At 42.6% G+C, this 250,120-nt stretch overlaps 15 protein-coding genes across 19 annotated transcripts; 6 read left to right on the forward strand and 9 right to left on the reverse strand.

Moving 5' to 3' along the window:
- Positions 1-2,168: 2,168 nt before the first annotated feature.
- Positions 2,169-29,371, reverse strand: rell1 (RELT like 1). Its single transcript, XM_071919831.2, has 8 exons — positions 29,274-29,371; positions 18,014-18,244; positions 13,457-13,528; positions 10,032-10,086; positions 5,660-5,908; positions 3,701-3,833; positions 2,589-2,632; positions 2,169-2,487 (listed from the first exon to the last, which is right to left on the reverse strand). The coding sequence occupies exons 1-7, from the start codon at positions 29,296-29,298 to the stop codon at positions 2,600-2,602; spliced, it is 798 nt and encodes a 265-aa protein (XP_071775932.2). The 5' UTR covers positions 29,299-29,371; the 3' UTR covers positions 2,169-2,487; positions 2,589-2,599.
- A 10,330-nt stretch (positions 29,372-39,701) lies between these two features.
- Positions 39,702-62,857, forward strand: per1b (period circadian clock 1b). Of its 3 annotated transcripts, none has more exons than XM_071919827.2 (20): positions 39,702-39,812; positions 46,462-47,368; positions 49,692-49,945; positions 50,224-50,345; positions 51,377-51,578; positions 51,852-52,046; positions 52,427-52,505; positions 52,853-52,959; positions 53,400-53,553; positions 53,650-53,923; positions 54,302-54,410; positions 55,132-55,294; positions 56,401-56,513; positions 56,724-56,870; positions 57,562-57,927; positions 58,161-59,026; positions 59,252-59,444; positions 60,190-60,403; positions 60,770-60,920; positions 61,093-62,857. In XM_071919827.2, exons 2-20 carry the CDS (start codon positions 46,983-46,985, stop codon positions 61,393-61,395), a joined length of 4,398 nt encoding a protein of 1,465 aa, XP_071775928.2. In that variant the 5' UTR covers positions 39,702-39,812; positions 46,462-46,982; the 3' UTR covers positions 61,396-62,857. The 3 variants fall into 3 exon arrangements, with proteins under 3 accessions (XP_071775928.2, XP_078147918.1, XP_078147917.1); XM_078291791.1 differs by lacking the exon at positions 39,702-39,812 and adding an exon at positions 43,429-43,745; XM_078291792.1 differs by lacking the exon at positions 46,462-47,368 and having other exon boundaries at positions 39,727-39,812.
- A 1,833-nt stretch (positions 62,858-64,690) lies between these two features.
- Positions 64,691-73,016, forward strand: pcolceb (procollagen C-endopeptidase enhancer b). Its single transcript, XM_071919829.2, has 9 exons — positions 64,691-64,814; positions 66,573-66,681; positions 67,631-67,889; positions 68,320-68,444; positions 69,117-69,253; positions 69,532-70,169; positions 70,337-70,417; positions 71,831-72,001; positions 72,615-73,016. The coding sequence occupies exons 1-9, from the start codon at positions 64,723-64,725 to the stop codon at positions 72,743-72,745; spliced, it is 1,743 nt and encodes a 580-aa protein (XP_071775930.1). The 5' UTR covers positions 64,691-64,722; the 3' UTR covers positions 72,746-73,016.
- A 3,373-nt stretch (positions 73,017-76,389) lies between these two features.
- On the reverse strand, positions 76,390-81,194 carry LOC139927627 (transmembrane protein 272-like). The gene is made up of 5 exons (XM_071919825.2): positions 81,151-81,194; positions 79,145-79,230; positions 79,011-79,061; positions 77,901-78,107; positions 76,390-76,568 (listed from the first exon to the last, which is right to left on the reverse strand). Exons 2-5 carry the CDS (start codon positions 79,206-79,208, stop codon positions 76,390-76,392), a joined length of 501 nt encoding a protein of 166 aa, XP_071775926.2. The 5' UTR covers positions 79,209-79,230; positions 81,151-81,194.
- A 4,856-nt stretch (positions 81,195-86,050) lies between these two features.
- Positions 86,051-182,164, reverse strand: LOC139927631 (transmembrane protein 272-like). 2 transcript variants are annotated; one of them, XM_078281718.1, is made up of 5 exons: positions 182,156-182,164; positions 89,935-90,022; positions 89,801-89,851; positions 89,276-89,482; positions 86,051-87,801 (listed from the first exon to the last, which is right to left on the reverse strand). In XM_078281718.1, the coding sequence occupies exons 2-5, from the start codon at positions 89,996-89,998 to the stop codon at positions 87,593-87,595; spliced, it is 531 nt and encodes a 176-aa protein (XP_078137844.1). In that variant the 5' UTR covers positions 89,999-90,022; positions 182,156-182,164; the 3' UTR covers positions 86,051-87,592. The 2 variants fall into 2 exon arrangements, with proteins under 2 accessions (XP_078137844.1, XP_071775931.1); XM_071919830.2 differs by lacking the exon at positions 182,156-182,164 and adding an exon at positions 91,934-91,998 and having other exon boundaries at positions 89,935-90,020.
- On the reverse strand, positions 94,024-103,900 carry LOC139927628 (calpain-5). Its single transcript, XM_078291810.1, has 12 exons — positions 103,736-103,900; positions 100,971-101,102; positions 100,220-100,431; positions 99,728-99,920; positions 99,432-99,625; positions 98,931-99,008; positions 97,870-98,326; positions 97,594-97,716; positions 97,242-97,438; positions 95,382-95,500; positions 94,425-94,561; positions 94,024-94,200 (listed from the first exon to the last, which is right to left on the reverse strand). The coding sequence occupies exons 1-12, from the start codon at positions 103,898-103,900 to the stop codon at positions 94,024-94,026; spliced, it is 2,184 nt and encodes a 727-aa protein (XP_078147936.1).
- On the forward strand, positions 115,135-119,355 carry cnpy4 (canopy FGF signaling regulator 4). Its single transcript, XM_071909464.2, has 6 exons — positions 115,135-115,286; positions 115,572-115,698; positions 116,134-116,230; positions 116,874-116,996; positions 117,410-117,527; positions 118,554-119,355. Exons 1-6 carry the CDS (start codon positions 115,202-115,204, stop codon positions 118,661-118,663), a joined length of 660 nt encoding a protein of 219 aa, XP_071765565.2. The 5' UTR covers positions 115,135-115,201; the 3' UTR covers positions 118,664-119,355.
- Positions 129,413-144,535, forward strand: ntn5 (netrin 5). The gene is made up of 7 exons (XM_071909455.2): positions 129,413-129,507; positions 135,779-137,271; positions 137,437-137,625; positions 140,316-140,465; positions 142,680-142,730; positions 143,483-143,563; positions 143,913-144,535. The coding sequence occupies exons 2-7, from the start codon at positions 135,789-135,791 to the stop codon at positions 144,533-144,535; spliced, it is 2,577 nt and encodes an 858-aa protein (XP_071765556.2). The 5' UTR covers positions 129,413-129,507; positions 135,779-135,788.
- Positions 150,311-163,320, reverse strand: LOC139919668 (active breakpoint cluster region-related protein). The gene is made up of 23 exons (XM_078281717.1): positions 163,252-163,320; positions 162,622-162,734; positions 162,231-162,335; positions 160,199-160,361; positions 160,059-160,168; positions 159,269-159,376; positions 159,113-159,167; positions 158,981-159,033; positions 158,512-158,649; positions 158,091-158,212; positions 157,596-157,752; positions 157,355-157,468; positions 157,173-157,248; positions 156,672-156,767; positions 156,315-156,389; positions 156,037-156,134; positions 155,238-155,339; positions 154,664-154,827; positions 154,094-154,233; positions 153,261-153,395; positions 152,274-152,379; positions 151,827-151,968; positions 150,311-151,160 (listed from the first exon to the last, which is right to left on the reverse strand). The coding sequence occupies exons 1-23, from the start codon at positions 163,301-163,303 to the stop codon at positions 151,059-151,061; spliced, it is 2,526 nt and encodes an 841-aa protein (XP_078137843.1). The 5' UTR covers positions 163,304-163,320; the 3' UTR covers positions 150,311-151,058.
- ponzr1 (plac8 onzin related protein 1) lies at positions 174,142-180,858 on the reverse strand. Of its 2 annotated transcripts, none has more exons than XM_078291830.1 (4): positions 180,724-180,858; positions 177,895-178,014; positions 176,375-176,526; positions 174,142-174,808 (listed from the first exon to the last, which is right to left on the reverse strand). In XM_078291830.1, the coding sequence occupies exons 2-4, from the start codon at positions 178,004-178,006 to the stop codon at positions 174,671-174,673; spliced, it is 402 nt and encodes a 133-aa protein (XP_078147956.1). In that variant the 5' UTR covers positions 178,007-178,014; positions 180,724-180,858; the 3' UTR covers positions 174,142-174,670. The 2 variants fall into 2 exon arrangements, with proteins under 2 accessions (XP_078147956.1, XP_078147957.1); XM_078291831.1 differs by having other exon boundaries at positions 177,895-177,994; positions 180,710-180,838.
- Positions 182,165-193,656: 11,492 nt separating the features above from the next.
- LOC139919672 (putative G-protein coupled receptor 148) lies at positions 193,657-198,088 on the forward strand. Its single transcript, XM_071909468.2, has 2 exons — positions 193,657-194,735; positions 196,317-198,088. Exons 1-2 carry the CDS (start codon positions 193,792-193,794, stop codon positions 196,450-196,452), a joined length of 1,080 nt encoding a protein of 359 aa, XP_071765569.2. The 5' UTR covers positions 193,657-193,791; the 3' UTR covers positions 196,453-198,088.
- acadvl (acyl-CoA dehydrogenase very long chain) lies at positions 198,083-213,374 on the reverse strand. The gene is made up of 22 exons (XM_071909482.2): positions 213,313-213,374; positions 213,131-213,202; positions 212,919-213,003; positions 212,749-212,818; positions 211,452-211,523; positions 211,115-211,187; positions 210,935-210,999; positions 210,661-210,795; positions 209,639-209,783; positions 209,242-209,371; positions 208,924-209,049; positions 208,418-208,616; positions 206,188-206,292; positions 205,413-205,499; positions 204,769-204,831; positions 203,215-203,316; positions 202,739-202,836; positions 202,063-202,135; positions 201,729-201,801; positions 201,212-201,284; positions 200,979-201,054; positions 198,083-199,792 (listed from the first exon to the last, which is right to left on the reverse strand). The coding sequence occupies exons 3-22, from the start codon at positions 212,990-212,992 to the stop codon at positions 199,655-199,657; spliced, it is 1,977 nt and encodes a 658-aa protein (XP_071765583.1). The 5' UTR covers positions 212,993-213,003; positions 213,131-213,202; positions 213,313-213,374; the 3' UTR covers positions 198,083-199,654.
- Positions 213,375-214,052: 678 nt separating this feature from the next.
- Positions 214,053-230,993, reverse strand: dvl2 (dishevelled segment polarity protein 2). The gene is made up of 15 exons (XM_071909479.2): positions 230,534-230,993; positions 227,257-227,326; positions 224,863-225,017; positions 222,868-222,977; positions 222,469-222,598; positions 221,774-221,864; positions 220,905-220,974; positions 220,450-220,589; positions 219,938-220,014; positions 219,742-219,809; positions 219,474-219,608; positions 218,819-218,950; positions 217,688-217,864; positions 216,284-216,508; positions 214,053-216,082 (listed from the first exon to the last, which is right to left on the reverse strand). The coding sequence occupies exons 1-15, from the start codon at positions 230,692-230,694 to the stop codon at positions 215,520-215,522; spliced, it is 2,304 nt and encodes a 767-aa protein (XP_071765580.1). The 5' UTR covers positions 230,695-230,993; the 3' UTR covers positions 214,053-215,519.
- A 1,902-nt stretch (positions 230,994-232,895) lies between these two features.
- LOC139919680 (uncharacterized) lies at positions 232,896-233,549 on the reverse strand. The gene has a single exon (XM_071909477.2). It carries the CDS (start codon positions 233,547-233,549, stop codon positions 232,896-232,898), a length of 654 nt encoding a protein of 217 aa, XP_071765578.2.
- A 4,507-nt stretch (positions 233,550-238,056) lies between these two features.
- On the forward strand, positions 238,057-240,100 carry LOC139919671 (RING finger protein 227). Its single transcript, XM_071909467.2, has 2 exons — positions 238,057-238,590; positions 239,443-240,100. The coding sequence occupies exons 1-2, from the start codon at positions 238,140-238,142 to the stop codon at positions 239,499-239,501; spliced, it is 510 nt and encodes a 169-aa protein (XP_071765568.2). The 5' UTR covers positions 238,057-238,139; the 3' UTR covers positions 239,502-240,100.
- The last annotated feature ends 10,020 nt before the right edge of the window (positions 240,101-250,120 follow it).

Below are 250,120 nucleotides of genomic sequence, written 5' to 3' on the forward strand. Positions count from 1 at the left end.
AAGAGGCACAATGAGATTCATGACGATAAGCATCTCTAAAATGACAGGAGTTTTGATCATAAAGATTCAGACTTTTGGCAGGAAGCGTCTCAGCTGACAGAGTCTTTCTGTATGATACTTCATTCCAATCTAAAGCTTAAACTGTGAGTTAACCGCGTCGCCTCAACCTAGCTTGATGTTGCCCCCTCAGTTTAGCTAAGGAGAATGAAGAGAGGTAAAGCACTTAAGACTCCTGAAGTCGGCACAAAACACTTTGGCTCCTGTAGAGAGGCAGGCTTTGGTTTCATTACTTTGTCAAGACTGAAAACTTCTAGGTATCACCAAGAGTGACGACAAAGAAAAAAAGTAAGGACTCAAAATGATCCGGCAACGATGGAACATTGCATAGTAAAGTCATAACTTAACATATTAATTTGTCATCACTTTACAATCAAAAATTGGGAAAATAATGGAATGGCATCGATTACTTGAAAAGAAATGGGGATTCCCTCATTGGTTTAAGCAATACAAAATCATTTTGCTTCAGTGTGTGGCACGCACATTTGCATTATTCCAATGACATGCACATCTTTCACTCACTCACACACACTCTCTCTCTCTCTCTCCCTCTCACGTACACACACACACACACACACACACACAATAGTATTAAAGCAAGACAACATTTTTGGAGGTAACATGAAACAAAGCATGACTAAAAATCTTTTTCAACATGCGACAACTTTTGGTGAATTGACTCTTGATACTGTAAACATATGGTGAAAGACAGCGTCCATTGTCTGCCCTTCACAATAACACACCCATGCAAGCACACACACATGCTTGGAAATGAAAGGCACATTTCATTAGAAATGACGAGGTTTACTTCCTGGTGGACCAACCGATAGATAATCCATGAAGGATTAAGTCATTTGTACAGTATCTGTTCTTGACCCCTTCGCACAGTGATGATAAATACACAGGCAGCTCACAGTAAAATACAATAAGTCAAGATTGAATTAAAATAGGTAGCTTCATTTAGCTTAAATCAGATGAATTTTCTGTATTCAGTCTACAGCTAGGCTAAACAGCAGGGCCATTTCCCCTTGCCATCAAACAGTTTTGGGTTGCAGAACAAGGCCAACAGGGAGGCAACACAAGCCAAGACAGATCTAAAATGAATTGGCAGAAGCAATATGGTCGATTAGATTTGCTCTGCGGTAAACAAAGTCAAATTTCAGCCATTCTGCTTTAGCTTTTCCAGTTCTTTCCAAATGATCTTTGATCAAGCCTTAGGAGGAACCAAAAATGGTTTTAAATGCCCTTTGTCTGAGGTGATGTAATGTCATACCTTTATCAATTTTGGCACAGTTTAAAAAAAAACAATCTAATCTGTGAGTCTGCATTCAGCATCACAAGATGAAAAACTCTTAACAGTCTCCACTTGACACATGAGGAACTACAAATGGAAGGCATATCTGGTAGGTCAACAGTGACCTTGAAGGCTGGGAAGAGACTGGACCCTCCCAGGATGTGGGTTTGTGTTTCACTATTCTTAGCAGAGCAACGCACAGCTTAGAAAACACTCAGTGAGCAGCTGCTGCCTGGGCATTAGAGCCCATTTGTTCTCTGAGGGAGGAAGATTTAGAAACCTCTTGTCCTACTGAGAATACTGCGGTTCCTTCTTCGCTAGAGGTCAGACTGGGGATGGAAAACTAACGCTGATGCATTATAGATAGAGTTGAAAAATCAGACATCGCGCTCTGTAAGGACGCTCGACCACAGACGTAACGCTGTACACATCATCGCACGATATGGTGCAAGAAGAGGCTCTTTCCATCGCTTTGCGCTTTTGTCACATCTAATGGTCCAGTCTACTTCCTGGTTCTGTGACCACTCGACCACGATCAGGCGAGCAGTTTGCTCCTCCATCCTCTTTGGGAGCGGCAACCTACAAAACCATCTCAGCCTGACCATAACCGTCTTGTTTGGGGAAGGTGTGCAGGCAGACAAACCTGTATGAATTAATTGACTGATGACATGCAAAGGCTCTTTTATACCCGCATACCACACACACACAAAGACATACGTGCATACATCAGGGGTCAGGGATGGTGTAGTGAGTTATAAGGTCGTCTTTTATCCGGAAGGTGCGGGTTCAATCTCCCATGACATCAACCACCAAGTGTCCATGAGCAAGACACTACTGTAAATCCCTATCACAGGGGGGAAATAGAGTATCACAAATACACACAAATACACACGCCTCATCCCCCGTCTACGTATAAAATAATGGGCCAGTATGACACTGGCAGATGTGCTATAAGGGGACAAGGGGGGAGTCTGCTCTTCACCCTCGCCGCCATCTTCATCGTCAGCATCACTTTTCAGTCTCCTGAAGGTGTGGGGAGGGACCGCTCCTCCTCCCTCCAAGTGCCGATACGTTGTTACATTGTCACTTGGGTTTAAAAAGTGTCTAGTCGTCGTTTCTCTCCTCTCCTTCCTGTCCTGCGAGGTGAACACAGGTCGTTACAGTAGATATAGGTATATAGGTATATTTGAGAAATGGAGACACACATAAAAAGGGGATAAAAAAGATGATACATTACCTGGATATTTATCATTTGCCGTTGTCCAAGTGGTCCGTCTCCTCCTGGTAGGAAGAGAATAATCTTGATTCAATATAGAAAAATAATCATTTGACGGACTATTAACTTAAGTCCTCAACCAGATGCTGTGCCACCTGGAGAACCACTTTCCCCCACTATAGGCTTTGGTGGTTCATTTTATCCATCTCATATTGTTTGAATGAGCTCTCAGTACGTGGACTGACAGTATGACACGAGTTAAATGTCTTTTAAAGCTGTAAAACGGACTGTTTGCATTTTGTACGGTCTGTAAAACACGAGTACACGGCATCTACACCCTAAAACAAATTACAGTACATTCTTACGATATTGATTCAGTCATGGCTGGTGAATCTAAACAAGCCCATCCCGACATCTGAGACAAAACAGCAAAGACTCTAAACTCTCATGTTATCAAGCTGCACTTTCTGGATCTGCTCCACTGACAATAAATAGGAAACAAACTGTGAACGCTGTGACAGAACACAGGGTGATTTTCCTGGGATATGGCAGGAGACGCATTTTCTGCAAGTGTTAGCTCTACTACGAGTTTACCTTCATCAGCCGAGAAAGCTCAGATAGATATTCTACAAGTCCCCACAGTCAGCCTTCATACCTTGTCAGTGGAACAGCACTAGAAAGTATTTTGACGGGTGCCCCAAATTGAAAAATGTTCAACTCAGTGGAAAGGCACCCTACGTCACTGTTGGTTTTTTTTTCCCCCTACTGTCCAATCAGATCAACAGAGAGGCGGGACTTCTGCGGTGGCTCTTGTAAACAACAATAAACATGGAGGAGAGGCTAGTAGTCGCTATTGTTGATCAACCAGACCTTTACCATTTCAGAGTTACTGGAGTGAGAGAGAACGGGGAGACAAAAAGGGAGAGAGAGAGAGAGAGGAAAGGAGGGAGAGGGGGAAGAAGCTAAGAGGAGGGAGAGGTTTAAAGGTGGGGAATGAAGGTAGAGGGAGCGAGAGACACGCACACAAACCACTGCTTTTTCAGTAAGCACACTCACATTTCCCTACACTCCACCTCCACCACACTACCACTGCACCTGCACCGTGAATTTGGTTCCAGGACTTGACCACTGACCTGCTGGGACTCGGAGGTGGTCCTGCTCTTGGGCTCCGCCTCCGTGGGAGACGTCGGGACGCTCCCGTTGGAATCGGTGATGAGCAGCGTCCGCCTGTCCCGGCCCGGCTTTTCGCACTTCGTCACCCGGAACCTGAGAAGGGACAGAAAAACACCACAACACCAGGGTTTCAGAAGCTTTTTGAGCCCGGCCGGGACCCGAATGAGAAGCGAGGTCTCCCGCACTGGAGACTTGGCTCATTAAAAACATACTTCTGCTCTTATGTGGGGACCCACCGGCGGGCCCGACATGACAAAAATAAACATATTTCAAGGAAGTTTTGAGGCAAAAAAAGAAGAAGATCCCAGTGTGAATTCTTTTTCTGGGTCAAAAGAAAAATACACCGACCTTGGCTTTACTTTGTCAACAAAATATTTCCGTCGCAAGCGATATAAATAAACCGGAGAAAATGTTGCTGAACGTGAACTGATCAGTGGGTATCAGCCATTTTCATCGAAATCGCAGCTGGATTCCTGCTTCCGTTCCCTTCACACTGATCACACACACACACACACACACACACACACACACACACACATATCCTCTCCCTATGTCTCTCTCTCTCTCATCCACCCACCCACCCACCCACCCACACACACTCCAAAGCTTTAATTAAATCAGTAAATGAATATTTGTATCCAGGTCATGTTGACCCTCTGCGTACACGGCCATTCATCTGGGTGTGCAAATGAAAAGCAACCTCTCTGCATCCCAATCAGCTCCCAGCGGGACAGCAGGAGGAGGCGAGCGCTGCTTGAAGGGGACGAGGCAACGCTCTCTCCCCGGGGTTCACTTTCGGACTGGGAAGTGTTCTCTTTGCGAATACGCGTCTACTCTAAACTTCTTCTCGGACATTTCTTGCGTGTTAATGTTTAAGGCTTGATGTTAGGGCTGAAAGATATTGGCAAAAAAATCGAATTGCAATTACTTGACAGGATATTGCAATTGCGATTTAAACTGTAATCCATATCATCACAAGTTTTTCTTGTCATAGTTTTTCTTAGAAGTTTAAAATTGTTTAAAGGAATAGATGTCAGTGTGCAGGATTTACTGAGTTTGAGTATGATGAAAGGTTTTCACCAATATTGTACTTGATTCATGGGCCAAAGATCACCTGGAGCTCTAAAACACCTTGTTCAGAAATCCATTTTGGACGAAACTCTCTCTTAAGCAATTACTTGTAGCCTCTGTGATTTGGAAATTGCAGAAGTTCATATTGCGATTTCGATTTGCTGATTGTCTAGCTCTACTTGATGTAATCTCACAAACTCTTTCTGTAAAATGTTGTTAGAGATCATATGTCTCTCTGGTATACAGCCTGCTCAGACAGACACTCACATACTTATTTAATGGAAAGACAGCAGGACCCTGTGGTATGCTGATGTGGGCTCATCCCACGCCGGAGGAAATTCCCACAGAGCTTACACGGGGGAATTTCCTGTGCCACTACTATTCATACCAGACATAAGTGCGCTTTCTTAATTGTCACTTGCCTTTGGGCGTTATCAAAAGTAGACATGTTTACACTCTGCGTTCACCTCTCCTGTGAACTCGCAAACTCTTTTGTAGAATGTTGTTGGATACCATTAGCGTCGCTAAGGTCGCCACGGCAATGTCTCACTTTTGTAAACACGACCCCTGTGTGCCTATAGTGCGTCTTTTACAAGGGGTCGCACTCGTTGTCAAGGAGGCACTGAACTTAAACCCCCGGATCTTGACCCGAGTCCACTCTGACAGCCGACTTGTGTGTTTCTAGTCTGGTGTGAAAGCGAGCCGCAAACCTTCCAGTGTTATTAAGTGTGGACGCTTTCAGAGTTTTTGCTGTGTGGTAAGGATTTCATATGCACTTATGGTCCCTTTGTTCCTTCCTCCATGACTCACACACACACAGACACACACACACACACACACACACACACCTGCCCACAGCCAGGACGGTGACCTCTCCATGGTGGCTGCGGCGCTGCTCCGGCTTACGGGCCGACGGCCTCCTCATCAGCGGCCACTTCTTCTGACTGCAGCGGCTGCAGATGTTCTTGTGGCCGCCCGGACCCCCGATGGTGTGCAGGTGGTTGCAGGTGTGCTTGGCGGCGCCCGCGGGAGCCCCCGGTGACACGGGAGTCAGCGGAGGGGTCGGGGTGGTGGGGGAGGTGGGAGTGAGCGGAGGACTGAAATAGAGAAGAAGGAGAACCAGAGTTAGAGTTGTGACTGAGTCGGTGATGCAGAATTGCCGCATGCTAGTGCAGTTTTTGTTGAAATGTTACTGGATAATCCACTAAGCATCAATCCAGTGTTTGGATGTTTTTCTTCTATTTTATTGTCTCACTTTTTCTAATCAAGAACCTATTGCAAAATAATCATAATAATTATAGTGTTTCATGGTAAGCGAATGTGTAAGTGTAAGTGAATGCATTTGAACTGTCATTACTAGGAGAACACAGGCAAGACAGTGTAAATTAGCTATTGAACAGTAATTATTATGCACCTGTTTCATATTAGTTTATTATTTAATTTTTTTAGAAGGTCAGCAGCATGTTACAGCACCGTGCCACAGCTAGGTAGGTGAGAGGAAAACTGCTTATTCTTAGATCAGCTGTCAAAAGTGTGGCCTTGAGAACTGAGACTTTTCACAAGTTACCAGCTGACCTGAATTCAGTCCAAACCATTTCCACTTTACCAGGCGTTCGACTCCTGCAGAGACGTTGCTGAGCTCCACAGCGCTTCGTTTATTACAGCCAAGAATGCCGTGATATTTTAGATTTCAACAGGGCAAAAGTAATTACTGACAACCTCTTTGAAACCAATCATTCTGAATGATTATTGTCAAAGTGATTATGGAAGCAATTTTCTGTACAAATAGGCATCAGGTGAGGTATTGGGCACCTGATCAATAGGGAGTTACATGTGAGGCAACAACATGTCGCTGCATCATGCAACAAACTGACAGGAAAGCCTTTACACCACATATTTCACCACGGCTATATTTGGCTTTTCATGAAGTGTTTTATCAGGCAGTAATCCAGGCAAGCTTTGCTCTTGTTATACTCATCAGTTTTCAAATCTTTCTTGAGAGGAACTGTGTGTGAGTGTGTGTGTGTGTGTGTGCGCGTTTTACGACCCTGCAGGAGGCAGTACTGTATTTATATGAAAATGTTGCGGATTATTACTTTAATTATGTCAAATCCAACTGAATATTTTCACAGCACACCACCTGATATTTGACGGACTACGACTCAAGCATTACGGTTACTGTGAACGCACCGGTGGATCAGCTCGGCGCTCGGCTCATCAGGGCCAACACAAAGAGCGCTTCCATCACAGGACAATGACGGCCGGTCCCAACGGCACGACGTTATTGCCTTCATAACCTTTTTATGTATTTTGTTCGTGCGTTTGACAGAATCGTTCCCACCTCTGGGGAGGGGGCTCGTTCTCAGTAAAGTTGTCAGTCATTTGGAGAGGAGAGGAGGGAGGTTTGGGCGGCGCTGGTGAATTCAGCGTCAGGACTAGATCAGGACTCACAGATACTGTCGGGCTGTCAGAGCTCTAAATGATAATGAGGGATAGGAGCAGAGCTTGGAAAATAACTGAAAACATATTCAAATAACTAGAGCAGAGTAAAGAGCCTGTACTTTCACTTCGAGTAACTTTTCAAGTATTTACTCCTACTTTTACTTAAATTAGGTTTTGTGTGTGTGTGTGTGTGTGTGTGTGTGTGTGTGTGTGTGTGTGTGTGTGTGTGTGTGTGTGTGTGTGTGTGTGCGTTTTACGACCCTGCAGGAGGCAAAGCTCTTCAGAGTGTTTACACACAGTGGATGCCTGGGTGTAATGTGTAGAAGCGCTATATATATATATAGATATGTGTGTGTGTGTGTGTGTGCGTGTGTGTGTGTCCTCTTGCAGTCAAGGGAGAGGCAGCGTAATGACTTGAGTGGCGTCAGCGGTGCTAGTGGTGACAGTGTGTGTGTGTGTGTGTGTGTGTGTGTGTGGTGTCTGCTGGCCTAAGAGCACTTCTTGTTGATTTGTCTCCATCAGCATGGAGAAGGCACCATGCAAATGGATACGCAAGATTGGACTGGGGAAAGAGGGATGCTAAGATGAAGACAAACGTGTGTGTGTGTGTGTGTAAAAAGGACAAGAATATCACTCTCTCACACACAGATATGCACACACAAAAGTACAGAGTGAGGATCCCAGATGAACAGAGGTACAAAATGTGTGTGTGTGTGTGTGTGTGTGTGTAGTCCGCAGAAGGAGGAAAAGACATGGCAAAGGGGAAATGAACTGATGTGAATAGAGCGTCTCCTCGACAGCGGGAAGGGACCGAGGGGCGGTGGAGTGGTGAAGAGAGAGACATCGAGATAGGGGGGGACGGCACCCAGGGGAGAGAGGGAGCGAGAAGAGAGAGAGAGAGAGAGAGAAAAGAGAAAGAAGAGATAGGTTGTGGATTACTGAGGGGGAGAGCAGCACCGAGGAGAGAGGAAGCTAAATACCGCATCCGGGGAGAAAGAAAGAGAGAGAGAAAGAAAGAGAAAGCGAGCCCTGGCCACACTTGAGCCCTCCTCCTTCTTTCTCTCTCTCTCTCTCTCTCTCTCTGTCTGTCTGTCTGTCTTTCTCTCGTCCCCCCCCCCCCCCCCCCCCCCCAAGTGTCCCATAAATTACCCCCACCCCGACCCCACCTCCCCATTCCACCATCTCTAAGTGATCCACTGGCAGACTGCCCGACCTGGCTGAGAGAGAGAGAGAGAGAGAGAGAGAGGGAGAGAGAGAGAGAGAGAGAGCAAAAGAGACAGAGTGCTATGGAGAGCCATTTGAACAAAGACTCAAAGTGAGCAGAAAGTGAAGGGAAACGGGAGCAAAAACAAGGGAGGGGGGGGGGGGAATATGTGAAAGAGAGATTTGGAGAGAGAACTGAAGAAGTGAGAAAGCATTGAGTGACGCTGGGGGGAAATGTGCGCGATTGCAGATTTCTCCAGATTTTTTTTTCCGGGACACCCAATTCGACTGAGCACACCGCCTCAATACCTAATCCTTGGCACTATAGACTGCGCTCCTACGATTCATCCCCACCCACCCCACTTTACCCCAACACACATGAAAACATCTCTCCTCTCTTTATCTCTCTCACTCTGTCGCTCTCTAAACAGAATGTAGCGGGACAAGAAAGAAAAGAGAAGAAGAGAGAGAGAGAGGGTAACATACTCGAGTAACTCGGCTATTTACTTAGCTTTCTCTTCTGTCACAAGCATCTCTTTCTCCTCCAATCTCCCTACCTCTCTCCCTCCCTCCCTCCTTCCCTCCTTCCCTCTCCCCCTTATCTCAATGGCGAAGCGGCGCTGCGCCTGTTCGTTTTCTCTCCTCATTTCTCTCCGTTCAACTGAGCGGCAGGATGGAGAGCGAAGCCGTCTAATCTCATGGCAGTCGGCTTGCACCATCAACTCCTGATCCCGTGACGCGGGGGCCATTTTCCAAGCGACAAGCGAGCAGCCCTCGCTTTGAGATGTGAATGTCAGAATGTGAACGGCCCATTACAAATCCATTTAACCGCCTATAGATCTATAGATTCTACGCTATAAAAAGCCTCAGCCCATTATATGTGGCCTATTTGTAAAGACTCCAAGAGTAGGAATACCTACAGTACCTTGGCCCCGTTCTCCCTTTTAAGAGATTAGCAGTCGTATTCATTGATGTGACTGAAGGACCCATTAAGGTAACATGATGTCAACAACTGTGCTCTGCTGTGATACGCCTTAAAATCCCAGAATGCTTTTTTTTTTTTTTTTAATACCACAGCTGTCGTTCCATTGACCCCCTGAAATCCCCCCTGAGATCCACCTTCAGAGCGCTCTAATGTGATCAGTGAAAGTTATTATGCTCCCTCTGCTTTCATATCAAAGCAACGCTATGCAGAATGCTGTGAAGCATATAATGTAGCAATTTGGGGCACATTGGCATTTTGTGAATGCTCCCCGACGGCTTGCCCTCAATCAAACCTTGCCAATCTGGAAAGTATCAGAAGAGAAATGTGACCTGATTGCCTCGCCTGTTCAATTCCCGCTCTGGTTACTCCTCGCTCTGTCACTTCAGCATGGAGGCCTAGCATGCTTTCAAGGAGGCTTGTACTGCCATCTAGTGGTTGTGACGGTCAACACAGCCGGCCTCTGATCAAGTCCACCACTTAGGTTTGAGTTTGTAAGTGCTGACCATATCAGTCAAACCAAATAGAGGTAAAGAGCAACTTAAACATTTCACAATTTCACTATTGAGGAAAAAGAACATGAGGACACTTACCCATCGGAGTCAATGCTGTTCTCACGAACCATGGCTTTGAGGGCGTCCGAGTTCGCTGAAAAGGGAGAGAGAGAGTGAGCAAGAGAGAGAGAGAAAAGGAGAGATAAAAAGTAGTGTGGGAATTAGCGAGGAGAACGCTCCAGCGACTTCAAAAGCAGAGCGCTTATTGAAAGATGGGTACAACAGATAAGTTCCTTAACACAATTAAACGGCAAACCACATGCAACCACCGAACACACAATCACTGTACACAACTCATCAAAACCTCGGGGCAATATGCCAAGACGCCAACAAACCGTAACATAAAGTCTCACAATATGAGACACAATCTCAAAACAAAGGATTCTGGGAGCAGTTTAATTTCAGTGTACTGATGCTATTATTGTCTAAATAAGAGGTCAGGATTCTTTAAATTTGGCCCTGGTGAGGCAGAAAATAGTCCTGATTTTGTTATACTGAACACGAACAATAACATCTACTAGACGCCAACTTTTGCTACCAGATAAAGCAGCATCAACAAAGAGCCAACGCTTGAGATGTAGATTTACATAATTCACTCCCAAAGGCAGATTTCCCTAAGGCCTGGCCCCGATGCACTCACTCAATCCACCATGAGGAGCACAAGCTTACACAGATAAAACAGCATGCCGTGTACACAGATGAGGACTTTGTGCACCTCAGGGAAAGAAGAGCCGTACTGAGACATGGCTCCGAACGTAGGAGTTTCATGTTGTGATTCTGTAACTGTGCTTGGACCTCTGACTCAAACTGCCATCCTCCTTATCACCTCTTATCATCCTCATATCATCATGTACCAGACGGTATTTCACAATAACCACATTGGTGAGTACACGTTCAAGTCCATGAGAATTACAAACTTGCTTTCAGTCGTTTTATTTGCCCGAGCCTGACTGAGGTGCCAGGTGGGTGGGGTTTTTACTTTCAGGACTGTGTAATTGAATGAATAAATGCAGGACTATCAATCACAGAAAATGATTTGAAAGGGTTTTCAGTTTCGAGCCAAGGTCAGTCGAATTGCAAACAGAATGTCTTTAATGGAGAAATCCACGCTAAAACACTTCAACACTGTTAAGAAAAAAAAGAACTATTTGCGATGTACCTTGCATTTCTGGGCCCAGTTTGTTGATTGGTGGTGTATTTTTCTTATTCCTACAGATAACTAGCCAAATGTAGATGATGTGATATCAAGTTGAGGTATTTCCAGTGCGGCTACAATGGACAGTAACAGTAAAGATCAGGTTCTGGTGTCAGCTCCCAGAATCAAAAGAACAAGGGTTTCGTTCCACACACGATTTTAATGAGTGTTTTAGAAATGTTATCATCCAGGGGGACTTTTATTTTGAAGTCTGTTATGCAATCATGTTAGACATACATCCAATAAATGTGTCATGACATGTTATGAGCCTGTTAGGAACTTAAAACAATAATAAAAACACGACTATACTGCACTGTATGGACACAATAAACCAGTTTAATATTCAAGTTAAACTAGAATCTCCTATGATTCTTAAGCTTAAAGTGGTAATCCACAACATTTTGGTGTCATCTTTCATACTAAATGTTCATTGCTGTGGTGTTTTTGCACTGCATTTCCTAGAGATTACATGGTGACTATCGCTGCTCAGTCTAACCAACCAGTTCCTCTTCTATTATTCCGAAGAAACCTCTGTTGCGGTTGGTGGAAACTTAAAAACGCATCACATGTGCGCCAGAGGATTTTTCCGAGAAAAGACTTCCCACACACCGGGCGTTTAGAACAGCAAATGTAAAAGCTTTCATGAATTGGATATAAGTTGAATCACTATTGTGTTATAGACACAAAGTAGCAAAACAGACACTTTTTTTACTGCATTTATATGAAAATGTTGCGGATTATTACTTTAATTATGTCAAATCCAACTGAATATTTTCACAGCACACCACCTGATATTTGTGACGGACTACGACTCAAGCATTACGGTTACTGTGAACGCACCGGTGGATCAGCTCGACGCTCGGCTTATCAGGGCCGACACAAAGAGCGCTTCCATCACAGGACAATGACGGCCGGTCCCAACGGCGCGACGTTATTGCCTTCATAACCTTTTTATGTATTTTGTTCGTGCGTTTGACAGAATCGTTCCCACCTCTGGGGAGGGGGCTCGTTCTCAGTAAAGTTGTCAGTCATTTGGAGAGGAGAGGAGGGCGGTTTGGGCAGTGGTGTTTTCAGCATCAGGACTAGATCAGGACTCACAGATACTGTCGGGCTGTCAGAGCTCTAAATGATAATGAGGGATAGGAGCAGAGCTTGGAAAATAACTGAAAACGTATTCAAGGATCATGCAAAAAGATTTTATCCACTTTGGAAACTAAGTAATTCTGTAGACGAATACAGTTATAGTATTCAACTGAAATAGCAGTTCCACTACTAAACTAAGACATTTCAGTTCTCTTTCCACCTCTGGACAGGAGTTATCTGCCTACAAGAGTTAACAGTTGTTAGCCTGATTTCACTGAGAACTCCGCTGTCATGGGAAGTTAATTAGCATTGAGGTAAATAATCCAGAGGGACAGGAAAGGCATGTGTATGCATGCTAATCAGGTTGACTAGGTTGAGGCACAATGCTAGTACTGATACTTAAATCGCTCCTGTTGCCATGTCCTATACTGTCAAAAACACAAAGAAATACATTCACTTGGTATAAGCAGAGTACGATGTTATATAATCTATCTTCACCCTCCATCTCTGGGAAATCATTTGTTAGTAATGTCTCCATTCAGTTCATGACTATGGGACAATCAAATCATATTTGAAGTTCTCATGTGACTCCTATGGGAAACTATGATAGTGATGTAATCATACAGTTCATTGTGTAAAAGACAGTCATCAGAAATGTTCCTTTAACTTCCGCTGCAGTATCCAACTTGTCCTTGTGCTGAACTATCGGTAAACCCTTCCTTCATGAATCAAACTCTACTGCAGCGGATGGAAAAGAAAATCACGTGCACACTCACCCCACCCTAATACACACACACATACACACTTCCTTCCCGAATAGCATGTGACTATGTGCTGGTCAAAACAACGATAGAGTTCCAGCTGTAATGATTTCATGGGAAGAGAGCCGATAAAGGCTGGACTTCACCGAAATCAAACCCTCCTCCTTATCAAATGTTGTGAGGCCGTCAGTATCAAACATGAGTAAAATGGCAAACGTATGTGCGCTGAAAAATATAAGCTCTGCATAAATGTTTGAATTGTACGTGTTCCAAAAAAGGAACGGCAGGAACAGCCAAAAGGGGGAACCACAACCACAATGTGTAATCAAACGGTCTTTTACAAGGTTTTTTACAAGGTGGCAAAAGCTGTTTATTTAAGCTGTTTATTTTACAACACTATATCACTTACTAACTCAGGCACATACCTTCATTTTTCATGATGTAGCGGACAATCTGTCCCACGGTGTCATTGTTGTCACTCAGGGTGTCATTCAGATCTGGAAATACAAAAACATACACACACACAGAGAGAGAGAGAAACATGTGTATTACAAACAGTGTGTAGCAAGCATAAAAAAACTATAATATCCACAAAAAGCTTTGATGGACATACAAGAAATTCAGACAGGATAACTGCAAAAATAAAGTCAACAATATTTAGGCTACAGCTTCACATGCATTACATAACAATATGAATCACTATGGTGTTTATATAGCACTTTTCAAAACAGACTAGCCAAGTGCTTTATCAACAATAAAATAATAAATAAAAGCCCCAAAGAAATGCCAGACGATTCCAAGAACAGGCTAATGCAGCAACAATGGGTAAAGCAAACTATATAAAAGCCTTGTGTTTTAAGAAGTGACTTTGCCAGCCAGCGCTCCTCAGGCACGGCCTCAGGGCCGGACAGCAAAGGCCTGCTCACATCACAAGTGTTCAACTTCATCCCAACACATTTGGTTTCACTATGGACATCATGACTCATATTTTGTAAAGGGCAGCTGTTTATATCCCAACCTAGTGATTGAACTGGTTTTACTGTTGGATTAAACAGTAATGCAAGCAATGAGGGTTTAATGCAAACACTCACACACACAGAGACCATTTGTTTGCCTATTAACATGAGATCCTTGTGTGCAGAAATTCACATAAACATGCAACACATACACCATCTTCCTTGCACCAGCATGTCCAAGACTATGGAGTATGAGCCCCTCCACCCAGCACACACACACACACACACACACCCACCCCAGTGTGAACTTCCTGAGTTTCGGCCACTTCTGGTAAACACACTGCTCCTGTCAGCGACTTATAGGAATCTCCTGGTATGTCATGGCTGCTCTATAACAGTCACAACTGCCAGGTCAGGCTTACAACTTTTACTCCAGAGGTTACGGAAGCAATAGTAGGAAAAAGGGATTCAAAGAAAGAGAGAGACACTCAAAGAAAGATGGAAACCTGATCGTGGTGAATGGAGAGGAGACTGGCTCGGCTGTTTCTTGGTTGAATGAGCGAGGTCAGAACACACAGGCAATGTTTTGTTTTCTTTTTCCATGCTTTTGTTTCGACATAATGTGAGATGGAAAGGGTTGGGCCCATTGAGAACAGAAACAGACTCAGACAGAGAGAGAGAGAGAGAGAGAGAGAGAGAGAGAGAGAGAGAGAGAGAGAGCAACAAAGCCTCAGTGGAGGGAAAGCTTTAGGCCTCTCCTTTACCAACAGGAGAACGCTGAGTCTACTCGACAAGGGGTGTAATAATTAATAGAATATAATAGAGGCATCCGGGGCTGCTGCAGTCGGCACGGCAAAATGGAGATATGTCCGGAGGAAAGCCGTCGAGGAGTTCCTTGTACGATGACAGAGAAAAGAGAGAGGCAGTCAACACAGACATTCTCCCACACTCCTGTTGGCAGCGTAGCGTACACGGCGCTCGCTCTCCCTCCCTCCCCCCTGATACCCCAGGGCAACCCCGCCATGCCAGAGGCTTCAAGTCTGCACACGAGAGGCACTGGAGGAGAGAGTGGGGGCCCTCACCTCCTCTCCTCTTCACTCCTCTTTGACGCCAGCTGCCTAGACAGGGTGCCAGAACTGCATATTGGCGCTGAGTAGTCGAGCCAAGTACCGTACTAGCACAAAGTGTCGTGAAAAATACAGCAAATCTGTTTCAAATTAAAGAGGAATACCGAGGAGTGAGTAAATCTAGCTTATATTCTCAGCATGTTGGTGCTCAGAGAGTAAAATCCAGTCTTTTGAGAAGCCTGGAAAGTCTTCATAGAGTACACAATGTTTACAGAAATGTAGCATTATCTAGTATCACACAGAAAAATAAAGGTGCGAATTGGAACCGAAAATGGTTCTTCAGAGTGATGCCATAGAAGAACCATTTCTGGTTCCACAAAGAACTTTTCAAGAACCTTTTAATATCCCAAAGAACCATATATTCTTAGTTATTGGGTGGTGGGTGATGGCATAAATGTGGAAAACAACCAAACCCCTCCATAGTATATATTGTGCAATTGCAAATGAGGCTATACACAAAAACACAACGCAGGTGTCTAAGCAAAGGAGTGCAGAAATGGTTCTTTAAAGAACCTTGGTCTGAAAGGTTCTTTGTGGAACCAGAAATCGTTCCTCTATGGCATCAGTTCCAGTTCTCCCCTTTACTTTTCTGTGTGTATCACTAAGCACCGAGGTAAGTTATTCTGGCCCTACGCAGAGCAAATCTTCCTGCAACTTTGTTTCACCCCAGTCAACACGCTCCTAGCTGAGTCAGAACATGAGTGATGTGAATATGAAATGTCCTGCTGGTTTCTATTGGCTGCCACTCCTTAGAAAGATATAGAGGCCCCCTCTCAATGGAGTAATATGGTTGAGAAACATCCTGAGATAAGAAGGAGACTTCACAAGGTAATGGTAATGCTGCCACTGTCAGCAGCACCATTGAAAATAGCGATGAGTTAAATAGTGATGCGCTATAGCTCTTCTGATCTTAAGTTTATAATTTCACAAGGGACTGCCGGTGATTCTTCCACCAGGGCAAATGTGAATACCAATGAACGGCACCTTTTTATCGACAGCACATAGCCTTTAAATAATATATATTTACGAATATATATTCCATAACCGAGCTCTGACCTAGCATTTCAGCATTTTTCATTGTTTTCCACATACAGAAGTAGTGATAAATGATGGCAGGTGTCTTCGCCTCGCCCCCTTTCCAACTCCCTCTCCCTCCTGCTCCTTTTCTCTGAGAAAAATCAATGTCATCCTCTGTATCTTTGTTTTGAAAGGTGTCATACAAATAAAGTCTATTAATATCTCTCCCCACCTACCCGGCACATATGCAGTCATTACAAGACTGGAATGTATCACATCGCTATGAGTAGTAGGGGGCAGGTGAGGGCATCTTCTGATTTTATGGCATGATTGCTGACCTTGAATCTCACTATGAATATCACATGAGCTTGACGGGAGAATGGAAAACCTCATGCAGACAAATGACTAATGTGGAGACCCAGAGAGGAGGAATCACCTCTTCTGCATTTACTTTTCCATCGGCTCAAATTGCAAAATCACCCCAGACGACAGCATCAAACTCGAGAGCATGTGACCTGGTACTGAACATCCTCTACAAGTTAATGTTTTACTGTTTTTGTTTTTTTTCAATCCGTGTGCACTCATGAAGCAAAGAGAGAAAATGGGACAAGGTACAGAGGTTTAACAGGTTGATTAGCTAAACATTGCCGTATAAAAGCTAATTCTCTGGCTACATGAATGAAGACAGGTGTTTTCATCGTTTGATTAAACTGACCTGCAAAAAGGGAATATTAAAAAAGGTGTAACAACATTTTAAGCTCAAAGTTTGGCTCAGTAGACGATGCTTCTGGTCTTGCATTATCTATATACTGTATCTGTAGAGCACCTCATTGATCACTGTATATTTTATATAAAGGGTTATGATTTCTTGTCATATTGTATCTAAGCTAATCTCTTTGAGCATCTCCTCTTTGCGAAAATATTGATTAAAAAGTGCCGGTAATTAATGTAAACACCTTGTCCAAGTCATTAAGATTGTGTACTGACTGAAACTGGCCTGGCATTTTTTTAAGCTTTCATTTTGTTGAATAAAGAATTAATTTTTTGATCCTGTATAGCTCAATGGGTAAAGGGCTAGAGGTTTGATTCCCACTGGCACCACCCATGCAAAAAAATATATGTACTCATGGTGCTGTTAAGGAGCTTTGGAATGAAGGCATCCAACAAATGGCATATGACTACTGTTGTGTGAAAACATAACTAAGTTTAGGTGATTTCCATGTTTTAACTTCAACTGACGGATCACTTAGTCTTCTATGGGTTGAGAAAATTCTACAACCCCTTGGGCTTATGAAACCCTTTCAAAACCCCTTTGGATAAAGTAAAATATGCATTGTGGTCAATTGGACAACAAGGCTTTTCTTCCAAAAAGTTGACATTTGAGAGACACAAGGTTTTCACCTGACATTGATCATATGGTAACTTTTGGGAAATTCCTGCAACCAATCTTTAGCTTCTTCTCCGTCCTATTCATCTCACCTCCCTCGCCTCTCCTCTAATCTCTTCTCCATCCTCTTGGATACCTGTGGGCTTGGCTGAGCATTCGTCTCAGACGCATATATGAATGTTAGGTGCCTTAACAGAGAGACTTGGTGCAATAATGCATAGAGAGAATCACAGTAGTGTCAGATGCTTCACCTGGTGTGTCACTCAGAGGGTGGGACCTGGACGGGGAATGTTGACACAATTATAGAAGCACAATACCATGTCACTAGCAAGGAGGGAGAGGCTCTGAATAGGACACAATGTGGCAACACACTATTCACCCAAGTCTGTGCCTCATGATACAAGTCAATGAGGGATTTTCCAAGAGGTTGCAATACTGCATTTCACTTTACTATGAGGCAGCCTCAACTCCCTCCCTCCCCTCATGGCTCCTCACCTGCGGCCAGCTCCAGGTCCTTTTCCATTCCGTCGCACTCGTCCTTCTCCTCGTCTTCATCCTGGGCCTCGGTGGTGCAGCGATAGCCCTTCCTCTTCAGCACGTGGCAGATCAGCACGCCCAGCAGGCCCAGCAGGAAGAAAACGGGCACCAGGACGAAGGCGATGTACTCCGGGTTGCCCTCCTCCGTCGTTCCGTCTCCACCTTTCCCAGCATCTGAATTGTGACCCGCTGGAGGACGGACAGAGGGATGGGGATGGGGAGGAGGAGGAGGAGGAGAAGAAGAGAGAAATTAATCATTAGGTGAGGGGATAGAGAAAACAAAACATCAGCAGTTATTGTGTACATAGCTCAAGAGTTTAATAATAATGCGATACTTCACTGATCACTATAAGGTAATTCTCTGGGTTCTCCAACATAAACACACCTGACGTCACAGCATCAATTTGTACTTAATAATACTTGATTTTACTTGATATGTAGCTTTTGTGTTATGAAAACAAGTTGTAACAACTTTGTAGTTTCCATTTGTAATGTAATTCGGTTGACTTGTGCTTCATTACTAGATAGAAGTCTTTGCTAGTATGAAGCCTACTGACTTTATTAGAGTTTTGTCAGATAGCTAACGTTAACTTTAGTGGGCAAAGGGTGTTGTCCATGTTTTCCTGAGCAGACGAACTGGAACGCATTTAGATCGGAAGTAGGGCTGAACAATTAATCTAAATTTTATTGAAATCGCAATATGGCCTACTGCAATTTTCAAATCGCAGGAGGCGCAATATTTGTTAAAGGCGAAATGTGTGTCAAAATACCATTTTAAATGAAATATTGTCGTGCTGCAGAGATGTCCTGGCCTACACATCATATTCTACAGACTTAAGAAAACATCTTTGTTTGGTACAGATCCCCGCAAAAATCACACCATAATCATTTTAATACGTTTTTCAATGAAAATGAGAATAATGATGTAAAAATTATCATTCCCTCTAATATCGTAAATCATATCGCAATTGCAATATCAGTCAAAATAATCGCAATTAGATATTTTTTCAAAATCGTTCAGCCCTAATCGGAAGTCAGTAATACCAACTCAGAACTATTGACTTCTGACTTCCAATGGACTGCAGCAAGAGATTCAGTGATTTGCTCAAGGACACTTCAGCAGGGCGGATGCTTGCCTGGGGTTAAACTCAGGTCGTACAGTCTCTCTAACCACCATTCATTCATGCCTGATACCAAGTTAACCACGCACACAGAAAATGTAAGAGTGACTGCGAAAGAAAATATGCCACACAGGAAACATAACAATGGAGTGCTGTTACAGCGCCCTTGACCGCAACCTGATATCAACAGTCAGTCTGCGGGCGCACTTGAAGCCCCGGCTGAGCAGCTGAGGCGATATAAAGGCCATCAGCTGTCAGCCCAGGTGGAATAATGCAACATGACAGAGCTTTCATGTTCTTTTCCTGGCCGAATCAAAAGTCCGCCGCCGTCTCCGCCCTTAGCTGCGGCTCTATCCGACTGGCCGGTTCGGTGCTATAGCTGTCATGTCTCCCCCCCCTTCACACAGCTTTGAGAGGGTGCTGCGTGGTGGAAGAGGGAGAGAAAGGGGGACAGAGAGAGAGAGAGAGACGGTGCGAGAAACAGACAGAGAAAGCTAAATGTGAGGGAAGAACGAGAAAGAGAGAAAAAACTAGGAGACTAGAGTGAAGCTGGGAAGTACAGAGTGAGTGTGTGTGTGTGGGAAGATGAGGCAGAGAAAGAGGGAGAGGAGAATAAATGAATGAATGAATGAGTTTGTGCAGAGAGGCAGGGACAGCTACTGTCATTGTCACCCAAGAGACATGCTGATTCAGAGGGAGAGCCGTTATCCCTGAAACTCGCCACTCAGCCCCTCCATTTCTTTCACGCAGCTTTCTAAGAGAAATAGAGATAGAGCCAAAGAGATAGACAGACACTAAAGAAGCAGTGTACAGTTCGGCTGCTGAAGGATTGCTTTACAACGTGTCCAATAAACTGTTGGTATTGGCGATGCTTTCTCTTTCACCGTTACTCTTTTAGTAAAATGCCTTCAAATCTTCCCGTGAGCGTCATCCAGAAACTATAAAATGACAACTTTATAGCTCCTGATATAAAATGTACTTTTGAAGTGACTTGATAAGCATGGAGCCTATCAGTAGTATCAAAGCACTGGCATCACAAGGACAGTTCATTTCTGTCTTTCATTTCAGCCTGCTAATAAACTCTGGTTTAGTGTATCTTTTGCACAAACTGAACAGAGCACACAATGTAACGGCCATAAACTCTCTATCAGTTCAGTTCAAGCCTCCCTCTGCTCCCACTCCCAACTGCCCACCCACCTACACACAGGACTTTAGACCCATCACGGTGCCACGAGACAACTGCTGTGTTGTCTGTTCTTGGGTGACTGTGTTAGGAAGGGTGCTGTGGAGCGGCCCTGTGGTGTCAATTCACATTCGATTCAATCAATTCCCAATGGGGAAATCTCTTTAAAAACAAAAAAATAAAAAGCTGTACCTCTTTTTAACCTCAAAACACGATCATTTCTATTTCTTTCAGACAGAATCTACTGAGAATAACAGCTCTGTCGCGATTATGCGCATTGCAGTTTCATTTTACATGACTGCTTTTAGATTACATTTTACATTTTGATTTGAGTGAATTGACCCCAAGACTAACAGGTCAAGGGGGAGACTGTGCGACCTATGGTCAGCTAGGCGAAAGCTCCCCTGGCTCCTGCTGCTGGCTCACCACGTGAGGCATTCCAACACAACACACAAGAGGGCTTTTGTCTGTCTTCCTGTCCGCATCAGAGAGAGAGAGAGAGAGAGAGAGAGAGAGAGAGAGAGAGAGAGAGAGAGAGAGAGAGAGAGAGAGAGAGAGAGAGAGAGAGAGAGAGAGACAGAGATTATAGTGTGGAAGAAATATCAATCAATTCAAATATCAAATCAAATGTTCATGTAGGGCAATTTTGTTGCTGTATATCTCTCTCTGTGTGTGTGTGTGTGTGTGTGTGTGTGTGTGTGTATGTGTGCATGCATGTGTCTGCATACCTAAGCATGTGCCTCCCTATCCGTACAGGCATTTGTGCTCTTCCTATTGTCCCCTGGTGCATCAGACTGTGATAGCCCAGTGATAAAGCCCATTGTCTGCTCAGTGACCGTCCTGTGACCGTTGCGTGTCCATGTGCTCCGGTCTGGAAACGAGGCTACTGACCACACTAGTAGACTGTCCTGGTCCTAGACCAGTCAGGGTGCTTTGCATAGCTTTCCAAATGACTCATGGGCAATCAGGGTCCAATTAGAGGACTGTATCATAACCATTAAAATGAAAGACTGGAATATAGCAGCTGGCAGATGGGTTGAAGAGACTGCTTATGGAGGCTTTGCAGCTGCGTCAGAAATCTCCTAGCAACCGCAGCTGGCACCATCATGGAGGTCCAGCGGAGGATTGGCCGTGCACAAACAATGGCTAAATATATAACTACCGGCTCAAGAAAAGAGAGATGTCTGAAAAAGAGGTGTGGACTCATACATTAATGTTATAGCTAACAGTGAATGGTCAGTAGAAGTAGATTTGTTTCCAAATTTAGGTTGTGACATAGTAAACTGTTTGAACTTTAGCTTCGCCCCGACTCCAAAGCAGCCGGACTTGTAGCTTGAGAAGTGTCTGTTCAGTTAATGTAAAAAAATAAATAAATACCTAACTAGCCAGGAAGCTACTTAACAAACAGTAAATTAGGAAGTGTCAGTAACAAAGTAAACATTCCCCAGGCAAAAACAGCACTTAATTTATCTATGTCTATTCCATACTGTTGACAGGCAAATCAAAAGTTTAGAAATGCAATCAGCTGTTCTCAGTTGTTGTTGCCCAAGAGCTGAGGATCTCAAATATGGACCCTCGAAGGCGCGTTACATCAGCTGAAAGCTCTCGATAGAATTGGCTACCATTTAAAGATGGTTAATATAAAAAAAGGGAATAACTGTAAATTTAGTAACCAAAGTAACCAAATATTTTTCCTATGCCCTGGGACAATCTGGTTGTATTTGCTATCTTGTTTTTAGCAGTGAGAAACTTTTCACAGAGTCTGTTCATTGCCTAATCTATGAAGTCACACGGATATAGCGCTCTACTGAAAATGAACTGCAGAAGAGCAGCAATGGTGATTTTGTGTGTGTGTGGTATGAGGGCATGGAGACCTATTTTCTGGGCCCAAACAAACATTTTATGAGAGCACAAAGTCAGTCTCACACTCAGGTTGCACATATCGATGATTTTCTAGTTTTGAGATTTGGGAAAGAGTCAAGCAAATACTGACTGGGTCAATTGTTCTTGGCCACAGGGAAAACATGAATTCTTAAACAGGGGAGGGGGATTACTGAGCGTAGTAGCTGGTAAATCCCAAAACTAACTGGCCGCTTTGACCACTTTAAAAAGGAATAGGACCTCCAAATGATGACAGTAGACATACTAACCAGCTACAGGCTAAATTTACCAGCATTCGACTGTGTTCATTTCCACCCTGTTAAGTTGTATTCCCCTTCAACTAAATCTCAAGGAGCAAATGTATTTCTGTCCACAGTGTCAAGTGAACAGTCCTTTGGAGCCGAGCGAAAGCTGAATAGGTCAGCATCAGCGTTCTGTTAGACTTTAATTTCCTGCCATTTTATTAGGATTTAGCCTCTGAGTAGCTCTGTCTGCCTGAACATATCGACGTCTTTTGCTGCAAAATGATGTAAAATCAATCTCAGCAGAAACGCCAGAGGGAATGATTTGGGTTCGAAATACCTGAATAAAATAACCTAAAAAACTGAGCTGTCAGACAGTTTAGCAGTGTGTTCTTGAACAGCTTGCCCCCTCCTCTTCGCACTCATCTACTCTTCGCCCTTCTACTTTCTTTCCCTGTGCCATTACTTCTCCTCTACTTTCCTGAATATCAGAACTAGTAATGATGAAGACGCCCATCGTTTGTGTGATGTGTGCACTAATGTATATTAAAGCAGGCCGCAAAGCAGAGGCATACAAATCCAACAAATGGTCAGTGGGTAAGGTTGATGTCTAAAGGAGGTTGCTGAGGGGAAGGTCAGGAAAGAGGAAGTTAATGTTTCTCCCTGCTGGCATCAGCAGAAAACCTCATAACACCAGACAGCACGTGATGAGGCAGTACATCGTTTGGTTCATTTCCACATTATATTTTCAGCAGTTTTCGGTTATGCAGCCAACTTATGTAATGAGCTTCTTCTGAGCAAACCTCTACTTACAGTTTCAGATGTGGCAGTAATTTAAAACCAGTCAAAAAAAAAAACCAGCAAAATCTTTCAACCTGGAAATGACTGCAAAGACTTTACCTATTCTTATCAGTAACATTCCTCTCAGGAATACACTATCATCTGATCCTTATCTAAATGCAGTTGCTTTATACTCCTCCCTTTACTCATTTTAGAGAGAGAGAGAGAGAGAGAGAGAGAGAGAGAGAGAGAGAGAGAGAGCGAGAGCGAGAGAGAGAGAGACTTTTATTTTATTGCCCCCAGTGAGACACCAGCGCTCCATCACTGCCACAGCGCCACCTAGCCAGACCCCCTCTACCACCATGGGCCCACCCGAAAAGAGACAGGGCTTTCTCAAATCACAGTCCACCAGCCAAGAGGTTCAGAGCTGATAAGGAGTCAGCTTCAGAGGCAAATGGCACATGCACTGGAGGATCCACCAGGGGTCTCCTGCTTAGCAAGACCTCCCCTCCTTGTACGAGGCCATCAGCCACCAAGAGGCCAGGCTCTCCCCAGACAGAGATCCCAGCCAGGAGGTTCAGAGCTGATAAGGAGTCAGCTTCTGAGACAAATAACATCTGCACTGAAGGATCCACCATGGGTCTCCCACTCAGCAAGACCCCCTCTTCCAGCATGAACCCACCAGCCACAAAGAGGCCAGGCTTTCCCCAGTCAGAGATGCCAGCCAAGAAATTCAAAGCTGGTAAGGATTCATTCACTGAACTAACTAAGGGCATGACAATGGAGGCAGAGATGAAGGAGAAGATGCTTTCATCATCATTTTACACTTCATCAAGTGAAGTGAAGAATAGGGCACAAATTAAGTCCACTGCTGACCTGTCTGATGTGCCTCTCCTCCCCATCATCCCCATTCCCGTGGTGAAGAACTCAATCAAGCTTTGTCTTAGCAGACAGAAGCAGCCACATGAATAGAAACGTGTTTCACCTCCACCTGCCTCCTTCCCTCCTTGTCTCCCTGTATTTTATGTTAAAAAAATAAAAATCTTAAAAATAACGATTTTGTTGTGGGGTAACTTTACTGAAAACGTAACTGGAAGATAATGTTTTACAATGATGTGGTGTTGCACAATGATGCTTTTAGATAATTTACTGTCTTCTATTAACTATAATTCATGACAGGAAAAGGAAAAAAAAAAAAACATCGCTTGTTATTCAATGTTTATTGTTTTTGGATGAAGTTTGGATGAAGGGGACAATACTGAATATAGCCAAGATTTTGGTGCACGAAAATTCACACAGTCTAACATCGTTAGTGGAACCGGCTCATGTTTGAGTACACAGCTGACCGAAATGGTGCTCACATCTTTGGGGACAAAATAGCCCAGACTCTTGTGCCAGACAGCAAGATGGACCTTGTGCATTAAAGTATCTGTAGTTTACATCATACAGTCCTCCAGATCTGTACCAGTGTGAATAGCATCATAACAGGAAGGTAGATGAGTATTTAGCAAGCATGCAAGGTTGCTTTATAAGTGTGAAATATGTTGACAACATCAAGCATCTTCAAGCTATAGTTTCATATTTTCACTTGGTCTTGAGTAGATTTCTACCCTCAACATTAGCTTTGTGACTTTCTTTTTCACTGAATACATCATTTTTGACACTCTAATCTAACGAACCAGTGAGCTAATCCCACCATGCACGGTAGTGAAAGGGGCGACACAGATTAGTAACCAAGGTCAACCAGGCAGCAGCCATCTTTGATGCACCTGGCCTATTATAGGTTCCCAATCAACAGGAAGTCTCATAAATGCTCTGATTAGGTCAAATGGTCAAATGCCAGAGTGCTGGCAGAAGAATGTGAATTAGAAGAATCAATAATTCTCTTTTACCGCGCTTTCATGACATGATTGTGCCATGTTTACATGAGAGCTAGTGGTAGTCACCAAGTGAAGCTGTTCATTTCTTTACCAGTAGGTGACTCTGAACACCACATCTACTGCGGATCAAAGAGGCTAGAAACACCTGTAACCTCACCGTGGCAACAGGTTTTCAATGGGCTACTCGTTAGCCATTAAAAAGATAGGATAATAACGCGAATGCATTTTGTAACGCAAAATGTTTTATCATTGTCTCTACATCCAAAAATCGCTCTGAGATGGAACCAACAATATAGTTATAGTTGCCGTTTTGGATGTTTTTACAGTTATAGTTATAGTGTGAACACAGACGTTCTATTTACTTAGAACGATTTAAATCTTTTAGTTATAGTTATCTTTATAGTTATCGGTCTAGATGTGAATAGGCCTTTAAAATTGTACAAAGTGCCACTTAGTATATCACTACAATGCAGAGGGCAGAACACAAATTATACTAGGGTGTGAACGCCAAGAGGAGGCGAGACATCAAGGGCCCGGCTTGCACTAGGTCAACCTAGTCTTGTTTGGAATATAATTACATGGCAAGATCCTTTATGTGGCATCTCAGTTTGGTGGCCCCAAGCCATACAGTATGAGCCCCATTAAAAAGTTACTAGATAACTGTATAAATAGACTACATGACTGTGAGTCATTCAACAAATCTTTTCCTTAACTGCTGAAAAGCTGACGTAGTGCGTAGTGGACATAAAGTGTTTTCATTCAACTACTACGACACGTGAGGATGAGAACTGCCTTTGTGGATTTCAGCTCTGCATTGAATATTAGGGTTAAAAGGTTCCATCTGTCTGTGGCTCACCCATTTCCTGATATTCAGGAAATCATGTGCAACTGGGAAAGCACATTTCAGTCCCACTAGGTGACCTAATATTCCAGTTCACTTGGGACGGTCCTGTCATTTTAGCCCTTGGCCACGCATCCATGCAGCAGAGGAAATGGCTGGTGTTTTTCGTAAAGCTGAAAAATAGTTTTTAATTAAATCTGAAGGCAGGGTAGTCGATAAATCACTTAGCATGCTCATCAGCAAGTGATGATGAGACCTCTCTCGATCATTTCATTTGCAGCCATGGCTCTTAAACAGTGAGAGATACAGCACTCCTGGACAGCACATTATGTCAAATATATCTCTATACTTGCTGGTAATGGCACGAAAAAATGCCTACTTTTTTTGAGTATCTGAATCAGTGAAACAGCACAATTTTTGCATAGATAGTAATTGTCTTGCACATTAACATTGTTTGCCTTTACACAAGCCTGCTTCATAGTGAGCCTGCACAATATGCATGGCAAGCTTCAGCATCCAATTGCTAAACTGCATTCTGTTTGTGATACTCTACTGGGGAAAATGTATTTTCGCTTGCAGGTGAGCCATTTACTGTGCCCCTGGTGCAGGTAGGGGTTCAGTGTCATGCTACAGGACACTCAGGGATCAAAACCATCCAGGCATCAAGCGGTCTAAACTATGACACTATCTGTTCACAAGTTCCTAAGCACACTCATCACCCACGACCGCATGTGGGACAAGAACATCACCTTAACTACCAAGAAGATCCAGCAGCTTAGGATCTTCTTACTACAGCAACTTAAAAAAAAATGTAGCTTGCCACAGCCAATAACAGTGCAGCTCTACAAGGCAATCATCGCTCCATCCTCACCTTATCTATAACTGTTTGGTTTAGAGCTGCATTTGTTCAGGCCAAGTGCAAATATCTGTCTGGAACATCACTGGATGCAACGTGCTGACCATCCGCATTTCACACACAAGCCACCGGTTCAAATTACTGCCATTTGGAGGAATGACAATGTTGATGCTAAACAGACAGGGAATAGGATACGGCTAACGGTTTGTGCGCTGTTTAATAAACCCCCTCCCCCGCCCCCACCCCCAAGTGGCATCAGACTGCTCATCTGCACTCATAAGCCTCCAGTATCTTGAATGCAATTCTGTTTCAAAAGCAAGACAAACAGCAGGCTGGTTTTGGAAGTGGTGTGCTAGGAAAGCTTTGAACGGTGAGATATGAAACAGTATTCGGCGCTCTGATATTGAGCCTTTGCAAAATGAAAGTTGCTTTATGTTCTGACTTTTCGTCCATCTGGACCACATAAACCTCCTCAGCCTGTACATGAAAGTCAAGCTCAGCTGGAACGAGTCCACTGAGTTTGAGCCAAGTATGCCTGTGTCGCACACACACACACCACGTGAGTCTTGATTTATTCCAAACCCTTATACTGGATGACGAGATCTAATTGAAGGAGTATGAGGATTAAGCATTGGCCTTTTGCGAGTTACAGGCTCTCCAGCCGGTCATGGAGAATGGGAACAGGCCCAGCAATGGAAATGTCCCATACAGGCGCTGTCATTGGACAGGTTATAGGGAAAAATACAGAGTGGAGCATAAACAGGAACTGAAAGAGAGCACTGTCTTGAGGATTTCATGATGCAGAGGAATCTGCTCCTGTTGGTCACATAAATGGTCCCATTTAATACCTGGATTTACTTCAACAAATCACAGTGGCTCTTTTCTGAACCGAAGGGTGTCAAGCCTTCATCGACCATGACAGCTTGATCATTTGAAAGGACCAGTCAATAATTGAGCCAAACGATAATAGAGCAAATACCCTAATAATAATAGCCTAATATACAAATTACTCAGCTCAGTAACTATTGGCAGTAAACTACTGAACTCTGGCATTTTATTACTGAATACATTATAAAAGTAAATTTTAAGTGAAAAATAAACAGCAGTGTCACAGTTTCCCTGCATCAAAGCATAATAGCCAAAAAAATACCTGAGATAATGTTCACTGAACTGATTTTTCAATGTTCCTGCAATATCATTAGAGTAGAGCAGGTCAGTTGGTCCACTCATTCACACAAAGCAGCGTCTTGAGGAGAGGTCAAATTAAATAATTCTGCAGTCAGTAGATCTCTTTTTTAAAATTAAATCAAGTATGCCGTTTTCAACGCTTAGTAATGCAGTAATGCTGCTGATATTCTAGCTGAGACTGAAGAGTACAACTTTTAAAGAGGCACTTAAAAAAAAAGGAAATCTGACAAAATCTAATACAGATCCCTCAATCGTAAAGTTGAACAAATGTAACCTATTTGGTTTGAGAGGTACTGAAAAAGGAGTTTGACTTGTCTTCTGGGTGATGTCATGAGGTTTTCATGTTAGATTTTCTATAGGCTACTTAGAGTGAATGACACTTTTTAGGAAGGCAGATCAAAACAAACGACAAGCCCTGAATATCTAGCCTACTGAAATAAAGACTGCAGCAAAAATCTCTTGGGGGATAAATTACACAAAAATCTGACAACAAAGAATTTACATGTAGGCTATTATAAATGAAATGTCCCTTTAAGTTATCAATGAAACGTCAAATGTACAGTAAACCACATGACAACACTTAATGTGTGTAACTTTGTTACATCAATAATCGACCCTATATGTCTCAGTAGAGTATACTCTACTGAGACGAGCTAATCCTTACGGAAAAGTACTACAGTAATCCTACAACAATGTTTAGATAGATACTAAAGTAGCCTACAAATATCATAGAAAATCTATAAATCCTTATAGGAATGCTAGAGTTAGGATATTAAAAAAACAAACTAAAGTAGATTTTTCGTTAGGCTAATGAGGTCTAAAATGTTGACGAAACATCATTATAATATACATAGAGGGATTTATAGAGTGTGTTTATGGTACTCAATACTGGGTTTATGGCTACCTTTTCGTACTTTATAGTATTGGCATCTGCTATAGTAAGTTACTATAGAGTGTTTCAGTGTTTCAGTTAATTTTTTTGCCTTCAGTGGCTGCATGGTATCTTTAAGTTTTGCTGTAAAAATGTACCGTAGGATTTCTATAGTAACTTTTCATAACGGTTGGCACTGATAGCCTGGCGCCACTAAAACGTTTGTCTACTTTGAATTAAGAACAGACAGTTCAACTAAACTTTTATGGGGATGATGAGATTTTTTTATTTTTTTTTAAATAAACGACTCTGACTGTGCCATGCAGCTCGAGCATTTCGGTGCAAACTAGAAGGGAAAAAGCTTTGGAAACTTACGCGTAACGACGCTTGAATTAGCCATGGATGGTCCGGGCTGCAGCTGGCCGGTTGTCTGGTGATGTTTTTGACAAGTGGCAGATTGAACGCTGGTCACCGACTGTGTGGCATGAGGGTATTACTGTGTGGAGGGACTTCATCTGGCTCTACCATGGGCTCTACAAACAGACACGTATTTCCTCATTCTCAGAGCGCGGATACGCCCTGTTCTTAAAGCGGTACTCCGACAGAGAGCAGTGGGAGCGAGAGGGCTCACTCCCGCTCACTTCTGTCTTCGTTTAAATCCGTAATTCTCAAACTTTTTTTAAAGTCACGCTTAAATGAAAAATGACTAATTTTGGGGGGGTTGGAATGAAAACCTGCAGACTCTCAGCGCTCAATGGCACATGGTTGCCCTCCCTGCTCTATTAGCAGACACTTGATATGTGTATTTTTCCTAGTCTTTGTCAGTTCAAATATTATCAATGGAATTTTTTAATCAGTTCTTGGATCAAACAGGAAATGACTGAGGCTAAATGGGAGCAATATCATCTTTTACTTCTTGAAAAGTCAAACTGGGTATTGCACAGTAGCTGCAGATGAGAAAAAGCTTTTCAGCTGTTGTCAGAATAGAATGAAAATAGTAAAGACAAGATGATGATAAAGGTGTCCGTTATTTTCTTATTCAGCAAAGCTTCATGTGTTCATACGCACATTTTTTCCATCTTTATGAGTGTTTTAATTAAAATGTAAACATATACAACGTATTGTCCTCCTTCAGACCACCTAGACACTTTAGGGGGCGTGTCCACCAACCGACCTGTTGAGCGCTTGAAGCGCTGGTGCTGAGCGCTTTGGCCCATCAGGTGAGCGCTGGAGCGGGGAGCTGAGAACACGTCTCCTGGTGTTGTTGCTATGATAAACGTTAGCCTAGCTAACGTTAGCGAATAAACGGCAGGATGCGGGCTCTTGGTCCCGCCCCTGCTTCATCCTCATTGGTTGGTAGAACTCTGAAGTGACATTGATGAGCGGTGCGCTTCAGAAAAGTTGAACTATATAGTTTCAACTCGAGAACAGGTCCAGCGCTCACGGCGCTCGGCGCTAAAAAGAGGTCAGGTACCTGTTTTGGGTCGTAGGCGCTGAAAGCGCCGCTTTTCCATTGGAATTAATGACAGAACAGCGCCAGCGCTTTTTTCACAGGTCTTTAGTGGACACGGGGCCTTAAAAGATAATGCTTTAAAGGCCCAGTTCTGTATGTTTATTAATCTATAGTGAAAGACCCTGGACAGCTATGGTTACACGCTTTCCTATATAGTTCAATCCTGCAATGCTGCCCTCTAATGGACGCACTGATGCCTTTTCTTCATCAACCTTTTCTATGTGCACTGGTCTATGGGACAACAATATGCAGCCTCCCTTTACCACTTTCACTGGAAATCACAGAAACAGTTCCGTAGTATTTACCAATACGCAGCATCTGATGTAACTGTCACATGTGCTGTTTGAGTGAGTGCCTATGCAGAAGCCTAGTTTGGATGTTAGAGGAAAGAGAGTGGGTGAAAGCAGGTATGTCATTGGGGTTATAAAGTGGTCGCTAATACTGTATACTTTTGTGTGTTGTCTGTATTCTCAGCAGTGGAGCACTGTGAGGTCGGTGGGACGGTCCTGCAGTGCTCTGGATGGCACATCCAGTGAACCAGCAGCCAAACGCTGCACTTCAGACTCCCTAAAATTCAACAACCACAGAGACCTGCAAAGGTCCCCTCTGCCTTCTCTGCCTTCATCAGCTTCACGTTTCTCTGTTTACTCTCTGCAGTGTGAGGGTCGTCCAGCTGAAGTGTTTCAGGCTGACCCGTCATGTAGCCTATAGAAGGTGGAGGCCACAGTCACTGGGTGAAGACTACCACCACATCCAGTGGCCCGGTGATGAGATCACAGAGCACAACAACCCGACCCTGCTGAAGAGACCGCAGCGTCCCGGCCCGGCCTGAGTCACCATGGTCGCCCACATGGGGATGGGCTTCCCCCCAGAGAGCCTGGCCCCTGGGTTTACAATAGACCAAACCAGAATGTTTGGAAAAACAAACCCATCTCATCATCTCTGGGTAGATAAAGACCTGAATGATGATATGTGCCAAAAATAAAAGTGTACAGTTGCAAAAAATGTGGACAGGCAAGTGTTTCGATTTTTACTTTTCAGTGACAATGGATACTTAAGCCATATACTGTATATATAGGATAATGAAACAATGGTGCACAGGTGTTGCCAGGCGTGCCCAATGGTACGGTGTCTGTTTATGGGCATCCTCCTCCTTTCTCCCATCCTGCACCTGCATCTCCATCTTCCTTCTCGATCCTCCTCCTCAAACTCAACTCCTCGCTCTCCCTCCTCCAGCTTCATCCTGCTGCTCTTCCTCAGTCTAGCAGGATCTAGAGGGAAGACTGAGGAAGAGGAGCAGGATGAAGATGGAAGAGGGCACATGTATTGAAATCACCCTTTCTTTTCACATCAAACATCTCTCATCTCAATCTATGTGCTGCCACTTGGCCAAATTATCCAAAGACACAATGTCTCTTTTCATTGCTACGCAGACGACACACAGATATACCTTCCCCTGAGACCTGGTGACCCAAACAGCCTAGCTGCTGTTGTAGATTGTCTCAGTGATATCAACTGTTGGATGGCACAGAATTTTCTTCAGCTCAATAACTCAAAATCAGAAATCATATTGTTCAGTCCCCCAAATTCTATCAGTCATATTGAGAGTGGCCTTGGTCCTCTGTCCGCAAATGTGAAGCCCGTTGCCAGAAACTTGGGAGTACTATTTGACTCTGACCTAAACTTCGAACCTCTGATTAAAAGTCCTGCTTCCTTCAATTGAGAACCATCTCCAGAATCAAACCAATACTATCACACAGTGACCTGGAAAAAGTAATCCACGCCCTAATCTTCTCACGACTCGACTACTGTAACTCCCTCCTTTCTGGCATCAACCAAAAGTCACTCTCTCGCCTCCAACTAGTTCAGAACGCAGCAGCTTGGCTTCTTACTGGTTCTATCACATCACCCCAATCCTGGCTGCTCTCCATTGGCTCCCTGTTCGGTTTAGAATTGATTTTAAGATTTTACTGATCACTTTTAAAGCACGTTTGGGTCTGGCTCCAAGCTACATAACAGATATGTTGACCCCATATGAGCCAGTGCACAGCCTTAGATCCTCAGGCGGGGCCCTTCTGGCCGTTCCAAAGTCTAGACTTAAAACTAAAGGTGACCATGCTTTTTCCATCAGGGCCCCTCGGCACTGGAACGACCTGCCTGAGGAGATAAGGCTAGCAGAATCAGTGACTTCTTTTAAATCACTTCTTAAAACCCATTTTTATAGACTTGCTTTTATGTGAAGTCGTCTTTTTATCGTCTTTTTATCTTTTTATCGTCTTTCTATTGTCTTTTTACGTCTTTTATCTTTTATCTTAACTCTATCTTAATTTTATCTTACTTTTATTCTATTTTACTGTTTATTTGGTTTTCATCCTACGATTATACCACTATTTACTTGAATGTTTGCTCTTTTCCACCTCTGTCCTCCTATGAATTTAATCCGTTTATTATTGTTTTATTGCCTTTAAATTCATAATTTGAGTATTCTGCTTTTATTTTGTCTGTCAAAGCACTTTGTAAATTCTGTTTTTAAAGGTGCTATATAAATAAAGTTATTATTATTATTATCTCAATGATTTTTCCATTGTTTTGGTGCCAGTTCTGGTCATCATATGGTTTGCATTCAGTGACAGCGTATTTATCTGCCTAGAAGTCAGTTTGCTATTGTCATGACGTGGAGATAGTTTGGTCAATAGCAGCTGTGTGCCTTGGACTTGCTCTCTGGGGAAATTGCTAAAGAAAATCAATAATGTTTTTCCAAATAAAGACTGTTGTTTTCCTCTTTTTGTTTTTCACTCTCAGTACTGTCAGTAGGTAAGGATGTAAAGAGGCTCCATGTACAGTGAGTCCCATAAATATTTGGACAGCAACACACAGTTTGATGGCTCCATAACAGTTTAGTCTTATTCCTTTGGATGTTAAATGGCACAAAGGTTCATATGAAGACTGTCTAGTTTAATATGAGGGTGTTTGCAGCCATATTGTTTTAAGAAATACAAGCCTTTTGGTACTTAGTCCCTCTGTTTCAGGGCCTGAAAGGTACATAGACAGATTGAGATCATATTTGATATTAATATTTGTGGTCAGGTTTTCCTACTCACTTCAAGGTGTCTTATTAGCCTTTTTGCATTTGACTGTAACTGAGAATTCACTCTGTATGTGATTATGCTCGGCTCTAAATCACTCTGAGGCAACATGCGCTACATGGTTGGTGTAAATGTGATCAAGTAAAGAACCATCTGAGTTATGAATTGAGCTTATCATGCCCCTGCAACAGAGATTCAAGGATGGTATTAAACAGTTTGTCCTTCAATGGAAGAATTAGTAGAGAAGAAACTGCTGAAGAGGAGGGACGTACTTAAGCAACACAAGCACATGACTGGCTGTTGACGGGCTGGTGTATTCGGCAGTATTGCAGATGAGAAAGAGGTTTTCAACTGGTGCCAGAATAAAGACAAGACATAAAGGTGTGAATGTGTAAGGAATATAAACTTTTTTTTCCCTCACTGATATTTTTTTTAGGCTGTTCATAAAGATGATTAAAGCTTCATTAACATTATTGTCCTTGACCATCAAACCGCACTAAAGATAATGCCTTAAAAGACCCAGTTCTTTATCTTTGTTTTTTTTTTACTCTAAAATGAAAGGACCTGCATTTCTATGTCAAAGCCCTTGGTTCCCCTCACAGCTAGAGCTGTGGTTACACACTTCACTATACAGTTTAGTCCTGCATGTCAGTGTTTTCCTTCAACCAATCTAACGCAATGCTGCCCTCTAATGGACACATCCATGCTGCTTCCTCATGAACCTTCAATCCTTCTGCACTGATCTGAGACAACATTCAGCATGCAAGCTCTCTGCTGCTTCCACTGGAAATCATAGACATGATAATGTGGTACAGCTATATTGTGGCACAACAGTAAATGTAGGCTTTCTATTTTTTGTTTAAATTAAAAAAAAAGAAAATTATCTGACATTTTTTGACAAATTCTTATATTTTTATATTTCAACTGTATTTTCCTATTTTAAAAAAAACAAAACATTTTCAGTATTAAAATTACTGCATATTTTCATTCACAGGTTTGATTCCTTTAAGTGTGAACATTTAGTTACAAATTACATATAAATGCTACATCACTTCCCTATCATGAAACTGGTATTACCTTAATAGCATACTTTCTTTTATCTTTCAAAGGATTTGGAATATCTTTTAACTCTATATATGGCCATTCATCTGTGAACTGCATCCAAATATCAAGTAAATTTACACACTGACAAGGTTTTTCCCCAAACATGACAGAGCATACAAGTCAATACGGCATATTACTTTATGTAAAACGGTTCATACCAAGTGATATATCTCCGTTGTCCAAACGTGTGCCGAACTGGAAAAACCCCATTTGAATTCAATACTTGAAGTGATGAGTTGGATAACATTGTGTACTGTACTCAACTTTTGTGGTCATGTGGTTTTGGAAAGCTGGGGTCCACAGCTCAAGAAAGGTGTGTGTGTGTGTGTGTGTGTGTGTGTGTGTGTGTGTGCGTACGCATGTGTGTGTGTGTGTGTGTGTGAACACAGAGTGCCTGCCAGTGGCCGGTGACCATCAATTAGACCAGAACAGACCTCTGTCCAGAGGGCTGTGTACAGCTCAACCAATAAAATGCTGTCCACTTGTTACATAACCAGCCAGTCAGGCTGAGAAACTCTACATCAGCTTCTGAAGCAGCTGCAGCGTTAAGTTGTCTACCACACGGTCAGAAAAAAACAGATCGTGCCAGTGACAAAACGTATAACTCTTTTTTTCTGGGAAGGACTTTTCTGACAGTTTTCTGAGAGTGCAAGCAGTTCAGCTAGCTCTAGAGATCCCAGCCTGACACTTCAGAGCCATGATGTAAAACCACAATGGAATCAAATTATGAATCAGAGTAGAAATCTGCTTGACTAGAGTCATATTTCTTCTTTGCTTCTTTGTTTTACACTGCTCCCTACAGTGCATTTGGCCAGCTTTTGCCAAAGTGATCCACCCAAACACTTACCAACTTACATAACGCTCCACACATTCTGCTGTTTTACCAGAAGAAACTGTCTTCAGCTGAGCTCAGATTACAGTTCCATGTGGCTTTCTATGAAGAAAACCATTTTGGGATATTATACGCACATTGATAACAACAGATTCTTTGCTTCAAAGGTGTGAATTAGCTGTGAATACCTCGTCCCTTCAGGACATACAGCACCGTGTAATACAGTGATATTCTATGCCAGTTGAATCAGCATTTTGGGCAGATTGTTGCCATATTACATAATCAGTGCTTCTTAGCGCTGAAGAAATGGCTGCAACATGTCCTCCATTGTAGCATGGAAAAAATGAGGAATACACAAACTCAATGAACCCCTCTGGGTGTGGGATTTTGATTCATTGGGAAATACTAATCTGTGTCACCTCCATATCAAAAGATTTATGTATAATGACATTAAACAACTGCTGCACCAGATTTGATGTATTTATTATAACATGCAGATAATGAGAGGCTCAGAGAGAAACCCTCAACAGCATTCACAACAGAGACAACAGCAAATAAACACCATTTTTAAACTGACTGTAAGAAATGAGGTCGGAGGAGTTGAGAGGTGAAGTCGGGACACTGTATCTCAAATGGAAGAGCTCACGGACTTTCCCCACCTACTCCACCCACTCAGAAGTTGCTGAACAGCTCTCCAATACAGTGAATAGGAATATTTTGTGCTGTAGGAAACTTCCCCACCATCCAGTTGTTCTACTGTTTTCAAACTGCAATCTTCAAGTCATTTTAACTTCTGAGAATCAATATCAACAATCAATGAAGTCATCTAAAATTTGGAACTGTTGAAAAAACTTAACTATCAATAGATTACATATGTTTGAAAACTATCTTATAGGCCAAGTAGTTACTTTATACTGTGATATGATTCAGTGTTACTGTCAAACTGAACACAGATGTCTCCCAAGGAATTCAGGTGTCCTCCAGCATCTGCGACTAATTTAGTCGATGTGTATTATTTTACAGAAGAAATAAAATTAATCACCTAACTACATTAAGGGGAAGATAAGCCTGTTGGTGCTTGGACTGCCCCAGAGGCGTAGTGGGGAAATACAAATGTGGGTTAACTATGAGCTTCAGTCGAGGATCATGAAAAGGGGAAAAACAACCATTATGAACAAAAATGAATTCCACTTTCAGAAAAACAAAAACATTAATTTGTGCTTTGCTTCCCTTAAAAGACCCTATCCTCATATAACTTACATGAGATAAGATCAAACTTTAATTAAAATGGTTTTCCCTGTGCGGAAGCTGGATTGTTGCAGCAGCAAAATAGTTGCACAAAGCAAAGAAAAACAGGATATGAAAATGTTTTACAGCAATACGAGGGTGTGCAAAATAACAGCAGTAGAACATAATAGATGAAGAAAATGATTAATTAAAACATGATGTGAAAATGTATCAAAAAAGAAATATATGCATATGTATTAAAAAATATCAGTATCTATGCAAGATACTGTGATATGAGAATATGATGAAGCAAAATGTGAATTTACAGCTTATGTGCATCATGCAAAACATGCATCATATTTATATTAACAGGTCTACAGAATGTCATATATAGTATTCATATCAGTATTACATCAGTTTGATAATACTTAGTATGATGCATACTTATGTACAGCCTACTGAGAATGTATTTCATAAAGATTTAGGATTCAAAGATTCAGATATCAAGCTAAAAAGATAAGAAAACTCTATTCTGCAAATGAAAAGGTGGGCAAACAGAAATGGGTGTTAATCCTGCATGCACACACTGCATGCACAGACAAAGGCTTTTAAAAACTCATTTCTGCTGAATTTTGCCCTTTCAAGGGTGAAAATACAATATACTTGCATGTCTGACTTCCCACTGAGATTGATATGTGATCAAAACTGAAAACTACAGGTAGAAAATGACATGCAATATGAAATGAAACAACTCTGAAGTATCAAACAGGACCCTATACCACAATAGTTTATTTTGTTTAGCATGGTCTTTATGGTCTTTTACTGCTCCTTTAACTCTTGTAAAGCACCTTGTTTTAGAAAGGTGCTATATGAATAAAGATTGATTGAAGATTTATTTCCATTTCCCAGCACCTAAGGAAAATATGCCTCTATACAAGATAAGCAAGCACTCAATCAGAACTAGTATTTCTGGATTATGTCATTCAGTTTATACAAAATAGCTAGTGTTGGTATTCCGTTATTGAAATTTCACTGCTCTGTTAATAAGAGTCATGCACAATTCCTTTTAGGGAGAGACTCCAAATTCCAGGTGAAACTGCATAGGCTGCTGAAAATGTGAAATCGCTGAGTGAAATAGCTGTAGGCCTACTTCTAAAATTGTGTTTACAGGCCACGCAGCGCTAATAGCTGCTTCCCCTAGCAGTCTGGCATCTGAATGTTGCCAGTTTTTTTTTTTTTTTTTTTAATCTGAAGGAGCTCCAGATTGTTTCTGCACACACACGGGATAAGAGAAGGGGGCGAGTGTCTTATGATTTTATAGAGAGGATGAAAACAATCACGTGCCCTTAAATGCTCACCGCTGACTAATGTAAGCTGTTGAAGAGAGGTGAGGCATGTGCTTCTGTCTATGCCAGCATTACTTCAGACACACGTTCCCCCAAAGTGTAAAGGAGTTTGCTCTGCTGCCCCCTTTTAAGCCTTTTAAGCACAGGCATGACATTACTATTGTCCTGCAAAGTGCTCAAAACATCCAATATAAAAACAATATTTACTGATAGGCTATACATTGCAATGCTTTGACTGGATACTATTGATGCTATTGATATAGTATCATGGCAGAAGTATTATTGTTTTAGGTTTTATTGGTGTGGCTGGTGAGGTGTGTGTGTGTGTGTGTGTGTGTGTGTGTGTGTGTTGGGGGAGTGGGGGGAAACACCTCACTTGATTTGAATAGACACCATATAGTCTGCCTATGAATGCCCTAAGCTAATAGTTCCACGGGTGATCAATGCAGTGTCCCTTTAGAAACTATGTCCATGTTTCCGTGTGAATGGGTTAGGGATTGGGGGGGGGGGGGAGGGGGGTCCGTTCACCCCTCGCCCTCGTGCAGGCCAGTGCTCCACTAGCTCCCCGGACTGCCCTATATCTGCGCTCTGACTGTTTACAGCCTCTCACCAACCACCCCGCCAGCCACGTGCCTGTCGAGTGGGCAAGGAGAACAAACTGACGTCAGCCTGTTCTTGCTGCAGAGAGCACGTTGAAATGTGCATGCCGGGCCCTGCTGCAGCCGTAAGTACGAGGCAAGAGCGCAGCGCAAACAACAGCCCGCACCAATAACACGTTCGTCGTGACTTGGAGTGAAATACAGCCGATAAACAGGACTGCCTCCACGTCTCATGGAGAGTGATGAGCTCGTTACTCAAATAATAATCTATTACTAATTTCAAATGTTTTGCACGCCTAGTCAGTTCACTAATTACTCATTTGGAACAATACATTGTCGCATTACTCGTTAAATTATTTATCCATTACACGCCCACAGTTGGCGAGTATCTATCTACATCCTTATCTTCAAAATCGTAACTCATTTACCCCTCCAGTTAATGATCAGGGGAACCAAAATAGCGTTGGTGTACAATGTTGTTGTCAACCTTTTGCCTGAAAAGTAAGAATAGGCCTACTTCCACCTAGAGAAAGTAAACTTTCTTGCCATTTCTCATATAAGCTCGCTGATGATGACTAATTATGATGAATTATACGGAAAACGAGTCGTTGATACAGATTTGGATAGTTCAACTTGAGTCTGACTAGTTATTTTTGGATTGATAACTAAATGGTGATTGATACTATTAGTTACATTGAAGAAGTAATCCGCCAAACTACTCTTTACTGAGGAATATAATGGCATTACCTCCTAACATTGTTCCCAAATTAAATGTCGTTGCGATTATACAAAGGGTATTACGGCCCCTCAGGGTGCATCAAGTGTGGGTATACGCCCTCCTATGTTCCAGTATGTTTTGAGCTTAACATAGGACCAGTCACCCTACAACGTGATCACCGAGCCCCGTGCGACTTGCTCCGCCCCCTTCAACCAATGAAAACGTCCCGGGGCGTGTCTAGGCGGAGCCAACGCTTAGTGGCGTCCAATCATTTTTGTTGATTTAAAATTCCTCGCTAGACCGTACACGGGCACGTGTATCCCTGCGTGTACACTACTGAGGGTGAGGAGAAATGTGTATGGTACAACAGAGCTGAATCGCCAGAGGAGAAAGTCGACGTTAACGGCGTTTTTACTCTCTATTTCAGACTTCTAAACACTTATTTATGGAATATCAAAGTTCTTGATATCATTACGAAGCTTATCCAAGGTAAGCGGGGAAACAGGTTTCGGGTTTGGGGAGTGGTTTTCTCATAGCTAGCTAACATACTATGACATCGAGATACCAGCGTACTTGCATGTAAAATGTTGATATTACTGCCTAATGTTATATATTTATTTAGTCTAGCTATCCGTAATGCTCACTGTTGTTTAGTGAAACTTCTAACGTTACTGTTCCCTTACATTGGTGTTGCGCTTTCTAAAGCGGCACCACCACATTACGAATTTCTCAAAAAGTAAATTCATCACAAACGGTCATTTATCATGGCTAGTAACACCATGTTATTAGACAAAATCGTTGATGGAGCTGTATGTGATAAGGAGAGAGAGACCCTGCAAAGGCTGACGTACATTTCAAATTGCGAGACCTATTTTTCAGTCTAGCCAAGGGTTAAGTCTTCAGCAAGGTGAGATTTTTCTTTTTCTTGAATTGAGTTTTCCGACTTGAGAAATTCGAGATTTGTTTCTGTGGGGCTGGACATGCACATGGACATTGCACAATACAGTAGCCAGACTGCAAAAATGCCCAGCTGTGATAGGTCCATACTGTATTTGTGGTATGCTTGCCAATAATGACATGTGAAGCATGTACTGTACGGTGAATCGAAAGTGCTGCTGATAGTTTATTATTCCAGTTATGCAAAATGGCACCACGTACGATCCAAGCCATATAAAGCAATAAACATGTTCCAATCTGCAGTGTTTACCAACAGCCCACGTTTTTGTTAACCTGTGACATGCATTGCACTGCCTACCCACATGAGTATTGATAATGTAAAATGGCATAATTTTACATCATCATTCCAATATTTCAGACCATTAAAGGCACCATCCCTCCTTGCAGTTTGACACCCACATTTGACCCATTGTCATCCCGCTGCTGGTATTTTGATTTATTTGTTTGACATTTTCACTCAGAAATTTCACTGAGCTGTTGATGCAAGAGCAGACAATGTGCTATTTTTTTTCATTTTAAACGGTTTTATTACTTGTGTAGTTTGTGAACATCGGACTAAAGTGGAACTCTACTTTTGATCCACTAGAGACTGCTGTGCTCCTAATGTGCAAATTAGCTACAATGTATGGGCTCTGCAGGTTATTTGTCAAGGCAGGATTTCTAAGTGCTACAGAGGAAGAAATGTAATTAAGCTTAGGCTATATTTTTCTTATATTTTGCTGGTTTGTGTGTCCATGTTTTTTGGATAGACTTAATTGATATTCTCTTATACTCTTGTTGTGATCCATGTTATTGTTGTGGATAAGCACAAGCCTATTATAGAGCTTCTTGCATTTATTTGTGCAGAATGCATGTGTCTCACCAATCAGATGACTTTGTGTGATGAACAGCTGTTGCAAACCACTCATGTCTGTGCATCATGCCTGAGTGCAGGTATTTTCTGCAATAGCTGCATGACACCTAAGCAGGCGGCCTCAGTGGGCTCAGGATACAAACAAATAACCCTCAGCACATGGTCCTAGCAGATGTGCTTTGATGTTTACAACACAGTTATAAATCAGCCATACACAAGCTTTTGTGTGGGGTTTTGCTAGTGTGTGTTCAGCTGATCAACTTGTGCATCCTCTGTGATGGCTAACATGTAGTGACATTTATGAAGATGTCTCTCTGCAGCCCTCTCCCGGCACTGTAGATCTCTGTGTGGTCTTCACATGCTTTATGTTCTATGAAAGGCAAGGCAAATTACACCAGGCCATCAATAGCAGACCATAGAAGCTACTAGAGAGGTGCAAAGGAATATAAACAGTTGCAATCCCTGCAGATTACAAGAGATAATTTGTGGCCATGTGAGCAGTGTGCAGGACCAAGTCGTAAATGGCGAAAAGAAAAAAGAAATCCACACTCTTGTTGCCATGAAATTATTCAAGCACCAAGTAATCTCCCTTCATCTAATGTGTGACTCCCAGATAAATCTAGGAGAGGAATGCATTGTGGGTGATAACGGCCCCATCAAGACAACTCAATGTTCCAGTTTATGCATAAGCTAATTTAACTTGACAATTTTGACACCAAGGAGCAGAAATAATTTTGCAAGGGTGAGAGAAAAGGTGAGATGGCAGAGGTGGTGCGTTGCACATATGAACTACGGGTTCACATTTGTTTGGGAGATTGACGCAACAGACTGCTAGAGAGGTGACAAGAAAACAGTCTATAGGCAGAGAATATTTTTTCTCACAAAGATGCTTTCAAGTGAGAGTGAGTGGTACATTGTGACTGAGCTTTGAATGAGCGATGCAGGATAGCAGTACCGCAATGTTCCTGTTTTGACTACAAGAGCAGTGTTTGTAACTTTAGGAGCCACATGGAGGCACACGGCACTTCCAACTGGATCTCTACTTCACTATAAACTAAGCCTCTAGCTGATGTAAATTGCGGTAAAGAGGGTGGTGAAAAACAAAAAGAGAGAGAGAGTCCTCCATGCTCTCAAAATCACCTTATCATGACGATATGATTCCACTGAAAGACGATAAATGATAATATTGAATTATCACCTAGCTCTAAATGTAGACCAATGATCCTAATAAGTCATTTAAGTCTGGATTCAGAGCCCAATATTATACTGACATCATTACCTTTTACTGTCTTATACCGGAGCTCGTCTGACAGATAATTTTGGCCATCATCTGCAAGACCTCCAGCCAGGTGCATTAAATGACATAATATAATGCAATTGTTGAGTCGATTGACAGAAAATTAATCTATTATAATTTTGATAATCGATTAATTGTTTTAGTCATTTATCAAGTAAAAATACAAAACGTTTGCTGGTTACAGCTTCACAAATGGTACGTATTGCTTGCTTTCCCCATTTCATATCATTATAAAATTAATACTTTGGGGTTTTTTAGGCTGCTAGTCTAAGTCTAAATAAGGCATTTTAAGACATCACTTTGTGCTCTGGTAACTTGTGATAGCCATTTGGCATCATTTTATAGGCTAATTGATTAATCAATTAAATGCAAAAATGAGTCCACAACACATTTTTATGAACTTAGTTTTTAAAGTGAGAGTTGGGATGAGGTCAGGTGTAAATTTCGTTTTAATTTATAATTTAATTGTTCCCAGTTCTAATTCAATAGATGAATTAATCAAATTTTTATAATCTAATAATTCTGTAATGGGCTGTTAGGTTTGTCTCATAGTACAGTATGAAGTCCTATGGCCTTGGGGTGGGGGGGGCTCTTCTCTATTTTTAACCCATACTAGGAGCGTGTCTCTTTGTCTCTTCATGTACATTTTGTACAGTGCAGAGTCTATTTAAACACGGATCTAGAATCAGCTGGGGCACCTCCCCAACTCATTGCAACTTTAGAAAACAAAAAAACCTCGAGGCGGATCTGAGACCAGCGCCTGTGCAGACCGTCTGTACCGGCCCTCTTCGCAGCCCAATCGCAGCAGGGCGCTTTTTTTCATTGGTCCAGAGAGTCGTCCAATCAGCAGCGGGCAAGGCTTGCGGAAATCACAGCCGCGGACACGTGCCTTATGTACACAGGAAAGCGAGGGAGTGCTGCTGGACAAGAACAGTCAATACGCAGGGCAATAAAACTTCATGCTATTTGCAGACGTGCATTTTACGGACGCGCAGACAGATGAGGGAAGTTGAGCCGTAGAAACTATAAACGTTGTGTATTTAATAATAATGTAAATGTTTCGTGCGCGTAGGGTTTTCTGTTAGGGGGAGGGCGTTTCTCTCAGCCAAGCAGAGAAGTTCACATGTTTTTGCACGGAGCCACGCCGCACACTACTGCAGCTGTCCATCTGTACATGACGGTAGGGAATTGCGCCGTTACATTCCCTACGAGCGGACCACTAAAGTGACATTATTATTTTCTATTGGATTACTGCGTGGGCGACATTTTACTCGGATTAGAAGACAGTAAAATATGATGATATATCGGCCAGAAGGTATGTATTCATGTGTTGCTGGACACTGCTGTTATCGATCTCATCTGTGTTATTTCACAATGCGCTATCGTTATCCGTAATGCGCATTCTGTTAAAGTAAAGGCAGTTTATAATTAAAGGAGAAATCCACCTATCACGGAATTTCTATTATTTCCATAATCTTAATTTTAGAAGTTTGTTTTCTTGTCTTTAGCTATAGGAGAGATTTGCTCATAAGCACAAGTCTAGATTTGTGTCAAACATAGTTAAAATAGTGTACAAATTCTGCTTCAGGGTGCATTTTCCCTTAGGCCAGCAGTGTGACAGAAACGTGTTTTGAACTGTTGTTCTCACCCTCCCATGTGAATACTTTAAAAAGTACAGAGGTAGACTTATCATATTTGCTATGTTGTGAATCATCTGTTTGGTTACAGGGATGCCTTGAAGTCATGACATTTGAATGGTACACCGATGTTATACATTCAGTAATTCTTCCTTAATTACCCTCTGGTGTGAAATTGTAAGGCTTTACAAATCCAATATTTATATCGGATGAATGCCTGTTTCTGATACAAAGATTACCCTTTTAGTTAGCAGATCAGTAGCCAACTGCTTGTCACTAGAGTTGGACCAGATCCCAGCTGAAGTCAAGTGGATTAAATGTTGTTACACTGATAGTGTATGACTTAGCTAAATTCTCTGGTTTCCCCGGCATTATATTACACCACTGCAGTGATGCTTTTGTTGTTTTAGATTTGAGCAATAAGAGCTTTAGTGAGTGCATGATTTATTAAGCCGTGTTTTCCTCTTTGTTTTTATGAGAGAGAATGTTATGTCCAACTGCATATCAGTTTTATGTCGCCTTCCTCAACAGCAGACATGCATTACTCATGGAAAACACGACTCACAACTTTTTCCGACTTGTTACAGAAGAGTCCACTCTTCAAGGTATTCATCCGATCCACCAAGCAGTGCACACATTTAAAAAAAAAAACTCAGCTTCAGTGACTGGTTTGCCTGTCCTTCCTTTGTCTCCTTCCACCAAAATACACAGTGGGGCAGTAGAGAGCAGAGGGCTTGCAAAGCAGTTGCAAAAGTTGACATTGTATCTCAGTAATTGCTGCTTGGTGGATCAGATGTATGCCAAATTGAAGAGTGTAGTTTCACCATTCTCAAAAGTTCCTGAGACATGTTCAGTGAGTTATGTTTGTTTGCCAATAAGCAAGACAACATTAAACTGCCAAATTAGGCAAGCGGTTTTACATACGCTCTCCCGTGCTAAGACAGAGACAGAATAGCACTTAACAGAGATTGTCACTTAAAGATACTGAGTGCATTTCCTGTGAATATGGGAGAGGGTGTTTGTGGGGATTTATGCTCTATGCATGGGTGGCCTACTACAGCCCGAAGGTAGCTTAGCGAGTAAGTGGGTGGGTGGCTGGGACGAGGATGGCATATCCAGGTATTCTAGTAGCCTGAGCACCACCTCCCACCGCCCCCACTGTGTGTCTTCGCCATGGCCCATGGAAGTATGCATGGACGCCCACTCACGTCCTGCTTGCACCCATATTTCCAGAGCATATACGCTCCCTCCCCCACCCGGTTCAGGCCTAGCACACAGAGTTTGTCATGTGCCAGGGAGCATCATCCATCTGACCAAACATGATGCTGATTAGCATCGGTTTCATTGCAACATGGCAGTATTCAAATGAATTGATGCAACTCGAATACCTGCAGGTGCTCACCGCTCGTATTTAATCCTCCTGTGTCCGAGTTATTCTGTTTATCCGTTACTTATGTGCAATGAGTTCCGTTCGTCATCAAGGGTTCACACCTGTTATCCTCTTGCCTGGCCTAATGAGCAGGCCCCAGCTGGCGGCTGCTCTGAACCCGTCCAGTCAGCCTTATTGGGTTTTGCGTCAGTATGCCTGTAGTGTCGGGTTAAACCTGTCCTGAACAAATTCTACGTCAAAACCAGCACAGCTCACCTGGGGGAGGCGGGGAGGGGAGTTGAGTGAATGAAATTGAAAGGATTGGCGGTTGAGGACCGGGCTGTATCTCCTTCTAATGGCGTCTGCAGGGCTTAAAGGATTATTGGGGTGTCTCCCCCGCCCAGGAATAAATAGCAGTAGACTTTCACTTGCGTAGGTGGTGGCCAGATATACACCTTGTGTTGCTATTCAGAAATAACTTCCAATATATAGCAGCCCTGTGATGGTGAGCTTTGCTCCCTCCTCCTGGCGACTGTTTGTTTCGAATGTCCTCTAGGTACAAGGGGACTTAGCTGTGACGACTAACAAAAGTTCCCTGTAATTTTGGTGTAAGTACATTTTTACCTGTTCTATATTCAGGTGCATGCATACGCACTTGCTGCATCCAAATAGGAGCAAGGGATTCTTATTTTTTTCTGCTCTCAAGATGAGAGGACTGGTTTTTGCCAGATATCTGGGAAATGGGCTAACAGTTGGGCGCTGAACGAACACACACACTTATATCCTCACAGACTTCCTTCCATGCTGCGCCACTAGGCACAGAAAACGTTGCCTTGCCATATTTGAATTTGATAAATCTTTAAAAAAAAAAAATTGTTTGTTTGTGGGTTGTTGTTTTTTTATAGCTTTGGCCCTGAGGAACTATTTACTGGACCATGACAAACACTTTGAAAAAAAGGTTGTGATCTTCCACCTAGCATTATTTTTTTTTCTTTATCCCTTTCTCTTTTTTTCTGTCCTCTCAGGTGGCCTTTAGCACATAAGAGCGACACATCTCAGAAAAGGCGAGAAGACCAGGCACAGAGTGAGAAGAGTGTTTTTTGCTCCTGCCAGAGCGGTTTCTCTCACTCTCCCTCACAATCTCTCATCCCATCTGTTGGAGTACTTATGCCAAGGGTGTTTCATAAGCAGAAATTCATCTCCTTTCTGCACCCTTTGCAATACTTGGAATGACACTTTTTTCCAAAGATAATTGAAGATAATTTGCTTTCTCTTGGAAGGAGATTGGTCTTTACTGTTGGTTTTTTGCAGGATTTTGCAGCCCTTTGAAAATCAACACTTTGTGAGAACCCTCAAAGAAGGGTTTGCAGCCAAAAACGGATTTTAATTTTCTTGTTGGAGAAACCATGGCTTCCTCTACAACAACTATTATCCACCTGTCTAGAGATAGTAGTCCCACTTAAAATTAAAGAGACCTTTTGTTGTTCATTTTATTTCCCTTGGCTGACACCTCAATCAAGCTGTACCAGCCTCGTCCTACTCTAGTATGAGTTATGACAACTCCAACACTCGGGGGCGAGTGGCAAGGGCCAGTGAGAAAGACCAAGAAGCAGGTTCAGTAGGGTTAAACTGTCCAAGCAGCAACGGTGGACAGCCCAGCGCCAATGTCACCATTCGGGAGCGAGGAAGCAGCGGAGGAGGTGGCTCATCTCCCAGTGGAGGGTCTGGATCCGGAGGCTCGTCCGGCGACCAGAGGGGGCCCAACTCAGATGATATGGATGGCCTCTCCAGCGGGAATGATTCTGGGGAGAGGGAAAGCGAGGGCGGGATGGAGAATGGGTCACGTGGACGCCAGTCCACACGCAGCTCCCACAGCTCATCCAATGGCAAGGACTCTGGCATGATGCTCGAAACCACGGAGAGCAACAAGAGGTAAGAGAAAAGAAGAGAGGAGACAGAAATTCACCTCCTAACAGAGTGTACAAAAATTGTTTACTTTGAGTCATGTAGGGAAATGCTCTTTTTGCTCGCCCCTTCCACAGGAATTTAATGTTCTGGTGTCTTGCTCAAGGACTCTTCAGCAGGACAGGTGCAAACTGACACAGGGGCTTGAACCCGGGTCCTCTGGGTGAAAGGCAGTCTTGCCTTACTCACTGTGCAATCCTGCTGCCCCATCTAAAAAAAAACGTCTGAGAAATTGTTTCCAAAATTGAAGGTTTTTTTTTTTTTTTACAAATTACTTAATTTATTTATTTTGTATTTTAATTGGGATACTGTATTCTGATGGATACAATTGAGTGCACAAGTATGTAGCATCTTGGCACAATAGAGCTGGGTCAACCAGTGGAACATCAACTAAATAAAAGATGAAAATATAATATGAAAATAAATGCAGAATGTTATTGTTGGTGCAGGCTTGCATACAGCAAAGAGGCAATTTCTAAATGAGGCTGTGATAATATTGATACTTCTACCTTTTAATCACGCAATCTTTGTTCAGTCTGTTCTCTTACCTTACTTCTCTCCATGCCCAGTGCCTCAACCCCTTTACCTCCTCTCATTATTCCCTCTTTTCTCTTCCCATCTGATAATTCCTTCCCTGTTCCTCTCACTTGGTGACTGGGACCCAGCCTATACAATATTTTTTGACCCAATACTAATACAGATAAATGGCCTGATGAATAAAAATGACAGCCTCCTTGATTAACACCATTTGCTCCTCTTGCCTCATCTCACATTGCATGACCTGCACCACATTAGCATTGTTAAAATTGCATGGGCCTGCTTCATGCTTTATAAAATCATCAATGAATACATTTTCTGCATCTATGTTGACTTGTAGGCAGCGTCCAAAATTAACATTTTGGCTCACCTACCAAGGGCTTACTGGAATTTTTACATGACAAAATAACGAATATACATTTTTTTCATAATATGTCACCCTACCCGTTTTTTAATACTATTTTGTGTATATAATCACGTATTGTGTTAACTTAAAACTTGCTCACTGACCTATACAATGGGCCAAGTTTCTAAGTTTGTAATTTATAATTTTTCAAATTACAAGAAAGCATTTTGAAGCGCACATACACACACACAAACACTGTTGAAGTTAAAATTGTTCACATTCTGATAATAATCCTCAAGTAGCGTTAGGACATAGTAGGCAACCATCCAGGCGTCAGATAAAGCAGATAGCATTTATACACCACCGCTTTGTGTATGGTGGTCAGGTCACAAATTTGAGAACAGGCAACGACCAAAGACTATATAACCAAGGTATTATTATAATCTCAAAAGTTCCCGGCCATTGTGACGGGGGACCCTTATCGATCAATCCGCAAAAGACCTGAGAGAGACCAAATTTTACCGGCATTTGGCGCTTGGTGGGTGTTAATTTCAGACCCCGGTGTAGGGTTACCCATTTATGAGCGACCAGGGGCAGATTGGCGCATGACCTCTGAATACAGAACCCAGATAGCTGCTCATTGTTATTACAACACTATTCTTGAAGGCAGCAACTTACTGCATTCCTAGGGGGATATCGTTAATTTCCCCTGCTAACTGTGTCAAATTCTTTTAACAGCGTTCTAAAGATTTGTAGTTACACGCATGGACTAGGGCTGTCACTGTTTGTTTTTTAACACAAATTACATGTGGGAGGAAATTAGAGTATTTATTAGGTTCTTGATGTTCTGATAAGCCTTGCGCATTCCACTGCACATGCTCAAATTTACACACCACTACTGCTCTCAGGTTGGACAGCAGTTACATCAGCTGTTCTGTCAAGATAAAGAACATTGCATAATATGAGGAAATGATCATATTTTGGGCATGTGACAGCATAAAACTCAAGTTGATTTAGTCTATTAAGGTTTACAGTCCATGCAATAAACCTTTTGATATCCAGTCATGAAGCAAATTGTAGGAGAAACTTCTGTCTAGTACCTGTTTGTAACGAATTTTTACCAAGTCTCTGAATAGTACTTTTTGCGCGGTGTGATGAACATGAAAATTAAACTGTCAAACCAAGACGCTATCATCGTTAAGCAACTCGTCCGTTTGGGAATCAAATTAATGATTAATCTACAGATTCATAGTTAAGATGTCATAATGATTGTCCCTATGATAAGAAAATGATAAAAACAAATGCCACTTGTCTGCCTTTTATGGTTATTGCATCATCCTCAATGTACCCGTTATTTATCTGTGTGTAAAAATGGTTATTTAATCTTACCTGTTCTTCCCTGCCCAGCTCCAACTCCCAGAGTCTCTCGCCCCCCAGCGGCTCGCTGGCTTACAGCCTGCTGTCGACCAGCTCAGAGCGGGACCCCCCCTCCACCTCAGGGTGCAGTAGTGACCAATCAGCAAGGGTCCAGACCCAGAAAGAGCTAATGAAGGCCCTCAAGGAGCTCAAGATCCGCCTGCCAGCGGAGCGCAAGGGCAAGGGCCACTGCAGCACCTTAGATGCCCTCAAATATGCCCTCAGCTGTGTCAAACAAGTCCGAGGTGAGAGGTTGTTTTTGTTTTTATGTTAATCTAATAAGGTTTGTCCCACTGAGATTATTGACAAGGGAGACCTGCCCAAGAAAGTGGCAGGGCATAAGTGACAGACAAAACAAGACACATATAATGCATCATAATATCACTAAAATGAAGTCTCAGTACACCAGGAGAGGGAGAATCCCAAAGCCAGACAAGTAAAACGTCTTGAGCAGTTCTAAAGATATCTTGTAAATATATCTATGTATCCACACCCTGACTGAGAAATATGTTATCATTTCCAGCCAACCAGGACTACTACCACCAGTGGAGTGTGGAGGAATGTCACGGCTGCAGTCTGGACTTGTCCACCTTCACGATTGAGGAGCTGGACAACATCACCTCAGAATACACCCTCAAAAACACTGTAAGTTAATAACTAATCGCTGCTGAATACACACTGAGTGATTAACTCACTAATCCTTACTTAGTACTCACTCAGAAACAGATCCTTTGGGCTGATTGCATGGACTTGGATGAAGCCACATAAAGCAAACATTTTATCTCTTTAGTACCTCAAACTAACTCAATTTTGCTGTTTTAGGAAACTTTTCATATCTGAGTCTTACTACTGTAGTTAGTGGCTATTTTAGCCATGGACGTCACTGTCAAGGTTACTATTACTGAAAGGAAAGGAGCATTAGTTTGGTCACATGACTATGACTGTCACTAAGCGTTATGAGACAAACTCTTAACACCTTTTTCCTGATAAGTCTGTAATGCATTTGTTCTGCTGCCATCTTTGTACCGAGTGTACCATCTGAGAACAATACATTGAACAGGTTCATTGTGATCGGCGGTGTAAGACATTTTATCCATACAGGTCCAGAAATAACTACACAGTACTCAAGCTTTACTCATGAAAACCATTCAAATTAATCTTTTCTAGAATAATAACCTCCGTGCAACCCACCCACCGTTAGTTAAAACGGTAAAAGTACTAATCAGTTCCCTTTAAACCACACTTTCCAAAACAATGGATGTTACTAATAACTCATTGAAAAACGGAAGACATTTTACCTCTGACTCACACAGTGTTGGAGGCAACGTCATTGATATGATGAGATGCATTTGGGACATTTCTTGCCATGACGTGCCTCTGCTCCATCCACTGGTGAATAAACCAAGGGGTTGGAGCCTGTCCCAGCGTACATTGGGCAGAAGGCAGGGAATAGGTTGCCAGTCCATTGCAGGGCTAACGCAGATAGACAGACACTCGCATTCATACCTGCAAGGCCACCTGACTTGCATGTCTGTGGAACGTGACTAGCGTGAATAGCTTTTATAAACCTTATTTGTTGAATCAGGGGAGAGCGTGTCTCATTAACTTCCCCTATCCATATTTTCCCAGCAGTCATCTTGCTAAATCTCACTTTCTGTCCTCTTTGATTTATCTAGGACACATTCTCCATGGCGGTGTCATTCTTGTCGGGGAAGGTTGTGTACGTATCACCCCATGGCTCGTCCCTGCTGCGTTGTAAGCCCGAGCGCCTCCAGGGGACCATCTTCTCCGAGCTTTTGGCTCCCCAGGACGTCAGCACCTTCTACAGCAGCACAGCGCCCTGCCGCCTGCCCCCCTGGGCCACCTGCATTGGTTCAGGTGAGTTGAGGCAGAGTGAACTTGGGAGAAGGAACCGGGGAGGTTAGGGGTGAGAGAGGGGAAAAGAAGGCGTTTAATAGGCCCAGGAATCTCAAGACCATATTGAATGTACAGGAATACTCTACAGATCTAGTCAAGAAACTATGGTCTGGAAAAGTCTGGAATTTTTTAAATGGAAAATGTGTAGGAGTCTTGTACTGGATGGCATCGACTGTCTTCAGATATACTCTTTGCTGTACTGACTGAGTCTTTCTCCATCCCCCTCCCCTGCAGTCTCTCCGCCGGCCGACTGTACCCAGGAGAAGTCCATGTTCTGCCGGATCAGCGGCGACCGGCCACAGGGCAGTGAGATGCGCTACTACCCCTTTCGCCTCACGCCCTACCAGCTCACCATCAGAGATTCAGATGACGCCGAGCCACAGCCCTGCTGCTTGCTTATCGCCGAGAGGGTCCACTCCGGATACGAGGGTACTACTAATACTACTATTATTACGAGTATTAACTAGTATTGTTAGTAATTATGTTGCCGGTAGGAGTGTGTATCTGTCCTTCTGAGACCAATTTGATACACATCTCAATATGTAATCAGTAATTCAATGATCTCTGTGTGGGAGAGGGGAGGAGGCGGGCTCTGCTCTTCACAGACCTTTGGTGTGAACACCATATTCTTTTAAATATGGATAATATCTCAGATGCCAAATGATTAGATGCATTTCAGACTTGTTAATAACCCCTTATCCTATATGTCTAGTCATTTGGTCGTATCATCCGGCCCATCCCCATGTTACTGACAAACCGAAACACACTTTTCTTGTATTGTAACTATGTCCACTCTGTCTGTCTGTCAGCTCCTCGCATCCCTCCAGACAAGAGGATCTTCACCACCAGCCACACTCCCAGCTGCCTCTTCCAGGAGGTCGACGAGAGGTCAGTACCCATCTTCTGATCCAATGGCGTCTGCTGTACCTTCTGGTTCTAGTGTTTGAAATGATAAAATGTTGGCCCAAATAGATGATATGGATGAATATTTCCAGAATAGTGACAGAATCACAATTGTTTTTGAATATTTTGACGTACATAAACGTTGCAAGTATGTGAATACAAAGTGGTCATCTTTCAAAGAATACACAAATTGTTTATTGATTAAAAATCAAAGGCACGATAAAAGTTTGAGGTTCAGTATCATAATCCTAGCTGTATTCCTGTCATCTTCCAAAGTCACAACAGTCATACAAATGCACTATTACTGTGTAACAAAATATATGTGTGTGCAGGGCAGTGCCGTTGTTGGGCTACCTGCCCCAGGACCTGGTGGGAACCCCAGTTCTGCTCTACATCCACCCTGAGGACAGACCCATGTTGGTGGCCATACACAAGAAGAGTGAGTCTATTTTGCTCTGTTGCATCTGTCTTCGTCTACACATAATAGATGATCAGATAAGTCTTCTATTGACTTATCTGATTAGCTGATTGACTTATCATGAGCCTCTTTCTGTCCTGCCTTCCCTCTCCATTAATCTCTGAGTCTCTTTCAGTTATATTTTACATTTTCTTTGTGTCTCCTCTGTATACAATGAGTAAAGTGTACGGCACACCTCCTAATATTCACAATACATATCTCAAAGCTTAAAATTCTTTCTTGAAACTGTCTCCCTCCCCTTCATCTGCTTCTCCCACTCATGAGTGAAGTGGATTTAGTAGGGAAAATCAATAAAAGACCCTAGTTTTCGCCTATTTGCACTGAATTTCCTTATCCTTTCCAGTCTCAATACCTTGCATACATCTTTCTTGTGTAACGTCTGCGTTCTTGTCTCCCTTCAGTCTTTCAGTTTGCAGGACAGCCGTTTGACCATGCACCTCTGAGGATGTGCGCCCGCAATGGGGAATACCTGACCATCGACACCAGCTGGTCCTCCTTCGTCAACCCCTGGAGCCGGAAGGTGGCGTTCATCGTAGGGCGCCACAAAGTTCGGACGTAAGCTTATTCAATGTCATGCTTGAAAAAACAAACCCCGCCAGAGCCCTTAAATGGAAATGCTTCAACTAAACGATACGCACTATCTCTCTCCAGGAGCCCGCTGAACGAGGACGTGTTCACCATGCCGCGGGCCTGCGAGAGTCGGTCCACCACGCCCGACATCGTCCAGCTGAGCGAGCAGATCCACCGGCTCCTGGTCCAGCCGGTGCACAGCGGCGGCTCGCAGGGCTACAGCTCACTTGGGTCCAATGGCTCACGAGGCTCCCGGCATTCGCACCAACAGCACCTCACTGCCTCGGCCGGCTCCTCCAGTGACAGCAACGGCCCCGCCATGGATGACGCCGCCGTAGTCGCCTTACACAAACCTGTGAGTCTGAGCTACCAGAGGGTTCTGGGTCTAACTCCATTTTTGTTTGCTGCTTTCTGACAGGTTTCAATAAGTGTGAAGTGTTGTTAAAAACCACATGGTTTCCCCATAAATCTTCTTATTTCTGTGTTATTTTGACATTTTTCCTGTAACAGAATGCCTTTTATGGATTCTGGGATTTCACCTGTGGCTTTGATTCATGTACAGCTTGCATTAATTCTTCACAATCAAACTCAGTAGGTTGTACAGATGTAGCCACAGCTTTCTCACAGAACTGTGATGTAGTACTGCATAGTTCGGATGCATAAACCTTGTTGTGCCACTGTAAGCAGTCTAATTAACAGAATGGGAATGTGTCATGGCTCTTGAATTATCCAGATGACGTTCCAGCAGATTTGTAAGGACGTTCACATGGTCAAGACTAATGGGCAACAGGTTTTCATCGAGTCTCGTAACCGTCTACCACCCAGAAAACACACCAGCACAGGTAAAATAAAATGTCAATTGTTTGCTGTCCTATTTATATTTCAAGTCAATGTATACTGAATGCAAGAGACTTTTAAAGAGCAATGGATAATTTTAAAAGTAGACATTCATATTGTGGATGTAGAGCAGTGGTAGGTATCAATGATGGATCATGCAAAGCAAAAAGAGAATGCATTTTCCCCCTCTGTCCCAGAACTTGTTAGTTCAACATTGCTTTGGGAATTTTTTTTGTTGGCAACATTCTCAAACCTTTTCGCTATCTACTGCATACGAACACATTTACATCATGAGTTTGACTGACATTAAAAAACTAGACCCCTTTTTTGCTTTGAAGCTTCTCCTTTTCATCGTCACAAGTTCAAGTTCAGTCATAGCAAATGTCATGGGCAGCAATCCTGGCACTCACTATACAGGTAAGGGGGAGCAAACAAACTAATGAGCCACAGCAGATGCTTTTTTTTTCTCTAGGTTTATTTGATTTATATTTTTATTTTTTGGACTTTCTGTCTGTTTTAGTTGCAAGTCAAAAAAGGGATTCCCAACACAATTGCAGATCAAAGGAAATGTCTTTAGAAAAGAAAGTAGATCCTAGGTGTTTTTCATGGATAATGTTAAAGACTTAATTCCTTGGACTTATATACTGAATAGAATGAAAACTGATTTGTATTGGTCAGCTGAAGGTTTTCTTTCCTGCTCTTCCGCCCCTCCATTCATCCATCCAGGCACAGCAAGCAGCTTCAGAGCCATCAGCAATGACCCAATCAGAGGTCTGATAGCTGACATGACGGGACCGCCCAAAGCCCTGGTCCCCACGCCGCTCGTACGGAAGGAGCCCCCTACTGGCTACTCCTACCAGCAGATCAACTGTCTGGACAGCATCATAAGGTGTGTGTGCATGCGAGAGAGTGTGTGCGCAGCCGCCGCAGCCCAGTCCAAGATGACAGATCCTCCCATCTGTTTTCATTCCTTGTGATACTGTATTTATTCCCGATTGAGAGAGTCATCTTTTCGGTCAGCTGCAGAACAGCAACCATGGAGCGTTTGATTAAAGAGCGCTCTTCCTAATCACTATGTCACCCTGCTGCTAAACAGATACTACACTGCCTTTTCTTTTTTGGTCATCACACACACACACATGTAGACTCATTTACCATGCATCTCACCCTGCTGTGTTCGAGATGAACTTGCCTGTTGCTTTCCTAGACACGTATTTTACAGTCATTCATCCAGCAGTGAACCATTGAAAAATCTTTGAAAGGTTTGAAAAAAATCTTTGAAAAGAGTAATCAGAGGAGAAATGAGAAGTGGAATACTAATAATACTAAATGAGGTAGCAATTGCCAGGGTGCCTATACATTTTCCACTCTAGTGCATGCATTGTAAACACATCTACTCTCTACTTCTCTCTCTTCCGCTCTCTGTTACCAGAGCAGAGGTTGTGAACTTTACTCTAGATTCCACAATGAGAGCGGGGTAAACACGGTCATTAGGTTAAGTCAAGGTTTCCTATGCTGTTAGGGAGAGTAGTTTATGGCCTTGAGGACCAGCAGTCTGGTACGCTCCCTGCCAGGAGAAAGAGGACAGAACTGACGGTATACTCTAAACCAGGGGTGGGCAATCATGTGGCATGGAGGGCTGAGAGTCTGCAGGTTTTCACTCCAGCCTAAGACTCTTGGCTCTCCATGGCACATGATTGAATGAGCCCTGACCTTGGCAGCAGTAAATAAACAATAAGTCAACGAATGACACTTTTGTTCAACCACAGCTACTAGTCATGACATTACTCCACCAGTAGGGATCTCTGAGAATGAGGTTGGATTGTTCCTGATCCATTACTTGTGGAATCATCTACATTTCAATATATCTCAAGGCTAGATTTTTGGATGTTTCCATTCACTTAAGATAAACTATCTGGGATTTGGTGATGGGATGGGGATTACTGGCCTAGGTCCTGGCTAATGACCTCATCACCCCCCTCTGACTCTACCCAGGTATTTGGAGAGCTGTAACATTCCTAACACGGTCAAAAGGAAGTGTGGCTCTTCGTCCTGCACCTCCACATCTGATGATGACAAACAGCAGGAGGCCAGTGGCAACACCAAAGGTATGTTTTTTTATTTAAAGTTTAATGATTTACAACCAGTTTGATTTCCAAGTAGGGCGACGGGAATTTGACTATATGGGTTATGCAGGCAGTACTTGATGAAAAGGAGACAAGTTAAAGAAGCATTTTTGTGCCTGAGTGTGTCTCCCTTTGCATATGTGCATGATTATTAATGCAATCGACTTTTGTTTGTTGTTGTTTTCTCTGCAGGTGGGTCGGTGGGCCTGGTAGGGGAGCCGTCAACTCTCACTCCTCTCGCCATGGCCAGCAAGGCGGAGAGCGTGGCCTCGGTCACGTCCCAGTGTAGCTTCAGCAGCACCATCGTCCATGTGGGAGACAAGAAGCCGCCTGAGTCAGGTAGGCATGTTTTTCAACATGCACGGCACCGTGTCATTTCCCTGTATTCCTGCCTTTGTTTTTGGAACCAGAGTGACAGGTCCTTGCTGGTCCTTAAAAGGTCTTAAAATGTCTGAATTCTCTAATATGGTTTAAAGTTACCAATAGACAGAGAAGGGAATACAGCCCATCTCTAGTGGCTGGGATGGCTGATCCTCCAAAAAAATTCCAAGGCACACTTCTTTGCTGAAAAAGTTAAAAAGCCTTTATTGTATGGGCTACGCCAAAATCAAGTTCTTCAATTAAGCCTGGATTCTTGATGGCTCTTAAGTTGAAGATCCAATAAGATAAAAATATATTTAGAGATGGTATGGTTTAAAGTTTAACAGTTTCAGAGGTTTTAAAAAAGTTTGTTGGGGAGCACTACATTTCTGGCTGCACAGACATACTCTGATACTGCTAGCTACAAAATACGCCTCTCAGGCCTATTTTGGGGGTGAAATTGGTCTTAAATTCAACTTGCAGACACCTTTAATCACACGGTGGAACTGCAGATTGCAGCTTATCTGATTTACGCCTATGCTCCTCGTCTTTGTTTATCCTGGACTTTTTCTATAGAAATCTCTCATTGTCATCTCTTTTACATTGTTGTAAAATGTAAAATGTCTATTTTTATAACACCCCCCTCCCCAATACTTCTTCTTTACCACAGACATTGTCATGGAAGAGGCTCCTCCCACTCCCACGCTGGCCCCTCCCACCACTACTCCATCTCGTCCCGCCACCACACGGACTCCTCCCATCAATGCCCCAACCCCTCTCACTAACACGGCCATCACCCCGCCTCCTCCCCCTCCAACTGCCCAGCCAGAGAGGGACTGCCGGAGAAGTGGAGGCGGCGGAGGAGGAGGAGCAGGCCGCCTGGGTCTGACAAAGGAGGTGCTGTCCGCCCACACACAGCAGGAGGAGCAGGCGTTCCTTGACCGCTTCAAGGACCTCAGCAAGCTGCGCGTGTTTGATCCGACTGCTTCCTCGACTGTGCGCTGCCACACCACAGCTACCAACCCTCTGTCAAGAGGTAGGAGCATGCTGCACCCACAAAACACACACACACAAATGTATGCATCCATAGAGTACATAAACATGCACAAGTAGAGTTGTTTTCTTGTCTACTTAAGAACAGTTTCTTTACATTTTGATGGTTATGCCGTTTAAGACAAAACACAAACGGAACAGAATTGACATTAAGCAACAAAATCCTTCTTTTCCTTTTATTCAAACCCCTCACTTCTGCCTCCCCCTCTCTCTCAGGAGTGCGTTGTTCCCGTGACTACCCGGCCGCAGGAGGTAGCACCGGTCACAGGCGCGGCCGTGGCGGTAAGAGGCTGAAGCACCAGGAGACGTCTGACCAGCACAGCTCCCTCGGCCTGAGCGGGAGCCTCCGAGGCCCCGCAGCCAGCGCTGCCCCCCTGCCCCTCCACATGCCCCTCGGGCCCGCTACAAACTCCTCCTCCTGGCCGTCTGTAGGCTCCCAGGCCAACATCCCCGCCGTCCCCTTCCCCCCCAGCATGCTTCCTATCTACCCGATTTATCCTCCGCTCTCTCAGCCCATGCCCGTCCCAGACCCGTCACGTTTCCCCCCGACCCAGATGGTACCGCCCATGATGGCCCTAGTCCTGCCTAACTACATGTTCCCCCAGATGGGCGGGCCCATGACTCAGCCAGGCGCCGTCCCCGGACACTTCTACAACCCCAACTTAACCTACCCCGGAGCTGCCCCGGCCATGCCCTTGCCCGTTCCCTTGCCCGTTCCCTTACCCGTTCCCTTACCCGTTTCCTTGCCCGTTCCCTTGCCCGTTCCCATGGCCGTTCCCCCTGTCGTCTCCAACGTCATGCCCATTCCGGTCACCCGTGCCCCGTCCCGCAGCAGCACCCCACAGTCCTGCAGTCAGACCCCTGCGGACCGCGAGGGCGCCGAGTCACCCCTCTTCCAGTCCCGATGCTCGTCCCCTCTCAACTTGTTGCAGCTGGAGGAGTCGCCTAGCAACCGGCTAGAGGTTGCCACGGCCCTGGCAGCATCCCAGCAAGCCCCGCCTTCTGTGCAGGGGGGCGTGGCCGGGGGGCAGAGCTCAGCCAACCAGAGGAGCTCCGCTGATGACTCCAAGGAGAATGAGAATGTGAGTACAAAGACATTCAGTAAAGGCTGTAAAGGTGGCAATGCCATTATGTGTGATTTCAAGTAAAATGTGCAGTAAGAGGAGTTACTCTAGTTATGTCCGTTAATCAAGGTGATGGCTAAGGGAACAAATTAGTGTTTGTATCCGTTGGTTTTCATGGATGAATGTAAAAATGTGCATACATTTTTTTCCACTCTCATCCTTTTCTCTTTTTTTTTTCCTCAGGGTGAAGCTACTGAGTCCAACCAGGATGCCATGTCCACTTCCAGTGACCTGCTGGATCTGTTGCTGCAGGAGGATTCCCGCTCAGGCACCGGCTCAGCTGCCTCCGGCTCGGGGTGCTCGGGAACGGGGTCCTCCGGTTCCGGCTCGGGGTCCGGCTCCAACGGCTGCAGCTCCTCCGGCACCAGCGGCACCAGTAAGTAGACAAACTATACCACTCTTAAGATTTTTTTATTGCATCTCAATGCGATTTCGCTGTCACAAACATGTGTCAGGTTAATGGAAGTCAAAAGGCAAATTTGCCAGAGGAAACTCACTGAAATACATTCCAGCAATAATGATGTCTTCAAAATGATGAGCATCATATTAGAAAAAGGGAATAATGAGACCTTGCATTCCTTCACTCCTGATATGTGCTACGCAGCCAAAAGACTGGAAGAGAGCTCAAATGATCTCAGTCTAGCTCTACTCAACATAGGATGTTTACTGGAGGAATTGGTGTTGTGACAGAAATGTCATGCCAGAATTTTTTCCACAATTAGATCACAATCATAAACAAGCAAAGCGGACTGGAAAAATGCTTCTACCTAATGATTTTAGAAAAGTGCAGATTTTTAGCCAAGGCTATTAATTGGCAAATGAAAAGATATTTAATGATTTAATGATTTTTTTTTTTGAGAATCTGATTGGACTAGAAAATCTAATTATAAATGTGACTTAATGGTTTTGCTGCCATGGCTCAGTCTGCTAATATGCAAAACACATCCTTCACCTCTCACTACCTTCTTCTTCTTCATTTCTCTTTTCATTATTGTTTGCAAAAGTCATAAAATGTTTGTGAGCGTAGACTGCCCAATCTCCTTTAAAGACACAAAGAAAATTACACTTTGGCACTTGACACTCTACTCTTGCTGACCCACAATTAAATCTTGTCCATTCAGGGAGCAGCCAGAGCAGCCACACCAGCAAATACTTTGGCAGTATTGACTCATCGGAGAATGACCACTCCCGCAAACAGCCAGCAGGGGGCAGCAGTAGCGCCGGGGGAGACGGTGGCGAGGAGCAGTTCATCAAGTGTGTCCTGCAGGACCCCATTTGGCTGCTGATGGCCAACACTGACGACAAAGTCATGATGACTTATCAGCTGCCTGTCAGGTGAGACACCAGGCATCATGTCACCCATCAGCTGCCCGACACCCAAACAGAGAACACACATAACAGCTGCCTATCAAGTTAGACACACACAGGGACTTGCCAGTTTGAATGTCTCTGTCATGTATCGACCAATCAGCTGCCTACCATCAGACAGGGGAGCCTCCATAGAGAATTGGGAGGATGCACCTGACAGACATGTGACATACCAGCTGCATGCCAGGCGTATTATTTTATGTCTGTAGATGTCTGCCATTCATCAGGCAGATATTGACCAACCAGCAGCCGGTCAGGCATATTCTGACATACCAGTTGATGTGAAAGATATCAGCCATATAGTGACCCACCTTCCCCTTGTCTGTATGGCAGGGATATGGAGACAGTGCTGCGTGAGGACCGGGAGGCCCTGAGGACCATGCAGAAACACCAGCCACGCTTCACAGAGGAGCAGAAGAGAGAGCTGAGCCAGGTCCACGCCTGGATCCGCACGGGTCGCCTGCCCCGCGCCATCAACATCTCTGTAAGTAGACTAAGCTTCAGAATACTAATCATTGTAAGGCATAGTTATCCACTGCTCAGAATGCAAGAGGTAACATGAGTTAAGATGTTATGCTGTAGATTATCAGTTCTATGATGTGAGCATGAATAGACCAACAGAGAGAAACAATAACCTCTGTTCCTCTGGCTTCCAGGCGTGCTCAGGCTGCAAGTCTCCCCCCTCAGTGTCTCCCGCCGCACCGTTCGACGTGGAGATCCACGAGATGGAGCTGTGCAGCGTCCTGGAGACCGCGGAGGAGAGTGCCCGTAAGGCCAAGAAAAATCTATCAGACACGGCCATGGATGAAACCCATCTGGAGGATGAAGACGAGGAGGAGGAGGAAGACAAAGGAACCAAAACTCAAGGCAACGACCAAGAAATGACAACAGAGGAACAGGAAGTGACCTCAAAAGCTGAGGAGGAGAAGGCGCGGGCCGAGTCTGACATGACCCACTGAGAGATGGCCAAAGATCAAGACCGTTTGTCGAGACTTTTCCACGCCGACGCCCTGAAAATGTGCACATTCCGGGTCTATATATGCCCATAACATCATTACACAGTCTTTAATTTGTTCAAATGGGCACTGCAGGAAAGTTACGGTGCATTATCAACTGATTGGGACAACTACCATGTACAGCTGGTTGTTTGTCAGGTCAGGCAGCACACTAGGCTCAACGGGTAACTGATGAATCATCCTGGAGTCCGGCATTGGTGACCGCACGCTAGGCACCTTGTATGACTGCATTTTAAATGCCTTTTGAAAGCACAGGATGTGCACACTCAGTTTTAGAGAGTGAATTAGTACCTTTTCTCAGCTGTTCTTGTAGTTCTTTGTGTATTTATTTAAAGAGATGTAATATAATCAGAGAAGACCTAAGGTGACGCTGGTTGAGGTCGGAAGACGTTGAATGTGTTACAAAAGCGCCCCTTTATTTAAGACGGATGTGTTTCACCACAGTGTCCTCTTGGGGTATTGATCGCTCCTGTTCAGGGTTCACTTCACATGGAAAGAAGGGAGTTTATCTGCTCACCTCTGTGACTTTTCTACTCTTGTTGAATGTTTCCAAGACTGGGATTAGTGTCATGCTCCCACCTGGATCCTGTTTCCCAAAAACATTGGAGGTTTTTTTTTTTTTTTTTTTAATGTAAATCTACGGTAAAGTCCATCCAATAGAAATGTACAGTGAGAACCAGGTTGACTTTATTTTGTAAGCATTGTGTATATTTTTATACCTTCAGCCACTGTAAATACGGAGAGGAGAAATGCCCAAGGAAGTGTCTGTGCTGTAATCAGTGTGTGTGTGTGTTAAAATCCAGGATTGAAATCAAAATCTTTATGAATATGCGACAGAAAAAAAACAATCCAATCGCCCTCTCGCTGAAAAGGAGACGGCGTTTTTCGTGACGCCGCAATCCAGTGATGGACAGCTCAACACGGGGCAGCGTGGCAATCGCCGGGAGACTGAACTGGACTTTCAAGGTTTCTCTTTGGCTGGGCATTAAGTCTGTGCATTAGTGGCTCATGTGGTCACTCCATGATGAGAAATCAACGATGACTCTCTGAGAATTGATTCTCTCTCATCATGGACAGCATTTCCAAACTGCCAGCACCCAAAGGAGCTGTAAAGCCTTCAGCGGAGGGGAGAGGTGTTGTGTTGCCTCATGGTGTCAAATGGGTTGGGAAGAGATGGACATTTTCTTTTTAAAAAGAAAAAAAAAAAAAAAAAAAAGTCGAGAGTTTGGAGAGTGTGTTTTCTGTCTTCTCTTTTCCTCTCTATCTCTCTCTCTTCCTCTCTGTGGCACTGTTCTGGTCATGTGATATCCTCTGCTTTATGGCGTCAGTGGTGTCTGCGACAGTTTCTAAATATTTTTGTGAAATTCTTTGTACAAAAAAAGACAATAAAATGACTTCAAAAGACTTTTTAGATGTAAAGCCTGATATTTATTTTGTTTTTTTTCCCTCCTCTCGTCTGCATGCTTTTCTGATTACATTTCTTTTCCAGTCTATTCTTGTTGATGGCTGTTTTTGCAGCAGTGGCTGCAGGAGCCGTCCAGAGCGGCCTGGAGGGAGAGCGGAGCAGGGCAGCTGCTCTCCTACTAAACCACAGTCTCCTTCTGCTCTCACTGTGGTTTCTACCCGGAGTGGTCACCGCAGCTTAAAAAAGACAAAAGGCATGCCCTCGTTTAGACAAATGCACAAAGCAGCAGAGTTGACTTCAGTACACGCTGTGATTACGATGACGACGACGATGATTATAATGTGTGCGGGTCGTTTTCATTCCAACAAGCTGACGTTAATACACTAGCTTTTATTATTAGTAGCTTTCCATGTCAGCAACACTGGAGCGAGCAGAGGAAAGCCGATTTAAAAAAAAAAAAAAAAAAAAAAAGTTCCATTATGTACACTACCAGTCAAAAGTTTGGACACACCTGATTGAATATACTGTTTTTCATTACCTTAAAGCCATTTTGATCTAAAGGCTTATGCTTAAATGCTTGAAATTTGTTTCTTAGACAAATATAAATGAATAAGTGAAGTTGATGCCTGTGTATGAATTTTTTTCCAAAGCCTTTGCCTTTCCATCAAGGCAAAGGTTGGCTACTTTAAAGAATCTAAAATATAAGATAGTTTTGATTTGTTTAACACTTTTTTGGTCACTGCTTAATTCAATTTGTGTTATTTCATAGTTTTGATGTCTTTACTGTTATTCTAAAATGTGGAAAATAGTTAAAGAAAAATGCATGTCCAAACTTTTGACTGGTAGTGTTCAGTGAACCAATAACTAATTTACTTGCCGCTCCCTTTTTTTTTTTTTTTTTTTTACAATGTACACAATAAACTTTCTTTTTTCCATGCCAAATCTAAAGGATATACTTGGCTGCAGAATCCAGCATAACACGCAGCAGAACATTTCAAGTCATCTATAATTTCTCTCAAAGAGCCCATGCTGATTTCTATTTTGGTCAAACCTTGTTATATGTTTGCATGAATCCACATACCATTGTTTCTTGCATTTAAACTAAACGTCCCAGCCCAGTACTTTCAATCACAGTGTACTAACTATGGAAAGGAATTTAAATCTCATAATAGCCTTCACTGGCTCTGTATTAGAGCAAATTGTGCGTGTGTGTGTGTGTGTGTGTGTGTGTGTACAGGTATGTGTGCTTTCCAAAAAACATATGCCAAGCCTGCAGCTGGCAGTGCAGTGAAGTGTTCATTATACACACAACAGTGGCACTCTGTCCGTCCGCACACACACACACACACACACACACAGGAACATACATTTCACATGTATTCCATTACTCTACCTGTTTAACAAAAACATGGAGCCGTCACTTAACACAAGCACACTGTATATACCCTGTATACTCACTGTACTCTGTGTTGTGTGTTCATTACTTTTGGCTGTGGGTCAGTGTGAAGTGTTTTTTTCCCCGCTGACCCAGTCAAACACCTCTTTCTCCTCCCAAAATCACATTCATCTACTTCTTTTCTTTCTTCTCCCCCCCCCCCCCCCGCCCCCCAACTTGTATCCTCCCTCACACCCCATCCCTCCTCCCATGCCGCACCTCCCTCTTATCCATCTCTTCCACTTCCATCCTCCCTCCCCTCTCCTCCCCTCCTTTCCTCCCCCGCTGCTCTGAACCTCGCCTTTCTTCTCCACGCCTTCTGCTCTGCCTCTCTCCCTCCTCTCTCTCTCTCTCTCTCTCTCCCTCTCTCTCTCTCTCTCCTTTCCCCTCTTCTTCTTTCCCGTCTTTCTTAATCTCGGAGGACGGCGGGATGGAGGGCAGGGTGTGCGTGTGGAGTGTGTGTGTCCTTGTCATTCTGACACTGGGATGGACCGAGGCTCAAAATCAGACCAACTTTACCAGGTAGGACGTGTGTGAGAGAGAAAGAAAGAGAGAGAGTGAGAGAGAGAGAGAGAGAGGCAGAGCATGTGTGCATTTTAGATATTTTGTAGATATTTTGCATATCTCCTGGTATGTGTGTGTGTTAAGTGTGAGCATGCCTGTATGCATCTCTATCAATGTGCCTCTTGTGCATCTGTTTTCTTTTCTGCATCAAGGGATATAATCATGCACATGCACGTGGCACGCCGTTTTGAAACCCACGTCTGTGTAGATCAGCTACTGTGCGTCTCATGCTTTTTTCTTTTCCTACCTTCTTTCCTCTATTTTGATTACTGAGAGCAGTAGAAATAGCAGGTTGGCAGTGTCGGGAAGATGTGGTTGGCATCCCACAAACAAACAGACAGACAGGCAGACAGACAGTGTGACAGTATAATTGGTGTCGTGATTTGGCAGGGCCGAGGTAGCTGGCTTTGGCTTTTTTCAAAAAGTGTCTTCATGTGTCACAACGCTGACAAAAAAAAAAGAAGACAATTCGGACGTTAACGCATCTCCTTCCAGTTCTAAACATCTGATCCAGAGCTTCGTGCTTTGAGCCCGCTGTGTGCGCGGCGACAGCTCCTTCTACACACGACACGAGAGAGTGACAAACAAATGCCTGTGGGCTGTTTAGCTCGGCAGGTCAGAAGGGAGGGACTCCACCGCTGGGATATTTTGGCCCCAGTGTGGCCTTACAGTACCACAGCAGACACACAGCGCAGGCCTGCAGGACATGACGGAGCAGAAAGACCAGGACAGCAGAGGCTGATGAGTCCCACACACACTCCTGAGAGTCCAGAAGATGATAGGCTGTGGCGTTTGTTTTTTTCCCCCAAAACTAGCACAAGATAACATTCATTTTAGCGAAAAGGAGGCTGTAATCTGGTCTCTCTCCCCTGTCTAAATGCCTCGGACGAGGACACCAACCCACATCACTGAGGACAGAGTTAAGCTTAGAGTCTGAAGACAAAATGCAGCTATGGGGTTTATAGATGAAGCATATTGACAAGAAGCCATAGCAACCGAAAGCTGAAGTAATTAGTCTGGGGATGTGTGCTGTAAAATTAGAGTTGAGGGTGCCACTGCTTTGATGTATGTGTGTTTATGTGTATATGTGTGTGAGAGAGAGAGAGAGAGAGAGAGAGAGTGGGTGAATGTGTTCGTGTGTGTGTGTGTGTGTGTGAGTGTGTTACTCAACAAACTACATGTGTGAGCTGGCTGTTTCGCAGTGTTTGAAAGTGGCTGTCTGCTAAAATAAAGTGTTTGGTCTGGTGACAATTTTCTCGTGGCACTGTGTGTGTGTGTGTGTGTGTGTGTGTGTGTGTGTGTGTGTATCTAGAAACACCACAGCATCTACAGTATATTATCAATTTTACAGGCTTAGTTAGGCCAACTTTTATGAAAACACACAAACCAGGAGAGTTCATTGGGCCCTCCCCAGAATCAGAGAACAGAGGCAGACTGTGCCGCTGCGGTTTCCAATGTGTGTGTGTGTGTGTGTGTGTGTGTGTGTGTGTGTGTGTGTGTGTGTGTGTGAGTGTGAGCGTGAGCAGGGGTTCTGACTCTCAGTAGCTGCATTAGAAAACTGCACAAGCCCTGAAGTTGGAAGTTGAACTGCAGTTGATAGTTATGTGAAGCTTAGTCATTCTCTCTCTATCTCTCTCTGTCTCTCTCTCTATCTCCCCACCCCCCCCCACCCCCCCCCTCCCCCACCCCCTCTCTCTCTCTCTCTCTCTCTCTCAGGCCTACCTTCCTCTGTGGAGGCCACCTGGTCACAGACTCGGGCATCGTGGCCACTGAAGGCTTCCCCAGCCACTACAAACCCAACAGTAAATGCACCTGGTACATTACTGTGAGTCATTTACTTTACTGCAGCATCACACTGCAGCCAAACTGAATCTGATCCAGTCTGTCCACTGGAGTAGAGGACAATGTCAAGGATTTTGTCATATATATATCAATGTGAATATGAAGCAAATTGTCACAAAATGGCACAAAAAAACGAGGCTATCTCTATTACAAACAGCAAAAAGATCTGCTGCGGGTTTTCGTTTGGTCCAATTTGGCACTTCTTCAGCACAATTCCTACAAAAGCTTGAAAACCCCTTCTGGTAAGTTACTCATTAAAAACAGAGGGGAGATCATTTTTAAAAATCAGTATCACTGTCACTTTAATCGCCAAGCACAATCAATTCACAGGAATTTGTGACATTGGTGTGAGGGGAAATAAGCCACTTGGAAGCAGCTCACAAGGGCTTTACACCACAACACCTATATTTAGATAAATCCTACATGCAGCGGCTTTGTTTCATTCATATGACGCACTTCATTCATACCTACAGCTCTCGTGGTTCCTCTCCTTACATTCAAGCAGAGAATGTCCAGAAATACCCAAATTAAAAATACCAGTCTGTTCAAGTGATGTTCCATCCTAGTTTATGAGGTGTGGGATCATTTGCATCAACTCAACCCCTTCTTTTTCCTCTCATTAGCGATGGGTAAATGTAACCTTCCCACATGAAGCGTTTCTTATTTTAACATCAACTGTTGATTTGTTGCACAGTGAGGATGGGCTGACTATTAAAAGATGATGTAATATATTGTAAATAGTATCAGTAATATTAATATAACTGATAATATCATTCACTAGATCATCTGCGTTCACCGTAAAGCTCATGCTGCACAAAACCTCTGTACTTTTGCAAGGGAAAATGTCGCCCTTTCCTTTTCAGATGCCAGTTATTTACTTATTCATTCACTTCCTCAAAGCATCACCCACCTGTCGCCCCCCCCCCCTCCAGGTGCCGGAGGGTCACGTGGTCATGCTGTCGTTCCGCCTCTTTGACATGGAGGCCGACCCCACCTGCCGCTACGACTACCTGGACGTCTACAACGGACACTCCTACACGGTGCAGAAGCTGGGCCGGTTCTGCGGGACGTTCCGGCCCGGGGCGCTCATCTCCACCTCCAACACCATGATGCTGGAGATGGTGTCGGACGCCAGCACCGGAGGGAGAGGCTTTCTGGCGTACTTCAGTGGAGGGAAGCCACATGTGGAAGGTGTGGGACACGTAAACACACACAGACGGGGTGAACTCCTGAGGCTAAGGCTGCTAAGTTTTGTCTCGTTTTCCAGTGATGAACAGCAGCACTTTGGTTGTATCACAGTCTACTGCATCATTACATCATTATATGTCTCCCCAAATCCAACTGGTGCACTTGCATATTGTTTCTGTCGGGTGCGATTTTTATATTTTCACTTAAATGACATATTCCTCTGTGTGTCGAGGAAATTCTACAACCTCTTGACCTTATGAAGCCCTTCCAAATCCCACGGGATCAATTCAAAAAATGCATTGTCATCAAGCTAAAAACCAGACTGTTTTTCTTAGTTCCTGAAAAGTTCCCATCATCCCTTATTTAAAGCAGCTCAAAGCCTAGGAGGGTGTTTCACCATTGCTTGCCTCTCTCTTTGACTCCTTCTCCATAGAGAACCAGTTCTGCGGCGGGAGGCTGACCAAGGCGCAGGGCTCCGTCAAGACGCCCAACTGGCCCAACTCCGATTACCCAGCAGGCATCAGCTGCTCCTGGCACATCTCCGTGGAGCCGAGCAATGTCAGCTAATCACTGTTTGACCCAGCGACACACAGCTCACACACACACACACCTCAGAATATGTGTAGAGGTCTTTCACACTACTGGTGCCAATGTTTAGTGTTTGCCCAGTGTGAAGACACTGTTCAATCAATGAGTTGTGTGTCATCGAGTCATCGTCAGATCTTTTATTAGTGCAGTCAGGTGTGTTGAATCAGGCGTGTTGGTGCTGGAGGAGAAAGAGGAAAGAAAACAGCGGTCGAGGGGCCCATCACCAGGAAATGTTCTAGCTTTAGGTCCCTACTACAGTGCGTGTGTGTGTGTGTGTGTCTGTGTGTGTGCCACCTAACTGCGGCCTTGTGACGAAGCAGGAATGAAAGAGTGCATTGAGAGACTGGGGCGTGTTCGTGTGTGCCAAGAGATTGAACCCAAGGAAAGAGGGAAGGGAGAGAGAGAGAGAGAGAGAGAGAGAGAGAGAGAGAGAGAGAGAGAGAGTAAATGCCCTTCTGTATTTCAGACGTCAGACCCTCCTCCTCCACCTATTACCGCACTGTACAGGATTCATGAAAATCAGTCAAGCGGTGAAATAAACATGATGGCTGCATATGCTTCACCTCACACGCTGCATGTTCTGTCAAAAATGTCATATTTTGTGTGTGTTTGTCTGTGTGCGTTGTGCATATTCCTGCCCAGGTGATCGAGGTGAAGTTCATGAAGCTGGATCTGGAGGCGGACACCTACTGTCGCTACGACTACGTGGCGTTCTTCAACGGAGGGGAGCGGGACGACTCGCGGCGGATCGGGAAGTACTGCGGAGACAGAGTGCCAGGGTGAGACTGCTGATCAGTCAAACCCTGAGATCTCAACACGGCAAAAGAGTCGCCTTTCAAAGAGCTGCCTCACAGTTTCTCACCCTACACGTTTGTTTTTTTTTTCACTTTTTTCTCCCATATTTCTCTGCAAATCCCCCCTCTCTCTCTCTCTCTTTTCTCACCTCTCTTCTTCCCACCTTCCACTTTGCAACTACACTGGTCCTTTTCTCCTCTCCTCTCCTCTCCTCTACTCCATTCCTTCTTTCTACATCCCACTTTCCTCATCCTGAATATAGAACCATAGTGACAAATGGGAACGAGCTCCTGGTCCAGTTCGTCTCTGACCTCAGCGTGACCTCGGACGGCTTCATGGCGTTCTACTCCAGCGTGCCCCGGGGGTCCCGGACACCCACCGCTGGAGGGGACTTCATCTTCCGGCCTCACGTCGACTCCACGCTGCAAAAAACGGTGGTGAAGCCAAGCAAACCGACCAAACCGCCCCCCAAGCCTAAGCCCAGCCTCCAGCCCAAACCCACCTCAAAGCCCTCCACCAGGATAAGGATACCGGTGAAACCGCCACCTCGCAAACCGACCACCAGGCCGGCAGTGAGGCCCACTCCCAAGCCCAAACCAGCTAAACCCACACGGAAACCACTTGTGAAAAAGCCCACACTTAAACCCGGACCTAAACCTACACCAAAGCCAAAGCTTAAGCCAAGCATCAAGGCTAAACCCACACCCAAGCCTACGTTGAAGCCTAAGGCGAAGCCCACTTTAAAACCCAGAGCCAAGCCAGTGAAGCCAACACCTAAGACTGGAGTTAAACCCAGCTCCAAACCTGGACTTAAACCAACAGCCAAACCAAAGATGAAGCCTAAAGTGACAGCTAAACCAGGCAAGACGGTGACAAAGAAACCTGCTGTGAGCAAGAAACGTGAGTGGGATGAATCGATTTTGGTTTAGAAATGAACAGCAATTTTGTTCCGTCCTTTGCCTCCATGTCTGTATCAGTGTGTGAAGCATGAGTTTACGTGCTTATCATGTGTTTGTGTGTTTGTTTACGTGTGTGTGTGTGTGTGTGTGTGTGTGTGCTATCCACAGCTTTACCACTGAACCCACTGTGTACACAGGTCTGTAAGAGGACTGGCACTCTCCAATCCAACTTCTGCCCTCATGACTTTGGTGAGTCACACCCTCGGCCGCCCACTTCTCCTCTCAGTTCCTCCTCTCCATCTAGTCTTACATCTCTGCCTTATCAAAGTATCAGTTATTTCACCCTCTTTGCTTTCTTTCTCTCTCTCTTTGTGAAACATGTTTTTTGTTGTGATGTGTTCTTGGTTGCCCTGGCCTGGGTCTTAGTTTGATTAACGCTACTTAAAAGATTGGCAGACCTCCCAGATTTCCTAGACCTCCTTTGGCCTGAGAGTAAACTAAGCATAATGGAATACAAGGTTTGATTCTCTGGAAATAGCCAAAGATCAATCAAATCTGGCCTCAACTAATGCTAAATGAATGGTAATCAAAGGGGTCACTGTAGCACTTTCAATATATGGTATACCCCCCTCTGTGCACAGAATTTAGTAATACCATAAATTGAGTTCTATGTATATTTACCATACATATACAGTATGTTAGTAAGAAAATTGCCTTTCCACTGAGAATTAGAGTAAAAACCTCCTCAGCTGCTATTTCATAAGTGAGTGTGCCAAACATGCCCTCCCACTCCCACTACCCATTTATGTAAGGACAAATGATTCTAAATACATTATAGAAACTGTTGCACAACACCACACTTCAACTTCATTATCCTGCTTATGCAACAGCTTGCTAGGAAACAATATGATTTTAGCAAAATGTGGCTTACACTCTTTTAAAACTCATTATATCAGCACACTTAAACAGTTGAGAAACGTTTTACAGTGAAATTACAGGATTAGAAATGCATTGCTGATAAACTTAATGTTTGTCAATTTAGGCCTAATTGACAGTGGTTGTTATTGGGCTCCTGATATAAATCTGAAAACCAGAATAATTCTGCATGACCTTCCCATTGTATCAGAGGGTGCTTCTGAGGCTTTTACAGTAGCAGAATATGTAGAAATGAAAAATTTCTTCTTCAAGTTGTTAGCTAATTTTCCATGTCATAATATACACCTATTTAACAATACATGCCAAAAAAAAACATACAAAATTGTTTATTGCTTTTCCTCCCTAGAAAACCAATAATCTCATCACAGATTTTTTAACAATCCCCTCTCCACCCCGCCCATCTCATAAAACTGCCTTTCTCTCCCTAGTGAGTGATGCTATCCCATTGTTTTACACTGCCGGACACTTTTGAATGATCTCTCTCCACTTTACGCCTCATCCCAACATCCCGTTTCAACTGTCAAATTACAGAAGCAAGATGCGCTCAAAATACCACTTCACTGTGATTTTAATTCTTTGTCATAAAAGCATCCAATCTATGTTAAAGTCTGCTTATAAGCATGTGCAGTTTGAAAGAAATCTAAATGCCCTTCAGTGACCAAATCTAACTCTAACCCTCACTCTCTCTTTACATTCATTTTTTGTCTCTCTCTCTCTCTCTCTCAGTGATAACGGGTAGGATTACGTCACTGACCTCTGGTTTGAGGGGCGCTGTGACAGCGGAGGTGTCCCTCATTAAGGTCTATAAGGCAGGACGTCTGAATATTACCAAGTCAGGACCTGTCATGTCAGTCACACTGACCTCCACCTGCAAGAGATGCCCCGGGCTGAGCAAAGGTACAGGGGGACCATCTGTGTGGGACATGTGGGAAGATTCACAATCTCTTTCTCTGCCTATCTCTCTCTCCATCTCTGTCTCACGCACACATACAAACCATAACAGACATAAAACTAGGGATGGGACGATATATCGAAATTCAGTATATCGAAATACAAAATTATGACAATACATATCTTGGGGCAGAACAATGAATCACGATATTAGCTCCATTTTATTCTACTGTAGTAATCACAAATGAGACGGCTTGCCCGTTACAATTTCACAAGCTGTCCATCCAAATTATATTATTTGCACTTTGTAATGACATTTTTAAATTGTTGTTTACATTCTAGCAAGCCAATCCCATTGCTAGAAAGATTTGTGGCGCAGAAATAAACATAATTCTGCACAGACTTTGTTGTCATTGGACTTTTATATATCGTGGTTGTATGGAATCGTGAACCCCATATCGAGTATCGGATCCGTATCTTGAGATAAACATATCGTCCCATTCCTGTATAAAACCCACCCAGCTCCTCTGGTAATGACATTCAGCATGATCTGGTATTACAGGACTTTGTTTTTAGGGGTTTTCTGATAGATCTCTGTGTTGAACTGTCTCTTGTCCAGGACTGAACTATGTGTTGATGGGGAAGGTGGATGCGCAGGGCAACGGCCTCCTCAGCCCCTCCAGCTTCTCTCTCCTCTACAAGCCCATCCACGCCAAAGCACTGGCCAACCTCTCGCGCAAACCATGCTGACATCACAGCCCGATCCACCAATCAGAATGACCGCCCTGCCTCTCTCTCTCCCTCAGAGAACTTGTAATTACTTTGCAAAAGAGAGCGAAAATATTATTACTAATATCCAAATATAATTTTTTACATGATAAAATACTGTTGTGAAAAGTAATGAAGCTTCAAATGAGTAATGAGAAACACGCAACATTGAGGATTATATTTTGTATTTTGTATGTAAATTATAATATTTCTGTGATAAAGGATGCATATCAATAAACCATGTGATACTGGTGCTTGAGATCATTTCAATATCACATAAAGTATACTGACTGACTTTACATTACAGGCTCTGAAACAATGAAGTCAGTGGGTCAACTGTGACTCAGACAATAGTTTGCCCTTGGCTGGACTGACAAACAGCTGCTTGTTTAACAGGAAAACCTGGGTTTGTGCCAAATATGTGCATGAACAGGGCGTGCTATTCCCTCATGAGCAAAGGAGGAGAAAAGGCAACTGGGTCAAAGGTCAGCTGGACCCTTAGGTGTTGCAAACTTTGAATGTAAAGTCTCCTTGGTCCATCTGGGGAAACGTAGTACAAGAGTCAGTCCAGGACTTCTCAAAGTGCGTCAATCCTATGATGGGATGTTTGACATATACATACTTATACACTGGTTTTGGGCAGCATTCATTCTCCAATGAGCTGAATAACCAGAGTGAATGGTGAATTTAAGGAAGGGGCAGAGGTGTGACCAAGTCAACTTTGCTTGAGTCCCACAAGTCATCTCAAATCAAGTCCCAAGTCTAAATGTAGATTACCAAGTCAAGTCCAAGTCAAGTCCATGCCATTAATGTCAAGTCTCAAGTCTAAATGTAGAACACCAAGTCCAGTCAGACAAACAAATTAACAAAACCGAAAACACAACATTTCACAAAACAAATTAACAAAACCAAAAACACATTTCACAAAGCAAATAAACAAAACACAGAACGCAACAACATTTCACAAAACAAATTAACAAAACCAAAAACACAACATTTCACAAAACAAATTAACAAAACCAAAAACACAACATTTCACAAAGCAAATAAACAAAACACAGAACGCAACAACATTTCACAAAGCAAATAAACAAAACACAGAACGCAACAACATTTCACAAAACAAATTAACAAAACACAACGGCAAAAGAGAAAACAATTCAACATTTAACAGAAAACGGAAAAGGTAGGTTCTTACTTTGTCGTTACTGATTGGATGTCTTTGTTGTCACTCAAGGTAACAGATAGTGGGACTAGCAGCGGCGCCTTCAAAATGAAAGTGTGAGAGGGGGGCGGGGTGGTGAATCGTACCACGTATCGTATCGTATCACGAAACATACCGACAGACCACAGTCTGCCCAGCAATAGTGTCCACGGCTTTGCAAACAATCAACAATCAGCTGTTGTCTTGTGACATGCGCTTTTATTTTGAAGGCGTCGCCCCTAATCCCACTTCCTGTTACTTTGAGTGACAACAAAGACATCCAATAAGTAACGACAAAGTAAGGACCTACCTTTCCCGTTTTCTGTGAAATGTTGAATTGTTTTCTCTTTTGCCGTAATTTGTTTTGTGAAATGTTGTTGTGTTTTGGTTTTGTTAAATTTTGTGAAATGTTGTGTTTTGTAAATTTGTTTTTTGAAATGTTGTGTTTTGTGATTTATTAAGTTGTTTTGTGAAATGTTGTTGTGTTTTGCATTTCAGGGCCACCGTACAGAACAAATCAAGAGTTCAGTATCAATTTAATATATTAAAGAAAACTAAATATCTAGGATTTTTCAATGCAACATTGTTTTAACAGGATAAAAAGTTGTTAAGAGCATCATGAGTTTGATTTCTATAATCAGTTTCAATTTCAATAAATTCAATAATTCCATACAAATTCAGAAAACAGAATTTAAATTCAGTCGTCTGGTGGAACAAATCTCATCACTTTCAATCCAAGTAATTTACACAAACACAAGATCTTTTGTCAAGACTTTAGAAAACTTTTCAAGTCAGCAAAGTACAAGTCAAAGGCAAGTCCCAAGTCACCAGAACCCAAGTCAAGTCTTAAGTATTCTCTCCATACATCAAGTCTCAAGCAATTAAAATTGTGATTTGAGTCTGACTCAAGTTCAAGTCACTTGACTCAAGTCCCCACCTCTGGGAAGGGGGAATAATCATAGCTTTGCTGGTAGCTGTTAGGAAGGATGCTGGGAAGCTAATATTATAAATATTATAAATCAAAATGTTACCCTTAAACTGCTATTTCAAGCATCCTACCATATAATATTAATATATAATAGTTAATGATACTCTTATCATATGATCTTGTGCTGTTAAGCGTGTTTTATGTCCAAGTCTTTATATTAAATGTAAAAAAAAAAACATTGTTTTTCTCAGTCAGTTGTTGAGAAATTTTTTTTGAAAACCCACATTCTGGAAAAAAGAGGTTGTCAACTTATCAGTTTATTTAGTGTTAGAATTTATGGCAATTACAAGTTACATATTGGAAATTGAACAGTGCTATCATCATTATCACACCATGATTATTCTTAATTTCAAGTCATATAAAATTATGTTTGTGGCTACAATTGTAAAATCAAAGTGTCCAATTATAGAGAGATGAGAGATCAGACAGGTGATGTGAATACTCTTTCTTGTTGGTACCAAAAATATAAATATTTATTATGGCAATAACATTACTGTGATCCTGGTATATTTGGCAATGTTTTACGTCAAGTAAAAAAAGAGATAAAGCCGAAGGTAATCTCCCATTATAATGAATGGGAGTTGTGTATCCAAAAATCTAGTAATTCTTACAAAAAAAAATTAAAGCTGAAACTGTCTTCTGTATAGTTTCATAGGATCTTTCTGAGTCCAATTTTCTACGACTTAAGTGTCAAAAATGAGTGAACACTCACAGGCATGGTTAATAATCAATTAATGTTAAAATCTATTACAAAGGCACACACACAAGATTTAAAGTTAAGTATGCATCCATAGAGGCTGCTGAAGAGTTGGCTGCATGTGGACAGAAGACTGTGCAACTTGAGAAGTACTATTACAGGCTTGTTGTCAAAATGAGTCAAATTGGCGTTGCAAATGATGAACCATTAACATTAACTTAAAACTCTCTTAACACCATGTACAGGAATATTAAATTCAGTAAAAACAGTTCAGCCTCGTGTGCCACCCATGCCATTACAAGCTGGGTAAAAGAGAGGGATCTAAGAGAGGTAAGACATAAGGTTTTACCACTGCACTGCAAGTGTACTGTGCTGTACTTATACTGGCACATAATGGTGTTTTTTTCCAAAGTGCTTATTGCACAGTTCAGCTTGGTTCAGATAGGCTACAAATGTGCTGCTAAGGCCCCCAAACATGCTTAATGCTGGCCCACTTTTAAAAGATAAGATAGCACTTTATTAATCGCTTTGGGGGAAATTCAGGAATGCTGATAAGGACGTCTTTACATTGGTGAGGTGTAAGTGATGTTTAACTGCTGAGTATTCCAAGTAATCCAATGGGAAACCAAAATGTTTTGATACTCTACCCAAATTAAGGCAAGTACGGGTACAGCTGGGTATTTGTGCAACAGAAAAACGAAAAGCCTCAGTAGCAAACTCAATGTGAGGGTGCCTCTTTAGTTGAGGAAGCAGACGAGGCCACAGCAGCCGCACAGCAGGAACAAACCCATCAGGATGTAGCCCAAGGTGGTGGTCCAGAAGGCAAACAGGTAGAGGGTCTTGTCACAGTAGGGATCCACGTCCGTCGTGGTCTTGTTGTAGTTGGGCTGGTAGATAGAGTAGATCCACACATTGCCTGGAGAAAAAGAAACCCAAGTAAGGAACACACTGTTAAAGCTGATACGGTTTGTGCGTTTGTTTTTTTGTCAGTGGCTGTTTCACCTCACTGTGATATAATGCTCGCTCATAGAAATAGACCTACTTCCTACTGTGCAGCAGCACAACACCTTGACACAGTGGCCGAGCTTTCATCTGGCTGTTCTACAATTACAGATCATGGCTTCAATCTAATGATGTGTGAACCAAAGCTTTCAAGACAACAAGCCATGTGACACATTAGTGGCAGGAGGGGACTCAGAGTGCTGGCTGTACAGACTTAAGGAGGACATCTAGTGGCCCATAAATGTTATTGCAGTGCATTCAGTCTCCAACTGGTGCAAGTCTCAAAACAAGTACAGATCCTGTCCAGGCCCACGGCGTGTGTGTTGAATTCCACTAGCTGCGGCCACACTGATCCATCGGAAACCTTCAGAATTATTGACGGATAGATTTCTGTCCATTGGGCTGTTTTGGAATGTCAACATGGTGGGACAGGCAGAAATACAGCAGCCTAGCTTCGCTCATAACGGTGCTACTTCATAGAAACAAGTTCCATTCACTTGAACACACTGTTTTATCACTCACATTGGGTTGAAAATAGGAAAGAATGTCTAGTTTCTTCTATCTCAACATTTTCACAGCACAACCTGTCAGCTCCGCGGCTCAGATTAAACTGTCTGTACTTGTCATTTGATTGTGCGTTTGTTTAATGTGGCCCGGCATCCCGGTTGAGTGGAGTTTTCCGTTTTTAAGCACTGTGATTGGCCCCAAGGTCCAAACACCGCCCAGCCGGAAAACATTGGTCATAAAACAAACCGAGCCAGTAGTTTAAGCTCCTAAAACAGGTAGCGTTCCGGCCCAATGACCCCCTTGATATAGCCTAGATTTGTTTCCTCTCGGGGCTAGTCAAAACACTTTCCCGGCTAAAGCCCAATGCTGATGACGGGAGCAATGCTCGGCTAGCGCGACATGTTTATCAGTTAAATTACCTATTCCACCAACGTTGCATACCACAGGTAATAACATGACCTACCGTTAAGGTTTGCAGGACAGAAGAAGATGTCTGTAAATTGACAGCGAAGAGTGTGGCTCTGTGTGAGTTCCAATATGGCATTATCGATGTATGAGACTGAATGTGACAGTTAGCCCAGTGGCGAGAGGCCATCTCTTGTAGGCCATCTCTAGTCAGATGTCGAAGCGACATCTCACTAAGCGTTACCTGACTGACTGACTGACTGACTGACTGCACCGCATTATGCCTTCGCTTGTGTTACATTGATCAGTCTTCTAGTCCGGTCTGTAAACTCACCAGCGATGAACCAGCAGAAGAGGAAGAGCGAGGCCAGTGAGTTCCAGGTGATGCAGCAGCAGCTGAGGGGGTTGGAGGTGCCGTCTTCCTCCTCCTGGGCGCAAGGCAGGCAGGAGAGAACGGCCAGCAGCAGGCCGAACACTCCCGCCACCACCAGGTAGATGGGGATATAGTGCTGCCTGGGGCAGTCGTCCAGGTACATCACACCTGTTGGAGACAGGGATGAAGAACAGGATTATGGAATAAACCTCCTTCTTAAGATACCTCATCATTTAAGGGATATTCCACTTTACAGTGGTGTAATTGTGTCTATAACATTGGGGGGGACCATCAGTGGGGCAGGGGGCCCTCCCACAGAAAATTTGTACTAAATTTAAATGCATTTCCTGCAATTCTCCAGACTTTGGCATCACTGTTGAGCTTTCTTGAATACAGTAAAAGATAGACTAAATCACCTTCAACAAAAAAGGAAAATGCTAAGTGACAAACTACTGATATATGTAGGCCTAAGTTTTGAACACAATTAAAACAGTTTTTTAATGTCATCCTTTTCTCTATTAGTTATATATTTTTTCTTTTACAGTGTAATGTGTCTACTTGGAGAAAAGGGTAACTACATAAATCTTAACAATGGAGTAAAGGTCAACACAAGCAACCATCCTACATGAAACGTGCATGACTGCACACATATTACATTCTCTTGTTTAAAGGCCACTAGCATTGTATTGTGGATCTGTAATGCTCCATTAACTTACATTTTCACATCTACCTGAGTCACATGAGAGCAAGCTAATGTAAAAGCACATTACAATATAATCCAGAAGATAATTAATGAGAACTTGAGACCGATGGGTGTAACCAGATTTGGGATTCTGACGGCAGCGCAAATGAGCGTAAGTGCGCAGTCAGATCAGCCCCTGCAGATAAAAAATGTGAACTTATTCACATGCAGCGCTCTAAAACGCTTGGAAAACGTGAGGCGCCTGAAAAAAAAGGCGCCTGAAAAAAAAGACGCCTTGCAACGCTGCCACAGAAAATTCATCAAAGTGACATGAAAATAATTTCAATAAACCTTCATGATTGAATGGTAAAATAAGTTCACCCACTCACCAATTGCAATCTGAGCAATGGGCATGACGCAGAGCATCACCTTGGAACATGCTAAGGGAAGACAGAGGATATCTTTACTTTGCATGCAAGAACCAACAACATTTGCGCACAACTTTTGCCCATAGATCTCTCACCTAGGATCGGTGTTGGAGGTTGAGGAGGATTGCGGATGCGTTGCAGCAGCTCCGTTTCCGACATTGTCAGTAATGTTGACTCTAACCTACAGAGGGGAGATACAGAGGTGAGACAGAGACAGATAGGGAAATGCTCTGTACACTGTTTGCATTTCTGGTCACTCTTGGTACGCTGGACAAAAATAGAGTCCGCACACTGAAAGCTGCTCCCAAGTGTTATAAATGTACTGAGACAGGTGGTGTTTCATGCAGAGTGCTCTTCATCAGTCAAAAGAGAATTGAAAACCAGTGGCACTAAATATCCACACTTAGGGCAATGTAAAATATTACGGCTGGAATGATGACTTGAGCAGTGGCGTGCACAGACTCTCTAAGGGCCAGGGACAAAAAATGAAAAAGGGGCACCTCTTTCGCCCGCACCAACCTGAAGCCACCTGGGTTTGGAGGGCATAAGTGCATGCTAATATAGCCCCCCAACTGGGTTGGAGTGAATATTAAATTAGACTGAATTACATGAACACACACACACGCACACACTCTCTTTCTCTCTCTCTCTCTCTCTCTCTCTCTCTCTCTCACACACACACACACACACATACACACACACACACACACACACAGTAGGAGAGTAGGAGACAGTAGGAGCAGAGAGAGCTTGCCTTGACCACAGCTGTTACGGAGCTTGTTTTTTACCAGCTTCAGCTTTGAAAACTTACACTTAAACACTTATTTGCCACAGTAACATTAGATTCAACTCAAGCTAGATGCCCAAGTAAACGTCAAAGCTAGCTATCAATAGCTTACCAAAACCATCAATAAAATATGAGATTGATTATAAGCTAGCTAGAAAAAATAACAGAACTAGCTGGCAAATACTTACTTTATTATTTGTTTTCTTAATTACAGTGTTGAGGCAAAGACAGCAGCAGTTTCACTGTATATAGATGCTGCCTGGATGTTGCAGGATACAATTTATCTATTTTTCTTGACAGCTGCGTTAATTTTAAGTCAATTTCTAGGCTATGTCCAATTGCTCGAATCTAAACCATTGTCTATTTTTGAATATGCAAAATCATTTTATATCAACTTGCTAAATTAAATTTAGGTCTGCTGAATGAAAACAATTATTAAGATACTTTTAAAATGGCACATCATCATCAACCTACACTTACTGTGAAAACACACATGTAAACAGACAACGCATGTACACACACAGACACACACACACACACACACACACACACATCTGTGGAAACACTCACAAATACACACATACAAACACACAGTCTAGTGCTGCCTGGCTGACAGACCAACAGGTAAACAGCGAGTCAGTGCATCCACCAAGCTTAGGCCCCTATGGTAGAAAAGACACATTTCCTTGTGACCATAGGACAAAAATGAAGTGTCCCATTAGAATGTCCCTTTGGTTGAAAAAAGTGAGGGTCTCAAGTTTTACTAGGGTGCCCCCACAGTAGAAAAAAAAACAGGATTAATTTAAATGTTTCTGTCCTTTTTGCCCTAATGTCACACCAGATGGGTGTTTGAGCAGCTCAAGTGCCCCTCTGGTGTGACATTAGGGCAAAAATGAAGCATGCAAGGGGCCGGAGCCCCGGTGGCTCAACAGGTGGAGCGCATACCATTAATGCAGCGGCACATGTTTGAATCTGGCCCGTGCCTCTGCTGCATGTCACCCCCTCTCTCTGCCCTGTCTTTCCTGTCAATCTCTACTGCCCTGTCAATTAAGGCGAAAAGGGCCAAAAAAATAATGAAGTACTGGAAGTGTCCATTAGGGCCTGGACCTACCCTTAAATAAAGCTATATAGCTAAAAAAAAAAAAAAAAAAGAGGCACTCACAGCAAAAAGGGCAGGGGCAGTCCAGATCAAACATTCTAATTAAACAAACAATAATAATTATCAAAAATGAATGGCCATTATATACATCAAGAAACAAACCATAAATTTACTAAACAGAAGTAATCATCCTTAAATAAATAAACTGAACTTACTGATCATTCACACAATCCAAACTAATAAGGAGGAACAATACACCAGCCTGCAGTCTGCCTCTTTGTCCAAAGAGTTTGCCGTGTTGGAGGACCTGATTGTATATGCAGACAACGGGGCTCCGCCTACAGCATCAGCAAGTCAGGTAGGCAAAGGGGGGATTTTACACAGGCAAGGACAGCTTTTTATAAGGGATGTGTGTTTTTAATCTCATCACGATATGATGATCATGATAGTAACAGTAACATGAAATATAATGATCAAACAAGTAAAACTCGAAAAGGAACACTTTCTACAAGAAAGAGTGTGCTTACAAGATTTTTTGTAGCAGAATATACCTTTAAAAATATAAATAACTATTACATAACTATTATATATAATATAAATAACTATTTGAGTTACAAAAACATACAATGGACATTCTGCCATTCATGTGTATGTGAAAATAATTAGTTACAGTGAAATGTCTTTGATAGTGTAAAGACTATGACTGAAAGAAATAATAGGCTAGTAAATATGTTCCAAAGAATCAACACAGTATCAGGTTGGAATGGAGTTCAGAGCTTAAAGTATGAAGAAGCACATGACTGAATTAGATGCTGAAGAGGGATAAGTATGAAGAAGTAGAAGAAGAAGAAGAAGAAATTATGCGGAACAACAGTTGTGTGTGGCTTTGCAAGTAAGCAAACTTATGATTATACAGTCAGACTAGGACTTGTGGTCACTTTGTTAACGTGGGACACTTCACATGCATTTAATCATAATGTGCTGTAGTATAATCCTTTTCTTCTTGTCTTGAGGAATTCACAGAACCTGCATGTGCAGTGACTCAGTTTTGGTATTTTTGAAGAGTTTTCATCAGGTAAGAGGCTATACCGCTGAACAGAAAAGAAGCATCTAAAAGTTGAGATTCATTTTGAATACAAATATTCTCCGGATCGGTATTGTTTAATATTCTCTTTAGATAATGAAATCTTCCAATAACTTGCACTCCCAAGCCTTTAAGGAATTACTCTCAGAACCACCAAGTCAACTTTAATCGAGTCCCAAGTCAGTCTCAAGTCTTGAGGCACAAGTCTCAATTCAAGTCTCAAGTCTAAATGTAGAATGCCAAGTCAAGTCAGAACAAGTCCAGTATCAATTTAATATCTTAAAGAAAACTAAATATCTAGGACTTTTCAATGCAATATGGTTTTAATAGGATAAAAGGATAAAACTTTGAGCCCAACTGATTCCTATAATCAGTTTCAGTTTCAATAAATTCAATAATTCCATACAAATTCAGAAAACAGAATTTAAATTCAAGTCAAGTCCCAAGTCACCAGAACCCAAGTCAAGTCTCAAGTCTTCTCTTCATGCATCAAGTCTCAAGCAATTAAAATTGTGACTCGAGTCTGACTCAAGTCCAAGTCATGTGTCTCAAGTCCCCACCTCTGGGAAGGGGGAATAATCATAGCTTTGCTGGTAGATGTTAGGAAGGATTCTGGGAAGCTAATATTATATATATTATAAATATTATAAATCAAAATGTTACCCTTAAACTGCACTTACAGGCATCCCACCATATAATATTAATATATAATACATAGTCAATGATACTCTTATTATATGACATGTTTCATGTCCAAGCAGCCAGTCTTTATATTAAATGTAGAAAAAAAAAATGTCCTCAGTCAGTTGTTGAGAACAATCGTTTGAAAACACATTCTGAAAAAAAGAGGTTGTCAACTCATCAGTTTATTATTCAGTATTCAAATTTATTTCACTTACAATTTACATATTGGAATTTGAACAGTGCTATTGTAGAAGTGGCAGGAATGTGGAGACGGACAACTTCTCTCGTTGACTACACCAACTCGTGTGTCATTTATTTGAAACCAACAGAGCAAAACAATTTACATCGCGCTGCCCAAAAACACAACAACACAACAACACAACGTCGAGCTGACGTCACTCAGAAAACCAGACTTTCTTAAAGGGACCGTGTCTCCTTAACCCTGAGAAGCACACCATGTAACTGTGTGTGTTAAACATACCCAAACCACAGATTATGGTGAATAATGTCCATAGAGTCCGCCACACTATCATCATTATCACACCATGATTATCCTTAATTTCAAGTCATATACAATTATGTTTGTGGCTACAATTGCAAAATCAAAGTGTCCAATTATAGAGAGACGAGAGATTAGACAACAGGTGATGTGAATACTCTTTCTTGTTGGTACCAAAAATATAAATATGTATTATGGCAATAACATTACTGTAATCCTGGTATATTTGGCAATGTTTTACGTCAAGTAAAAAAAGAGATAAAGCCGAAGGTAATCTCCCATTATAATGAATGGGAGTTGTGTATCCAAAAAACTAGTAATTCTTACAAAAAAAAATAAAGCTGAAACCGTCTTCTGTATAGTTTTATAGGATCTTTCTGAGTCCAATTTTCTACAGACTTAAGTGTCAAAAAAGCATGTTTGTGCAGCAAACTCTTCTGGTGCAAAGATTGACAAAAGTGGGTGTTACGGGGGAAATGGGACAGTCATCCATTTGTCATTTGTATTTACTGCATTTACTTCTGTCTTGAATGAAGATTTGCACTGCTGCTCTGCTGCACAACTGGATGACATCAGACTGAAGGGGTGAAGTGCAGCAACAAGTGTACAGCAACTACAAGGTATGATTCATTTGCTTACAGCCTTAAAAATACAGTATGATTACTCACTTTAACTGCATCATAAATCATTTTATCATGTACTGTATAAATATTTTGAGCAGAGTTCCTAGCTCACCATGTAAACAGCAATACAGAACTAGAAAATTGCATTTTCTGGAGAAAATGAGTGTGATTGCTGAGAGAGCACAAAGTCATAGCTTGCTTTGCTTGCAAAGCAGGACTGGTAGCAAACAGGGGTTCAAGTGGGCCGTTCCGGCACCTTCGATTAATAAGTAAACAAATCTCATTGGCAGTTTCATACATAATAATGTCAAGCGAGTTCACAGGGCTGCCAACTCTCCCGCATTGACCGTGAGACTCACGCAATTGACATTTTCACACGCTCTCACGCCACAAGTCCATTTTCTCACGCAGTGAAAAACAAATTCATAACTGATAACGTCGCGGCGCGAAAAGAGACACTGACAGCGCACGAGACGAGACAGAGCAGCACCGTGCAGCAGAGAGTTATTCAGACCATCTGAATAGCGAGAAATATACACAAATCTATTATATTGTAATTTATTCCCATGCATGGTGCTCAGAGTAATGTCAGTCAGCGGCTCTTCTGCGTCTCTCCCTCTCCTCTCGCGCCGTGCGCACGCAGGCAGGAGTGAGAGTGAGTTACTATGGTTACGGGACGCTCTGTGTCTGTCGCTCTGAAACTTTCCCGCGATTCCCAATAATAGGTTTTTAGGTTAGTATGTCTATGCAAAATCATGAATGTAAGCACCTCAATGCTGAAATCTAGCAATATAACATCATTTTACATTTTTGGTTAACATTATACAGGGTTGCTGTTTCTTGACTTAATCCAAGAGGTTAGGTGGTGTAGAAATGCAGGAAATTTGTTTTAAATTACTATTCCTTTCTGACCCCCCCACCAATTATGTATCTTATCCCCCCCCCCGGAAACAGGGTTCCCCCACCTGCCAAATCCCACTTTAATCCCTGAGTACAAACAGTAGGAAGATCATTTATTTTACAAAAACAGATAAAGTAGCATGTTCTTTGATAGTAACAGTAACATGAAATATAATGATCAAACAAGTAAAACTCGAAAAGGAACATTTTCTACAAGAACGAGTGTGCTTACAAGATTTTTTTTTAGCAGAATATACCTTTATAAAAATGAACAGCATCATAATAATACTCATCCGCAACTATTTGAGTTACAAAAACATACAATGGACATTCTTCCATTCATGTGTATGTGAAAATAATTACAGTGAAATGTCTTTGATAGTATAAAGACTATGACTGAAAGAGATAATAGGCTAGTAAGAATCAACACAGTATCAGGTTGGAATGGAGTTCAGAGCTTAAAGTATGAAGAAGCACATGACTGAATTAGATGCTGAAGAGGGATAAGTATGAAGAAGTAGAAGTAGAAGAAAAAGAAAAAGAAGAAGAAGAAATTATGCGGAACAACAGTTGTGTGTGGCTTTGCAAGTAAGCAAATTTATGATTATACAGTCAGACTAGGACTTGTGGTCACTTTGTTAACGTGGGACACTTCACGTGCATTTAATTATAATGTGCTGTATTATAATCCTTTTCTTCTTGTCTTGAGGAATTCACAGAACCTGCATGTGCAGTGATTCAGTTTTGGTATTTTTGAAGAGTTTTCATCAGGTAAGAGGCTATACCGCTGAACAGAAAAGAAGCATCTAAAAGTTGAGATTCATTTTGAATACAAATATTCTCCGGATCGGTATTGTTTAATATTCTCTTAAGATAATGAAATCTTCCAATAACTTGCACTCCCAAGCCTTTAAGGAATTACTCTCAGAACCACCAAGTCAGCTTTGCTCGAGTCCCAAGTCAGTCTCAAGTCTTGAGGCACAAGTCTCAAGTCTAAATGTAGAATGCCAAGTCAAGTCAGAACAAGTCCAGTATCAATTTAATATCTTAAAGAAAACTAAATATCTAAATATCATAGCTTTGCTGGTCGATGGAAGGATTCTGGGAAGCTAATATTATAAATATTATAAATCAAAATGTTACCCTTAAACTGCCCTTACAAGCATCCAACCATATAATATTAATATAATACATAGTCAATGATACTCTTATATGACCTAGTGCTGTTAAGTGTGTTTCATGTCCAAGCAGCCAGTCTTTATATTAAATTTAAAAAAAATTCCTGTTATTGAGAAAAATTGTGTGAAAACACATTATGAAAAAAAGAGGTTGTCAACTTATCAGTTTATTATTCAGTATTCAAATTTATTACACTTACAATTTACATATTGGAATTTGAACAGTGCTATCATCATTATCACACCACAATTATCCTTAATTTCAAGTCATATAAAATTATGTTTGTGGCTACAATTGCAAAATCAAAGTGTCCAATTATAGAGAGACGAGAGATTAGACAACAGGTGATGTGAATACTCTTCCTTGTTGGTACCAAAAATATAAAAATTTATTATGGCAATAACATTACTGTGATCCTGGTATATTTGGCAATGTTTTACGTCAAGTAAAAAAAGAGATAAAGCCGAAGGTAATCTCCCATTATAATGAATGTGTTGTGTATCCAAAAAACTAGTAATTCTTACAAAAAAAAATAAAGCTGAAACTGTCTTCTGTATAGTTTTATAGGATCTTTCTGAGTCCAATTTTCTACAGACTTAAGTGTCAAATAAGCATGTTTGTGCTTCTGGGGCAAAGATTGACAAAAGTGGGTGTTACAGGGAAAATGGGACAGTCATCCATTTGTCATTTGTATTTACTGCATTTACTTCTGTCTTGAATGAAGATTTGCACTGCTGCACAACTGGATGACATCAGACTGAAGGGGTGAAGTGCAGCAACAATTGTACAGCAACTACAAGGTATGATTCATTCGCTTACAGCCTTAAAAATACAGGATGGTCACTCACTTTAAGTGCATCATAAATCATTTTATCATTACTGTATAAATATTTTGAGCAGAGTTCCTAGCTCACCATGTAAACAGCAATACAGAATACAAAATACATATTTTGGCAAGGCAACCTGAGTCATTTCCTATAAAGAAATTGCAGTGCAGCTTTTACAGAGGTAGAAAAGCTCAGCAATGAGTGAACCCTCATAGGCATTGTTAATAATTAATGTTCTATTACAAAGGCACACACACATGATTTAAAGTTAAGTAGGCATCCATAGAGGCTGCTGAAGAGTCGGCTGCATGTGGACAGAAGACTGTGCAACTTGAGAAGTACTATTACAGGCTTGTTGTCAAAATGAGTCAAACAGGGTTTGGCGTTGCAAATGATGAACCATTAACATGAAGTTAAAACTCTCTTCACACCATGTACAGGAATATTTCATTCAGTAAAGACAGTTCAGCCTCATGTGCCACCCATGCCATTACAAGCTGGGTAAAAGAGAGGGATCTAAGAGAGGTAAGACTTTTTCCAAAGTGCTTATTGCACAGTTCAGCTTGGTTCTACAAATGTGCTGCTAAGACAACCAAACATACTTGGTTCTGGCCCACATTGAAAAGATGCTGATAAGGACATCTTTACATTGGTGACATGTAAGTGATGTTTACAACTGCTGAGTATTTCAATGGGAAACCAAAACGTTTTGATCCTCTACCCTACCCACATTAAGCCAAGAACGGGTACAGCTTGGTATTTGTGCAACAGAAAAACCTAAAAGCATCAGTAGCAAACTCAGTGTGTGCAGCCCCACCAGATGCACCCTCACTCTTCACTCCTCAGGGTGAGGCTGCCTCTTTAGACGTCGTCGTCGGGGTCTGCCTTGCCGCATATGAGGAAGCAGACGAGGACGCAGCAGCCACACAGCAGGAACAGACCCAGCAGGATGTAGCACAAGGTGGTGGTCCAGAAGGCAAACAGGTAGAGCGTCTTGTTACAGTAGGGATCCACGTCCGTCGTGGTCTCGTTGTAGTTGGGCTGGTAGATAGAGTAGATCCACACATTGCCTGGAGAAAAAGAAACCCAAGTAAGGAACACACTGTTAAAGCTGATACGGTTTGTGCGTTTGTTTTTTTGTCAGTGGCTGTTTCACCTCACTGTGATATAATGCTCGCTCATAGAAATAGACCTACTTCCTACTGTGCAGCAGCACAACACCTTGACACAGTGGCCGAGCTTTCATCTGGCTGTTCTACAATTACAGATCATGGCTTCAATCTAATGATGTGTGAACCAAAGCTTTCAAGACAACAAGCCATGTGACACATTAGTGGCAGGAGGGGACTCAGAGTGCTGGCTGTACAGACTTAAGGAGGACATCTAGTGGCCCATAAATGTTATTGCAGTGCATTCAGTCTCCAACTGGTGCAAGTCTCAAAAAACCACTCTACAATGTTGTGGCATGATATCCCACATATGTGTTCTCCCTAAACAACACTGAACAGATAACAATTTATTCAATATGCCTCAATTGGGAGTCAGTGTGCTTTTTACGTGCAACACTTAGACAGAGGTGGAAGGTCCATTCACATCTAGGATGATAACTATAAGATAGCACTTTATTTACAGTGCCAAGGAAGTCAAGTATGTTAATGGTAATAGAAGAAAAAGGTACTAAAATAAAATAAAGGTAATGTACATAATATACAGCAATAGAGACAGGGCAAATAAATGCAAATAATTCAAATTATAAATGCAAATAGTAAATGCAGGTTCAGATAAGTCTATGGATATATTCCAGAGGAACGTAATATCCGTGTGCAACATAGTCAAGAGAAAGATAAAGATAAAAAGATTTAAATCGTAAGTAAATCAAACATTTGTGTTCCCACTACAATAATAACTATCAAAACATCCAAAACTATAACTATATTATTGGTTCGATGCCAAAGCGATTTTATGGCAGGGACAATGATAAAACATTATCAACCAATCAAATTAAAGTTGTAAGAAAGAAGGGGGCGGAGAATTCAGTCGCTCACTGCGGTGACGCTTTGTTTCCTGAGGAACTGATCACAGATGTCGCTGCAGTGTGAATGCTTGAGCAACAATGTATCCTTATAGTTTACTAGGGCTGCAACTAATGATTATTTTCATTATTGATCAACCTATTGATTATTTTTTCAATTAATAATTTTGTCTATAAAATATCAAAGTACTGTTTTAAACTTCCTTACTTAGTCTGACCAGCAGCCAAAAAAACCCCAAAGTATTCATTTTATAATGATATAAAACAGAGAAAAGCAAGCAAATCTTAGCATTTGTGAAGGTTTTTGGCATTTTTACTTGATAAATTACTAAAATGATTAATGGATTATCAAAATTATAATCAAGTTATTTTCTGACGATTGACTTCAACAAGTCGTTTCAGCATTATAGTTTACAGTTATCTTTATAGTTACATTTTAAAGGTGCGTTGGCCTTTACCTGTCTAAATGCTTGTTACATTGATCAGCCTTCTAGTCCGGTCTGTAAACTCACCAGAGATGAACCAGCAGAAGAGGAAGAGCGAGGCCAGTGAGTTCCAGGCGGTGCAGCAGCGGCTGAGGGGGTTGGTGGTGCCGTCTTTGGGCTCCTGGGCGCAGGGCAGGCAGGAGAGAACGGCCAGCAGCAGGCCGAACACTCCCACCACCACCAGGTAGATGGGGATGTAGTGCTGCCTGGGGCAGTCGTCCAGGTACGTCACACCTGTTGAGACAGAGGTGAAGAACAGGACCATGGAAACAACCTCCTTCTTAAGATACCTCATCATTTAAGGGATATTCCACTTTACTGAGATGTTTTCTTGTTAGTCACTGAGCATGCTCACAAAATTCAGGAAATACTTCATCAAGAAAATATCTTTGGAATGCAGAACGATTCTAGTTGTTGATCATTTCAAAAACCATTATCTAAACTATTCAGTACACTCACTGCTTCCCTGCCACAGAAAATTCATCAAGGTGACATGAAAATAATTTCAATATCCCTTCATGATTGAATAGTAAAATAAGTTCACCCACTCACCAATTGCAATCTGAGCAATGGGCATGACGCAGAGCATCACCTTGGAACATGCTAAGGGAAAACAGAGGATATCTTTACTTTGCATGCAAGAACCAACAACATTTGCGCACAACTTTTGCCCATAGATCTCTCACCTAGGATCGGTGTTGGAGGTTGAGGAGGATTGCGGATGCGTCGCAGCAGCTCCGTTTCCGACATTGTCAGTAATGTTGACTCTAACCTACAGAGGGGAGATACAGAGGCGAGACAGAGACAGATAGGCAAATGCTCTGTACACTGTTTGCATTTCAGGTCACTCTTGGTACACACTGAAAGCTGCTCCCAAGTGTTATAAATGTACTGAGACAGGTGGAGTTTCATGCCGAGTGGGATGTGTGTTTTTATTCTTGCCACTCTTCCTTCACTCGCATGTTCTTTGATAGCAACAGTAACATAAAATATAATGATCAAATAAGGAAAACTCAAAAAGGAACATTTTCTACAAGAGAGTGTGCTTACAAGATTTTTTTTTTTAGCAGAATATACCTTTAAAAATATGAACACCATCATAACAATACTCATACGCAACTATCCGAGTTACAAAAACATACAATGAACATTCTGCCATGAACATTCATTCATGTGTATGTGAAAAATAATTAGTAGTTAAAGTAAATTATCTTTTGATAGTATAAAGACTATTACTGAAAGAAATAATAGTAGGCTACATTCCAAAGAATCAACACAGTATCAGGTTGGAATGGAGTTCGATGGAGTCCTAGCAGCACCTCTGACTGTATAATCATAATAGTTTGCTTACTTAAGTTTAAGTAAGCAAACTATTATGATTATACAGTCAGAGGTGCTGCTAGGACTTGTGGTCATTTTGTTAACATGTGACACTGCACAAAAAAATATTCTCAAGATCAGTATTATTTAATATCTATACTATCCTGAAATGTTCCAATAACTTGCACTCAAGCCTTTAAGGAATCACTCTCAGTACCACCTTATGTACACAGTAAATGTGTCACAGTTTGGATTTGTATGTTCAGCAAATCCCTCTGTTTGGTGTAGGTGTTTCCTGATAACAACTGATGAAATTATCTTCATAGATTTCAAAACTCCAAAAAAGACACACTAATATGCAAGGACATGTACAGTCTCTCTTATAACCTGCTTTTAAGCATTCAGAGTGAATCTTTCTGAAAGTGTCAAACAGTTGGATTTCATGTGAATACAAAGTGAGCCTTGAAGGAGCACGCTTTTGGACTTAAGTGTTGTTTTAAGTACACGTAAGTTTCCTATAACACCTAATACATGCGTGTGGTTGTTCATGAGAGTCCTGAACTCGTGGTTCAAGTTGGTATAATAATTCCCACTTCTGCTATATTAACAGTGCCACTTTGGACAGTTCATCTCTCATTTATGAGAGTATCTAGCCCAGAGAGTGACTTGACCTGTAGACCTGCACACTGTGGAGTCAGACAAAAAAAAGACTCCTCACCCACTGGTTCAACAGGACTGAGGCTGAAGAAAATCACTTCTCTGCTGTCACATTTTGTATTGCAACCAAGAGGTTTGACTGCATTCCCGTGCAAAGCCAGTTTGGCAAACTTACAGGAACAGCAAACAATAAACAACCTCACCACTGTGTAAAAACCTCTCTATGAATAGAAAGTATAAAAGAAGGTGGATTCTGGGTTATTATTATGTTTTTCCCATTTGAATTATTTTCCTATCAAATGACATTAAATGCGCCATGTCAGGTAACAAATAACCTAAACAGCATAGAGCAAAGTACAGTTTTACACTTCACAAGTAGGCAAAGTTTAGCCTACAAGATACCTTCGCTTTCAAAAGACACTCACGAGGCTGTGTGGCTCACTGCCCAGGTTCACGATAATCAAATATTTTCAAACGAGAAGAGATAACGTTAACACGAACCCTCGCCTGTTTTTTATTCAACGTCTGCATCCAAACTTTCCCACGCCCCACTGCGAATAAGTTAACAGGCCTAACGTACAGAAAGTTATAATTTTCGACGAAGACTGGGATTTTCCTCCAAATATAACAACACGGGGCTTTTTGAAGGTGAACAATAAGCACTTGACTCTCCATGAACACTCTCCATGTTATTTTATTCCCACTTACCTTCCTGTGTGTCTGACGGGTTACTTTCTCAGTTCTCACAGCTGCTGGTTAATTGTCTCGCCACTGACCTGCTGACTGCCGCGCCTCGCAGGACGGCACGCCTCCTCTCGGGAGCGCGCACGCACGGAGCACATGTCGTCAGGTCGAAACCTCATTGGTCCCTACTCCCTTTTACCTGTTACGGTTCATTGACCCGTACAGTTACCTGATGTATACCAGACCGAATTGTATTAAATTGAATTTAGATACAAATGTATGAAGAAATTCAGTGAAGAGATTCACAAAAAGGTTAAAAGTTTAGATTATACATATACATTTATATATTTATCATTATACTGAAATACTTTTTAGAATGATTATGACATCTATTCATTTACATTTTCACTCTCTCATGTATCTCTGAGATTACATTAGAGTGAATGGCTAAATGTTGTAATTGCCTCCACTTCATAGGGTTTGCATTGTACCATTGTACCATTGTACCTGGAAATAGAGGCGTGGACTTCTTGGGGAAATTGTGGCTTTGTGGTTTGGGAGATTGTTCTGGGGAATTGTATCTGAGTGTATCTCTTTTCTTAAAGAGCTGGTGAACTGAAACTAATTGTTAGTCCCTCAGTCAGAAAACAAGAAAAAACCCAAGAAAAACAAAACAATATGGACTCTGTCACCATTCAGCTTGATATGCTGAAGGGAATGGAACGATTGCAAAATAATGTAAAATAGCTGTCATATCCCATTTATCAAAAATTTAGTTACAGATAAACATTATGAAGTCATGAGTGTATAATAATTGTTTTTATATTTTGCAAGTAGGTATGTGCCAGTATGAACTGTCAATTAAGAAAGAAGGGAAAAGAAACCTGAAAAAGCAGATAAGCATGGTATGGACTGTAATGTGAAATACAGATTTTACCAGCAACATGTTAAAATGTTTTATGCGCATATCTTCCTACTGTGTGTGACTTTAACTGTAATGCTGTATTCATACAAAATTAGATATGCTGTGGCATCTTTGATGGAGCAATAGTCCTATTACTTGCATTATTAATGCAAAGGCATTTTGACTGCAAAATGCCTTTGCATTAATAATGCAAGTAAACAACATCATATAAAGTTCTCATGTAAGAAGAGAGTCTCTAGCTGTTCTGTGGTGACTGGAATCAAGTCTATGAACATCTTACATTTTGGCAGAGTGGTCAAGTTGTTGGCAACAAAGCCTGAGATAGTGACAGGATCCACTGCTACTGTGAAGTACAGAGGGCTGGTGAAGCTCTTCCTGTGTTGGCAGTTGTGTTGAGCCAAATTGTGCATCGTCATTGAAAATAAGAGAGAACTCATCGCCATTTTAAGTTGAACATCTGTTCTGTTGTTAGAGTGTGAAGAGACAGAATGGAGAGACAGTGGAAGAAAGTTGAACGTTATGATGGGCCTGTGTGTTTGCGTTGGGGAGGTTATGGAGATGGAGTGAACATTTGGACAGAAAATAATGAAATTAAGCAACTTTAATAAATGAGACTAGTTATCACAATGTTAATTATTTATTTATCACAAAATGTTTCCAAAACACAAAGGCAAGTGTTATTACGTACAGTTTAAGCGTATTAACAACAATATAAATAATGCCAATAACATAACTATGACAATGTTAACGACAACAACAAAACAACAGCAACAATAATAATAATAAAAATAACACAGAATGAACAAAATTTGGCAGCAGTTTTAATTTTTGTTTTTGATAAACAACAACTGCTGAAGTCATTGATGATGCCCATTGATGCCGATGTCTGACCAGCAGATAACATTAGGGCACGAGCACACATCTTTTGAGGAATAGGATATATTTTTATTTTAACTGTCATTTGTTTGAGGAACTACTGTTACTGTGTGGTAACACCAAGATTGCCCTCTTATCTATCCATCAGTGTCTGATGATTATGTCCATAATGTTAGTTTTGTTAAGAAAACTTCTATAAAAAAGTCTTTATTATTGATTTTGCTCCCCGTCCATCAATATTCCCTCCAGGGAGGACAGAAGCTGCCATGGGTCAGTGCAGTTGCCGGGGCAACCGGATGTAGCTGTCAATCAATCACAAGTCTGTCAGGCACACGCTGGAGGAGGTCTCAACGTAGATGCAACTCGGGGATCCTGAACGGGATTGGCCGCCACGCAGACCAATCACTTGGCTCCGCCCCCTCTCAGGATCCGCTGTCTGGAGACGAGCCACACCCAGCAGGGAGTCCCACAGCAGACCTCTGCTCCATAACTGCACACACACACACACACAAGAGGCAGATTAAGATTGTGTGTGTGTGTGTGTGTGTGTGTGTGTGTGTGTGGTTATGGCTATAAAATACTTTATTGATCGTCATAGGGAAATTCTCAGCCTCACTCAGTATGCCACTCTGCTGCCCTGAAACCCCTGTTTTGTGTGTGTGTGTGTGTGTGTGTGTGTGTCTGTATCTGTGAGGGAATGTGCATGTGTCAAACCTCAATAGAGATTTGTGTGTTGGGGTGTCTCCTGTAGAAGATGGTTCTGAGGTTGAACTCGGGGTTCCCATCCTCATTGAACACCCGCGTCCTGATGGTGTCGTCCTCACACCGCACTACAGCGTACACATCAGGGGCTGCGAATCACACACAACACAGCATGGTGTAAGAGACAGAGAGAAAGAGAATATGTGCACGTGTGCATGTGTTTGGGTTGCGTGTGCGTGGTGTGTGTGTGTGTGTGTGAGGGAGAGAGAGAGAGAGTGAAAGAGAAACAGTATGAAGTATAGAAGTACAGAGCCCCATCTATCCGATCTTACTGCTTAACCAAACATGCATAATGAGCATGGTCAATTATCTTAATTGTTCACAATTGAGACATTTTTATATAAGCAATTACATTAACGTAAACTTCAAATTAGACAGTGCTGGCTGTTTATATAATAAGCTTTCTTGTATGTTTGAAGGGATGATGCATTTTTGCTCCAGTGTTTAAAAAAGTACACCAACCGATTGGGCTAAAGGGGGCACTATAATTAAAGGTCAAAATTGTTAACTCAAATGTGATATCTCAGACACCACTGGTCCAATTTGCCGAAACTTGGAGAGATGGTGCATTTTAGCAGTGTGACACTGATTGGCCTGATAGGGGCGCTATAATTACAGGTCAAAATTTAAAATTTTTTTGAAAGGCCGTAACTGCTACACCACTGGTCCGATTTTTATGAAACTTGGAGGGATGACTTGCGGGGCACAGCTAACTCATTACTCATCTTTTCATGCCTGCATCAACATTATAAAGTCATCATTTCTTGCCATATAACAGTCTGTTGACAACAGTGACCAAACTGTGCAAAAGCTGGCATGGCTAACATCATTACAGCCCCTCCTCCTCTATCTACACCACTGTTTCATGATGCAGGAGATGCAGGGAATGGTGTTGTGCTGCTGACCAACCTGTCTGTTTGGGCGGGCTGAGTCCTGACGCCCTGCGGAGGTGGACGGTGGTCACCACAGTGGGCTGAGGTAGACAACACTGGAATATAGAGGGAGATGGCAAGTCCTCCCTCAACTCCCTGCATGGATGGAAAGAAAGAAAGAAAGAAAGACAGAAAGAAAATGAATTGGCACAAAGATTGATGAAGGAACAGGTGAATAGTTAAAGTGTGATGTAGAATAAAGAAAGCAATGAATGAAGTTGCAGGAGGAGCAGATTATGAAGAAGGCCGTCAAATTCAATGCTTGTGAGCTGGAGAAGCGTAGCTGGCTGCAAAGACTTATCGATGCCCAGCAATGATATCTCCAAAATAATGTACTGCCTGTATAGTTTCATTTTTGCAGAAAATTTTAAGTTCCTCTACAGTCAACAGTGTATTCATAACCAAACTATCAATTGTTTGTGTGGTTTTACTATTTGAATGCTGTTAACAATAGGGCCTTCTCTTCTCTCCTAAATGATCAAACTCAGAAATGGAAGTGGAGCAACTATGTTACTCTACATTTATCATCCTCGAGTTCCAGTTGACATTTTAGTCAATAAGAGTCTAACAGCCCCACGACAGTGAATTTTGTGGATGCATCCCTGCTGGGAATCGAAGACAGGTCTCCCGATTGAGAGTCTGCAATCTAACTCCCTGCAGCACTTTCACCCATGTGGCCAAAAGTGGTGAACAGAGCGACCAACACTGCGATCCATAGAGCCCTACCATAGGAGATAAAAATATTTTTCTTATATAATGCAGCTCTAAAAGAACATATTACTGAAGTTTGATATAAATGGGTATTAACTTTGCAATAGGGAGAATAGAGAGAATAGAGAAACTAAAAGCTTAATATCTCAAACACTGTCAGAAAACAAGCCCCAGTGGCCAAAGGTACAAGTCTGTGCCTTGTTTTCTGAGAGTGTCACTTCTCTGAATGCAGATGGAACTTTCCAAACTCACAATTATATTATAAAGTGCCTCATGAAATAAATGAAGGGCACTTTTCAGTACAATGAATTTAACTAAACTCCTACACTGACCTAAATTCACTCTACAAATATTAATAACTATGATCCCAGCCGAAGAGCTCGTCTTTCAATGTTGGTGTCATGTGACGCTCACGGTATCAACAACATGTGGGTGATCCAACTAAGCAGATCTCTGTGACTCGCAGTTTGAGTTTTGATAATTCCAAAACACACTCTTGATTTAGACAGAAGACGGTATCTTTTCTCCATTGTATCTTGTCTACATTGTATTAAGAGAGAAAGGGAAAATTCAAGGAAAAAGACGTCACAGTACCGCCCACACTGTTTGATTGACAGGTGATCTCTGGGAAGTGCAGTGCAGAAACACCACTGCAATGACTGCTTAGCACTTAAGATTTAGCAAAAAAAAAACAAAAAAAAACTGTGATCTCATGGATTATTAAGTATGAGGTATGAAGTATTGATTTCACCTAATTTATAGGCAACTACTATTTTTCCAAGGTCAGACACACACACACGCACACGCACACACACACACACACACACACACACACACACACACAGTACATACATACACAGAAACCCAGAAGTATGACCGAGTCAACTTTGCTCGAGTCTGAAGTCAGTCTCAGGTCTAAATGTAGAACACTAAGTCAAGTCAGTCCAGCATCAATTTAATATCTTAAAGAAAACTAAATATCTTGGACTTTTCAATGCAATATGGATTTAATAGGATAAAAATTTGGTAAGAGCATCATGAGTTTGATTTCTATAATCAGTTTCAACTTCAATAAACTCAATAATTCCATACAAATTCAGAAAACAGAGTTGAATTTCAGACGCACCTGAGTGGGAGGTGGGAATGGGAGAAGAGGCGTAGCAGGAAGCGTCCGGTGGCGCCCGGCAGGAAGGTGGTGGGCAGAACGGCGTAGCGGCCCGGAGCCAGAGTTCCCCTCAGGGCCACGCTGCGGGAGTCCATGTAGACGGAGCTGGCTGCCTGCTCCACCACACACTGCACCCGGCTGCAGCGGTTCACCTCCACCTGGGGACAGCAAGACAGCCTGAGGGTTAGAGGAGGAGGGTCGTTTTTGGAAAATATTAACTGAACTCTCGTATGAAACGAAAAGGTGCAATAAGAAAAGAGAGATGGGATATAAAGATGGTGGTCAGAAGAATAAGGAAATACTAACTCCTCACCTTCAGCACCTCGAAGCCGATGGGCAGGTTCTCTCCTCCTCCGTCTTTCCTCCGTATCCTCCTGTCCTCCTGCTGCAGACAGATGAGCACCTCCTCCTCTTGCCCTCGCACCTCAAACATGAACTGACAGAAAGAAAGAAAGAAAGAAAGAAAGAAGCAAACAAAACATCTGCTAAATTAACCATACTAATTTTAAAAAGTCTTGTATCCATCAATAGGCGTAAAATTGCCTAGATGTATTACTATCAATAAGTCAGAATTTAATGTAGAATTTACCTGGGGGTTGTGCAGGAAAGTGTCCCTGTGGTTGATGCATCCTCCACACCGACTCCTCTTATCCATCTGTGCCTCCCAGCCTCCATCCAGCTCTCTGCCCTCCTCCCCATGTCCCTCCTTCACTTTCTTCTCCTGTTTGGACGCCACAGCCTTGTCTCTCCCCCTTCCTCCTCCTCCTCCTTTCCCTCCCTCCCGCTGCCTCTCCCCAAGTCGGGCCTCCTTCCGGTCCCCTCGCTGCTGAGTCCCCCCGGGTTTGGCATTGCTCTTCCCCAGGGTCAGTGCATGGCCGCTGGGGAGGATGGTGGAGGGAGAGGCTCCAGGGGCGGTGGGCGCCGGAGCCCACTCCCCATAGCAGTGCACCTCTCTCCAGTGAGAGCTCGGCCACAGCAGCGCCCGCTCCACCAGCCGGCACACAACCACATCCGTGAAGTAGTGACAGAAGTCCTCAAACTCCATCCTGAGGGACGGGAGAGAGGGAGAAGAGCTTGTCAACACACTCAAATACAACTGGAAATTCGTGTCAGGTATATACAAGGTGTATAAGGCACATTCAAAGGTATATCATGACAATACCAATAATAACAATAATTGTTTTTGTATAGCTTCTTTCAAAAAAGTTATAAAGTGCTTTACATTAACAAAATAAAACAAGAACAAGACAAGAGTACGAGATAAGACAAAAGACAATAAAATGACAGAAACACACAAAAAACAATAAAAGCAATAAAATACAGGTCAATATAAAACAACAAACCTAGAAGTAAGATAAGACCATAACATACTGAAACTCACTACTGATGCAAATATCCAAGGTCAGATCTGATCATATCTCAATTAGGTAAAATAAGTCTATAAAAGTGTGTTTTAAGAAGAGATTTAAAAGAAGATCTGGGTAGCCTAACATCCTCAGGCGAGTTGATCCAAAGCCTAGGGGCCCTTCTAGTGAAGGCCCAATTGCTGTTTACAGACACAAATTAGCTAATATAAATCAGACCACGTGCCAGATAATCGTTACTTATTTTCACAGTACTAGCATAATGAAAGCAAGCGGAAATATCTACCAGAACTCCCCGACGTCTCGGACTATGAGGCCCATCTTCTCCCTCTCTGAGCGGCCCATCTGTTGCCACTGCTGGGACCTGCAGGAGGTGCACAAGGACAACAAAGTCAGTGACACCAACACATAGGAAGCAGGATGTGCTGCGGGGTCCAGCAAACCGGTGGCCAACTGGAAATGACATACCAAATTACAAATAGTGTTCATACCGCTGGAGAACCTTTATTGCTCCATTTTGGCCATATTCAGAGTTTGATAATCTAAGTAACAGATGTCCCTATGTGTCGAAAAATGACCCTATGAGCTCGTAAAAAACATTCCAAAACTATTGTAAAATGTCAGGAAATGTCAGAGAAATTGCAGCGACATTGTAAAAAATCTTGTAAAAAGAGCGACACTGTAAAATTTCAGCTAAGGTTTTATTCCCAGAACACCTGCAAAATGGATGATATATTCAGCAGTTTGGCATGTGGCCAATTAGACCGGAACAGACCAGTGTCCTCACCCCTGGCTCCAGGCGCCCGTCCAGTCGGTGGTCCCCCATGGGTTCCTCATGCGCACCATGAAGAGTCGGGACGCCCCGCACTTCTTCAGCAGCTTCTCGCCCAGCCGCACCTTCCTCACCGCCGTAATCCCATAGGCGTGACCTCGCACCAGGCCGCAGTCTAACACCGACTCCACTGTCTCCCCCTCTGCTGGCTGAGACGGACACAGATCGTCTTTAACACGAAACAGCTGAAGTCTTCTTATTTTTAGTGTTCTTAAAGTGTGTTTTCAGAGGCTCAGGATAGCAGCCCTTACCCGTATGGAGCAGGTGATGAGGGCTTTGCGTTCGTGGGCCTTGGCTAATGTCTGGAAGAGCGTCCTCCTCTGGTCGCTGTGCTGGCTGAGGGCCTCGATGTCCAGGCTGAGGGGCTCTGAGACTCCGCCGGTGAAGTCGATCAGAGCCTCCGCTGTGTTGCCTCCCTCCAAGGCCTCATAGCAGCCGTTCAGCCTGGAGGGCAACAGAGGACAAGAGGGGTGATTGAGTGATTGATTGATTGACTGATTCCTTCATTCACTGAGATGCAGAATCAAACACCATTAAAGGATGATTGACGTTAAAATGCTACACAAAGCACCTTTAATCTTTTGGACATTGCAATGATATGAGTGTGTTTATGGTGATAAATTAGTCATTTTACAATTCCCTCTCACATGGAAAAGTGTGAGATTCAACCTCTGAAAACCTCTGAAACTCTACTCTTCACCGATGACATCAGATATCGGTCAGGATTTTCCATCCCCACTCACTTGGCGTAGGCCTTCTCCAGCAGGGCGCTCCAGAACTCTCGCGGCGTGGCCGAGCGGCAGAAGAGCAGCACTCCGTCCTCGCTGACCGGCAGGCGGTCGTCCACCACCACGTCCGTCCAGCGGCCCAGGCGCCAGAACCGGAAGTGGAAGATTCCAGCGTACAGGTCGGGACGCTTGGGGTTCCACTCCTGTTCCACGTGATCAGGAATCACCTGGGAGGAGGAGAGAGGGAGGGAGGAAGGGAAGGAAGGAAGGAAGGAATGAGAAGGAAGAAAAGAAGGAAGAAAGGAAGGAAAAATGGAAGAGGGGAAGAAGGGAGGGAAGGGAGGGAAGAAAGGGCAGACAGGTGAAAGGAAGGGAAAAAGGAAGGAAGGAAGGAAGGAGAACAAAAGAAGAGATGAGAGAAGGACAAAAGGATGGAGAGGACAGAATGAAAGAAGGATCGGAGGAAAGAAAGACAGATGATTGTAAGGAAGGAAGGAAGGAAAGAAGGAAGGAAAGAATGAGAACAAAGGAAGGATTGACAGAAGGACAAAGGCATGGAAGGAAGGAAGGAAAACAAAGGAGGGAATGAGAGAAGGACAGATGGATGAATGGAAGGAAGGAAGGCAGGATTGAAAACAAAGGAAGGAATGACACAGACCCAATACAGACGACACAGAAATTTATACTTTGAATCCTTCACAACAAATGCACACGTGCAAAACACACACACACACACACACACACACACACACACACACACACACACCTTCTTCCACAGTGATGGCTCAGACGCCAGGCAGGAAGTGGCTGCCACCATCCAGCAGTTACCCAGACTGCCCTGGTGCAAGTCCCGTGTGCTGATGCCATCCACAAACAGACGAGGGTCCTTACATAACTCCTGGGAGGGGGAGGGGGGATGAGAGGGGGACAGAGAGAGAGAGAGAGAGATTCCTCTTAAAAAAATATACACATTTAATTGTACACATATTTAAAAGTGCAGTAAACTCTGTCTGGACAGAAAGCAACAGTTGAGCTGATCAGAGTCTCACAGCTCTGCTGAGGAGACAGATCCTGTCTGCAAGGACCTGTTGATCTCAGTTTGGACAGGGTCAGGTAACAGTAGAGCTACGGCTGGACACACACACACACACACACACACACACTCACTCACTCACACATACATTTGTACAAAGAAACATACACTATTTTCACTCTTTTTCAAAACTGGAAAACACACAAACAGCATTTAATAAGAGCACACATGCATTTACAACATGAACATGAACACACACGCGTGCATTTGCATATTAGGAAACACATACGGAAACCCACACACACAAACACACAAACAGGCAGAAGGAAACAGCCTGCACTCACAGCTCCGGGGTCGTAACCTGTACAAATGTAACTCTAGAAGTTAGGAACCCAGTTAGGAAGTTAGGAAGCCAGTTTTCCCCAGGATGATATCAAGTTCATAACAAGTGCAGATGAAGCCAAACAGATTTTGTGACAGTTATGACAGTGAATGGGAAGTTAAAGTGAGTCCGTTTGTGCCTGCATGTACGTGTGTTTGAGTGTGTGTGTGTGTGTGTGTGTGTGTGTGTGTGTGTGTGTGCGGCAGTAGAGAGAGGCGACAGATGTCACCCTATCATTCGACTCCCTGTGGATACACGCTTAAAATACCTGCGTGGAGCATTAGGAACACAATACCATTAACCCTTTGTTGTCTCCTCAGTCCTGAATCAGCAAATTAATTGCCAATGAGGTTTCACATTCTGATTACCAAAAGTTTGGCCCAGATACTGAACGGACTGTATGAACTGATCCAACACTGATCCAAGCCAAAAAGTGTCTCTTAAAATATCCAGCTGGGTTTAAGATCTGTTTCTGTGATCACAAAATGGATTTTTCCTGTCTTAAAATCTGAAATAACACACCTCTTGTTTTAGATCAGAGGTTTTCTAAGATTAAATTTGGACCCAAATTAATAATAATAATTTAAAAAAAAAAGGTTCAAAAATTGATAATGTAGAAAAATTGGTACCTTCCACAAATCCAGGTTTTGACTTGACATGTCTAATTGTATACAAAATATACAAATGTATACAAAGTAGTCTAGGAACCTTAAAAACAGGTTACATTGGATTGAATTAACCAAGACAAAAAACTGTTTGAGATGCAGGAAAATATAATATATATCTATAATCAGCCCACAAAAACAGTTTGGGATACAGGAAAATATTTTTAAAATGTGGATACCCATAAAATTAAACAAAAGAAAAAAATTTTTTTAGAAAACTGTTGTTCTAGATCATTACTAGTGCAATTTACAGTCACATTCCTTATTTTCTTTGTTGTATCTTTAAAACAAATCAACATTTAATTTAATTTATCTATACACTGACATTGATGTACATTTACCACAAATGTAATAATATACAACCTGACTAGTCCTTGTGCTATTAAATAGATCTGCCTGTACTGAACAATAATTAAGAAACAAAAAATACACTATTGACCTTGACTCTAACCTCCTATTTCATTGCTTTTATTTTAACACATTACACCTCCATTAAAGGCTAGTTGGGGCTGGTGTAGCTACAATAAACACCTACACTTTTACACAGCTACACCCATTCCCAACACTATGCTAAAAAAAAACATATGCTATTTAAATCGGATGTTGCTTTTTCTGCACCCAAGTGTACACACACACACACACACACACACACACACACACACACGCTTATACAGTTCATCGGCAACACGCGCCACACACTCTCTCGGGGCTAAAGTTTCACTGCCCTGACGCCACTCCTGCAATAGAAAGTGCTGTAATTAACTTGATCTGATGGAAATGTATGTTCAGCTGGCCGCTGGATTTAGATGCGGGTGGAGAGCAGGCATGAGGCAAAGATAGGCCTGTATGCGATTTGTCTGAACTTGTTTGGAGTCCCAAATGTGTTGCATTTGCCACATAAGACGAGACGAGTGTCAGAAAGTTTAGATAATCACAGTATTTGAAAGTTACTTCAGTTAAGGAGTTTTTGTAAGTCAATTTAGTATACTTTTCTGTGAATGACAACATACTGACACCCTGATGAATCTGTTTGGAGGCCTAGAGGGGCAAGTTTCCAAGGTTTCCAAAGATACCAAACATGTCAGGCTGAATTACAGGGAAATGTGTATAAAAAGATGCCCAAGACATGTAGATTTTTTCCATTTGATGTAACGGTGCAGTCATAAAAACATGGTGTGTTGGGTTTGATATTTCACTCAATATAAGTGTACAATAGCTTCAATGAAGCATTGGAATGAGCAGATACAGAATATGTATCTGACATTGTCGTACAGTATGGAAAGCTAATTGTGAAGGTACTTCAGTAGAAATTTAAGGGGAAATCAGGGTGCAGGGGGATAAACAAAGACTAAGAATAATTTCTTAATGCTATTTGAGTTCCCTCCTTCCCTTATCTCCGTCCTCCTGTCCTCCTCTTTCCCCCAGAGCTTCCTATTCCACCTGTGACTCACCCTTGGCCTCCTCCAGCGGAGTCCCGGCGGAGGCTCCCGTCTGTAGAAGAGGGACTGGGTGGAGGCGGGGAAGACGGGGTCCTTGAAGAGCGCCCCCCGACGCAGGCAGGCCCGCTTCAGCCTGTGGTAGTTCTGGCCCTGGAAGTCACACACTCGCTCTGGCATTCTGGGTGGGGAGGGCAGGCGGAGAAAAGGCGAGAAGAAGAAGAGAAACGGGCCAGATGAATAGTTCATATAGAAGATGAATGTATATATATACACATGCAGTTCCATGCAGTTCTATTTAATTTCCTCTGACAGATATAGTGTGACTTATTTGCCTACTTTCTTTGTCATAAACTAGGTCATTGTCCTTTCTGGTCAGCTGTTTGGGACGTGGGACTGATCAAAACACCAGTCTACAAAGTTTCCTTTGCTTCAACACATAGGCTGTAATGTTAGAATTAATAGAAATTAGAAGATGCATTAGAAAGAAGACTTATAATTTGTTAAAAAAAAATTTTTATACAGATGCGTAAATAGTCAAATGTTTTAATGCTGCATTAATAGAATTGTAATCAGTGTAAATACACACATAGGACTGGTCAAAAATATAATTCATTTAAACAGTCTACCCTATTATTGAACTTATATATCATATAAATATATAGGCTGCCACATTGGCTAATCTTCAATGCAAACATTAAAAAAAAAAATCTCCTAATATTGAATATATAATAGCCAACAGTCTACCTTTTGAAATTTCTCAGATAAAATTAGAAAGACAAAGTTGTGAGAGTGGAGACAGAAGTGCGCATCAACAAAAATAGACTTGACTGGAGTGCTTATCCAAAAATACTGAACTTAGAGGAAAAAAGTAGCACATCCAAAAATAAAAGTAGTATGACAGACTACTCTCTTTTCACTTCTATTTATTAGCACACAGTGAAGGCCAATAAATACAAGTGAAGTTGTGTTTCACTTGTACGTTTAAGGTTTGACTGCCTGCTTCCCCAAACCTGCTAGACATTTTTTTTGTCCTGGTTTTACTGAGATCAGATTTGACACTGAACTCATGGACACACAAACTCATTACATGCCATTGCAGATTGAACACCGAGTTTTGCTTCTGTATATAATGTATATGAGGTAATCTAAGGGGTTAACATTTCCCCCGGCTGACAGACAGCAGAGGTAGCCGGGAGGTCATGCAGGGTCAGAGTGTGTGTGTGTGTGTGTGTGTGTGTGTGTTGGACAGCAGTAAGGTAACGGCACCGTTTTAGTCATTAGAGACATGAACCGCTGGGGACCCTGAGTCAGCAGCGTGTGTGTGTGTGTGGGCATCAACTGGTGTGTGCGTCAGTGTGTGTGAGGCAGTGTGATTCTGTGTCAGTGAGTATACCAGGTGCCGGTGTGTGTGTGTGTGTGTGTGTGTGTGTGTGTGTGTGTACATGGTGGGGTCGACTGAGGGTCTTGCTGTGCAGGGGAAAAAACACACATGCAAACCTGCAGGTGCTTGCAGATACCGTGCAGGTCAATGTTATCAAAGTGTGGTTTTACTTTTCTTGTAGGGGATTTATATATAGACAGGACAAAAACATATTGCAAGAACCCGTTCCTCTAGCATCTATTGAAGTAAACACTCACAGGATGTAAAGCAATTAATTAGGGATGGGACAATATATCAAAATTCAATATATTGCGATACAAAATAGTGACAATATGTATCATGGGGCAGAAAAATTAATCGCGATATTAGCTACATTTTATTCTGCTGTAGTAATCACAAATGAGACGGCTTGTCCATCACAATTTCACAAACTCTCCATTGAAATTATATTATTTACACTTTGTAATAACATTTTTCAATTATTATCTAGCAAGCCAATGGCAGTGGCATTGCTAGAAAGATTTGTGGCTCATAAATAACCATAATTCTGCACAGTCATACTTTGTTTTCATTGAACTTTTATTTATCACATCGTATCGTGGTTTTATCGAATCGTGAACCCCATATATCGAATCGTATCGTGAGATAAGCACATCGTCCCATCCCTACAATTAATACTACAAGGCAATAAGTGCTGATGTTCATTCCTAATACAAGCATACAATTTTCAGGCAAACTCTTTTACCTTTATGTCGAACTAGAAGCTTTCCTGACTATTCCTTCGGTCCAGGCAGAGCATCCAGGATCATGGCCCCCTTTGGTCAAACTCCCATTACTTTGGTCCGCTATCTGGGAAAATCCTTCAGGGAATCTTGTTTTTAAGAGACACCCATGTAGCCTCTGCTGTGAAAAGTTAAAAAGTCAACAACGGTGTGTGTGAAAGCAGCATGTGTCCTCTCTCTCTCTCTCTCTCTCTCTCTCTCTCTCTCTCTCTGTGTCTTCTCTGTCCCCAAGGCAACAGTCAGAGGCCCGCTGTCAAGCTGCGCTGCTCCGAAAAACGATTCCCTCTTCTCTCCTTCGAAGCTGGTGTCTTCTCGGCTAGTTTGCACCGGGATATTCAACTCCACCAGATACTTAATTCAGTGTGTCCTCACGTTTTGTTTCAGTGAGCCTGGATTGAAAAAAAACAACTGACTGCTATTTTGAATAATGTGAGTGAATAAAAATGCAAAGCAGCCTATATTAACTTAGAGGAAACATGAGAATACATGCACACTAATAACCATTATTCTGGCAGCGCTGTGATGCTGTAGACTTGACGTACGACTGGATGTGGGTGCTGCAAGTCTTCCAGTCTCAGCCTTGTGTGTACGCCTGACACCAAGTCTTATGACTGTGAATCATCTAAGTGTGTGTGTGTGTGTGTGTGTGTGTGTGTGTGTGTGTATACGTAACAGCCACTAGAGTCGAGCTACACTCTGTTCTTCAAGGAAAACTACTACTAACATGACATGGGGAGGCGTGTTGTTGAAATCAACCTATGTGGTGGATGTGTGTGTGTGAGTGTGTGTGTGTGTGTGTGTGCATGTGTGTGAGTGTGTGTGTGTGCATGACAGAGAGGGTGACACTAATGGAGCTGAGTGCCTCTGTAACCCAATCTCCCTCCACACACAGACAATAGGCAGACAGTAAATGACATAACATACAATTATAGCGGTGGCAAGCCTTACACCTGTTACTTCAGGTACTCTTAGATTTCAGCCACACAGACACACTTTAGCGTGTTACACATGTTTGTAATGTGTGCGGACTGTTCTGCAGCTAGTGAACACAAGCAATGTGTTTTCTAAGTGTTAAGAAGAGGAAACAGGATTGTGCAGTTGCTATTAGGAGTTAGTACGTGTCTCATGCAGCAATAATTCATTTGATGACTATTACTCTCTCTCTCTCTGGGTGTGTGTGTGTGTGTGTGTGTGTGTGTGTGTGTGTGTGGACATATCTCTTACTGCTAGGTCTGCTCTTCTTGTCAGTGACTGTGTATATTCTGCCTTCTCTCGTCTCTCCCGGAGACTCTCACCCCTCTCTCTCTTTCTCTCTTCATGCAAGTGCTCATGTTTACATTACCCACGGTTCTCTCTCTCTCTATCTTTTTGGTCTCTCCTTCCCTCCTTCTCTCCTTCTCTCCTTCTCTCTCTCTCTTCCTGTACACGCTCGTGCAGTATCTGTTGTCGTCAAGTGTGTTGCCCCTGACACCTGAGAAACCAAGAGGCGCCCTCCACTTTAACCCCTCACTGCCAAATATCCAGCCAATTATCTCTTATTCCAGTTTGGTCGGCCAATAGCAGCAGCGCAATGCTGACTGAGTGGAAACCCTGTTACAGAGTGATTTATGTGGTATCTAGTATGCTATTGGTGCATAAATACACACACAGTACGCGTCATGCTTACACATCCTGATTACAACAGTTATTTGGGTTGACTCCCTTTAATTCCCTTTTATTTCTGATGTTGATCATGTATGGAAAGAGATTAGTGCCAGAGATTGTAATTCATCTGCAGAAATTGTATTTTGTCATGTTCATATTGAACTGCTGGATTCAAAAACTGAATTTCAAATTTTCAACTTTATAAATTTATTATAGTTTTCTGAAATTGAAAAACAGTTAAAAACATTTTTGACAACCTCCATACGTTTTATGTGAGTTAATTTGTTTTTTGGAGAATGATTTGGTGGTGTTCAAACTAGTTCAACTTGATATTTACTGTGGCTGAACATGACCGCCAAACAGATAGAAGTTCCTACATCATGTTGTAGAGAGGAAACATTTTGTTTGAAGTGACAGTAAGGAGCTCCAAGAAGTGAAAGTAAGTATTGCTGTTGTATGGAAGAATCTGTGGCACGAAGACTAAACTCACATCACAGGACCATAATAATCCTGCTTCTGCTTCTCTAAACTAGCTGCCTGTTTTCAGGTTTATAAATGATTTCAAGATTTTATTAATGCCTATTAAGGCTCAGCGAGGTCTGACTGCAAGCTACAACTAGACTTTTTGGCGTCTTATGAGCAGGAGGCAGCGATCCTCAGCTCATCCTTGCCTTTGGAGTTTAGGCTGAAGACCAAAGATGACCTGGTCTGGTTGGTGCTGCAGTGTGACACAACTTCGGTCATTTCACACATTGGATCAGTCAGTTTGTATCTGAACTGTCAGCTATCTAAACTGTCTGTGTGCGCGTATTCTTTCACTCACTGCAAACAAAAGACCTTGAGAACTTTTCCTTGTACCAGGTTTGTGAATTCTTTATTTTTATTTCATCATTTTTAACAGTGTTTCTAAGTTAGTTAAATATCTTTACATATCTTTTACAAATTGAGTGGTTAGGGTTAGTGTTATGATCAGATGTGAGGATATTAGGTGTGGATTTAAATCTGTACTTTTCAGTGACTCTCATGAATTGAATGTTTCCTGCTTTTCTCCAGGAGTTTGACCAGTCCTCAGTGTCAGTCATGGACACTGAGTTCATTCTCCAACAAGTCCGACTCATGAGACCGGCCTCTCTTTCTGAGAAGGAGAAGGATTTATACCAAACAGAGGTGGGTCCAGTCATGTAAATGTAAAGATGCATTGTTCATATTGAAGAAGACATGAGCATTAGATGGTGTCCTGTTAACTGATTCAAACTGAACACTAAATCTGTCTTGCAGAAGAAGCTCATGAGACAGTTTCTGCTCATGAAGCAGCAGGACGAAGTTCCTCCTCATATTTCTGTTGGAAACATGAAGACCTGGCTGCTGGCAGGAAGATGCTTCCTGGACGAGTGAGTCAAACTGTTCATTTCTTTGATTGTTGAACTGACAGGAAACTGATATATTACATTAAAACTTGATAGAAATGCACAACATTGTAAAAAGATCGATAACAAAATCCTTGATATTTTTAAAGGTTCCAGGAAACATCAGAGAAGGCCGAGGCGAGAAAGCTCCTCATGGCTGAACTGGTAAATACAACAAACATCTTCAACCCAACCCATATTTACATGTTCAATGTACGTTCCTGTGAAATGAATCTACTATCAGCTGCATTATGTTCATGTTGAGACTAACAAGTCCTTGATCTGCTCAGGTCTGGACTGCAGCGAGGCTCCACTGTCTCAGTCAGATGGAGCAGGAGCTCTGGGAAGAGCTTAACAGAGAAAGTCGCCTTTCACTGCTGTTCAGCAGAAAGGTAAGTACAAAATCCTCCATATTCTGTGTTGTACCAGTTCCACTGTAGGAGCCATTCAGATTCATTCTTTTTCTTCTTCTCTTTCTCTCCCTGTCCCATGAAGGTCACACTGGAGGGCCTTCAGATGTTCCTTGCAGTCATCCGCCCAAGAGCAGAGGAGGATGTTCAAACCTTCCTCCTGTCCTGGAACGACAGGTTGAGCAACACCGCTGCCCATTGTCTGCCCAGCACCATTGACCCGTCCTCTACTGGTGATGCAAAACCAGCAACCCTCTCTGAGATGCTTCAGCAAAGTGCTGCCACCCTGGTGCCAAAAGTGGCCAAAATTGCTGTGGAGGTTTTTCTGGAGGAACCAGAGCCAGCTGAGGACAAACTGTCCCAGGCTCAGCGTCCCATCATGGCTGCTGCTGGGGGAAGCAGGGCTGAAGCTGCCACTGCTAAGATTGGCAGACTGCTGGCAGACGCAGCAGCTCCATGCCTCTCTCAGTTTGGAGATTTCCCAACAAACCTTCTGCATGGCATCTCCACCTCAGTGGCCCGAGCCATGGTCACTGTGGTCTACAGCAGGTTCGAGGACAGGCTGGCAGCATTCAAGCTGCTGGACTTCGATGACAGCGTCTTTTCTGCCAGGGAGGCCGTCATCTGTGCCGTCCAGCAGATGGACTACAAAGTCCAGACCGCCGCACCCGACCCGCCTCACTGTCACCTTGCCAACTCTGAGGGGCTGGAAGAGGCGAAAAACTCTGAGCTGAACACACAGAAACTCCCAGAGGAGATGGAGGTGTCCTTGAAAGTGGCCTTGGTCACCGCTGATGTTTTTAGCCTTGAGGATGGGCTGAAAGAGCTGCAGAGAGGAGTGAAGGATTCTGGGAAGGAGGCATTCCAGGTTCAGGTCTCTGACTGCAGTGTGACGGCCGCCATCATCTCTGAGGTAGGAGACAAAAACAAATCTGATAAAGATGATGTGTGGTATATGACTGAAATGTCACATTATAAACTGTTAACTGTTTTCTCTGACTTGTCATCACTCAGGAATCTGTGATGAAGTTTATCAGTTTTACAACTGATAATTAAATCCTGTCTTTTGTTTTTTCAGACGCCAGAGGTTTGCAGTGCGGCGGCTGCAGAGAGTAGCGGTGAGTTGTTGATCATTTTGATAATAGGAGAAGTTTTTTTTTTTTTAAACTCCATTTTCTTTGAGACTCATATAAAAACATCTCTTAATACTTACTCAGTACTTTTTTTCTCCACAGATGCAAACAAAAAGAAGAAGAAGAAGAAGAAGGGAGTGCGTGCCTTCTTCCGTCGTATCTGGAAGATGCTGAAACCAGCCAGCCGCTCTCGCTAAAATAACAATCTCCACAGCTATAAACAATCATAGCATTTAAAAGTATGGTCATATTGTTATTAATTTTATTGCATGTATTATTTATACATTAGGATTTTTTTACACAGAAGCTGTGTGGAACAAATCATATTCAAGGTTTTATAAAGCAATAGCAGAAAACCATGAAACATGTCTTCTTAGTGCATTTAAAATCACTGAAAATGGCAAGACACAGATGGACCAACATGATCAAAACAAGACAAACAATTACACACAACTAAAGATAATAACTCAAAATAACTCAGTCACTGTGTGTGCATATTCATCTGTGTGTAATCTCTTCTCAGACTGCAACAATTTCTTCAGACTCATTGTAAATATGGATGCATTTTTATGTTTTTTTATTTATATAGTCAAAGCTGTACGTTGGTGTGTTTAAACAGGGAGTCCTCTTCACCTTTTCTGGATGTCATTTACCTCTATATTAAAAAGCCACGTTTTGATGCTAAATACTTTGTTAAATTCAAATATATAGCCACAACCAGCGCTTAAAAGGTCCAAGCACATAATATACCAGTTCAGTGTCTTGCTCAAGGACACTTCAGCAGGGAAGCTGCATGGAGCTGAAGGACTGACTTCAGCCGTTCCACAGGCATGCTGTGGGAAAACTATAATGTGATAAAAAAGAAGATGACCATACAGTATATAGTATTAAAGAAAGAATACCACCCACTGCTGCGTATATATCAATGTCATACTCTAGACTTTATGCAATGTGCGGCATTCGCTTTCTTTAATACTAAAACTATATCATCATTATTATTTTAGATTAGCCTAAGCAATAGCTTATGCAGAATCAGTTTGAAAACAAATGCAAGATTATTCTGAAAATGTAATTCAGTAAATGTGAGTTTGACAAAAGTTTGCAAGGGAAAAAAAAAAAAGGCCAAACGGCTCATGGTTTTAGCCAGTTGTGTTTTTTTTTTTTTGCATCCAAAATTCTGGTGTTTCCCCTGCATTGTTGGTTTGAGCCTTTCACTGTGGTGAAGGACAGAAATAGAGTGTGACTGCTGTGCCACTGGCATAAGTGATACAACAAAACAACAACTATAACCAAATCTTCAAAATAAGAAATTAACAAGGACAAACCTATAAAACATACAAACAGGACTTAACCCTAAATGTGTTAGAGGTATATTTATCTTTAATAAGTGCCCGGATGTGTTTCTCAGACAGCTCAATCTGAATTGAGAAAATTGAATTTGAAGGTGTAGTTACATTTCCTACTAATTACATTCAATTTCAAATTCAATTTTTGAACTCAACAGTTCAACATGTGCATGACAAATTCAAATGTATGCAATTCAAATAAAATGTCTGCTGGCACTAACCTCTTTCCATACCCAGGATATTTTAGGTTAAACAAAGCAGAGCAATAAGAATAGTCCAGCGACACCATGCTAAATATTCCTATTTATACAGCTCACCTCTGCTCATCAATCCACCATCCTTTAAATAACTTTTCTCAACTTAACCCAACCATCTGGCCCTCATGCCACCTGTCAATAATGTCACCATGAGCCTTGTGTCACTGAGTTATCCTGACTTCACTATGTGACATTAGTTATAATAAGATAGTAATCACGGGCCAGGCCACAATAAATAATCAAATCTAATATTAAAGAGAACACAAATACCATGATGCAAAATAAAGCGTGTAATAAAGTTTCTTTGTGTTAGTTATGTTGGTACAAAATATATCTTTGCAAAATGACACATTTGTATGAGTGATGGAGATTTGTTTTCATCACCTCCACATGTTTAAGTTACTTTTCGTTACTTCCACTGTTCTAGGGCTACAGCCTGTTTGCTTAAAACAATAAATGGCAATTTTGAAGGGTTTGTAGGGTTGAGTGATGAATGATAGACAAAAACTCTCCTGTCATAGAAAAATGATAAAAAGTGAGATTAAAGTACAAGTTTTAAAACATCAAAACATCTTTGGATCTATCAGAACACTTAATGAATCACTCATTTTTCATTTCACATCATTTCACATGCATTTACATCATTCTTGTTTTCAAGTCACAAGCATTTCCATCACATCTTTTTTCCATGTAATTTGTGCTACTTCTATATGCCTCATAAATGCTCAAAGGTAGCAACCAATTACACAGTATTTGAAGAGGGATAAATATAAAAACAAAGAACTAATAATAAAATGTAATGGCTGTCAATCAGATTTCTACAGATTTTACATCATGCCAGGTTGCTTCACATTGTTGCTGCTGGGAATCTGACTTGGAGCGGTTTGTCTCAGGCAGAACTACAGCAGAGCTCATTTAAATTTATGCTGCAGCTGCTTCCAAAGCTGACGCAGAATAAAATGTTGCAGACTTATTTCATAGCCATCCAATCAGAGAATGCCTGGAAGTCCAGTCTATGTGTAGCAGATGGCCGCTGGTCACTGGCAGACACTGTGTATTTCTTGAACTGTGAACTGCTGTTTAGCAGAACCACGTGAGGAAAGTTGAATACATGCTGTTACACAATCTGTCACTTCAAAATGACCCAAATTAAACCAAATGATGAGGCGGGATATTTCAGTTCAGGCCCAAAGTGTCAATATCACATGGTAACCCTAACACTAACCCTATAAGCATGTTAGATACATGAATGTGCCTGTAAGTCGTGTTTAAATCTACTTGGCATTTTGATTCTGTACGCACCGGGAAGGGCATGAAGCTGAAATTCCACATTCCTTTACTGAAAGATTAAAAAGTTATATGAGTGTATAAGGGATATAAAGATATTGTGAAATGGACGGGCTGCTGCGTTTACATATAATTTTAATAAGTACAAAAATGTAATAAAAGGAATCAAATCTGTAAATGAAAATATGCAATACGTTTTTAAAACTGAAAGCATGTTAACTGATCCCCTAAGGCAGAATTGTTTTTTTCACTCTCCAAATCAAACTAAACTCTCTCAACGTCACTCAAATAGTGCCAGTGAGTTGCATCAAATCCTGTGTATTGGTAAAATACCACCTAACTGTTCCTGTGATTTCCAGTGAAAGTGATAAAGGGAGGCTGCATGGTCGATGTTGTCCCATAGACCAGTGCCCTTAGAAAAAGGATGATGAAGAAATAGCAGCACTGTGTCCATTAGAGGGCGGCACTGCAGGATTAACTATATCGGAAAATGTGTAACTTTACCTGTAACTATGAAGGTGCTCAGTTACTTTGGCATATGATCCAGGTCCTTTCATTATAGATTAAAAAACAGAGATACAGAAATGGGCCTTTAAAGCAGTATCTTTACTAAAGTGTCTAGGAGAAATTAACTCACACCTGTATGCCATCTTGTCTTTACTATTTTAATTTTATTCAGACATCAACTGAAAAGCTGTTTCTCATTTTCAAGTAAAAGAAGAGATGATATTGCTCCCATTTTAGCCTCATTCGTTTCTGTTTCTGTGTGATTCAGAACTGATTGATCATCTTTAAACTGAGAAAGACTATAGGGAAAATCCACATCCTCATATCAAGTGTCTGCTAATAGAGTAGGAGGTTACTCAAGTGTAGCAGCACACTGGTACTGTAACTCGGATACAGATACAGTTGCCATTATGTGTTAGAGTATCTGTAGGTGCCAGCTGCTTAGGAGAGACTACAGGTCAGGTGGTAAAACATCTGAACAACTGAAAATTTAAAGACATTCACTGTCATTAACTGCAATGCGTCCCTGTGAAATGGAAGATTTCCTGACTCCATGCCAGGTGTTCACCCAAACAAGGTTCTCCTTTGCTCCTGAAAAGAGTGACAATCTTACAAGTTGGTTGGCAGCACTCTTTGTGTGGTTTCAGGGGTTAAACAGGAATGTTTGGCCATAAGTGAATCATGCTTTTTAATTTTAAATTGAAGTAAACAGAGGAGAAAGCCGAAGCCTGACTTGGATCTAGAAGCTTTCTTTCTTCTCCATGTAGGGTCACTGTAGTTTCTTTGACAAACTGAATGGGCTATATCTGAAAAGGTGTATTGAATATATATTTCATAACGTGAATAGTTTTGTTAGTGATTTTTTGTAAACTGTGTTTTTATTAGGAATTTGAAAGCAGATATACTTGCAAAGATAAATTCACAAATTTCGAAATGATTATTATTTTTTTTTTTTAAATCAGACCATCACCACGGTTTCAATCAAATCATCTCTGGATCTATCAAATTACCTGTCAATTTATCACTCGATTTTTCAACTGCCATGCATTTTAATCACTCTTGTCTCCAAGCCACCAGAATTGTCATCACATCTATTTTTATTCTTCCACTCCTCAAACAATTAGACCTCAGCTGTGCAGCCGCTGTGTCCTGCCGATCGATGTTTTCTTCTATCGACATGCTTCCCTCAAATCCAAGCACCCAACATCTACTAGTCTCTCCTTTTGGGATGCGTTACGCATGCGCAGTTCCTAGTCACCCAATATGCCGATGTGGCCACTATAACATTTAACATTTAGTTATAGGTTTGCGAAAAACCAGTTGCAATGACAATTTTTGCATTGGCTTTGTTTTGGCTCTTTAGCTGCGTTATAGCAGACCAAGATGACAGACTACCAAATAAATGTGAAGGTAGGAAAGTTTCTTAAATTTTGTGTCGATATTTTTTTGACATTTCCACGGTTTAGCCAACTTTATATAACGATAAACAGTAACGTTAACAAATAGCTATGCTTACTGTTTATATGGCATTGTAATAACACTGTAATGTGAGTGTGCGGCTGAGTGCTTGTCCTCTCAACCTGTTTGCATGCTCCTATATCCATAATGCAGCCTAGTAGTGGCTCCCGCAGGTCTGTAGTGTCTGCCTGTCTGTCTCATGTCTGTATCTGATGGTCTGTGTCCCTGCTGTCTCAGTGTGTAAGTTCCTGACTGTCGAGCTGCAGGCAGCGCTGGAGAAAACCGGCCGATCCAAAGAAGTCCTGGAGCTCGGGGAAGTGCTGGATACTGGCAAGCGCAGGCGCAAGATAAAATACAACACCTCGTGAGTTATTACCTCTGTCTGGGGAATATTCACTACAACCCTACCACTGTGCAGATGCCCTTGAGCAAGGCAATTATTCCGGCTGCACAGTGAACAACAGTAGAAACTGGTTGAACCTGATAGTTTCCAACTGTGAATATGTGTTTATGTGTTTATATGTGTAACTACATGAGAGTGAAGTGCTAACCGCTCACTCATCTGGGAAAATCAAGCAGAAAAGGTGTGATTTCCTTTCCTATTGCCACTGTTTAAAGGAAGTATGTGGTCTTACCAGGCTATCTGGACTGAACCACATCCCTAAAGTTCACAGTGACACTATAACTTCATGTATTCAAACCCCTGTTGAATGGAGATTGCTAAAGAGACTTTAGCACTTTGTTTTTTTTGAAAATGAATCTGAGGGCCTGTAGGTTTATCCTTCTGCTGTGTTTTCAGGGAGACCCGGCTGACTGAGGCGGTAGACAACATCTGTGAGCGCATCCTGCAGTATAATGTCCATGCAGAGAGGCCCGGCAGCCTCCGCTACGCCAAGGTAAAGTTAATCCGCTTGCATTTTAATACTCCTGCTGGCATCCACCTGCCCATCAGTTTGATGGCTTTTTAGCAGATTTACTCTGAGAGAGCCCCTGGAGTGAAATACCCATTTTAGCAGCACCACAAACTGAACAGGGAAACACTGGGCTCGACAGTAAAAATATTTTCATAGGACCACAAATCTTGTGCCACTTAAAAATTGAAAGTGTCAGATTTTCAATTCAATTGTTTTTTGGGTTGTTGTTGTTTTTTTTAAAACCTTTATTTACCTAGGGTAGGTTGGCTGAACACAGATGCTGTTTTCCAGCAATGCCCTACTCCACATTCACAATTAGGATACAAACACTGACAAAGCTCAAGTTTTACAGTTTCAAAAGCATAAATACATGTATATAGAGTAGAAACACAAACACCAAAGTCATCAAAAACAGCAACAAAAAAAAATATGAAACAGTATTATTACCAACACATACGGTTAGACGGTGATATCTCTACTGACACAGATGCTCGTTTTTTTTGTTTTGTTTGTTTTTTTTATTTTTCTTATTCTCAAACATCTATTTGTAGGAGCATATGCAAGTAAAATGGTTGCACAGTACAGAAAGAGTGAAAAGTTGACAGCAGGTTTGTTTGCGTTGCAGGGTGCCAGTCAGACCATGACCACTCTGAAGAACCTGGTCCACAAAGGAGTCAAGGTGGAGCTGGGTCTGCCGTTTGAGATGTGGGACGAGCCCTCTGTAGAGGTGTCCGACATGAAGAAGCAGGTGTGTGTAGTGGTGTTGTGTGTGTGTGTGTGTGCTTGTGTGTCTGTGTCTGTGCACTTGACAGCATACACATGTATAGGTTTGTGTACAACAAGTATATAGCGTAGATATCATTTCAAAAGTAGTTTCAATTTCAAAAGTAGGTATACAGTTTTTCATAATAGTGAAAAACAGCTGTGTAATTTTTGTCATTTTTAATATCTTAGTCATTTTAACGAAATAATTCAACGTTCAATAGTCCATAAATAATAGGTGTACCTCGAAACAGAAAAAATATTTAATAATACACCGAGTATTAATGTATAAAAATGTATACGTACTTCTGAAATACACAATATTTGTCTGTGTTTGAATATACATGTGTGTGTGTGTGTGTGTGTGTGTGTGTGTGTGTGTTGGTGGGTGTCACTCAGTGTGAGACGATGCTGGAGCAGTATGAGGAGGTGGTGGAGGACTGGTACTTCCATCATCAGGAGCAGAGGCTGGAGAACTTCCTCTGTGAGAGCCACGTCCTCGAGACGTCCGAGCAAGGTGGGACACACACGACGCAAAGACACTTGTGTTCAGAGTTTGCACTGGCTGGTATTTGCTGCTTATGGTCTAAGTCAGTGGTTCTCAGTCCTGGTCCTCGGGACTCAGAGTACAGCTGGTTTTCTATCCCACCAGGTAGCTACTGGCAATTAATTGCATTCACCTTGCATCTCAGGTGTAAAATAGTTTCTGATTAGATGGCTAGAATGAAAACCAGCAGGATTCTGGGGCTCCCGAAGACCAGGATTGAGAACCACTGGTCGAACTAATGCTGCTTAGAATATCTTAAGACCTAGATACTCAATTCCAGTTCTCGAGGTCCGGTGTCCTGCAGGTTTTTGTTCCTCCCTGATAGTTAATGAGCCACACCTGGTGTCAGGTAGATACAAACCTGGGCCACGTTCCAACCTAGCTCTGTTTTGAACGATATGTTTGCGATTGCAGCGTCTTTTGAGGTACATTTGATCCCGCTCGGTATGATTCTGCATTTTCATTGGCTGCGTACAAACGCCTGTCACGCATTTCTGCAATTGGCCTGGAGAATTCTTCAAGGAGGACGCACAGAATCGCCTTCTCAGCCAATAACAACCCATAGCAAATGCTTTGCAACACGACGTTCAACGCACTACCTTTTCCTTTTAAATGTCCTGTTCCCTCCATGTTGGGGCTATTGAACGTGACCCAGGTGTGGCTCATTAACCACCAGAGTCCAGAGAGGAGCAAAAACCTGCAGGACCCTGGACCTCGGCCTTAAGCCTTAGGTTTAGTTGGCTTGATAACACATACGCTGAAATCTCACCAGACACTCCAGCCAGCACAAGAAAAGAAATCTGTTTCATGTGAATATGCATGCACGTATTCTTACACATATATATTTGAAGGACCACTATTTACTGACAGTTGACCTTTGCAAGCACTGAAGCCTGAACATTAAAAGAGAACGTATCCATCTCTCTCTGCCTAGAATGAACTATACAGCTAAAACCTGCTGCTCAGATGCTGTTGTTGGTTCTCTCTTTCTCTCAGAATGTCTAAAGGAGATGTGGAAAGGAGACACGGGGATCAAAGGACGGGCGGAGGAGGCAACAAGTGACAGTGCTGAGGAGGGAAAGACGCATGATGCCGGGGAGCTTTGAAGAAAACATCTTCTCAAGCGGGAATGCAGTCCACAACAGAAGACCTCTGTTTTAGCTTTTGGCTGGGTCGTCAGCAAACTGCAAAGTAATGGATAAAAGTTTAAATAATCTGTTTTGACATATTTTTAACTATATTCTTGGAGCCAAATCACAGCAGATACAGTATGTTAAGGAGAGATTACATTAAGAACACTATTACAGTTTTTGGCTGGGTAGTCGGCAAACGGGACGTTCTGCAATTGATAAAAGTTGAAATTACCTTTTCTGTGACATACTTTCATCATTATTCCTGGTGCCAAATTGTGGTAAAGACCTATAGGAGAGATTACAGTGAGAGCTGTAATGATGCTTTATAGAATTTAACTCTAACTTTCTCTTAGTAATTTCGTATGAATGATGTCAGCCTTTTATAAAATTATTTTATTACTTCTACTTCTTTTTATGCATCCTGATGTTATACAACTATTTGGAATGACATTTGATGCCCACCATCGTTTTTGAGACCATTGACTTTTGCAGCACTACAGCTGCACATGTAAAAAGTAGATGGGTAATGGTTTGAAGTGTACGAAAATTGTTTACCTTTCCAGTGTTATGTTGTTTGTGGACGCTGTTACTCCTTAGATGCCATTCGTTGTATGATACATGTCAGTATTTTCTCCTGAACCTGCAATCCTGAAATGCAATATGTACAGTTTTTCATCTTGAATAAATGCTTTTGTATAACACTGCAGGTTATTCTGCTGCCTTCTGTACGTTTGACAGAAAAATGGCTTCCAGTGAAATGGTATCAATATTTTCAAGATGAGGTGTGAGTTTTACAGTCATGGTATTTAGTCATTAATCAAAGATGATTAGTCTCAGGTGTGTTTGTGTTCCACAAGCCAAAAACCCCTTTGGCCATCTGTTGATTTGACAGCTTTGCCTTGAAAAAGGGAACTTTTGATCAAGTTAGAAGTTACCAGAGGAGTCATTCTCAATGCAACACCATAATGGCTCATATTTCTGTGCACTTTGCATTCTCTCTGTATGTACTGTGTAAGTTGGTGGCAATTGAGTGCTACACTTACCAATCCAAACCTCTTTTCATGTCTTTCTCTGACTTGGCCGCCCTTGAAGCCAAGTCACAGAACCAGGCATACAAACCAAACGCTCATCCAACAAGTGACCCCAGTACTCACTTTGAGGATCCTATTGGAAGAACTGCTGTTAGAGAGCATAAGGCCAAGACCTTTGTGGTGAAATGCCACGAGGATAGCATCGAGGTCGTGATGAAGGCTTATCTCTTTGGCCACAGATTGCCTTTTGAGCCCAAACACTTGAGGCTTGGGCCTGTCAGTAATTCACAAGATCACTGCACAGCCACAAGATCTGGAAGTGGGGACTACACCATCAGAGCACCACTGAGCGAGTGTGGAACCAAAGTAATGGTTAGTAAGCCTCTTGATAATCAGTGTGTAATGTCATTCTAACTGTACAGCAATCAAGCGTATATACAATATGGTGCCATATCCACACAGCTACACTTTTAAGTCTGCCCTATGCAACCAAAGCTAAAGGAGATGGAGCATAATTGTGTAATGCTGCCACCTAGTGTTTTTATGTTGATAATGCTCTGTGTCTCTGTTCCTAGGTGACGGAGAGTGCTGTGCTGTACAACAACCTGCTCCTGTTCACTCCTCCACCACCTTTAGCTGGAAGCATCTTTCAAGCAGTGGGAGTTGCCATTCCAGTGCAGTGTGAATATGGAAGGTGCAAATGTGTAGAAATACTGATCTTTAACGTCTGATATGTTCAGCTGATGCTGCATGTTGTTAGAATATGCAGAAAAAACCTGATTTATACACTGCTAGTTTGCATATAGGTTTTTGCATTGTACCAGTATGGTTCAGTACCTGTATGGCACATTATCAGCACCACTGGGTTTTCCACTGGAATACTTTTGGTTTTGGTTTCTCTTAGTATGGGGGAGCAGTATGCAGAAACCAGCATGTAACACTGCTGTTACAACTGCTAGCACCCTTTGCAAGTGTGCAAGTATTTTGGGGCGCCTTACCAGCACACGTCTGTCATACCCAAACTAAGCTGTGAGCAAAGCATACTGAAGAAAAAGTCAAATGTTGCAGTGATATGTCTTCTCCGCATATTTTACGTGTATTATTTCTTATGCTATGTTTACATGCTATTTCTACTTAGCAGTTACATTCTCTTGCATTGCATAGTTGCAGTAATGGAGTGCTTACTCAAGTGATTTAGGGTTGCCGGGTTGAAGTCCCTTTCTCACCCTGCAGGAGGTACAGAGTGAGCAGCAGGGCGCTGAGGCCGACCTGGAGCCCCCTGATCTCGACCCAGTCCACTCATCACAGCCTAGACTTCCACCTCAGGCTCATGACAGGTGGGTTGGTTTCAGTCTGAGTATGGTAACCAATCGCCTGTTTGTTCCAAAATGACATTGATTGATTGCACAAAATTAAAACAAATTACAGTAGTTTTTAAAGGATAATAGGTAAGTTAATATAGTAAAATTCTTTGTGCACCTGTTGTTGGAAAATAAAATTGATTTTGATCAAGTCCCTGACTGACAAAATTAAAATACTTATAAATATCTCCAGATGTCTTCAGAAATCCTCTTTATGTTGCTGCGTCTTATCTCTTCTCAGACGACTGGAGCAATGAGAGACAATCATCTGTTTACTTCCTGGGTGACTTGGTCAACATTGAGGCTTCTGTAGATGTGGCCAACCATCTTCCTCTTCGTCTGTATGTAGACAGCTGTGTGGCTACTCCAACCTCTGATGTGCATTCTTACCCCAGATACCCCTTCATAGACCACCAGGGGTGAGTGCAGTACCTTTCATTTACAAATTATTGCCCAGCATTTAGAGATTAAGGCTTTTAGATTAACATTGCGGTGTAAAGCTAGTTCCTCCAAACGCAACTAGTTCCTCGGATCAGTTTTTGGCGGCCTAGTGGTTAGAGACCGTCCTACAGCTGGAGGACCAGGGTCCAAGACCCAATGTTGGCAAGAATCCGCCCAGCTGAAATGTTCCCTACCAGCTCCATATCCCATTAGTATTATACAACACCCAATCACTGGCCCAGTGCATGTCCAGGGCAGAAATTAAATCTGATCCTTCTGTACCTCGCAGGTGTTTTACAGACTCCCAGCTGTCTGGCTCCCGCTCCCGTTTCCTGCCCCGAGTCCAGGACAAACTCCTCCAGATTCTACTCGAGCCTTTCCTCTTCCACCAGGATCACAGACACGCTGTCAGCACCGATTCCAGAATGTATCTATGTCTTTTAATATCCGTACAGTAGAGGTCTATTCTGTTGGTTAGTGAGCAGGATACAGACCTGCCCTTTAATTATTAAGCAAGCATGATCTGCACTGTGATGTGAATCAGTATGAGCTCAGCATGTGTTGTATTATCTACTGTAGATCTATATAACATGTTACCTGGAAGCAGTGCCCATTTCAAAGAGGGACCCGGTGAAAAAGGCCTGTTCTCTTATCAATGGGAGGTCAGTTTCAATACACAATGCTTATATTTTATTCTTATTTTATTCATGTTATCTTCATATACCATTGGAAAGTCATGGAGGACTCTGTGGCACATACCATGTTCTCGCAATGTTGGGTTTTTGTATGACATAAATGTTGTAAAATGATGTAATGGCTTTCAAGTCCGGCTCATAACTAATGTTTCATGCCATCCCATATCTCTCCTCTCTGTTTCTGTACTCCAAAAATGAAACCCTATTTTCTCCTCCATGTATCAGGTGGAGGTCAGTGGATGGTGATGACTCTGTCTGTGAGACTTGTGGTCACACCAGCAGAGCCAAGCCTGCAGGTTACCCATCCAGCCACAAGAGGGCACTGAGGAGCAAAAGCAAGTATACCAGAAATGGTATTACATCTGGTATACTGAATATATGTAGTGAATAGCCTGTGTGTATGAAATGTGTTTATTATTCATGTGCTTCAGCTGATCAAGTTACAATGAATTGAATATGATCAACTGATGAAGTCAATTCAGATTTTCTCTCATTCCAGAGATGCATAAGGAAACGACCTTGGGCCCATTTGTATTTCTCCCCTGGAAAACACTGCGAACATCAAGTAGCTCTGTTGAAGTAACCAAGTCTAATAAAGATGGTGTTTGAGTCTTTATGGTTATACATTTTGGAAATGTAATATTTGCCTGTGAAATGTAGTAAAGATGGACTCTAAATATATTATCATTTGCTCTGGTTGTTATTTGCAGACTACCCCAGCAAATTCTTATGAAATATCAAATTTCTGCTTAAATAATTATGCTTCACTATTTGTGTAACCTCTCTGGATACTGGAATATTTAAAAGTACCAATCCATAGCCAGTAATCAATGGATAGTTCTCAGATGTAATGATAGCATAGAGGTAAAAATCTCCAGAGTCAACAATCCCATTTTCAGATATCTGTTTGGGAACTCCAATAAGAAATCATTTTTAAGAGCATTTTGCTAGACTGTTGGTTGGTGTGTTGTGCTAAGTTCAAGTTGGAAAAAAGCTATTCTAGTTTGAAAACATTACCAGCAATCCATTATAACCACTATAAATATCATTTTTTTTCTGCCAGTACTGCCTGAAAAATATGCTCCTCTGTTTGGACACAACTGTTATGATCCAGTTGAATTGTGCCACATGTGTCAATTAACTGCAAGAAATCCGATAGGCCAGCCTGCAATCAATTCTGATTGCTTTCCCTAAGGTAGTTTTTATCTTTGCAAGAGACGTCCTAGCCTGATTTTCTGATTTTAGTCTGCTAGTCACACAGTGAGGCTGGTGAGACAGAGAATAAGCTTGCCCTCTGTGTCCTCGTTGCTGTAGGAGTGGAGGCCAAAATCACTCTGAGATGTTCAGTTAGAGAGGAAGAAAAACTGTTGTGTGAAATTTCAGACATTAACCAGACGGCCTGTGAAGCTCTGAGCTGTTTAACATTTTTTATTATTTTTGTTGTTGTCTTTCACATGAATTGTATAGAAATGTTACTTCAGGGTGTCTGCAAGTTTCATCAGGTTAAATTTAAGACTAAAGAGTTAGAATGAGAGACAAGACCAATTTTGCAACTGGAAAAACCTGAAAATGAAAACTGCTTTAGACCAATCAAAGTATATATCTGCATAACTGGGCTGATTTGCCACTGCAAAAATGGTGCACTAAGGAACTGCAACATTTAAGACTTCTCAAATTAAGAAGTAAACTTGGAATTCTATATTTAACTGATTTCAAGACCATTAAAGGCCTGTTTAGAATTTCATTTACATTTTCTGGACATTTGGACAGCCTGTAACTGAGTAGAATCTCTTTGCAGTGAGGATTTTTGTCTTGGATGTGACAGATCCAGAAATAAATCTTGATCATTTTCTTCCAAACTGTTTAATTTGACCAAACAGTGACACCTAACATTCACTCTCAGTGACTCCACTCCACTAAGGCTGGTCAGTTTGTGGTGGTGGCTACCAGAGACACCTGGATCTGTCCAGCATCAGCCTGCTGGGGCCTGATGGTCCCTGCGCTCCTGTTGGTATTACTGCAGCCGATGCTATCTGTCAGTTCCACGTTAAGGACTGTGGCACTCAGATGCAGGTGAGTTTTGTTTTTGAAATTCCAATGCTGTGTGTCTCTGACTACGGCTTGACAAAGAGCCACATGTATTCTAATTTGCATGTAATGGTTTTAGATGAATGAGTCACAGTGCATGTTTTGCAGATGAGTTTTGGTTATGCAAGCATTTCTGTGAGGCAGAAACAATGTCATCAGTTGAGTTAAACCTCAGTGGGCGGAGCCAAAGAACCACAGTTTTTCTGGCTAAATAACACTTAACTGAAGCCCAGTTAAAAAGGCAAGAGGTAAGAGAGGAGGAAGCTAACATGAAGCCTATACTTCTGTGCAAATATATTGCATTTTAACCATACAAAATTATGTAGTTGTTGTAGTTTCTTTGCCATTCAAATTTGCAAGTTGGCTAACTTCCACTCTGAAAAACTGGTTCTTTGACTGTCTGGCTTGCGGTTTTAACTCCACCAATATCATTGTTTCTGCATCCAGCATCTCTGACTCAGAGAAATGCTTCTATAACCAAAACTCCAATCTGTGTGTGTCTTTTCAGATGGATGAAGATACTGTATTATACAAAAATGTCATGTCATATGAGGTGATGGAAGGACCTATTGGCAGTGTTACAAGGGATAGTATCTACCAGTGAGTATCCGCTTTGGTTGGAAAAAATATTTTTTCAGTGATTTTTTTTTTATCCCTGTATATTGGCAACTCAAACACTAGAAGAATGTGTGAATTTACACAATGCCTGAAATTCATCTGTAGATAATGACATTTGTTTGGCCAGAGGTAAGCAATCATACTAACATTTTAATCAAGATTGCCATGTCCTGCTGTTTTTCTTGGAAATTCTATCAATTTCATCAAATTGTTTTGTTTTTTTGTTTGGAGAACTAAGGTTTTATTCACAGAACGCTAAAGCAGGAAGTTACTTTGGACAAGCGAGAAACACTTTAACTTGTTACAGACTGGAAGTATGGGTCGTACTACGCTGAAGAGGATTACCCGGTCGTAAAGTTCCTCCGGAGGCCTGTATATGTTGAGGTCCGCATCCTGAACAAGATGGATCCCGCTCTGGTCCTGACCCTACAGCAGTGTTGGGCAACCTCTTCCCGCTGGAGCCTGCTTCTTCGTGGGTACGCATCCAAACATTGTTATTTAAATAGATTCAAGTGAAGGTTATTATCCACTTTGCTGACCCAGTGTTGGTTTGGTCAGGAGAACTCACGTACTCAGTTTAAGCAATTTATTTTTGATAAGATGACATGGCTGTACAACTTTTGGGGTTGGCAGTGCATACATCTACTTTATGGACTCCCTACGTGCACAGAATGAATAATTGTTTTAATCCCCCCACAGGACATAAAAGCAGATCTAAGCTGGTGGCAGCTGGGCTGGTGGTGGACAAGCAAAGGCAGCAACATTTTTCATAGCATGTACACACAGCAATAGATCGCACAGCAGCAGATTGCATGGAGTGAGCGACAGACTGGGTGAAAACCTGTTGACAGTCCTCTCTATTGGGGATGTGTAGTGGATTTTGCTGGGTCAGTCACTGGACTGCAGGCTGCTAACGTTTCCTGACTTCACACCCCCAAATTTTGGCTGTTTGAATTGCATATTGACATGCATTGATATAATTAAATGATGCACATTGGATAGAGTTCTACTCCAAAATGCTACCTTTCCTTTATGGGAAAAAATAGAGGATCCAGTCTGTAAAACTTGTTTTAGCAACCCAGGTAGTTACTGTAGATTAAAAAGTAACGTATGTTTTAATTTTTGTGCTATGACTCAATTTAGGGTAGATGGTGGAACAAAACTCTTGATATAAGAATATTGAGCGCCGCCTTACATGTTATCTCCTTGTAGTTGGCTATGAGAGCCAACTACAAGGAGATAACATGTAAGGCGGCAGCTCAAGATCCAGTCCTGTATGGGCCATGAGGGCCCATACAGGACTGGATCTTGAGCTGTGTTGCACCATTCGTTCCTTCAGATGCCCAAACCAGAATGACAAATGCCTGACCCGTTACATACCAATAGGGGGAACCTCTGGACCTGCTAACTCCTCCCACTACAAGCGCTTTGTCTTCTACATGTTCACCTTTTGTGGACAGAGTATCGTTACAGCATAAGAAGGAGAAGGTAAAACGCTTAAGTCACTCATTATGATCTTTCCATCTTTGGACCATTGACCCCTGAATGCACCATGCAGGTTAACTTGTGGTCTGTCTGCAGGTTTTCATCCACTGTAGCACAGCGGTCTGCTTCCCATCTCCATCCAGCACCTGTCAACAGCCATGCCAGAGACTAAGTGAGCGAAACTTGGAAAAACATCGCATTTATATTCGTGGCATCTGAAATATTTTCCACTCTGCTCTTTTTGCCAACCAAGTTGTGTAGCCAAAGTGCACAGTCAAGGTCCAATTTCTTTACAGACATCTTTTATGTTGCGTTACTATGTTGACGCAATTCAGACGTGGTTTAAAAAAAAAAATCCCCATATCATGAGGTTATCAATCATAAGTCCTCCAAAACAGACTTTCCTGTGTTTTTCAGGACGAGATATCAGTGCATCACCAAACTCCAAATTTGGCCCAGTGTCCAGTGGAGAGGTGATCTTCCAGCTACCGTGGGTCAAAGTCTGAAAGAGAAGCCTGTTGCAAAGCCCAGGTTTGTCCCGGGACAGTATGTCAACAGTCTCTCTGTCATTTCCTTACATCTTGTCTCTGTACCTCTTCTGTATACATTGGAGAAGGTCAGAGGGGAGGGAACACGATCTCCTTGAAGATGCGCTTAGGAGATGAGGGGAGACGATCCCAGGAATTGAGGGGACATGCGAGATGCATCTCCAAGTTAATAGTAGATCTACTTGCAGCCTCTGATCCTTCATATTCCCCAAGTGCTGTAACTGACCACGCTTCCAGTGTGGCAAAGTGTGCAGTGATGTATTTGTCATTATTTTCTTTACTACTGTTTTAATTTCAGAAGATGCCGCTGTGTTGAATGACGATAGGAAAACTCAAAGTTCAGCTCAACAGAGCCAAGCGTTAACAGGATGAGGGTATGACTGCTGTGGCACAGTGCTTTCATTATACTGCGCAGCCTCTTGGCCTCAGTGAAATTTGTTTTTTCCCTTTCTAGTTTCTGGATCCGCCTCGGCCCAAGCGACCTGGAGGTACCATCACATGCGTTTTCTCTATTTGCGGCCTCAGGACACCAGTAATGGAGAGGTAGAAATGTAGACCGTGGATGCAAATAAATATACTGTTTTCTACATCTGGTGTCCTCACGCTCATGTCTGATCATTCATCCGACGTTACTTAACCTACAGTACCATATTGTAGCATTTTAGGTGTCAATATTTTCAAGTGCAGCTAATCCATCAAATGAGATGCCAATGTGTTGTGAAACCTGCTCCAATTCTGTCACTGATGGTTTGATGTTGACCTTTATAATTGCAGCTCTACGGAATTTTGTTTGTTATGATATGAAATTTTAAGCACACAACTTGCTGCAGGGTGCAAAATTTGGCAGGGCAAACCACCTGTTGAGGCCGTCCAAGTGTTTTAAGGGCCTCCAAGTGGTTTATTAAACAGTTTAACATTTTTTGGTATCATTTTCATAGATGGTTTCTATTATCAATATGGTGTTATCGTGTTGTTTAGCTCATTTATTAAATGGTGACAATTTACTTTCACCTCCCTCAAGGCTCACTGTAGTCTCTTGTGTCTTTGTATTTATGCTGCCAAAGTGCAATATTGACGCGCAAACGTGCTAGTTCTCCCCTCAATTTACTTTATTGCACTTGTCCTGCTTCCAAGGATAGCATTTCTAAACCACACTGTAACTACTTGAGACACACACACATACACACACACACACACACAGGCAGCACACCTGGGGAAACATTCCTCGAGGGAAGTCATCAATCAGTTTTATGGCTTTCTCTGGGAAAGTTTCCTCCTCTCCAATCGACCGTCTTCCCTCCATCCCCCCCTTCAATTCTCTTTCTCTTATTCCATGCTTTCCATCTGTATCAGTTTTTGTTCCTCTGCTTGAGCACATCTGAGAACGATCCACTCCACTCAATTAACTCTATTTTTCCTATTCCGCTGAGGGATAATTGGAACAAACTGGAGAGTGAAATCTTTGCCTGGATAATACAAGATAAGACTACTACAACTGGCTTTCCCTCGTTTTCTCAAATTGCCCGCCAGTGGTAATAAACTTGAGGTGGAGGATCTGCACAGTGCATAAAGTGTCCATCTTAACAAGCCATGAAATCTTGAATTGAGTCTTAAAATCCTATTTTTCTTTTAAAGTGGAAAGAAATTGCCACAAGGTTGAGAAAATGTCACAAGTTGATTTGCATTGTTTCCAATGCAAATCAACTTGTTTCAAGACTTTCCTTGAATCAAGAGTAATTTTATTGATACTTCTGCCTCAGTTTGCCTTGTTTTAAGACACTGTCACTTCAACAAATAAAATGGTCACACTTCATATGGATAGTCCAATGCTGATACTCAACTTATCAAGAGACTATAATGTTTTCATTAAAAAGTCTATTGATTTTCAGGTGATGCAGCAGTGTAAAAAGTGGTCTGTAGATAGGCTATTCAGTCTCTGAGTTAGGGTTAGTCTAATGTTTGGGTCTGTAGATATGCAGCAAATAGGCAAGTGACACGTTGTTGAACATTACTTTTTGTCAACTGATAATTAAGTAATTAAGTTAATTGAGTATTTAGTTAATTGAGTGTCAACACTGACTATCCAAATAAAGTGTTGTAAAAACATTAATTGGGAACAGATTATCATCCCCTTGCATATTTTTCCATTTCAGTAAGGCTCAGTTCAAGATGAAATGACCTGGCGGATGGTGATGGATATTTTTTGTAATGTCGCCAGAAGGCCAGCTGGCAGAGGTGCGCTGTGCGTCAAGGATGAGACGGGCTGCTGCCGCGGTGGCTGCAGTTGGCTCCGTGAAGTTACTATAAGCAGAGACGCACACACCATTTGAGAACCTCTAAAAGATCCCGTTAATTTCCCTTCCCCCTCCAATACCCATTCTGTTGCCCCCTCTCGGCAGGTTTCGCCTCTGCTCCCACAGGCTCCTTCCCCTCTCCACGCGCACTGCGGGCTGGAGCTGGATGTCGGGACACTTGCTGCGCTCCTCTTATCGATCAAGAGGGACCGCATGAGCAGAAGTAAGGCGAAGGGGAATCATTTGGACGCACATGGTGAGCTCTATATGTCACTTTCTGATACTTTGAGTTTGTAAGGTTTTGTCTTTAGAATGATAGGAGGACTGTATCGGTAGGAGTCGGGGAAGGAGAAGTAAATATATGGGCGTCAATTGGGTATGGCAAGCCCAAGTGAGTCCAGATTTGATCTTGTATTTTTTTTGTCATTATAATGGGGTGAAAAGATCAAGCAAAAATTGCCAGAAATCTATCTGGAAACCATATCTAAAAATGACATCAGGGGAGCGTTCAGGACCAATGTTCCCTCTCAGCGGTGATCGTGAGTTTGCTGACCTGTCTGATATATCAAACCGACCAAATATCTTTTCAGTCATCAGTCATATCTCCATCTGTCCCCAGAAATTCAGTCGATATAAGCGGGTTGTGAAGTTTTGTTGGAAAATGATATTAGATGCAGGGTCTTTGACATTAGGGTTTTTGTTTTGTATTGACGCCGTTGATAAGCTGATAGGCCCAACAGACAAGTTGTAAACCAGGCTGCAGTCTGATGCTTTCAATTAGGAATTCAGATAGACTAATGTTTTATAAATCGTCATTTTCCACACACATGGCTGCCTTTTTGCAACTCATGCAAACGTAAATGCAAAGTTGAAAACTATAGTCCACTTTGAAAATTATAGGCCTGATTTTGCGTCTGTCCTTCCCCTTAATATGAATGTCATTTTTTGCACAAATTGGTCCAATTGTTGCAGACGGGACAGTCAAAACCTAGCGTATAATGATGTAATATACGCATAGGGCTATATGATTTTTGTTATTGTACTGTCATGGATCAGATAAAATAATTAAAAAAAATGTTAAAAAAGGAAAAATAAGAGGCACTAATATTTAACATGACAATAACATCTTTATTTAATTATTTGAGCCTTATTACTGGGATAAGTTGTGCTGTAATAAGGCCATAATAAACCCATTGCCAGATGGTCACGGGTAGGGAAAGACTAATTGTGAAGCTAAAAAGCTAATTGTATTTGTGAATGCTTATAATAAATTGTTTGATCAAAATTGTGATAACACTGTAAATATTATTGTTCGTTTCTGCGAGATAAAGCTAATTGACTGCAGTCTAATTACTGCAAACCATGTGCAATTAGGTCTGCAGGAATGGAGCAATTTGGCTTGTGGTTTAACTGTTAGCTCTTGCCAAAATAATCAAACTAAATATGATAAACATTTATGTTTAATGAACCATCTAAAGTGAATCATTAGGCTATTCATTATCTCCATTTAAGGCAACGCCCGCAACTTCTATTTGACTGCAGGCTATTTGCGTTTCATGTTCTGTCTGCACTTGAATTATTTTTCCTAAAATCACAGGACCTCAGCAGCACATCCAAGTTAAAATATATCTGTTATAATTTCTTAGACATATAATAGGCATATTGTTCGTTTTAGCGTAATTTACTTAGGCCTAAATGTCCAAAACAGTCTTCGAGGCCTTTAGTGCGCTTTGATTTAATGCTTTGATTTAATGCAGCAGCGGTGAAACTATATTGACTCAGGCTGTTGTGCTTTTTTTTAATTAGTTGATAATAATATCCTAGCTGACAGAGATCATGGGCTTTTGTCGGCCCTTTTCATTCAGGCTGTTCTTGTGCGGCCTATAAAATTCATGTTTTTCGCTCGCCGCCTGCTCTTAATTATTTGCCCCATGTATGACACCGTGTGGACTTAATTGTCACACAATTACAAACAGAGGCCTCACTTGTATTTTCATTACGCCCGAGGTTGTCTTTGGCGTGACTGGAACATGAAATCACAATGATTTCATTTCCATCTGCTTTTCAATATCAACATTTGAAGCGAAGCCTCCACGGAAAGTGCCTTGCCAACTTATATCAGAGGCTGTAAACTGGCGTGGGAAGAGAAAATGGTAGGGGGGATTGAGAAGAACCTCGCCTTTAAATATCAAGGACATATGTTTTCTTATTCAAAGTGAAATAAGCAGGGCCCCTGAGTCAGTGCAGAGACAGGCGCACACCTCCATGTGTGCAGTTGGCCCCTGGGTCCACATGCAGGTGGCGACTGGCAGTTTGTTGGAGGTGCAAACCTGAAGGACAGGGGCCTTTAGCTAAAGATACAAGCAGTGATAATCCATTTTGTGCTGTCTGTCGGCTTCACCTCCCTCGCTGCCCCACTAAAATTAGATTATTACACCTAAAACAGCTCCTGGAATCTGCTCCGTGTGGAATAACACACATGGGCTTCAACTGGGCAGGCAGGAATGCAGTTTGGGAATACAGAGTGCATGCATAGCCTTTCTCTTCTTGCCCAGCGCCCAGTGTTGTATTTCTGACCGGCTGAGGACAATTGCAAATTAACAAAGGTGTCACTGCGGTAACATGCTCCAACAGGTGCCTTGGTCCAGCTTCAAACGTGTCGGCTATAGAGCGAGCTTATATAATTGATCAGATTTATTTAAAGCCCAATACGTGGCTCCGTGTCTTGGAACAGGGCTGCGGTGTGAGGAACCCTGGGAAATAATCCCTGCGGCTGTGGGCCTGCTGTAAAAAGAGCTGAGCACCATTACCTCTTTAAAACGTCCCAGTCTTAGTGTTTATTTACGCAAGCCAAAAAATATTCTTTTGAAATGTATCATACAATAGCAGTCGGAGTGATTTTGAATTCTGCACAAGCCTTTTCAAGTGGCCTCCATCTTGCACGCTGTGGAGCAGCCATGGTGGGATCCTCGCTCGGCTCGTGGCCGGACAGAGCTGCTGCCCATGACGAGGAATGTTAAAATGTGTGAGACAGGCCAAATGCAGCTCATCTGCTCACCATAACGGCTCAAAACCCAGACAGGCCCCAGTGTGAGACAGGGCAACGAGAGCTAACAGGTAGCAAGACATGCTCCCATACACTTCAACAGGTTTCTCTGCTTTTATGGCAGTAACCTACTGCCCTTCTCCTTCTTGTTTAATCATAACTTGCTGCTCGTGGCAGCAGAATGATTTTCAACTCTGATATAGAGTAAATCATTGATGAATTTAAGTGTTACTGTTATGACATCGGCCTTCTGTCATCATCTTACTCTTGCACCCTTGCTTTCTGTTGTTGTTCCTTTAGTCTTTTAAGCAGATTCTTCCCATTCCTTATTATATCTCCTTCATGCTTCCTCTTGCCCCTTCCTCAACAGACCATAATTTCTATTTTACCACCGTCTAAATTATCATATCTCTGACACTCGATATTGTGCTTTAGAAAGGTTTATCAATCCCTCCCTACTGCTCTTAAAGCATTGTGCACAAACTGTTTTTTTACAGCAGCTTTTACTGCTCTTACCAAACCATAAATTATCTCATTGTTTATCCTCATGACATTAAATAAAAAAAGTTGGCTCCTCCAACTTCAACAGACACCGGCATCTTAACATAATGAAGAATGGTAGGAGAGTGACATAGGAAAGTAAATACGGACGGCGTTTTTGGAGCAGCTTGTTACTCGGGCTTCTAGCGTGAACATGAGCAGCGGTCTCCTCGCTCTCCTGTATTCCACTATGCTGTAAACATGCCCCAGGTTGTCAGCAAGTATTTTTCCAGCCCCTTGCCAGCCAAGCATAGCTGCTTTTAAAGATCACCCTCTGGAGATGTTGTTGATCTCATCATAGCACTATTTGGTTGTATAAGCTTTTTGAAAGACAGGTCAGACATTACCGCTAAGTTGTCTGAAAGGTTTTTCTGTGATACTTAAAGTCTGTAAATATTAGTGATATTTGTAGTTTTTTGAAAAGATAATTTTTTGGCATTCTAGTCTTTATTTTATAGTTCACAGTGGAGAGAGACAGGAAAGACTGGGAGAGAGAGAGAAGGGGGGATGACATGCAACAAAGGTCCAGGGCCGAACTTGAGCCAGGACGTTGCGGTTACATGTCATGCATCTTAGCCAACTGAGGCACCAGGACACCTCATGCTATTTGTAGTTGATGAGTATCAACAAAAGAGTTGATGTAAAATTTCCCTGTGCAGTTATTGCATGTTCTTCTCATCAAACGGCACATTAGCAGGGAATGCCACTCATCCTCGACGTGTTCTTCCGACACGCCGGCCGTGTGAATTTATGGAAAGCGGCAGAGAAAAACCATTGAAACCGTATCCGGCGGGTTACGTTGGTGGTGCCAGACAGATGATCTGGTTTCGGAGTGAGAGTCTGGATTTGGCCTAGGGGGCACATTAAAAACCTCAGGGGCCTCTCTCAGAAGAGCATCCATTTATCAAAGTGGTTGTAATGGGCCGATGTTTAATTAGCCATGTAATGTGACAAAGACAAGTGCAAATCATGCTATGGGAATGTTAAACAACCGGTCCCTTTCTCCTGCCCCCATGTGTTTCACTTGTCCCACCACCGACCCCCCGCTCAACCCTAACCCTGCCCCCCCCCCCCCCCCTCGACCCCCCTCCACCCCACTCATCATGCCTCATCCAGAATGAATTCTTGAGTAAGTACTCTCTGCATTGCACTACCACATGCCGCACTTTGGATCCTCCAACAATCTTTACGCTCCTTTTTATGATCCCTTCCCCCACAGAGCCTGACTTCCCACCCTGCCTTCCCCTGTTATCCAGGCAGGACACTGACACCGTATGAAACCAGAGACCTAATTAATCAACCGATCAATTAATAAGGCCTGCTTTTTAGCGGTGCGTTCAGGTTCCCATGGGACATGTCGCGACACGTCTGGAATGCCCAGCGGAGGCACGCTGGATCCCTGGAATGTGGCGTTGTGGCACAAGGGTCACAGTCGGACCACTCATCACTCCAACCCAGAGTCGTGGCGTTTCCAGTAGCAACGCCCCAAAACAGAGTCACCTGATACGCCTGACCCTCCTTTTTGTCCTGAACCAGGTTTGGCTGATCCACTTTTTAGCGGCCCGTCCTTCGTTTTGGAGGTCGAGAGCGGACTAGTGTGTGCCAGGCAGCTGAAGGAGTATCATGGCCTCCCTGCAAGCCCCTCGGAGCGGTGCGGTCCCTAAGGGAAGCCTCATATTTCGGTCGTTGGTCTAATTGAGCGAGATGACTAGGCCAGAGAGGCTCTCAGCCCCATCCTCTCCTACGGGGTTGGTTTATACAGCCCTGCTGACTTTGCTGTCAGTGTCAAACGCTTGTTAGGACATCATCAATCTAGCAGCAGTTAAGAATATTCCCAGAACAGAATGAAGGGGGCAGGTGATAGATGGGCAGAGAGAGGGAAGAGCAGAGGAGAAGTTGTGAAAGAGGGATGAAGGCATTTATGACAGTATTCCTAAAGAAAGACAGAAAAGAGAATTTATCACAAGTGAAAAGTGCAAGGAGTTAAACACTAACAGTGTGTAAAGAACAAGAAGGAGAAGTGCTTGCTTCTTCGGGGCTTAGTGTGAGCTGTAAAAACAAAAATCCTTGTTGTACATCATGGTGTCAGAGAAAGTAGACGCATTGTTCGCTTCATCTGTCAGGCAGAAATTAACTAACCCTCTCTGGTATCAAGTCTTGACAGAGGAATAAATTACACTCATCGGCAGTCGTATGAACGGGAAGGGATTTGTTCGCACTGCGGACGTACACAAGTCAGTGTTTGTCTTGACCGCGGAAGTGTCCGGATGGGGGCTCAAGCCGAACACGCATTTCTCTCTATAAATCTTTCCTACCATCCTCAACCCTAATCTCCGACTCTTCTCCTTCACTTCCCCTCCCTTCTTTCTCTCTCTCTTTCTTTCTTTCTCATATCCTCCCTTCTGCTCGATTACACTTCACACAACTCATGCACAGGTCTTTTGCTTGCCGTTATGCGCTGACCAACGGTGAAGTGATTTGAAAAGGAGGACCATAAACGTGATGGATGTGGTCCAGCTCATGGTTTAGCCCCAGCTGTCGGGCATGTGTTTTGTCATTCCAGACAGACCCGCTGGGTTTGCGCCCTTCTTCATCCACACTCATCCATCCTTTTTGGGGTTAAGGGAGTTTTAAGATAAATATGTTCTTAAAGGCTGCAGAGGTCACAGGTTCAAGCCAGTGGCCGACACTATAGTCAAGACCGGGAGATTACATTGTTATGTGATGAGATCTTTACTGGTATCTACCTAAAGTAAAAAAGGCTCGGGTGAAGTGACGCGGGAAGCTGGTATAGTGTGTTTTCAATAAAGGCACAGGTGGTCTATCTTATTTCCCCCTTTGGCGTAAAATGCAAGTCATATAAATCCGTCAGTGTATTTTTTTTTCTTTTTATGATCTAACTCCCATGGCTTTCTCTTAAAATCACCTTTTTCTACCGCAGGCTCGATGACATGATGTCCCTGCCCTTTTCCCCTCCCCCCTCCACCCCTCTCCTCCCTGTTTTCCTTCTACTCCTCCTCCTCCTCCCTCCATCTCTTCTCTCCCCTGCCCTCTCTCACTCCCCGCTGAGCTGGACTTCGCCTCACGACCCCTGCTACCACCTCGACGGTCGCCCACGTCACTGCCTGTCGGAGTTCATCAACGCCGCCTATGGGGTCCCGGTCAGCGCGGGCCACTCTCTCCAAGGACCCGATCATGACGCCAACATCACCACCTTGACTGACCTCCACAACCCCCACAACCTCACCTGCTGGATGGCTCACAGCGGAGGCCCTGACGTCGGGGACTGGGTGCTCACCCTTCCCCTGGGCCGGCGCTTTGAGGTCACCTATATAAGTTTGCAGTTCTGCCACCAGGGGGAGCCCTCGGACCCCATCTCCATCTCCATCCTCAAGTCCATGGACCATGGGCGCACCTGGAGGCCCATGCAGCACTACTCCAACGACTGCCCCGGGAACTTCGGCCTGCCATCCCAGGCGGTGGCCCAGACCAGGCACCAGGAGACGGAGCCCCTCTGCTCGGATCCTCGCCCCCTGCAGAGGCACCGCGGGGGCATGGTGCTGGCCTTCTCCACCCTGGACGGACGACCATCCTCCCCCGACATCGACTACAGCCCCACCCTCCAGGACTGGGTGACGGCCACGGACATCCGTGTGGTGTTCCACAAAGTGTCTAAACGGGCCAGGGTGGGCAGCTCGGAGGAGAGAGGAGAGGCCGGTCGGGCCGACGGTGCGGGAGCAGACGGTGGAGCTGGAGTTCTGAGGTGGAGAGCGGGCTCTAAGGGAGCTGCTGAAGATCAGGTGGATAAGATGGACACGGATAATACACTGGCGTTTTTTGAGAGGGAGATAAAAAATACAGAGATAAGAGCGAGGAACAGAGGAGAGAAAACGGACAAACTTGGAAGGAAGGCTCATTATAAAGGGTCGAGTCAGGGAGAGGATGGACACAACGTGACCGGGAAGGAAGAGGTGGACAGTTTCAGCAGGGACACACTCACTTCCCCAAAGAAAGGCGGGAAGGGCAAAGGGCGAGGCCGCAAGAGGGAAAACAATCATTGGCAGCCTTGCCCAAACGGAGGCTGTAATTGGACCGTTGAGGGGCGGAGCAGGAGCAATAAAGGGCGGGAACTGAGGAGGAGGAGGAACAATAATCCGAACTTGAGACAAAGCTCCAGGAATCTGCAGCTGGCCCCTCCTTCTCCTTTTATCTCCGCCCCTCCTGTCCGGCCCCCGCTCGCCCTCTCTGACCTGCAGGTTGGAGGCAGGTGTAAGTGTAACGGACACGCCTCCAGGTGTCGCCGTGACGACGCGGGCCGGGCAGTGTGTGTGTGCGAGCATCACACGGCAGGCCCAGACTGTGATGTGTGCGAGGACTTCTACTTCGACAGACCTTGGCATCGGGCTACACCCACTCACCCAAACCCCTGTATTGGTGAGTCCTGCCTGCTGTTGTTTCCTGAAATAATGACAAAGTATTTACACTTATTACATATAGTATAAAGACAGTAAGGGCTTGCGTTTCAGGTCACTTCCTTCGGTTACATTCCCGGCCCATTGGTCTTCATGATCTTTCTCCCCTCTCCTCTCTTTCCCTCAGCATGTGAGTGTAACGGCCATTCAACCAAGTGTCGGTTCAGTATGGAGGTGTTCCAGCAGTCGGGCCGGCGCAGTGGAGGCGTGTGTCAGAAGTGTCGACACCACACAGCAGGACGGCACTGCCAGTACTGCCAGAATGGATACACCCGCGACCACAGCAAGCTGCTCAACCACCGCAAGGCCTGCCAATGTTAGTCACTACGTGTGTGTGTGCGTGTGTGTGTGTGTGTGTGTGCGTGTGTGTGTGAGAAAGATGGTAAAGCTACTGAAAATATGTGGGCAGGTTAAAGGATAATACCAGTGTTTGCCTTACCTCCCAGAAGTCATAGTTTAAAAAAAATACATTAAAAAACGCTTGCAGAAACATGCTGCTGCATTGCTGAATATAATCCTTCGTTTAAATGAGACTAGTAAGACTAGTAATTTGAATTTCACTGCAGTAGCTACATTCTGCAAGAGTTGAATGTGGAGAGATCATTGCGCATCTCCAGAAAACTCCCACTGTGCCCTAAGTTTAGTTTTGCCTCTTCACTGCCAGCAGAGGGAAGTAGCAGTGCGCAGTAATGGAAAAAGAGAAAATAGTCCCATTAAATATGATAGTTACCTGAGTGGTAAAGTCAACGTCATTTAAAATGATGGATTGATGATGGAGTGATGGAATGATGGATCATTTAAAATGATGGATTGCATTCATCAATGCAGCAGCATGTTTCTGCAAGCTGTTTTTAATGTATTTTGGAAAGCAACGGGAGCCTCTGACTTACGGGAGGTCGGCCAAACCTTCAGCGGAGCAGACAGCGGTAGCTTCTGACTGTCGCAAATACATCAGCGGGTTTAGACTCCTCATAGGCATTAATGCCGATAAAATAATATTACACTGGTATTATCCTGTATGGGCAGAGGGAGGGAGGGGATCGGTGCATTCTTGTGCGTGTATGTTTGTGAACCCATGGGTGCATGACAAATCACCTCTCAAAACTTAACAGTGCATTCCTGGAAGATGAAAAGCAAATCGGAGTGTGAGAGACAGTGTTTATGTCAGTGCATGTCTGAATGTTTGTCTGAATGCATGTCTCTTGCTCTCTCTCTCTCTCTCTCTCTCTCTTCCTCTCTCTCTCTCTGTGTAGATCTATGTTTATACACCCACTCTGCCTCTCTGTGTCTGTGGCTAAGCGTACAGAAGTGTTTATGGGGTGGTTACATTGTGAGAGCGGACAGCTATTCCCGTTAGCGGCACACACACACACACAAAGACACACACATGCACGCACCAGCATGCACACATACACACACACACACTCAAAGCCTACTGTGCTGCCACCTGTATCCCCATCGTTACCACTGGTTGGCATCTGCCGTGACCTCTGACCTTTGACTGGTCACATGTCCTAAGTGACTGTGACACTCTGGCATGCTCGTTTGGAAGCTTGACCACGGGCCTAATATAACCACCGTTAATGGGCTTTCTTTGGCTGGCAGGCTAGACACATGCAGGAATGAGAAAATATAAAACAATTCCTTTTAAATGTTATATCACTATAAATGCATGAAAGAATAGCAAATTGTAGGTTCGCGATTGACAATCCCAGACACTTTAAAAGCCAAGAAAATCCCATGTTTGAGGATTTCCCCCTCACAGTCTTACATCTCAACATTTATTTATTGACGCCGGTGTTTCACTGATTTACCCCTCAGAGCGCAGTGGCGATGGAACTACTCATATTCGCCAGTCAGGTTGTTTGGACGAGTTGTAAGGATTTGTTTAAACAATCACACTGGAGTAAGAGCAGAGCTGCTTAAGTGTGGCTTCCTGTCTCTATTTTCTCACCCTGTGTCTTAATCAGTGATGGAGTGGTAAATAAAAAGCCGGGTGAACCGTGATCTCCACTTAGTCATCATTATTAGCCATCACAACCAGCAATATTCAGAAAATAATTCAGAAAAGCATTGATTTATGCTTTGTCACCCACATAAGACACTATCCTTTTATAACCTACATCAATCTCATACTACTAAATATGATTTATAAGATTTTATGTCAGCCTAAAAAAGCAGGTAAACTCTATTCCATGTAAATAAAAAGTGTTAGTGTAACCCTAACCCAGAGGCTAGGTGGGTTTACTCTGCACTATGTCTGATCTTAACCCTGCCTCTCATCCCTGCCATATTTGTTGTGACACTCTGTTAATCCCCTGATGGAGAAAATTCATCTTTTTGTTTGCCCCCTCCACATGGAGGTCACACCACAGGCTCAGCTGCAGAACAGCTTCAGTGTCTTTCTCAAGGACATTTCAGCAGGACAGATGCCTGCTGTCATGCAGGCTTGAACCCGGGTTCTCTGGTTGAACTTTGGTTTGAAGGATGGACTCCTTGATCACCAGGGATCACCTTTACTAACAACTTTTAATCGTCTCTGTTTTGTCCACTTGTAATGCGTTTTCATAATATTTTTTTTTCTCTATCTCTTGCTTCCTCTTTCTTACATTCCCTCGCTCCCCCTTCTTCTCTTCTCCCCAAATCCAGCTTCATAATGTTTTTTTAACCTTTATTTTTATCCAGAGAAGGTCAGCTGAGCATGCTTGCTCTTTCCCAGCAATGCCCTGCTTCACATTCATATACGTTCACACCTGCTGGGGGTCCAGTGCCTTGCCCAAGAGCACCATGACAGTAGATATTGAGGGATTTTCCTAGCTGGTCTGGGGGTTTGAACCACTTTCCGGTCACAAACCCGCTTCTCAAACCTCTAGGCTACCGCTGCCTCGATAATAACACAAACAAGACAAAAGTATCTCAAATGAAAGAATGCAGTATCTCAAATCCTGTTGAAGAAAAAGCTAAGTTAACCTTCTGCTTCTCTAATCTTCTGTCTCTCTCTTCCAGCGTGTCAGTGCCACCCTTTGGGAGCAGTGGGTCGCTGGTGCAACCAGACGTCTGGTCAGTGTCTGTGTCGGGACGGGGTGACGGGCCTCAGGTGTAACCGCTGTGCCGCAGGCTACAAACAGGGCCGATCGCCTCTGCGGCCCTGCATACGTAAGTCTGCCGCCTCACAGCTTCAGCGGGGATATGGATATTCGTTTAGAATTTGTTGGATCAGAAGTGTAGGTCACTGCCACCATGGTTCTGTCCAAAAGTTGAAATTATCTGTGTACTGGCTCATAGTGTTTCTGCAAACCGATATAAAAATCAGTTCTTTGTGTCAGTCATGACAAAAGCGACCTCAGTGACTTCCCTTCTCCTTCAACCCCATTTGCTCTTGACCTTAATGGATTAATCTTCCTATCAAGCGCCCTAAGCCTTTATCAAATAGTAGCTCAATATAAAAGAGGCCGCTCCAGTCCATACTAATTTGGCCCAATCTCCCAGGGTGTCCCCTTCCCATCATCCCTAGAGACTGTTTCCATAGCAGTGTTACCGTGAGCCTCCCTTTAAGTCCCCTATAGGGAAACCTCATCTCCAGCTGATCTGGGATCAGCGTCAGATCAAGTGGATTTTTGCTACTCATATCTCTGGCCGTCGCTGGCCAGCTCCGAACCGCAACGAGCCGCCATGAGCGCTAATCCACGTGCGTTTCCCCGGCTAATCGCGCGAGTGCCGACAACTACACAGGCGCTGTGCGGGCGCCGACACTCTGTAAGCCCCAATCAGGTGACAGAGGGAGCTAGCGGTGGCGAGTTTCACACCTGTTGCACGGCTCAAAACGACCCCATCAGAAGGCCCAGACTCATAACTCTCTCGGTGAAAGGAGTGAGTGAAAGAAAACCTTGTTTGTTTTTACTGCCAGACCATCTCAGGCTATGTATAGCATCTCTTACCCCCCCCCCCATCCCGCCCCCCACCCCTCCCCTCCTCTCCTCTCCTCGGACTGACCAAAAGACAAGCGGCAGCCAGGCTAAACTTAAAGTTAGCACCACTGAACCTTTCATCCACACCTCCAGTGGCACAGGAGGTTCACAGAAATCAGGCGTGTGTGTGTGTGTGTGTGTGTGTGTGTGTGTGTGTGTGTGTGTGTGTGTGTGTGTTTGTATACATATTGTACTGTCCACATGTCAGTAAGCATCCGCCCTGCTGAAGTGTCTTTGAGCAAAACTGAATCCACACCAGCTCCAGTTGCACTGCACTGTAGCTGAACCTGACCTTTGACCTCTCTGGACAGGGCAAGAAAGAAGAGAATTTCCCTTCAAGGATCAATAGAGTATCACATCATAATTTGCTCGCATTATTACTTCACACACATGCACACACACACACACACACACACACACTAGGCTGAAGCCTCACTTTGACTCGTACATACACTACCAGTCAAAAGTTTGGACACACCTGATTGAATGTACTGTGTTTTTCATTATCTTAAAGCCATTTTGATCTTAAGGCTTATGCTTAAATGCTTGAAATTAGTTTCTTAGACAAATATAAAGAGTGAAGTTGATCCTATGTATGTATTTCTTTCCAAAGCCTTTTGCCTTTCCATCAAGGCAAAGGGCGGCTACTTTAAAGAATCTAAAATATAAGATAGTTTTGATTCGTTTAACACTTTTTTGGTCACTGCATAATTCCATTTGTGTTATTTCATCCATATTTCACACACACACATGCACACACCACCTTCCTGTCTTTTAGGAGGGGGGACAGTCAGCTGGGTGGGGGTGTAGGGTGTCACTGGCCCAGTTGTGTCAGAGAGGACAGGAAAGGGACAGGAGTATGAGCTTGGTAATATATGGTTGGGCTGTCCGACACACACGCACACACACACACACACACGCACGCACACACACACACACACATACAAGAGGCCTGGATAATATATGGATAGGGCAGCAAGTTGTTCACTTTCCAGAGAACATAAATAGGCAAGCAAGTGATGGGAGCGAGAAAACAGGCGAGGTAACATTTATCAGCCGCTGTGTAATGTTTCAGACAAAACTATACTAACAAGACGTGGTGCTTTGACCCTATTAAATTACTGAAAGTAAAGTGTGTGTGAGTGTGTGTGTGTGTGTTCAAGTGAGTGCCAGAGGCTGCATTTCTACCCCATAAAAGGACCACACACACAGTCGTTTTGACACTTGCTTATCTTCTGTATGGGCATACCTCACGCACCAGGAGGCATTCACGCATAGCACGCATAACACACACGCACACACACACACACACACACACACACACACAGCCCCTGTAGGTAAGGAGGAGCTGCACTGTGTCTGCATTCCTCTCACCTGTCTGTCGATGTGTTTACGTTCGCAGGAATTCAAGAGGTTGCCCCAACCCCGGTGTTCCAGCCTCAATACAGCATAGGTGAGTGGATTTACTGCCAAAAAAAATATGACACTACAGTATCTTTAATTTTTCATCTTCCCAATAAATGAATTCAACATCCACAATGTGATCAAGGTAGAGACGGCAAGCATGTGTATCATGTTTGTCTCTTGTCATAACATTTTCAGAATATTGTCTGAGAAATTAATGCTATTTCATAAATGGATAATGCTGCAGTGTTAGTGTTCGGTGAAACGATGCCTTTGCCATGGTAACCGTTCAGCTTTCTGAATGCCATGTGACCCATAAAGATGCTACAACCTCTAAGAATGTTTATTGGAGCAGGAAAGCCGTTTCTATTTATTCAAATTCTATGAAGAAGTCTTTTTTTTCTTTCATGGGACACAGCAGAAATAACTGTGGCGTGTCCCACTTAGCATGAAAGTCACTGACCAGCTACAGTTTGTGTTCCTCAGCGTCTCACTTTCATGATAGTGTTGTTCCCTCGTTCTCTGCTGCTGCTGGAATTACATGTCTTCGCTCCAAGTAGAGGTGTTCATGCAGAAGCTGACCACTCCCCCCTAGTGGCGGCTGGTGGAATGTCCCACCTGTTGCAGAACGGGTCATCTGTTAGCCACCGGATACTGTGATGACAAATAGAAGCAGCCATATTGTAATTAGGGGAAAAGACATGTGCTGATATGCTCGCTATGAAATGATACCCCCCTCTCTCATTTGATGCTCCCTCCTCTCTCTCTCTCTCTCTCTCTCACTCACTCTCCCTCTTGCAGCGGAAGAGTGTGTTTCATACTGCCAGCCGTCTCAGGTTAAAGTCAGGATGAACTTGGAGACCTATTGTCTCAAAGACTACGGTTGGTGTCATGTTTGTTTGTTTTTCATTCATTACTATGTCAAAAATGTCTAAACCTAACAAGGTTTTCTCCTGCTGTTAGTTCTTTTTTTTCTCCTTTCTCCTTTCTTTAATCTCTCATTGGTTCTCTCTCAGTCAGGGGGGTTAAGACAGTTTCTATCAATTTTCTCACAAATTATAATACATTTTGAGGCTACTGAGCAAATGATTTACACAGAAAATGACTGAATAATATGTGACCTAGATCTGATCTTAGGGCTACAATGAAGATACCAAGTCTGGGTCACATAAAAACCCTGGTAATTAAAAAATACTGTATATATTGGAACTCTCCCTCTTCTCCCTCGTAGTGCTGAAGGTCCAGGTCAGAGGGATGGAGCGCTCGGGTCCCTGGTGGCAATTCTCCGTCTGGGTGCAAACCGTCTTCCGCGTGGGGTCTTCCTCCCGCGTCCGCAGGGGCCCCCAGTCCCTCTGGGTCCCCGACCGCGACCTGGGCTGCGGCTGCCCCGCCCTCCACGTGGGCCGCACCTTCCTCCTGATCGGCGCGGAGGAAGGAGGGAGGGGCTGGGGCCCGGAGGAGAGCCGCCTGGTGGCCGACCGCTCCACGCTGGCTCTCCAGTGGCGGGAACACTGGAACCCCAAACTCAGGGGCTTCAGGGGGCAGGACAAGAGGGGCCGCTGTCCCCCGAAATCCCCCAACCACCACCACCATCAGCAGGGGGGTCCCACAAAGCCCCAGTCGGGCTATATCCCCCCGCACCTACTGACTGAGACGGACACCGAGCCTCACGGCGCACACACACACTCTGTGACACACGCAGCGGAGGACGTTCAGAGCTCGGCCGTGCCGCACACACACACTCCAGCTCACACACACACCGAGGAAACGTCCTCACCTCGGCCTGAGGGCACCACTGAGCCGACTGCGCCCTCTGCGCCCGCTCTGGTGTGTTCTACCCAAAGTCCTGTCTGAAAAACAGGCACAGCAAGGAGACAGAAGAGATGGCTGTTTGTTTCAGTCCAGAAGTTGGACTGTATCCTTGGACTTCCTCCAGAGACTCGGCAAAAGAGAAGAACTGATTTTGTTTCAGCATCTGTCCGGAGGTTTCTGGAAAAATGGGAGTGAATGTCTTTCCCCAACCATGAGAAAGCTCAGAGAAACTGTTCATTGTCACATGCACAAGGACATACATACACCGCTCACACACACACATACACACACACGCATACACACACACACACACACAGATGTTCAGATTCTGAGCTGATAATGTGAAGAAACACACTAGCGCCCTTACTGTATTTAACCGTATCTCTGTTTTGGGAGAAAGGTAAATTAATTTCATTTTGTTTGCATTGACTTGACCCGACTAGATCTGGTGCACCGACTGTGAGTGACTGAGGTAAAACTCACTGATGGGAAAATATAAAAATATAGAAATATAAAATATGAAAATACAAAACTAGTGCTATGTGAAGTATAACTTAAGATTGTAATATTTTCTACTGAGGTACTGTAAACCTTGAGAAAAAACTTCAAGTCATTGAATTCTGACTGAAATGCCATGCAGTATTTTTGTATGTCTTATAAAAGATTTTCTTTAAACAATTGTTTGAATCATATTTATGCATAGAATATTTTATGTAAGAGAAAAACTGATGCAGTTTAATTGTTTTCAGAGAAAATAGTACAGTATATGTATGTGCATTTGATTAATCAAAATTATCACAGCAAGATAAATATTCTACCTCACATTTGCTATACAGAATTATAACCAAGGATTATTCAGGGATGTGATTTTTCAGTGGGTTTCTTTTTTTTTCTCTTTTTTTTTTTAATGGAACAAAGAGATTGCCCTTGTTATATAAATGCAATGGGATTTTTTTTAACTGATTTGTAAAGGTATTGGTACAAAAGATAACAATACGATGACTAGTTTTCATTTACAGTTTTCATATTGAAAATTTAAAATAATAAACTAAGAAGACTTTCATTCTCAGCTAATAAAAACGACATGATGGTGGGGAACAATTTAGAATGTTTCAAACCAGCAATAAACATAGCTATAGGCTAGAGTTAATGCTCAATATTTAGAAAATAATATATTGTGCCATATTAATTTACAGTTAAATCTGTATTGTTTGGCTTACAGTTTAAAGTTGCAGTGTATTCACGGTGCAACCTGTGCAGCACATTCTGTGTTTCATAGATAATTTAAAGATTGCACAATGTTAATTTGTGTACTAATATTCAAGTGAAAATCCATAGCATTTATTTAATAAGAACACTTTTTGTTCATCTCTAGCCCTCTGAGCCTCTATTTATGTTCAGGTTTTTGGACTCAAGGCTCTGATTCATTTCTAATGGAAGATTACCATTTTCCCTCTTTTCCCCTGATCACATCCTTGCATATTTTGAATTATTATGATAAAGGTAATGTAGGCTCCAGTTCCTGTAATGGCAACTGCTGATAATCTCACATACACACACACACACACACACACACACACACACACCTTTCACTCACACTCCATACAATATTTGGGGAAACTGACACTATCTACCATCTCCTCCCCGGCTGGACAGCTGACACAGAGACCAAACTAACTGCAGCCAGATTTCCCGACCGTACAGGAACCTAAGATAGACTCTGAGGAGCCCAGATACTGATCTAAAAAGCATTGGTCCGTCCTCGCGTCATGACTTCTGTTTCCATTTGGGAGATATGGCGTCATAGCCCAGGGGAGATGGGGGGTGTGAGGGAGGAAGGGGCGAGGAGGGGGAGAAACAGATGGAAGAGCTCCTATTTGTTGAGGAGCCGTGTTGTTTTGGTAGGCCGTGTGTGGGTGATTGGCTGTGCCACTGTGTTGTAGCCTGTGATTGAAAATAAAAAGAGAAAAATAGACCCGCTGACTGATGACCTCTCAGTGGGACTGTACATACATGGAGGAGAACAGTGTGTGTGTGTGTGTGTGTGTGTGTTCGTTCTTGTATTTCAATCCTTATGAGGTCCAAACGGCCTCACAAGGATAGAAAAATGAGGGAAATCCTCCAAAGTGGGAACATTTAATGCTTCCTGCAGTCCTCATTTTATGCTTATGCCGCGTTTCTGTCACGTTGGATTTATCAGAAATACAAACTGCCGACTGGGGAGCAAAACGTTCACACCAGCCTCCTAGTGGCAATTACAAACAGGACGTGGGATTTTTTTTATGGGCTCCGACTTCTTGGCGTCACGAATTGCAGAAATGTGTCAACACAGGCGGCAAGCGCTGCAGCAAATCCACTGATGTTGGCAGTCCAAGATAAAAGAAAAGAAATCAAAATGACCAGTTCTGTTCACAGTAACACATCAACTCTATGTAAGGAGAGCGAGTAATGTCTGCTGCAGTTTGTTTATGGTTGATTTTAAATTCATAAATTATTTTAAATGTAGGCGTTACAACAAGTTAAACACATGAAAGTTGTAGGAGCGAGATGTCATCCTGTTCTTCTGCTTCTTACGATACGATACGACTTGAATGTGGTATTAGAGTAAAGATTAAGGTTGGTTTAGGGTTAAGGTTAGAATTAGCATTAGTTTTAGGTCAGGGTAAAGGAAACATTATACTAACAGTGAAGTTCAACTTGCTTGACAGACTTTTGCTCTTCGTTTATATAAACTCCACTCCAGTGGAGGCGCCTGAAGATTAAAAAGTTAAGCACAGCCTGGGGAGACCAGACATAGCGGTGACAAAAACTCAGAACAACAGGCTGCAGTGAAAGAGCGACAAAGACGGCTGAGGGAATAGAAGGACTTAGAAGCTGTTTGATCGGTGATAAAGCGGCAGAAAACCTAACAAACTGAGCAAGCCGAGCCTCGAAATAATTCATTTTAAATAAACCTGCTGAACATTAGTTTCCACAGCGAGGAATTCAGGGTTAGGCATGCAGTGGCGAGGGTTATGGTTCAGGTCCTCACAAGTATAGTAATACAAACCTCTGTGTGAGAGAGAGACAAAGAGTGTGTGTATGTCAGTGCATGTACAATCATGTCTTGGAGGAAAAACAATCTGCCCTATTTTTGTGTGTGTGTGTGTGTGTGTGTGTGTGTGTGTGTGTGTGTGTGTGTGTGTGAACACAAAGCACCTGCTGCGTTGCTCCAGGAAGCACCTGTCGCCAGCTGTCTCCTCAGCGCAGCCTCTGTCGACAGTGGGTTTGATCCCAAAACTCCCCGAACACACACACTTACACAGACACTAACAGACAACTTAAGCCCGCGGGCCGCGGCGCATTCTGCTGCGGGCGGAGCGCGCTGTCTGCGGCTTCGCTCACACTGAGCTGACTGCAGCAGGTTTTCTTGACACAAACGTGAAGTATGGTTGACCAGGGCAGGCCTACTGTTTGGGAAATAGTGATGAAACTCGCAGGTTGTGTGTGTGTGTGTGTGTGTGTGTGGTGTTATGTTTACAACCTGCCGGGGGTAAGTTTTACGAGAGGTGACTCCTCCTGCACCACAGCCAGAGCCAAAGTTCAACTAGACCTCCTGCAAACACATTCTCTCTCTCTCTTCTCTCCCATTTCCTTTTCCTCCCTCTCTCCTTTTACACACACACACACACACACACACGGAGACTTCAAATTTCGCTTCACTCTCTTCTTAAAGTTTGTACGCCTCTCTTTCTCACACACAATCTTTGTTTCACACCTAATCTTCTATTCTGAGAACCCAAGTCCAAGTTCAGCAAGTTTTACCCTCACAATGTTCTGGGGAGGGACACACACACACACACACACACACGCACACACGCACACACACACACACACACACACACACACACACACACACACACACACTGGGCTTCTGTTAACCTGAGAGGCAGAGGGTCAATCCCTGTGATCCGCAGCCTGCATGCCTTCCATACAGACATGCCGCCGACACAGCAACCCGACTCCTAGCTAGATTAGGACTAATCAAGCATGGCATGGCTCTGGACAGCACCCCCATGGCACACACACACACACACACACACACACACACACACACACAGAACTATGTCATTAATATATTGTACACACACACACACACCAGTGGCCTGTGCTGTTTTTATCTTTCATACAAATTGAAATTCTCAATCCTCAACTCATAGAAATTACTAAATATAGCCACATCACCATGCCACTTTCATACAACCTCATATACATTAAAAAGATTTGGACAATGGGGCTTTCTGCTTTTACCCAAATTCTTGACTCATTATACATGTGTTTCCTTCCAGAATGCTATATCCTTATTCCAGTAGATAAAAACATTTATCAAAAGTTATTGCAATATGAATTACTCCATATTTCAATAATATTGTTGGTTTCTCCTACAAAAATGTTGTTATAATTTAAATTAAAAGGATGCAGATTGACTTCATTATGAGATTTACCCTCATACCAGCAATCATTTGTAATAACATACAACACTTTTTTTTTTTAAATCTTGTATTGGAGTGAAACTGCTTTTATAACCTATAGATGCATGAAATTAACTGCTACATATCACTGCTTTTGTGTGAAAACTTCACTTCAACTGAAGGATTGGTTTTCTGTGGGTTGACAAAATTCTACTACCTAGGAATTCTAGGAATTCAAAAACCCTTTGGATAAACTCAAAAAAGCATTGTGGTCAGTCTGAAAACAAAGCTGCTCTTCTTAGTTCCTGAAAAGTTGACATTTGGAAGATACAAGGTGGTATATGCTTCTATTTTGTAACTGATGAAGGGTCAGGAAAATACCTCATATAGTGAAAGTTACAGTTTCAGGTTTGTACTTTGATACAGTACCTCTAGTGTTAAAACAGATTTTAATACAAATGACAGTTGTAACAATCAGTTGTAAAAGCACACAAGTTGTAAAAATCCCTTTTTGAGCGCCAGTGAAATGCAGCCTTGAAATTTCATATAAATAAAGTGCTCATTACTGTTTGCCCACATGAGACAGACTGTATGAAGCCATTCTGCATCCCCGGTGAAAAGTTCCCACCAGCTCCAGGTGTCCACCAGTCGTCTAGTCACGTCTTTGGTCACAAACGTCTGCCACGTCTCTCCATTCACAGAAACAGGCCTTCCTCGGCTCCCTTCCCTTTGTAGTCTGCAATGGGAACCTCATTTTGTCTTTGTAGTCGTCAAGCGGAACCTTATTTTGGCAGCCACCGTGTTAGAGGGGACAGGTGATTTATGGCGCCGGGGGCAAAAGGGTGATTCCGCCGTTCTTTTTTGGGGGGGTTTTCGGGGACGTTGTTCTGGATGTTGTTATGGCATCCACACACAGTTCCCAGTCTATTAGAGTTATAGTAGTGGGAGAGTCAGACTGGGGGTCCGGGATTAGCGATCAAAAGCCTGGGGGGGGGAGGTTGGGGGTAACACTAGCCCACCCTGCCCAGGTGCTGCGGTAAAGCGGCCTGAAAGGAGACCCCCATCTGTGGGGCGGATGGGTCGAACATGTGCTGTGTGTGTTGGTTTTTGTATTGGTTCTAAAAATGCTGTGTGTGCGTGTGTGTGTGTGTGCGTGCATGACTTTTACGAGGTGTACGCTGCGTGGTGAACTCCGTCTAGTTGGATTTGAACCGTAACCGATTGGATTTCAGGCCAGGGAAGGCGACCCCTGACCTTTTTACAACATCTGTGCCCCTGACTGTTCCTCAGCCACATTTCAACTTCACATTACCCTCTGAGCCACCGGGCCCACCTCCTCATACACACACCAGGAACACTGCGCCAATGTTTTTGTTTGTTTGTTTATTAAGAGCCCCATTAGCTTTTGCATAGCAGCAGCTATTCTTCCTGGGGTCCACATAATTTACATGGTGACAATACAAAAATACACATTCACACTACTCATTACAATACTAACATAACGCATCATAATGCACATCTACTGTAACTAAAACAACAACAATTGACACAATTTAAATAACACAAACACGCTGCAAATAGACAATGAAAATAGACAGGCTCCGACTGAATCCATCATGATCTAATAGATAAATATCATCATTTAACATAACATGCCCATGGAACCCTTACACACCAAAGAATACTTATTAATTGCCAAAATTCCTTTTTAAGTAATGATCTTTAAGCTTTTTTTTAAAACCATATATATTATTTTGTTGTGTAATATGATTTGGAAGTGAATTCCATTCTTGCATTGCTCTGTATATTACTGTACTGCTGTGGTCTTGGATTTTGGCAAAGTAAAAATGCTATTGTATATGCTATATTGTATTGCTTTAAGAAAGTGCATGTGTCTTCAATGCTCAGCCACTGTCCTAGATTAATAAAAAACACAGAAAGTTTCTACTAGACTCACCAGTTACTAAAAGCTGCCAAAAGAAAAGCACAAAATAAGAGTGCAGAACTTCATCAATAAATACTTTTATTGTGTAAGTATCCACACACTGATATTTTTACACAGCCTCTTTGAATTCTGTGTGGCAGCAGCCATGACAGAGCGGTGGTGGTCTCTCTCACATGTGGGTGGTCTCATCTTCACTGTCTGTGTCGTGGGGAAGAGAAGTCTGGGCTGCAGGGAGGTTGTTACAGTGCAGGTAGAAGAAAACCACTTGGACCTAAGTGCACACACACACACACACACACACACACACACAGAAAGCAGCAGAACTTTATAAAGCATCAACTCAACAAACCCCTTCTGTTGTGCCCTTGTGCAAGACACTTCACCTTTACACTAGGGGCGGGTGTTGTTTTTGATAATACTTCAAATTTGATACTGGCTCTAAATCAACACTTTGCTGAATGAAACCACATTAAATCAAACAATATTTTTTTCCCTAAATATTTGAAGGGTTTCATGTTGAGAAGCAATTGCTACCTTTAATCATTTTTCAATATTTCAGAAATAAAAATAATTCACAAATGTGGCAATTTTGTAAGCAAAGGTCTTAGGTTGGCTAACAACAGTGTTTCATAATAATTTGAGAAGTTGCCCAATTTTCATGTGGCGGATATATAATTCTGGACTGAAACTTTCCATTTGTACAGGCTATCTGATTTTTTTTTTAAATAAAATCTCATGATGCACCATTGATTTTCTCATTGCATATGCCTATAAACAAGAGAACAACTTTAATTTTCATTGTAATAATTCCACATTTTGAAGGTTTTTAATACTTATTTATGTATTTTTGATTCCTTAAAATCACTATCATTACTGAAAATCTGTAATTTTCCAATATCCAGCCCGTCTTTACACTGAGCCACTACTTGATCCCCACCTGCACCACCACCTCCTGGGAGATATCCACCGTGGGGCCGCCGTGCCCCAGGCTGGCCACAGGGGGGCGTAAGAGGCTGGGACCAAACACTGTCGCCAGGTTCATCAGAGACATCTTGTTGACCTCTTGCCTCTCTGAGACCCTGGAAAATATGATGAAACGAAAATGAGAAAATTGAAAAAGAGGAAATGGGATCACAGAATCCCATTATATCGTTTTCAAACTGATTAAATAACAGCTTATGTGGGTTTGACTCAATATGATTATTACCTCCACTAACAAAGTTGGAAGGAGGTTTGTTTTCATCTGTCTCTCTTATAAGGTTACAATATCGACTCTTATGAGTTCAGAGAGGAAGAACGGCTTCAACCACCTGGTCCATGAAAAGAATTTCAGCAGTAAATAATAATTTGTATGTGGCGGGATGTGTTGCTGTCTGATCCAGACCGTTGGAGGTGGTGCAGCAGGTAGAGGAAGGTCTGGCGGTTGGTGTCAGGACAGGACTGGAGCAGAGACAGCATGGACACCAGTCTGGAGTCAAGGTCCTGGATGTCTGCAGGGGAGTCAATTCACATATACTGTACATGTGGGTCTGTTGAGTTCCGGCTAGTAAAGGTGTGCACACCCAACCTATATGTAGGCCAGGTGCTGCATAAAGGGAGATTATCCGCACACTGGATTAAAGCTCCTTTCTAAACACTGTATGCAATACAGTACAACAGTTCGACCCTAAGGTCTCCATCAGGCAAAACTCCTGATGAATCCAATGTGCAGATAATCTTCCTTTTATGAATCTGCTGAGTTCAGAACATGAGAATGAGGAAGTGTTGCTTGTCACTTTGCCATTTTAAGGTTGAGGGGTTAGAGTTAGAATTAAGGTTATAAAACCTGTGTTGTTTACTTTTATAGTCCATTTACTACTGTTTGTGTCTAGCTGACATTTCCCCAATCATTGCATTTTTTAAAATCTTTTACTTGTTTTTTGTTGTTTTTATAATACAAACGTTATGGTGTCAAACCAAGCTTTGAATTAACTGCTGTCCTGGCTGACAAATGCTCATGACATGGATGTGACGATAAAGTTTGTAAGGTCACATGTTTTGAGGCAGAGACTTCCACTTCTTGTTGTGGGTGTCAGGTGATTAACACTAAGCAGAGCATAATGTAATGTGCGCACAGATATGAAAGCACTCAACACGGGCAAAATGAAATAACAATAAAACAGAAACTCTGACAAAATCAAAAGGCAATTTTCAAGTCTGTGAAAGTTGTTTTTCATACTGGACAAGAATTAATGGCAGCAAACAGCTTCTTCTGAAGGGGAGGAAAACGAGTGTGTGCAGATTCAGTCACTCTGGATGCAGTGCAAGAATGTGTGTGTGTGTGTGTGTGTGTGTGTGTGTGTGTGTGTGTGTGTGTGTGTGTGTGTCTCACTCAGTGCCCTGGCCAGGCTCTGGAACAGCTCAGTAGGTATGAGCGGTTCAGGCAGCTCTCTGAAGTAGAGCTTGAGAACGCCTGAGACCGCGTTCACTTCTGCAGTTCTCAGCCTGGTTACTGCGTCACGCAGATCTGGGCGGACAGAGGATGAAGATCAGTATCACCTTCATTTACTGAGCACTTGCTTGTAACCTGCAGAATAAGTTGCATGGACCCTCGCAATGTAAAGGGATTCCTTCTTAAAACGATGATAGGGATAATAAACGATAAGGATCACAACAGGATTATTTTTAAAGCCAAAAAGAATATAAAAGAATAATAAAAAGCCTTCAGACTGTATGCCAAAGACAAACTGTAGAGATGGGCAAGCTTCACAACTGTTATGTTCTTTCTGTTTTTTTACATGAATTGAAGGTTAGGTGCTTAGTCATATGACTCCAGGGTCTATGAAAGCCATTCAAAACCCTCTGTCTGATTTTAAAAAAAAGTGTGATCTTGTGTCTCAAGAGTTTTCTCTAGAGGTTTTTCTCAACCAGAGAAGTGCTGACTTTTGAGAGGTGCAATATTTTCACTGGCAAATGGTGAAGACAACCAGCCGACTGACACCCAAAATCCAAACTGAAGTCAAAATGGCCACGTAGAAAAGAGTGCAAAAGAGAGCAGTTAAATGTAACGTATTTGCATGTAATCACAAAATCTTAACAACAGACAGCTGTTGTTTCCTGCATTTGAAGCATATGAAACAACAGTTGTAACTAGTTTGAGTTTCAACATAACAGACAGCATGTTGAGTTTCAACATGCTGTCTGTTGGCTTGTTAGCTGTCTTACTGCTGTTGAAGGCGGTCTTGAGGCTGCTGATGTCACTGGCGGCTCCTGAAATCCTGTAGATGCCGACCTCCTCCATGCCTCTCCTCTCCACCTCCTCCACACAGCACCGCACCACATGGGGGACCAGCACTCCCTCCTGTCTGGAGGAGGAAATACACACACACACACACACACACACACACATTACAAATTTCAGCACTCAGGCAAACAGACACGGATAAAAACACACAAGCACACAACTGCATGCTACATCTGTGCAATGAATGTAACATGTGTGCGCACAAACATATTGCACTTATTGCATCCATCTGAGGGAAAATCCAAAACACACCACAGGTGCTTGATACATGCGTTGTTTCATTTTACACTCCGTTCTTGCCACACTTCTGCTATCGCTGCTTCTCTTTAGACCATCATCCCACATAACAAGCCATTTCACTTCCTAAAACTGGCTGTGCAACACGGCAAGAGACGGAAATAAAACTCCACTGAGCAACTGCTGCTTTCACTGGTCACTGTGGACTCTCAGCGACAGTATTGGTCTGTTTACAGTGATTGACAGGGACTCACTCTGCCACAGATCCAATCGGGACGTTGAAGACGGGCTGTTGCTGCTGAGGTGAGCTGGGCGGGCCGAGGGGGTGGGGACAGTACTTCAGGGACAGGGTCACCTCCACCTGGCCCACAGGGAGCGTCTGTTTTCTCCAGCGCTTATGCAGGGTGGTGGAGTCCAACTGGAAAGAGACAGAGTTAGAGATAGACACAGATAGTGACAGTCTGTTGACAGTAGAGCCAGAAAAACATGTAAAAGTCTACATGGCAGACATGATGAAAAATGCAAAACACTGTAGAAGTTTAGATTTGGTTCATCAGCAATCTAAAAATAAATGGTTTGGATGGGAAACAAGTAGGAGACAACTGTGCACGCCTCTACTGTGTTTTTCCTTCTTAGCCCTGCCTCTTTGTGCATGCCCACATACACACACACACACACACACACACACACACCATACACACACATAGCTGACCTACTGGTGCCCCCTGACAGCTAAATCAATCCAGACCATCTAATGAATCTCAGCCGAAGCCCAAACCTCCCGCAGACATTTTAATGGAGCTTGGTCTTTGCTCACGCTCCTCGTACCTTGACAGAAGCTTTTCCCAGGACGGCATCTTCCCCTCCCTCTGACTGACTCACACACAGCACCTTCAGGTTCTGCGCCCCATCCACCTGGAAAGTCAGCTCCTATTTGAAAGACAGAATGTGAATTTGAGTTGTAAGGGTGTTAACGCTGACAGCAGTGTCCTAGAGCTGCGAAGAGACCATACATCCCTTATTTTAGCATTTCGACACTGGTTACTAGTTGGATTGAGAGGAGATTTTATTTCACTGATCATGTTTAAAGCATGGCTGGGTCTGGCCACACTGCAGACTCTTTAATCCCCTGTGAGTCGGAGCACAGCCTGACATCCTGGTGGGTCTCTCTGACCGTCCTGCAGTCTAGACTCCAGAGGAAATGTGGCTGTGCTTCGGCTGTCATGGTCCATAAACTAGAACGACCTGCCTGAGCTGAACTTCAGTGCCATTTTTTTAATGACATAAACACACACAGACTTAATTTTATGTTTTAATGTATGTATGTATGTATGTATGTATGTGTCTATCTGTCTGTCTATCTATCTATGACCACTTTTCTTTAGAATGTATTTCCCAATTTTTAGATACTGAGTTTTTCAGAAGTAGGAATACATTTTTATATACATAAATAATTAAATATTGTTCCATGTGTTCAGGTCCAGGTCCAATTACTTTTGAAACATACTGTATTTTAAGACTCCTTGTTTTCCTTTGTAATTTATAAGTAGGCCATATAGTAAAATTATTATTATTATTATTATTATTATTATTATTATTATTTTTATTATTATAGCTTGGGTCTAACCTGGTCCCAGTGTGGGCTGAGGCTTTGGATTGAAGAATGGGTCTGGGCCTGTTTATCATAGCACTCATAGCCATCCACCTCCACACACACATACACACCTGAGAGAGAGAGAGAGAGAGAGAGAGAGAGAGAGAGAGAGAGAGAAAGAGTGAGGTTGACAGTTACCTACTTTCCTTCAAAAAGTATTCAAAATTATTTTTCCATCAATCATTTTGTAAGAGGAGCTGGAATGAAACTCGTATGTACTATAATTAGAGCAGAGCAAATAATAAATATACTAGCTGGTTGTTGTAGGCCGCAGGCAGAGTGGATCGCTGCAGTCAGAGTCCCACACAGCGAGTCCTCCTCATCACCTGGTGAGAAACAGAAATGTCCTGAAGCTCACTCAATGCAATCGTGTTGAAGGGAACTGAAATTGAGCGAGTCTGCGGGTAGGAGCGGTATTACAGTAAGAAAATCAGAAAAAATATGTTGGAAATGAGAAGTGCAGCATGAAAAGATCAAAGGCAACAGCCCAGACTTTCTGGATTGTGTTTCAGACAGGATGTGAACCTGTGGTGAGGAAAGGAGGTGAGAGAGAGAGACAGAGACAGAGAGAGAGAGAGAGAGAGAGAGAGAGAGAGAGAGAGCTGTACCAGTGTTTAAGCTGTGTAGTGGTGGCTGCTGGGTCATTCTCAGTTTGACACATGCGCTGGTGAGGGTGAGCAGATCTGGAGGAACTGTTTCTATGTCTGAGAAACAACACATGGCAAACACAGGCACCAATCAGCAGACTGGAGTTTTAATTATACAAACATTTCTCTGAGGCAGAAATAGTGTTTCTAGGTAACCATTGCCATATATATATATATATATTGAATTTATATTTTGATCATTTGACAGTTTTGAGAACAGTCGACAGATATTTTGGAATAACATGGCGGTCACATCAGGGAGAAACCACAAGCAATCTGATTTGTCCGTGTTTAGAAAGCCATGAAAAGATTAGCAGTCAGCTTCACAATCATATTTCTCGCCAACGCCTGTATGATCTGGTTTCCTGTTTTTTGTTTCTTTAACAGTAATAGTTATGTTCCTTTCTAATAATGGTCGCTGGACAGACAGACAGAACATTTTCCCATCAGTTGTTATCTTACTGTCTCTGGTGAGCTTGTGGATGGCTTCTCTCCATTCATCAAGTTCATACAGCGAGGACAGGAGGAGAGAGTGACTCTGCAGCGAGACACATCAGTTTATACATCAGGCATAGATTAGGATGCTTATTGTGTGTGTGTGTGTGTGTGTGTGTGTGTGTGTGTGTGTGTGTGTGTGTGTGTACCTTGCCACTGGGACTGTGCAGCTCCAGTCTGTGGACAGGTGAGTGTGTGAGCAGCATCAGTTCCATCTGCTGCAGTTTCTTCCTGCTGCGAGCTGCCAGGCCCCTGGATCCTCTCTTCACACACACACACACACACACACACAAATTCTGAATATAGCACTCAATGCATTAAAACTCAAGACTGGTCTGACTCCTTTTACTCCCTCTCTCTCTCTCTCTCTCTCCACACACACACACACACCGCGTGTTGCCGCAGCTGTTGTCGGAGCAGGTACGTCTTGGTTCTGATGGTGTGTATGCGGAGGTGTGTGTCGGCCGGTCCTTCCTGGTCCGCAGCCCAGCGCAGTCTGAGACCGGCCAGGGGAAGATACCAGCAGAACCTGTACTGGGCCTGCTTCCTGGGAGGAAACACAGACACAGACATGCACAAACACACACAGTCACGCACAAACAGTCACACACACAAACAGAATAATCAGTTTGTGTAAAAGTGTACAGACAAATGTATCTTACAGTGACACATTTATACAGGACAGGTATTAGCAGACAAGAGCCTCAGCTATTCTTCTAGGCTTGTCTTCTTTTCCTGAGTGTATTTCTTCTACTGAGCTCGTGTCCTGCTCTTTAAAGGTAAAGGTGCATGTAGCATTGTCAAATTAATTGCAATACCTTGGTATAATTACTGTAAACAAATATGTGTACATATACAATATATATATGAAGACCTGTCACGCACCCTTTGGCCGCGGCCTTGAGCTTGGTACACAGCAGCAGGTCGGTGTAGAGGAAGAGGTGGCGCAGGTTCCGCTCCCCCTCACACACATCCACCACGAAACCGTCACGCATCAGCTGTCGTCTCTGGAGCGCAGACACACACACACACGGACACATGCACACAGACACACACATTGTGTTATTAATACTACTATATGGGCGTGACTGTTTTGGGGGTTTGTTTTGATGTTTTCCTGTGAGTTCATGCCTCAAGACTGGGAGGGTGGGCAAGGGTGTGTGCACATGCAAATATACAATAAAACACATGCGTAAGTACTTTTGGCGAGTTCATGTGTGTGTATGTATGCTCATGTGCACTTGTGTGTGAATGTTTGTATATGTGCGCGCCCACGTGTGTGTGTGTGTGCACGGTTTACTCTCACCATGCCGTGACTGAGCGTGACCTCTCGTTTACACTGTGAACCCTCGTTGACCCCAGAGAGGAAGCTGCGAGACAGCCTCAGAGCTTCCTGTAGCGCCGTGTGATCCCCGTGTTCCACAGGTGTGGTCTGCAGGACGTCCTGCAGGAGGACAGAGAGCTCAACATTAAGGTTCAGCTGTGTTTGGCCTACAAAGTGAAGCTTAGGTGGAGAGCACACACATATAAACAAATAAGGCCAATGAAAATCCATATGGGTCACATGTGGACTGCAGTACACTGACAGACTAATGCTAGTTTAGCTAATGCTAATGCTAATTTAAATAAAGGAGAAACAAGAAGAGGGAAGAAAGAGGAGAGGTAGAAGAAAGGTTTCATGCACTGAAATTAAAAGGACTATAAGCAGGTAGTCAGTTTGGTGAAAAGAAATGAATGGAAGAATGACTGTAATGAGTCATCAGGGGTTTTCTCACTCGCAGCACCAGTGTGGTCTTGGTTACTCTGTCCAGAGGTTTATACAGGAGAGCTGGAGGAAAAAGGACAGCGATCAAACACTGACAACCAATAACTCATGTAATAAAACATCATACATTAACAGTCCGTACCTTCAAAGGTGTATTTGGTCCTAGCTTTGTCTGAGCTGTTGTTGGACATCATGCTCTGAAAAACAAAGTGAGACTAACAAGACTGTGCCTGTAGTTTATATGTTAGTTTAGCGTTCAGTCTGTTCTCCTGGATTTCAAAGTGTGTGTTTGTTTTACCTGGGCCAGCGTTCGGAAGCGATGGTCAGAGTGTGTGCACTTGCGGACAATTTCAACAGCCTTCTCATAGTTATCAATGAAACCACGATACACACCAATCTGGTTCACCTGCAAAAGCAAATGTATGGATGGATGGATGGATGGATGGAGTCAAATCGCTACTCATTTGTAGAATAGCTGAGTGAATCTCTCACACTAAAAAACAATTGAAGAGTTTCACTCCAAACTGAGATATCTGCCATGTGAAAACGTGGACACCCTTTCTTAGAGAATGATCACTTGCATTAATGTACAACTCATTATGAAATACTGCTGAAGTTACTATCCAACCTACGACCTTTGCTTACAAAATAGCAACACTTTTGAGGATGATGTCATCCTTATTTATGAAATATTTACATTAATTTAAGGTAGCAATTATTTTTCAAAAAGGATATATTTGCATACCATTTTGGAACAAAATGCTTCAAATATTAACCAAAAAAAAATTTACTGTATTGCATAATGACATGTCCATTTATTCAGCAAAGAGAGGTATTAAGAAAAGTATTGATTTTGAACCAGTATCAAATTTGAAGTACCAGAACTGGTAGCAGTATGAAATCCTACAATACAATCCTACAATACTTGTCCCTAGTGTAAATGTTAAGTGTCTTACACAAGGGCGTAACAGAAGGGGATTGGTTAGTGAGCCATTGATACCACATAGAGTTTCGTTTTGTGTGTGTGTGTGTGTGTGTGTGTGTGTGTGTGTGTGTGTGTGTGTGTGAGTCTGTACTGTATAACTTACCATTTTCAAAAATAGATCCCCCACCATCAACTCAAAACCTCCCTGCTTCATCTCTGTCTCCTCAGCTGAGCTCCTCTCCCTCTCTGGGTGTGGCTCCACCAGCCTCTGCTCTGGATGCAGGTCTGTCCCCGGACCGGGACTGGGCTCTGTGTGTGTGTGTGGGTCCAGACGGGCCTTCAGGCCGGCGTAGAAGCACTGGTGCATGTCTCGGAGCTCGGGCACCTGGTAGAAAACTGTATGCACCTGTTGACTGGACAGAACCGGCTGGGACGTCCCGGCTGAGGCCCACAGAGCCTTCATGGGCTAGAAGGGGGCAGGTGGAGAGGGGAAGAGAGGGAAAGGAAGGTAGATTGAGATGAAGGAAGAGGGACGGGGGGTTGAAGGAGTGAGGGATGGTGAGGAAGAGAAGGATGAAGTAGGATATGAGAGAGAAAAAATGTTAAGGAGATGAAGAAAAGGGGCAAATGAGTTGTACAAGCAGAGAGAGAAAAGGAGAAGAGAGACTAAAGGCAGAATAAATGAGGTGAGAGGAGTTGGTGATATATAGAGAACAGAAATAAAACACATAAATGGGCTGTGGTGAACAATTGATGTGAGAAACAGGGTGGCGAGAAGCATGTGTGAACTGTTGAATCGAGGGCACAGTTCACATTTCACACACACCACTGAAGTCTTAGTCACACACACTTCAACAGCCACTCAGCATTGGCACATACACTCCAACCGCCCCTATAACACCGACATGCATAAATGCACGCATGACATATTTACTCACCCACACAATAAACCGTGCATACTGCCGAGCTGAAACGGCACAGAAAATATCTGCGCAACAACCACAAACATAACATCAACTTTATGATTCATTTCTCACATCCACTTTTTTTCAACTTAAATGAGTCACACAAGCATTAAATGCAGAAACTGGGATAGCTGCTGCTGGAAATAGCAGCAAAAAAAGGGGGAAATTAATCAATAAAAAGCACCCAGTCACTCGTTCTTGCGCCGCCACTTCCTGGCACAAGTCTATTCATATCCTAAGCAGCTCGATTCACAACCCAATGAAAGGTCTGCTCTTCCTCTCTGCTCTTGCTGACCATTAACCGAAAGAGAATTCACTCTACTCTAAACCTCTACTGATAGGAAGCACAAACATTATCAATTTGCAACGTTAGCAGGGACGATGGCTTTAGTATTCTGATTTCTAAAATGCAGTTTTGTATTTGGACCTTTGACGGAAAGGGGAACTCATCCCTGATGGAGAACAAGAGATTTACCATGTGTGGTCAAAGAAGGAAGCCCAACAACGAAGACACTGGATTCTATTATTGCACATCATCTTGTGTGACACAACACCAACCACACACTCAAGGACATGCACGCTTCTGCTCACACAGACAAACACATGCAAGACAACAGGATGACCTATCTATGCACACATCATGTTAGTGTAAGGTATCAAACTGCATGAGCATCATTTAGCACTGATGTCCAGCCTGTCCAACCATCACATGAGTTAAGATTGGCAGAACAAAGTAGATTTGACAAATAATCACTTTCTGATTCACCTTACTGTCCGGTAGTTTTGCCTGATTTCCAGGAGAGTAAAGGTCTCATCCCTTCAGTCAGACATTACGTTTTGTTTTGTTTTATTTAACTCTTTATACTGTGGTGACACAATAAAAGGGGGAAGCTGAGCAGTATTAGTAATATCTACAGCGTTATGCATTGCAGTACTGCATGTTCAGCCCAGAGAATAAGGAAGGCTGCAACCATAGACTTCAAGGTTTCAGACCAAGACACGTCAATAGCTGGGTGTGTGCTCATATACACGGTCTTGCTTCGTAATACGCATGAAAAAAAGCTGTTAGTGAGTGAGAATGTGTGTGTGTGTGTTAGAGAAAGAGAGCGAGAGAGAGAAATGAGAACCTACAGCATGTTTGTGTGTGGCAGAAACAGAGAGAGAGAATGAGAATCAGGTGAGTGTGTGTGTGTGTGTGTGTGTGTGTGTGTGTGTGTTAGAGAAAGACAGCGAGAGAGAGAAATGAGAACCTACAGCATGTTTGCATGTGGCAGAAACAGAGAGAGAGTATGAGAATCAAGCGTGTGTGTGTGTGTGTGTGTGTGTGTGTGTGTGGTGTGTGTGTGTGTGTGTGTGTATGCGTGTGTTACCATCAGTAACACCTCCAGCTCACTGAGGTAGACCTCTTCACTCTCCAGGATGCCTCTCAGGACCACCAGCCGCCTCTCCAACATTTCCTCTGGGCTGCGTATCGTCTGAATCAAACACATTCAGCATTAACGCACTCTAACCCGTCATTTATTCAACTCTAACCCTTCTACCATGGATTTTTCCCTGTATGATTGATCAACGACGGTGCAAAATGGCGGCTCTAGAAAGAAGCCCTCGCTCTTTGACTCTGAGGGACTGACACCAAAGTCTGATATTTACCGTTGATGTTTCAGGTGGATGAAAATTTGTCTCCTATCAAGCTCAAAAATAGAGAATGCAAGGAAATGTAGAAAGTCTACGGAGAGAGACAGAGAACTTTGGCGAACTCACAGGAGTGTCGGGTAAGTCCACGCTCTCCGTCTGGAGGGGGGACAGGAGGCAGGACTCTGTCTCCTCCTGGAACACATCCTCGTCCAGGACATCAGACTCTGCTTCCACTTCAACTGACACACACACACACACACACACACAACACATAGTAAAAGGGAGCAAGATAAAACAGGCTTACTTCCACACTGCCCCATAAACTGAGCACACATTAGTTTTGTTCCCATATGAGATATCAATCATTTGAATAAAGTGGCTCGTCAAAAATGTTTGACAGTGCAAAATGAAAACAAACTATGGTACATTTTAAAGATTTTAAAGTAAGATAGTAAGTAACTTTAAGCCCTTTAAGATGACAAAGTGATTACACTTGATACACAGACTGGATTCTTTATATTTTTTTTGAATTATTGAATGGTGAACTTCATATATTTTTTTTTTTTTCCAAAGAGGATATATCATGCTTTGGAAATTAACTCTTTTAATTAAAAAGAACACAAATAACAAACTCTTTTTGCTTTCACAACTGCTTTGTAAAACCCCTCTATGTCTCTCTCTGTCTCTAACTCTCTCTCTCTCTCTCTCTCTCTCTCTCTCTCACACACACACACACACACACACACACCCCCTCACCTGGTATCTGCTGTGACTCCAGATAACCCACGGCCTCCTGGTAGACATCCATAGCTCGGAGGTCTTGTCCCCACAGCGCAGGGTGAGGACTGGAGACGCAGCATGTGAGCGAACTCAGCTGGCGTTAGAAAACTTCCTGTTTCTTTTGTGATGCACTAGTGAAAAATACAGCTTCCTGTCTGTGTGAGACCAGTAAAAACCAGCAAGAACTTTGGCACATAAAATGAAATCCGTTCCCACAGTTACAGTTGCTGTGAGTCTGCTAGTTTTAAAATGACCTGCAGAGTGTTTATATCAAAGTTGAACCTTATGACTGAAATGGATTGTATGTCAGGCCCTTTATCATTTATTGTCTAAAATTAATGAGAACTTGCTGAAATCTTCATATCCAAACACGTAGTGCTGGAATCCTTTTTTATTTGCTGGAATTCTTCTTCTTTCTTTCTTTTTCTCTGCTCAAAGTGTCCGCAGCTCAGAAACCATTAGACCTACAGCAACTATATTTGGCAGGTGGGCTCCTATGTCCCCCCACTACCCAGGCAACAAAAACTACATCAATTGACCACATGGTGGGGTTATAACAAGCAACTTTATATTTTGGCCAATAACTTCTTAATAGAGAGAAAATTCTTGTGTCCATAGATTCTTTGGAAGGTGCTGAGTCCAACCCATATATCACTTTACTGTAAATGTCCACCATATTGGATTTTCCGCCATTTAGATTTTTTTCAAAATAATTAGTGTGGCCCATTTTTAAACCAACATGTTTTAGAATTTCGACCCACAGAGAGCAGTGCAGCAGCAATTTTCTGCCCCTTGTGATCGATTTATTCATTAATAGAGAGAACTACAAAGTTCTATAAAGTGGCTAGCACTTTCAATCATATGTTGCAGGATTATAATAATTCTCTCTTTAGTTATTTTCTCTTGAAAGAAGCCATCAGTGTGTTTGGCTCAGTAGGTAAAGTGTCTTTGTTGCATCCTGAAGATTGTGGGTTCAAATCCACGCTTGTCTTTTTTAAAGTCATAAACTGCAAAGAACAAGAGGTATATTGCGTATTTTTTTTAAAGTATTTTTATCATCATAACTTGACTTTTTAATATAGAGTTAAGTAATGTCCAGAAAATGTGAAGAGGATTCCCTGTTTAAAGACTATGTCAACCTACAGCTTTGAGTCTTATTTTAACTGGGGAAAAAAACGCATCCTTACTTACAGTGACAGTCTGACAAGAGGTTGCACACATAAATATGCACAAACATACACACACACACCCCATATTACACCATGAAATGAGTGACTGAGTTATTTTGAGTTATTATCTATAGTTGTGTGTAATTGTTTGTCTTGTTTTGATCATGTTGGTCCATCTGTGTCTTGCCATTTTCATGATTTTCTGCTATTGCTTTATAAAACCTTGAATATGATTTGTTCCACACAGCTTCTGTGTAAAAAATCCTAATGTATAAATAATACATGCAATAAAAATAATAACAAAATGACCATACTTTTAAATGCTATGATTGTTTATAGCTGTGGAGATTGTTATTTTAGCAAGAGCGGCTGGCTGGTTTCAGCATCTTCCAGATACGACGGAAGAAGGCACGCACTCCCTTCTTCTTCTTCTTCTTTTTGTTTGCATCTGTGGAGAAAAACAGTACTGAGTATTGAGAGATGTTTTTATATGAGTCTCAAAGAAAATGGAGTTTTAAAAAAAATGTCTCCTATTATCAAAATGATCAACAACTCACCGCTACTCTCTGCAGCCGCTGCACTGCAAACCTCTGGAGTCTGAAAAAACAAAAGACAGGATTTAATTATCAGTTGTAAAACTGATAAACTTCTTCACAGATTCCTGAGTGATGACAAGTCAGAGAAAACAGTTAACAGTTTATAATGTGACATTTCAGTCATATACCACACATCATCTTTATCAGATTTGTTTTTGTCTCCTACCTCAGAGACGATGGCGGCCGTCACACTGCAGTCAGAGACCTGAACTTGGGATGCCTCCTTCCCAGAATCCTTCACTCCTCTCTGCAGCTCTTTCAGCCCATCGTCAAGGCTCACATCCTCACTAGTCTCCATACTGACCAAGGCCACTTTCAAGGACGCCTCCATCTCCTCTGGGAGTTTCTGTGTGTTCAGCTCAGAGTTTTTCGCCTCTTCCAGCCCCTCAGAGTTGGCAAGGTGACAGTGAGGCGGGTCGGGTGCGGCGGTCTGGACTTTGTAGTCCATCTGCTGGATGGCACAGATGACGGCCTCCCTGGCAGAAAAGACGCTGTCATCGAAGTCCAGCAGCTTGAATGCTGCCAGCCTGTCCTCGAACCTGCTGTAGACCACAGTGACCATGGCTCGGGCCACTGAGGTGGAGATGCCATGCAGAAGGTTTGTTGGGAAATCTCCAAACTGAGAGAGGCATGGAGCTGCTGCGTCTGCCAGCAGTCTGCCAATCTTAGCAGTGGCAGCTTCAGCCCTGCTTCCCCCAGCAGCAGCCATGATGGGACGCTGAGCCTGGGACAGTTTGTCCTCAGCTGGCTCTGGTTCCTCCAGAAAAACCTCCACAGCAATTTTGGCCACTTTTGGCACCAGGGCGGCAGCACTTTGCTGAAGCATCTCAGAGAGGATTGCTGGTTTTGCATCGCCAGTAGAGGACGGGTCAATGGTGCTGGGCAGACAATGGGCAGCGGTGTTGCTCAACCTGTCGTTCCAGGACAGGAGGAAGGTTTGAACATCCTCCTCTGCTCTTGGGCGGATGACTGCAAGGAACATCTGAAGGCCCTCCAGTGTGACCTTCATGGGACGGGGAGAGAAAGAGAAGAAGAAGAAGAGTGAATCTGAATGGCTCCTATAGTGGAACTGGTACAACACAGAATATGGAGGATTTTGTACTTACCTTTCTGCTGAACAGCAGTGAAAGGCGACTTTCTCTGTCAAGCTCTTCCCAGAGCTCCTGCTCCATCTGACTGAGACAGTGGAGCCTCGCTGCAGTCCAGACCTGAGCAGATCAAGGACTTGTTAGTCTCAATATGAACATAATGCAGCTGATAGCAGATTCATTTCACAGAAACATACATTGAACATGTAAATATGGGTTGGGTTGAAGATGTTTGTTGTATTTACCAGTTCAGCCATGAGGAGCTTTCTCGCATCGGCCTTCTCTGCTATTTCCTGGAACCTTTAAAAATATCAAGGATTTTGTTATCGATCTTTTCACAATGTTGTGCATTTCTATCAAGTTTTAATGTAATATATCAGTTTCCTGTCAGTTCAGCAATCAAAGAAATGAACAGTTTGACTCACTCGTCCAGGAAGCATCTTCCTGCCAGCAGCCAGGTCTTCATGTTTCCAACAGAAATATGAGGAGGAACTTCGTCCTGCTGCTTCATGAGCAGAAACTGTCTCATGAGCTTCTTCTGCAAGACAGATTTAGTGTTCAGTTTGAATCAGTTAACAGGACACCATCTAATGCTCATGTCTTCTTCAATATGAACAATGCATCTTTACATTTACATGACTGGACCCACCTCTGTTTGGTATAAATCCTTCTCCTTCTCAGAAAGAGAGGGCGGTCTCATGAGTCGGACTTGTTGGAGAATGAACTCAGTGTCCATGACTGACACTGAGGACTGAGTCCTGGTCAAACTCCTGGAGAAAAGCAGGAAACATTCAATTCATGAGAGTCACTGAAAAGTACAGATTTAAATCCACACCTAATATCCTCACATCTGATCATAACACTAACCCTAACCACTCAATTTGTAAAAGATATGTAAAGATATTTAACTAACTTAGAAACACTGTTAAAAATGATGAAATAAAAATAAAGAATTCACAAACCTGGTACAAGGAAAAGTTCTCAAGGTCTTTTGTTTGCAGTGAGTGAAAGAATACGCGCACACAGACGGTTTAGATAGCTGACAGTTCAGATACAAACTGACTGATCCAATGTGTGAAATGACCGAAGTTGTGTCACACTGCAGCTCTGTTCCAGTGTATGGAATGTAGGCAACTATGACATCATCACTGTGATGTGTGAGGATCCTGACAAGGCAAAGTCATCGTGGGGCAATACAGAAACTATTGTTATCATTATTATTATTAATATTATTATTATTATAAGGTATACACCAACCAGACCAGGTCATCTTTGGTCTTCAGCCTAAACTCTAAAGGCGAGGATGAGCTGAGGATCGCTGCCTCCTGCTCATAAGACGCCAAAAAGTCTAGTTGTAGCTTGAAGTCAGACCTCACTGAGCCTTAATAGGCATTCATAAAATCTTGAAATCATTTGTAAACCTAACAGGCAGCTAGTTTAGAGAAGCAGAAGCAGAGCTGTTATGGTCCTGCCACAGACTCCTCCATTCAGCAGCAATGCTTACTTACTATTACTTCTTGGAGCAAACAAAGTCTGTTTGGCGGTCATGTTCAGCCACAATAAATATCAAGTTGCATAAATAGTTTGAACACCATCAAACCAGATTTTCAGTGTTTGGCATGCAGATCTCCTTCTCCAAAACACAATTAACTCACATAAAACGTATGGAGGTTGTCAAAAAAAGTTTTGAAACCGTTTTTACATTTCAGAAACCTATAATACATTTACAAAAACCTTTAATTCAACACTTAATGAGTTTAAACCATTGCCCATACTGTCAGAGCTTTTAATGTGTTGAACATAGACCAGCCTTGGTTTAGTCAATTTGTTGAGTGACTGAGGGACATTCCCTGTTCGAGGCTGGACTTTCATCCAGCAAAAACCACATCCAGGCTCCACATAAGTATTTTAACAGCACTTAGACCATATGTTTTTTTGTCTTTCATGAACATAGTGCTGAGATTCTTTAGGGAAGGAGACACATTGCCCAAGCATGAGTGATTTCTGGCACAGAAGAATGGAAACAACGGGGGAAAAAATCATCCTGCCATTCACCCCTGGCTTTACCCAAATCACTGCTTAAGCAACTTGGGCACAAGAAACAAGAGGCACACAGCTAAGAGGCACTTTCAAAGACTGTTCAACACACTTTTGTAGGCTTCAGACTTTATTGATTTCAACCCTAACAAAAAAAGTCACTGCATTATTCATATTCTCCTGGGGTCTGTGGTGCTCAATTGTGAACAGTGACCTTATAGGCTAATGGTTTATGGTATTATTTTATCTCCAATTGTCTCACTATAATATTTCTACAGGGACTTCTGGAGTGTATGTGGTCTCCATAGTGAGTTTACAGTGACCTTGTTGTATTTTATGGTATCTTTTTATCTTTTATTAAACATGTTTTATTAAAAATGTTTCTATAGCGACTCATACTTTTGCATATTTGTGTAGTATCCCACTAAAATGTATTATAGGATTACTTATTACTTACTGGTAAGGTAAATGGAACCAAGAGCCTGTATTTATAGTCCAACACTGCCCCCTAGGGTGGAAGAAGGTGTAGTAAGCAAAGCTTTATCTTCTGTCTTTCATTCCTGGTTTTACATCCTCAAGTGGTTTGTGGTTTTGTCTGCACGAGTCACACCTTTGTTGTAGCTATTGTTTTTTACTCTAACTGGACTGATTTGCTTAATGTGAGGATTTTCATGATATTGTAAGGAGCATTTTATGACTTTAAAAATCCTTTAAAAAGCAGAAGTGACAGGATAAACTGCTCTAGGGATCAGTGGTTTGATTGATTTTATTTTATTTGGATCTCTTTTAGCCCATTGGCTAATCTTCCAAGAGTCCACATTAAAAACATTTAAGCATACAATAATTCATATTATACAACACATAATTGTTGACACACACATATCATATACATACATGCATGACACATATAACCTACATACATTGGCACTTATCCTGTATGGACCTACAAAACTGCAATTTTTCCCCTTCATAATCTTTTTGTCTACTTCACCTACCAGTAATTCATTTGAGGCATTGTTATTCATATTGGACCTGAGATCATTTAGCTTTGATTCAAAATAGTCAGCAAAGTAATTGGCAATGTCTACTGGTTTTGTTCTGATCTTTCCATCAACCTCCACACTAACAGGACTTGTACTGTTTGACCTACCAAGCAAACCATTCACTGTATGCCATATCTGTTTTGAATTGTTTCTGCATCCCTCAAAAGCTGTTTTATAATATAGGGTCTTTTTCTGCCGATTCAATTTTACAACAAAATTTCTGCATTTTCTATATAGCATGATATCTGAGTCTAATCTTGACCTAGATGCTACAGCTTTTGCCTCATCCCTCTGAGATATTGCTTCTCTTAGTTGTTGGTCAGTGGAGAAGTGGTGAAGTATTTTGCAAATACCTTGGTAAATTTATTGGTTTGTCTTTTCAGCCTTTCTCTCCTCTGCATGGAAGAGGAACTGATCACTATTTACAGCAAAACTTTAAAATATCATGTAGCTCAGGGTCAAAAGCTTACCTCATAAAATAATTTAGTAATACCATGGGAGATAACAAAATCACCTTATAGGGATACGATAGCAATACCATAGGTGATTAATAAAATATCATAAAGTGCCACCACGTCACTATAAACTCACTATTGAGTACTACAGACACACAGCAATATTAAAGGAATATAGTGATTTTTTTAATTCAAGGGCTAACTTGAATTTCACCATATCAACTTGTAAACCACCAGGTCCCTTGTCTCTCCTCTAGTCTCTAAACAGTATTTTAAATTGATTTCCAGGGTACACAGACAAGTCAAGTCAAGTTTGTTTGTTCATTTCTACAGCCCTTGTAAAGGGCTGTAGAAATGAACTAGAATCTAACCTAACTAGATTCCTTTTCAAAGGAAAAGGGTGTGTACTCATTGATACTCACACAGGAAAAAAAAAGTGTTTTTGTGTGTGTGTGTGTGTGTGTGTGTGTGTGTGTGTGTGTGTGTGTAGGTGTGTGTGTGCGTGTGTGGTTGTGGCCAGGCTGAGCTCATGGTCTCTCTCTCTCTCTCTCTCTCTCTCTCTCTCTCTCTCTCTCTCTCTCTCTGCTTTGGAAATTAACTCTTCAAATAAAAAATGTGCAATGACACATCCTTTACTTTCCAGAACTGTTTTGAAATAGACCTACCCCCCCTCCTCTCTCTCTCTGACACACACACACACACACACACACACACACTCATTCCCAGATGACCGAACCCTCTCTACTCCTCTCTCCTTTTCTCCTTCTCTGCATTTTTACAGAGAAAGGAAACTAAGACTCACCAGCTATCATCCCAGTCAGGATATGAACAGAGATAAACCTAAAAAAGTCAAGGCCGCTTGGCGCTCATTATAATGAACTGACATGACCTGAGCGTGCAGCTGAAGGTAATCAAGGCCATTTTCAGGGTCACGGTACTGCATTATTTTTAAAAGCCTATGATTTTTTTTTTTTTTTTTTTTTTTTTTTATCAGATGTGGCATTTACCACCCAGACTTGAAAAAGGAACCATGTCCAAAAAAAAACCATCAGGTTATTTGAAACAACCACCATACCAAAATGTCTAATCCATTAATTCAGCTAGGGTAGATTCTGAAACATGCACAAAATCTTACTAACTAGAAACTACTACTCTTACCCTGACTTGAGTCAAATTCAAATAAAATAGCAATACTTGTGCATGCTCCTTTTCAATCATGGTTGGTTGTATATGGGTAACTGGGTATGTATATATATATATATATATATACAAATGACATTCAAGTTAAATATTTTGTGTTTAATGTAAATATAGATACTCTGTTTCAGTTAAATTATCATGATACACTACCATGGATGAAATAAAACGCATATATAAAAAATAAATCAAATATTTCCCTTCTCTTCTCTTCTTCTCTCTTCACTTCTCTTCACATTGGTCATACCACTAATTTAAGGTGAATTCAAATGAAAGCAACACCCACTGCAAGAAGAACACAGCTTATTTCACTGCACTGGTCCATGACAGTGAGTTTCAGTCAGTAAAGATCTACAAAATGTGGCATCACAAATTATTGCAGAATGATTAATCTGCTAGCAGCAGAGCAATGCAAGTGTTTGGAGAAGATAAACTTCTATGTCATGTGAAAAAAGAAAAGGTCCACATAGATAGGAATAGATATTTAATGCTAAATGGGCTGCGTTTAACGATAATGATATCTCAGTGGCATTCTTAGGGTTAAGTCCTGTTTGTATGTTTTATAGGTTTGTCCTTGTTAATTCCTTATTTTGAAGATTTGGTTGTAGTTGTTATTTTGTTATTTGATACCAGTTTGGTATCACTCAGTGGCACAGCAGTCCTTGGTCTGCAGAGCTCCATATATCAGTCACAATATTTCTGTCATTATCTTTCACCACAGTGAAAGGCTCACACCATCAAAACCGCTCATGCAGGGGAAATGCTTCTGCAGTTGTGGGTGTCAGCTTGTTGCAGCTGAAAACGAGCACTGTGGGCACAAAAAAGAAACTGGTTCAAGCCATGAGCAGTTTGAGCTTCAGTTTGTTTATTCTTTTTTTTTCTTAGCAAACTTTTCTCAAACCCATATATATTAAATTACATCTTCAGAATAATCTTCCCTTTGTTTCCAAACTTATTATGCATAGACTATTGCTTAGCCTAATCTAAAATAATATTAATAACAATAAACTACCAACTTTTGGGGGGTTAGAAAACTACAAGCCTACAATATTTCATTAACCAAGTTAATTTCCCAAGAGTCTTCTTTCCCTACAGTCTAATTTGTGGACCCATGTTACTTTCCTACAGCATGCCTGTGGAAAGAGTGAGGTCAGGTGTGTGTTGGAAGGCAGAGAGAAGCGAGGACCGGCCCTCCATCCCTGTTAACCTCCCTATGTGTGTCTATGCCCCGGATTCTCCTAGTGAGGATTAAAGAGAGACCAAAGAGAGAGAGCAGAGGAAAGTGAGCAAGTCCAAGTAGTGTTGCTCAAGACGCCTCTTTATTGTTTCATTTTCTCGAAAGGGAAAATAATTAAACTGTGTTTCGGTTGAACTCCCCTTCAACCCGGGGCGGCTTAGTGATTATAAGCGCAGTCCCTCAGCCCCAGGCAGTTTCCCTGCTGAAGTGACCTTGAGCAAGACACTGAGCTGAACCCGACCTCTGACCTCTCTGGAATTTCATGACGTGGATCAACAAAGTATCACATTACATTTAGCTGTGTGTCTGTGTGTGTCAAACAGCACAGAAGTGTCACACTACAACAGAAAAAAATGCAAATAAAACATGTAAATATGGCTCTGGATTAAAGACTGACTCGCCTACCAACTCAGGATTCTGTTCTCACCATTTCTGAATCTACTCTATATTCCTTGCTGTTTTTCACTCTGGATTTTGTCCTTGCCGGGATTCCAGTTTACCCAAGAGACTCCTCCCTTTGGAGAGAACCCATTGTTTTGTTGGAGTTGGAGGTTAAACTGAATGGGAAAGTGTTCTAGCCAAAAACAAAAGTCTCGAGGAGTTAGTCTCGTTTCACAGTGTCGACCGTTTGTCAGAGAAAAATGTTCATGTCCCGTTATTTATTACTGCTCCCTTACAGTTGTAACACCTCTCAGTGTTCAAAAACATAAAAAAAGACCATGATGGCTAAGTCAAAGATTAATAACATTAAAAAAGTACAAACTGGTCAGCTGACTTGGATGGGGAAGTTATACTAAATCGAAAGAAATGAAAGAAAATGAGAGAAAACCACTTCCTTGTGAAGCGTGAATTCACTTTGAGACAGAAAAGTGAATTCATGTGCATAGGAAAAAAGCATGAAGAAGATGTTTGGACATGGCAATGGAGGAGAGGACAGTGGAGGAAGGTGAAATGGTCAAGCTCAGACTTCAGTTTTATCTGTCCCAAGGGACGACTGGTCCCACAGCGAGAATTAAAAACCACATGATGTTAAAACAGAAGACTGACTGTCAACAACGCAAGGCAGCGTTTCAGGAAAGCAGCATGAGACTAGTTATCTTTGTCGTCATCATCGTCATCATCATTACTAAAACCACCACTATCACCGCAATATGATCAACAATCACTCATGGACTTCCTCCTCCCGCTACCGACAGTTAGGAGGCCAGTAGGCAGCAGGGAAGAGAACAGAAAATGGAAATCTTGAGTTTAGCACAAGCTGTTTAGCACATTTCCTCTATCTGAGTGTCACCTGTTCATCACGTGGTGGCATGACATGCGTAGAAAACCACAGATAAATGCCGGATGGTAGATAGTGCTTAATAGCATACAAGATTTCAAGATAAAGGTACACGTACTCAGTGAATTACATCATATAACTGGTATCTCTGTGTGTGTGTGTGTGTGTGTGTGTATCTGTCTAGTCTCCTCCTAGACCAGCAGTGCAGTATGAAGGTAGAGACCAGCTGCAGCCGTAGTAGCTTGCCAAATGACTAGAAAACATATTAACCATTAAAATAAAATTCAACTCTGCACTGCTGGAGTTTCTCCCAATACTTCCATTCACTAGAATAAGCTTTCACATGCAAACAGTAAGCTTCAAAATTAATGAATTGATTAATGTTTGTGATGAATATTTAAAATAAATGTCATCTGGCCTGCAGTGAAAAATGCAGACCAGGTTCATGTCTCCCTTACTGAGATCTACAATCACAGCTTTCACTTCCATTTAATTAAAAAAATTACTTTCACATCTAGAGGAAGTGAGAAACCGTAAGCTGTTGGTGATGCAGACCCAAAGGAGCTGTTCCCAAAACGGCTTCTTTGTCTGCTGTGAAAGTGATTTCACAGAAATTAGAAATTATCTAAGAGATTAGAAATTAGAAATTATCTAAGAGATGAGTTGTTGTGTCATTAAAGGACATCAGAAGTCTAAGACAGGAAAGTGGATTTCATCGATCTGTCAAGGAAAAGTAAGTCACATAGGAACCAGATAATTATAATAAACTCTATTAAAGTTAAAGATAGGACTGAACTTGTTTCTTGCAAGAAAGCCATATTTTATTGACCAAAATCACACAAAGGGTAGAAAAATATAAAAGCGGCAACAAAAGCGCTTAATGCAACGTCATATAACATTGTAACATTCAACTCTGTTCAACAGCAAACGTTTAAACATCAAGGTTTAGGAACAGCAGAACAGTAGTACACTATATCCATGGTGCACATTGCCAATTGCCAAAAGTGTGAGTATATGCAATAATGCCACATAAACTTTACAGCTGGAGTGGTAATGTATATGGCATATTGCATTTGGTTATGACATTATAACTAACTTTTGCTTGTTTTTTTACTAAGAAAAGTAAGTGGCACATAATCAACTGTTACAAACACAACACAACACATTAAAAGCTCTGACGGAGATGTTTGGACATCATCTCCCTTGAACTCCCTTGAAAACTTTTTGAAACATACGGAAACCCCTGTCATGTGGACGTCAGCTGGTCCCAGGTCGGTGAGCCGCTGCGGGCGTGCTAGCCACTGATGACCTGTGTGGTGACCACTGAGGTGCCGGCAGTCTGGTGCTTCCTCATCTTCACCTCCCGAGACATCTGGCACCAGAAACACTGGTAACACCAAAGCACCTTACAGCAGTCATTACAGAACGAACCCTGAGGGAGGGAGAGGGAGAGTGAGAGAGAGAGAGAGAGAGAGAGAGAGAGATTAATGCAACAATCAGTTCAACTAATGACCAAATACAGACTCAAAACAGTACTATAGTTTTCAGTTCTGTTTTTTTGATTCTGTATTTGTTCAACTAATGACCAAATACAGACTCAAAACAGTACTGAAAATTATAGTCTCAAAATCACGGGGCTCATGCAGCCTCTCAATTCAAATGTCAGGTGTGCGTACAGACATTCGCACTACCGAAACTGAGTAACCACAATCGTGTCTCCTAACTTAATGGAGCGCAATCCAACCTACACTAGACAATAAACTACCGGTTCTTGTTGCATCAAAGTCCAGCGCTGGCCTTGGCTACACGTGCAGACCAGGCAGCAACAGTCTGGTAGAAGAGTGCCAGGAGGGATTTGTCAATGTAATAAGGACTTCAGTTTCCTTAGCAAATGAAGGCGCTGGTGCAGTTTGCTGTACTTGGCTGTTGTGCACATGTCGAACTTCACCTTATTGTCAATTTCCACTCGCAGATGACACCCTATCAATGGGGGGATTTTTGACCATAGCGAGGGGGAGTGCGTTGCTGTCCCGACCGAAGCCGATCATCGTGTTTTTGTTTTTTTTCACCTTGATCTCCAGGTAATTCCGGTCGCACCAGTTGGCAAAGTGCATGACCTATCATCAGCGTACTTGATGATGTAGCGGTGGAGGCCCTGTATCAGTGGTTTGCAATCACTGGTGTACAGAGTGTAGAGTACTGGGGACAGAACGGTATTTGTGTGCTTAATGGTGGACAGTGTGGAGTTCAGTCTGACCTGCTGGGTGCTAGTGATGAGAATATTGTTTACCCAGCTCCTAAGTTTTTCTGCCATGAGGTGCGGTTGTAGTGTGTAGTGAACGCGCTGCCAAAGTCAACAAAAACAAAAATACCAGAAAGCTTATCTAATAGGTTGAACATATAGTTAAGGCAAATGAGAGCCACTTATTTGTTTATGTTAGATTACTTCAGTTACATTTTTGCATGTAGCTTTAGCTATGTTTGCATGTTTCCGACTGCAACTTGCCAAACACACACCTGCAATTGTCCACATTATCTATTTCAAGGCTCATTTGGATAGTGTCACTGCAAAAGCAAAAACAGGGATCCAGAAATGGGCGTACAACACATCCAACATATTTGAACATGACACTGACTTCAAAACCAATGGTGACATGAAAATAGAGCGCAAGTTATTATTTATGTTATGAGTCATCTATGCGTGTATGTATGTATGCATGTATGTATGTATGTATGTATGTATGTATGTGTTTGTTTTATTTTACTTTTATCTCCTCAAGAGAGACCTGGTCAAGAAAGCAGCATCAGTGACAAGCACAACAGTTGCAGACATTGTTAACATTACACAACAAAATCACAAAAAGTTCACTATAGTCCAATAGAAGACCGGTAAGATCAGGGACCAAGCCTATGTAGATTTTGGCTAAACAGATTTTGGCTCCTTATTGGGTCTGCTTCAAGATCCTCCATAATCACACACACAAGACCGTGGACTTACGTGGATGCCGTAGCGCTGTCTGATGGAGGAGCTGAGTATGCAGCTCACTGCAAAGCAGCTGCAGGTGTCCAGGACTGGCATGAGGCAGCACCAGCCGAAGTCCTGGGCAGTCTGGCACTGCATGCAGGGAAAAAGCCAGAGGCCACAGCAACCTGGAGGGCAGGAGACACGGTAACAATGAGTGTTCATGAGATAAGGTTATTGTAGGATTTTTCTTTATATGGTTCCTTTTTATGACTTGAGAGAGAAAGAAAGAAAGGAAGAAAGAAAGAAAGAAATAACGAAAGAAAGAGAAAGAAAGAAAGAAAGAAAGAACAAAAGAAAGAAAGAAAGAAAGAAAGAAAGAAAGAAAGAACGAAAGAAAGAAAGAAAGATAGTTCCACTTTGTTTCTCTGTCTCAAGACTTTGGCCGTCCTGTGTGAGCACATTTCTGCTGAATACACTCCAAATGATTTCCCTGAATCAGCGTTTTTCTTGTCATTTCCTGGAATACAGCCTCCCACCAGACACTGACCCTCCTCTCCTTCAGCTCAGTTTGAATTTACTAATGTTGCAAGAAGTCCTCAATAAACGTATGCTATTACAGCAAGACCGCAGCTGATGTTTGGCAGATATATATATTTGATATGAATGAATATGCGGTGCAGTTAATGAATTCGACCCTGTCTTATCTGTTTTATCCAGAAAAGAGGTTCTGGTGGTGCTGTTTTCAGGAAGCACTTCAGACAACACTTTGCTTCATTATGTGTTGAAAGTTGAACCCCAGACAGCTGAGGAAATATCAACTGTAAAATGCTGCGCAATGATTTCCTGTCGGATTTTTTTAATGCTTTCTGCTGCCGCAAAGACTTCAGTCCAGCAAGATCTGCCAGTTTGACTTGGCGGTACAGTTCATCTCTTGGGGACGCTCCCTGCTGCAGCAATACAGCAAAACAGCATAGCAACACATAGCACATGATAGATAAGACGCAGGGCGTATTGCAGATAATCCCCCAATGGGAATTCACTTAGAAATAAAGACCGTCAGAGCAGAACCACAGGTGGAGGCTGAGGTGGGGGAAGCGTGGAGTGTGACGGCCTTTAAATAGACCGTCAAGTCAGTGTAGTGAGATTAAGATTAACCCTAGCCCAGACACTGAATATCTACAGACTACTGTTCACACAGTTATGAGCATCACTTGAAACTCAGTCGACTTTTTAGCGAGACATTAAAGTCACTTGATAGAAAGTTGAGTATCAACACAGGACTGTCCAAATAAAGTGTGACCGATGAAAGACACAAAATGCTGAGCAACGTCAGAGGTGTTGGTCGGGTTGACTTAACTTACTGACTTAACTCATTAACTTATTTGTGGAATTTCATTTTGTTTTATGGTATTTTATTGCTTTTATCTTATGTCTTACCTTGTGTTCTATGTGTTGTAAGTGTTTTACGTCTCGTGGTTCATTTTAACCATTCTTTGTCCCTCTCTGTCTGTTTTAAGTGAGCTTGCCAAACTTGAACTTGAACATGAACTTACAGGTGGCCATATCGCTGCAGCAGTCACACAGATCAGTGCTCCATGCCCCTGAACTGACGTTGGTGGTGGTCACTGTGGTGATCATCTGGTGCGGCTGCTGCTGGACGGCCATGCTTGTCCCTGGCGGAGGTCAGGAGAGAGCAGTGAGGAACACAGAGAGGGAGAGAAGGAACTGTTTCAGACACAAGAAGTGCTGGATGATACTATTAAGGCTGATCGAAGGTTACAGCCTGACCTAAAGCTGTGCTGGCCACAGTGATGCTGCTGTAACCTGCACCTCAGGGTGTTTTCTGGTTCAGTTAAGCTCCGATGAGGCCCCAGTCCACTATCTGTTCAGACCGACACCTCTCTTTGCAAGTCAGCCTCTACATGGCTGTTGTGGATAGCCACATATAAGTCATGATGTGAAAACGGCAATTATATTAAACAAATATTTACAAATACACAGGATTTAATGTTGCAATCCTTTGTGCCATAATCCAAGTTGAGCATTCATACAGAAGCCCAATTCAGATGTCAACAGTATGATGTACTAACCCACCAATAAAACAGACTGATATTTAATTAGATATGGATGTGACATGCTGAATCTGATTAGCTAACCAGTGATGGATTGATTGAATTAATGAATGAATGAATGAATTTATTTGACTTGATAACTTCTGTCAGCAGCACATAATGATAAGTGTGCACATGAGAAAAACATATTTCCACCATTATACAACAGAGCCTGCAGGACCAACAACCACTATGATTTTCTGTATTGTCCTCAAGAGCCAACTACAACTACATCTGTTATAACTGTTTATGTCTTTAAATGCCTTTTGGTGGACCAAAAAAAATGTTAACTCTAAACAATATGACAACTAGAAATGTAATTAGGTTAGGTATGCAAAAGCTGCCCAACAAGGTAAACTTTCTGTTAACAAAAGCATATTTTCATATAAATATGGTAATTATACATTAGTCATGCCTAATTTAGTAGGCCTATCATTACAGCTTCAATAATTCATTATGTTTACATAAAACTATATTTCATGCTGTTCATATTGCACTATAACTTACTGGGTGTGTACCGTGCGCGCGCGCACACACACACACACACACAAGCACGCGCACACACAAGCACGCGCACACACGACTTTCTCCCCCTCATCTGCTAACACTAGCTATGTTCAAGGAGGATTTTGCTATGTTAGTGTAGCATTAGTCTAGCTATCTTAGAGTAGCATTAACAAGTGCAGCATTAGTCTAGCTCTGAAACGTTAGATACAACTTTAAATCTGTTTGTTTTTTTTTATTACTGCATCATATTATAAGTTTAGCCCTCACGTGAAATTTCTCTGTTATTTTACCTCACATTAAAGTTTAACCTTAAGTTAGCTAGCGGCCACGCCTCAGTTTGCTTCTGTAATAGTTAATTAGCTAGCTCACTAAATGAACAGTTAGCTTGTGCTAGCTAAACTAGTTTGGATTAAAATATATCACTTTACATTAAAGTCTAACACCGGTGAGGCCAATTTGTATGAAATTTTGTTATTTTTAGCTTTTCATGATAAAAGCTAAAGAGCGCCTCTTCTACCTACTCATAACTTCTGGTATTACATAAATGGGTTTCAAAACCCTTACCCCTCCTGTTAAATAACTTGATGTGTAACGTTACACGTTTATTATACTACGCAGATCCTTATATTCCAACAGTAAACACTTAGATCATCCTACCTCAACACTGAAACTCTGGGATGATCAGAGAGGTGTTTTTTTTTTTAACTTTACAGCGAATTTGTAGCCTCCTAGCCTCTAATTAATGAATCTAGATGAACCTGTTCCACCCAGTGGTCAGCATGAGAATTACAGGTCGGGACATTTTACCAGTAACAGCAGTTAATATATAAATACCTACATATTAATAGCCTACAAATTAAACCAAGTGAGCTATCGGTCGCCATAGGAATTGTAGAGAAACCATGCAATATAAATATAGGTAAGTCACCATAAACTCGCTATTGAGTACTGAGTCTTGAGTAATATAACAGGAATATGTAGTAATATGTAATATGATCATGCAGGTTGTCCATGCAGATGTGTGAACTAACAGTATCTTGTGTTTTATCACCGCATGGCTGTGTTTTATCGTTATGAAAATAGGCCAACTAAAGTAAACTACACCAAACTAAAATAAATGCTATATCCCTCCACTGGCTCCCAGTTGCTGCCCGCATCAAGTTTACCAAACTCCATTCGAACCGCAGAGTCCCTCTAAATCTTTCAGAAAAGGCTAAAGACCCAGCTCTTTAGTGAACACCTTCTCACCTGATGGACTGTGTAATAAAAAAAATAAAATAAAAATAAAAACTCTTTATCTGCCTCTATGCACTGCCTCGTAGCACCTATGTCCTGTTGGACCAGAACTTAGCTTTATGGCACTTACTCTCGCTGTTCTCTCCTGACTAGATCCTTGTGTTGTATTAAAATCTCATATGTAGGCCTACGTCGCTTTGGATAAAAGCGTCTGCCAAACGGGAAATTGTTGAATTGTTGTTAAACCTTTCATCAGTCTGACTGGATACAGCTGGCTAATACTTTGTGTGAAAAATACTTTGTGCATACCATAAATAGAGACATTTCGGATATTTAACTTCTGAAAATAGAAACAACTGATGCATCCCATTTAAATATGATGTGCTCCACTGAGTAGCACTATACAGTAAGTCCTTAAAGAGGCTGTTAGAGGAATATTAAAGTGATTTTTCGTTAAGGTTGAGAAATCAGCCAAACATTTAAATCCGCCAATCATTCAGGTTAACTATGACACTAATTTTGTCTTACCTTTTCTCTTCTGTAAAGCTCGATGGAAAAAAAAAACGAAAAATAAGCCGTTTATAATGTCACGTCTTCACTTGTAGTTGCACACAGGTTTGTGTTGAGGAAATAAGGCGTTTTGATGTTTTAGACCTTGATGAACTTTTGTGACTTGCTCAGGAAATAATAAGCCCACTAAGAGGGAGGGCAGATGCAAAGTTTCATTTCTTACGAAGTGACCCCCCCTCCTTACACACAAACACACACACACGCGCGCGCGCGCGCGCGCGCGCACACACTAAAACTACAGCCATTGGCTACATCATCACAACCGTCATGATAAACAACTTATACGACTTTTAGAAGGATACTATTATCACAGCAAAACTATAGGTCCTTATAATATTATAGGAATGGCATAAGAAAGGGTATAGTGATTCCACAGGGGTTAAATAAAATGACATAAAACGCAATAAGGTCACTCTAAACTCACTGCTGAGCACTACAGACACACACTGAGTCTCTATATGAATACTACAGACACACTGGAGTGGTTTTTCGTGAGGGAATGTGGTAGTCAGATTTAGACAGCATTTCAAATTCTGTCAATATAGAAGCAATTCCGGTGTAATGCAATAATGAAATTACTTTTCTCTGTTTACAAGTCCAGTCTCTCAGGTATCTTTGAAACTCTACCTGACCTAACAGTCCCTGTAGGCCGAAGGTGGATTCTGTTTCTCCTGAGAAGACCCCTTTCAGGCTCTACCATGTATGATCTCGGAGTGCTGGCAGGTCTCACAACTGCTCCTGGAGTTCCCTCTGTGGTTATCCAGACTTTCTGTCCAGATGTGAGTTCTGGGAGAGGTCTAGAGCGGTGTCTCTGATTGTAGTGTGCTGCCTGCCTACACCTCCCTTTCTCATCCCTCCTGCGAAAAGCCTGCACGTCCGGCCACTTAGGGTCCAGCTTGGCCGTGGGCTGGGGTACAGAGGTGCGCAGGTTTCTCCCCATCAGTAACTGAGCTGGAGAGAACCCGTGCTGCAGTGGAGTGGCTCGGTATGCCAGCAGTGCTCTGCTGCGATCAGTGTCTCTTTTCCACAGGTTCTTGATGGTCTGTTTCCGCACGTTCTGCTTCCCCGTTTGCTTGTGGGTAACGTGGGCTGCTTGTGATATGTGTAAACTTGCTCTCCTTTGCAAATATTTTGAATAGTTCTGATGAAAACTGTGGCCCATTATCAGATACAACAGTCTCTGCAGTCCCATGTCGGGCAAAGGCCTCTTTGATAGCTCTTATAGTAACTTCAGCCAAAGTGGACCTGAGCTCTGCTACCTCAATATATCTTGAGAAGTAGTCTACGATCAGCAGGTAGTTTTTCTTCGACCACTCGAACAGATCCATCCCAACCTTTTGCCATGGGCGTTCTGGGACTGTGGTGGGCAACAGTGGTTCTCTGTACTGTGTCCTGTGTTTCTGACATATCTCACATCTCTCCACAATTTGACTTATCTGAGAGGAGATACCAGGCCACCATACAGACTCCCGAGCTCTGGCTCTACATTTTGAAATCCCCTGATGTCCTTCATGGAGTCTCTGTAGAACATCTGCTCTCAAAGATGGTGGTATTACCAGTCTTTCTCCTTTCATGAGAAGGTCACCTGCAAGGTGAAAATCTGTTCCAACCTGCCAGTATGGCTTAATCTCTGGGTTAAGCCTGTGTTTCTCTGGCCATTCTGTGAGACAGTAATTTGTTACTCTTTTGCACAGTTCATCTTCTTGCTGCGCCGTCTTGATCTCCTCCAGCCTTTTGTCTGTGGCAGACAAAAGGCTGGAGGAGTGGCGGTGTTGACACAACACTGTCGACAAAAACCTCAACATCTTTCTCCAGTAGATCTCCTGCAGTTGGTGGACCCCCCAGTGGAGCCCTGGACAGGGTATCTGCTGTGACAAGGTTCTTCCCTGGAACATGGATGATGTTGTATGAGAATCGCAGCAGCCGCAGATGAAATCTCAGGATCCGTGGTGGTAGATCATCTAAGCCTCTGGTACTCAGCAGTGGAACCAGGGGCTTATGGTCCGTCAGGAGTGTGAAATGTAGACCTAGAAGGTAGGATATGAGTCTTTCACACGCCCATGTGACTGCTAGCGCCTCATATTTCAATTTGCGCATAACGCCTCTCTGTGTCTGTTAGTCCTCTTGATATGTATGTCACTGGTCGCCATGAGCCATCAGCCTGTTTCTGAGTGAGGACGGCTCCAATACCGTATGGTGATGCATCGGCGGCAACCTTCGTCTCTGCTGTATTGGAATACTGAGCAAGCACCTCTGGAGAACTTAGTCCCTCTTTCAGCTTCTGAAAAGCTGTCATCTGGGGCTCTGCCCAAATCCATTCATTTCTGTCCCTCAACAGTTCTTTCAGTGGCATGGTGACTGTGGCCAGCTGAGGCAAAAACTCGACCGCACCGGCCGCACTCCTTCTCACTATGAGTGCCTGGCTTTTGTCCCTTGTTTGACCGTTGCCATGTCTGTTTCTTCCCTTTTTTCATATTTGTCCTAATGGCGTCCATGTCTGATGCGTTGTCCCCCACTGCATTGCTGTGCAGTATTGTTTGCTTAGTTTCTTCAGTTTCACTTTGTCTGACTTTTTGTATGGCTTTGGCCAGTCTCGTATCCCAACTACAGTTCTGTCCTTTATGAGTTCCTCTTTTAGCACTCCGAAGCCACAATATTCTGCAAGTTTGTGCACAGCCGTGATGTATGACTCTACAGTCTCACACTCTTGCCGACGTCTTACGGTGAACTGGGCTCTCTCAAAGATCACATTATGCTTTCCTATGTAGTGCTGTTCAAACGCTGCTTAAACAGCCTCATATTTCTTATCTGCCTCAGTCAATGGTAAAACTGCTAAAACATCGTCAGCTGCATCTCCCATTGCATATAAGAGTGAGTTCACCAGATATTCCTCTTGTTTTTCATTGAGCCCTGAAGCGATACGAAATCTGTCGAATCTTCTTATCCACTGTGGCCATTCTGCTGGGTTTGAAAAGTTAAACAGCTCTGGGTGTGATATCTGAACAGCCATCGTTGCCATCTATGTATATTCCCTCATTTCACGTTCAGGAAAAACTTTCGATGTGCCGTTTCTCTGCTCTTCTCCTCTCAGCCCTGCACTGCCAAGAGGGGCCGTTGCCTAGCAAGTCACAGACTGACAGGCTAGCGCACACACACTGGCTTCTGTCTTCACCTGCATGCTGGCTATTTTTGGTCTTTTTACTGTTGTGTCGCTTCTAATCTACACGTAAACTTTTCGCCAACTGCACTGCATTATATTACATCAGACCGAACGGGAAATACCACAGAGATTTGCAGTTCGCCACTTCTGACACCATGTATAATGAGGACACAGGACGCCGTGGACTAGCTGGAGAAAATTCTTTACTCAGACAACCGGAAGTTACACACACTGCATCGTGGGAACTGTAGTCCCTACCACTACAATAACAACTCCTCTGTGGATTATTTTGTAGCCTAATTGGCTGGGCCAAAATCAATTAAAAAATCAATTACCGGCCTAATACACTTTGTTCTGCCCTGCAACATAAGGTAGCTCTTTTAAAACTATATTCTTTGCCATCCAACAGTACATTTTGTTATCGACAAGTAGTTTTTTACGACTTAGCAATGCGGAAGTCAGAGTTTACGAGGAGCACTTAAAGGTAGCATCAACAATACTTCACATGGACCAAGAGCGCACGTCTCTGTTTGTAGAGGGAAGTTAAACTGACCACTTTATTACAGTCTGATATGAATAGGAATGAAGCATAATGTGAGCAAATCATGGACTTCAGTCGCTGATCAGGCAATCAGCCACCTTAAACAAATCATATTTTCGTTATTAAGTTTATCTATCTATCTATCTATCTATCTATCTGTCTAGGCCTATCTCAATTTTCTTGCAAAATTGTCAAGACCAGCTTAGTCAAAACCAAGGCAGCAGCCAGACAGATGAGAAGAGATATAGGCTAATAGGCCTACAAATTTATACTGGCTTGAAAATGAGTGTCTAATTGACAAAATGGTGGATAATTATGAGTGTAGATGACTTTGAGACACATTAAAACGAACTGAAAAGGACACAAGCCCACTTCTCTAACCTCTAGGCTACAGACGGCCCCTGCATCAGTTTGGGCGTGAAATAACACAAATGACATAAAGGTGCAATTTGACACAGCCGAGCGTAGCCACAGCTGATTCTTCATAGAGATGCACAAAATTAAAAATGGCTGGAGAGACTTTTACCATGACAAATGTTGGTGGTCACTGCGTTGATCATCTGGTGCTGCTGCTGGACGGCCATGTCTGTCCCGGGCGGAGGTCAGGAGAGAGCAGTGAGGAACACAGGGAGGGAGAGAAGGAACCGTTTCAGATACAGGAAGGGTGTGAGCTAATGTGTGAACTAACTAACTAAATGTGATGTGTGAACTAACAGTATCTTGTTTCCACTATCAGTGTTTTTGTCACCGCATTGGTTGTGTTTTATCGTTATGAAAATGGGCTAACCCTAACACCAAACTAAAATAAACCTTTCATCAGTCTGACTGGATACAGCTGGCTAATACTTTGTGTGAAAAATACTTTGTGCATACCATAAATAGAGACATTTCGGATATTTAACTTCTGAAAATGCCATAGAAACAACTGATGCATCCCATTTAAATATGATGTGCTCCACTGAGTAGCACTATACAGTAAGTCCTTAAAGAGGCTGTTAGAGGAATATTAAAGTGATTTTTCGTTAAGGTTGAGAAATCAGCCAACCATTTAAATCCGCCAATCATTAAGGTTAACTATGACACTAATATTGTCTTACCTTTTCTCCTAAACTCGATGGGGAAAATTAAGAAATGTCACGTCTTCACTTGCACAGATATGTTTGTATTGAGGAAAGAAGGCGCTTTGATGTTTTAGACCTTGATGGCCTTTTATGGCGAACTCAGGAGGGAGGGCAGAATTCCCCGGTAAATTGATCAAGCCAAACTGAGTGGGAGCGTGAATGTGAGAGTGACGTCTGATCTGCCCCCGTTTTTTCCTTATGACAAATAGGAAGTGAGAGTCCCGCCTCTTGCTACGTATTGACCTTTTCTGGCCAGGCTTTCCTATAGGGTGTCGTTCTTACCTTCCTCCTCGCAAAATCATCCACTAGTTCATCAAAGTCTAGCTGTCTGACAAGGTCTGATTCTATAGACATAAGTGACAATGAGCTATTAGCATTATAAAAATAACGATAATGCTAGCTAGCTATTAGCAACCTGGCAATTAGCAAACCGAGTGTTAAACCTTCTATGCCTGCCTGTTCTGTCATTTTTAAGCATAATTTTTATTTATATGAGCAAACCAGCTGATGTCATGGAGTGACCAGCGGGCATTTTATAACAGGAGTGCATAAAAATGATCCAAAATTAAAAATGAAGACTCCATACCTTTTTATTTCTATTCCTTGTCTCGTTGCCTTGTACTATGAAGACACACACCCCCACTTATCATATATCATTCAATTCTGCTTGATCTCCAGCAAAGAGTATGTACAGACCACTAGGGCCCCCGACACCTCGATTTGTAAACTGTGTGAACGGATTTACAAATCCGTTCGCACAGATTGTGAATCCGAGGGCACGGTTTACAAATCCGTTCGCACGGATTTACACATCGAGTTTTTTTTTCCGACCATGTGACCCCAGAGGGGCTCCGTACAGAGGGGATAACTCTTGTCATGCATGATTAAATATGTTTGAGTTATGAATGCTTGCTACATTAGTGATGTGGCATTTAACACTAGCGTTAGCTAACAAGTTAGCTATATAATGCTAATAGACTACCTAGTATCATTAGCTAGCTAGCCATAATATGATCCTAGTAACGTTAGACAACATAACCTTACCGGTAACTCACTTGCAAATAGCTTACCTGTTTAAATATATGCAATAAAATAAGTTGCTAGCAAACCATAACAAATAGGTAACTAGCTTGCGAGATCGGACTGCACACATTGACCACTTGGCAGTTTTGATTCGCTATACAACGTTAGCTGACCTTAGCCAGCTGTTAGGTACAGTACTGACTGACTCATGGACTGACTATATGAGATGGCTAATGGATTTAGCTACAATAGTTAGAGCATCAGTAAATACACATAGCTACTTAGCTCCTAGGGGATAAATAAATAAATAAAACATGACAAACATGGATCGGACAATGACTGTTTGTTAGCTGCTGGCTAAGATGACAGCACACAACCTGACAACTTCAGAATATTTTAAAAGGCAATTTTATTCACTCTAGCTAATGTTAATGTTAAGTTTGAACTGATCAGCAATTCCTGAATAACTACGTTACCAACGCAAGGTTGGTAAATTGGCAAGCTAAGTAGCTTGGAGACATTTCGAATCAACTACATAGTAATTATTGAGGCTGTAGTTTGTGGTAATGTAGTTTTGGATTGCAGAGATTCAGAGATTTCAGAGTTGGCTCTTCAACTGTCCCCTTTGTTCCTCCACAACCTAGCCTGACCTCCCCACCTACCAAGAGACCATCCAGGAGACCCGTCTTGACCTAATGGAGGAGGAAGAGGATGAGGAGGACCCTGGGCCTGCTTAGCCGACCCCGAGCCAACTGTCAGTATGTTTACCAACACACATTTTTATTACACACACAAAACATTGTAAATATGAAAATTCAATAAATATACAAATGTCATAAAGTATAAACTATAGTATAAAGTAATCTATAAATGAAAATTGCAAATTTGCTACACACTAGTATGTGATGTACACTCTTGCAATGGAACTTATGATTTCTGTGTTTCTGTTACTCCACAGATTACGTCGATGAGTTGATAGACCTCATCTTTGATCACGTGTTCCAGGACCTGCACCTCATGTGAGCCAGGTTTTGAAGATCCCCGTCCCAGAAGACCTGTGCGCCCAGTCTGACAGGCCAGCCAAGGAGGACGTCATTGCAGCCACGTGTCTCGGTTCAATCAAGAGGCAGTCTGAACCCGACGCAGCTGGCAGCATCAGGGAGCTCACAGCATATGCACAACACCACACACACTGGTATCACTACTCTGACCCTGCGACCTAGAAAGCCCCAGCACTAGCTGACAAAGGATCTGTAGGCTAGACACTGAGAAGAGGGTACACATACTGTCAATATATTTCATTTGAATACTTAGTCTCTTCTTTTGTTGTTTTGGTTATCTGGCATGAGGTCAGGTTGTAGTTGGGTGTGTTTCACAAATACATAACAACTAAAAACATCAAATTATAAATCATTTTTGTGATTGATACTGCACTACTTTACTACACTGCAGTAATGCTACAGTGGAACACTCCCCTGTGTACACTCACAGATGTAGATTTTGTAACATAACAGCACCCCATTATGGTCCTGCAGCATTGTTATGTTTCTACATGTGCCTTTTTAATGCCTTTTCTATAATAAAATAATTGTATTCTGTATGAACAGTGTTGTGGTTACTTTTTGGTTTCATGTTTAATTTACATGGGTGTGTAAAGGGAAAAAAACATATAACTCCACACACACTGTCTACACTTACATGGTGCTTTATTACATTTCAATGACTGAAATGTAATAAAGCACCATGCAAGTGTAGACAGTGTGTGGGATTATATTACTTTTTCAGTAACTTTTGTCCGATGCCCCTGTCACTAAAAGACTTTTAGGTGTGCTACAGTTGTTTCTCTACATGGATGTGTAATAAAGTATAACAACACAGTTATTTTACTCAAATTTATTGTCATGTACAGTATTATCCAAAGTCACATGTTGGTCATATGATTATTTGGCAAATCAATTCATACACAGAATGCATAAAAGAAACTTACTGCTCTATACTTCTAAGCTGTAAGGGCCCATAGTCTGTTTTATAAATGTTCATTGCATTCTGTAGTGAGAACACATTCAAACATACAGGCTCCAGACCAGGATGATCAACATGCATGTAGGTGGATCCTGAAGCTGACTCATTCTTCTGGTAACCTAAGGAATGAGACAGGGTAAATGTTAATGAATTTTGCAAGCTTTATAAGAACATTACACTGACAATGACGTTTATATTATATGTTTATCATTTAGCACAGACAATTTAGATGTGAGTACTGTAAAAACTAATGTAACATACGACATAAATAATAAAGGTGTCAACTCTAAAAGAGGTAAGATGTTATGCACAGGGGGAATGACCAGCAGGCCTCCATGAGATGCCGTTTTTGAATATTTCAGCTACAGTTCTAAAACTGTTGAGCTGTAGCTGAATAACAATGGCATAAATTACGACAGTCATATGTCCAAATGGTAGATAGCATGGGATATAACCATATGTTTGCTGGTGTCGTGACAATATTTGTATCCACTGCAGATGAGTTCTTCTTTTGCGTCTTCACATCAATTTGATGTAATTGAACGTAATAACTACATAGTGTCTGGTGTGGATTTGTTTCCTATCGCTAGCCAGTACAACGGCAATTGTAAGACATTTCATGGAATAACATTAAGTTACAGCAGCTATCCAAGTAGCCAGCGAAAAGCTACCGACACCTACTGTGTTGACAAGCTTACTAGACAACCTCAAACCACCGGCACCGGTGAACGTCAGGCTAAAAATGAATCAAACAAACCATACGGTATAGTTACCGTGCAAGACACTCCGGCAGGTAACGTTAGATATCGTTTCTATGGGATATAAATTTGTCCGCTATGGCTATCCAGAAAGACCACATAGCCGACGCAACCACATACACACGCACGGTGAGAAAGTACGAAAACAGTGAAATTTCAACCTACCATTCAGAGACATCCTGCTGTAACCATGTCTGTAACTTCGGCAGCTGCCTCCTCTTGTTCGGTTGACAGATTCCGCCTCAAACATGTACGGTTTTTACATGTTGTGTCACAGAGTTTTCTTCTACAAGGAGCTGCCATGTTAGTTTTGGAGTTTTTCCGCGTCTGCACCCTCCCCCCTCACCCAGCCGATCAGGCGGCCAATCAGAGCAGTGCCTCATTATCAGAGCAGCCCCGCCCACTCAGAACAGCGCATAGTTAATGAGGGGAGAAACTGAGAGGATGGAGAGGCTCCACAGAGCCTGGATTTGTGTGTTTTTTTGCAACAGAATTCATAACCTTGTTTTAAAGACCACTGAGAAATGTTTTAAACAGCTAAAAAGAGCATAATATGGGACCTTTAATCATGCACGACAAGAGTTATCACTTGCACTTGGAGCGCCATGTTGAGGTTGACCTCTGACCTCCGGGCAGCTCTATGCGTTCTAATCATGGATGTATTAAACTAGGTTCTAATCTGGTTCTAATCAGAATTGCAGACTGCGCAGATGTAACGCAAATCACACCCTCGAATCAGGGGCGGAAATTACGGGGGGGACAGGGGGGTCCGGACCCCCCCCTTCCTGGGACTAACAGAGAGTTGTCCCCCTCAATATATCATTGTAAACAAAACTATATAATTTTAAATAATATAATAATATGCATTGAAAGCACTTGTGCTAATTATAGACGCAAAACAATGCGTTTTTAAGTTTCGAAAGATTGCGTCCCCCCCTCATACGCCTCACAGTGGTTTGGTCCACTGCCTACCTGCCTCCCCGAACCCCCCCACACACACATCAGCCCTCGGTACGAGTGTGTGTGGAGGATCTCTGGAAGTGTGTCAGTGGTGGCTGACCTCCAGTAAGAAGCTACTTTGCAAAGGTTAACTTAAAACAAAGGATGTGTCAGACATTTTTCTTTACTTCTACCACTCAATAGAATAAAACACATTCACAGTTGTAACCAGACTACATTTTGTTCCGTTACCTCGCGGTTGAATCTTGTGCGTCAGCGTGTTGGTACGGAGCCGCGTCTCCTAATGCATGTATGTGTATCGAGGCAGGAGGTCTGTCCACAATTAAAATCATCATAACTCACTGAATTTTCGACCGATTTTCAAGCGGTTTGGTTTGTTACAAATGCCAGACATGTATTTATGATACAGGATACTTGGTTAAATTAAAATGCCGGTTTTCATACCAAAATACTTTATCTTTTGTAGATGGTAACAGTAATATTTCTATAATATAATATTTAAGATTAACTTACCCTACGTAATTAGGTTCTAAGTATATTATTTTTTTCTTACTGCATGTAAAATGGCTGCCACTATGTTATTTTGTTCATAATTTTGGAAATAAATGAAGACTTAATTAATAAAAAAGACATAATTACAACAAACATTATGTTAAAATATAAGTAAGTTTCTGGCAGGCTTCATAGCGTTCTGGACTTTTACACATTGACAGCAAAACATTAGAGATCTGCTTTTTCGGGAAAACTAAATCTAATTAGGCATATATTAGCTTTAGTTCAGTTAATGGGTGTTGCATCTCACCTACTACTGTAAATAACCTGCATGCTGTGTGTGTGTGTGTGTGTGTGTGGGGTGTGTGTGTGTGTGTGTGTGTGTGCCTATTTGTCAGCCAGGTCAGTTAAAATGGCAGAGAAAAGAAAAACAGACATCCGATCATTTTTCAGTGCACCGAAACGCCAAGTAGAAAGACCCCAGTAATATCAAAGGCAATTTGATAAAATCTTCATAAGAAAGGAATGAAGTGCTTATGGAAATGTTTCATAATGGACCTCTATATACATTTAATACAACAGTACTTTTGGCGGCACCTTTGGTGTCCCCTTCAGGAATTGCTCTTGAGAAATTTTTCTGTTTATTGCCCCCCCCAACAGTGAAATGAAATATCCGCCCTTGCCTCGAATCTACGCTCATGTGATTGGCTGAAAAGGAAGGAGACATCTGATTGGCTACAGATAATTCCCTGTTGAAAAAAATGCATTTGTGAATCGAGCCGCGGCAGAGGAGTGTCAAAACACCCACACACATATGCAGTGAAGTTCACAAATGACAAGCAGTTTGTAAATGCAGATTCAACAGTTTGTATATAAATGTAACAACATCCAAATATGTTTTTGATGAAAATTGCAAATACTTTTAAATACATATATTTGTGGATTTCTACTACATTTATTTAAAACAAGAAATATTTTTGTATGCATCAGAAATACATTTGTGAACCTTTTTTTTTATATGTGGATTTTTTGTGCATTTAATACAAAGCCACACCCCCAACTTCCCAAATATACCTTCAGCAAATGGAATTGATGCTATTCTTAAGACTCCTGCTAGCTCGAAAGGCCTTATATCTAAAATATTTGACTGTGTTGCTTCCATGACCAGTACCACACTTGATAAAATTAAAACAGACTGGGAAGACGAACTGGGAGAGGACATTTCAGACGATGTCTGGGATTGTGCCTTGGAAAGAGTCAATGGAAGTAGTTCTTGTGCAAGACTGGGGATAATTCAATTTAAAGTTTTGCACCGTGTCCACCTGTCTAGAGCTAGGCTAGCCCATATCAACTTTTTGGTCATGCCCAGCTCTGATCGATTATTGGTCTATGGTGTTCAAATTACTATCGGAAGCACTGGTGTCAGTAACACGAATCTTACACCCGCCTTTACCCAGCTTAGAATGTAGTGAAATGATAGATGTCAGCCATTCTGTATGTCAATTTATTTCCTTTTGTGATTATGATTATTTATTTATTACATTTGTTTATTATTACTGTAGCTAAGTTGTTGTTTTTTTCTTCTCTTGGGGTGCAGGGAGAGGGAGGGAGGGAGTGGGTGGATGGGAGATGAGGTGGGGGGGTGGGGGGATAAAACAACAAAACTTAATTGAATTGACAAGCAACAACAAAAATTTTATTTTTGGGTCAACAGTAACTGTAATAATTGTAACTGTATGATTGATGTCTGTACCCTTACCACAATCTTCAAATATAAAAAAAGGAAATGCAAAAAATATAAAGGCAATTCCGATCTAATGCACCAGATGGCGACAGAACACTATTGATGCTCTGGAAGAAATGCTGCCTTAAGGTACTGTCGGAATTATCGAAATGCAACGTGGACGTGGAACGCACTTGGCCTTTTGGTGTTAAACAGACAACAGTTGCAAATAGGCTACTATTTAGAGTTTCTTTATATTGCTACAAAAGATGTAATGAAGATCTACATCATTACTGGCACAAATAGCTACACAACTGTTGGAGCTATTTATATCTTTATCAGATGTTTGGATACTGGTGTAGTAAGGACCTACAGAGCGAGTCGATTAGGTTACAACCCGAGTCATAACAATGGATTATTTTGTAGCCTAAATGGCTGGGCCAAAATTAATCAAAGCATCAATACCGGCCTAATACACTTTGTTCTGCCCTGCAACATAAAGTAGCTCTTTTAAAACTACATTCCTTGCCATCCAACAGTACATTTTGTTATCGACAAGTAGTTTTTACGACTTAGCAATGCGGAAGTCAGAGTTTACGAGGAGCATTTAAAGGCAGCATAACACCAAAACTTCACATGGACCAAGAGCGCGCGTCTGTAGAAGGAAATTAGACTGACCTCTTTATTACACAGTCTGATATGAATAGGAATGAAGCATAATGTGAGCAAATCATGGACTTCAATCGCGGATCTATCTATCTATCTATCTATATATGCCTAACTTAATTTTCTTGCAAAATTGTCAAAACCATCTAAGTCAAAACCAAGACAGCAGCCAGACCAATGAGAAGTGATCTAGGCTAATAAAAGTTTATACTGGCTTGAAAACGAGGGTCTAATTGACAAGAAGGTGGGTAATGGTGAGTTTTTTACACAATACATTAAAACGAATTGGAACATTATTAATAGCATCTAAGAGTAACATTATTATTGCTACAATAATTATTATTTTTCGTGGTAGTAGTAGCCAAGTGTGTGGGTGTGTGAGAGAGAGAGAGGAGGAGGAGAGAAGAGAGAGGAAGAAAGAGCTCGCAAACGGGTGACCTCATTGAGTCACATGCAGTTTGAGCGCACAGAGAGAGGATGCAGCGCCCGATCTTCCTCTCCCACCGTTCAACGCCCCTCTCACCGCTGTATAACCCAACAATAACAGACCCAACTCAGGAATGATGTCACCATACAACGGCACCGGGCCGCCGGAGGTAAAGGACTACACCTGCGTGCGCTTTTACGTGTCGACCATCTCCTTCTCGGTCCTGCTGTTCTTCAACCTCATCATCAACTGGACCATAGTGCGCGAGGAGCGGCTCCGGTGTCACGCCCGGTTCGTGCTGGTCTTCCACCTGCTGGTGTCCGCGCTGGTTTACCTGGGGATGAGCAGCGTCTTCTACTACCAGATCCACCTGGGCGCGCGGCCGGGCCGGGCGCTCTGCCTGGCCATGGTGACTGTTTTAATCAGCAGCGCCTCCAACATCCTCCTGACGCTCACGGCCATGGCTTTGGACCGGTATTTCGCCGTGTGCCACCCGATGAGGTACACCTCCAGCTGCTGTGTGCGGCAGTGGCCGTGGCTGCTGGGGGTGCTGACCTGGCTCCTGGCCCTGCTCATCCCGCTCAGCGTGCTGTCCGACCAGCGCCCGGCCACCGGGCCGCACGGGGAGTGTGGCCAGGAGCAGCTGAAGAAGGGCAAACTGCCGAAGATCTTGTTCATAACTCTGTGCACTCTGCTCATACTGTACAGCTACGTGAGGATACTGGTGGAGGGACGGAGGTTAGGGGTGCTGAACCGGCGCAACCGGGTCGGATGCAAGACGATCGCCTTACACGGCACCCAGCTGGCCGTTTACCTCCTCCCCAACTTTGTGATATATGTGCTCACTGTGCTGGATAAACGGAATCTCATTCAGCAGGGGACCAAAGAGCTGTCCGCCGTGGTTATTTTTACTTTCTTCAGCGTGGCGCAGTGCGTGGCGCCGGTCGTTTACGGTTTGCGCAAAGAGGAACTTTTGGAGCAGCTGAGTCACCGGTTCCCCTGCTGTTCCCGCTACTTGAAAAGTATGCTTGGGTGGACTGTGCGCGCCGGCTGGGCTCACACGCACCCCAAAACACGGTATGTCCCAACTGATGCATCCACTTGAATTTGTACCTATACAGAAAAAGTCACATGTGATGTCAAAGCTCATGTCGGTGGTTATATGTGAATATGTGAAAGTTCCAATTTCCCATCTTTGAATGTGGAGTAGTTTTCACATGTGAAACAAATATTATCATATTTAATGAAAGGTGAAAACGTGAAAAAACACCTATGAATGGCAATTTTCACATCTAACAGTGAATGTCAGGATATAACAGTTAAACTAACTTGTCCTAACTTGCTTTGAATTCACATGTGGGTTTTCACATGTCATTTTAGTAAGTAATAAGCCACTTGAAGTCCTGATTGACAGTGAAGAGCTAATAGCAGGGGCATAGCTAGGATTTATGGGCCTTAATGCACAGGAGGGGACCCTGGGCCCCCTCCACTTTCCTCTCATCCACACATGTAGATGACAAATATCTACAGTATGTCTATCCATCCACAACTCAAACACACCTCCACACATTCATTTACTGATCAAGTATTGGACACATCTCTAATTGAAATTATGAGTTTTGGGCGCTACCCTGATAGCGCTGATAGACTGTCACAACCAGATTTTCACCAGTCCTTCCCTATTCAAAATCTATCAAGGGAGGACAAATTTGTTTTAGTCTGAACAGGAAAAGCCGAGCCAGATGTTATTCCTGCTTCATCTCAGATAACGCAACAGTTGATGTATCATATTTTGAAGAACGTTTAATTTGTTTGCGGTTTTCGATTTCCGCCACGCCGTGTTTCAAAACCAGAGCAAAGCGAAATAAAATGAGAAAATATTTATAAATACACACTTGAGGCATTAAAAAGACATTTTAGTTCAGACACTTTAGGAGCTTGGGGTTCTGGGTAGTCGGTACTACAGTGGCCCAAATGAACTGTTATGGGTCACAGGTGTGCGTTTATCGGATATTTTACAACAGCTTCAAACGAACCTCAGCCAGTCAGAACTGAGGATGGGAACTATCTGTAATACAAACACTAGTTTTACACACTTGAAGCTATTCATTGGGAGAACACTGAGATAAGCTTAATTGGTACGTCCCTTACCAAAATACCTGTGTAGTACATTAATAAGCATCTAATAAGCAGAAACACCTGGTAACTCTCTCGATTACTGTAATACTAGTGGACAGAGTATGTAGAAGTCCTAATATCTACCCCACATTCTCTTGAGTATTGAATGTAATGTTGAAACAAAGGAAAGTCTTGAAACAAGTGACAGTATCTTGAGCAAGATAGCAAGATACGGTCACTTGATTCAAGCATTGCATTGGAAACAGATGATATGTCATCCTATCCTAGAAATATAAGATTGTAAGGCTGTAATATTAGTCTAAATCACTTGTTTAACATAGATAGTTCTTGTAGTGATTTTGGGATGTGAGAACACAGTTGAAAATAAAACACTTCCTTTTTATCCGCTTTGGAAATTCGAACATGTAAGATTGCCATTTCACCACGTGAAACCACTTCCTTACAAAATGGGCACAGGATTTTATTCCTGAAACCAGAGTGAGGCTATTTGAGGCTCAGCTGTTCTGTCCCCCCCCCCAGGGAAAGAACAATGACGACCCAGACCATCGTGTCTCTGGAGGTGCCACAGGTCCCGGAGGAGGAAACCAGGTCAGTGTCGGTCAGGAGTTCTTCACATGACCTGCACTCGTGCCAAGGCGATATGGATAACGCCTGATGGGGAAAATATCAGTCGAATTCAGGATCCCGACTGCCACAGGAACATTTGGGATGTGTGGCTGGATAGGTGTTCTCAGCTCAGGACGGGGAACTGAACTGTCGAGGAACCGCCTTGGATATAAATGTCTCTCAGGTTTCGGCCTCCTGGGCTAAGGAATGTTTGGACCTGGATGTACCGCATTCCCACATCAACACTGGACATCAGTATGCAGTTACATATACAGTATATTCAAGATATATTGTCTTCTTTTTAACCTTTATTCATTCACACATGCTCTGCTTCAAACGGGAGCTGCCTAACAGTAGAAGACTCTTCCAGTGGAGCAGTTGGTGGTTCACTGCTTTGCTCAGTGTTTTTCACTCACTTTCTCCATGCAGTTTTTCCCGGCTGGTCCGAGGATTTGAGCCTAAACCCTTCAGGACACAAGCCCACTTCTCTAACCTCTAGGCTAGAGACGGCATCAGTTTGGACGTGAAAAATGACACAAATGACAATGACATGAAGGCGCAGTTTGACGCGCCGAGCGTAGCCACAGCTGATTCTTCATAGGGATACACTGAATTAAAAATGGCTGGAGAGAGATTTTCGTATAACACGGCAAGAGTCTGGTGATTTTTTTTCCCTACGTTCTGAACTTTTTGATGGAAAAATTACTACTTTAATATAATCTTAATCCACTTGAATACTTTTAGCACACTGAAATTGGGGTGGCCCAATCATTCACGGTTCATTCAATATGGCTGAAAGCACCAACAAACTTAAGTAGACTGCACTTAAACCTCAGAGTCATTTCATATTCAAAGTTATACGAGTATTGTGCCAAAATATGCCGTGTTTGACCCAGTTTGACTTTAGGTTTCTCAGCTGAAGTGTTATCAAGTTAGATTAAAAGACTGAAAGATTAAGTTAGTCCTTTGAATGGATTAAGAAACTGAATATAAATGTAGACACTGTGAACCTGTAATATGACAATAACTACAGAATATGCTTTCTATCCATGGGTCCAGTGTGGACAAATATGGGTGGGTAATGGTAACGGTAGCAAACACAAAGAATTGCCAGAAAACGGAAATCTGAGGGAAGTTCAGAGAAAAGTCACTATGAAGAAATCCCTGGAGCAAGTCTGAATTTCGCTTTAATCTCCCTGTGAAGCTACCTCTATGAATACCTGTTACCACTAATAAAAAAGAAGAAGCTTTATGGAATCGGTGATTGTCTGCAAACAAAACAAGACGTTGTGTATTTGGGTCACATGTCACAAGGCAGCTCTGAGCTCGTTCAGTTATATTTCTGTCAGACGGAGCCACTCATACTAGGGAAATTCTCAGTGTTAACCGCAGGGCCTGTAAAGTGCCTCTCGTCTCTCACTCTCATACCCACAGCAGAATAGCTATTGTCAAGAGTCAACGTGCAGGAGGCAGGAAGGGGGAGGCTGTTTTGATATTGCTGTACCATCTCCGCACCATCAGGCATCTGAAGAGATTCCTGTAAGTGCCACGCTTTGCCCTGGAGGAGCCTGGCTGCAGAAGTGAAACCAACTTACAGATTTTAAACACAACAGAAATAGGAAGTGAGTTAGGAGGGTAAAAATAAAGCTTCAGCATACAGAATAGAAACTGTCTCTCTCTTCCGAGCTTCAATATTTAATTGTTTTTAATGTAGGTTACAATAGTTTTGTACAAGCACCCGCTGCAAAGAAGAGTTTCAAGAAATCAGAAAGACAGTCGGTGTCGTCGTGTTCGAGCCTATCAGATGCCACATTCACAGACGTGGTGACAAGTCGTTTCAGAATCCGCACAACATTACATAAGCAACAGTTGTACTGCAACTCCATTCGGGCAAAGGCCAAAGAAAGGTATTTTTGAAAAGACAGAAAATGTCTGTACCTGTGTTTGAGTAAATTAAAGTGATATGCACTTCCACCTCTGTCACTGGTGAAGATTAAACCATAAACCTCAAAGTGAGTTTGCACAATATTCTTGCTCCGCCAAACTTTTTACTGCTACAAATGCAAGTTAACTGTGTTGGTTTTTGTCAGGTGTGTTTGAGACACTACCCATAGTCCCTTTAAGTTGTTTGTTAGAAAATCACATTATCTCCTACTGTAACAGTACCATGGAAATTGACAATAAATATGTTGGTAGAGCAAGAATCTTGTATGGACCACATGGGCACCTTACCACAGCTAGATGGGACAAATTAAAAACACACAGCTCAGCACATAATTAAGTTAGCCCACTATATGTACACAGTCATATAAACACAATGTTTGGGCAGCAAACACTTGCAACTATTTTTGAAAAAATGCCCATAAACCAGGTATGCAGACTGATTTGGTGAATTACCCACAATTACAGTTAATGGTGTCGGCTACTTTTGGCTGAGAAAATAAACGCTTGCACTTGGAGCCGTTAATGCGCCCGGTCATTAGGAAAGAATGAGTTGACCTGCACATTTTCAATTCCATGTGCAAGTTCTCTTTCTGTTTTTGACTCAAGGACACAACAGGAATTTTATACAGTATCTGTTGACTGGTTTCTAAGGCAACGGCTCTGTTCCTGATATTAATGTTGTTGTGATGAGCGCTGAGTGAGAGTGCGCTTAGCTTAACACGCAAACAAGGCATGAGGTACATAAAGAAACACCACTGCACGCTATACATTTGTGTATTGAACTAAAAAGAAAAAGCAGATATTGTACAAATGAAAAAAAAAAACCCTGTCCTTTAAAATACCTTTGTGTATAAATTAACAGCTTCAAACAAATTAGTTCCAAGCTTCCTCTGCTAACTGGCACTCTACATCGAAGCTGCACTGACGTTGTTGTATTCATCTTCTATTAACACAGATAAAACAAGAGCGGAACGGATCATCAATGTTATAACAGATTCAGTAATAAACTCATTCGATCAACTATGGTACATGTGAGAGCTCCATCCACACATTTGAAAGACATTCAATCATCAGCTGTTCTCAAATGCAGGTGGTAGATATAATCCATTCAGTCATTATTACCCTAAAGCTCATCAATACTGCTATAGAGATAAAACGGCACTGGTGTGAGACGGAGCGATGGTGGCGATAAATAAAGTACAGAATAACAGGAATAACAGGTGAGGGGAAAAGTTTGAGAAGAAGGTTACGTCTCTGGTTAGAGATCTGAGATCTGGTTAGAGAAGAGACGGGGGAGCACGCCGAGTTTAGAAGCCCAGAGGGTGAGGAGAGACCACGCCTCCGTTCTCCACCACGGCCGCAGAGATGGCCCTCATGTTCTTGAAGAGCTGTCTGGACTGGCCGGAGCGCATAGTGTTGATGTCCAGCATGATCCTGTCATGGGCCTGAGGAGGAGGAGGAGGAGGAGGAGGTGTTAACACATCGAGCTCAAAATGTTTAATCTCCAAAATGATGATTTCTAGTTAAGTAGTTATCTGGTACATCTCAGATATCGCACACCTTAGTTGAAATTGAGCGCTAATTTGTCTGACCCAATATACAGTATATGTGGGATTTAATTTCAAAATATATCAATTTCTGAAAACGTCTCCTTCCTGAAATTCATCAGTCAAAATTTCAAAAACACAGACAAATCTCTCCTCAAAGACAACTATCTGTAAAGAAAGTCTTCTATAATTTAATCCACAATATCCTTCAACTTAATGCCAACAATCACTTTGTCATCGTAGGTGACAATTTCTCCACATAGCAAATATCTCATTTTGCAATTTGGAGTTAAACTCTTTATCTCTCTGAAGAAATTATTTGTTACTACTCGCTACACTGTACCCAACAACCGAGAGCATCAAGCGCCAATGTTGACGAGAAACTCTTCGGCAGAAAATGACATGAGTCACACTAATAAATTGCTACCTACGCTGTGGCAAAACAGGCTGCTTCAGGCATGTGTGATGATGTTTTTTTAGATACCAGTAACACGTGTGGGCTTAGTACTTTAATGCAACACACAAAAAGAGAGAAGCAAGCGATTCCTGCTAGCCCGCACTGATATAGAGGAACCTCATGATTTTAAAACACAACATGGGCTCAGACTGTTGCATGTAATAAGGAGCCTGATCCCGTTGTACTTAATACACATCTGGTTAAATTAAATTTCCTCAGACATCCTCATTCTCACTGAAACCTGGCTCAGTAGAAATCTATCTATTGAATTAGCCACAGCTAATTCAATGTAAAATAAACTTTGTAGTGATTTAATCTTCTCCTCAACAGCAAGTGAAAAAACCTGCCAAAGGAGTAAAAGGTAATTTCACTTGATTCAGTGCAATTTGGCTTGTGTCAAGATTTTTCTGGGGAAACATCTTAAAATGAGACACATCTCTCCACTTATACCAAGATGCCGTAAGTTGTTTCAAGAAAATACCTGAAACAAGTTGAATAGTATTGAATCAAATCGTATTCTCTACATCCCCAGATTTCTCCCCCACTTGTTTCAATTCAATGCAAGATATAATTACATTAACATGGACATTTCTTTGGCAGTGTGGCCGCCACTGAAGAGGTTCTTACCTCCATACACCAGGTCTCACACAGCATCTTCTCATGCTGAGCCGAGGAATGGCCCTGACTCAGAGAGCGCGAAGCCCTGCGGCGGAGGAAACACACAAGAGAAGCCGCCTTAGGCTGTGTAGGAGTGCGTGGAACAGGACTAGACTATAGAGACAGCGAGCAGGAGTAACAAGACAGAGAGAACACGATATTGTTTATTTAAGTGTTGTTCGTTTCAGTGTGTGTTTGTGTACCTTGACAGGACAACCACCATGGCATAGAGGTCAATGGCGCTGTCAGCGACTCTCTTCAGAACAAACTGTTCGTCTGCAACAGGAAACCGCTTGTTGAGTATCACAAAGCAAACTACAACCATATCAAGTGACAATCTTCACAGCTGACAATAAGCCTAAAACTTTGGATATGATTCATTCATTGGATAATAATGCAGTGCAGCATGATTTGCTGTGAGCAAATCATCTTAACTTTTCTCCCTTTTAAGCAATATGCTGAAATTCAAATGAAATGTGTTTTTTCATTCTACATTCTTACAAAGGAAGCAGAAATGGCTGAAATGACTCTACATCCAGCCTGATTTCCCCCCAAAACCGTTGTGCTAGTTGGGGAATTTTTCTTCAAAGTTTTATCCCAACACCCACACACACACACACACACACACACACACACACACACACACACACACACACACACACACACACACACACACACACACACACACACACACACACACACACACACACGCACGCTCACCAATTATCTTCTTGCCGTGTTTGATCAGAAGCTCCTCAATGACGGCTCCAAACTGTTCGATGGCTTTCACCGTCTAGAGAGCAGAGAGACAGAATCGTAAGAGAGGGCAAGGCTCTCTGAAGACTGGAGTGGTCGTCAGCAGTAATGGGTTACCACCCAACACTATCCACATAACCAAAAGATCACAAGCTCTGCCCATGTATCCTCTCCTGTCAAACTGTCGTTGAGCGACACAGTGAACTTCTACCTACTCTGTTTTAAGTTGCTCTGGATAAGAGTATTAGCTAAAAGCCTAAAATGGAAAATGTATCACACAATCAAAAGCCAAACACACCAGTTCACCGCTTTGTGCCAGTTCGGGGTGGACAGTCCCCTGCAGTGTCAGACCGGTGCTCAAACCTGCCTTTCTAGAATGACAAAAAAAAAAAAAGAGCAGAAAATGTTATTAGATGATGGTTGCCTCAAACCTGCCTTTCTAGAATGACAAAAAAAAAAAAGAGCAGAAAATGTTATTAGATGATGGTTGAGGAAGCACACCCACGCATAAGATAAGATAAGATAAGATAAGATAAGATAAGATAGCACTTTATTAGCACTTTCCCCTCAGGGAAATTCAGGTGCCACAGCAGCAACTGGCAGAACAGTACCAAGGAAAAACAAGTACAAGAAGATAATGAAAGAAGAGGTACTCAGATAAAAAATAGAGGTAATGTACATAATATAAAAACTATAGAGACAGTGCAAAAATGCAAATAAACGCAAATTAATTAATAATAATAAAATGGTAATAATAATCATAATTAATAATGATAATAAAAATAAATGCGTGCATATACAGTATATAGAGCTGTTCTCTCTTTTCAATACTTTCAGCAAGAAAACCTTGTTGGCAAGGGTTGGAGGAGAGGGAAGGACAGAGGGGGGATAAAGAAGGAGATGGAGAAAGTGAGCTGGCTTGAGAGTGAAAGTGAGTGGGAGACCGAAGGACAGAAATAAGTGTGTGATGCAACCTCTTGGCTCTCTTGGTGATCTCTCCTGCCAGCAACCCCGCATTGCCAAGTGGGTTCTTCAGGGCCTTTTGTAAGCTCTTCAGTTGGTTGCCAGCATTCTGGAGGGAAATGGAGAGGGACACACACTTTATCAATCACCAGGGCTAAGTGCGTAAGATATAGCTAAATAGGGAAGGCGCATATCTATACATGGAGAATGCATATCAGTATACTCAATGAAAAGGAATTACTTCTTGCTTGCTGATTTTCAAAGTTCAGTCAGTGCGTAGCGCCTGGTATAGCACACAGGAAGAGAGCAAGCAGAAAACACTTCCTTTCTACAGCTTCTCCACTCTTTCAGGGTACGACTGTGTGTGTGTGGTGTGTGTGTGTGCGGTGTCAAGGGGAACACGACGCCTTGTCTGATAACAGCAAGTCGAGTCGAGTTTGAGGTGGGGAAAAAACAACAACTGAACTTCGGTTTCATATTTTATTACCTGGAAGCCGTTGAGAGCCACGAAGAGCCTGAGGATGTCGTTGGTGCCCTCGAAGATGCGGAAAATTCTCAGGTCCCTCATCACTCTCTCCACTCCGGCGTCCTGCGGATATGGAGACATACAGATAGATGATGACCCTCTAACTTTATACTCTACAGTAAAGACTTAAGCCTCTGTGAAATGAAACCCAGAGTCAAGACGCAAACCCAGAACTAATCAAAACCTGCTGCATCATTGTTTTTCCCCTTTTCCCCCAGACACCTCATGCCTCAACTAATTTCACAACTAATGTGTGATTGCTAGAGGAAACTGAAGTGTGTGTAGTATGGAATTTGGACCAAGGTTGCCAAAACTGCTCCTTTTGTGTACCGTCAAATATTGGGTCATATTTTTTTTTTTAAACCTTTATTTTATTTTGTCACTCGAGCAACTCAGCCACGATTATCTTCACAAATACAAAAAAGAAAAAAAAGAAAAAACAGATCATAGGACTTCATCATTACTAGTAAAATAAAATACATATACACGACGATAGAGGGCACACAGTTACATCGTACCCTTGAGGTACTCTAGCACAGGGCTCCAAATTCTGACAAATATTCAAGTCTTGTTCTTATTAGAGAACCTTAACCTTTCTAAGTATAACACATTCATCAACTCTCCTATCCACATATATATGTTGGTGCGTAGTCTGACTTCCACATAAGTAGAATAAGTTTTCTTGCTACAACCATACCAAATGAAATGGCCTGAGTTTCATACTTGTTTGCCATAGGTAACACACTCATAATATTGGGTCATATTACAGTGCTTTTCCATCACTGACCATACTTTCCATTGTACTGAGAGCAGGGGAAACATGGCATGTCTGTTTAGAAAGTGATCTATATTACCTGGTTTATTTTTAGCAGAGCAAGATGATCTTTTACCTAACATAACATCGCCCCCACATCTTCAGATAGCTTGGGCCAATCTAGTCTTGTGATCTTCCGTGTTACTTCATGTCCCTTTACAAACCCTGAATGTGGTTTCCGTATTTCTCTGTGTGTGTGTGTGTGTGTGTGTGTGTGCCTTGCATGCAGCTACTATGTGGCGCAGTTACGCACCGCACCGGCAGACTGAGTGTGTGCTGCCTCTGAGACGGAAACACATAAACAAAACATCTTCTCTAAGAAATGAAAAACGATCTGCCAAGGTACAAGCACAAAGTTGTAAGCAGCTGTTGTGCTCTATAGCGCTCTAAATGCCGGCTGAACATGTCATCGCTACTGAGCTGATTAAAATGGAAATAAGTTCCCATTTTTCCATGCATCGCCAATATAAAAATTAGCTGTTGAGTAAATATGATGGGCTGAGATCAGTGATGACTGTAAATAAAGGGATGGCACATATTTCACAGTCTCAGCATTCAACAGAAAATAGTAAGAATCAAAAATGTCAAAATGCAAGCGGGCATTAACAGAAACTGGCAGCATCAGTGGCAAGCTCGTTGTTCCATGCAGGTACTCAGATGGCCTGTGTGTGTATCCAATGGGATGCAGGTTGACCACTCACCTTCATGAAACCCATGCCGCCCATAACCTGGACGCACTCGTCAGTCACTGTCCATGCTGCTTCCTGTAAATAAATAAATAAATAAATCAACACAGATACAGATGAGTACTTGTGCCAAACACATTCAATTTCCCTCTTAATTCAGCCAACTGCCTCAGCAATTTCTACTTCCTCAAGCTACCAAGATGTGCGCAGTCTTCCACAGAATAAGGAACATCATAAATAGTCATAGAGGTGTGCCATGTGCCCTTGTCCGGTGCTCCAAGTTCCCGTCTTACACCCCGAAAAGATGGAGCATCACAGCAATAATACCTATGAGGATGTTCTTTACTGTGACGTACCCATTATCAAAATAAAGAACGTCCTCCAAGTTATTATGGTTTTTATACAATGGCTACCAACGCATGTGTGCCGAGTGAAAGGTTTTCTTCAAATAGTGTACATACGTAAGTGTAAAAACCAGGAGAAAACAAAAAAGATCGCTAACTAGCTCCCTGGTTACCACAAGAGTTGATATAGCAAGCGATAAAATACAGTCAGCCGGGCTTTGCGGGAACAATCAGCACCACTGGAACGTGTTTTAGACCAATTAGATTGCTTGGCTGAACCAACCTGTGGTACAGACAGAATACCACGGCACTTACAGAGGCAAAGATCTTGCTGATGGCAGCTTCTATCTGGAATTCGGATGCTCCACTGTCCATGTTGCCGCTGATCATGTAGGCCATTGACTGCAAACGCACACAAAAGAATAAATGTCAGCCTGGAAATGTGGCATCCAAACAGAATAGCCCCGGGATGTTGCCAGTTACAACATTCGGGTCTGCAGGTCTACACGTATGTCACGTCCCAACAGAGCTCTTGGTATTTTCAATTTTCAGAATCGTGTCGACTTTCCACCGTCTCTGTGCAAATTCTGAATCAGCCCCGTGCCATTTGAAGGCAGATATGACTGGGTGTTGAGTGGGTGAGCAAAAATACATCTTCATTAAAAACACAGCTGTCAGGTACAGGACCACCAGTACGCAATAATCCTGAGGTTAACCATTGTCACTACAGAAGTGTAAAAGCAGTTTAACTTTGTCTCAGAATGTTAGTGTTGTTGAAAGAGGATTTGTGCTCAAAACATCTTAATGTGTGGGGAATTAGGACCAGAAAAACACTATCCAATTAAACCCACACGTATTAACATATTCTTCAAGGGTAAAACAGAAACAACAGTTTGTGAAGCACCCATCGTCAGTATTTATAAGAGGTTTTCTCAGTTTAGTGCCCAGATACTGGTAATTTGGCTAATTTGGATGCGGCTTGAAACAGAATCAGGTGAAGAAATCTCAGTGTGCTAAGAGACCAAGAAGCTGAGATGAGCGTGGATCAGACTGAGGTGTAGGTTAAAGATTCACTGTCAAGCCTTCTGACCTCGCTGACGTAATGCAACATCGCCATGCGCGCCATCTTCTCCTGGATGGCTCCGTAGTTGTGGATCTTGTTCCCAAACTGGGTTCTGTTGGCTGCATGGTCCACCTGATGCAAAGGGGCACAGTGAGGGTAGAGACATCACATCTCCATTCACATGAACAGCTCATGGCATACGACATATGCTGTTTTCAGTTGCAGGCTTTACATTATTACTATGTTACAGGTGGGAGAACTATGAATACATGTGTCTCCAGCTCTGAGGTGCAGACTCTGAAGAAGAAGAAGGAAATAAAACATCATCCTCTAGACTTTCATCATACTTCAGGACCGGAAACCGGAAACGAACATTTAGCAGTTCCTTGTTAACATGTTGCGGCTGACTACTTTATGAGCAGAAAGAGGAAATCTGACATGGTTGCAAGTCGCCTCAGCATGAGGCTGAAACGTGAAAGGTGCCATTTCTGGTAGTGTGCTGCAACGCTGGTGGGGCAGAGGAAGCAGCTTGGTGTGAAGTACTGAGTTAACCAGGCTGCTGACAAAATGTCACTTGCAATCTGAAGATAGTCCCAGAAGAGCAGACGGTTACAATAGTTGCTCTAATCAACTAAAACACAAGAAAAGATTGAGGGCGGGGATTTCCCCATCCCAGTATTTGTCAAAGGTGTCTGTATTGTCCTCTGCTCTGTGGTTTAACACTGAAGTTCAGCCAAAAGAAAATGTAAAGGATGGAAAAGGTAGTTTTTAGCCACCGCAGTTTTCTGCAAATGTGGGCACATTTAATGGTTCAGATCTGATAGCAATGTTATAATCTACAGCACTGCTATAATTTCAGCTTGTACATGATCAGATAAACATTTTACAGGCCCAAAAACTCCCATTCACTGTGGGTGGAGCAGCATCTAACAGTTCAACAGTACGGCGATGGTATGATTTCTTCTGTTTCTAGCTTCAGGAAAGTTAGTTAGTTTGCTTTAAGCCATAAGAATAACATAAGTAAATTCTCAAAGTCAGTGGTATTCTCCTTTAAGGGCCCTCATTATAAAGCTCAGACTTGTTTGCCCACTTAAATGTTTTCTCATAATACTACTACTCATAATCTCCGTTTTCTTACAAATATGTTTACTAACATATTAGTTACATATTAATGACCACTGATTATTAGTTTTGACCTCTCCAGAAACCGTTTTTTGTGTTGAAATCTTAAAGCAGTAGTCATTCACTACATTGACTATTTGAAGGCTTCAGAACCGGCAGGACTGCATGTTGTACAGTAAAATTCTGGCTCATGTTTATTATGACCAGAGGCTATGAGCACAGAGAAAATACTCCCCGAACCTAAGGAGGCGGACACATCTGGGCGGTTTTAGAAAAGCCTTCTTCCTGATGTTTTTCTGATGATGCAACTATCAAACATGTTTAAACGCATATCACACAGAGGACTGTCCCACTTCGGTGTAGATCAATCCCTGCCTAGTCTGGCTTACAAGAAGTTAGCCGTTCGAATAAGGCCTACGCTAGTTTTAGGCAGAATGCTACTCCCCTTCCACTTCCTGTGGGCTGCCCTTTATTTTGCCCAAAGTTTACATGTGGTTAACTACTAAAATAATCCTTTTTATATGTACTTTTAGAACAAAATGATTCAGCTGAGCTCTGATCGATGTCACAGGATATATATTGGCTATTCTGTTATCTGCGGCCTTGTTGGATACGAGGTCAAACATTAACGGTCCAAGAAGCTGACTGGAGGGCCACACCAAGCTAATCTAGACAAATGAAAATATACAAATGAAAAATACACAGAAAAACAACAAATGTCACAAGAGGCCATTTGAGCATGCAGCACCCTGGAAACTCAGCAGGAAGTTGCAGTGCAAAAATGGGTGATACTGCAATACAAGATGGGGAATTTCCCACAAACCCACAATACAGAAAATACAGAATGAGGGAAACGGGCGATTTTAAGAAAGGGGGACGATTACATAAGACAATTTAAATATGAAGCAATGCGGCACATGAGAAGCAATCATTTCTGTTCTCATAGCAGTGAGACCAGTCTAACACTCTTACACTTGTTCTTACAGTATGAATAGCAGTTGTTCTAAAAAAGAAAGCCACTTCAGGGGTCTTCCAAGTGGGTAGCTAGTTTGCATGGCTGGGGAAAAATACACTGACTAAGTTCAAACTCATCACACTCTTGTCTATTACGGTGCTATTTGTGAGAGTTACTCACAGCTTTGGTAATGACTCCCTTCATGGTGCCGGAGAGGGCGGCGGCCATGCCAAAGCGGCCATTATTCAGGATGTTCATGGCCACCTTGAAGCCGCCGCCTATCTCGCCCAGCACGCAGTCGGCCGGCACGCGCACGTTGTCGAAATAGACCTCAGCCGTGTTGGACGCCTTGATGCCCATCTTCTTCTCTGGAGGGCCGCTGGGGGGGAAGGAAGTGTAGATAATGAGAACAGGATGAATGGAGGGAGGGGCAGAGTAAATACAGACGATGGGAGGATTGGTGGATGATTAAATTGGATGGAGGATGGAATTGAGGAAGTACAAAAATTCAAAAGAGCAATGTAACGATGAGGGGAGAGAACAGAGAGAACAAAAGATTAAATCCTTTCAGGTCACTGTGTCTTTTACATAAAACACACTACAGCCTGAATAGCTCAGAAAATCTAGGCCTGTGTCACTACATTCAGTGCTAAACAGCAGGTGGTGTAACGCTAAAGTCCGCTCACTGTGTCACTCCTCCAAAGCTCTTCTCCACAACGAAGGCAGTGATCTTGTCTTTCATCTCTCCTGTCTTAGGATCCTTCATTGGCGTCTTGGCAAACACTGTGAAGATCTCAGCCAGGCCTCCATTGCTGTCAGGATAAAAAAAAAAAAAGTGCAGCAGATTGAGAAACAGGTCTTTTTAGCTGTGTTGACATATGGGACACTTCTAGGCAAGGCAATTACATTGTGTTTCGGGAAATATTGTACAATACTGCCCCCTTGTGGGGAAAGGAACACAACTTTCTGCATGCTCATGGCTGTGTGTGTGTGCCTGTTCTCACCTGATCCAGATCTTGCCTCCACTGAGAGTGAAGTACTGACCGCAGGCGGACTGTACAGCCGTGGTTTTGATAGAGGCGGCATCTGAGCCGCTGGCTGGCTCAGTCAGACAGAAGGCTGCTATTGTCTCTCCTGGGTGGATGAACAAGCACACATTCATTGGTCAAACAGACACACATAAAAGCAATGGTTTAGGAATTTCCTTAAGGCTAAGATACTGGTACATTTCTGTTTTTAGTCCTCTTTTGGTTGCTTAACTACATAGGTCAAGCTCATCAAAAGAATAAAGATGCTGGGACTCTCTAGCAGCAGTGCTCAAATTCACACCGATTTGCTTTCTTTTTACAGATGCATGTAAATCAAGGTATCAATGGTGCCAGTTAAAAATGCTAGTCTTACCTGTGGCAAGCTTGGGCAGGTACTTTTCCTTCTGGGCTGGGTTGCCAAACAGCAGAATGCCCTTGAAGCCAATGGACTGGTGGGCGCCGAGGGTGATGCCAACGCCCAAGTCGTGCATACCAACGATCTCAACCAGCCTGGCATACTGTGAGAGGGAATAACCCGTTATCATTTACTGTTGGTGTATTTGCATTAGGATTGGGCAATTTTTCTAAATTTTTGAATCGTTCACCGTCACCCTCCCAGTCGGCAATTGCCAATGTATTCGTCTGTGGACGCCATTTGAGATTAGACTGGAAGCCCTTGTGTCGAAAAAGAGGACAACTTTGCCTATATAGCAGTTTTTTGGTTTTGCCCCAGATGCAAAGGGAAACCCTAAAGACCCAACACAAGCAACTTGTTGAATTTGTGAAAGAGTTGCTTTCATATGTAAACGCTACTCACATTGCATATCCAGCGGAGAAAAAAAATCATCAATGATATTTGCTTTGAGAGTGTAAGTATCCCTCATCCTGTGACTACTCCTTGAGGCCATAGCAGTAATTAACAAAGCATTCATAGTCAACATGGCTGCTTTAATAAAAGGTTGAAAAAATGTTTTTATTGTATCTTGTGTGTAGGTTCATTATGTGTATATCAATGTGAATTTTGTTCTTTCGTTGTAAGTGTAATAACTGTGTCTATGCATAGGATTAATCTGCATATTGAGATGAATCTGACTAGAAATGGTTATAGACAGTATTACAACCTCAAATTTTTTTTGACAAAATGTTTTTATCGCGAAAACAACAGAGGTAGCAAAAAACAGGGCAAAAGGTGCATCATCAATGCACAAGTAGCATAAATCCAACACATGCGACTCCTTCATCACAAAACAATCAGCCTTCGTCTTCGTTTCCCCAATGTTGAATGAATTAACTTCCATCGGAGAGCAACACATTCAACACATTTAACTGCAATTCTGGCCGGAGAATTACGTGGGTGGGAATAGGAGAGGCACTGAAGGCTATCCAAATGTGTACCTGTGTGTTTGAGAGGCCAAGGCCTCCCAGGTCAGCCGGCACCTGCAGACCAAAGGCGCCCATCTCCTTCAGGCCCTCCATGGTGTGATCCTCTACCTTCTCCAAGGCATCATTCTTCATGGGGTCATTCACCTCCTGCACAGGGGAAACACAAACATGGAGGGAGAGAGAGAATGAGGCAGGGGGATGAAAAGAGGTGGCAGCATAATATGAGGTGAGGCTCGAGAAAGGAATGGAGAATTTTATAATAATGAAAAAAAAATGTTTAAATTACCTCGAAGAATTTTCCCACTGGCCCCACAAGCTCTCTAAGAAACTGCTCCTGCTCCTCATTCATAACTATGGGAGAGAAAGGGGTGATTACACTGCAACCATTTGTCAATACACAGCAGCTTTTCAATAAAATACTGACAACTCCACTAAACAGTAGTAACATTAATACGCTCTGGTTTACCTGAGGGATAGGGGAACACCTGAGCAGTACTGATCTGCCCCTTGAACATGTTGACAGCAAACGATTTGGATTCCTGTGGAAAATACCAAAGTCAGGCTTAGTGCAGCTTGTGCCATCTCAGGTTGCTGTCACACACTGCCTTATCCAAACACTTAGTAAATACTTGAGACTTATTAACTAGATAAATACAGTTGATGTATACAGACCAAGGCAAATTGCAACCGCTCATTTACTGTTCAAAAGCCATTTTGAATGTGATTGGCCACCTACATAAAAGGGTGTGAGTGTGTGAACAGCTTGATGCGAACAGCAGAGTAATAATGGAAAAATAACATACTACAGCGACTGCCTTCTCCACTTTAGCGGCGGCGGCATCAATACCCACTGCTGCTGGCTTCTCCAACACCGCCTAGAGAGAGGGAGAGAGAGAGAGAGAGAGAGAGGGAGAACGAGAAGGTGGAGGACAGGCCGTCAGTGGGATAAAGGTAGGGGGATTTAGACAGACCTGATAAGAATTTAACTGGCTTTAACTGACAGCTGTCTGTGTGTTAAATTGAAGCTTAAATAACATTTATTTTCACAGAAATTAAGCAGAAACAAAAGGTAAACAAATACAGATACAGGCAGAACGCTGGCCATTGTTGTGATGCATTCACTGGTCAGAAACCAACATTATGAGCCAAAATAACCAGGTCTGTCAGTTTTTCCAACTCCAGCCAGGACACCAGCTTGGTGTGCTGCCCAGAGGGGCGATCAGAGCCCCAAATGGGTGAGAGGTGATGCCAAGGACAGCCAGCCAGCTGAGTCACCCAGCAGCAACGATATGGGCCACTCAATTAATTTCATATTTTTACTGGAGGGTTACACACATGTTCGTAAAGTCCAAAGGGTTAATCAAATATTTACCATAATTCATAATCTGTTTATCCAGTTGCCATGACACTCACATTAGAGGGATGAAGGAATCATTGATATCTGCTTTATCTTTGCCTTAGATTACTTTGAGCTAATTATAGGGGGTGAGAAAACAAAAGGTAATGTATCGTCTACACTGGTAAATTGACGAATGAGCAGCATACTAGATTTATAAGACTAATGTGACTTTATGAGAGCAATTCAAAACTAATATATCTACTTATAATACTCCCCAAAGAAATTAATAGGCTATTGAAAGATCATCCATTAACTTAGATTGGAAGGTAATATGTAAGCTTATGTATTGTTATGTTTTTGAATCACCTCCCCACACTGCCCAGCAGTCATCCTGACATCTGTGGTTCAAGCTAATTGGTACATTTAAGCTACAGCAAGCCATATTTGCCTTAACATATGCTGGAATAAATAATAGTGCATATCATGCAACAGTATTTAGTAAGCAGGAATGCCAGCTGCCCTGTACAACAGTAATGTCACCTTGTTAAACAGGAGTCATGTGACCACTGAACTTTCCCCCACTTTCATCGGGAGGGTGGGGGGTGTCATGAGGACACGTCCGCCAGACAAGGCATTTTTCCATAACAAGGACAACAAATAAGCTCTGAAATGTTCTACCAAAATCACACAGTGTCTTTTGTCACTAAGCAACGTAGCTAGCTGTAAAATAAACCAGGATACTGACAGAAACGCGAACCTACCTCTGCAGCCTGGCTTGCGTAAAGACGAGCATTCTGGACAGCAACCACGGCCCCGGCTTGACGTTGAGCCCTACAATTCAGACAAGAGGTGACAGGTGCTATGGCATTTTTTGTTAAGGCAAAATGTTACACCTTCATATAGAAAAATAGCTTAAAATGGCTTTACTTACCCAGATAACACGGGCGGAATACGAAGAATAGTGCCGCACAGTGCGGAAGACTGGCTCACTTTACGAAGCAGCATGATTTCTTACGCTGAGTGAAGGAGAAAAAAATACCATAACATTTAAATTGCAGTTTCTATATTCTGTAAAGACTAGATGTCAAATAAACAGCTTACATTGTGTAACGGATGTAAATAGAATAGTGTAGGTTAACGTACTTCAGCTACGTAACGACGTTGAGGTGGCTTGTTTGTTAAGTTGGTTAGTTTTTGCCTCTCGGTGTTTAGGTCCTTGAAGAAAGGCAGGAAATTTCCGTCAAAATATTTAGATTACTTCTACTTAAACTCAATGATGTCAGATTTAAACCACCGAGCTCTACAGATTGTATTCAAATACGTACCCTACGTCCCAGCAGCCGACAGCTCCGCCAAATGACCCAGTAAACCTGAATTTTCTTCTTCGACGACGGGGCCGGATGCTTTCTGACTTCACCCCGGTGCTTCATGGGATATGTAGTTTTACAATGTATGCCGGCCTCCTAGCACCCCGACAAACTGAAGTGACAGCCAGGTTGGCTCAAACACCCACCAAGGCCAAATCCAAAAGATATTGGATTAACTGTGAATTTCAGCATTTCCTGTTTACCTTTTTATGATGATTATCATATGAAACAAGCAGTGAAAAGCCTGTCAAAGGTATGTAATTTGAATAAATAAAATGTGCTAAACTGCGACACCACAACTGACTGAAAATAAATCATAATGCAGAACAGTTTCCAAGCCACAAACCTGTGATGCCAAACCAATGTGCAGTGTCAGGGGGCAATTAGAAAAGATGGGAAGAGACTTTGAAAAAACCCAGGGTCATATTCTGTTTTCTGGTTCAAAACTGTTAAATCATATGAAGTCTTATTATCCAGAAATTACTTTAGTGTACAAAGGTATCTGTATCCAAATCCGTGTCTGAGCTAAAGCAAGTCATGGAATACACCTAGATAACATAACAGATTCATCTTCATTCTCTGGTTGTGGGAGATGTACATGTTCACCAATATTCCTTTAAACCATTCAAAAACATGAATTCTTGAGAGTCCCCCTTTTGAAATAAATATAAATCAGAATAGTATATAAGTATCAAATTTATTCTCAAATACACAAACAAAGGTGACAATATGAAATCAAAAAATGTGACACTGTCAATGTCATTCTTTTGAAATGTTGACTCTTCATTTAGCACCTTATGGTTCGGTTATACATGATCTATATAGTCACTCATACAAAAATGAAATGGTTGAATAATGTGAGTCAGTAACATACAATATGCACGGGGAGCTGGGGCATTTGGATCACAGTCACTTAAGATATACATTGTATGCAATCCTAAAGTACCGCTGTCAGTATCTTCTCTCCCTCACCCTAGTACCTTTAACCCTCCGCAGTCCCATACAGAATAACATGGTACTCTTCACAATAACAGTCATTTGACGACTAGGCCTAGACAGTGATTACTAAACACAAGTTCGCCCGACATTTTTGGACCTATTTTCTTTCACATTAGAACTCACTATTCTGTATTGTTGCATTTACATGGGAGTAGTAGATATATACAAAGAAGTTCATTGTAAAACGATGCTGGAACACTAAATCTTCCAAAGTTATTTTGTGTACCCTTAAGAGTGAAAGTGTCTCATAAAAATGTGAAGAGTAAGGCACTCGATATACTCCTGTGTTGCCAGCAAATCTAGCGAATTGATACAAGTACGTACTTTCATGATGATGTCCATTTCAAAATAATAGTGAGTGTGCTGTGATGCCAGCAAATCTGACAAATTGATCCAAACATGTACTTTCAGGATCATATCCTTTTACAAGTACACAGTCAGTGTACTTGGCACCCTCTAGTGTTAAACTGTGGTCAGTGTGCTTCCTGGTTTGGCAGCTCTGAGATCAGACTATGGCACTGATTTAGGATCTGATTCCTCTCCTTAAAAATTACACTTAACAGTTTTGGGGGGACTGCAAATCAGAGTCCTGATCAGCTCTTATAGGCTTTCTACTCCAAATTAGCCAAATACTGTATTGATACTTCATTGAAAGACCACTGTCGTTCCCCTGACCTAGTCTGCTGTTACAACTCACTCAAGTAAAAAACACACACTGCCCAACAGAAAGAAGTGCAAGAGCCACAAATAAACCAATACACAGTATGACTGCGGACATGAGGCTGAGCACCAACTTTTAGTTTGCTTACAAGTTACAGACATCAGAAAGCGGGTAGTGTGTTTCTGGTCTTAGGTTTGAACAGGTGATTGTGTATTCTATAGTTACTTCAAAAAGGGGAAACAACTAGACTTTGTGTACAAATGAGGCAAGACACATTAACTGTGTTAAGAAATACTTTGATGTTTTCTTATTTTCTCTCTCAATGTTAAACCCTGTTCTCACCAAATTTGTAACAAGCGCCCTCAATCCAATAGGCCCCTTGTGAGCTCAAAAGCTACCACCAGATACTCATCAAAACAAGTGGAAATCGCACACTAGCTTCACATGAATGGTCACTCACACCAAGACAGACAAAACAAAAACTTCCAGCCCATTTTCCCTCCGACTACATGACATCCACGAAGAACTCGCTGGGGTTGCCCATGGCCAGATGGAAAGACTGGCGCGAGGCAGTCAGCTCTGGGGGTACGGAGCCGAGGTCACGGGTGGGCGGGGCTCCGGGAGGGCCTCCTGGGGTGGAGGAGGGGGGCGGGGGTAGGGCCGGGTGCATGGGGGCTGCGGTCAGCTGCTGGGAGTGGGGAAGAGCGTGAGCGGGTCCCATGGCCGGGTGCGGGTGCTGGGGTACCATCATCACCATCATGGGGTTGTAGGGCAGCGGGATGCCCGGCGGGTAGGGCGACATGTGGGGCGGCTGGGGCAGGCGGTGGTGATGCGAGCGCTGGGAGGAGGCGTGGCTGTGCTCGCTGGGAGTGGCCGAGCCATGGCCGCGCCTCAGGCTGCTGCGGGTGGAGTATTCCGATTCGCTGCCGCTGCCAGAGCGAGAGTCAGCCCCTCCCCCTTCTCCGCCGCCACCGCCGGAGGGGGATTTCTCTCCTCCCCCCACGGTGCTGCCAGGACCTTTACTGTTGCGGCGCCCCTCACTTCTTGTCGACCCGCTGCTTCGGCTCCCTGGGGGCAGAAACACACAGTTGTAAGACTGGATCTAAACAGGTTTGATCAGAGCAGTTGAGTTGGCTTTGATGTCTAAAACTTGTACCTTGCTCAGTCAAAGAAACAAGAAAAAATCTCAAAGCAGATCTAAAAATGACTGTCTAGGCTTTAGCGCCACAGGTGGGTGTCTAAACTGATCTAATCACTGTCCATGCTCACCTTCGCTGTGCTGGCTGCCGGTGCTGCCGGGGGCGTAGCTGTAGCTGGTGAGCTCGTGGTAGGGAGGTGGCTGGCTGGAATAGGGATGTGTAGGGTAGGGCTGGTAGGGGAAGGTGTGCATCAGAGGCCACGGGGACGCCCCAGGGAGGGGCAGGGGGGCCAGGGTGTCCTGGTCCGAGGCCCCACTGGAGCCGTCGTTGTCGTTCAGGGACAGGTTGGCCATGTCTGGGTGAGAGAGAGAGAGAGAGAGAAAGAGAGGGAAGGAGATGAACACAGGAGGGAGAGAAAGACAAAGTTAGAACAGAGAATAGGCTAAGTTAAGGCTAATGTGCAGTTCACCTCTGTTGAGGAGGAAATGGAAAAGTACCTATACTAAGCAACATTCCTATATGCTTACTTAATATGTAACCTTTGACCCATATTTACACATTAAGTGCCTAAAACTCAAAAATACTGACTGCTTCACCATTATAAGATTAAACTCTAAAGTAACATCTTGTGTGTTTCTCACTGAACTGTGAGCCTGGAATGTGCAAATGCCCAAATCTCATAGATAACATTGGCAAAATATGAACTTGTTTTCTTCTAGAGGAAGGTGGTCACCTCTTATTACGCATCTCAAGTGCTAGAACTATAATTATCATTGGTTGTTCAGTCTTGTTCATATGACCTTATACTTTTCGACCAACAGCTTTATTATATTCTATCTGTATTAACATAATCATGAATATTCAACACTATAAAACTCTGTGTAATCAACCAGATTTTGAGTTAATTGGCTCCCAACCTGCAGATTGAATAAACGTATCAAACTGAGTTTTCTTCCACACCTCAACAAGCTGAACAAATAATACTGCTTCTGTAGATAGAATCTACACACTTTTTGATACAGATATATGTACACAAAATGTACTTGTCTTAAATCTAGAGCATCAGATGACACCATTACATACAGTGACAATAAAGATTTTGTTCCTTGAAATAGCCTCCCTAGACACGCATACATTTACGTCTCACAAGCTTTTGTACAAAACCAGGAAAGTCAGAATGTAGGAATGTCGGAATGTAAGACAGCCAAGAAAAGTGCCAAAGGCAGACTGTCACTGTCATGAGGATCGAACTCACGATATTTTGATCAGGTAATAATCTCTCTAACCAAGCTTCCTGCTGTACAGTTTGTTGACCTTAAGGCTTGCTTTGCTTGTTGGAAAACTGCTTTCCAGTGATCAGATGTTTGTGGTGGCAGGGGAAGTCTAGTGGTTATAGAAACCTTTCCATAACTTAAACGTCACAGGTTTGACCCGTGCAACAGCCAATGTGTTGGAAATGTGATTATGCATGACACTCATCCAGATTGCTGCAAGTCTGCCTATGATGTAAATGTTTTTGGTTTTTTTTACTCACAGTTCTCACAGTCGCTGAAGTCTCCGAAGATGTAGTAGCACTGTTCGGAGAAGGTGATCTTGTTGACGGTGTGTCGGATGAAGCCGGCCTTCAGCAGGTTGCTGGCGTACTTCCTGGCCTCGCGGCGGTCCTGGAATCCCTCGATGTGATGGTACAGCCACTCCACCACATCTGAGCCTGGAGGGGGATGCAGAGACAACTTAGAATACAAACATGTACGGGTATATGTGTACACACATACAAAATACAAATAGCCAAGAGCGTCTTCCAAGAGCAAATGCAACAATGTTCCACATACAGATAAACAACAATGTGTGGTAGGCAGGGCTTAACTCCAGGGCCCAGGACAGTGGAGGGATTACAGTTAAAAAATGTGTATAAATTATACTGTGACTTTATTTCCAACTATACTGGAGCCTGTATTGAACATCCGCTAGGGGAATTTAAGGAGTGTCATAAATTTTGAGTAGCCTACTTTTCCATTGTGCAGTATCTTGTTTTTTCAGAGTCTGTCTTATGTAACAGAGTGGACATAAAAAAATGCAAAACGTTTTTTCCACTTCCAATATTGTGCAAATTACATCATTTTAAAGTAGTACACAGCTACAGAAGGTTGCACAGAATCAGATTATATAACGCAGGTTAATGTATATAGCTACAGTATGTGCTGTAACCTATAAATATACCTTTTGACAGCATAATACATACAAATTATGTTTACAGTTCCATCTTAACAGTAGGTAAATCAGTGAAAAGTACTGGCTAGTAGTAAACTCCTTGCCATTTACATTCTTACCACTTTGGAATGCCTAATGACCAGTAAGCTGCTGGATTTACAGTATGTTATGAATGGAATCCAAGTTGCATAAGAAGCCAAAATTTTAATTCAAAAGTACAAAATGGACAGACGTAGTGTACACAATTACTCCATGTGATTCACTTGCAGGTGATTTCAATTTAACAGACAACATCTTCAGTCAAAACTGGCACTCACATTTGTACTTTCCCCCACAAGTCACACGGTTTTAATTCTGGTAACATAATGCCTGCCCTGTAAAGCCCTGCGCGGCACACAGTAGTTCATGAAACTGAAGCGCTTTTATTTCCAAGTCTCCACTTTTTAAGTCTTACCGAGGAAAGCGTTGGGGATGGTGATCTTCAGCCACATGCGATCCCTGACTTCCAGGCCCGACTCCGGTGAGGCCATGGCCTTGGCAACTGACGCCATGTCAGAGTGCAGTGACAGGTTGAAGTCATCAAAACCTGGAGGGAGCGAGAGAGAAAGGAATAGCACATTAGGAAAGTTGAAGAGGGAGAGGCAGTGAGGTGAAAAGTTAAAGAAATGTAAGAATGATGAGGAGATGAGAGAAGAAGTGGGTGAAAAACAAAGAGGGAAGAGATGGAAGAAGATCAAAGAAAGGAAGGAGGTAGACATCATTTATCATCAAGTGAAATAAAAGCAGCGACAAGAGCAGAAAGACAGATGTGAAAGGCGAGTCTTGCGCCAAGGTCGCAAGGAGAGACGGATAGGACTAGACTATAATGGGAAGGAGATACTTTCAAATATTGAATGGCATTCAGGCTTTGAATGCTGACAGATAGACAAAGAAACTAGGGAAGGTTCACAAATGGAAGATTGATGTAGTTTTGTGAGAGGACTGTATGGATACAAAACAGAGAGTTGAAAATAAAGAGAGACTGAGGAAGAGAGAAGACTGAGGTGGATCACAGCACACAGAAAGCGAGAGAGAGATTAGGGAGGCGTAGGGATGGAAGAAGCACTCACGTTCGGTCTCGGTGACGGAGGAGGAGGAGGTGATGGTGCTGAGGGAGGAGCTGCCTGGGTAGGGAGGGTAGGCCCCAGTCAGAGCCACAGAGTGGCTGACCCACGCTGCTGGGTCAATGGGTCGAATCGGCTCATCTACACAGCCAGTTCAGGAGAAAAACAATTACAGACCATGACATTGGTGCCAAAAATGACAAATGAATAAACAGAATAGCTGTATTGTCTGAGGCAAGTAGCAAAAGTGGTTTTGAGGCAGTCCGCTACTTACTGCGAGGCAGAGTGAAGTAGCCCTGAGGAGAAGGGTCCCAGCACTTGGCCACCGTGAGGATGATGGGCCTGACCGACACAAGATTAGAATCATCATAATCATCGTTGACCACAAACAAAGCTCTGTGTACAGACGCAAATGCAAATTCTGGGGTGTGATAATATCCAAAGTGCTAAGTCAGAGGCCATCCACTCACCCTGGCTTGTGTACAATCTCCCTCAGTACCCGTACCGCATCGTCGTTGCTCATATTCTCAAAGTTGATGTCGTTCACCTTGGTGGGTGAAAGCATAAAAAAACAAAGATTTGAGTTCAGACTGACAGGCTATAGCAGTGAGTTAATGCTTTGAGGTTCAGAGGAGATAAGCCATCTAGATCTGTGTTTTCTTTACATTTAGTGGCAGTGGACCCCCACAGCTGGAAAAATGTAAATACAGTGAAAATTCAACAGCTCAGCCCACCCAAAAAGTATCAATTACAACTGCACAACTGACCCTATATCATGATATAAATATCTAAATAAGAGCCCTTCTTAAGCTAGAAAACATACTGTAACTTTTCCCGGAATGGGCCTAGGAGGGTCTCTGAACCAAAAATGCTCCGCCAGCGCTTCTACAGGAAACAGTGATCTAGATAGTAATGTGAAAGAAACTTTCAAACATGGGTGGTCTTCCATTCCATTTAGGATCAAGCAGTTTGCCCTCCTCACCTGCAGCAGCATGTCCCCAGGCTCTATGCGTCCGTCTGCGGCCACGGCTCCTCCCTTCATAATGGAGCCGATGTAGATGCCTCCATCCCCCCTCTCGTTGCTCTGGCCCACAATGCTGATGCCCAGGAAGTTGTACTTCTCTGTGTTGGTGGGAGATGAGGGATAGTGTTGAAGCTACACACATTTGTCTAAAAACAAAAACTTTCCAATGGGTGCAATGAATTTCAGTGCAGTATAATGCCTGACTGTGAGTCTAGGGGACTGAACCCACTGGAATCGACCCAAGTATTGATTTCCAAATTATAAACGTTTGGCAATGTGATATCTCATGATTTCATTTTCTGGGAGACACTCCCATTCATGGGAGAGGAGATTTTCTGCTCTTTTTGTGTTCCTCAGCACATCCCAGACAGACTGACACTCAAAGAAAAGAAACCCATTAGGAGTGTACTGACCCATGTTGAGCGTGACGGTGATGATGTTGAGGGACATTGTGGAGTCTGTCACACTGCTGAAGGACGAAGCCTGGAGTTGAACAACAGGAAAAATTACCATATGGGATACACTTACAAACACACTGACATAACTCTAAGCTATTTACAGGAGCCACGATTCTTTCTCAGAGCTAATTACTTAAAGACGAGATGAAATGAAAAATGCCTTTTTAACCCTTTTAGATCACATCCCCGGTCATACTGTGCACCTATTTAACAATATATGCCAAAAAAAATACCAAAAATCAATTTCATTGTATTCTTATATCAAAATTCAATCATGTTTTCTTCCTGTAAAACAAAATATGCCATGTGCTTACGTAAGCATGCCCGTAACTAATTTCAACCAATAATATCATGACATCCACCCATCAATCAATCTTCAACTTTTAGCACACAGAGCTAAGAGGCTAAGATTCATTAGTTAGCTAGCTAGCAACAGCATGGTACTTCGGTGTGTCTTCGGGTGTTATGACACACCCACTTTTCAACGTTCAAATCAAATTCCTCCCAACGTTATGTCCCGCCTGTCTTTCCTGTTTCACTCGGAAATACGTCACGATACGGAAGTTAGATACTCTCGAAATGCCGTTTCATCTCGACTTTAAGTGGCCCCTCACTCTAACCTGAGGATTTGGCCATTTTAAATGGATAATTCAGTCAAGAACAGCAGAGAGCCAGCAGAGTGCTCAAGCACACAAACACGAAAGATGGAAACATGCAAATTAAATGGGGTTGCATCAAAAACAACATGAGAAAATGTAAACCACTCTTCCTTTGCGATACAAAAATATAACTCAACAGTTAGTGTTAGAGGGGCCTGTACTTACCCTCTCCAGACGCGGGGGGCGCTGTTTCCTGCGTCGGCGGTGGCGTTTGAGAAGCCTGGAGGCTGTGCTCTGCTCTGTTGAGCTGCTGAACCTACAAGTTCAAGGGTCAACAAAGGGTGAAAGGTCAGGAGAGAAACCTGTAGACTTAAACTTTTAATAGGCTTGCCTCAGTACCTTTCTTTTCGCTTCACTCTGTGTGTTTGGAGCCCACAAAGATTAGCTAAAGGGGAGCCTAATTAGGGATACTTTAGCGGAGATATTTTTTAGCCAATTTGTATAATCTTTTAACGACAAAACTGGCCAAAACAAAAGCAGCACTGACTTCTGTACAAATGTGAAAACAAAATATAGTATATAATAATAAATAAACTAATTATTATTATATAAGTAACTGAGGTGCTATATGAATACATGGATAGCAAACAAATTTTTGCCAAAAGAAGCAATGCAAATAAGAGAAAACTAAACTCCTAGAAAGTGAAGTGAAACTTACTTATCACAAGTCAGTACAACGCAAACATAGTAAGAACTTTCAGCAAGTTTTAATCTTTTGCATTTTTCATGTTGCATTTCGCCCCTGTGGGATGCATGTAACTCTAAGGGACTGAATTGATTAGTAGACCTGCTCCTCTTTCTCAAAAACAGACTGTCTTCCTCCTTTGAACCCCTCTTTCCTCCATTCATCCCTCTCTCACCTGCTCATGGTGTCGTCGTCCTCAGAGTCGCAGAAGCTGGTGGTGTCCAGCTCGCTGCTCATCACTGTAGTGGAACTCTCGTAGCCCGCTAGGTGGCGCTCCAGGCGACTCTGGCCATTCATACGCGGACCTGGGACACCAGACGATGAGTCAGAGAGACAGAGGGAGGGTATTCATGTTTGCTCATGTCAATGTTTGCCTTTTCCAGCAAGCTTGTTCTATAGAAGACAAGCATTCTGCAGAAAGTTGTTCACTTCTCTTCATTCCTTGATTATATCACCAGCTATTCATTGCTTGGAAGTTGGGAGCATGCCAAATCTTGATGGCACACCATCCTACATGAGAACATGGGACGTTAGCAGAGCATTTCCACAGACACTGCAATCTGTTGATTCTCACCGTGTTGCTCCATGCCCTCTCTGTGCCGGGGCCTCTCCCTCCTGAAGGAGACTACAGACTCTGTTTCAGTCTGGTCATCCAAGGTCTCCACACTGCCTGCAGCATTGGGACTGTAAAAGAATATTTTAAAGATTTAAGGAACAAAATTATTTTACTGCACTCATATCAAGTTATAGTGGATGTTCTAACTGAAATTAAATGTTTCAATAACGCCAATATTCAACAATTATTAACTATGGAAAATAAAATTGTATTATATGATTATACATAATTAATTCTGAACCTGTGGTAGCTGTACAAATTACATTTTCCCCACCAACCACAGAAGCTAGTGAATCCAGAGTTCTAAACAGGTTTAGAATAGAACAGGCTGACTGAATATTATTTTGCCATTTGTCAACTCAAGAGAATGCTAAGAGAATGCTTTTGGCTTGCTGTCAAGTCCTTTTTGTACAAGATGAATTTTGCATTGGCATACGCCTTTATTGGACTTCCTTCAGAGTGCAATCATGCTCACTTTTTATGATTTTAGTTTTGTTACAGACACTGTGACTCCAGTTACACTTGTCACTTCAATGCAATTCTTGACATCAGATATTAGGATCGGGGCAAAAATGCCCTCAAAAATTAGGAGTACCCTTTTTGCATTCCACCCCAAAATGTATTTGTAGAGTTGTCAAGTATTCATGGGACAATGCGACTCCTGTCCCCAATGGGCAATTGTGGGCAATTTGTGACTGAGGGATTGATTCAAGTGTCTTTTGGGGCGAGAAAAATCGGAAAACAACCAAGCCCACAGCTTTAACCAGTAAAAAATGTTGGCACCAAGCAGCCAGCAATAGAAGAAAATGCCGACCCCACACAAACCGCTCGAGTCAACAAAAAGTACAACAATGAAAATTGTAAAAAACCCAACAATTGAGGGTTGGTAGATGGACTGGTTGGGGACAGACAGAGGAGAGAACAGCCTCATCCTCTTCTGCAAGAACTGCCGGCAGTTTCCAGCAGTAGGAGAGAAATGTGGGACATGTGGTATATTCAGATTTAAAATAAAACAAATCTTAATAGTACAAATTGAGTGTTTATATGCCTTTATGCAATGCAAATGCATTATTTCAAAGTTCAATAAAACTGCCCTGAAAAGGGCCAAAATGCCCCTAAAACTCAGATCAAGAGGCAAATAATGCTGTCTGAAAAAAAAAAAAAAATTTCTCACCCTGGTCCAGACTATGTCAAATTCTGACAACAATGCAAACCTCACCATCTTCTACCTGAAAGACCTGACTTGTACGTGTCCAAATCTGTCACTTAATGCCTCCTGACAGGATCAAATAACAAAGGCCCCATTAATCTGTCAAGTATAACCAGGGTTTAATGGAAGTTACCACAAAGGGGATCACCCCACTTCCTATAGGGACAGGAAACGTATGACCCACTCATGCAAATCCATCGCGCTGGGCCTCGGGCCAAATCGCCTACATCACTTACAAAAATAAACAACAAATATCAAATTCAAATACCTCACATCTCCCTTATGGGCCCAGACTGATCCATGACGCAACATGCACATGTCTACCCATCTGATTGAAAACAGTACCCGACACCATAGGAACGGTATGGCATCCTTACATTTCGACAGCACAATGTGTTGGAAGCTGTTCCCAGAGCCTGCCGTGTTAATAACAGTGGGCGGCCCAGGCTAAGATCGGGTTCATATGTGCTGTTGTATTCTTGCTAATGGTCGGGAACATGATACTGGGAGAGAATGAGATATTTGATAGAGATACAGTAGATCTACAGTATTATGACTATGGGAGAGGTGCGGGTGTGTGTTTACTCATGCGTGTGTGTGTGTGTGTTGTGCTTTAAAGTGATGGTAAAATGTGCAGGTTGGAGTGCAGAGGAGTATGAACGGTTTGAGCAACATTGCTGCATCCTCACCTCTTGAGGCAGACATAAATGATTCAAGTGTGTGTATGTGTGTGTGTTGCTCACTGGAAGGATGGTGGTCTGGAGTCTCCAATGCCCCCTGTCCTCTCGGCGGGTGGGGGTGGCAGGGGCGGTGGAGGGGGCGAGGGCTGGGCACACACTTCCACAGGGGGAACCACTGCCACCGGAGGCTCCGCTGCTGGAGCGTCTGAAGATACCAACTGACGAGGAGGAGGGAGGGAGAGGCAGAGAGAGAAATAAAGAATCCCGGGTAAAAACAAAGAGAGCAGAGAGAGAAAGGATGAGAAAGGAGAGCATTGCAAGGGAGGTCGAGAAGGAGAAGAGAGGAACAGGAAAGGGAGTGAGAAGGAAGGAAAGTTTTAGGAGAGTGATGGCGTGGAATGTAGAGAAATTGGCACAAGGAAAAAGAGAAAGAAGCGGTGGTACAAATTGGAGTTGAGAGAGGGCAGAGAGAGAGAGGGTGAGAAAAGGAGAGCAATGAAAGGAGGAGGAGGAAGGGAGTGGGGGTTGAGAGAGGAAAAAGGGGTAAGATGTCAATTATTTTGACACGCAAACATCGTACTCTTTTCAGGCTGACGTCTCAAGGGCATTTTGAAATGCTATCCTACACTTAACCTGTCTCTCTTCATTATACAACAAAAGTGCACAAACGTACACACACACACACACACACATACACATAAGGCAGTACACCTCAACAATTAGGTTGAATGCCGCAAGGCATCCAATTACCTGAACCATGCAAACACACACAGTCAGGGAAAGAGATGTAGTTAAGAGCAGTCTACCAAAAATATGGGCCAAAAAAAAGTTGTGATTTGCCTATTCTATTAACTACATAAATGAAGGAATTTCCCAAAATCCACCCATTGGCATTTCAATTGCAAATTAGTACAGAGAACTTGGAAATGCCTGCACATGCATATGCACATTTCATATTTCAATTACAATTAGGCCTGTAAGTTCTGTGCATCTCAGTTCAGATAAATAAAGCTTCTATTACGCTGCATTGCCTGTTAAAATAAATTCAACCCAGCAGAGTCTATTGGCCTGCACAGGCTAACGTTCACACTCTATTGAGTCACTCCCCACCCTTTCGTCCCCACTAAAGGCTGTGTGAGTATGAAACACTCGTCTTCTGGGATCCCTCCATCCGTCTTGGAGTGCAGATCACATATCAGTCCCTCTGGTCTCCTCGCTTTGTTCCCCCTCTTTTAATCCTTTCCCTCGTTCTTATGCACTTAACAGATGCTTCAGCCCCAAACCTGCTTATCTGGGCCAAGTCCCAATGTTTTGTCTCCATTCAAATGTAACCTGTAGGGTGGAGTGCGACTGGGCCTTTTTGCTCAAGGGAAAGTTTGAGGATGTATCTGGCAAGTCACTGTACTGAATCTAGCTGGCCAGCTAGTGTATTAATGAACACAATGCAGTTTTATCCACAGTGACAAACCTTTGCCTTCCCCTGCTTTGTTCAGCAAACTGGCGGCCCTATTGGCTCTACATGTTCCACCGGCCGGAGTATCACTGTAATGTGCATATTTGTTAGATCATGTAATGTGTCTGGGAACTTTTGACACCAATATGGTGCCTAGTACAATTCTGACTTACCGCAATGTTCTTCCACCTTAACACGTCATTTAGTCTAGTAATGAGTCTTAAATCTTACTTTTTCTTAAATCAAGTGAAATAAATATGGCAATGGGGTGAAATTATTTTATGTTTCCAATGCAGTTTCATACAGTATGTTTCAGGAATTTTCCAGATAATTACAACATCTTGAATCAAGACAGATCACTCCACTAGTATCAAGTTAATCACTTGATTCAGTAGTTGATTTGTATTTGAATCAAAACAAATAAAAAAAGATTTAATGAATGTTAAGATGAACATTTTTTAGACTGTAGCTAAACTTTATATATAGCTATATATAGCTATAGTGACTCGGTCTGTGGCTGTAGTTCCAAGGATATTTCACCCATAGATATTTTGCCCTTTTCCTACTGCTCCAACCTGACTTGCCTTTTAAATCAGGTTCAGGTTTCACACTCTTTCCAGGAAATCATTTCCAAGATATTTTTGACCAAACTGCGCAAGAATACAATGGATCTGAAAAGTCTGCAATGTTGCAACATGAGACACAATTATAAAACTTTAGTTACCGAAATCTCAAATTAAGTTACTTTATTTTATGGCTGCTGATTAGACAAGATCATTAGTCTGAAGGAGGTCTGGGGGAATGCAGAGGAAAGTGGTTTCCGAAAAACAGCCTCTAGCTGATAATTTTGGCTGACTTTTGAGATAAAGGCCAGGTCTCTAAATTTCCTGGGAAACCTTGGTGGTAAGTTATTTACAGTCAGTCATTTACCGATTTAAAGTAATGGTAGCCAATAACCCCCCACCCCGAAATGTATTAAAAACATCCCGTTTGTTATGTCTTACCCATGACACTACTCTGCCGTTGAAACATGGCAGCTTGGCACTCTCATCGGAAATCTCTTCCTTCACCACCCTGAAAAAGAAAGAGAGAGACAGAGTAAACAACTAGGGTTTATTACTGACGTGAATCAGCACAGCATATATTGGGGGTAAAGAGTAAACACCCCTAAACTTGCTTCCTCCTGTAAGTTAAGAGACGCTGTGCAAGTGGAATTTCTTCTGCTAAAGCCATGAACTAAAACACACACATTCATGCCGTTTTTGTGCCTCTTCCGCAAATTACTCCGCATCATCACCAAAACATGCATGCACACACAATCCGCTTAACAATAACCACCTTTCAGTAACCACCACTACTAGGCCTAGCCTCCACATGGCCAAAGCTCTTTCAAGACAGCACATCCGTCTGGCTGTTCGTTCCTGCTCCATCCTCTTCCTCCCATGTTTGTCAGAAAGACAAACATTCAGCTATGGCCGTGTAATTCCTCCCCAGCAGCCTGCCACTATGTTATTACAGTAGTTTACTGGGACAGGGGCTGGGCACAAGTGCTACAAAGAGGGACACTCGGCTGCTCCAACTCCTTAAGAGGTTTTTTTCAGCTTCGTTTGCCACCGTGCCTCCTCCTTATGTGCGCGAGAGTCGGTCAGGCTCCACTGGGGTTTCGTAAGCAGCTGTTGAGAGCTGGTTTTGTGGGTGAGTGTTAGCATACGGCCAGATTGTTGTGGGCACTGGGGAGGAATTGTTGCGGGAAGTCTAGCCTTCTGTGTGTTGTGTGTGTGTGTGTGTGGCTACTGAATGTTAGTTAACAAACTGTCTTTCCTCCAGCCGATCTAATTCACTTTTTCCCCTCACACTCTACAAGGAATTGCACCCAGGAAGCAGACAAACAGATGCAACATTCTGCCCCTGAGAGAGTAATTGTCTTCATACCTTAGCCCTCCAAACAAACAAGTGACCACAGTCAGAGCCATTTCACACACACTCTAAAATGCCTCGAATAACGCACAAACAGCCTCCAAATATGCTGCGTCCTGTTGGAATTCTAAAACCTGAATTTTTTTACCCCCACTTCTCTCTTCTTCCTCCCCTCCCCTCAGTACCGTTAATCCCCTCAGACCCCAAACACCCACCCACACAGCATCTCTTTTCTGGCCATTCACTAATCTCGCCAATACAATTCCCTGATCCCCCCCCTGCTAACACATGCACACAGCAGAATATCCAATACCTCTAAGCATACACCACCCCACTCTGTCTCTCCCTCTTTCTCCCTGTTGATTCTGCCCCAGACACCCAGCAAATGGCCTCCGTCCAGCCCCAGGTTCCCCACACCAGTCCTGGCCTGGCCTGCTCTGCTCCCTGGATCTCCCCCCGCCACACACACAGCTCTGGTCGACAGCTGGCCTCATACTGGAGCAAATGAAAACACACTCTATTACACACTCCTGGGCCGGAGGGGGGAAAAATGTCCCGGCTTTGATTGGACAGCTGACTCAGAGCTATGTTTGAAATTTTTCATCTGAACTCAGTCGGAGATATTCAGATGAGAGAGTGCGATGCCAGGCTGTGCAAAGTTATGTTGAGAACTGGGAATCTTTCTGCCGTATTCTCTTTGAGAGCGGCTTGCCCATCGTCTCGAGAGTTTCACGTGGGTGGTTCTTTTGAGATCTGATATTTTTGCATCTGAAAAAACACTAACATTGTGTGCTCATTTACCAGTAAACGGGGACTAATGTAACCATCCCTGAAATAGGAAAGCTGGCTTGGAAACTACATTGTTGAATTTGGTGAGGCTAGTCAAATTAGATTATCTGACACAGAGCATTTCATAGTGTCAAAAGAAGGGCACAACAGATATCACTGCAGCCATAACACTTGCAGATATTGGCTTTTCAGTTATCGGGTACATTTTTTCCACAGATAACCCATTAATTGTAGCATAAAAATAATTCTGCACCATCACTGCAAATACACAAAAAAATTCATTTCATTTAACTTTGAAAGGGCACCGTTCTACTAAATAAACCTCAGTAGATCTATGTATGTTTGTTTAAGAAGACTGTAGGCATTCCTTATGTCTAGTAACAGGTATTTCCCACTAGGAGCCATCTGAATTATTGTTACTTATGTCTTACAGCAGCCCTAATCCACGATTTGAATAAAGTTTTGAGGGATAGGCCTAGTTTCCAAAGCCACTACCAGACTTGGACTTTCTTGAAGTTGTGAGAAAGACTATCTTTCTCACAACAAGTCAATTATTTTGGATATTGTTGATTTTACTACCCAAATTATCCACATCAGAAGCAAATCTCCTGAGCCCTTGTCAAAAGTCAACCATTTCGTCTTGGCGTTGGAGCTGATATTGCTGCTACCTTGGCATAGCCTCGATGGTGCCATCCAAAGAGGAAAGAGGAAAATATAGCCCAGGCTTAATACTCATCCAGGACTACAATGCATTTAACAGAAGCCCTAAGGGTCTCGCTGGGTGAATTAACCACAAACATGCATTCCATTCCAGGAAAATGCACTACAAGCAGCGGCCACCAGAAAAAAAGATTAATTGATAGAGGAGACAGCTCTTTCAAACTGGAGGAGTCTGGTATGGGAGAAAGGAGAGGGAGGAAGCAGGGGAATGAAAGGGTGGCTGGCAGGCCAAAGTGTTAAAGGGAGACAAAACCCTGGCTTCTCTCCCGAAAGAAAGAAAAGCCGAGGATTTCACAAGATGATGGAGTGAGGGAGGGAGGGATGAGGATTAGGGAAAAGAAAGGCACCCGGGAGAGGGAATGCCTCCTATTGTAATGATTCTGTTTTCGTAGAAATGCCCAAGCCTACATGTCCTTAACATTTATACGTAGATACCACTTGGATATTCATCACCCGTTATTATTCCAATAATAGTTTCTGATTGACGATGCGCCGGGTGAATGGCGAGCTGATTGGATGGCTTCATTCAAGTTTATTCTCCCTTCCTCCCCCCGTTGACAAATATGCGACAGCCGTTCACAAGATTGCATGACTTTTTGACACGCACACACGCATGGATTTCATGAAACTTTTTTTTTTTTTTTGTACCTGGCCCTTTGTTAGTGTTACAACTTCAGCGCCTCAACGCAGCAAATAATGACAAAAATATTTTTCCCAACTTCCATAAGTTTTTTTCACAGCACCATCGTGCAGCTCTTTAAACTGTTACTAGCTGTTCACAACAAATTCACTTAAATCACTCAAGTTTTGCATGCAAGACCGCAGCTCTTCTCGCGTAAAATCACTGCCACTCACCCGAAGTCCTGGTCCATAGACTTGAAGAAGAATTTGTAGTTTGGCTTGTTCAAGACCTGTTTAAAATCCAACAAAGTAATATTTTCGGCAGGAATGGGTATCTTCACCAGATACGGCGTCTCTTCTTCGTCGATATGATATATTATTTTGGTTTCCGCCATCCCGACTGTTGGTTTTTCCAAGCTGTTCCACAAAAAAAGCTATGAGGCGAGGTAACGTTAACTTAGCTTGTTGGGTAGTTAGCAGTTAAGCTAGGTGGCTAACGAGACGGGAGAGGTGAAACGATGGCCACTGAGTTTTCACTCCGAGCCAGGACACGCAAAACGTTAAAAGCCTGCTGAAAAGCTTGTTCCAACTTCAGAAAATAAAAAACTCGCATTCCCCTTTTACTTTGGGGCGAAAAACGACGCACACGCTACATTCACACGATCAACTACCAACAACTTTTCCCCCAACAAAAACATACAGGGGAGGGGGTCTAAAAACTTTTCACCACTTTGCGAGCCAACGCGGCGTATGACGTAGTGACGTAGCCCCCCCTTACGTACTCTCCTAGGATGGCCCCCTCACCTTTTTATTAATACTGAAAAAAACAAGTGTATAAAGTACATGTAGGTTATATATATATATGCGTGAATTACCAATAGAGCATGCAGACAGAGCATGTCTTGTAGACACATTTGTAATTAAATTATAAATTTCTAATTTCTCAAATTCTCATAGAAATTTGTTTACTATCTCAGCTGTCTTCAATAGTTCTACAGAACTATTGGCCCCCCGCGCCAGTGGGATAATCCAGGCATGCATGATGGACAATTCAACATGAACAAGTACAAAGAAAAATCACCACAGTAATTAGGAACAAACAGAAATTAGGTAGAACATAACCCTCTGGATCACATTTTTGTATCACATTCAACCCTTCCCATCCAAAACTATCTAGAGTTAATAGCTTTAGTTAGGCTAGATAGTAGGTTAGTTGTTAAAACTGCACAGCATCAGGTTATCTTAACTGGGGGAAATCATCTTTGACACAGCACAAGGTCAAAGATGGTGAAATCTGTAGATATAGGTACAGATGGACACACATGGACAGACAGTCACACACACACACACACACTCACAGTTGTCAAGTTGTCATTTCTTAAAGCCATTCTGGTGAGGCTTTGCAATTAAGTTTTCTTTACCACATGCAGATGAAAATTACTTTGTCTTTAAGGGAGGGAAATGATTCTACAAATAACCAAACAAACAAACACACACACACACACACACACGCACACACACACACGCACACACACACACACACACACACACACACACACACACACATACTATTTTTACCTTTGCAAATTCTTTGGAATTTTCTAACTATAGGCTACACACCTGAAACAAAACAGTGTACGTGTGTCATACACAAAGAAAGCTTTATTCAGTTCCTAGAGGAAATTCCCTTATTGGCAGAACAGTCTCTCCAGATAAACTGTAATAACATTGTTAAGTAGGACAGGCGAGATACAGAGAACTATAAGAAACAACACAGCTCTGAATTACATGCTTATGAAACCTTACAGAAGAACCTGCATGGTTTGTTTTTAACTCTTTAATTTACACTTCAGATAATTCAGGTCTCAGTTCAGGTCATCCATTTCTGACTTTACCACTAGAGGGAACTCTTCATCAGTCTATAACTGAAAAAGCAACAAACATACAGTAGATGATAGAGGGTTAGTATGAACAGTGATATTGTAATAAATGAATTTTAAAAAAGGTGGGTAAAAGTTGAGGTCATGTCAGCGATCACCACAAAGTGAACCAACCATTGTAATCAAAAATATATTAATAATATTAATTCAATAACATGAATTCATGTTTTATTTTCTCTTAAAATACCATTTCCATGATTCAGCCTGATGCCGCTTACTAAAGGGTATATCATGATTTTAGATCAAGAAGTATATCTGCTTTGAAAAAAGGAGGTAAATGCTGTTTCCCATATAAAATGATGGTGATCCTTGAGTTTAAAAACAACACAACCCAAATGCACACCAACAACAACTGATGAAAAAATACCAAAATAGCCTATGTTAGATGCAAAACTGATGGAAACCTGTGATTATTATGATTCTCTTCAAATAGTAGCAGTTATCGTTTACAAATTACAGAACTGATAATTGATCAAATTTCCATGAAGTTATGAGGTATGAGGTATTAGATATAGGCATTTTGGAATACATACACATCCCTCTGCCTTTCTTTCCTTTGCAAGGAAACATCAAGAAAAGCAGGGGATGAAAAGTGTATTTGTATTTTATATTTATATTGGGACTGATATGGAGAGCCTCCCCTTGCTCTGCCCCCCTCATCTGTTGAAGAGAGTGGGCCCAAACACCACCCCGATCACGCAGGTGATCACAAACAGCACCCAGAAGATGAGCGCCAGCAGCTGCACGCAGAGGAGCGTCTTCTTGTGCTGCTGCATCACCTCCACCTCTCCCACCAGGCCCGGCGCGGTGCCGCGCGGCCTGTCCGGGTGCATCTGCTGCACCCGGAGGCTGACGGTGGGCAGGATGATGAAGCGGGTGTCCCGGCTGTCCGCCTCCAGGGAGAGCACGACTCTCTGGGTGACGGTGGCCAGGCGGGCCGCCACCGTCACCGGCAGGCGGAAGGCCACGGGGGGCAGCCTGGCCAGGATGACGGAGTTGCAGGGCAGGGAGAGGGCGTCCCCGGTCTCCAGCGGGGTGAGGTGGCGGCAGAGCGGGCAGGGGATGGCCGGCGGGCTGCGGGGGTCCGGGGGCTCGCAGGGGCAGAGCTGGATCCTCTGGAGGCACTCGGTGCAGAAGACGTGGAGGCACTCCAGCATCCGGGGGCATTTGTTGTACTGGTTGTACTCCTGGTAGCAGATGGGACATTCCACCTCCATGGGCTCCCCAGGGGGTCCAGGGCTGGGGCTGGGTCCCGTAGCAGCTGGCTCCCCCTGGTGGGGTGCTGAGGGGGGCGCAGGGTCCCCGGTCATGGTGGGGAGGAGCGGGGAGACAGACGTTGTTGTGGGAGTTTAGGGATGGACGATTTAGCAGTGCTTTTCAGGCACAGAGGATGGTGTGTAATCTGTAAAGAGAAAACATCTTCAAGATCATCTGCTTTTAACTAAACTATACTCTGAACTACATATGCGTGTAAAGAGTAGCAGAAATAAAGAGGACTCCAGACGCTTAGCTGGAGTTTAAAAAGCCAGGATCTGCTCCCTTGAGGATGCTGCTGTGTTTCTTCTCAGTTTTATGAAGAGATTCCACAGACCATGACTCATAGCATTCATCCATTTAACCACTCAGCCATCCAGCGTCTAAGCATGCCCCCCGCCCCACCACCACCACCCCACCCCCGACCGATGTAGTGGGGGTGTGTGTAGTGTGTGCTAGCCTCCAAGACACACACTCAGCACGTCCAGGAAGTTAGGGTATCAAAACAAAGCTTGAGAGGAGCTGTGACAGGAAGTAATTACTCAGTTTCATGGTACTTTCTGCGTGCGTGTGTGTGTGTGTGTGTGTGTGTGTGTGTGTGTGTGTGTGTGTGTGTGCATCCCCACTTTTCTCCACTCTGATTTGTTTTATTTCAAGTATTTCTCACTAATGATCAGTTAAAATGCCATGGCACCAACAACAAGCCCCGGGCTCAGGAGAAAATGCACACTGCTGAGCTTGGTAGACATGCCAAAGAATTTGCCACCATAAAAAGTGTGTGCGTGTGTGTGTGTGTGTGTGTGTGTGTGTGTGTGTGTGTGTGTGTTCAGTTTAGGTATAAATTCCTTGGATCTGATCCAGTTACGCTGCTCCAGATATTTGCTGGCCTACACGTGAACAGGAGCCAAATATAAACCCATCAAATGTGACATTTGGAGTATGGCTATTGGTTACAAACAGGGAGCACCCAGTGGGACAGTGTGTGTACATCTTGTTCACCTCACTGCTGTTCTCACCTCCACTCTTTACAGCAGCCAGTCTGGGACACACTGTTCCTCTCTAAAGCGAATTAGTCGTCACATTAGGTCAATCAGTAACAGAACTAAGGGCCAACAAACAGCTTAGTGCATGACTTTCTATAGGTAGCTGCATTAAGGACAGGCCCAAAATACATTAGAAAGTACATATGTTATGCTATTCTGTTGAGTGAATTAACACTGTACCATATAGATCCTTATAGGATATGTGATACAACGCATTTGAATGTTTACTGTACAAAAAAACCTATGAACAAAGCATTAGATGGGCTTTGCTTTACTGACACTTTTTTTTTATCTCTATCCGTTATTCACATGGGACAATACAAGGCAACCCTCTCTCACGCCTGGGGAATTGTTGCTTAGCAGATGGGATCTCTTTTGTATTGGCCCATAGCAACAGAAAGTCTGAATCATTTTCCTCATACTTGCACGCAAGCACTTCATGCAGCCAAAGTAAATACTGGGGTTGAAAATATCCTTTTGCCTCAACAATGAGCGTATTAATTGATTCCAAATGCGCACGATTTGTAATGACAATCCAGCTGTGAAGGAGGAACGTCACAGATGTACGCTGGTCTGATTAAGCAGCGCGGAATAACTGTGTATAAATAAATGACCCTCTTTGTGTCTATGTAGGCCAGCTGTTTGGGTGAGAGTGTAATAGTCCAGGCCGAAACTGGCAGCGCTCCATCACTACGCTCCAAGAAGCAGATAAGAGAGGCACTTACCCGCCGCACACCCCTTTGATCAGGGTGCACTTTGATGCCCACCTCCTTTCCCGGTGTTTTCCCTGGGACACTTCATGTTTCTCATGTTGGTGCAGATCTCATCCTGGCAGGAACTCTTCCTCCCTCTCTGCCTGTGTGTTAACATTAACCACTCACTTGCTTCCTTAATATTCTGTATCCGTCTGTGCTGGCTCACTGGTAACCCTTCTGTTTTCTCTCTCTGTCTCTCCTGATTTTTACCCGTTCTCCCTATAGTCATCCTGTCATCTCTCTGTCCCGTCCCCATGAGGCGCCTCTGTGGTTTCCTCAGCAGTAATTAACGCCCTGGTAACGTGCAGGTAACCAGGACACACCAGACATAAAATGACGGACTAGACTCTCTTGATCCCAGCAATTCTTACTGTACTCATATATTATTTTCTCATGCTTCCTTTGCAGTCAGCATGTCAGATAGCAAGTCCAAAATAGCAGGGAAAACAAGATGTGGCTCAGGATATGACCATTTCTCAGTTTAATTATGAATATCCTTCATCATTAGTGTTGCATCTCAAGTTCTGGTAGGTGCCAGTTGCGAAAGTATAGAGTGAGAGGCCCAAGTGTCAAGGACAGTTAATGTGTGTGTGTTTCTTCTGAAGTGTTAACATGTGGGTGGTTCACAGATAAACAAAGCCACATGAGTCATAACATGTAACAGTAGATGCACTCTGACAAAATGATTTCCTTGTGTGTCCACCTTGTCCTGTCCCTGCTTGCCATTAGACAATTTCCCCATTATTCGTTTGGCAGTCTCTTGAATCCGGTATCCACATGTGTGAACATGTTTTTTAGGCTTCACCATTCCTTACACCACGCTACCAATTCAATGAACATAATAACAAACATAGAAGTGGCAAGGTTACTGATTCGTTACAGGTTACTGGAATACTCGAACTCTCTAAAAGTACGCTGAATATAATTGTTGTTGGGTGAAGATCTTGTAACAAATTTTTAACTTTGTTTTAACTTAAATTGAAGGATTACATGTTCCTCTATAGGCTGAGAAAGGTCTACAATGCTCAGACTTATGGAAACCTTTAAAACCCATTGGATACACTCTAAAATGCATGGTGGTCAATCTGAAAACAAGGCTGGTTTTCCTGAAAAGTTGACATTTTGGACCGTTTTCACCTAACAACAGCAATATTCAGTTAAAAATACAATCTATTTCAATTCACAGACTGCATTTCACTATATTCAAACAGTATTATCATCATCACTTACATCTCACATTATTTTAAGTGTGTAAAATTATGTTAGTGTACATAATCTGACAATTTAAATAACCTTTTCCCCAAACAGGTTTCTGAGTAATCCAGATTACCGTAATTTCATTACATGTAACTTGTTACGACCCAACTCTGATCACTAGTGTTAGAATGACTTAAAGTGACATAACAAGTCTCTTGTTAAAATGATAGAAAACACAAAGTAGTTTCAAAATCTATCGGAAATTCTCACTTTGGGATTTTATCTGGTTAAAGAGAAGGCCTTGGCATATGACAGGCAACACTGTTCTGCTTTTTAAACCATTAGGTGTCATTTGGTCCCTAGTTGTTGGGGGAACAACACTCATGTTGATCTTATTTAATCCATGTGAGGAAATGAAGCCAAACAACAAAAGTACCAAACCCTTTCACTGTGGAGGGACTTTTACGCTGGGATTTTCTGTATTTTTACCAGATCTTGTTGTATCACAAGTTATCCTATAAGCAAATATACTGCTATAAATACTGACACACATTTAATGAAACACCAGAGACACAGGCCTGACCTTTCTTAAGATTTAGGTCAGGTTAATAAATTGTCTTTCAAGCATCACCAGAATGAGTTCATGTCCCATTAAATATTCTCCTGTCTTTGTACTTTGTGTTATCTTTATCACACAGCAGGTTGGAAATTACTTTGGTTGTCACATAACCAAACACTCTTACAGTAAGTACAGCACTGGGAGAATGGGGGAAATTAATCTACAAATAACAACAAGAGACAATAGAACAAACACACACACACACAGATCCGTTGCTTCTTGGCTGAGACTGGGATCATAGGAGGCGGAAGTCACCATGAAAGGAGCCTGGGCTGGGACATCTGATAGGAGGACTTTGTTTGGGGATTACCATGGAGGCGAAAGAGGTAACGTCACGTCACTGATACGACACACACCCTGCAGAGTGTCAGTAACAAGGGAGGGGAAATCTGCTGAGATTTCTGGGAAAGCCTGGAAGAAGATGAAGCTAGATTGTGCTGAGGAAGGGGAAAAAAAGAAAAGCAGAGATTCTAGTAGCTCAAACAAATACTCACCTCAAGATTAAACTTGTTGGACAAGTCAGCTGAAACCCAGTGACAGATCAATACATGATCTCATTTATTTACTCAACTTCTACCTGGCTGTAACTTTGTCCTGTGTGGCCAGGAGCACATATTGTGGGACAGTGTGTGTGTTGAATTACAGAGTGGAAGAATGATTCAGAAATCAAGTCAACAGTGAGTAAATCCATGTCTTGTTGAGGGGTGAATAGATACACTTGTGCCATATATGGTGTGTGTGTGGGTGTGTGTTTGGGGTGTGTGTCTGTGTGTGTGTGTGTCATAGTCCCTAGAGTTTCACTGCATCAGACTTTGTGATGTGTTTTGTTTTTTTTGGAGCTTAGTCATTCATATGTTTAGCCAAGAACTACAATACTAAGTCTTTGGCAAACTGTCAAACTCTGAGTTCCTCCTCCTCCCACGCTTCCTCGTTCAACGCTGTATAAGCCCGGGCAGCTCACCTCTTCATTCAAACCTCGAGTAAATTACTGGGAACAGCTCACACCAGACTTCCCTCCTATCAGACACCAGGATGTATTCAGAGCTTGAGTGCGGAATTTGTTACCAATCCTACAACGCGGGCCGGCGCTGTCCCAGAGAGCTCCACTGCAAACACAGCTTCTGCGAGAGCTGCCTGCTGGCCCTCTGTCGGCCCCAGGGACCCGAGGCCGGTCCGGGACAGGAGAAATTAATCGTCTGCCCGCTGTGCCGAGACATCACATCTATCTCCGGTGAGGGGACGATGAGAGCGGCCCTCAGGGTTGACGAGTGCGTCCTTGAGCGCCTGGTGGCCGCCGGTGTCCTTGAGGAGGAGGAGGAGGAGGAGGACGAGGGCGAGGACGCTAAAGATTGTGACTGTGAGCGGACGCTGCCCGAGAGCCAGGCCGAGGAGAGCGAGTCGTCCCCGGGTTCCAGAGGTGGGAGGCTCCGCCGGTCGTGGAAGCGAGTTTGGGGGAAGATGAACCGGCAGAGGGGCGGAGTGCGTAAGTAGGCAGCAGACTGTGGTTCATAAATCGCCGGGTTTACATGTCGTCATGTCTTCTGTGTTGGCAGAGCGATTCATGTGGGTAGAGGGAGTTTTCAACCAAATTGTAGGGAGTTACTAAAAGGAACAGACAGCACAGTGTATAACAAGTGATGTGGTAATAAAAAGTTGGGTAAATCTTCAGTCAGAGACCACATCGACCACCAAACAACAATATGAACAGTAGCCTAGGCTATTCATTTAGGTTTTGATTTTTTTTGTACTACTTAGGCAACTATAGGCTACTATAACGTAATTCAAGGGATTACATCAAACAACAATATAGACAACAAGACCTAGCCTTCTTACTATCTATGTCAGGGTTTGGTAGGTTACTTTAAAAATGTATTCTATTACAACTAGGCCTACTAGTTACCTCCAAAAAAAAAAAAAAAAAAATTTCATCGGTGACGTCATCGGGGATTACCCAGATTCAGTGATGTTTCTGATTATTTACACTTACTCTCAGGTCACTGTGCCATATTTGAGGTATAAAAGTAGCCTACAGATAAGGAAAAAGTCAGATACTGCAAAGTTTAGGACTTTTTCCACTTTTCCACCTTTCCTTTTCACTAGGCTATTTAATGGCCTTCTGAGTTTCTCGCTTTCACTTTAAAAGTTTTCTCAGAAGTAGGCTAAACCTCTACTTTTCCACAAGTGTCTGACACATTTAGTCTTACAGGTAACATAACAGAATACAGTTAATAGCCTACGTGACTACCAACCCAGATGTGAATTTAGATGATAAAGATCACTTTAGCTTTAAAAAGTAAAGTCTGTTTTCTCATGCATCCTTTTTTTCCTTCAACAGACTGTATGACCAATGGTGATCTGAGGGACATCGCCATGATGACATGCTACATGTTTTGAGGAGTCTGCAGCCTCAGAAATCCTGGACAATGTGATGCCTAATTATTCTCAATGAGCCAAACATCTTTCTCAACATGGAGTGATGGTGATTTCTTGCTGGCAAGACCGATGGACAAGGAGTGGAATGAACAAGATGATTCATATTAACCTTGTAGCTTTCTGAGTAAAGCTTGTATTCATAGTATTCCCATGATATCACATGCATTTCCTACCAATATGATGCTTTACCATATACACAGCTCATTGGCTGTGGCTGTCATTTGATTATAATCACTGATTATATATGATATGATGATATGATTATTTTCCTATCAAGATGGCTGTATGGTGATGTAACAGACTACTATGCATAGGTTAGCCCACTAATAGGATGGACCAATATAGGCTAACCATTAGACTCAATGGAAACTTAAAAAAATATATATGTATTTATATTCCATTGTGCATTATGAATGATCAAAGATGTCTTATTTTTATAGTTGGTGCTAACGCTGAAAGTCTTATTAATGCAATAATATGTGATATTTATTCTTTACATTAATGTATTTATTTTTGAAGAGTTTGTTACATATTTAAGGAAAAATAAATGAGTAAACCACTGCCTCTCGTTTCATCTCACTTTTCAGCTCTATGGAGACTAAGACTACATGCAGCACAATGATATTATGAATAAATAAAATTGGGTGGGGAGTTAGGCCAGTCAACATGTGCACTCTAATAATTAATCTGCACTTGCAGATAACATGGTCAGCATAGCCTGGCCTACTTAAAACATATAAAATCAAATTCAGAAAACATTTAAAAAATAAAAGATGAAATATTCTGCATGACCCAACTATGATAATAGCTAAGATAGTCTAGGAATAGGAAAACTAAGCTACTTTGACAGCTTGAGGAAGTGATTTAGCTCCTCCAGGTGAACAGAATTGCCTCAATCAGACTCTCAACCAGCAGCAGCAGCAGAGCATCAAGGCTTGTAAATGACTAGTTTGTTTGGCAAGTAAGATGCATAGATTGACAACAGGATTACATCTCTCTTTAATGTTTTCATCTGACAGTCATATTATATACAAACTCAGGGTGGCAGCTGTCAATCATGCCAGGCAGTTTTCTTCTCTGTTCAAGGTAAATATCCAGTCGTTTTGCAGACACTTTGCAGAAATGTTTGACTCTGAAACATAAAACAGGGAGAGGGATGGTGATCATTTGATTCGCAACCTTTTGATTTCTGTGAATTGCATCAACTCCTTTGAGCATTTTTCTCTGCAGACTCCTGTTTGTCTGTGTGCTGGTCTGTGCAGCTGCTGCAAGAGGTAAGAGCAAATATATCACAGTATGTGCAAATAACCTAATGCTTATCTTACTGAACCTTTAAAAAAATGTCATGCGGCATGTTTTGGTTGAAGGGTTCAGATGTAGGCTGACCTACTTATGCTATAGCTGACTGTTTAACAATAACATTGGTATTGGTTTATTTGGCATGTGTTTAACAAGGCAAGTCAACTGTACCCTGGTATATTTTGTAAAACTATTTTAGGGAATAAGGATTTTATTTAGAGAGCAGGAGAGATATGACAACAAGGCATGTATCCTACATTTGGAAGTGTACTTGATCTTGTGGCATGGTGACATTGTAATTTCACATTATATTTAACCAGTTAGGGTATGAAATGAGGCTATAATATGAGGTTTACCACTAAATATATTATCATTTCATTAAGCAACACAACTTTAAAGAATTAAACCTGGACTTCAACCAGAAGGATTTACATATTGTTTATATATTGTCTCTACATCTGCATTTCTTCAGATATCTTTCTACCACACCATGTGAATGAGTTGTCAGGATAAGTTATGCCATTTGAAAGATAAAAACATTTATTTTTCTTATTTTGCCCTTGTTTTCACCTTTCAGCCAGTGCCATAACAACCCAGGAGGAAAGCAGAGTGAAGCACAATATCTTGAGACCTTTGTATGATCCTTACAGCCGTCCTCATCCCTTCACTGCTGGTCTGCTGTCAGTCCAGACTGGACTCAAAACTGGAACTAAAAGTGATACTGAGTCTATCAAGAAACCTTCTGATAGAGACTATTTCTTCACTGACCATCAATCAAACACTGTGCAGTCTACGAAAGGCAGCGTCAGTTATGATCGAAACAGCCAAGATGACAGACGCATTAATTCCCAACCGAGAATCATCAGGATGCAGAGCGGCTACAGCTCAGGTGGAGTGAAGCCGGCCGGCAGCATCTACACTGCTTCCTCTCAGCTCAGAGGACAAACCTTTGAGAGGCAGCAAGCCAGAGTGAACCAGCACCTTCTGTCTCACTCACAGGCACCAAGCGACCAAAACAGTAAACCGGGTGGATTTGTGATCATTCAAAATGGTGGCGCCTTTGACAGACAGTACAGCACACCTAGTAGGCCTAGTTCATTCCACAAAGCCAGATCTGGAAGTCTTTTTAGCACATTGGCACCGATCATCCGAAAAGCATCTCATACAAAAGACTTTACTGCTGTCAATCCTTTTCATCAGAGCTCCAGTGTTTGGTCAGCTGGGAATCCCAGTGACGCTCAAGAATCCAATAACCAAGGCACAGTTCCTATAAGTAACTTTCCAACAGCAACTGAAAGCAGAAGTGATCATCATTCTGGACGTAAAACAGTTTTGCAATCCCCTAATCCTTCTCCCTTTTCATCCCAGAGTGGTAGATATTGGAGTAGCTCGCTGCCAAGTTCAGGAATGCATTATGGTGGCTATAAAGAGACGAATGAACTTGCTGTGCCCAGAACGTGGAGTACATCTAGCGGGGCTCAATCAGGCAAATTTCCAGTATTCAAAAGCCAAACTGCCCGTTATGCACCATCCATCAGCAATAGCTTAGTCTCCACCGTTACTAAACACAACATTAGCCCAGAGAAACCGGCGCCATCAATCACAAATTTCTCCCCGGGTTTACACTCAGTGAGTAGCAGTGAGAAACCAACACATAAAAAGTTCCAGTCCTATCTCTTCAAGGACCCCGAAACCTCATTTGTCAAACATGAGACACTTAATAAAGTCGTAGGTGACGGACAAAAAACCTTAAGTGGTGTGAACACTTTTCCTGCGACGCCAAGTAAGCAAAGCCCCCCTGCCCCAAGAGCTTACAGCGGGCTTTCATCGACTTTTGAACAATTACAACAATCAAATCCAAAAGATCCAAGTAGTGAAGTGCAACGTCCCTCTAATAATGCCAACCTACTCTATCACAATGTCAAAGTGGTCCAGTACGGTGGTCAGACCTACTCTAATAAAAAGACAGATGGTTTCAGCAAATACCAACCTGTCTTCAGCATATATGGTTCCCCCCTACTCACCACAACACACACTCCCTCTCAACCCTCCTTAAGTCCCTCTTCAGAGAAAGGCAAGGCCGTGAAAAGTTTTGTCCCTATACAGCTTGTGAATTCCCACACTGTTGGTGACAAACCTATAGTAAAAAGCCCGGTCACCACTACTCAACCTGGGGGATCCACGCGTGGTTCCAAACGTGGCAGCATCTACGGCTTCAAAGGGTTTAAATATCATCCTCAGGGGCCGGCTGTAGAGGAAAATAGAGAGCCGCCTATTCTCTCCTCCAGAAACTCTAATGGAAGGATCAACTCTCAGAGATACAGCTTTGATAAAACCATGGACTATGGAATTAAAAGTGCCAATGTATATCCCTCTTTGTTGCCAAAGTATGGTTTTGGGCAGAGTAGAGCCGCCCCCACTACTGCTTCACCTCCTCTAAATGAAACGGATGATTCGGGGCCTCATGTTGTTGGAGATGCCGGTGCGAATGATGCCATTGAACCTGTTTCTGTGAGTTCAGTCTTTTATCACCATAGAGGCTCTTCCCAGGAATACAAATCCAAGAAATCAGGTAATTTCTTTGACTTCTCTGGAATTAAACTTAAATCTAGAACCCCACCCTCTCCTGGCGCTCTGTTAGACGATGTCCAAACCACATCTGATTCTGCACCAAGGGCATTCAAATCAGGCTTTAAGGATGTCCAGCCCATGCTCACGGAGCCTCATGCGAATAAGAACAACAACCCAGATCAGAGACAATTCAGAAGCTACAAAACAACAAATGCTTTCAAAGGGTTCAACACTCAACCACTTCGCACTGCCACCTCTGAGCAGATAGAGGGTGCCAAAACTTCAGCCATTGTTACTGACAAGTCTGACATGGTCCAGCAGGGTCCGGAAAGGTTTAGATCCAGCAGCTCACAGGTCTGGCAACCCAAAAGCGGTATAATCCACAGACGGTACAAGCCTTTCTCTTTCAAAGCTATGCATGGACAGCATCCAACAAGAAACAATCCAAGTGGACTCATGGGAGAAGCAGATATCTACACGGTTAATGGTAAAAACATCAAGACTGAAGAAATGTTGAGGCCTGATATGATCCGGTCCAGCACACCATTAGAAAATGAAGTCACATTTGATAGATCCTCCAGTTACCGTGAGAGTTTTACCACAGAAAATTCAGATCTTGGCCCCACAAGCTCAAACACTGATCCAGAAGGAGATGCCTCTGAATTTAATGGCTACATTCCTTCAAGTTACAAAATGTTCGGAAGTTCTAGTTTACCCGATGAGACATTCTTCCCTACTCACTTGTGGGATGAGGGGGTTCAGGGGTCAAAGGTCTCAAACGTCCATCTTGGATCCGATCAGAATCAAACAGATCCCAGTGAAGCAGAGCCAACTACCATCAAGCCAACATCCACACAGAGCCTAAAGGACCCAAGCAGTAAAAACCTTAAACCAAAGACAGCAGGGAGCATAGAATCAGTCAAGCGCCCCAGCTATGAGCTCGACAAATACAAAAAGTATCGTAAAACCTATGCTTTTCTGGGATTTAAGTCGCCTCGATACAAAGTTGGAAGTACACAGAACAAAACACACTGGAATTATGAGGAACAAAACCCAACTACAGCCTCACCAACTCCCAGAGACTCTTCAGCAGGTGAAGTCAAAGCAGAATCCACCTCAGTCCCTAAGCCAAGAACACCCAGCAACACCAAACCATTTCCAATGACGGCTAAACTTCTCAAGCAGCAAAATGCCACTAGCAGCATGGTTAAAGGCAAACGCGTGAAGGGCAAAAATGACCAAAATCCTATTAAATCTACTAATAGCACTGAAAATTTACCCATAGTCAGGCCCAAGCACCCTGTCAGGGTTGGAGCTATTAGGTATGCTGATATTCTGGGAAGTGCTTCATTTAGTGGTGTTGGAGCTACAACCCAGACACCGGATGATGTTCAGTCGGGTTCCTACACTACAGCTACAACCAAACTAAAAGCAGGGGTGTCTGGTAACGGCCAGGCAAGACCATGGGAGGTTGACGCATCTGTGGTTGAAAACACTCCTGCGACCTCAGCTGTAAACTCTGAAGAGGACGACAGAAGTACAGAAGCTCAAGCTGGAGGTGAGACGGGGGATTTCAGTAGTGTGGAGGGGAATAAACAGGGAAGTGAAGATGCAGACAGTGAAACGAAAACATCTGATGCACTCCTGGAAAAAGAGGGAAGTGGAGGTTTGGATCCATCTGATGTTTTGCCAGCCTTGTCATCCGCTTCCTCAGAAAGCCTTGGAGTGCTTGGTGAAGATCTGTTGGAACTAGATTACCTACAGAAAGCAGCTGGTAACATCTCCTTCAAGTCAATGAAACTGTCCCATTCAGATAGATGACGCAAAGTTGTTTTTTTGTGCAGAGTTTTTGTATGCTTGGAGGAACTCTAATAAATGTTGAAAAAAAAGTCCTTGTGATTATGATCTTGGTCAAACAGGGCTTTTAATAGGCCTGAATTTTGAGGTATTTACTGTTAATACTTTTTATACAGTACTGTGCAAAAGTCTTACACACCTTAGATTTTTTTATATAAATTTTGTCTTAGATGTTTATTTATTTGTGTTCTGCATTAGTGTGTCAGTAGACTGCTTTTTATATTTAGAAACTTTTAATTTCATTATTTTTGAAAGCATCTTTGTTTTACAGATTTTTTTTTTTTTTTTTTACATGTGCCTAAGACTTTTACACAGTACTATATTTTAGATTCATCCACTGTAGGTTTTAATCTAGTTAGAGTACCAGATGGGTAATGTGTACCTCATCAGAACAATTCACATAGTGTAAGATGACTTGTCCAAAAAGTAAACTGAATTGGGTTTCAAATGCTTTCCTGAGAGTCTCAACTTTCTGACATTCCCATTGTATTCTCCTATGTGGCAAACATGACTCATCTGGAACTGCAAGCAGATTATAAGAAATGCTGAGAATTATTTGCAAATACTACTTAAAATGTGTCTGGTATTATCACATTTTTACTGAGTGACATCTTCCAACTCTGACCTCAACTGAAATACAGAAAGTCCAAACGATGGCTTTAGCTCCTCTGTGTTTCCAGCTTAGTTTAATATCTTCTCTCCTGGGAGCAATTATGAAACCGAGTATTATGCTCAGTGGGAAAGCTGCAGAGGTCAAACATGGTTTTCTGAGCATAACTTTCGTCTTTGGAAAATATTTTTGCATAATGTCATGCAGAGTATTAGTTGAGAGAAAAGTGGAGGAAGGACATACTTGAAACTCTTTTATTTTTTGTAATAAAATGATGGTTTTCCCATTCCTAGTGTCTCCATTGCCAGACAGTGGCTACTCAATATGCTGACACAGACTTTCCATCCCCTCTGCAAGCTTACAAGGAGGTTTCGGCATGCTGGTCTCCGGGTTGACACGCTATGAAATGGAAAATTTGATCATCCCCTTTGTGAAAAGTTCTTTTCATGATGTTGCCAAGCCATTAATAAGCATACAAAGCGTATTTGAGTAGAACAAGTCATTATGTGGGTTGAGCCCATTGATCTCAACTATTAAGGAAAAAGGGGTTTGTAATGGAAATACATTTGTTTGCTGGGATCAAAATAATGAGTTTAGCATTATCTTGCCATAATCTTATCTATATTGTCAGCATTTAGTGAATTGGCGTGAGGCTATTGAATTAGCATACCTATGGTATAGTGACCTGATTGTGTGTTTACAGTAAGTGCAGATGTTATATATTCCACTAGATGGCATTAGGCATCCATTTCATTACTCCAAGTGTGTTCTAAAGTATATTGTAGTTCTCTTGATAGATCTGCTACTACAGAAATATTATAAACATTGATGCAGCAGTGAATTCAAAGCAAGTTGAAGCAGAGAAGAACAACTGCAGAATTATTTTATGTTTGTCTGGAGCTTGTCCCAAGTTTACAGCCGGGTTGCCAGAGTTGCTGTTCAAAAACCCAGTAACCCACAACAAAATGGATGTTGGCGCATGCACCCACATCAAGCAACCCAACAACCGAGCATTCTGTTTCAGGGGCACTGGGTCCATGCTAAGCCCAGATCACAGCTCCCCTCAGGTCCATTCACGACACGCGACCCTTCACCTTTTCCCAGCCGGCCTGCCTCACCAAAATACCAGTTTTCCACTTGTCCTCAATTGCCGTTCCACAGCTAGAAGGGGCCCCAAGGCGAGGGGGGGCGGGGGGGTCAGCTTGAGGGATCTGCCAATCAAAGTTAAACACATTGTACATTGGATTAACGTGCCTCCCCCCGCACCGCACCCCCCACAATACCCGTGGAAAGTGGAACCGTCTACTTTCCCATAGAAGTGTCCCTCGGAGTTGAGAGGCGCTACAAGGTGATGTGATGTGTGGTTTATGTTTTCAGGTCCCATGTGCTGGCATGCCTGTCTGACGGGGAACAGTACAAAGCGAAGGCGTTGGCCTGCCGGCTCCTTCAAAGTCCTCTCTGTGGAGTCTTTTGTGTTTTGGAGTGTTTTGTGTGTCTGATTCACACACTCGCTCCTTCCAAGTGTGTGTATTTGCTTCTAATATTCCCTCTGAGTGTGTGTGTGTGTGTGTGTGTGTGTATGTGTGTGTGTTTATCATAGACAGTGTGGTGTTCTCTTGCAAACTGGCCCTCCCCCTCTCCTACTGTGAGGGGAATTCTGTACCATGTGTCTGCGGTTTTCAGGGAGCTTTCAAGGAAAATAAAGCACAGAGGCCTCACAGTCCCCCTCCTCCTCCTCCCCCTCCTCCTTCTCCTCCTCCTCCTCCTTCTCGTTTTCTCACTCCCTCACTCACTCCATGTGGCACTTTTTACATTTTCAACCTACCCTTCCTCAGACTAGAGGAAAAAAAAACAAAAAACTAGAGGAACAGAGCTAATTTTGCATGCACCCTGTAATAAAGACAAATCCATAATCATGGCAAACATTCTCTCATGAAGCGAAATGGGAGGTGAGAGAGAGCGCGAGGGAGAAAGGGGGAGGGAGGGAAAGACAGAGAAAGGCTTTTTGTTTGGCTAAGTACACTATGTGAAAGAGGGGGTGGTGAGGAAAGAGGGCTGGAAATACATTAGAAAATGGTTGCGTCGGCTGTGGCATTTCGTGGATCAAATTACCTTGCATGCCATGCAGTGGATCAACCATTGGATCCACTGAGTTTGACCATGATTGTGTGTGTAAACCAACTTTATTGAGGCTACAGCGATTAACTTTGCCCTCAAAGTTATGTGGAAGGACTGAAAACCAACAGAAAACAGATTCGTGCCACATTATCTTAAAGAAAATGGAGCAGCGGAGAAAGTTGGGAGGATTAGCAGAAGCTGCTTGCAGTGTAGACCTTCTGTAATCCACTGTGATTCAATGGGCTTTATTGGCTTGGTTCAGCATAGGGTTACTTACAGGAGCAGTTGGGCTAAAAACAAGCTGTAAGGTTACTCATGTGGCTTATTATGGTTACTTGTGAGGGGAAAAGATGATGTGTGCAAATGTACAGACTTCCCTTCATAGATCTCAACCACTTTTCATATCATCACTCAAAACACCACCATATACTTGAAGTGTGAATAACGGGAAGGAAGTAATTTACAGCGTGGAATACATCCACATTCCCACATCTGGTTTGGGAGCCGGAGCTATTTCCGTGTCCTATACAGCCAGCTTCCCGTGGTCTGCGCCGGGGAGGAAGTCATAAAGACAGGAAGACTTCCCGTATTGTTGCCAACATGCGGCGGCGCGGACCTAACATGCTCCGCAGGGCCGGGCCTGATGATGTAAATACCATAAATATAATCCTCCCGCCCTTTCACACAGGCCAAGACGTATATTTGACTGGAGAGTTATACAACTCACAAAGCCCTTAAGAGATCTTCTCATTTGATATACGTATATGATAGTCACATAAAGTCACATAAGGGTTCTTATTAGCATGCTTTGAAGGGTCTAAAGTGGATTTGAAAGGAACACATCTCTTGTGTGTTTTGTGTGTTTTTTTATTTCACCTTCACAGATTGATTGAATCTTTTTCCCATTGTGGTATCTTGTGCAATGTGGGTTAAATACCTTTGCTTTTGTGTTTTATCACAGTGCAAAATTAAAACTTAACTTCAGCTTAGGTCACATACTGGAGAGACAGGTGTGGTCTGGGTCTGGTTTGCCACTGTGCGCTCATGTATGCATGAAGGTGTGTTTAGGGGACTGTGATAGTGTTTGGGTCGGGGCCTCATAACGCTTTACCACAGTGGGCACCTTTGTTTCAACACACATACACAATGAGGAGACGGTGCTCTTGCCCAGGCAGACACAACAGTCCCACCTGTTGGCTTCTGGCCAGCGCATCTCTGTCATTTGAACTCGGTGTCCTCTTGCATTGGCTCCCACCCAGTATCCTCGCCCCCTCCCCCCGTCTCTCCCATCTTGACCGGAGATGTTGCCACCACAGCAGAGGCAGGCATTGTCACTGCCTGTCGCCACGACAACCAGATGGCAGCTGTGCCCAAACTCATTCACCCGCCTCCACTGCTCCTTCTCTCCTTCTCAAAGAGCAGTGCTGGCATATATCATCTCCACCTTTCCTCCTTCTTCTTCTGTTCTTCCATGGAGCTGTCACATACTTGGCCATAACCAGGGCCAGATCTGCGTTTCCTAGTTCTGTGTGGCCACCTGCTCACATTAACCAAGGAATCAAGGTTTAGTCAGGTTTAGAGCGAGTGTATAAGAGCCTTGCCCCACCTCAGGGTGAATCTAAATGCTGGAGGGTTTCCTTTTCCAGGTTCACTTTACTCATTCATGAATCCTGGCTTTCGTGAGGAAAAAAACTGCATCATTTTCTTGAGCTCTTCCTTGGGTAATGCATCTCTACTGAAACTACCCGAGACTAACAAATCTGCAGTTGTGCTTCAAATCCCCCTTGGGACGCACTTTAAGGTGTGAGTGAACAAGAGTTAGCCGCATATATATAGAGGTCAGTGTGGGTTTCAGTACCTTCAGGTGTGGGTGTGGGGGCTTCTACTTCTCACCACTACAGGTGCTGACAGGGGCTTTTTTTTTTTGTCCACATCGACCTCATTCTTCACAGTAAGGAAAGTGAGACAGCGTCTGTATGGCTCTCATGCAGGTGCAGGCCAGGTCTGTGTGTGTGTGTGTGTATGTGTGTTCTCATTCCTATTCATTCCTATGGTGCCTTGGCGCACAATCGCACCCAGGTGGGATTGAGTTACCTGGCCATCTGTAGAGGAGACAGTGAGGAGG

This window comes from Centroberyx gerrardi, chromosome 23 (genome assembly GCF_048128805.1).
Source record: "Centroberyx gerrardi isolate f3 chromosome 23, fCenGer3.hap1.cur.20231027, whole genome shotgun sequence".
In the NCBI taxonomy this organism is placed as follows: domain Eukaryota; kingdom Metazoa; phylum Chordata; class Actinopteri; order Beryciformes; family Berycidae; genus Centroberyx; species Centroberyx gerrardi.

Bases quoted from the DNA above. Each gene is read 5' to 3' on its own strand.
- rell1 (XM_071919831.2), bottom strand. From the start codon at position 29,298: ATGGCTAATTCAAGCGTCGTTACGC. The intron at 5,909-10,031 runs GTAAGTGTCCTC...TCTCTATTTCAG, and splicing joins AACAGCATTGACTCCGATGG to TCCTCCGCTCACTCCCACCT. The intron at 2,633-3,700 runs GTCAGTGGTCAA...TCTTCCTACCAG, and splicing joins CCACCTCCGAGTCCCAGCAG to GAGGAGACGGACCACTTGGA.
- per1b (XM_071919827.2), top strand. From the start codon at position 46,983: ATGAGTTATGACAACTCCAACACTCGGGGGCGAGTGGCAAGGGCCAGT. The intron at 53,554-53,649 runs GTAAGCTTATTC...ATCTCTCTCCAG, and splicing joins GGGCGCCACAAAGTTCGGAC to GAGCCCGCTGAACGAGGACG. The intron at 59,027-59,251 runs GTGAGTACAAAG...TTTTTTCCTCAG, and splicing joins ACTCCAAGGAGAATGAGAAT to GGTGAAGCTACTGAGTCCAA.
- pcolceb (XM_071919829.2), top strand. From the start codon at position 64,723: ATGGAGGGCAGGGTGTGCGTGTGGAGTGTGTGTGTCCTTGTCATTCTG. The intron at 68,445-69,116 runs GTCAGCTAATCA...ATTCCTGCCCAG, and splicing joins TCTCCGTGGAGCCGAGCAAT to GTGATCGAGGTGAAGTTCAT. The intron at 70,170-70,336 runs GTGAGTGGGATG...TGCTATCCACAG, and splicing joins ACCTGCTGTGAGCAAGAAAC to CTTTACCACTGAACCCACTG.
- LOC139927627 (XM_071919825.2), bottom strand. From the start codon at position 79,208: ATGTCGGAAACGGAGCTGCTGCAACGCATCCGCAATCCTCCTCAACCT. The intron at 79,062-79,144 runs GTGAGAGATCTA...GTCTTCCCTTAG, and splicing joins ACCTCCAACACCGATCCTAG to CATGTTCCAAGGTGATGCTC. The intron at 76,569-77,900 runs GTGAGTTTACAG...CTTTTTCTCCAG, and splicing joins CTTCTGCTGGTTCATCGCTG to GCAATGTGTGGATCTACTCT.
- LOC139927631 (XM_078281718.1), bottom strand. From the start codon at position 89,998: ATGTCGGAAACGGAGCTGCTGCGACGCATCCGCAATCCTCCTCAACCT. The intron at 89,483-89,800 runs GTGAGTGGGTGA...CTGTCTCAACAG, and splicing joins CATTGCTCAGATTGCAATTG to GTGTGACGTACCTGGACGAC. The intron at 87,802-89,275 runs GTGAGTTTACAG...CTTTTTCTCCAG, and splicing joins CTTCTGCTGGTTCATCTCTG to GCAATGTGTGGATCTACTCT.
- LOC139927628 (XM_078291810.1), bottom strand. From the start codon at position 103,900: ATGCCAGAGCGAGTGTGTGACTTCCAGGGCCAGAACTACCACAGGCTG. The intron at 99,009-99,431 runs GTGAGGACACTG...CACCTCCTGCAG, and splicing joins ACGGGCGCCTGGAGCCAGGG to GTCCCAGCAGTGGCAACAGA. The intron at 98,327-98,930 runs GTAGATATTTCC...CCCGTCCCTCAG, and splicing joins CGAGACGTCGGGGAGTTCTG to GATGGAGTTTGAGGACTTCT.
- cnpy4 (XM_071909464.2), top strand. From the start codon at position 115,202: ATGACAATTTTTGCATTGGCTTTGTTTTGGCTCTTTAGCTGCGTTATA. The intron at 115,699-116,133 runs GTGAGTTATTAC...CTGTGTTTTCAG, and splicing joins AAGATAAAATACAACACCTC to GGAGACCCGGCTGACTGAGG. The intron at 116,231-116,873 runs GTAAAGTTAATC...TTTGCGTTGCAG, and splicing joins GCAGCCTCCGCTACGCCAAG to GGTGCCAGTCAGACCATGAC.
- ntn5 (XM_071909455.2), top strand. From the start codon at position 135,789: ATGATGTCCCTGCCCTTTTCCCCTCCCCCCTCCACCCCTCTCCTCCCT. The intron at 137,626-140,315 runs GTTAGTCACTAC...TCTCTCTTCCAG, and splicing joins CCACCGCAAGGCCTGCCAAT to CGTGTCAGTGCCACCCTTTG. The intron at 142,731-143,482 runs GTGAGTGGATTT...TCCCTCTTGCAG, and splicing joins CCAGCCTCAATACAGCATAG to CGGAAGAGTGTGTTTCATAC.
- LOC139919668 (XM_078281717.1), bottom strand. From the start codon at position 163,303: ATGGATGTCTACCAGGAGGCCGTGGGTTATCTGGAGTCACAGCAGATA. The intron at 157,249-157,354 runs GTACACACACAC...GTCTCGCTGCAG, and splicing joins TGCACAGTCCCAGTGGCAAG to AGTCACTCTCTCCTCCTGTC. The intron at 156,390-156,671 runs GTACAGCTCTCT...GTTTCTCACCAG, and splicing joins ACTACACAGCTTAAACACTG to GTGATGAGGAGGACTCGCTG.
- ponzr1 (XM_078291830.1), bottom strand. From the start codon at position 178,006: ATGGCCGTCCAGCAGCAGCCGCACCAGATGATCACCACAGTGACCACC. The intron at 176,527-177,894 runs GTAAGTTCATGT...CCTGCCCTCCAG, and splicing joins CTGCAGCGATATGGCCACCT to GTTGCTGTGGCCTCTGGCTT. The intron at 174,809-176,374 runs GTAAGTCCACGG...TCCCTCCCTCAG, and splicing joins GACAGCGCTACGGCATCCAC to GGTTCGTTCTGTAATGACTG.
- LOC139919672 (XM_071909468.2), top strand. From the start codon at position 193,792: ATGATGTCACCATACAACGGCACCGGGCCGCCGGAGGTAAAGGACTAC. The intron at 194,736-196,316 runs GTATGTCCCAAC...CCCCCCCCCCAG, and splicing joins CACACGCACCCCAAAACACG to GGAAAGAACAATGACGACCC.
- acadvl (XM_071909482.2), bottom strand. From the start codon at position 212,992: ATGCTGCTTCGTAAAGTGAGCCAGTCTTCCGCACTGTGCGGCACTATT. The intron at 202,837-203,214 runs GTAATAAAATAT...ATTTCCCTCCAG, and splicing joins TGGCTCTCAACGGCTTCCAG to AATGCTGGCAACCAACTGAA. The intron at 201,802-202,062 runs GTGTGTTTGGCT...TCTGCTCTCTAG, and splicing joins TGGCACAAAGCGGTGAACTG to ACGGTGAAAGCCATCGAACA.
- dvl2 (XM_071909479.2), bottom strand. From the start codon at position 230,694: ATGGCGGAAACCAAAATAATATATCATATCGACGAAGAAGAGACGCCG. The intron at 225,018-227,256 runs GTAAGACATAAC...CCTCCTCGTCAG, and splicing joins ACGGCAGAGTAGTGTCATGG to TTGGTATCTTCAGACGCTCC. The intron at 219,810-219,937 runs GTGAGTGGATGG...TGTGTCGGTCAG, and splicing joins GAGATTGTACACAAGCCAGG to GCCCATCATCCTCACGGTGG.
- LOC139919680 (XM_071909477.2), bottom strand. From the start codon at position 233,549: ATGACCGGGGACCCTGCGCCCCCCTCAGCACCCCACCAGGGGGAGCCA.
- LOC139919671 (XM_071909467.2), top strand. From the start codon at position 238,140: ATGTATTCAGAGCTTGAGTGCGGAATTTGTTACCAATCCTACAACGCG. The intron at 238,591-239,442 runs GTAAGTAGGCAG...TTCCTTCAACAG, and splicing joins CCGGCAGAGGGGCGGAGTGC to ACTGTATGACCAATGGTGAT.